Source organism: Carassius gibelio, chromosome B22 (genome assembly GCF_023724105.1).
Source record: "Carassius gibelio isolate Cgi1373 ecotype wild population from Czech Republic chromosome B22, carGib1.2-hapl.c, whole genome shotgun sequence".
Lineage (NCBI taxonomy): Eukaryota > Metazoa > Chordata > Actinopteri > Cypriniformes > Cyprinidae > Carassius > Carassius gibelio.
In genome coordinates, this window is record NC_068417.1 from 35,763,448 (window position 1) to 36,051,805 (window position 288,358).

At 36.9% G+C, this 288,358-nt stretch overlaps 6 protein-coding genes, 1 long non-coding RNA gene and 1 other non-coding gene across 16 annotated transcripts; 6 read left to right on the top strand and 2 right to left on the bottom strand.

The window, feature by feature from the left end:
• Positions 1-3,363: 3,363 nt before the first annotated feature.
• On the top strand, positions 3,364-166,181 carry LOC127987284 (uncharacterized). Its single transcript, XR_008161151.1, has 2 exons — positions 3,364-3,446; positions 165,793-166,181. It is a non-coding gene; the product is annotated as an uncharacterized LOC127987284 (long non-coding RNA).
• Positions 125,575-128,438, top strand: LOC127987283 (C-type natriuretic peptide 4). Its single transcript, XM_052589534.1, has 3 exons — positions 125,575-125,753; positions 126,717-127,009; positions 128,126-128,438. Coding segments are annotated over exons 1-3 (390 nt in total). The 5' UTR covers positions 125,575-125,657; the 3' UTR covers positions 128,127-128,438.
• ncl (nucleolin) lies at positions 141,093-148,413 on the top strand. 2 transcript variants are annotated; one of them, XM_052589531.1, is made up of 16 exons: positions 141,093-141,255; positions 142,799-142,891; positions 142,985-143,102; positions 143,189-143,299; positions 143,377-143,505; positions 143,593-143,718; positions 144,167-144,256; positions 144,438-144,561; positions 144,662-144,798; positions 144,979-145,105; positions 145,191-145,321; positions 145,415-145,544; positions 146,725-146,873; positions 146,960-147,086; positions 147,323-147,582; positions 147,804-148,413. In XM_052589531.1, exons 1-16 carry the CDS (start codon positions 141,238-141,240, stop codon positions 147,857-147,859), a joined length of 1,926 nt encoding a protein of 641 aa, XP_052445491.1. In that variant the 5' UTR covers positions 141,093-141,237; the 3' UTR covers positions 147,860-148,413. The 2 variants fall into 2 exon arrangements, with proteins under 2 accessions (XP_052445491.1, XP_052445492.1); XM_052589532.1 differs by having other exon boundaries at positions 143,596-143,718.
• Positions 147,117-147,246, top strand: LOC128008597 (small nucleolar RNA SNORA75). Its single transcript, XR_008180331.1, has one exon. It is a non-coding gene; the product is annotated as a small nucleolar RNA SNORA75 (small nucleolar RNA).
• On the bottom strand, positions 150,997-154,235 carry b3gnt7 (UDP-GlcNAc:betaGal beta-1,3-N-acetylglucosaminyltransferase 7). The gene is made up of 2 exons (XM_052589533.1): positions 154,041-154,235; positions 150,997-153,126 (listed from the first exon to the last, which is right to left on the bottom strand). Coding segments are annotated over exons 1-2 (1,224 nt in total). The 5' UTR covers positions 154,043-154,235; the 3' UTR covers positions 150,997-151,904.
• LOC127987279 (lisH domain-containing protein ARMC9) lies at positions 160,817-199,378 on the bottom strand. Of its 5 annotated transcripts, none has more exons than XM_052589527.1 (26): positions 199,214-199,378; positions 197,854-197,939; positions 197,629-197,754; positions 196,469-196,639; positions 196,064-196,219; positions 195,736-195,828; positions 192,199-192,223; positions 191,365-191,522; positions 191,157-191,255; positions 189,353-189,388; positions 187,319-187,353; positions 186,349-186,460; positions 185,970-186,062; positions 184,509-184,599; positions 180,498-180,621; positions 180,226-180,365; positions 179,962-180,038; positions 178,165-178,239; positions 177,193-177,283; positions 176,673-176,734; positions 176,429-176,527; positions 175,408-175,517; positions 174,349-174,485; positions 171,650-171,758; positions 168,446-168,618; positions 160,817-161,452 (listed from the first exon to the last, which is right to left on the bottom strand). In XM_052589527.1, the coding sequence occupies exons 2-26, from the start codon at positions 197,926-197,928 to the stop codon at positions 161,430-161,432; spliced, it is 2,490 nt and encodes an 829-aa protein (XP_052445487.1). In that variant the 5' UTR covers positions 197,929-197,939; positions 199,214-199,378; the 3' UTR covers positions 160,817-161,429. The 5 variants fall into 5 exon arrangements, with proteins under 5 accessions (XP_052445487.1, XP_052445488.1, XP_052445486.1 ...); XM_052589528.1 differs by having other exon boundaries at positions 191,365-191,519; positions 199,209-199,378; XM_052589526.1 differs by having other exon boundaries at positions 199,209-199,378.
• Positions 199,379-199,922: 544 nt separating this feature from the next.
• On the top strand, positions 199,923-204,076 carry polr2h (RNA polymerase II, I and III subunit H). Of its 3 annotated transcripts, none has more exons than XM_052589263.1 (6): positions 199,923-199,993; positions 200,244-200,340; positions 201,250-201,333; positions 201,419-201,512; positions 201,760-201,843; positions 203,593-204,076. In XM_052589263.1, the coding sequence occupies exons 2-6, from the start codon at positions 200,268-200,270 to the stop codon at positions 203,708-203,710; spliced, it is 453 nt and encodes a 150-aa protein (XP_052445223.1). In that variant the 5' UTR covers positions 199,923-199,993; positions 200,244-200,267; the 3' UTR covers positions 203,711-204,076. The 3 variants fall into 3 exon arrangements, with proteins under 3 accessions (XP_052445223.1, XP_052445222.1, XP_052445224.1); XM_052589262.1 differs by having other exon boundaries at positions 199,925-200,072; XM_052589264.1 differs by having other exon boundaries at positions 199,926-199,944.
• Positions 204,077-204,778: 702 nt separating this feature from the next.
• mfsd8l1 (major facilitator superfamily domain containing 8-like 1) lies at positions 204,779-212,671 on the top strand. 2 transcript variants are annotated; one of them, XM_052589261.1, is made up of 12 exons: positions 204,779-205,250; positions 206,306-206,491; positions 206,923-206,985; positions 207,055-207,174; positions 207,383-207,462; positions 207,544-207,850; positions 208,896-208,969; positions 210,061-210,274; positions 210,359-210,481; positions 211,402-211,532; positions 211,618-211,703; positions 212,354-212,671. In XM_052589261.1, the coding sequence occupies exons 1-11, from the start codon at positions 205,175-205,177 to the stop codon at positions 211,696-211,698; spliced, it is 1,455 nt and encodes a 484-aa protein (XP_052445221.1). In that variant the 5' UTR covers positions 204,779-205,174; the 3' UTR covers positions 211,699-211,703; positions 212,354-212,671. The 2 variants fall into 2 exon arrangements, with proteins under 2 accessions (XP_052445221.1, XP_052445220.1); XM_052589260.1 differs by having other exon boundaries at positions 204,782-205,250; positions 212,265-212,671.
• The last annotated feature ends 75,687 nt before the right edge of the window (positions 212,672-288,358 follow it).

Sequence of the window (288,358 nt, forward strand, 5' to 3'; positions counted from 1 at the left end):
CGCAGCAAACTATCCCTGCAGCATTTAGACACTATAGCTTACAGGGAATCCAACCCAAACACCAGACCTGTTGGTTATTTTAGGATCTTATATTTCTGGTCTGTTAAATGCATTAGACATTTTGCAACGAGCCTTCAGCGCGTGCTGAGTGAGTGAGCGCCTTAGGGGCCGTTCACATATCGTGCCTAAAAACGCATGGAAAACGCTAAGCGCGTCTTTCTCCTGAGGCGTCTGTCTTTGCTAAGCAACAATGACGTGCTCTCTCCATGAGACGCGGAAATTTCAGCGAAGGATAAATGGATTTGCAGCTCTAAAAATCGCTTGCAGTAGCTCTGCTACTGAATTTATTTCAAAATTGCAATCCATATACAACTATGATCAGCTGTTCCTTCATCTTGGCTGAGCTCTCAACGTTGTTACGGGAAAGGATGAAGCTGATTGGTTGGTTCTTGTCACATGACCCGCGGTGCGCTTGCGGCATTCTGAAAAGTTGAGATGTTTTTACATTTTGCTGTATCTAAAACGTATCGAACCGAACCGAACCGAACCGTGACATCAGTGTATCGTATCGAACCGAACCGTGAATTTTGTGAACCGTTACACCCCTAATATATATATATATATATATATTTCATTCCTACAACTTTTTAATTAATTCCTACGACTTAGTAATTTGTGGCCCCTATCCATGTTTCATGAATTTGCTCCCTAGAAAACCTATGATTTAACCAAAATGAGCGAACAAATTAAGTCATAGGCATGAATTCTTAATTCAATGCCACGATATCTTTCATTCCCCCTGCATATTTACCACAGCGAGAGATGCAAAAACACTTATTAAAAGTGCACGACAATAAAATAAATCTTCGCAATTAGAGGGTGAGGCGGTGAAGATTTGGGAAAAGAAACAATAAACAATATTGTGTGACCAACCAGCAATAAGTAGAGCACAAATTGATGATTAAACAATTATTTGATTATTAATTTAAACAATGATCAGTCATGGAAATAGTAGAAAATTGGCATCCCTAGTTGCAACACAGTGGAATCTGGAGACTGTTCTGACACCTGTACTGAACTATTACCGAAAAATTCCAGTTATAGCGAGAAAAAAAAGTACGCTTGATCATTCTTGTCACATTGAGGGTAAAATCTTGTGACTTCACATCCTGTTTTTGGTTTGTTTATGTCTTAGGTCTGTGCTGCGTTCGTATTTAATATACAGTTGCTAAAGATTATATTAACACACTGACATGCAATTGTCATAGTGTTGTGGATTGTCGTTGGACATTGCTGTCGTTGCTAAGGTTTATGAGTTTGCGTTCACACTTTACAGGTTTGGTTTGATTAACATGAATGAATGAATGATTGCTCTGATGGTGCAGCTCCCTTGAAGTGTGATTGCTACAACCTGAAACACTGCACACACCGTCTTACATCACTTTACTTCTTGCTTTTGGTTCATTGTGTTTTATTATAAATATTATTAGGGTTAGGGTTAGGGTTAGGGTTAGTGTGTGTCAGATTGTACTTTGGTATATTTGAGGAGATTAGCTGGCAGCCTGTAACAATAATAATACTTAAAGGATAAAACAAAACAGTGACACTATGTCTGTAAAATTTCCGCTCCTCGTAAGCGTCCTGTAATTGTACCTTAGGAGCGCAGCTGAAGACATAACACACTCAAGTTACATCACACATGTCCCTTTTTACTCTTTTATAGTGATGAGTTTCAGGTTGTAACTGTGAGCGAGTAGTTTGATGTAGGACATGTTCAGTAACTCAGCGCCAAATTAGGCCGTGACGCAAGCCTGTCACAGACAAAATCACATAGTAAATGTATTTCTGGGAAACATTAATATTGCAGCTGCTTCTAATTAAACCTGCTCCTGAACAGACCCCCCATGAGATCATCCCTTAGTAGACAACATCATCTAGAGAGGATAGACAGGAAGGTTGTTCCTGCCATTGTCATTTGCTGCACAAATGTTAGTGTTGAAACCCAAATAGTTATAAAGCACTCACCAATATATGAGTCCAGCTGCAGGAGGCAACCTGTATTCATGCTGAACTTCCTCAGACAGGGAATGTTTTGAGTATTTGGGAGGGAATGGTGCTATCTAGTGTTCATTTTGTGTTATTGACCCCATGCATCCAGCTATTATTCTTAATCCTGCTACAGATTTGGACTGAAAGCTAAAAAAGGACTTCATTAGCATTATTTACATTCTTAAAGAATATTGAAATAACATTATATTTACATTTTGTTAAAAAAAAAGGAAGACCCACTTGTGGTGTCTCAGAAACATTACCTCTGTAGTACAAAATAGCCTACCTCTAAAGCAGAATATTAAATTAAATGCAACCATAATTGACTGACCCCCTTGTGAAAAGTGTGCACTTTTAGTACAGATGTCAAAATAATAATTTTCAAAAAAAACTTTTTCCTACTTATATTCATTTTCAAAAGTGCACTTTTTTCAAACATGTCAAATTAAGTTTTGCTTTAAAGTACATATTTTCAACCATTAATTAAAAATAATACTTTGTTGGGCTTTAACAACTTTTATTCTGATGTTTGTATGTAATTCAGGGCATTTTTTTCAGTAGTGCAGTGGTGTATAAAGCACAGCTCACATAGAAGTGACTTTCAAGTAAAGTCATTGTTAATGATCAGAGCAGTGAATTCACATTACAAACTTTAAAATGAGCAAACTTTAGTTGAGAAATAATAAATGTGACGACACTGTCAAACACATGTAAATAGCCTACTTGATTAAACTGAAGTTTTACTGTGGAGTGTCTTTTTGATATTGGATTTAATGTAAGCATATTTTAAATGTACTAAATTGCAGCTTCATCGTTACAAATGTGAAATTTATTCATAAACAATTTTCAGTTGCTTTAACCGCATTTCACAAAAAAATAGAAGTAATTATGAAATGTAGATATACTTGTTACAAGTATGGTAGAACCATCACTTTTTCCACGGAAGACTGCTTTATAAGTATTGTCCTGATTTATCTTAATTTCTCACCATCCAATAGCTCAGAAAAACTTGAGGTGTAACAGAAACTATGGTCTCTCTATTTTCTAGCATTTCACAAAACAGCCACCGGGTGCCATTAAAACTCCCCTGAATTATTTTTAAATTCATTTTTCTGTCACAAATGTCTAGATTTCTCTGTCAATATTACTTCACAAAATACCATTTCCGTGGTAATGCAATGTCCAATTTCAAAATGGATTCCGCAGGATAAAAATATTTGATAGAGAAAAAAAAGAAAGTGCCAAGCGTCCCACAAGTGACATAGTGAAGGTTAAGATATTTTGTATGCATTAATAAGAAAACCGGAAAACACTTCCCATAACACCTGATGTACTTGCTACATCATTAGAAGAATGGCATCTACGCTAATATTTGTCTGTTTCTCTCTTGTTCCGAGGTCACAGTAGCCACCAGATCCAGTCTGTATCCAGATCAGAGGATCACTGCAGTCACACGGATCCAGTACGTATCCAGACCAGATGGTGGATCAGCACCTAGAAAGGACCTCTACTGCCCTGAAAGACAGCGGAGACCAGGACAACTAGAGCCCCAGATACAGATCCCCTGTAAAGACCTTGTCTCAGAGGAGCACCAGGACAAGACCACAGGAAACAGATGATTCTTCTGCACAATCTGACTTTGCTGCAGCCTGGAATTGAACTACTGGTTTCGTCTGGTCAGAGGAGAACTGACCCCCCAACTGATCCTGGTTTCTCCCAAGGTTTTTTTCTCCATTCTGTCACCGATGGAGTTTTGGTTCCTTGCCGCTGTCACCTCTGGCTTCACTTACAGCGATATCTTTGACTTGATTGCAAATAACTGCACAGATACTATTGACACTGAACTGAGCTGGATGATGACATCGTTGAATTCAACGATGAACTGCCTTTAATTGAAAAATGTGTATTTACTATTGTCATTTTGCATTGACACACTATTTTACTATTTTATACTGTAAAGCTGTTTTGACAGTCTGTTTTGTTAAAAGCTCTTTATAAATGAATATGATTTGACTTATTGTAGGTCCTCTTAAGTGGTCCTCCAACAAAACACTCTAGGGTTGAACTAATTGCATTTAATATAACATATTCATTTAATTGCAGTTAATATTCAGTTTGCACTTAAGTATATTCTTTTAACCGTAACTCCAGCTCTGATTTAAAAAATCTACTAAAGAGAGCTCTACTGTAGATATATCAGCAGTAGGGCTGGTTGTCATATCTCTTCCTCAGGCACTGACAGTCCTCAGCCTAGGCAGGTATGGACAAGATAGCGGCATTTATCTGCTGAAAGGAAAACTGTTCAATCTGTCATCTTAATTACCTTTCACATCCCTTGAAAGCTCTGATTGCTCCATTATATTAGCCTACCATTGGATTCCTGTGCCACTGATCCCAAAAACCTGTAGTGTTATACTGATAGTAATTACCTTAAGGAGTTTAAAAGAATCACCCTTCTGTATTCAAGAGAATCTGTTTGACAGATGTTTACAGCTTTCATATGCCCCACAGAACTTAATGAGATGGAATGAGACAAGATGTTGTTAATTCTAAAGGTGCTATCAGGACAAGTGTCTAACAGGTTGATTTGATGAGGTAATTCTTATCTGGTTATGAAATGTACCACTAACTGAATTGCGTAGACTGCAAATCTACAGAAAGCATTTTACAAAGGGGTCGAGAGTGTATTTAGTGAATTCTGCCCCGTGTTTCCGGTCTGCTGTTAAATGTCTTAAACTTCTACAGTAAGTTCATGTGTTTTCCACATCTTAAAATTAAAATTCCATGTTTGAAGACATTTTCATCACCTCCTGCATCTCCTTTCTCCCCGTTTCACTAGTTCACGCTTACATATAATTAGCTGAGGTATGGTATGCGTATTTGGCGTGCTGTCCGGGGAAGGGCTCCGAGCTCGGGAATGGCCCGAACCTAGAGTACCCCCCCTTCCCCGTCTATTATAAAGTGAACTTGAAGTGAGGAGATGGGGTGGAGGAGGGATGCTGATAAACCGTCAATGGATAGAGGTAAGTCAGCGATATTTATACTATGGGATTGATTACTTGATTGTGGTCCACCTGTGTTGATTAGGCTAAGTATCTGACGCGCTCCTCCCGAATCTTTATTGATAATTACATTTAGCATGACAGAAATGCGGGTCAAGACGATGATGGCTGAGGACTAGCTGTGGGCTTTACTGCAGGATGGACGGAGGTTGGAGTGGGATGTGGAGGATTTCCTTGAGCTAGTTAACCAGCTGAGCTGGGCCTACGCCTCTCTTGGTACGTTCTTTCAGCTGGGACTAGATCAGGAGATGATCCGCTGCAATCTTCTTTTCTATGATTTCTCTGATATTAATCTCAAACTCTTTTTGAATGGTTCTAACTTCGAAGTTGATGAAGTTAAGGAACAAGCCTTGTCATTCAGCCCCCTCAAAAGCACGCCACATCTCGCCTGCTCACCTCACGAAAGGAACCCCCACATACCGCACCAACTGTTCAAACCACCTGCTCAACCCCAAATACCCCCGAATCATCCGAAGCTTTATCCTCGCACTCAGCCAAGACAGCCCGCCCTCTGTCCGCGGCTCATCCAGGCCCATCGCCCGTTCATATGGCAAGCCAAATTGGACATTAATATTGCAAGCCGAACGAACATTAATGCAGCAAGCCTGCCAGCCCCAAATCTCCCTCCAGTGCCGTTCCTCAAAAGCGCCTTCCTGAGCGCCCTCCAGTGTCTGCTCTTCGTAATCGCTTTCCAGAGCACCCTCAAGTGTCGGCTCCAGCCTAAGAGCTTGCTCCAGTGTTGGCCCAGGCCCCAGAGTTCGCTCCAGTGTTGGCCTTTTCCCTCCTATCCAGAAGAGGAAACTAGGGGTGAGGAAAAGGGTGTTAGCCCAGGCCCCAGAGTTCACTCCAGTGTCTGTCCAGCACTCAGGATGGGCTCCTGTTCCCGAGTCAATCCCAGGATGGGCTCCTGATCCAGAGTCAAGCCCAGGGAGGGCTCCTGTTCCAGAGTTAAGACCAGGGAGGGGTCATTATCCCCTGTTAAGCCCAGGGAGGGCTCATAAAGGCCAAAGTGGGGGCTGGGGCCGAGGCCTTGGAGGCTGCTCCGAATGGCCTCCCGATTCCCCAGATCCAGCATGACCGCCCAGGTCTCCAGGTCTGTCATGGCACCCCAAATTGGTATGGCACACTGTCCCGTGTCTGTTCTTCTGGATGGGGGCATTGTGTCAGACTCTGTTTTTTTTATTTTTTTTATACCATATTTGTTTTTCCTGTTTATGTCCTTGGTTCAGTTCCAGATGCTCCCCGTGTAGTTAATTTGATCCCAGTTGTGTTCTTTCGGTGTCTGTGTATTTATAGTGAGTTCTGTTTATAGTGAGTATATATTGGAAGTTCTGCAAGTTGTGTGATGGAGCCTCCATGGTCCAGATTTGTTGGTCTAGCACAACCCATTAATGTTCAACTGGATTGAGATCTGGGGGAATTTGAGGGCCAAGGCAACACCCTTAACTCTTTGGCATGTTCCTCAAACCATTTCTTAGTAAACTTTGCAGTGTGGTGGGGTATATTATCCTGCTGAAAGAGGGCAATACTATCAGGAAACACTACTGCACTGGAGAAGTGTATGTGGTCTGCAACAGTTTTTAGGTAGGTGGTATCAAAGCAACATCAACCGAAAGACTTCCCAAGCAAAGTTTCTCAGGAGAATATTGGCCAGAGCGTAACTCTGTCTCTGTCTACCCACCTTCTTCCCATTGTCATCCTCCTGCCATTTCTTCCCCAGGTAAAGGAGGCACACTCATCTACCATCCTCCTGATTTTAAAAGAAAATGGAATTCATCAGTCTAGGCAACCTTCATCAAATCTTTCTTCTTACACGGTCTTGTTCTGATGCTCATGTGTCAATAGTAGGTGCTTTCAGGGTCATCATTGACCTTTCTTTGGCTGCGCAGCCTCATACAGCGAACTGCAATTCACTCTTACCACTTTTCCACTATGGCTGGTGCCATTTCTCAGCCACTGACAGGAAGCAGAACCCTCTATGTCTATGACATGTGACTGGAATCACTTGTTATCTCTGGTGGAAGAAGAGTGTTGGTCTCTTCTGCCAGCCACTGCTGAACTCACATATTTAATTGTTGTTAATTTTGTAAATTTACCTGAACTTCAACATCATTTAAAAAGTGTGCCTTTGAAACTGTAGTCTGTAATGGACACTCCACCTACTGATGTCATAATTTCACTTTTTCGAACCAGCAAGTTTTCGGGGCCGGTTCAGAAACAGGAGTGGAAAAGTGCAGCCCAGTTCCCAACCTGGCTATGGCTTTGGTTCCGACATCAACCCCTTGGGGAAAAGCGCTATCTTTGTTCTGGTATTATCTGGTATTATCTATCATAGCTCATATTACGTTTTTCATCAGTCTGAGCTACAGTAGCCTAATATATCCAAACTCTTAATAGGTGCCATTGTAATGTTATAATCAACGTTATTCAACTTGTCAGTGTTGTAAATGTTGTGGCTGAACATAATATTCCCTAAACAGTGGATATTTGCATCCCTAGTCTCTCCAAAAGGAACAAACAAAAATAATTCAAAGAAGTTTCTACAACACCCTGCTAGCTGTCTGTCAAAACACATACATCTTTAGGGTAACATTGCTTTCTTCAATACACTTGATGTGCTTCTTAAGTACACCGGGTGCAGGGGTACATACCTGTTAGCACTTTAAAGTCACAGCAGGCTTCCTGATATTTCTGAGGACCGGAATGTCATTTACCTGTTTTCAAAGACTTAATCCTTGGGCATTAACTGTACATTTCCTCTATCTTTTAACAGAGTATTAGGATGTTCCACAGCAAGACCAACCTATAAACCCTATGCTAACCAAAGAACACGCAAATATTGTGGGCCTAGCGTTCTGCACGCTATCCCCTTAGAGAAAAAAGCAAAAGATGCATTTTTCGTGGGTACAACCTGTAATGAAGAATGGCATTGTTTTCATCTTTAACTACTGTTCAAATATTATTTAAATGGAATCTCAACTCACAAGGTTAAAAAGGACCTCTCACTAAGGCTTGACATTTGCTTGCGCTATGGGCTCATTGTTTGATTATTAATCAACAGTGGCAAGACACATTAACTGTACTCTATCATAAATATAAAGTAATGAAACATAATAAGGATATCTTAAGAAAAAGTTATCCTGGGCTTAGATTCTGATACCTTCACCACTACCTCGGGCAGCCACTGGCAGTCTCCACTTCTTCCTGCTGCCCAGACTCCTCTGCACCACGATCCTCCTCAGCAGCTTGTCCCTGCTTCCAACAACATTCATAGATTAGGAAAAAGGAGGCAGGGACCGGCGAACATTTCAACATAACTTTAATAACAAAATGAAAACAGTGCAACAGCCACTCACAGACAACTGCCGCGCACCACCAGGAACAAAACAACATCAATTGCCCAGGCCTGGTCCTCTGTCATCTAACACTGTCTAATACTTCTCGTTTTATTCTTCTGGAGCTCCTCCATGGGACTCAAGACCGGTGAGTGGCCCAGGTGCTGCTCATTATTATTCACTTTCCCCGGCCTCGCTCTGCTGCCTACAGATTCTGTTAAACTGAGTTGTATTCATTTGAACTTCATAATTTTGTACTCTTTATAAATGTCGGGCAGCATTCCGCACAAATGAACGTTTTAATTTTAGAATACTTTAAAAATTAAGAAAAGCAAGAATGAAGGCCCCAATCCCAAACATGACCCTCAGTGGGGCGTAGGCAGAGGAATGAGATTGTATGAACTCCTACAAATTTGCCAAAATGTAAATTGGTTTCAAATTTCACATGAGAGTGTATTGGACATGATGCTTTTACTGCCACTGAAGTTTAGCATCCTGATGCATATTTAAACAATTATGTCACTTTAACTGCATTTGCTGTCATATTCCTGACATGACAATACAATTGTGGTCTCTTTTTGTGACTTTCAACGAGACACAACTGTGCCTACTATTCTTTTGAAGACTGTGCCAGGTTTCCCACCCACAAAGCCAAAGCATGATCTAACCAACATGAAATGTTCCTGTGACACCCCTGAAGAAGAAATAAATAGATTTGAGGAAAATTAAAGGAATGTTAGACGAATGGAGTTTTTACTTGAAAGGCTTTTGATGCTGTATCTTTGGATTTCGTTTGTAGATGAGCATTCGAGTTGCTTGAAGTTGATATTTTGTACCTCAAGAGATTTCCCGAGCAATGTATCCTTAAATTGCTTGGAGGATGAAAGACAAGAAATAAATGGGACAGTTGTTGTTATACTGTAGAGTAAGAGTGCATATAATTGTATCTTTAAAGAATTTTATAAAATATTATTTAGTTTATTTTGAGTTTTGATTGCAGGTTTTTGTATCTTGGTATATTTTGATATCTCTTCAGGAATTTTGGAGATATTCGTTGGGTCCTTTTACTCAGAAGAAACATCTGAGAAGCAGCAAACACATACTCTTTCTTTATTTAATCTCATTGTGGAGTTTCCAAACACGTTTTTCTCCAGTGTGCCAGAAGATGGCAGACATGACTTTATGTGGGGGCCCGGTGGAAAAAAAAAACATTTAACAGTGTGGCAGGATATGCTGTGTTGCCTTGCGTAAAGCTGTTTTTGTTTGGCAAATGACTTTTAAAGAATGGTGCCTATAAACAGGATGGAGATGATACACAAGACATCCAAAAACGCACAGGCGAACATGGTGTAATTTCCCCAGCTAGGAGCAGCTAGTCATCTAATGGCTGTCCATTTCAAAGAGGGATTTTTTGGGTTACTTAATTGTAATTGTCATTTGTCATTCGTCAGTCTAATGGTCTTAACAGGCCCCGAGACCTAGTTTAGTCTATTTTGTGACATGAACTATGCGTCATGCAACGTTCACAAGTCATGGAAATGGAATTTGAAAGTTAAATAACAACTGCATTCACTTATCAAACCACTTAACAGACTTTTTTTTTTTATATGAAAAGTCATACTTTATTTATAGAACATACTGTATTATGTAAAATGACATTGCTGAGTGAAACTCTGTTTGATATTATACTGTAAGAGCTGAGGCTCAAAAGGCTTTGCACCATATGGCTTGTGGTACAACAGTCAGGATTATCACAGCATTAAGATTCAACTGAATGCAGTTTTGTTTCTTGACAGACTTTTCTCCCGTCATATAACGTCTCAGTCCACTGGCTGAGCTAATATCTTCATGGATTAAAGCCTTAAGGAGTAAATTGCGAGGAATATGCTCTGCTGAAGGATTTGAACTGTTGATCCTGCATAACCATTATTCTCACTCTGTTGCTTTTATAACTCTGGCGATGTGCAGTATGATCACGATATAGCTCTATTGCACAACAACTGTGCAAGACAAGATTTTTGCAGTTTCTCAAGAAAATCAGAACGCATTTCTGTGCAAAACTCACTGCTGTTTGCTTATTGTGTTGTAATGGGAGGTGTTGTCAATGGTTGCCAGATTGGGCTTTACAGTGCTGAGGCGTAAAATGTTATAATTACTCTCATTCTTATTGAAATGACTGGATTTCATGCATGAAAATTTGCCAATCAATGTTAAAGGTGTTATACATAACTTTTTTTTTTTTTTTTTTTACTAATAAATCTTAAAAAATACCACAATATTTGTGCAGCTGTTTAGGAAACATTAGTTAACATACTTTGTTTCTCCAAAAAACAAAGCTACAACCAGTCATTCTACTTTGAAATGTGCGTTCTGTGTCAGAATGTATGCTTTTGTTCTGTTCTGGGCCTCCGCCCACTGATACTTTAACCAATAATATTTCGACACCATGGTTATCAGTTGGCAGAAAACACAACATATTGCAGCCATGGAAGCCAGCGAACAAATTGCATCAGATTGCAGATTCTACCCAACATCATTTGAAAAAAAAAAACACATATTAAAAACGCATATTAAAACGCAGATAAATTAGCTATTCAGTTTACAGTGTAGGACTCGTCGGCTTTCATTGTCAGTTGTGTTCAAAATGATTCATGTTACATGTCCTCAATCTGGCAACCCACGTGAATCTGAGAAGGGAGAGGGAGGGAGAAACAACAATCTCCAATATTTTCAATTTGGACTGCAGTACCCATCTCAACCACTAGCTGTCCTCTTACATACTGTACCTTGAAATGTGACCGCAACTTTAGAGTTAGTTATTTTCACACACATATATGTAAATGTGCCTGCATATATTACACTATAAACCCAAAATTGTTTATTTATTGTCTTTCCGTACTTTCACAACCTCAATATTTATTTATTTTATTTTCCAATGTAATTCACTAGACTTGAGATGTCGAGATCTCCCAGGGAATTTAATAGTAAGCATTTCTCAGGCCTGTTGGTGCTCTTATACAGCGAACTTTGACAGAGTTATTCGAGGACTTGCTTGAAGTTGAGCAACAAATGAGCTGTCTAAGCAATAATTTTCGGTCAATTTTGTTTTGCTGCAGAAAACTTTTATTTTTATTGTTATTTTTTTTATTGTACATGCTCAATTTCTAGTCACCTCCTGGGAGACTTAAAACGAGTCGGAGAAGTGTGGTCTGCTTTATCAAGCTCTGCCAGACAGCTACCTTTAATAAATACCACTCCTAAATGCTTTGGATTCTGTGTGTCTTAATTTTCAGGAAACAGACAAAGCCTGTTTCAAACCAAATAAATACGTGGTCATATCTCAGCAAAGTACCAGCCTCATTATTACTGCAGGTAAGTGAGTTTTATTCCAGAAACAAATTATAATCTCCTTTAATGAATAAAAATAAATAAATACCGATGTCAGATTCAACCACATACTCCCTAAAAAATAGAATATTACCTCTTCAATGCTGGCCCCTTGAGGGAATTTTGCTCACTTTTTCCTGTTTTTACATTCTCATGCGGTTTATAATTGCAAGTGAATGAGCTCTCAATCCATTTGGGTCGTGCATAGTGTATTGTCATTTTTCATTCAGAACTTCAAACGCTTTTATTTAAGACCAGTAAGGAACATAGACACAGACATGGAGGTAACCAGAGATGTTTTCACAGTAGTTACCTTTCGGTTTGCTGTACTAAACTTGATCACCCGAGTTCTTCGTGAGAAAACAAGTGGGCAGTGTTAAGTGCTGAGGGTTGTACTCGCTTCAGAAACACACAAACACAGTTTGTAATTTAGATTAGCTGTATGGAAGCATACACTATAATGGAACATATACGTAGAGTATACACAATAAAGAGTCATTTAAGTCTGCTATAAAATATCTGCCATTATTTACTGACCCGCACATCATTCCAAAATTGTACACTGCATAAAAGGCTTTTCAAAGTTGTAAATAAAGTAAAAAAAAAAAAAAAAAAGATTATTGGATAAAAATTTACAAGAAAATACTATTTCAGTATTTAAGAATTTTATGATTCATTTAATGTGGCACTTGGCATTTATTATTATTATTATTATTTGTAAAATTTACTAGCAGTTTCTTTACACTCATTTTTTAAGTGTATGCTGTTATTAATTTTTTTTTTAACATTGGGCAGCATTAGCATGGCTAGCATTAATAGTCTGAGGGCTGCTAAAAAATGTATTCTGACTTTAATCAAATTACAAAGTCAGTCTATTTTGCCCTTTTTTTGTTGTTTTTAGCGACGATGCTTAAAAAAGAAATACATTTAAAGTTGATATCAAGAAAATAGTATCTCAATATTTCTACTTTAATCATTTTATGATTAATTCAATCTGTTACTTGCAGTTTCTTCATAATTATAAGTAAAATTTACTAGCAGTTTCTTAGTTAAGATTATATAAGAGTAAATTGTATGCTCATTGTATAAAGTGCATGGGGTTATTTTTTCTGCGGAACCCAAAAACTGAATTTTCAAAAAATGTACACATATATTTTCCGCATGACAGAAGTTTATAGTAAACAAACAAACAAACAAAAAAATATTGTGAGAAGGAAATAATAAATTCAAATGTGAGAAAAAGAATTATAGGATATATATATATCCTTTACACTTTTGCATATTTAATCTTTAATAATATTTAATCAGAATATATGACAGGATTATTAATTTTGGGTTAATTTCATTTTCCTTGTAGAGACAGATTTGCAATTCCAACAAGTTCCGAAATGTTGTATAACTTCGAGTCTCTAGAGGGCTGAATTTTTGCTCATCATTCAAGACGGATATGGCTGTACATGTTCCAGGATGAGCAAACATTTTGAGGTCGGTAAATGTGATTATGGTTACACAGTGTGCCCGTGGATGAACAGATGTGCAGGTTACAGCAGGTCACGCATGTACACTTACACAGGACGCCTCTGGAGAAGGTGTGACATGCCGCTTGGCAGCTCGATCACGGAGCCACTTAGTCTCTGATCTTCATCGTGATAGATGAGATTAGGTGAACCACACAAAGACTTACTGTTTAAGTCAGATGTGTCGTCATAGTTGGATGCACATTTAAGAACTATTTTGGTTGGTTTGTATGCCATAGGTAAAATGGTGTAATTCATATCACACCTTATATGTAATACACTGATGATGCAAAGGTGTCTTAAAGTCACAAAAAGGGTTTGCATGACCACTCATTGTTACTATTCAACTTGTCATCCAGAAAAGTAGTCAACTAGTCGATAAGTGAATGTTTACCAAAATGACACAGAGAGGTCATGCGGGACATAGGCAGAAGTAGTACTGAACTCCATCTCCATATCTGCGTAATGCATAAAGTAGTGGAAGCACTAAGCCTTTATTCTCTTTTGCTGCTTCCACTTTTTTTCAGCACACATAAAAAAATCCAACTGCTAAAGTGTGATTTATCATACTATTTTTGTTTAGCACCAGCACATCCTGATGACGTTTTCTTCTTCTATGGTAATGTGCATCGTATCGTGTGAGTCAACAGGTGTCATCATCATACAGTCTACACATACGTCATAGCCAGGTTTATTAGATCCACGTTGCACAGTGTGATATGCAGTAACCTTATAGGATTGCTAAAATCACATGTTTTGGGATTTAGAAAGATATGGGAACTAATTGTCATTTTGTGGACACAATAATAAAAAAAAATCCTGCATGTCATGTCTAGGGCTCTATAGAAATGACTGGATTTTGCTTTTGTAAATTTGCAGAACAATGCTAAATGTGACCGCACCAATGACAGGTTTAGCATGATGTGCTATCAGTAACTAGCATGCTAAAGATTTGTGTCTATAAATTCATTCTCCGATATCAGTGAAGTACTGCTATATACACAGTACTGAAGTAAACTGGTACGACAAATGTCCCAAAAACACATCAAAGGTTATTTGGGGATCTGTTGTTGATGAAAATGTGCACAGAATTATGGATAAGTCATCTTTAACTTTAACATCAAGGACACTGTTGTTCTAGAAACGCTTTTAATCTGAACCCAGCGAAAAAATATATATATATTTTTTGAAAGAACATTCTCCAAATGTTCAGTGTTGGTTCTTGGAACATAAAACATTTCCAGTTTTCTTGATGTTAGAGGAATGTTTTAAAAGGTATGCTATTCATCAAACACTCTTTCAACTTAGTTTTTAAAATTCAGCATCCTAGGAACTTTAATTTGTAACATTGCAAGAACATAAAAATATTCAGTTTCCCTAATGTTAGTAGAATGTTATTTAAAGGTTATCGTGATGTTCCTGAAACATTCTTTGAAATATAAAAAAGAACACAAACTACAACTTTCTTCAGCCACAGCCTTAGATGAACTGAAGATAAAATACATTAAATATTTTAAGGTCTGTTTAAACAACTCCACAAACAGCATTAGCAGCTTCACTCACAGTATTACTAACCACATTTACTTTGTCAGATGTCTACATAAGTTCTTATTGAGAATTAACAGAGGTTTAGATGTTGATGTCTTATTGAAAATGTTTTGTTTGAGGTCACCATCATGGAGATCAGTGTTTGCTTTTGTTGTGCTCTTGGCCCTTGACTCTTATTGAGTCTTGCAGGTGTTTTCAGAAAACATTTCTATGTTAATAAAACAGACCAGCTTGCCTATTTTAATAACAGACAAATGACTGCATCAAAGTACTTTAATTAACTGCTTTTTTTCCTGTACTTGCTGATTTAACAAAATAAAATGTTTTTGAGAGAAATAAAACTCAACGTTTGTGAAAATAAATAATTTGTAACAGTATTCAGTGCTTCAGATGCTCAATGTTTTATCTCTGTGTGCAAAGAACACTGTCATTCTTAACTTTTTAAACATGTTCTGTGTCAGTTATATACTCACAGACATCAACATTCGGCATATGAAACACAACAATGGTGGCATACTTTATGTCCCAAATGTGGATCTATATGAGTGTTTACATTTTTTTTTTTTTGATTGTCACCATTGTTGAGGTTTGTATAATGAGTGCTGATATCTAAGTTTGTTTATTAAACTTGTTGGACAATCTTACATAAATCACTGAACTGTTACTATATATATATATATATATATATATATATTAGTGGTGGAAATTTTTATTCTATTGAGAGATTCGTTCATTTTCAGTTTGTTCACCAAAATGACTCATTCATATTCATTCACCGATTCGTTCAGTGACGAAAAAGTCTTATATGTTATGTCTTAAGTCAACAAACGCATTTACTAAACTGATTTGGCTTTAACTAAATGTGTGCATATTCTACCTATTACATAAATAATGAGCTGTTCAAATTATCAAAACACAAGGATTTCTTTGATTTTAAATGTTTAGTCAGACATTTATATTCATAAATCTGGAATTAAAACGTGGAGTTATGTTCTGTATGATAAATATGAACATATATAAATAGTATAGCATCGCATCTGCTTTCTGCTGATTACTGATCGAGACTGACATGTTAAATGGCTGACTGAGGTGGTACACTCTCATTCATTTTGTTCACTAATGAGATAAGTACAAGTTCAGTCATTTCATTAACAAAGATATGTACCAGTTCATTCAACACGTTCATGACCAACATGTAGGCTACCATTTCGGTCATTTTGTTAATGAACGAGAAGATCTTTCAATCTCATTCAGACTCAAAGAAACTTGTTCAGTGAAGCGCGTATTCGTTCACTACATTCAACAAATCATATGCTCTGTCACCTCTCATATTTTAAGGCTATTAGCTATATATATATATAATTCTTTATAAAGTTTATTATTTCCTACTCACATTTTAATTACCAAAGTAGGAAACACAACAGAAAAGACAATTGCTAAACTACTTTAATGCAGTCTTTAATGCACTGCAATTGCTGTAAAAGAAACAACTCACAAATAACAACAACAACAAAAATCAAGGGTCAAGAGCCCAACTAAAGCAAACACTGATCTCCATGATAGTGACCTCAAACTAAACATTTTCAATAAGACATCAACATCTCAACCTCTTTCTCAATAAGAACCTCTGAAGATGTGTGACAGAAATAAAGTGAATCTGGTTAATAATACTATAAGTGAAGCTGGGAATGCTGTTTGTTTAAACAGATGTTTGAATGACTGAAAGAATGTTTCGGGAACATCATACTAATCTTGAAATAACTTTCTACTAACACTGGATATTTTTATGTTCTTGAAATGTTACAAATCAACGTTACTAGAATGTAGAATTTTGCATAAAAATTAAGTTGAAAGAATGTTTGAGGAACATCATACCTTTTAAAATATGTCCTACTAATGTCTAGAAAGCTGGACATTTTTTTGTTCCCAGAACCAACACTGAATATTTGGAGAACATTCTTATAACAAAATAAAGCTAGCTGCGAAGACACCAACACTAACATATCATGCTGACACAGCAAATGTTGCTTAATTAAGCTCTGTTTCAATGCTGCTAAAATGGACCCTATTTCAAACCATTTTTGGTCCATTAAAAATAATTGCCTTGTCTTTAAGTAGTGAGATTTTAAATCCCATAGACCCCCTGCTACCAGGTGCTTGTTTCTTCAAATAAGGATTTTCTTGCGGTTTTAAATCAGAGTGCAAAAATTAATCAAAACAAACCAAAAATGGTCTTCAGTACAATGATATGTACCCTATAATTTAATTAAAATAATCACCTAGCTGATCATATATTGTTGTTATAAAGCTTTTGATTTATATTTAAAAACAAGGCTGAGCATGATTGTAAAACACAAATACACACACACATTGTTCCTGAAATACATTTTGGTGTATTTCATACATTTAGTATTCAGATTTTGAAATCTTTGATATTTCATATTTGGTATATGAAAGGTAAGAAAAAACACAAGTCCAATTCCAGTGAAGTACATAATTTACTGGTGGTGTGTAGATCCAAAAATAGCTCAAAGGCAACAACAACAAACAAACAAACAAAAAAGATCTGCACATGAACAATAGGCCAGCATGCTCATATGCATTTATTATCCAGAGGACACAAATAAAATGCAAAAGTACAAAGTGTGCAAAAGTGCAAACATTAAAATTAAATGCTAAAATTAGGAAATGTAGTCTCACAAAAAGTTTGAATGCAATACCAGTATCAAGCTATAGCTACAGAGAGTAAACTAATCAAAATGTTATTTGCTTTAGAGTGTCTTTTGTGTCATTATGTGGTCTTTTTATTCTTGGTATAATCAAATTTTTGGCAGAGAACCCCCCAGAGAAGTTAATTACTCAGCAGTTATCTTACAAGCTCTAATTGTTATTAGCAAGTCTCTTCATGCTAAAGCTCTATAAATTAACAATGGAAACTTGCTGCTACTCCATGATTTCAGACTTGATCTTGTCTTCTGATAAAAAATAAATAATAAGAAAAAAATAATGTTTTAACCACCAGATTGTTTAAAACTTTTTGAGGCACTAAGTTACATTTTGTGATGAAATTCTGCATGACGGGCTTTGTGAATGACTTTTGTAACTGTAATAGTTGATGGTTAGTAGGGTTGAGATCACATACTGTAAATGGAAGTAACCTTTTTTATCCAGTATAAAAAATAAAAATAAACGGTTGGAGAACTTTTGAGTACGTAAGCTGCCAAACTCTTACTCCCTAAAGCTGATTTAATCAAATCTCCTGACACTTGAATGGAAACTAAACTCCTTTCAAACTGAAGCTCAAAGCGCTCAAGTTGTCACCTGCCAGGAAATTTCAAGTAAACTAAAACAAAGTGTTCAATAATAAGATAAACGGAGAAGAAGCTAAGAATATGTCTTCTGTTTAAAGGTGAAAGGAAAATGATACTTCCCCTGATGAGTAAGGCAAACCTTTAGCGTTAATGGCTGACGGTGTCTCAGCACTAAAGAGAAAATTAGAAAGATGTAGACCAATATATCTTCAGTGAGCAAGAGACATTTAGCGGCTCATTCATCCGTGTTTTGAGGAAGCGAAATGAAGACTAGTCTTTTCTCAAGGGCTGATTGATCTTTGCTTGCAATTGGTCATGGCTTGTGCAAAGCGGATTTTGGCGCGGCGTAGACCTCGGCCCATTACATCATTCAAGCTTGGGACGTGAATTCAAAAAACGGTTTTGTTTCCTTGGGAAAGTTAATTAGGCACCAGTCGCACCAATGAGCTTCAAGATTGTCTGGTGACTAAATAGTTTTAAAGCAGTAGTCTCCTAAACAACCGTGTGTCATGAGGAGCTACGTCATGAGAAAGCACTCAGTCATCGATGTGATAAATTTTCAAAATACCAAGTAGCTGCTTGTGACCTTTCCATTAGGGTCAATGCCACACTGTCATCTGTTTTACAGTAAAGAAATCAGCATTACCTCACATGACCTGAGTCAGGGTTTGATTTCCTAAAACGGCAATTTCCCCGAGCCATAATTACAAAGTGTTTCAAATAAACAAGGGTAGCTTGTGAGTGTATGATTAGTTGACACATAACATGGCCATGACAGGGACAGTTCACCAAAAATCAAAATGATGTATAATGCTCTTACCTTGCTATCAGTCAGAACCTGTATGCATGTATTTCTTCTCTAAAACAATTTTAAAATAATGAAACATTTTCAAAGTGATTTTGCCGAAATGTTTTTTTTTTTCTTTTAATGTTTTAGACAGTTTTTAGACACTTCTTATATTCTTCTTGAAATTTTCTTCATAATGTCTTCTACGAAAGAAAGAAAGTCATATGGACATCATAGGTGAATTGCTCCTTTATACTACAATGAAAACAACAACAACAACAACAAGTAGAGGACAAAAATAGTATTTTCTTGTAAAACATAAGTGATCTTTATTATTATTTAAACTTTAAAATATTTTTTGACAGCATATATATATATATATATATATATATATATATATATATATTTAAATGCATTTAAAAACTATCATTAAAATTTTATATTAAGTATAAATTAATTAAAATATGATACATGTGTCATTTGTAAAGTATTTAATACTTTTTCCAAAAATAGGCATTACCGGATGATTATTGGACATTTAAAACCAGTTAAACACCCGCAAAAAATGTGGCCAATAATCTACAGTGTAATTTTGCACAAAAACATCTATTTTCTCATTTTACTTCAATATGCTTTTCAGATAAGTACAAGAAAGCGTGAGAAATTGGGCAGCAGAATTGGAGAGGTGCGTGAATAATAGATTGCTACTGTCAGGGAGGGGGGTGCATTTTTGTTCCAGTGCTCTGTTGTGCCGTGTCCACCAATGGCCTGCTGGGATAGCATTGTTTGCTTGAGAGCCACCGGGCCCGGAGTGGAGAACTGCAGCCGTGCCGCCCAAACCAAACGACCAACCTTCAATTCCTCCACAGCTTGAGTCATGGCCTTTCAAGGCTGAGTTAAAAAAAATCTCGAGAAACAGTGTCAAAGTGGACCACCTCTGCGCCTATTGTCTGAAATCCAGGAGAGGCTGATGCAAATATCGAGCAGTCGCTGACATCTCCAAAGGTCAGATGATGAAGGACACAGACCCTGGGTGAACTGTTTTGACAGGCATTAAAAGCCTTTCATTTTGGATTTATCTGATGATCTCACTTCCTTTGATGTCACGTTGCATCAACACGTACAAGCGGTGGCGTCTAACGCAATCTGATCGCCACACAGGTGTTGGATAAAGTCACTGTGTCAGTGCTAAACTATTTTATTTGAGCGAGTTATCTCAAATGTGTTTTTCAAAGAACTGGCAACACTCTAGGCCATATATCTCTGTGAATGACTTTATTTTCGAATAAAGTCTTACTATGCCTTTACCATTGCTTTCAACCAGTTATTCACAAAAGTATGGACACTATAAATACAGGAGGGTGATGGAAAGCACTTTGAATTTGTTATGTCTTATAAAACACAACATTTAAGGGACAGTTAAAGTTCCTTTCCTCCAACAGTTCCAGTAAATTCACCGTTTTCACAGTTGTAATTGCGGTCTGATATTTTATCCCAGTGGTCACCCAGGTGCCATAAGGGCAGAGGAAATATTTGCGAAAATGATCTTTCAAGAAAAAACTTGGACGCTTCAAATGCGGTCAAAAAAAAAAAGGATGAACAGCTGTGTTTCTGTGAACTTTACTTCACCTCAATATGAGACAAAGATGAGTAACACAGGTTATTTTCACACTGTTACTATAAATATGGACTAAATCTGATTTTCTGAGCCATTTGGGATGACGCTTGTATGTGTAAAGGACAAAAAAGAACAATGAAGTCCATTCCCAGCATCCTCCCTGGTTCTCACCTGCACTCACTCAGTCATCATCCGCACCTGCCAATGATCATCTCCTCCATATAAGCCTGTCTCACACACTCTCCCAGGGTCTGGACTATGCCTACATTCATGTGGACACTTTTGAAAACAAAGACTTTGTCCACTTTAGTGGTTTCCACAAGTTTCTGATCTACACTACACCTTACTGTGCATGTGTAAAACCTCATAAAAGCTCACAGAGATGATGCAAATAAAACAGACATGATGGGCCCTATAATACATCTGTGCCATGTTGTTTAAATAGCAAATGCATTTGCACCCATATATGCACTCATGGGCGTGCTGGTCTGAAAACGAGGTATGTTCAGGTGCATTGTTGACGTTTTGCTATTTTGAAGCAACTGAATTTTTTTTTATTATTTATTTTATTTAAGGAGCCTGTTGAGTAATATACACTTACAGGTTGGTACAAAATGTGCATACACTGCTTACTGCACATGCAGCAGCACACAAATATTACAAATTAAATGATTACAATGAGATTTTTATTGTGTCATAATGTATAGCCATTGCATATATCAGAATTAATCTACCTATTTGCTAGTGCAGGAGCAGATCCGTTTCTTCTCTGGAGACATGTTTTGCTTGTGTAAATAGCGAATCCACCATGGCTTGAGTACAACTGGGTCTTAATAGGACTGGGAGATGAGACTCTGATTGGTTTATTGCACATTATGACCAAAACACTCCCATTACTCATTAAAAGAATAGGGACAACCCTTTAAGATCATGTCCTCATGTTTTGCTGCAGGACAGCAATTGTGAGTAAAATTTTTGACATCTTTTTAGGACTGCACTATGAAGAGTGTACAAACTAAATATATTTACTAGCAGCGAGAAAGCGAATGGCACATAAGAGACACAATTATCAGCATAAACATAGCTGAACAACATGTGTCACATGACTAAACATGCTTCATCGTTTTCAGAAACCTCAGGTTTCACAGTCCACACCACAACTCAAAAGTAATATTTTTGAATTTATCCACTTTGGAGAGTGTTTTCAAAAAGCTCAGATCTGCCATCTCAGTGTGGACAGAAAAAGCACTTTGAAACGAAAACGTATTATTGTGGACATGGCCTAAGACTCCTCAACATATTGTACTTCATTACTGTCCACCTCTGTCTTTTTAACTGTACTGGACTGTTCCTTTTACCTTACATCACGTGAGGCGCTATTTACTCACCTGTTTACTCATTTACCTGTTTACTTACCCTCAAGTGTCTGGTCCCCACTAATGGTGTGTTCACGCCAAAATTTGGATATTTTGATATCTAATGCAATTACAGTCATATTTAAGTGTTCAAAAGTGTCCTTTACAAATACCTGTACTTTCGGAGACCAAATGTATAGCTAAATTAATGCACATGGTAGGCACATACATTCAATGTACATCCATGTGCAGGTTCATACACAAGTTCACAACAATCAGTCAAAAAAAAAAAAATCATAGCTCTGAATTTCTGTGTTTTATGGGGCAAGAGTCTTTATTCTTTACCAGCAGCTATAAAATACTTTTCATAATCTGCTTTTTGAGGAAAAAGGCCTCTCTAATTATATAAAACAGAGTCCCATCCCAAACATTAGCCTGCTCAATTGATAGCTACAGTATAGGTGTTGGAGATCTTTCTTTCTCACACAAGGTCTTAGTCTTTAATATGCTTTCCTGGATCCAGCCTGTTGGTTTACAAAGCTTTTTCCATGCAGTATGACGGAGTGGGCGTTCTCTTTGAACACAATTATATTTACGTACACGAGATTTGCTAATTACCAGCCCTGCTCTCACGCTGCTGCTCGAGCTTTCTCTAAAGAAGTCAAGCCATTGTAGCAAATGCGGGCTTGACATCAAAAGGGAAAGAGGTTAAGCAAACCATGACTACCTTGTTTAAACCTGACCAGCATCTGAAAGAACTGATAAAAGTGCAACTCTGTGTAAATTATCTTTGTAAGTTCTCGCCATTGTACTGAAGTCACACATTTTTCGAGAGGTTTTTGCAGTCTTCTGAGCTGATGTTATACGTAGCTAACTTTGAGGTTCTGGACAGGAAAGAGCACACACTTATACATCCCATTAGGGATAAATCAGCTTCTCCTTCTCAGTTAGAAACCCATCTCTTCCCTTTGCCATCATCCAAACGAGCCACATTGTGTTCAACAAAACAATCACACCCCTCAGGTTTCCATGTTTACTGCCAACAAGAAAGGGTTTCCACTGCCGCCCTGGGAAACTAAATCATTATTTGTGCATTAGCGATACAAGCGCATGGACAATATTCTAAATACCTGTGGTTTCGGAAAAGCTGCTTTTCATTCAAGTTCACTCTCAAGGTAGCACATTTGAAGGCTCATGATATCGGCTGTGAGCATGAAACCTTTTCTGTAATTGCTAATAAAATGAGGGCAGGGATTACCATGTTAAACAAAGTAACATGTACGTACAATGTAGCAAATACCTTGTTGTAAATCATGAGGTGACTTAGCACCTAGCTTCACTATTGTTGAAGGCTAGGGACTCGGTGCTTAACTTGTCTACAACTTTTTGTACTACAAACATAAATGGTCCCTCAAATGTTTTTTGAAGAAATATGTACTATTACCTTTTCCTATAAATCTGACTTTGCAATTTTCTGGTGGATGCTAAATTTGTGAAATACTTTGGGTGCTTCTCAACTGAAAGGCAGTGTCACAAATAGACTGTGACCTATGACTTTTATTTTGAAAGGACTGCTAAAGTGCATGTGCACACATGAACAGTTTCCACCTTTACACACCCAAACAAAATAGATGCCAGCAAAATAACATCTATATATATCATCATAATAACATCAAAATAACAAAATAACATCATATATGATAGTTGTGTGGTTATTTTCAGGAAATCAGGAAAACAAGAATTTCTCATGCATTTTTGTTTGCGATTAAATTTTTTTTCAGTAGTTTGATGCATATGTTGCAGTTAAATGTATTTGTGTAGCTTTATCTTGCTTTAAACGTATAATTGACTTCCACTTGGTATGCTCTAGAAATGGTAGGAGCCTAATACTATAAAAGGGCTCCTAGTATTCATTTGAGAGGAGATACTATTTTTTTTTTTTTTTTTGGCACTGCAGTGAGTTGAGGAAAATATATAATTGAGGGCTCTTATTTGTTCTGACTCAAGTTCATCACTGATTGAGATCCTTCAGACTTATACAGAATACAGATGATGGGTTTAAAGGTATTGTTCTGTTGGGTACCAGCTCATATAGGAATCAAATGAAATGAATTGGTAGATGAGTGTGCTAAGGAAGCCACAGGAAAATCAGATATAGACCTGAAAGTCATTAATAGTAAGACTGAGATTACGTTTTTAATCAAACAACTTGTGAAAATAAGATGCCAGAAACAATAGGAGGAAGAAAGAACAAGAAGATGGTTTTATAACATCCAAAGAAATGTGGGTAAAGGTAGAATTACAAAAAAGGAAAGGAAAGAAAGGAAGAATCAATTATATCTAGACTTAGATTTGGAAATACAGCACTTAATAGTACCTTGAATAAATTAAAGCAACGTCAGACAGGAAAATGTGACTATTGTGATGAAAAGTGGAACACGTTATAATGTGTATAGTAATTATTTGTATAATAGTGAAAGAAGAATATTGGTTTGAAATTTGATGAAATAATTAAGATGAAGTTTGACTTGATAAACATATTGCAGAGAAACTCTGCTTATGAGCATTGTATTATTTTTTTATGCTTTATTTGAAAATTACTGATCTAGATAAAAGAATAGGTGTTGGGGGTATTTGGAAAAGGGTTTTGCAAACTTGGCCCACACTCCTAACCAGCAGGTGGTGGTAATGCACATTTATTTTATGTCTAACCGGCATTAAAATCTTTTAATGGTACACCTTCTTATTTAAAATAAAACAAAGCAAAGAACAAGTGTCTTATTGATTATAAAACGTTGCATTACATCACTTGTTCGCAACAAACAGTTGTTCTGCCATTGTACATTACAAGTCCTTGTGAAGATTGAAAGAATGCCATCTTCTTCTGTTCCATTGTAGTCTCTTTATATGTAGTTTTAAATAAATTATCTGTTCTTTGATATTTATTTGCTGCCGTCAAGGCTGGTGCTTCTCCGACAAGCTTCTTCTTCTTCGACTTTTACTGTAGGACTGCGGGTTACACAAGCCACATTTTTGTGGACACTGCAGAGAAGCAGTTAGCATGTGTACTGCATGTTGACAACAATGCAGAAGTATAAATGAAAACCAACACACAGCTTAAGGCATAGAGGCTACTGCGTATATCCGATGCAGAAGTATAAACCAGTCTTTAGACTGCAAATCTAGATAATAGCATCCCATACTAGAGTTTAATACTGAGCAGAATTAGCTTGGATGTCAAAGGACTGGACTAAGGATGCATCCTCATTAGGATGCCGCTGTCTTCCATGTGAGAAGCACCCACTGACAGAGGAACCTGAGCCAAAGTGCTTCCCAACCACATTCCCAGAGCCTGAAATTGCACATTTTGCATGTCTCCTTAATCAAACACCCTTGATTCAGTTCATCAGCTCATTAGTAGAGACTCAAAGACCTTGAATGAATGTGTCAGACAAAGGAGACATGCAAAATGTGTATTGTTGGGAGGCCTCCATGAACAGGGTCTGGAACCGCTGGGACACAGCCAGGGTGTCCAATTTTGCTCCTGGAGGGCTTTTTAGCTCCAACCTGCTCCAGTACATCTGCCTGAAACTTTCTAGTGGAGGTCCTGAATACCTTAATTAGGTGTTTTTAATTAGTTTTGAACAGTGGCCCTCCTGGAACAGGTTTGGACAACCCAGTCATGAAGACTTGAGGGTGGACAATTTTGTAGTGAGCCTACTTAGAAACCACACATAATTCACTAATAGCCCACTAGTGCCTTGAAATGATTTGCAACACTAGGATAAAGAGTTTTCAATGGACATGCACCACAAAACCTAGACTTTTAAATGCCTTTTTCTAAACAAGATGGAGCAATCTTGCCCCTGCAGGGTTTAGCTGTGTCCCTAATTAAACACACCTGAACCTGCTAACCAAGGTCTTAAGGATTACAAGAAGCTTCCATGCAAATGTGTTGTAGTTCAACTCTATCAGCTCTACAAAGCAGGAATGGACCACCCCCATTGTAAACCATTGACTGCAATATTTTGCATAACGAATAGCCAATTAAATCTGAGAAAAAACGCATGTAGGAAAATTATATGATGTCAGAGATAGTGATCGCTCCCACACATGATGTCTGGCATGCACATATCTAGCAGTTTGCGTCTTCTCATGGGTCCTGGATGACAAGGACAGAGACTTGTCTGACAAATGCAGCCATATTACACTCATTAAGAAGTTCACAGGCTAATTATAGCTCTTTCTTGCCAGACTGCCTATGATGAGTCAGGGGTTAAGCAAATCTCTGAATGTTAACAGCTGGGAAGAGCCCTCAGCAGGACACAAATTTACCGGGAACGCTCAATGGGGACCGGATCTCTTAATTTCCCAAAACATCAGAGCTACTTGTCTGGCAACTTTTGTCCATGAATTAGCTAGCAGTAATTAAATATCTCTTCAAGAACTCACTACGAATGTTGAAGAAATGTAATAATAAAAAGGGGGTGGAATTGTTACAATCTCTATAAAGTTAAAATGTTGAAAATAGGGAAGTTCCTTGTATGGAAAATTGGAGCAAATGGAAGCTGACCCACACCAGTACCTGCACTTCCTGACCTGTGGGAAACCAAGAATTTTTGAATATCCTCAGGAATTCTCCCGTTACCTGTCTGGAACCCACGGCACTTCAGAGATTTTATGATTAGAGGCCCATGTTGAGAAACTATGCTGGATCTATTTTTAGAACACCAAATTGAGACTGGGCATGAAAACCTGCAGCAAAAAATAACTCAATAAAAGTTAAGGGGGAACGTTTAATACCTATGCGGCTCATGTGTGGTCCCAGTTTCATTAAAAAGATCTAGTTTTCCACTCATGTTTTGGAAATTACCTCTATAGCAGAGCACTCAATGCTTTTCAGAGGCCAAAACGGGTTTCTGTCAGCTGGGCAAGGTCTGGGAGAACCTACAAGAGTCCCTCAACTGGTTGTTGGAAGCAATGCACTTGTTATCAACAGGGAAACTTTATGGATTAAGCTTCTGCATGTAACTTGACTGACAGTTGGGCTGAAAGCTATAGTAACACGTAGCAACTAAACAGGATACCATTGCAATACCTTTTGAAATACACTGTCAGTACATTAAACATATTTCTTTTTTTGTTTGTACAAAACCAGACACAATTTAAACATAGATTAATTAAATTACAAATCGTATGGCTTTTCAAGAAATTCAAGCAGTGTTAATGTTCCCACTGATAGTAGTGAAATTAGATCTGGAAATGTGTTTTCCTATTGTAAATTTAACCAAGTACTTTCTATAAAGCATAGAAAACTACACCCTACTGTAATGCAAGCTAATACTTGGTGTAATATAATCAAATGAAATGGTAAATGTCGAGGCAGGAACTCATTACACAGAGCCATTATGTGGTAAGATTTCTCTCTTCATTGATCAGCTTGGCCATCTCACCAGCACTCCTTGATTAGGAGAATCTATTCCATTTGTCATGTGCATTAACATTACAAAAGAAGCCATTTTGAACAGCAGCACAAACACTATATTATCTGTGCAACTAATTAAAAAAGTGAACTATATTTGTCTGTGTGACTTGTGTTGTGAGGTTTCCATGTAGTTAGCATGCTGCTAGAAGCTCACTTATCGAGTCAACAGTGTACACCAAAATGTGAGACCTTTTCAGTGTAAGTGTACAGGATTTTAGCCATTTTTTATGTTATTGCTCAGGTTGAATGATATGGGTGGAAGAACTAGTTTTGCTTTTTTGAAAAGATGGTAGCACTTCCAAGGCAACAGCGTAAGTGTTAGGTAAAATTATAGATAAAAAAGTTTTAAAAAAATCGACTTATACAAAGATAGAGTGGAAAATTGATAATGTTTTATTGATTGTAAATAGATGTACAGAAGAAACAAACCACAAGGCCCGATACATTTTAGGACATAACAAGGTATAAATATTGACCTGGGGGCTATTTCATAAAACTAGTTTACCAAATAAGCCAGACTTATTTAAGTTATTCTGACTTATTATCACTTGATTTGGTTTTCGAAAGAAACATTACCAGAGCTTAAGCTCAGTCACTGTGGCAACTAATGCTGGGAAATTAACATGGTCTGGAGCAAGTTAAGCTGAGCTCCACTAATACTGACCAACAGGAATGCATTCATAGTACCACTGACTCTCTCACATACAATTAGTTGACTTTATTATTAGTCTAAAAATAAAAGCATCTGGTCAACATTCAAAGAGGGGATGAGTGGATGACAGACTTTCTAATGCTTTCCGGTCACTACAAGTACCAGGTGATGCTGTATGGCCTTTCTAACTGCCCTTCTGTATTCCAAAATGTAATGAATGAAATTTTCAGAGACATGCTCAACCGATTAATCTACATAGACAATATTCTAATTTACTCCCCTAATCTCAAAGAACATCAGCAGCACATCACTCCGGTACTCCAACGTCTCCGCCAGCATCACCTATATCTATTAGAAAAGTGTGAATTCAATCAGACACTTAGTTTCTGGGCTACATTACACCAGAGAAAGGTGGATGCAGAGCAGAACTGGCTTCAACCTACCACAGTCAAAGGGCTGCATAGATTCCTGGGATTCGCTAACGTCTATCATTGTTAATAGCTCATTAAATTCAGCTGCCAGCTCCACTTGCCTCTCTCCTCTGACGAAAGCCTAAATCCCTTTCTTGGATGCCCGATTCCACAGAGGCTTGTCACCAGTTAAAGTCAACCTTCTGCACCTCTCCTACCCTCATTCACCCAGACCCTAACCTAGGTTTTGTGGTGGAGGTGGATTCCTCAACTCTAGGGGTTGGTGCAGCACTGTCCCAATACTTGAGAGGTGAACCCCAAGTACTCCGTCCATGCACATACTTCTCCAAGAAGATTTCCCCAGCGGGACAGAATTATGACATCAGGAAATGCAAGTTACTGGCCATCAAGCGTGCTATGGAGTAGCCCAGGACCCATTCGGGATGATAACTGACCACAAAAACCTTCAATACTTACATGATGCTATGTGCCTCAATCTATGACAAGCAAGATGGTCTTTATTCTTTACTCGTTTCAAATTCACAATAACCTACCAACCGGAACCTCAAAGAGGATGCTTTTTAACAGCTTCACCAACCAGACACATCTCCTGAAAGCCCTGACACCGTTCTCTCACCCACCATGTTCATGTGCCATATTGTATGGGACGTGGAAGATCAGATTCGTGTCGCCACTCTGAAAAACCCGCTCTGTCGGAAGGAAGGAATTTTGTATCAACCGCACTGCGACTCACCCTTCTGGACTCAATTCACACTTCTCTGGGATCAGGCCACCCAGGCAGCCAAAGGACCCTCTTCCTCCCCCAGAACTGTTAATGGTGGCCTTGCATGGCTTGTAACGTTGCCCGAGTTGTTCGGTCTGTGCCATCACTTCTACTCATGGCCGTCTACCAGCAGGCAAGTTGGTTCCGGCATTCATTCCCTGCCAATCATGGTCCCATTTAGACAAAGACTAAGATGGCGGGGCGTACATATCACGAGGCTCAGCGTCTCTCCATTTTTCCTGCTCATCTCGGGTCTGTTTGTACTGAACAGCTTTACTTTAACATCCTACACCCGACAGGAGCTTTTGGATATGAGGACTTTTCCAACAGTTTTATCACCAATCTGGCCGGCTGGGTGGAACTGCTCGCAAGCATTGTTAAGATTGTAAACAAAGGCAGTGGAAGCATGGAGCTCTAAGAGCTAAGCTAAGGCTAACACCACTCCGGCTCTCTTTACCCAGAATTTTCCTCACTAATGTGTGGTCACTGGTGAACAAAATGTAGTTATGACTTTGCATCAGCCACAGTAAGAGACTTTTGGACTGCAATGCCATGGTTTTCACAGAAACATGGCTACACAGCGACATACCCAATAATGCTATTGAGCTTGCCGGAAGCTACACGCTCCATGCAGATAGAACGGCATATGACTCCGGGCAAGACAAGAGGAGGTGGATTGTGCATTTATGTTAACTAAGCTTGGTGTACGAACACTGTCATTGTTGGGAGACACTGCTCAGCTAACCTAGGGTTTCTCATGGTTAAATGTAGACCTTATTTATCTGCCACAGGGGTTCACTTCCACCGTTATAACCGCAGTCTATATTCCACCGGATGCTAATGACAAGTTTAAGTAAACAACAGACTGCTCAGCCAGAGGCTGATTTTAATCACTGCAAATTAAAGACAGTGCTCCCCAAATTCCACCAGCATGTTTCCTGCCACACTAGAGGAGACTAGAAATGTCTCAACCCCCCTCCCTCACCTCGGACAGTCTGATCACCTTTCTTTGTTTCTCATCCCTAAGTATTCACCCCTCATCAACCATGTGAAGCCATCAGTGAGGACCATCAAAGTGTGGCCAACTGGAGCAGACTCTTTACTTCAGGACAGATTTCAATCCAGAGGCTGGAGTATGTTTGCTTCTCAGGCTGCCTGTGGCTCTCACACGGACATTGACATCTATGCCTCCTCTGTACTGGATAACATCAACACCACCATTGACAGTGTCACAACTGAAAAACAGATAACAACATACCCCAATCAGAAGCCATGGATGAACAAGGAGGTGTGAGTTCTGCTGAAAGCCTTACAACACTGCCTTCAGGTCAGATGATGCTCAGGCCTACAGCAAATCCATGGCTAACCTGAAAAGGGGCATCAAAAAGGCCAAGTACTGCTACAAGCTGAAGGTAGAGGAACACTTTTCCAAGTCTGACCCCAGACGATTGTGGCAGGGCATACAGATCCTCAGTGACTTCAAGTCATGTAACTCCACTCCAACGGTCGAAGATGTCTCCTTTCTTAATGAGCTAAATTACTTTTATACTCGCTACAACAGCGAAAGCAAGGAGATGGCCATCAAAATCACACACACAGCAAACCACAAACTCCTCAAACTCACCTCCACAGATGTCCACACTGCATTGAGCCGGATCAACACGCAAGGCTGCTGGCCCGGACAGCATCCTGGACGTGTGCATTGGGCATGTGCAGATCAGCTTGCAGGGCCCTTCACAGACATTTTCAACCTGTTCCTCAGCAAAGCAACTGTGTCATCATGTTTTAAGTCCACATCCATTGTGCCAGTGCTGAAACACTCCTCCCCAATATGCTTAACATATGAGACTGCCTACAGGGAGGAGATACAGCTTCTGGCCACATTGTGCGCTGACAATAACCTGATCCTTAACACCAGCAAGACAAAGGAGCTCATTGTGGACTTCAGAAAGAAGAAAGGAAACATGCATGAACCCATCCACATTGATTGGATGGTTGTTGAACGTGTCTCCATCTTCAAGTTCCTGAGAACCATCATCTCAGAGGACCTGTCCTGGACCTCTAACACCTCCAGGCTGGTCAAGAAGGCTCACCAGCGCCTCTTCTTACTCAGGACACTGAAGAAGAACCAGCTGTCTTCAGCCATCCTGGTGATATTCTTCCTGTGTGCTATTTAGAGCATTCTGACCAGTTGCATCACAGTCTGGTATGGGAACTGGTCAGTGGCTGACCGCAAGGCACTGCAGAGAGTGGTGGAAACTGTCCAACGCATCACAGGGTCAACACTTCCTGCTATTGAGGACATCTAGAGGAAATGCTGTCTACGTTGAGCTTGCAGCATTCTTAAGGACACCCCTCACCCTGACCACAGACTGTTTAATCTCCTGTCCTCTGGGAGGCACTTCAGGAGCCTCCGGACAAGGAACAGATATCCCCCCCAACACCCCCCCGCACAGACGCACAGACTCCTCACCCCTCCTCATCACTACATCTGATTTATTTATTTATTTACAACAAACAAAAAACAGTAAACTTGTTATTACTTGCACTACTGTCTGTTCATCCAGGAACACAGAGTAATCCATTTGCACATTTAAATATTTTCTATGCACTTTACTGTCCATTGTACTAGTTTAATGATGTTCATATTTTCTGCCTATAGTGTACATACACTTTTACATAATCAATCTGTATATTATGTTCATAGTACACCTATCTGTATATCATGCTGATAGTATTTAAAATCTGTAAATTATGTCCATAATACTGCCTTATCTGTATAGTTATTTTACATATTCTTGTCCTTGTATATTCTGTACTTACTGCTTATTGCACTTCTGGTTAGATGCTAACTGCATTTCGTTGCCTTGTACCTTACATGTGCAATGACAATAAAATTGAATCTAATCTAATCTAATCTAATCTAATCTAATCTAATCTAATCTAATCTAATCTAATCTAATCAAATCATATCGGGATAGATTTTGCTACAGATCTTCCACCTTCCAGTGGGTACACTACCATATTCATGGTCATGGACAGATTCTTCAAAGCCTGCAAGCTTATTCTCTTATGAGGTTTACCGCAGAACCTGATTTTACCAAATGAGACATGTTCCTGGGACAACATCTTTGTTGTCCCTGGAACAACATTGTGATTAACCAATCAGATTCGAAGGACGAGTTAATAGATTTTGTGAAGTTTATGTTGAAAATCACTGTTTGGTGCTTGTACATTAGTGTCATTAATCTATCATTTCATCTGATTTTAGGGATTACTCATGGTTAAGGTTAGGTTTAGGTGTAGGGATATGGTCAACAATACATTTTTGGAGGAAAATGTTGTTCCAGGGTCAACAAAATATGTCTCTCGGAATTTTTATATCCCAGAGGATATATTTTCCGAAAAAGGGCCACAGTTTGTATCCAGGGTCTGGTGTGGCTTCTTCCGTTTGCTGGGTGTGTCCATCAGTCTATCTTCAGGTTATCACCATCAAACAAATGGCCAGACCTAACACAAGATCCAGGTGATCGGGTGATATCTCCAAACCTACTGTTATGAAGATCAGGACAGTTGGAGGCAGTATCTCCTTTGGGCCAAGGTGGACAGAGATACATCTCTCTTCTCCGACTTCCATCAATCTCACCCTGATCATCCTGTTAGTAAGGGATACAGTTATCCTCGTGGGAGGGGGCAACTGTCACAGACAAGCCAGCCTCATTAACCACCTATACCAGAACATGATCGCTAGATTAATGATAACAGACACCTGATTCCACTTGTTGTACCACTTTATCAAGCCTCTTGCCTCATTACCTCGTCAACTGGTCTCCAGGCAACGCAAGCGAGGCATTCCCCTGCCGAATCTCCAATCCCTAGCAAATAAATCAGACGAACTAAATCTCCTCAAACGCACAAACAAGGATTTTTTAAAACTCCGCTGTGCTCTGCTTCTCGGAAACCTGGCTGAATGGAGCAATCCCAGACGGTATATTACATCTAACGGGTTTCCAGCTGTACAGAATAGACCACGTCACTGAGTCATCAGGGAAAACAATAGGTGGTGGATTATGTTTTTATATCTATGAAGGCTGGTGTACAGATGTGACAGTTTTAAAGAAGATGTGCTGCCCAAATTTGGAAGATTTCTTCATTAACTGCAAGCCTTTTTATTCACTGCGGGAGTTTTCCTCATTTATTCTGGTGGGTGTATACATTCCTCCTGATGCACGTGTGAGCGTCGCGCTAGAACTGTTGGCCAATCAGATCACACAAACAGAATGCTATACGGACTCTTTCATTATCATTCTCTGTGATTTTAATAAAGCTGATCTCACCTGTGAACTGCCTAAATATAGACCGAACATCACATGCCCCACCAGAGACGGCAATATACTGCACCACTGCTACACTGTTTTAAAGGAAGCATTCCACTCTGATCTCTGATCACTGTTTAGTTCATCTTCTACCTGCCTACAGACAGAAACTCAAATCTGCTAAACCTATAGTAAAACTGTAAAGAGATGGACTGCTGAAGCAGAGCAAGATTTACAGGCCTGCTTTGAACTTACTGATTGGAGTGTTTTTGAGGCTGCAGCTACTGATCTGGATGAGCTTACTGACACCGTGACATCCTACATCCGTTTCTGTGAGGACATGTTTGCTGCCACCAGGATTTATTTAACATTTAACAACGACAAACCTTTGTTCAGTGCAAAACTCAAACAGCTTCGTCAGGCTAAAGAGAGACAAAGACTTCTACAAACAGGCCAAAAAAACACTGAATAGGGAGATAAGAGTGGCTACTCTGAAAAGCTAATACAACAGCTTTCAAGTAATGACTCTTCATCAGTGTGGAATGGCCTGAAAGCCGTCACCAGCTACAAGAGCCGACCGTTCCTGGTCACAACCATCTTCAGGACTTGAAGTGGGACCTTCACATTGACTAATGAATAGGCCCAGCAGAGGTTGTGCTTCCTTCGTCAGCAGAAAAAGTTCAACCGGCCACAGGCACAGATGACACAGTTTTACTTGGCTGTTATTGAGTATGTTCTGTGCTCTTCTATAACTGTCTGGTTTGGGTCAGACAGGAAATCAGATTTAAGAAGACTGCAATGGACTGTTAGGACCACAGAAAGGATCATTGGTGTGCATGCCCAGTCTTCAGGACTTATACAACACCAGAGTGAAGAAATGGGCAGGTAACATCATCAAAGACCCCTCTCACCCCGGACACAACCTGTTTGCACTTCTCCACTCAGGCAAGACGCTACAGATCTCTGGGCACTAGAACATCTAGACATAAAAACTGCTTTTTTCACCATGCTATCTCCATCTTAAACAGCTAATAAATCAATTATTATCTGATTCTAATACCTGTTTTGATTCCCATGGCTCTGTGTCTTTCACTCTCCAGTGGACTTCCCCTGAAAGCATAAGGATAAGGACTTATATTCATCAGTTTATGAGCTTCAGCGACTGTTTGTTTGAACTTACTGTTTCAGTTTGTGGCAATAAAGAAGCTCTGAATCGATCATTCATTGTGTGCCTCTTTATCCAGTTGTGACACATGCACTATAATTATGGAAAATAATTGCCACCGCAATCACTGTTGACTTTTAAATCAATAATGTCCAAGTGAGCACATGTGATACTGTTTAATCAAACAAGCTTACACAAATCTTCACTGATGGCTGAAAGAGATACCAGAAATCAAAGCTTGATTAGCGCCGGTAATGATTTATTTAAGACTTGGATCAAAGTGTTGTGGTGGAGCCACTGATCTCAGTTTAAGAAAGAGAAAACAAGCAGAGCAAATGTCAGGTTTGTCAAGACATGCTTACCAAGATGAGAATGCAAAGACCACGATCTCGTCTGTCACACTTTTTTTGACAGCACATAGAAATTGATATAGAAATTTAATTAATCAAATATGGTTATTGAAAACCTTTAATCAAATGGGTTATTATAGCCACTGAATAATGTCATCAGCCTCATGCAAGAAGAAGAAAAGATTCAAACTGGAAACAATTTAATAGTTCTGCAAATAAAAATAAAAACTTGCTGATACTAATTTTGTTTATTCTTAGCCCTGTGTAGACAGGCTTTTGACCCTCGATATTAAGTCTGGCTCACTTTACTGCTTATTCGGACCAAAACAAGTGCTCTATAATTGCTGGCAATAATTGTTTTTTTTTTTGTCTATCAATATCTGTCAAACAGACTTTTTCTGTCAACGTAATCTAATCTTTGTTGATGGTGAAACATCTAATCCTAAACCTAATTACATAATACTGACGCGTCTACAACTTTGTCTGTATATTCATATATATATGAATAATAAGTGATATACGTATAAAGAGTTATTATGGAAGCTGTTGTTGTTAGTTGTCTCCATTAGCTCATTGTCAAGGAATAGTTTGATGACAGATTTCTCCTTGAGAGAACCATAATGAGCTCAGTATCCCTTCTTTTCTGATACCCACATATATAATATATGAAGCCTTTATGATGTTGATCAGTGGTGCCAGATGTCTGCAATTAACACTTTTTGCATGAAGGATATAATTTTCCTTATTTAAAACACTATCTGATTACTATAAAGCTAACTTCACAGAAAATATTTTGAATACAGTAAGGTTAGATAGACGGACAGACAGATGGATAGGCCCAAAGATAAACCCAGTGACTGAAAGTTTTTAAATCGACCGACCGATAGACAGAGAGATGGACAGAAAGACAGACTGACTGACTATATTCAATACCACTAATCGACTGTAGTATGTTTAGACATTTTATGTGTGATCATAAGGACTGTCAGTCTCTATAAAATCCACGAAACTGCAGAACATAAATGTATATTAGAAGCAGAAGGAATTTATATGCTGATTTCCCTCATTCTCTTGCAGGGACACCTCATGACAAGCCAAGAATATTTGCTTCAAGCGCTCTGAGGTGAGAATCTTGGCTCAGCACCTGAGTCCAGTCTTAGGTTGCAAAAATACTATACATTTATTCATAAAGCTCATTGTTTTTTGGCATATGATACAGCATATTCGACCTACTGGGCAGAATATTTTTTTTTTTTTTTTTGCTGTAATCATGGAGTGCCATTGTCATTAGCATTTTTTAACCATTTGGAAATAAGAATGTTGCTCACATTATGATATAAAATGCATTATATAGAAAGAAAATAATGAGTAAAACATGACATATGCCCATGACATATTCATGAGAACCTTTCTCTACCCTCTCTGCTTTACCACATACCTGTAAGCCTATGCTTTAGTAACATTTACATTCATGCTGTTTTAAATTAACAGTGTTATCAAATGATTTATTTTAACTGTAATAATTAGCATAATTGATTTAACCTGCCACACAATAAATTTATTTAAATAAATATTTTTAAATATATTTTCTGAGTGAAATTGTTTAAAGACAATACAAATGTTTTTTTTTTTCACACTGCTTTTTTCATTTCCTACGCGAGGAATATGTGATTCAGGCAATGAAAAAACAATACGTAATTGTTAATAATGAGTGACTGAGACAGGTTATCCACGTTAGCATTTGCCCCTGGCCTTATCGGTGAGTCAACATATTACAATAATACACGTTTTCATGGTAATACCAGTGATGTCATATGACAACATGACAATCAAATAAATAACAATGTGTCACTATGGGAGTGTAACTAACTGTGTGAATAGTGTCTAACTAACTAACTGTCACTTTTGTCTGCTGGGGATGGATTTTGCAAGGGAAGGGAAAGTTGGAATTCCTGTGTAAGATTATTTTTTTTAATTTTTTTCCAACTAAAAGGGTGTGGTTTGACTGAAATGCACTGAAATATCTTTGCACTGGCTGCTTATCATGTAAACAGGTCCACGACTTGTTACAGCATGCGGTCAGGATCCTACATACAGATCCCGTCAGCTCTTATCTGACTCAGCTGTTTATGTCTGATTGAGCATTTCATCATGAGGGTGAATCTGGCACTATTTAGTAATGCTTTAATTTGACTTAATGTCATGATAGTAAAAGTACGGGTGTCAATGTTAATCACTGTTTATGGAAAAATAATGTGATGTGTTTCGCACCTCTGATGAGCAAAGAAAAACAATATCATACTGTATAGGCATCTACAGGGATCGTTCAGCCCAAAATGAAAATTCAACATAATTTACACTGCTTTTCCATTGTGTGGTACAACTCGGCTCGGCACGCCTCAGTACGATACGATACGTAACATGTCATTATAGTTGCGCCGCCTCTACAGCATTCCACGTCGCCCCATCAAGCTATCGCTGGATCTGGTCCTCTGCTATCAATGAGAGGAACGTCTGTATTTCCGCAACTTACTACTTTTTGGTTGTTACAAAAAGGTGCGCTCGTTCAAAACAGTTGAGTTTGATCATTTACTGGCTGTATTCATTTAAAATCTAGAGGTTCTTTCGTGTTTGTGTCACAAGTTCAGTGAGGCAGGTAGTGGCAATTCTCTTCACCAATCCATGATCTGCAGAGTTCACACGTCACGTTTTGGTAATACTACAGTTCACTTTGAACCTCAACCGAAGTTGTACTAAAAAAAGGACCAGGTACTGTACCCAGTGGAAAATCCCAAAAAGTGAACCGTACCCTGCCTTACCATGCAGTGGCAAAAGCACTATTACTTACCTATTCCAAACCTGTACTCTTCTTAATGCCATGGCACACACAAGAGGACATTTTTGAACAACAAATGTCCATGCCCTTTAAAAATGAAACAAAACAAAACACATGATTTCCCCTTAAATACAACTGCGATCAAATAGTCCCAACCCAAATTAGAGATATTCCGATACCCTTTTTCTCTTCCTGATACAGATTCCGATACCTGGGCTCAGGGTATTGGCCGATACCCAGTACTGATCCGATACCTGGGTGTGTATCTGTATATACAGCTGTATATACTACTAGCCCTGCGTATTTATATATATATATATATATATATATATATATATATATATATATATATGCATGTCCTCATATAGTGACACACAGCAGAGACTACAAAACAGTGAGCTCCCATGCATCTGTACCTGTCACTCACAGAGATGTAGAATTTGCAGGAGTAATATTTGAATAGTATTTTGCAGTTTAATATTCACATACATTAGTATATATTTGGCTACTGTCTGGAGCCCTGCGCTTTGACTAACACGGAAGCGACTGAACGCAGCTGCGGGTACCGAATATACTCGGGAGTTGGTAACTACCGGTACTACAGAGACATACTGCTCACCACTGATCTAAAATATAGAAGCGGTTTCACTGTCTGTTGGCAGTTTAGAACGCGATGAGCTATCCAGTCATACATAGATCGGTGCTGTTAACGCATTTTCATTTCTTCTTCGCTGCTCCAAACAGGGGTTGCTTGTGGCAACACAGCACAACTTCCTCTGTTTGCAATGCATTCTGAGCAGCGAAGAAGAACCGTGCATCGGTTAGGCAAAGTTAGCGGTCATAACTAGGTCTTGTTTAAGAAAATGGTATCGGATCGGTATATGGGTTCATGTACTCGCCGATGCCGATGCCAGAATTTGTTGTACGTAGTATCGGAGATATTTCGTATACTAGTATCGGAATCGGAACAACTCTAACCAAAATCACTCCATTGATTAAAGCATTGTTGCTGTGACATTCTCAAAAAAACTTAAGAAAAATTATCAAATTATCTTTATTATATCTTTATCTTACAATCTTTATTATACAATTTAGAAAATAGCAAAAAAAAAAACAAAAAAAACAAAGGCCTCTAACACTAACTTGCTCTATTCTTTTTCTATTCTATTCATTTGATTTATTATATAATAAAAAAGACCTTGCTATTTGTACTAAATTTTCCTGTCTCTTTGGAGTGTTACTAGCTCTTGGTGAATAAAGAAGATCTGTGAAGTTGCAAAGACTAAAGTCTCAAATCCAAAGAGATATTCTTTATAAAAGTTAAGACTCGTCCACACCCTCCTAAAACGGCTTGTTTAAACACGCCCCCACATCTCTACGTCACGTGTGTAGGAAGATTTGCATATAGCTGCCCAGATGTTCATGCAAAGGAAGAAGGCGTACCTTTTATTCTCATTGTACTATTGTTGTTGCAGCCGTCGCCATGTCGTATAGAAGTTGTGTGTTTCACTGTAAAGGTGAAACTACTTTGTTTGGTCTTCCAAAAGAGGACGATATCTGCTTCGTCATGCCTGGGGCTGATCCATGCTGGTCGCTAAGGAAATACATCAACTTGCAGTGTGGATCGCTGAATCGGCTTTCACCGTGGATGAAGTGGTGTCCAGCCCGGGATCGTCATGTGGTTGCTGCAAGGCTAAGGTACACTCCTTCATCGAATCCGCCTGCCAACCATTCTGAAGCCTCCAGCCTCTGCTCACTCAAGGCCGCAGTGTGTGACGTTGTTTCGTTGAGAAAGTGAAACTACTTTGTTTTTACCTTTCAAAAGAAAACACAACTAGAAATCATGTTTATATCAAGTTAATAATGTGTTTTAACTTTTTTGTCTCGTCACTCCGGCTGGACAGGGTATCACACTATGTTAAGAGGCATAACATTTCAATCACATGCTTGAGGCATTTGGCCAATCATAACGCGCTGCATAGCTGGCCAATCACAGCTCATATTGCTTTACAGCCTGATGAGCTTTGTGAAAATCGATGCGTTTCAGAAGGAGGGGCATAGAGGAGAAACAATAATGTACAGTATGTGGAAAATAATGTTGTTGTTTTTTTTTTACCTTAAACCGCATTTACAAATTTCATTACACCAAACAATGTTCTCTTAGCAGCATCATATGACCCCTTTAAGCTAACTGAGACTTGTCATAGTAATTACACATCATTGCTCTTTTGTTGATTTTGATTTCTTCCATTGTCCTTATTTGCAAGTCGCTTTGGGTAAAAGCGTCTGCTAAATAACTAAATGTTAACATGTTGGCATCCTCAAACAAAACAAAACATAACACACTGATTTCACCTTAAAACAATTCTAATCATATAGTCCCACCCCAAACTCACTCAGTTCGTTGAAGAGTTGTTGCAGTGTTGGGTGGGCTAGGATTCTCAAACAAAACAAAACACATTGATTTCTCCTTAAAACAATCAAATAGTTCCACCTCCTTTGGATCACTCCATTGGTTTAAGAATTGTTGCTTTGCTGGACAGGTTTGGACTTAAAAAAAAAAAAAAAAATTAAAGAAAGCACAATGATTTACCCTTAAAATAATCCCACCCCAAATCACTCCATTGACAATAAATAATGTTGTTTTTTAGCACAAGTTGGCATTCTAAAAAAAAAAAAAAAAAACACTCAATGACTCCCCCTCGGAAGCAATTCCAATCAAGTAGGCAGTTTCTTTTCCTTCATTTAATGTGCAGCATTTTCCTGCACCTTTATAAGGGGATCACAGAGGGTGAAATGACAATAAGCAAAAAAAAAAAAAAAAAGTTTGGCTAGATTACATTAGTGCACCCCAATGTGCTACATCCTTCACCAGAGGTACAAAACAAGTGCCAAACACCATGGGGTTGAAGTGCCGGCAAAGTAACCTCTGAAATAATTAGCCATAGAAATTCCCAACACGTTCCAAAAAAACTCCACTGCATCTTTCTCCTTCCATCTTCCTCTGTAGTCTGAGGTTGTTTTAGGCCTGGGGACCACCATTGGAAACCACCACTGGGAACCTATCTAATAAGGGGAAAGGAACTAATAAAATCAGATGCCAAAATCCCAGGAAGAATAGGGAAAAGTTGCCCATTGAAAAGCCATCCCAGATTGAGTAAAAGTGGCATTGTAGGGCTCTTTTGATGACATCAGCAGGGGTAGACTGCCCAATGGGCTCTGTTGACGACCAGGTCAGGTCATGTGCTGCTGAGGGGTGCATGGGGTAAAATGGGGAAACAATAGCAGTGCTTCAAGTGCTTCTGGAGTGCTTTGAAGTCAAAGAAAGCAGCCTCATCAATCATTAATTTAAAGGCTTTTACCTCCTTTTCTCTTTCTTTTCTCATGCCGTTTCCCTGCTCTTGTGTGGAATGTTTAAAAAAAAAATCAGCCTACTGCCTGTCTGAACCCGCACTGTCCTAATGAAATGAAAACATTAACTAAATGTACTAAATAAATACTAAATATACATATTTTTTTTCTCTTTCTGATAGTACATATTATGAATTACTTTCATAGAATACTTTCATTCAGATTTTTTATTTAATTTAATTTAATTACATTATTTAATTTTTGCGTTGTAATTTGTTGTAATTTTAAGGACCACGAAATATTATGACCCTGCCCTTTCTAAAATAGCAGCTATACATTTTAAAGTATAAAGACTTGTTTAAACTGTGAATAATCATGCAAATATTATCTGGACAGTATTTACTTTTTGTTAAGATAAATTTTGCTAACTTTTAGATTACTCTTAACAAATTGTTAAGAGACAATCGTTCAATCAACGCATACCCTGACTATTTTATAGATAATGACACTGAAAACTATAATATGAAAAACATTGTCAATAAGTTTAATGATTTCTTTATAAATGTTGGTCCTGAATTAGCGGCAAAAATCGCAGCAAGCAGTAATAACATAATGGTGGATTCAGCTATAGAAAGGAACCCTCAAACCATCTTCCTCTCTGACGTGAGTGAGACTGAAATCATAACTATTGTGAATAAATGTAATAATAAATCCTCTATGGACTATTTGGATATAAATATGAGATTAATAAAAAGAATAATTGATAATATTGTGAAACCCTTAACACATATATGTAATGCCTCATTCCAAACTGGAACTTTCCCAGACAAAATGAAAATAGCAAAAGTGTTACCACTATTTAAAAATGGAAGTAAACATATATTTACAAATTATAGGCCTGTCTCTCTGCTGCCACAGTTCTCAAAAATATTGGAGAAAATGTTCTATAGCAGACTGGATACATTTATTGCGAAGCATGAGCTAATTAACGAGGGGCAATATGGATTTAGACCCAAAAGATCAACCACTATGGCTATTATTGATGCTGTGGAAGAAATCACCAGTGCTGTAGACAGCAAAAAACATGCTGTTGGAATCTTTATAGAACTAAGGAAAGCATTTGATACCATCAATCATTCTATCCTTGTACAAAAAGTAGAAAAATACGGTATTCGGGGAGTAGCTGGGAACTGGATTAAAAGCTATTTAGATGAGAGACAACAATTTGTTAAAATGGGGGACACTGAATCAAAATGTATGAGCATTGTTTGTGGGCTGCCTCAAGGGTCTATACTGGCTCCCTTGCTATTCAACTTATATATTAATGATATATTTAAAGTATCAGATTTATTAAAAATTGTATTATTTGCTGATGATACCAACTTATTTTATTCCAACGATAACTATAATAGACTTATAAAGGATGTTAATCAGGAATTAGCCAAATTTAAAACATGGCTGGATTTAAACAAATTGTCACTCAATCTAAGTAAAACAAAAATGATTATTTTTGGCAATTATAAGGAAACTCCGGAACTACTGATACGTATAAATGGTATTGAAATAGAAAAAGTAACAGAAATTAAATTCTTGGGAATCACAATAGACAACAAATTGAGCTGGAAATCACACATTGGACACATACAAAGGAAGATATCAAAAAATATTGCAATCATAAACAAAGCTAAGTACGTTTTAAATTACAAGGCGCTGTATATATTGTATTCCAGTCTGATTTTGTCATACTTAACGTATGGAATTGAGGTCTGGGGTAATAATTATAAGAGTTCCCTGCATTCCCTTGTAACTCTCCAAAAACGAGCAATCAGAGTTATTCATAAGGTAGGATACCAAGAACATACAAATATACTGTTTTTACAAAGTAATATGCTTAAATTCATGGACTTAGTCGTTTTTTATACTGCACAATTAATGTATAAAGCAAATTGGATCCTACTACCTGCAAATATTCAAAAACTATTCATAAAAAGAGATAGCTGTTACAATTTGAGAGGTTATGGTCATTTTAAAGTACCGGCTTTCAGAACGACGAAGAAAAGTATGTGTGTGTCTGTGTGTGGTGCCAGGCTCTGGAATAACCTGAGAGCCCAACTCAAGCAGTGCCCATTCATTTATCAATTTAAATCAAAGTATAAACAAGTTATACTGTCTAAGTACAGGACAGAAGAATGTCCTTAGGTGTAGAAATGGAATTAGCTGCAGAGCAATCTATTTATGTTGTATTTTTTTTGACTGACAAACTAAAAAGATAATATAAGTTAATCAAGATAATATAATTAAACTATTTATAATTATAAACAATTGTGGCCAGTAAATCTATTGAACTCATAACAAGTAAGGAACAAAAGATCAAATTAAAAGATTGGTGACTAGCGAGTTGTTACCGGCAATGAGGTGTTTTTTTTTTTTTTTTTTTTTTTTTTTTTTTTGTGTGTTTTTTTTTGTACTTATTGAAGATTCTTCTTTTTGGAATTAGCAGAATGATTGTGAGTTAATATTGTTGATTGCACTGTCACTGGAATAGGACAACACTAATATGTGGCAACTGTCTTATCGATTATAGTAGATACCTACGGTTTAAATGTAAAAAAAAAGGGGGTAGGCGTCAATAAGCTTAAGCTTCTGCCTACTCCTTTTGAGCATCAGATCCACGGTTTTATTTATTTGTTTTAATGTACTTGATCATCTGCGCATGTATCCTTTTTGGTTTCGCCTGTTGTGTTGAGGATTGTTAGTTGTTACTATGTTGATTTTGTGGAATTCTGATGCCCAAATAAAAACAGATGATGATGATGATGATGATGATGATGATGACTCTAAATCTGTGGAGACACTTCCCGTCAATTAGAAATGAAAAAAAGGAATATATATATACATACATACATATATATCAACTTTGATATATATTTCTATAATTGTTAATAATTAATAATTTATTATATTAAAACTTTTATTTATTTATTAATTTATTATTACTGTTTTAACCAATTTTGCCTTGCCTTATTCTGCATTGAAACTCATAATTTATTTTGTTATTGTCATAATTAGACTAATGCACTTGGAGCAACTGCACCTTTTATCTCAGAAATATTAATTTGACCAATTATTTGAACACATTCTAGCAAGAAATATGCACTATATGCATTTATTATTAATTAGATTTCAATTAGAGATTAAACATCTGTTATACTTTAAAGTTACTGTAATTTCATAATGCATTTTACCCAACTAAGCTTTTATATTAAAGCAGTAAGCCATGAGAGTGTCTTACAGTGATTTTATTCAGTAATGATGTAGACTTAAACAGTATATGAAGCACAAAAATTCAGATTTATCAATGTATATGATTATATGTTAATTAAGGTTGCCAGAAAACATAGCAACTTAAACCATAGATCATTTTAGAGGTCAAAGCCCCATGTGTTCATCCTAATTCAATTGTTAAAAAGCAGTGTCTGCGAGTCTCATGGTAAAGTCATTAATTCTGCAGCTGAATATGAAGGATGGGTGTATTTATTATGCTTTAATACTTTCCACACTTTCTCTTATAATATGTTCACAGACACAAGCCAAGAGGCATCTTTTTCTTCCTACAGGATTTGCTTCCTTTCTGGAAGTATAGCGACACCTGAAACACTAGATAGGGGGAGTCTAATCCCCACGTCTAAGTCCATTTAAGAAGGAGTTTCCTACAGGACCTTTTCCCTGCACTGTCATGGTCCCCGGCCGGCCCCCCAATCCCATCCGTCTGATTGCCGCTGGGGTATTATGGCAACTTGAACTTCTAATCTCTCTGTGCCGTGTGGTCCAATTTTCTTGAGCTTAACCTCTCTCTGATCAGTGCAAATGGCTACAGAGGAGATCAAGCAGGGGTCACGGAGAATGAGTTCTCTTAATGTCCTGATATCTCTTCCAGTGATCTCTGCTGTGATTTTATTCAATCACTCACAGCTCAGGTTCCAGGAACCCATGTGCTTTTGCAGCGCTACAAAATAGTGTTGCTCATTTCACTAGAACTTCAGTCACTGATGCTTTAATCTTCATTCATTTTCTGGTACTTCAAGAGGTCTTGTTTTGATAGGTCAGTTTAATAGGATGTTTGATTCGCATCACTAATGCTTATATTTAGGATTCAGGATTAAAACAACTCTACAGGGGATTGATGGTTCCTATATATATATCAAAATCTTATATTGTGGTATGAGTACTTTTATATCGTTTATCGTAACTCAATCACTAGAGTAAGTGTTAACAATGCTTGTGTTTATTTGTGCAAGGTTTAATGCAAGGTTGTGGGTTTGATTCCCAGGGAAAGCAAGTGCTGATAAAATGTGTACCTTGAATGTAAATTTCTCAGAAATGCATTCATGTAAATATAAATTACCCAGGCAATGTCATTGACAAACTAGCAACCTCACAGAACATCCAATAAAAGCACATAAAATCTTCGAGGTTGTACAGGCAAGACTTGCACAAGCGAACACCACTGATGATGTTCAAATGTAGTTTTCATTTAAGGTTCTACAATATTACAAAGTTTAGTTTTCCAGAAAGGTCTTGTGAAGTATTCTCTGATGGTCTACTCTGGGATCCCTGTATTTTCTGCTTGCTTGCAAGATCAGACTAGTTCTGGCTAATCATGCTAATATCACAGGCTTGCCGGATGACACATTTTAATACAGTAAGTTGAAACCTTTGACCCAGTTTGAGATCACTGCACAACAGGGGGAGCTATTTTGGCTAATAAAATCTGGAAGTCAATAAAATGGCAGATTTGATAAGAGCAAGCCTGCTATTAATGGTATCCCAATGTATTGTCATTGCTGCTTATAGCACCTAATAAAAACCTGGCTCTTCACAAAGACCTTGTTTAGAGGTTAAGTATATTTATATTTTTCCTGCTTTGCCAGATGTGCTTGCATATTCTGAAGAATGAGGAAGTATATTAATGCAACAAAGAAAATGTAATCAGACAAAAATATAACTCTTATGAAATTGTTTAATTTAGCTAGTCTGGATATTGCTAGAATGCGGATATGTAGTATTAAAGTATTTAGATACAATAGATGATTAATTTGGTAACGTGTGTGACCATGAGCAATTTTTGTGTAACTCAAAATAAAAAGTTGCTTAAAATAAAATGCCTTTGTTCATTATAAGCGTTATCGGAAATCCAACTTTGTATCTAAAAGGAGTTTATTTTTATTGATGTAATGCAATGCAATAAAAATGCTCCTTAAATAACACTTCTATGCTTAAACCAGCCTAAAGTTTACTGGGTTCCCAAACTAGACAAGTTTTGGATTCTTTTCAGGCTGAGACACCTGCAGATTGAGTAGCTAAACCAGTTAAATAACAATTTGGCCAAGTTTTGAGGCTAGCTTAAAACAAACAAGATCTATAAACACTTTAAGGCTTGTTTAAGCAGGGTAGCCTACACTGTGCGTTTGTGTAGTTAGATAATCCTTGATCTGCAAAACTTTTGAAAAAGTTAGATTTCCTGTTGGTCTCCAAATAGACTGGGTATAAACATGTGTTGCATGTGGATCATGTGACTTTTTGCAACACGAGGGTTACCATGACCCTATAATATGTCTTGTGAAGGTCAGGGTCTGGCAAAAAGCTTTCAGCACCAGCAGAGATCTGAGTCTACGAACGAGGCCAAGACACTGCAATATTCCATTTCCCACCCTTCCAACCCCATTATACCTGACTGACCTGCCCACATAAATATTTGCCTCGGAAACCACCATCACAGTTGGAGACACGGCCGTGATTTCACCAGAGGCCTGGATTACAGTCGGATATCACGTTTGGCACATCAATGGTGTACCTCCACCCTGCTTTCAAGTGGCTAAGCAAGAATGTCTCCAGAGATGACTCTCAAGTGCAGCCAAAGCTTTCCTAGGCCCCATCCCAAATGACGCCCTCAGTCCTGGTAGTCCAAAAGTTCACACTTTGGTGACCTTTCTGTGGACGGCAAAATATTGTTGGGTAGTAGTCTGCTGTCAAGTCATAGCCTAATGAGCAGCTCTCCAACAAGCTGCAACAGTGCTCAGGTTACCAAAACTCAAGTCCCGGCTAGTGGACCTTTCCTAATCATGTTCCCCCTCTGCTCTCCTATCACTTTTTGCTTCTGCTTTGTAATAACATTTTTTATATACATTTATACTTTCATAGATATTTTGAAACACCTAACCCCACCCTACCCTAAACCTATCCTCTTCTAAACAATAAACATGTAACAGGTAAAGTACAAGTACAGCCACCGGTATTCATTGCAAAAACTGATCAAAACGGTTTTAAAATATATTACAACCAACTTGTATTGCATTTAAACTTTCTGAAGCCATACAATATCTTTATGTGAAACATTTGAATGAATGTAATCGCTGGAAATGAGCCTGCTCCATTAACGTTTGGGTTTCATCTTCAGAAATGTCTAAATTGTGTAATTGAATGTAAATGAAAGTGTTTTAATTAAAAATCAAACAAAATATACAGTATGTCAGATTGGCAAAATCAATTTCCAATAAATCATTTAATCTATTCTTCAAGAAAGGCTAACAACACATCTCTTCCCTCTTTTTTTAGCTTCTAACTCTAGCACTCTCTAAAATTATGTCTTTCTAATTCTTGCTGTACTACATTAGGCTAACCAATACTTGTTTAAAGCACTTGCATATTATTGCTTTTTTGTTGGTTTTGATTGTTTCTATTGTCCTCATTTGTAAGTCGCTAAATGAAAATTACTAAATGCAATGCAAGACTAAATATAAATGTAAATTTAAATGACAAGAAAATTACCATTCCTTTCACACCTGCATAGACACCTAGGTTTCTTTTTGAAAGCAAGGAAAGTACCCTGTGTGTTAAAAAAAAATGACACGACACTTAGGGTTACCATTTAAAATGTGACACCAATGGTCCTGACCAATCATCACTATGTTGGGAGTGATAATGTCTTGGAAAAACCAAACAGAAGTGTTCATGATTACCCTGAAAATTACAGGCAGGTGTGTTTAATCAGGATTGGAACTAAACTCTGCAGCACAGTGGACCTCAAGAGCCAAATTTGCCCACTCTTCTTCATGTAGGTCACATGGACAGCCAGTTTACTTTCTGGTTTCTAATTGACTGGGATACAAGTTTTTCACAGTTTTTTGTACAATCAATTATATAGAAGAATATCAATTCAAGAAGACTAGTCACTGGATTTGCAAGTTCAATTGCACAACCTATCCTTAAGCTAACCTATGTGCTCCAAATTGTTCTCAGAGAGATATATATTTTATATTTGCCCACCCCTAACTGTAAACTGAATAAACTGTGGTTGGGCACTTCACTCATCAGTTAGGTGATTTCCTGTCTAAGAGGGCATTTCTTAAATAGAATAAGCTAGTCAAACGTCTTGCTATATTAAAACGGGACGTGCATATGGTCAATGCTGTTGGTATTTACTAAACATTGTCCTTTTGCCATCATCCAAACGGAGCACTGTCTGCACTCCCATTGGATGTGTCACTGACTGAGCCCATGTGGCTCAGTGGGTAGCACTGTCATCTCACAGCAAGGTGATCCCTAGTTTGAGTCCCGGCTGACCTGAGAAGGTCCCAGGTTCAAGGTTTGAGTCCCAGCTAAGCTTAGAAGCTCCAAGATTTGAGTCCTGGCTGAGCGCTGAGAAGCACAAAGGTTGAAAGTTTGAGTCACAGCTGAGATGAGAAGCTACAAGGTTTGAGTCCCAGCTGAGAGGTGAGAAGGTCCCTGGTTCAGTTTCCTCCACAATCCAAAGACATGCAGGTCAGATGAAGTGGAGATACTAAATTGCTTCGGCTAGTCATCTCGACTAGTCTTTCTGACATTTGCTGCTGGCTCTGATTCTCTGATATCTCTGTAGTGTTTAAACAAGAGGTTTGGAGGATGGATAGATGAACTCATGCACAAATCAAGCCGGCAGTGTATTTTGCTGAACTACTTGTATTGCCATTACAATACATTCTTCTTCAATAACTTGTGTTAGTGTAAATATCCCTTAAACTTTTCAAAGAAGAAGAAGAAGAAGAAGAAACAGCTGGAATTGTAAAAAAAGTTAGAATTTTATTTATTAAGATACAGATTTAGAATTTATCCAGTTTAACCAATTTGTCCAAAGGCTATAAAGAAACTGATTAGAATACAAAGCAACACTGTGCACACACAAAAGTTACTGATGAGTGATACAAGGAAATTAGTCCAGAAAATTAATTTGATGACATTATGTGATGACTTGTATGAATGAGATTCATCAAACAGGGATAAAACTGGGGAAGAACAACATTGTGCAATGTTAAAACATGACTTAAGTAAGAGGTGCAATGCATGCGCTGGATTAGTATGAACTTTGCTCTTAGAATACGTGCACTTCCACATGGAGTTTCTGTTTGAGGTGTAGCCATACTATGATCTCCCTATGTTAGTTTGTCTTTTACCGGTGCTCTGTGATTGAGAATGGGTACAATCGCATCACACTTATCCATTTAATGGCAAACACATGGCTGTGCAGAAACTGTAGGCATAAAATAAAAGACCAAGGGCAATAATGTTTGCTGAGGTAATTAGACATGATTAGCTTTATTTAAAAAAAGACATAATTTTGAAATAGACTGTAATTTTGTTTGACTCATTAAGCGCAAATCAACAAAGAGCACAAAGTGAATTAATTACCTGCATAATTTCATTTTGAAGTCTCCTGAAATTAAAAAAGCTCTCATCACATGACAAGAAGAACTTGTAGGCACTTCTTTGTTCTTCAGCCCTGTGAGCTGCTTGCCTAGACTGCAACATGTGTCTACTAATTAACCCAGATTTGACCATATACTGAGTCAGCATTATTTTATTTCATTCAGTAGCAACAGAATACAGATAAAATGTAATTCTAATTAAATAGCCAATTATTGTCTGTAAGCTGTTTTTTTAGGCCTACAGCATAGTATTGTTAGCTTAGCAACATGCTAACATCAAATTCTAATGAATTCCACTATTTCAGTGAGTATGCTGTTTTTTCTTTTCTTTTCTTTTCTTTTCTTTTCTTTTCTTTTCTTTTCTTTTCTTTTCTTTTTCTTTCTGTGTGTGTCCTAGTTGACCACCATGATTGGATTAAGTTGCAATGCTGCTCAATGCATTTCAGGTATTGTACATGCTTAATCAAAAATCTTGTCCGATTTTATCACAAAAGCAAAGCACCTGAAGCTTAATCCCTGTCCTAGGACTGTATTGCATAGACATTGCACTATAAGAGTATAATTATCATGTTACAAAAACATCACATTACGATATTTTTTTTTTTTTTTTTGCAGACTTCCCTGGAATTTTATGGGGAATTCTCATATTAGCAGATGTAGATGTTTTATGCAACATAACACGGCAATAAAAAAAGATTCACTATAATTTCTTTGATCGTAAATGGGCTCTGTAATTGCGTGATACTTGATATCAAAATGATAAGACTTTGTCATACTGTCATATATGCAGTTTGACCTTTTTCTGCTGCAAGAAGATATCAAGTGAACCTTGCACCATGATTTAGAATGTATCATTAGTGGGCTGTCAAGACAAGTTTCACTATTATTATTGCTCATAGTTAAGTGTTAAATTTTGTGTAGCATTTTTTTTACCTGGACCGGCAAGCGGTCAACTTTTACACTGACACTTTTACTTTTTTATCAGATGGGAAAAGCTAGCAAACACAGCAATGTCATCGCAATTTAATTTGTGTCATTTTTTGAGTCATTTAAAGGGGGCGTGAAATGCTATTTCATGCATACTGAGTTTTTTACACTGTTAAAGAGTTGGGTTCCCATGATAAACATGGACAAAGTTTCAAAAATTAAGTTGTACGTTTGAAGGAGTATTTTTGTTCCAAAAATACTCCTTCCGGTTTGCACAAGTTTCGGAAAGTTTTTTCGAGTATGGCTCTGTGTGACGTTAGATGGAGCGGAATTTCCTTATATGTGTCCTGAGGCACTTCTGCCGGAAGAGCGCTCGCTCCCGTATAGCAGAGCAGAGAGAGCACAGGCATTCAGTGATCAGAGTGAGAGACCGAATTGTCACAAAAGTGTGTTTTTGGTTGTCAGGGCAAGACAACCCTGCACAGATTACCAAAAAAAAAAAAAAAAAAACAGCATTAAGGGACCAGTGGATGGAGTTTATTTTTACAGAGCATCAACGGAGTTGTGCAAGTGTTTGTGTTTGTTCCCTGCATTTCGGATTGCACATCGTTTATTTCTTAAGGATAATGCAGTCCCAACGAAAAGGGTCACGATCGTGTGTTGGAACCGCAGGCGGTGAGTAAAACTGCTTAAAATATCTCTGTGTTGTTAACTTAGCTATCGGCGCGTGAGCACATCAAGTAAACAACATGCGACGTTGTCATCAAACTGCACTTTCCACATTACTTTCCACATTGCACTTTCCATCCTTAAAAAAAAAAAAAAACAACATAAAGTGGAACTTAGTCATTTTCCAAAACCGCTAATATTTACAGTTTCAATACATACCACATAGAGACCTCCTGCTGTAGTCATTGCTGCTGCTGCTCTCGTTCAGTTTCAGCCTCTGGATCTGATTCTGGATCATAAATATACGCTGAATCTGACTGTTAGCTATGGTTTGTTTTGGATGATGTTTTTTTCCTCACGGTATTGTCACAGCTTCCAAACGCTCTCGACGCAAAATCCTACTCGCGCTCGTGATTCTTTAGCTCCGCCCACACGTCACGCCTCCAGGCGCTCGTGTTTTTCCGGGAAAAATCAGTAAAGACTATCTTTCTTTTATAAATATAATAAAACTAGACTTTTTGGAGTTATGAAGGATGCAGTACTACTCTATAGGTACTCAAGATTAACAGGATATTGAGTGAAAACGAGCATTTCACCCCCCCTTTAAGTAATTATATTTTTGCATATGCATAATTCATAGTGCAATTTAGGAAACAAATAATTTAATTTAACAAATAAACATTTAATGTATTAAACTAATTATTTAAATTATTATCAGGAAACACATTTATTCCCTTACATGAACGTACTTACAGGCTGTGAGTCAGACATGTATTAATAATATTTTGTGTTCATTTCATTTCGTTTTTTTTTTTTTATCTTTAATTTACTGTTTTTATAATATATTGATGGTTGTTAATAATTTACTACTACTGCTGATAATGGAACAATAATCATTTAGTAATTTCCTTGGTTTAATCTGCAAATTGTTTTTATTGCTTCGCCTCTAAGCTTTTGATGCGTGGGTGGACAGCTTCATTCAAACCAATCAGCCATGTTATTGTTTGACATCATTGCTCTTTCCAGCTGTTGCCAGCCACATCTCATTGAGAACAGGGTGATTATCATCCCCCTAGAATGCTTGTCAGTTATCAGACATGCCAGCGTACCCCCGGAGTCACGAGAGCAAACAATGGCAGCTCCTGCACTTCACACACGCTTTCATTCTGGCGGCTCACGGCTCCTGTGGTGAGTGAAGAAAACTAAAAGAGCTCGACGGCTCAATGTCTGTTATCACACTGACCACACATGCTGCTGTGTGTAGAATGACAGGGTCTCGCTCCGCTACGTCACTGCCGAAGGAGCCACATGTTGTCTTTGGCAGAGGTGTGGGAGTGATTAATGTCCGCTTTTCTATCAATGGACAACCTGGACCAACACATCCATACGGTCCACACTCTCCAATATGAAACTTCTTTTACATTATATGTCAATTAGTAAAATTAATCGCAGTTAATCACATGTATACATATATGCACAAATGCAGATCACTCAAATACATTATTTGGGGCAGAAAATCACAAGATATCACATGTAGTACGTGGTAAGAAATCAGTAATATGTAACTTCCTTATAACTAAACATAAGCTTATCATGATAACATAAGAGCAGTTTGTCAGTCTGCCTAATGTAGATGTATGGCATTATTTAATTAGATACATTTTATTTGCATTATTTTGTTTTTATAGTATGATGATGTAGACCTTGTTTCCTAAGTGGCTTTACATCCTTTGCCAGGTCAAAAGATTTAAATTTAAACAGTAACTAAAAAACTAAAACTGAAACAAAATATTAATATTATAAATATTAGATTAGTGCTGTCAAACGATTAATTGCAATTAGTTGCGTCCAAAAATGACTGCATCCTGTAGGGGGCGCTATGGGGAACACCTCATCATGAGAGCAATCTTTCTCTGTATATCATGGCGACTACTAGCAAGCATTTAGACAATGTGTGCATCCATGTCTGCGTTATTTGACACCCGATGACACACGCGATCTTTGCGCCATTTGTTTGGGTGAAGAGCATGCATGCAATGTCTTTGAGGAGGCAATCTGCATGCAGTGTGAGCGTTTTTTCAAGGAAAAAAAGCTCCGCTCTTGTTTTTCCCCCTCTGAAAAAAGGGAAAAAAGGCAGCCACCTGCAAGGGCCTTTCTCCTGATCAGGTAGCTGCGCCGAACAATGGACCACTCTCCATGCTACCAAGCAGGCCGCCTTCGCCATGGGCGGGACTATGGCGGCCATGGTGGCAGTGGAGAGACATCTGTGAATGAACCTGGCAGACATCGGGAAGAAAGAAAAGGCTTTCTTCTCGATACTCAGGTTTCGCCTTCTGAACTTTTCTGTATTTTCTTTGAGACGGTGAACGAGATGTTCAGGGAGATGAAGGCACGCTGTGCTGCTTTCAGATCCTTCGTTCCACGAAGGTCCAGGTCCAAGCCCGAACAACATAAGGGTCCTGGTGATCTGAGAATCAAAGATGGCACAGAAGGCTAGTGTCATGACTCGTGCTCCTCCCCCACCTGCGGGCAGGGGTAAGAGGAATCATGGGTCACGACGATGTAAGAAGAACCTAGGGGATGTGATCCTGATGAGGCAGCGTTCTCATCCGAATCAGAGTGATACTGAAAAATCTACTCGTTCCCTTTAGGGATTTTTAACTTCTGCTTTTATCCTCCCCTTCCTAATTCCCCTGTAACCAACAGCTCTCCACCTGATCAAGGTTAGGTGGAAATCTCTCGCATAACAGTCTCCTTTGCTGGACCTATAATGTTTTTGGCTGGTTCTTTGTTCATAGCAACCACTCTACTGATGATTGAGCGGGGCTTCAGCGCAGGAGGGTGGTTGAGTAAATGTAACCCTCTCTGTGTATACTTATGTGTATTAAATTGCTGGTGGTTATGTGTTTACTAATAAACTCTGTGAGTTTCCTTTGCAGTGCTTATTTACAGTGTTTACTAAACACTCGCCAGCACCAGCCATCCGGCTTCATGTTCCGGTATTAAGAGGCTGAGATCCCAGGTTTCTACGGGAGTCTTCTTGATCATCAGGCCTGGCAAAGCACTGCAGGGAATTTCGTGAATGTCCGGCCAGGTCACCCTGAGTGGTCTCCTGGCCACTTAGTGGTGCTGTCGCATCTAGCCGGAAGTGGAGGTGGCAGTTACAGAAGTCTTCTTGTATATGCCGCCTCAGGTGTTGCTCCCTCGCCAGAAGTTTGTAAAATTTGAGTTTGCCTCTCCCGTGCGATTCTGCACCTCTGCGATGCTTAGGAACCTTTAGGTACACACGCTAAGCTTTGTGTACTTTCTCAAGACCACATGGTGATCAGAGTGCACGTGAACACTTTGCACACTTTCTAAAAATCCATGTAAGTGGTAAGTGTGCACGCAACTCTCTGCGCACTTTCTGAAATCCTGTACAGTAAGGGTTACGCACTCCACTGCATTCCCTTTCTTGAGATGATTGGACCTTGGTTCCATTCAGCCAGTGTGTATTTATTTATACATCTCAAGCATCGCTTCCCTTAACATGAGGGGCTATTTAGGTGATTCTCGTGGTAGTTTAACAGCGCTCCCCTTTTTTTTTTCAAAAAGGGTCGCCTATGAGCGCACTACTCTGAGCTCGGAGTTCTCTATGAGACTGAGAGTATTGCGCTCCAGTATTGTTTCCACAGATCGAGTTGATGACTCTCAGTCATACTGTTTTGAGATGCACCATTCCATCTATGAGCTGCTTTATCAGAGTGCCACGAGAGCCCCTCTTTAGAACAGTATTTGGAAAATCCATGCTGTGGTAAGTGTGCACGTGAAGTTTTTGCACACTTTTTGAAATCCACACTGTGGTAAGTTCGCACGCTAGTATTCTGCGTTCTTTATAAAATCCTATATGGTGAGGGCTTTGCGCGGTTGCTTCGTACCCTTTCTTGACTTGGTAAAAACCACGTTCATCTTGGGCGCCACTCCACCTATGTATCCTCTGATACCTCTCTAAACAGGGTGTTGCTACTAGAGAACTATTGAGACAGGTCTTTCAGCAAGCTTATGCGTACGCTAGCGGTAGCCCCTGTGTGACAGGCACGACTTGGTATAAAATGCTAGGTTCTTAGCTGTATCCCTTTAAAGGAATCTCTCTTGATTCCAAGCCTTCAGCTCTACCCCAGGCCGAGGCCCTAACAGTTAAGTTGGGTATGTAGCTTAGGCCTTTGGCCGTAAGGGGTACTGTCACAGACAGCCATCTAAACACAGCCATCTAAACACAAGGTTCAGACGAAGAAGTGAATGACGTGTTCTCCAAGTGCCTGTTTATAGTCGCACCAGTAGTGACGTCACGGGCTGTAGCCTGCCAACAAGCTGGTGTATTTTAAATGTATGCTTTAGACACAGGTCACGACGAGGTGAGGTGCTCCCCATAACGCCCCCTAGAGGACGCAGTGTCTCATTCCCTACTCGGAACCATGGTTACATTCGTAACCTGAGATGTTTTTGTTTACATAATGTGTGTGTGTGTGTGTGATGTGTATATTTATCATGTACATACAAATACACATACGTACGTATATATTTTGAATATATTTACATACATGTATGTATAATTACACACACACACACACAAACACACACACACACACATATATATATATATATATATATATATATATATATATAATTTATATATTACATTTTTCATTTGTATTGTGTAAGCAAAAACTTTTATTTTGCATGCGATTACTTACGATTAATACAAAGAATATTTATACAAATATTAATGAAAAAAACATATAATGAATAATGAAATCATAGCATTTTTTAGCATTTTTTTAATGTAAACACTGAATTATAGAAACACCTATTAAATCTTATATTAATTTAAAAATATTTAAAATCAAAAATTAAAATCATAGAATCATGCTACAATACTGCTATTTCAGTGATACAAGAGGATGCTCATTTCAAATAAAATACATGCAGTACAAACTAATCATATTTACAAACAAATCTTTCGATAAACTATATTTTTTATACATTTAATGCATGGAACCCAGATTTAAAATCTTGGTTCCAACTATTCTTATTTAAATAGAAGTACAAATATAAAGCTGTTCTTGTTTAAGTTCTGATGTAGTACAACAGTAAACTATGTCAACATTATTTTTAAATGGTGTTTTTGAATTTTTATTTTATAGGTTTACAGTGCATATATAGGTTCTTTATAGAGGAAAACGGATCTTTAGATCATAAAATATGCTTTTGAGAATTGATCACTGAAACATTCTTTGAGGAAGGTAAAATGGTTCTTCTATAGCATCACTGTGGAAAAAAAATATTCTTCTACTGCAGATAAATCTCATAAAAATAACTCTTGAAATTAAACTATAAGTTCAATAAAAACCATCATATTCTATGATAATTCTATAAAAGAGGCCATATCACACTTCCCTTCTGCTTTCAATCATTTAACTTGAAAAATTATCTTATATAAAGTGCAATATATGGGATTTATATCGGTGGATGCTCATTCTTCATGTCCTCTTGGACTAGATAGGTGTCCCTCCAAAGGTTAATTGCCTCTGCTAATTATTACCCCTTAACTAATGTCATCCTGCCTGTAGAATGAGTCACGCTCAGACTGAAATGTCCTCTTCCAATTGACGTGTGCTGGTATTGAGAAGGACAGAAGTGTTACTGAAACTAAAATTCAGCTTTAGATGGGACAAGACAAACCTGGGAAGAAGAGTAATAACTAATAACAAATGAAACCTTGTTCGGATGAGCAAGACGGATGTGGAGCTTTTCAACGGGAAGCATTTTACGCACAATCAAGGGAAAACAAAAGGAACAAATGGGTGTGATAAGCTAACACCCAACATTACCTTGGGCTCAAAGACATCTCTGTGTTTGAGATAAGAGATGAAAGCGAGGACTGCGACGCTCCCTTCCTCTCCACTCCATCCATGCAGAACCAGCCCAGCCCACCGGGGGCAGCGTCACACTTCTGAGACAAGAAACAGCACTGGTCTCCACATGCATGAGGTGAAATGTTTCCTTATGAAATCTCTCAAGCTCAGCCAGAGACCATTATATATGCCGGATTAAGATGAGATCAGTTTTGGGATGGGAGGATGTTATGATTCTTACCTTTGCCCGATAGCTCTCGTGCATTTGTTCATTTCGTCTGAATGGGATTCTGTCTGGGCTTTAGTGAGCTAAATCAAGAGGTCCTTGAATCCTTAATGTCTCTTGAGTAATGTAGTCATGTGGATGAGATGAAGTCAGATTTCATCAGTGAGCGGTGCTTGACTCTCTCACCTCAAAGAGAGGTAAAGACTCATCCCTCTGCAAGAATACAGTCGCCAACAAATATATTGATCCTAATTTTAGCCCAGTTTTAGATCAAAATACACCAGAAAGCACAGGCAAAGGCAAAGAATGTAAATTTACCCTTGGCTTGGTTTGTGTTTCCACTGCAGTTTGACTGCCTCTACTGATGAGACTCCTAAAAAACTTCCATTACGCGTCGCCCCATCAAGCTCTTGCTGGATCCACTCCTCTGCTATCAGTGAGGAGGAACGTCTGTATTTCCCCAATGTACAATGAAACAGACACTTTTTGGTTGTTAAAAAAGGTGCTCACAGTCAAAACATTTGCATTCGTTCCTTCGCTGGCTCCGCTGATTTAAATCTAGTGGTTCTGTTTTGTTTGTGATGCAAGTTCAATGACGCAAGTAGTGATGATTCTCTCCGGCCAATCCATGATCAGCAGAGGTTACACGTCACGTTTTGTAAACGGTATGGTCTACTTGGAACCTCAACCAAGGTGGTACTAAAAATGATCAGGTACCAGGTACCGTACCCAGCGGGACTCCCCCCAAAAGTGAACCGTACCATGCCGTACCATGCAGTGGAAAAGGGCCATAAGTCCACCCCGGAGCTAAAACCAGATGCTACCTTACAAAGGATCAAAACCTGTCAGGTCTAGCTCGGAGTCATTGACTTATTGAAGGAACCAGCGCCCCCTTTTTCTCGCCCTTGAAGACACATCAACCAACCTGTTATATGATCCTCTTCCTCAAAGTCACCTGTCTCCCTGATGGTTTTGTCCTACTCACCTGCCGTGTTGGTATTGTTAAGCTCCTCTGTCTCTCTCCAGTTTTCCGGCTCCACCTCAGGTTTCCTCTACAGAAGGTAAACTCTTGGCTTCACCACAGGACACCAGGCCCTTGACTCTACCTCAGCCCGTCAGCTCCGCCGCAGTTCGTCATCATTAATGCTCCACTGGGCTCCCTCGGCGATCTGGGTACACCAGGATCCTCCTTCCACCTTGGTCTTCACTCCCTCTGGCATTGCCCCGTTCTGCCAGTCCCCCATCATCGCCAGCAAGATTATGTTTTTTTAATTGTGTTTTTGCTCATGTTTCATGGTGTCATGTTCTATGATCTGCTTATGCGCCAGTGACATTAGAAAATTGGTTGGCTAATTTTGATTAATTCCTATAATTCCATTCGTGTTTATTCATACAATCTGCTTTCGTCCCAGTGAAAAAATTGGTGGCTAATTTGTAAGAATCTATACAATTTCATTTATATGTTTTCATACAATTCACTATGTACAAATTCAAACAAAATTGCCACTTCATAAAATGTTGTGGTCTCCCGCCAGATCAGGTTAGTCGATTTCAAATGATGACATTTTAGCCAATGCAACTAAAGATATTAAGGTATTCATCCCATCTACAAACCTTTTTCTTTGTTATGCTCTTATACAGGTCTACTTACAGTGTTAAGAAGATGTTTGCATTATTAAACAACATAATTAGCAAGTCGAGAATAGGCCATTTTCCTCCCTGTTATTGGCATGGCCCATTCTAGACTCAGAAGTAAAAGCCCATTGCTACAGTTGTCTTAACTTGGCTAACAAGTTTGCTTCAACTCTCTTATTATTACAAAACTTCCCAATTTGAGGAATGGCAGCCATGTTTCATACATGTTTTTATATTTCATTGTGGAAAATAAAGCTTAGATACTCTAGATATACTAGATTTCTCAATTCAGACAACATTAAGGTGAATAGGTTTTTGTTAGGTGACCTTTTTAACTTTTTTATTTTACGTTTCCATTGACTGAATGGCATAATCTACTACACTACTACATAGAGTAAGCTGCCCGCAAACAAATGAATCATGGTACCTCCTCCCTTTGTGAGCAGATTTTGGGAATTCCTGTAGCTCACACAGTAGAGCAAGGCTTTATGTTTTCCAGGAAACACATGTACAGTAAATCACATTTACTTCAGTGTCTTTGTGTCATTGTGAGCTGCCTTTTATTTTAATTTTAATGTATTTTATTGCACTATAATTTGAATTATTTAAATGATTTATCCATTATATTTATATTTATATATAATTCATTATTTATTTTGTATATTTTAAATATAATTAAGAAAAAATATATAAATTATAAATAAAAACAAATAGTGTTTATGGTGTGTTTATATAACGAATGATTTATTTTTGATTATTTAAATAGAATTTTGAATAAATAAATGAATAAATAAATAAATAGCCTTTATGGGGTGTTTATATAATTTTAACTAAATTATATTGAAATACAATATAAATTATTTAATTTATAATATTTATTTATTTTAATTTTACATGATCTTTTGCCCCTTGAATTGTTTTTTTTTTTTTTCGTTTTTGTTTTTTTATGGAAATACATGTAACAGAGACAACTTAGGCATCATAGGAAAGGGGATATCAGAGGGCTATTTATTAAAGTCCTGGATAATTTAGTTCAGGTGTGGTGTTTCAGTCGGATGAAGTGTACCTAGCGCGTGTTAAGTCAGGGATCTTACCATATCTCGGGATTTTGTGGGTCAGACAGATCCAAAGCATAATGCTGGGCCTTTTCCCCATAGCACTGATCCTCAGTTGCTCATGAGAGGATGTTTGCAAAGGATTTGAGGTCAGGAAGTTGATAAAATGTACAGGAGGTGGTTAGGCATCCTGGAAACCCTGGGAGTACGAAGCAAATCACATCATAGGGCAGTTCTGATTAATACACACAATGTGAACTCCTTTGTCATTAAATCAACAGTGGCTTGTGTGGAGGAACTCAGTAATTGAACGCTGTCATACAGCAGCAGTGTTATTTGTGTCTCATTTTCAGTGTTAGTCAGCCACAGTGACAAAAAACCCACAACAAAACAAAAGTAAGTGAAAACACTGTGCCAAGATCCTTATGCCAACTTCCTTGTGAATTAAAATGGATATTCCCATCAATCCTGTATTATATATTTATTACTTGTTAGACATTTTGATTCGAAGCTGCTTTCTACAATGCTTTCTACTTTCCACTATTAGTGTCAAAACAAAAACAGAAAAATGTGAAAGAAAGTTTGAAATAATACTTATAGTCTCAGTCAGAATTGTGAGATTTAAAGTCACAGTTGAGGGAAATAAACTGATATTGAGAAAAATAAAGTTAACAAAGTCGCAATTTCGTACAAATTCATACAATATGATATGTAGGGAAGTAAAAATGACAGATGTTGTTTTGGAAATCTAACTTAAATAACATAAGTGTAAGTACTAAAAAAATGTATATGAAAATAAAAAATATATAAATAGAAATATATGTTTCCACTACATATAAATAGGAAATAAAATAAAAATATTTTCTAAATTTTTCTTTTTTTTAAATGAATTAATTTGACAAAAATATTTGAAGCTTAAATTGATAAATTCTATTATAGCATATATTAAGAACACTACATGAAACAGCATGTAACCCAAGTTTTAAAGGTTTAAAGTTGAAACGTCTCAATGATGTTTTGTTTCTTAAAAAAAAACACAGCTTTTGTCTTCTCCGGATGTTAACTGATGAACTGGAGTGGTGTGGATTATTTCTGATGTTTTTATCATTCTGACGGCACCCATTCACATCCACTGCTGAGCAAGCGATGTAATGCTACATTTCTTCAAACCTGATGAAGAAACAAACTTGGATGGATGCTCATTTTTGCTGAACTATTTAGTTTTAAAAGTGTTTTCCACAATGCTTTGGTGTTTTCACTATCTATATATATTTTTTTTACTCCAATAGATCGTTCTTCTCCAAATGAGGAAAGCTTTTCCAATCAAATGCAGAGTAGCAATCCCTGCCGTGACTTTAAAAAATACATTCGACTGCATCTCACTGTATTTGCTTGAGGGTGTTTATTTGCTCAGTCGTCGCATGCTTTAGGTTGCTTTATTCAGAGAAAAATTGAGCTTGGCATTTTTAGTCGTTGCTAAAACAAGTGGACTTCAAACATGCATGCTGACAAAGCGCGTTTCAAAGACCTCACACCGTACAAATGAAGAACCAAAACAGACAAATACAAAGCTTCATATGCGTCATAATCACAGTTTCTCTGGAGTTAACGCTCCTGGACGGGCTGCTTCTTGTCAAGCGAGAACCTGCATAGGTTGGCTCTGTCTCAGCTGCGTGGGAAAGGAGAAACTTAATTGCAATTGCTAATGTGTTAACGGAAAGTGATGTGGTTATTAAAGCCCAGCTAATCTCAAAGATTACAATGGCATTAATGCGTCTACATGGCTGCTCGTAAGGAACTATTTACACCAAGGAAATATCAATATTGGTAAATGGAACAATTCATGACTTTAAAATATTGCCTTACAAATGTGTATTTTCTATTTGGAGGCAAAGAAATGGATAGTTCACTCAGATATGCAAAATATTCCTCATGTTGTTCCAACCCTGTAACATTTAACTCACAATGAGATATTTAGGTGATGTAGATGAGTTTGTTGCTTCATCTGATTTGGAGAAAAGTAGCATTGCATCACTTGCTCGCCAATGGATGTGAATGGGTGCCATCAGAATGAGTCCAAACAGCTGATAAAAACATCATAATAATCCACAAGTAATCCACACCACTCCAGTCCATCCGATAACGTCTCGAGAAGACAAAAGTTGCGTGTTTGTAAGAAACAAATCCATCATTAGACATTTTTTACACTTACTTCAAACAAGTCCTCTATCCATATCAATGCTTTCCCCAGTGAAGAGTCGTCTCAGCTGAATCAGGAGAGAAATCTGTACAGATCAAAGACAGTTTACGAGCTAAATAAGTTCAAACCGCTCTTAAAAGAATATGTTGATGGATTTCGAAGAGAGAAGACTAAAGTAGATTTACCTTTTTACTGGAGGAAGCGACTTGTATTTTAGCCGGAACAATGGATTGAAGTCAAAAACTTTATTTTGATTTGTTTCAAAACACGAAACCACAGCTTTTGTCTTCTCCAGATGTTAACCAATGCACTGGATTATTGTGTTGTTTTTATCAGCTGTTTGGACTCTCATTCTGACGGCACCCATTCCGACAGAGCATCCATTGGTGAGCAAGTAATGGGATGCTACATTTCTCCAAATCTGATGAGGAAGCAAACTCATTTCCTGTAAAATATCATTTTTTTAGTGAACTATTCTTTTAAAGACCTTCTGTTCATAAAACACAAAGGTTACAGCACAGCTCTCACACTAGCTGCATTTTCTACTCACAAGAAGAACGAAAGAAAAAAAGCATTCACGCATCAATTGAAAGTGACAACGACAATATTATTGCACAAGCACGTTTTATGCTTTATTAGCAGGTCCTCCCTAAAAATCAACACGATCAAATGTTGTTGAGGTTCAGCTGGGCTCATGCCAACCTTTCGTTTTGAAACCCTAGGTTTTTCAGAGCGTTAAGATTAGGCTGAACAGGTAAATTCTGAAAACATGCTCTAGTTTAATAAGAGCTTATGGAGAAGTTACGCGCTGAAACATAAACCCGATTAAAACCACATCTGGAAAGAAATCTCATTTCACAGGAACTGGGGTATTAGGATAGCAGTGCCACAGAAGGACATGATTGTGTTATGTCAAAATGAAAATATGAAAGAGGAAATGAATTACTGACATGAAGTATTACTATTAAAAACTGGCCAAGATATATAAGATATGTAGAAAAAATAGTTTTTTTTGTTTTGTTTAGTTTTTTATGTGGCTGGAAATGTGACCTAATGATGTCAGACAACTCAATAAGTCAGAATTATGCAACCTACCAAAAAACAAAAACAAAACATTTATCCAGGAAATAAATAAATAAAAACATATACAGTGGCAGACATCTGTGACAAACACATTTTTGTTCCTTTGTAAGTTCATTAAAAAAAAATGTAAATTTACATATGTGCGTCAGAAATCAAAAATTTGAATAAAATAATGGGTCGTTTACACAACACAGTTTTCAACTAAAATAAAAAGTTTTCCGTTATCGTCTCTATAGTCAATGATACATGCAACTTTTATAATTCTGATAAAAACATTTGTAATAAGAATATTCAAGTTCATTTCAAAGGGGACATTTGTTGGCATGGCAAGTTTTTTTGTCCCACGTCTCAGAGCCTATTATGAACGCTGATCTGGCATACAGAATAAACCGCTTACATCACTGTAACATTATTTTAACGGCTCCCATTGAGTCAGACAGTTTATTTGAAATAGTTTGATAGAAGATTAAAGCTTCCTTTGAGCACCTGTTCTCTGAAGAACATTCCCAGTGAGAGCTCTGAAACCTGAGCAGATCTTGGCCTTTGTTTTCCTTTGTTTGTAATGTCCTTGCTTATTAGTTCTTTCCAGTGAAATTCCCACACAGTGTTAGTGGATACATCCATTTAATGCTGGTTTGTTTACGCAACCCTCCATTGCTTTGCTCCATTATTTCCTTAGAACTTGAGACAAGCGTTCCCGTTTTTTCACATCAGTTTGCTTTGGAGCTATATCTGATATTGCGGGAATGGCTGAGAGTGCTAAATATCAATACTCGGCTTACTGGTCCACTGTGGTCTTGAAACACGTTTGCCATTGTGCTGTGACAGCTTGTCATGTTGCCTTCATAATGGCAACCTAGAGCCATCCACCTGCAGCTTGGAGTGACGTGCACTTAATCTGACCTCGATTAAAACCATCAGCTGTGTCACGTAGATAACTGACTTTGATCAGGGATCTTGTCAGAATGAGGCTAGTCTGATCAGTTTATCTTATGCTCTTTGAGCTACCACCACCTCCTTTAAAGTGTGATCACGACCAAGCTACAGTATTTAGTGAAAGCAAGAGATCTGAAAATGTAAAGCTATATGGAGCTAAATGTAGAACAATTTAGGTGTAATAGCTTAAGATCTGATACAAAGATAATGACCGTTTTGAAACTGGGGTAAGTTCCTTTTAAAAGTAATGCATTACAATATAGTGTTACTCCCTAAAAAATAACTAAATGCATTACTTAGTTACTTTTAATTGAAAGTAATGCATTACGATATAGCGTTACTCCCTAAAAATTAACTAAGTGCGTTACTTAGTTACTTTTCATGGAAAGTAATACATTACAATATAGCATAACTCCTTTAAAATTAACTGAGTGCATTACTTAGTTACCTTTTACGAAAGTAATGCATTACATTATTGTGTTACTTCCCACAAATGTAACTAAGTGCATTACTTAGTTACTTTTAATTGAAAGTAATGCATTACGATATACCGTTACTCCCTAAAAATTAACTAAGTGCATTACTTAGTTACTTTTCATGGAAAGTAATGCATTATATTATAGCGTTACACACTAAAAATTAACTAAGTGCATTACTTAGTTACTTTTCATGGAAAATAATGCATTACAATATACCGTTACTCCCTAAAAATTAACTAATTGGATTACATAGATACTTTTATGAAAGTAATGCATTACATAATTGTGTTACTCCCTAAAAATGTAACTAATTGCATTACTTAGTTACTTTTTATAGAAAAACTAATGCATTACTATATTGTGTTACCTTTTAATGGAAATTAATGCATTAAAATATTGTGTTATTCCCTAAAAAGTAACTAATTGAATTACTTAGTTTTTATGGAAAGTACTGCATTACAGTATTGCGTTACGCCCTAAAAAGTAACTAACTGCATTATTTACTTTTATAGGAAGCAATGTGTTACATTACTTTTGAATTATTGTTGTTATTTGTTTTGGACTTGCGTGTAAATTTTTCACATAAAAAGTTATATTTTTGGCAAAAGTGCTTTCATACTAAAAGTAAAATGAGTAAAGAGAACAGTTCAAACAAACCTGTCAGCTGTGCTGCCATTCTGGATTGTAGAAGAATAGGATGCAAGAGAAGAAAGTTGAACACTCTTACATTAGACATTGATTAATAAATTGAGGTTAAATACTTTTTTTAATTAAAAAGTAATGTGTTTCTTAACTAGTAACTTGAACTTTTACATTTTTATACATTTTTAAATGTATTTATTTAGCCAAATTGTACCACTGAATGTAACCACTCAAGCAATTTAACACTTTGTTTAGTAAATGATCCATGTTAAGAGTGCTGAACAGTAAAAAACCTTAAAACTCCCCTTAATAATGCCAGATATAAGGAATAGTTAACTAAAAATGCAAATTTACAGAAAATGTCTCACCCTCAGGCCATCCAAGATGGAAATTAGTTTGTTTCTTCATCAGATTTGGAGAAATATATCATTACGTCACTAGCTCACCAATGGATCCTCTGCAGTGAGTGGGTGCCGTCAGTATCCAGACATCTGATAAAAACATCACAATAATCCACAAGTAATCCACACCTCTCCAGTCATCCAATTAACATCTTGTGAAGCCAAAAGCTGTATGTTTGTAAGAAACAAATCAATCAAGATGAAAGCAATCTGCAGCACTGTATTTTCATATAATGACGACTCAAGCCCATCCAGTTTCATCAGTAGTGATTCAGTTGGTTTGACAGTTTGTACGTAGCACATTTATATAGAATATGATTGCAATATGTTCATCTTTTATAAAGAAATCTCTAACTGAAAGGATTGTGTTGTTGCAAAGTCGTTAACTTAATAACTGAACAAAGAATGTGTAATGCATGTAAGTTTTTGAAAAACATAAAAGAGCAAAAACTCTTCCCAAGACAATAATAAGTATTAGATGTGAGAGGGCTATTGAGTGAATGGCTTTGCGTACACAGACAATTTATCCACAATAAAGATGATCCTGCTTTAGAACCGCCCATGGGTTTTGTTCTTTGAAATACTGACACACATCTCAACACTATCCTGTCTGGACGTATCAGTGTGATTGTATAAGTGTGAATAGATTCTGGATTATGTCGATGGGTTGTGCCATTACGCACACAGTCATTAATTTAAAACATTAAGGTGTCACGAAATATTACAAAATAATTATGTAAAAACACGTCACCTATTTATCCGTTGTGACTTGTATAATTGGAGCCTTGATCCTTTATGAAGGACCGAACCGTCATTTCAGTTTTGACAAACACTGGCTCTGTTCCAAAATCTATTGAGCTCCCTCAGTAGACAGCAATTTTAGTGCACTCCAAAATGGAAATCTCTTCCAAAGGATAAGGAGCATAATCATGTTGTCTACTAATATACCTTATTTCGAGAAATTCAAAAGCAGCCTCTCATGTGTCCCTAGCAGAGAAGACAATCCCAGAATGCATTGCACCAAACTCAAAATCTATTCAAGATGGCGAATAAAGAAAGGAGAATTTAAAAATATATATTTAGTTCTGAAATTGCTAATTGCTAATATAATTATAAAGGACTATTAGTTGTGTGTATTTTTTGTACTTAAGAGTGTTGTATTGTTAGCTTTGAAACATGTTAACCTATTGAAACAATACTGAGTTGATGACTATACAGAAATGTAGAACACTTCACTTTTGGAAGGGCCTCCTTTTTAGATATCTTTTAAACTGTTTTATTGTTTTGAATGGTATTTTTATAAATGTGACCCATTTAGACATTGTTGCAATAAGTAATTACATAAGACGCAAAGCACCATATTGGAAGTATTGGCATCAAAAGGGCTTAAATGTTCCAGTCCAGCACTTCCCGTACTGCTTCATAATGTTGACTTCAAAGCACTCTGAATGGGGGAAGGAAATGAAAAGATTTTACAGTCAGACGCCGCATATCATGTTGCATGAGAGCGTTATGACCCTTTTGGCAGCGATTTTCTTATTGGTTTTGTCTTATCTCTTTGATTAGCTGCTACTAGCGTAGGCCCTGATTTGACCACATGTGGATAACTAGTCCTTTACCTCACTATTGGGGTGACTTGGACATTGTGTTCCATTCAGAAGAGATCATGGGTCATTCACACTTCATGAACTTTGCACACTTCCCTAAGTCTGAAGAGTGTTGCAAAAGGTTTTAAGTTTAAAAGTTTTTCCTTAATACTTACAGCATAAAGTTTACCCAAAATTGAAAGTTGGCATAATTTGTTCAACTTTACATTGTTCCAAAATAGTATGAGTTCCTTTCTTCGACAGAACACAAAAAGGATATTGAGAACTGTTTGTTTTGTCGCCAATGTCAAATGTCTCCAATGTTGATTGGTTCCCAAAATTCTTCAGAATAGTGAATTGCTGTTGATAATCCATTTGTTCATTGCATCCTGGGAGGTAAAGTAATAATTTATGTTCCTCATAAAATATCTATCACTTTATTATAATGACCAATTTGCATTCAGGCAAATGCCTTTTAAAAAATATAACATTTAACGGCACTCAAATGAACGAAATGACTTGAATAAATATTAGTGTTACAAACACACCAGGTTCCACCTCCACACAATCACAGCGCACACCCTCACCTGAATACTAGTGTGCGTGTGTGTGGTTCACCGTCCGTCCAAGAAGTCACAGCCTTACCTCCATGGATCCTAACTCCTTCTCACTCCTCACTTCCTGCTCCTCTGCTTGTGTCTTTAAAAATAAACACCTTCATCTGTTACCTCCTCAGCTTCCTGAGTGATCCGTAACAGATGACCGGACCAGCACCGACAGGCACAAGCATGAGCCTTACAGACCCATTCCAAGATCTGGTAGATGCACTCCGTCGAACACTCATGGCAGTCCCAGCATCTCCTCCACCAGCGAGCACTTCCGCCAACCCTGTCATCACTTGCTTACCTGCCGTTCACGCCAGTCCCATGGACAGGCCGGCGCCCTACTCTGGTTCGGAGGAGGAATGCAGTGGATTTCTCCTTCAGTGTTCACTGGTCCTGGAGATGCAACCACACATGTATCCAACGGACCGCTCTAAGGTAGCCTTTATCATTTCCCAATTGCAAAGCACTACTATGGGCAGATTCACTCTGGACTCAAAATAACCCAGTTATCCAGTCTTAGTCTAGCTTCATCAACCATTTCCGTGAAGTTTTGCGGCAGACCTGCTTGGGACTCTTCGATTGGTGAGAAGCTGTATAATTTAAAACAAGGGAAAATGTCTGTCAATGAATATGCCTTGCAGTTTAGGACTCTGGCGGCATCCAGTGGATGGAACGAACAGGCTTTGCTGATGACCTATCGTCAAGGATTGGAACCCCGAGTGCGGGTGCATATGGCTTAATACGAGGATACCATCGACCTCGAGAGATTCATCCAGTTATCCACTCGCTTCGCCACTCGTATGCAGTCGTGCTTAGAAGAGAACCAGGGCCAGGCGCATTCCTCCACTTCACTCTGCCGACCAGATAACGTCAGCTCCCCAGAACCAGCCAGCGAACCTATGATTGTGGATTCCTACCGCCTCACAATGATGGCGCGTCAAAGACGGCTGGCCCAGAATCTATGCCTCTACTGTGCAGCCCTGGGGCATACTATAGCAGTGTGCCCCGTCTGTCCTCCTCGTCCCATGGTGAGTGCCGTCCTTCCTTCAAGACTGGAGACCACTCACCACTTACTGCCGCTGATGTATCTCTTCCAGTTTCCGCCCTCCTTGATTCTGGGTAAGCCGGCAACTTCATCTCCGGCGCCCTCTGTCATCAGCTCAAACTCCCCACCGTCTGCCAACCAGGTCCACACAATCACCGGCAGGCCGTTAAACAAGAAGTACGTACGTCATTGTGTTGGTCCTACCTCCCTCAGAACTGGACTTCTGCACCATGAGTAGATCCATCTGCTGGTTCTGGAGGAATCCACCACTGACGTTATCTTAGGGCGCCCATGGTTGGAGCAGCATAACCCCGTGATTTCCTGGAGAACCGGGGAGATCCTGAAGTGGGCGAAGCTTGTTTCCAATCATGCATCTCCGGTTGTCCCATTCCTGTTGAGCACCCCCCTGAACCGCTACCAGTCTACTCCACCTCTATCGAGAGCCCGATCGAGCACCAATCAATCACCATTCCTCAGTGCTATGCCCCCTTCAGCGACGTCTTCTGCCTTAAGCAGGCCTCCAAGCTGCCTCCACACTGGCCATGGGACTGTGCAATTGATCTGCTACCGGGTGAACCAGCGCCAAAGGGAAGGATATATCCCCTATCCATTCCCGAGGAGAAGGCCATTGAGGACTACATCAAGAAGGTGCTGGCCCAAGGGTATATTCGTCCATCAACCTCCCCTGCTGCTTCCAGCTTCTTCTTTGTGGCAAAAAGGGATGGAGGTTAGAGACCATGCATAGATTGCAGAGATCTCAATAACATCACTCTTAAATTCCGGTACCCACTTCCACTCGTTCCTGCGGCCCTGGAACATCTCCGTGGTGCCACTGTGTTCACCTAGTTGGACCTCCGCAGCGCGTATAACCTCATCCGGATACGTGAGGGGGATGAGTGGAAGACCGCCTTCATCACCCCTCTTGGCCACTATGAGTAATTTGTTATGCCGTGTGGGCTTGTTAACGCTCCCTCTGTATTCCAGGACTTCATTCATGAGGTGCTTCGGGATTTCCTCCACAAGTCCATCCGGAGCTTGGCAGAACATCAGCACCATGTTGTGGAGGTCCTGCAATGCCTGAGGTACTACCAGCTCTATCTCAAAGCCGACAAATGGTCCTTTCATCAGCCCTCAGTGCAGTTCCTTGGATACACCATCGACCGCAGTGGCATCTGGATGGACGAGGGGAAGGTGAGCGCAGTCAGGGACTGGCCCATTCCTACCATTATCAAGGAGCTGCAACGATTCCTGGGCTTTGCAAATTTCTATAGACGATTCATACACAATTTCAGTTCTATCACCAGCCCTCTTACCAACCTTCTCCGCCAAAAGCCCAAATCTCTCTCCTGGACTCCAACAGCCACAGAAGCCTTCCAAGCCCTCAAACAAGCTTTTACGACCGCCCCACTCCTAGTACACCCGGACCCCGATCGACCTTTCATAGTGGAAGTGGACGCCACAACCACCGGATTGGGAGCGGTCCTTTCCCAGCAGCAGGGGAATCCATCCATGTGCCTTCTTCTCCCGGAAACTCAACCCGGCGGAGGTAAACTACGACATCGGGAATCGGGAATTGCTAGCCATTAAACTTGCCATGGAGGAATGGAGGCATTGGCTAGAGGGAGCCAAACACCCATTTCAAGTTCTAACTGACGCCGCTGGGCGTTATTTTTCACCTGCTTCCAATTTACCATATCTTACCGCCCAGGGGTAAAGAATGTTAAGGCCGATGCTCTGTCTAGATGTTATGCTCCCGAAGAGAAAACAGAAGATCCTGAACCCATCCTCCCAGACGAGATCATCGTCGCTCCGATCACTTGGTCAGCCGAGACTCTTCCTCCAGCCGAACCTTCTAATAATACTAATAATGCCCACCGAATCACCTTTACATCCCCAGGACACGACGCACCCCACTCATCCACTCTACACATACATCAATTGGCACTGGTTACCCGGGGGTCAATGAAACCCCCTCGTTGCTACGTGAACGCTTCTGGTGGCCCAACATGGCCTCGGATGTCAGAAGGTACGTGAGTGGATGTACCAGCTGCGCCATGTCCAAGAGCCCTCGCCACCTACCATCAGGCAAACTCCTTCCTCTGCCCATCCCTAACCGCCCGTGGTCACACCTAGGGGTGGATTTTATAACGGACCTTCCACCCTCTGACAATAATACCTGTATATTGCTTATAGTGGATAGATTTTCTAAATCCTGTCGTCTTCTTCCTCTAAGGGGCCTACCTACAGCCATGGAAATGGCTGAATAGACGTTCAACCATGTCTTCAGGTACTTCTACATCCCAGAAGATATCGTGTCAGATCGAGGACCCCATTTCATCTCCCGGGTGTGGAGAGCATTCCATTCCCTCCTAGGTGTGGCCATCAGCCTGTCCTCTGGCTATCACCCCCAGTCAAACGGGCAGACGGAGAGGAAGGTCCAGGAGATCCACCCGGAACATCCGCCTGCGTCTCCTCTGCCGCAAGCTCAGTCCCAAATTCATTGGCCCGTTCACCATCACCCAGCAGATAAATCCGGTCACATATAAACTCCAGCTTCCTCCTGAGTACCGGATTCACCCCACATTCCATGTGTCACTCCTAAAACCTCACCATCCTTCTGTTTCTCCCTCCACAGAACCTGGCGAGACGGAAACCCCCCCTCCTCTCCTCCTAGATGATAGTGCAGCTCATACAGTCAAGGACATGCTGGACTCCCGGCGGCGTGGTGGGCAGCTGGAATATCTAGTGGACTGGGAAGGATACGGTCCAGAGGATACTGGGTCCTACGCAACGACATCTTGGATCCCGCCTTACTGGATAGCTTCCATTCCATTCATCCCAATCGACCAGCTCCCAGGGGAAGACAATGCCCACCAAGTTGTCGGGGTCCCCGGCCCTCAGGAGCGGTTTCAGCGGTAGAGGTTTCAACTCCACACAATCACAGCGCACACCCTCACCTGAATACTAGATCACCACCACCTGTTCCTCATCACCCACTCATCAGCGCTGCACCATTTCTGCTTGTGTCTTTAAAAATAAACATCTTCATCTGTTACCTCCTCAGCTTCCTGAGTGATCCGTAACAATTAGGGTATCAATTTAATTTAGGGACCGACTCTCATTGCCAACTAGTTGCTTATTAGCATGCATATCATCAACATATTGGTTGTTTATTAGTTCTTATAAAGCTCATATTCTCCATGACCGTATTAAACATCCATAATTCTATAAAATACCTAAACTTACCAAATGCCTTACAAACTGTTAATGAACAGTAATTATGAGCTTATTGAGACAAAAGTTGTAATTAACAGTCAGTTAATAGAGAGAATTGGACCTTAAATTAAAAGCATAATTTTGCTTTTATAATGAAAATCAGTAAGATATGCTTTAAATATAAAAATATTATATATTATTTTTTTTATTTTTTTTACATTTTAAACTGGAATAGCTTAAATAAATTATGTTGTTTACTCATTAACGCTATAAACAGCATAAAAAAAAGTTTCAAAATCAGTATTGTATCTAGTCGGTATTGAAAAGTACATTTTAATTTTTTTACATTTTAATTTGACAAAAAATGTGAGTTACTAGGTCATGTTTTCCCCCTTTTTTTCCAAACCGCGACAAACATCCCGATTGTCTTTTTAGAATGTCATGGAAAAGTTGTGAATTATTGTGAAACTCGTGTATTAAATAAATTCAATGCACACAGAATGAAGTAGTTTATGTCTTTGGTTCTTTTAATTGTAATGATTTTTGCTCACATTTAACATAAAATCACCAATCTCAACAAATTAGAATACTTCATAAGACCAAAAAAAAAAAAAAACATTTTAGTGAATTGTTGGAAAAAACTTTAATTTACTGTGCATGTACTCAATACTTGGTAGGGGCTCCTTTTGCTTTAATTACTGCCTCAATTCGGAGTGGCATGGAGGTGATCAGTTTGTGGCACTGCTGAGGTGGTCTGGAAGCCCAGGTTTCTTTGAAAGTAGCCTTCAAATCATCATTTTTTGGTCTCTTGTTTCTCATCTTCCTCTTGACAATACCCCTCAGATTCTCTATGGGGTTCAGGTCTGGTGAGTTTGCTGTCCAGTCAAGCACACCAACACCACTGCATTTAGCCAACTTTTGGTGCTTTTGGCAGTGTGGGCAGGTGCCAAATCCTGCTGGAAAATTAAATCAGCATCTTCAAAAAGCTGGTCAGCAGAAGGAAGCATGAAGTGCTCCAAAATTTCTTGGTAAATGCATACAATTGGCATGCTGACTGCAGGAATGTCCACCAGAGCTGTTGCCCGTGAATTGAATGTTCATTTCTCTCTAAAGGTGTTTCAGAGAATTTTGCAATACATCTAACGGGCCTCACAACCACAGACCACGTGTAACCACACAAGCCCAGGACCTCCACATCCACTTGTGGATCGAGTGGCCCATGGTGGTGGTGGGGTTAGGGTATGGTCAGGTGTATGTTATGGACAACGAACAAAGGTGCTTTTTATTGATGGCATTTTGAATGAACAGAGATACCATGACGAGATCCTGAGGCCCACTATTGTGCCATTCGTGCATGACCATCACCTCATGTTGCAGCATGATAATGCATGGCCCCATGTTGCAAGGATCTGTACACAATTCCTGGAAGCTGAAAACATCCCAGTTTTTGCATGGCCAGCATACTCACCACATATGTCACCCATTTGTTTGGGATGCTCTGGATATATATAAAGAGAGAGAGACAGAGATAAATATTTTCTGTAAATTAGTAAATGAGTTTTAGTAAAAGTTTGCAAGAACTATACCTTAATATATTATTATAAATATTTTTGTTGCATTATTTATATTGAGTCAAGTAATACACTTGCCAGTTAGGGTGATACTTTAGTGTAGCAGAAAATAAATGTACAGTATATGTTTAAAAAAGCAAAGAACAGATCAAGGTTTCAAGATTATATTATAAATAATATATTTCTTACCCTCCCCCTCTTTTTTTATAGCAAAGATGTACAAAGATGCCCACTCGAGAGGGTTTGCTCCTTGTAATAGGACTTTTGAAGCAGCGTTTAGCATTTCTGTTTGAAATGACAATGCTGAATGGCTGTTATTATTGCTGTATTTCCGATGATATTATATTATTTTTAATGCACTCAGAATCTCATAAGTTATAGGAAACCAATATATTTATTTAATTACATTGCTCTGCTTTACAATGGGGATAATAAATCCATCATAGACTGTCCTATTAAACTCTTTCAGTCACAATGATGTTTCCTGTTTGTAAACAAAGCACAAAACGACCTTAATCAATTGCGTACACGTAAGCAAGCGGCTTCAGAGACTTGAAAATCACAGCTAGGCTAATGTGTCTTTGGAGTCTCATTAAGACTGCATGAAACCTGGTCGAAACAGGCAGCAAAGGGAGAGAAAATAACATTAGCCTTTAGCAGTGGGGAAAAAGTACAACATTGTGCAGACCCCAAGCATGCAGAAGCTCTCCACTTTCCACCGGACCACCTAAAAAGTTGCGTCAATAAACGCAGCATGTACAGAGGGGGAAAAACTCTCACAGGTTTTCTCAAACAGCACACACCCAAGCCTAACTCCCACAACATGACTATCACGCTTGGCGTTTTAACACAAACACAACCTTATTGAAAGGTGTGACCTTTATCTCTGTGATGTAAGTACTTGTATTCTGAGCCACTGAACTCGCAGGCCTTTTTTTACATGAATGAATGAATGAATCCCCCCACAGACAGTTAAACTGTACAATATTTAGCGCGATAGTTGTGAGCACGATAGCGTCAACCTCATCGCTGTAGTTCTTTTCTTAGAACAGAAGAGGTCTGTGTTTACACTGCACAGATGGGTAATCTAGCAGAACTCTGTGCTCTCACAATGAGCCCTCCAAAACTAACATTATGAAACGAACGGCACAAATTACTACCAAAATAGTGAACTACTTCAAAATAAACCCAGCTGATTTCAACTTTCATTGAAATATTAGCCCATTTTTCCACCTTTTCTGCTCTATACTACATGAGGAATAAGTTGTAAACATTTGGAAAGGCCTGTGTTTTTCTTTTCAAGAAATGTCTGGGTTAACATTTCCTTTCCTCTTAAGATCAAAGGCTGTAGCGCAGTGAATGCTGAGTGCTCATTGGCGTTAAATACACAGATTAAAGGTATGCAAACCTGGGTAACCCAAGCATTGTCTTTCCTGAGAGTTACTTACTCTGATTTTGTCAACTCTTTGTTGTTAATTTTATCTTAACAACACTAAATCCTAATAATTGTAAGTCCAAAAATCAGCAGGCCACAAATTTATACAGGTGTGATAAAGAGGCACTAAATAAATGTTTCAGATGTAACAGAAGTTAAAATAGGGCAGTATTTGCCAAAAGAGTTTTCTTAAATGCAACTAAAAATATATTTATGTAAATGTTTTCTCCCAACGTATCTGTAGACATGTTTTATATATTTTTGAAAATATATTTTAAATATAGATTAGAATTTATATATATATATATATATATATATATATATATATATATATATATATATATATATATATATATATATATATATATATATATATATACTTTTGGACTTTTGAAAGGTATCCCACAGGGGTCGGTCCTTAGACCACTTTTATTTATTTTAGATATTAATAATCTTGGTATAATATCACACATTCAAATTTTCATTGATATGTCAACAACGTGGTGATTTACTTACCTGCATAAATACTGAATTAGGCTTTGAGACATCTTCATTAACCACAATTTGTCAAACTTTTGCACACAAAAATGTCCATTGTTATTGGTGTAATAATGGACAAAGCAGCCTTAAATTGAGGTCTCTTTCAAACCATGCAGCTTTCTGTAAACCAACACTGAATTTACATTGCCATCTTGAATCCGATGTGAAACATCAGTTTGCAAGGATTCCTATTGAAAAGATTGGATTTCACCCACCAAATTTGGCCAAGCAACAGTGAATGTGATATTTATTGCTATTTTGTAAAATTTTGGTAAAATCCAGTCATTATAAAATGAAATATTTGCCCCAGATTTTGAACTGGGCTTTTCCACACAAATTTGCCACATTAATTTACAGAAAGCTGCTTGATTTGAAAATGTTTCACATAAGTGCTCCACATATGAGTATAATATTGACAATTGAGGTTTTTGTCTTTTATGTCACTGCATTTTTCAATAAGTAAAGATTAGAAATCTTAATTTGATAAGTAGTGATGAATTTGATTAATGTTAGCTTCAGTAATGTACTGTATACATTTTTCATGATTAAGACGAAAAACTTAAAGCTATCATTTCTAATCATGTACTGAATATTGCGCTCATGGATTTTGCCAATGGAATCGCCTAAAAATTAGGGGAAATATTGAAATTATCAGCAGTATTCCAAAAAAGAATCCCAATAGTACCTTTAAGCATTTCTGCTTCATCCCACACAATAATTTACTTAAAGTAATTCACTCCGAACACTTGACTTCTCATGACTTGGGCTTTGACATTTTTTTTATTTTTCCCTTAAAAAAATGATTTTGACTCCTATTTTTAGAGGCACCTCATTAATGTTAGATTGAGACCAAATTCTGCCATCTTTTCAAACCAAACCAAGTGAATGACAAATGAAACATGGGTTTAGAGGGAGGAATGTAATATAGCTGTCTGCCTGTTTTCGCTAATGAGCTTTGCCTGTTTCCTTTATGTTGCTCAGTTACAGACTAACACGAGCACCAGCAGCATATTCCAGAACTGTGGAATTCATTTTTGTCTTGGTTAGTCTACAAAACTGACAAAAAGTGCAGTCCTTTGCGGAAAATCTGTAGTGACAGATGCGACATCTTGCTATTGCATTAATCTGAATGAACATTTGTAATATTAAAACCATCATCCCACCACTTGACATTGACCCAATTAATCAAATTTTCAGGCATCAGAAAACTCAAAATATCTCATAAAAAATTAGCTGAACCTCCTAAATAGAGCAACATAAGCCCATTTTCCCATGACATTTTAAATCCAAAAATAGAAAAACTGGCTTTTTCCATTCAAATAAAGTGGATGGTGACCTTCATATGGATGGTGACCACAAATTTTGCCTAAATCTAGGTGGCCCTGTCTAAACGGATAAGATCGATGTTGAGTCCTAGCAAAGATTTGGAGGGAGACTGTGTTGATATCCCTCTTGGGTCCATCATCACCCTTAATGATGGGAGGTCTCTGGCTTGTCCTGGTAACTTTACAGCAATTGCCCGCTGTATGGCTCCCGCCTCTGTTATGGTTACTGCCGGAATAAAGCAAAGTGGTAAAATCATTACAGCTTTCCTGATGAAGTGCTCATTTTGATCCCATTCAATGACATCCCAGGTGTTCAATTGGGCCTCGTAGAAGCTTCATTTTGGAGTGATTTGGTTTGATGAAGAGATGTGGTAAAGTAAATGTATCTGTAGGGGGTGAGTGGTCGTCAACACATGGGATAAAATGTAGTTTTTAAAGCTGAAAGGTCAGTTAAAATAAAAAATCAGGTCACCAAAAAGGTCACACTTTATTTTAGGGTCCAATTCTCACTATTAACTAACGATTAACTATGACTTTTGCCTCAATTAACCCCTTATTTGCTGCTTATTAGTAGTTTATAAGGTAGTTGTTAAGTTTAGGGTATTGGGTAGGATTATGGATGTCATGCATTATATGTACTTTATAAGCACTAATAAACAGCCAATATGTTAATAATAGACATGCTAATAAGCAACTAGTTATTAGTGTGAATTGGACCCTATACTAAAGTGTTACCGTAAATTACAAAATCTGCCAAGAAAAGGTCTCAGTTTTAGTTCATATTATATTAATTGTAATTTTACATAAAGCATTATGTAAAACACCAAAATAATATAAATATAAATATAAATACTGTAACAAACATACTGCTCATTGTTAGATAATTTTAATGATGAACTATTGGTAACTAATAAAAAGTGTAAGAGTTTTACCACATAACAGAAAAAGTACTTTTGGTTGTTGGGTGCTAATAGGTGGTGTCTGATTAGTTCTGTTTACCAGCTCTTGTCATCGGTTCACTGTTCTCCAGCTCTTTGTAGTTGGCTGAGGTAGTGGCAACCCCCCATGGCAGGACACTGACATCAGTCTGTCTGGGGGGGCGCTGACTCATTCTGACATCATGCTGCTTTCACATCCGCCTGATGGCAACCATATCGCTGCTTCCACCTGATTGCTTTCTTCTCCTAATCGGGCTCCATCTGTCAGCAATCATCTGCTTCACAGCCCAACTTGGCCTTTTGTTCACCAATTGGCCCCACATGCCAGCAATCTTCCGATCAGCATCCACACATCAAGTCCATCTCTGTTTGTTTCCCGCGATGCTAATCACCTGTTTACATGTGTCCAAGCTCCACGTCCATGACACGCTGTGCCTGCTTAGCCAAACTTCAAAAGAGCAAACACTGAACTTCACTCATATAAGGCCTGAAAGATACTCTGCGCAAGTATGTAGAGAACACAATTCCATTCAAATGCACATGCATGATAATCTAAACTATTTAAGTTACTACTAAAGTGGTGATTTCGTATGAATTTGTACCATGTGATACTTATGAAAACATTAGATTTTAAGAAAAACTCGAGCATGAAGGACAACCCTAAACCTAACCATCAGTTGTGTGTGAACAGATTGTATAACATAATATGAATGAGATCATATAAAAATCACTGATTTGCCAAAAAGTAACACAGTTACAAATTTTATGTAGCAATGGGCTATTTCGAAACCCTGCTTCTTGAAACTTCGAAACATTTACAAATATTTAGTTTTAAGTTAGGGATTCAGAGCTTACGGATGCTGTTTCCACCACTGAATTAAAAGTGAAAAGTTGTATTTGCAACCTCTTATCTTTTTCCCCTCACAATTGTGAGTTTACACCTTGCATTTTTTTTTTCTCAGAAGTGTTAGATATAAACTTGAAATTTGCAACAAATTAAGTCAGAATTGTGAAATGCAATCTTGTAATTCCTCATCACTACTTTCAGGTCAACTATTCTGATGAAAGAGCAATAATTTGATGTGAATTCTTCTAAGGATGTTTTTGACACATTTATTGCTAATAATCTGTGTTATAGCACATTTATAACACATTGGTAACATGTTTATAATACCCTGTCTGACTTTCCTTTTCATGCTGAATCATTGGTGACCCTGCCTGTAAAATTACCATTTGTGATTTACTGTTTTCTACATAAAATCATCCTTTATAAAGTTGTAGAACATTCTGTGAAAAACAACCTTTATATCTTTTATATTGTTAGAGTAAGGCCGTGTCAAAGATTGAAATCATAGTTTAATTAATTGGTGAAATCAATATTCTTGATAATTCTTGTTATCTCATTATTAGATTTTGAGACTTTAGCCTGGATTTCACAAACAGGGTCACATGTTTTAAACCAGTTATGGTTATGGTTCGGTCACATTAGTGATATTTCTCGAGCGGAAAAAAAATTCAGTAATCTAATGATGAATTTGGTTTGAAGTGGATTGCTGTTTAAGATAAAAATGTATTCAATGAAAATCTGAGGATAAACGATTGATAGTGTAGAGATGTACTGTATGAAGCGATGAAGAGGGGAATCTTTCACCCTTTTGTTTCTGATTGGATTCCTGTTGAAAATCTAGATAAGGCCCACGAAAATTCACAATACATGTGTTATTAGGCACATATAGCTTACAAATATCTCATTGATTCATTGTCTATATGTATTTAACACACATTGCCAGTTTCAGAGGTCCAGTTATTAACTTCTAAAAAAACATATGTTTAACCAACTGTACTTAGTTGTTCATTTTCCCACATCTTATAACAATAAATATTTTTTTCTTTACTCGTAAGAACAGAACAGTCGCCACAATGCCAAACAAGTAAAGCCCGAAATAATGAGGAAAGTATATTCATAAATGTTGCATTCCATCTGGGAGTGCTTTAGCAAGAGGACGCATCAACAAGCTTACTTTCCAGCACTGAGCAAAGAAGCAAAACAAAACAAGTGTTTGGGCAGCACTCCAGGATAACTGGGAAACACCATCATAAACAGCTGCCCTTGAGAAACTCCAATGGAAAATCACACAGAGTTGGAAAACTTGTGGAGGACTCCCCTTAAATGTGAAGCTGCTTGTTGTGCCAGTTCATTGTTAAAACCATGACCAGAAACCTACTCTTTTTACAGGTACAATGGTTTTAATTTGTAAGATAAACTGTACCCTGAAAGAAACATGCTTTGAGGACGTAATTAAGCTTTATTCTGTAACAAAAGGCTATATGACAGATTCAATTCAAATAATTTGGTCAATTAATTTTAATAGCCATCACTGAATCACTGAACAGGGGCATCTGGCACAGTACAGCTACACTGCAATGCATTCGACTTTATTACAGCTATACCGTGCAAATATCTGTAAATTTAGTTACTGCTGTTAACAGCTAATAATGCATGCAAATCTAAAACTTTTGCTCAAAACATGTCAAATTATTCTCAAAAATGTACAATAAGCCACTTAATGACTCACAGTTGTAACCATTTTGTAGTTAGGGTTGCTGTGTAAATAGTACTTAATTGAAACTAATTGAAAGTACAACATCCAAACATGGTCATTTAATTTTTTGTTAGTATTGACTGAACTTGCGACCATATTTAGATAACGATGCCAGGTCAGGATGCATACAAACTGAATCAGAATTGAGTTAGCATTTTAGCACTTCTGGTTCCATCGTCCCAGAGTAATGGGTTTTTGGAATGGGAGTTTGTGATTTTTTTTAAAACTGTTACAGTTCTTTAAAAAGATGGTTGCTAAAAAGTTGCTAAATGGCACTGTTGGAGACATTAAATGTTATCTTGCCGAATAGTTTATCAATTTACAATATTTTACAACTGTAGTATAATTTATAGTACAATTAATTGTAGAATAACCAATTAATGGTTTCCTGCATTTTACATTGTTGTTAGACAATGTGTTTTTTTCTTTCTTTCTTTTTTTTTTGCTTTGACCCGAAATGCAACCACAAGTCTTCGAATGAAAGATGCTTGTTTTATCGCTTTTGTAATGATACAAAGATCCTGGGTTCGTACCATAAGGTAAACTCGTATTACGATTATTCCATGTGATTACGACATTTACCGTCTTAGTCATGGTGGAAGTGAAACTTTAACGATGCATAGTGCTTAAAGCCACTTTAAAATACAATTTTTAGGGCCATATAAAGCTGTTAGAAAGTATATAGTTTAAGGATTTTCTAGACAAAAAGATAACATTTTGTGTGCCCACCCTACCAAAATGATAGCTGAAATGTGGTACTATTATTCACTGAAATAAGTTTAATCTTACCATATGCAAAATCTCACTCACTCTGCTGTTATTTAATAGATTACATGCACAAATAATACAAACACAAGAATAGAAAAGACAAGTCTCCTTCACGTTCATCCCATCACCCCTTTAAACGCTCGCAGGAAACAGTACTGGCAGAGGAGGAAGTGACGTCGTTCAAGTTAACAATGATAGTGAGCTTCCCGAGGGGTTGAGCCTAAAAAAGGGACTTAGCGGGGACAAAACGGAAACACGACTATCACGAAGTAACACACTGAGACAGTGTTTGCAAGAGTTTTAAACTTTTAAATGTATTGCATTACAATATTGCATTACTCACTAGTAATTCTCACTACTTAGTTACTTAGTAAATACTTACTACTCAGTTACTTTTTATGAAAAGTAATGTGTTATGTTACTTTTGCATAATTTTTTTCTAATCTGGGGTTGCTTGTTTATTTTTAATATAAAAACAATTATTTATATATAACCGTTACCTATTTGCAACTTATTTGTAAAAGTTAAAGAGATATTCTTCTTGTAAATGAAAAAGTAACATGTGACTTTACTAGTTACTTGCAAAAGTAATCTGATTACTTACTTAACTTGCGTTATGTATAATGCGTTGGCCTCAACACTGTGTTGTTTTTTGTTGTTGTTGTTGTTTTTCACTCTCAGTGTGAGATGTTTCCTGTATGGATTATTTGCCAAGTGAGCCAGATATCATTTGGCAAAATATCACTTCTTTTTAGCTTCTGAAGCAGCGACAGCTTCAGGGCCCTCGGAGACACTGCAAAAGCGTCACAGAAACAGCTTCTCAACATTTGTCAAAAAACATTATTTGTGACAGATTGACAGATTGCCAATGGTGACAAAACATTAAAGGGACAGCTCAGCCAAAAATACAATGATGTTATCATTAACCAACCCTTATCCCATTTCAAATCCATAAGACTTTGGATATCATCGTAACATTATCTCAAGAGATTTATCTCCATCCAAGGCCATTTCATTAATTTGTAAACACACATTGTGTGTTAATTATTTTCTGTTTTAGCAGATCTATGAAATGAAACATCCTCCTTTGATGTTGAATTGCTAATGCATGAACCACATTTACAAAACATTGTTCTTTCCTTCACCTCTCATGTTGAATCACACATGGCAGACAGTAAAAAGAGCCATGTTTAACCACGTTTGCATTACAAAACAAGATAGAAATATAATAGCTTGCACGTGTTCTAGGTCATTGTCCTCTTGCACTTTGTTTATTGGTTGTTTGGGGTTTTCCTAAAAAGTTCATTTTGCCAAGCAACCCTCTTTTTCCATGTATAATAATGTTTTTGACATATTTTATAGTTGCCTTTTATAACCTAAGGATTTATCTTCTCCTATCAAAACTGAATAGGTCCAGTATGATTTCGGTGGAGTTTTCCAAGGGTTCACCACCAGTCAGTTACTAACCTCAGATTTACAACATACACACTGAATATGATTCCTCAATTAGAGTCACATTTAAGAGCTACTTATTTAATGTCGGGTGATAAAGATTTAATCATGACCTTGATTGACCTTTAGACTTTGTGACAAAGTCATTCAAGGTCATGATTAAATCTTTTGAAAAAGAATTGATCTTCAAAATCACCCTAAATCTTATAGAGACCACTTATGACCATACAGTCCTAAATGGATAAAATCAAGTTCCCTTAATTCTCATTAATAACCTTATTTCACTGAGAAATAGCAAAGTGAAAACCCACATTTGTGCACAATTAAAATCCAAAATGAGAGTCCAGCAATCCTGGGCAACTAGGAAAGAATGCAATGTTAAATATTAATCACTGTTCTGTGCTTGTCCACTCCCTGTGTTTTCCACCAAAAAAAGGTTAAATAAATGAATAAATAAACAATTAAGAGACTTCAGAATAAGACCATGCATTTAAGAGCCAACATTTTGGACGCACAGGATATTTCCACAAGTGTTTTTCATAAAATTGCTCCTTGCAGTACATTTGGGGGGCCTCGGTTTCACAGGATCGGTAGGACAGAAAGCAATAAAAACCTAGGGTACCCCTTAAATAGCATGAGAGGAGACTGTCATATGCTTTAAATCAGCGGCTCTCAACCCAAAAAATGGCGCACGGGTCTTTTATTTTTATTTTTTTGATGATCATAATTAATAAAAGTTAATAAATTCCGTCACCGTTTCAGGTTGCTGCTTCACGTCAATCAAAACTCTGACACCTGGAGCAAAACCGCTGGTTTAAATTTCCACATAATCAGGTGTCGATTAAGACGAGTGTATTCATGACATCATACTCCAGGAATACATTTTCAGATCCCACGTTCCCGAGAAACACTAGAACATTCCGATGACAAGAAACGTATTGTGCAAAACTTGCGAGAACCATCGAGATATGACATACGTAATCTGAAGAAGGTGGCACGACAGGGCGCCTACCTGGGCTTTAAGTGAAGGCAGATTGTAAGCTGACGAAAGCCAATACAGAGGGGGTATGGAACAAATTACAAGGCCTGGTAATGCATGAAGATCTAGAAGATAGTCAGAGGCTTGGATCAAACAGACACCTAACGAGCTGAGTGTGATGGACAAAGCGACCTGCTCCTGGCTCTGGCGTTCGCCGTGTTCATGCTAAAACGTGCTTTTCTCTCCCGAACGGTGAAAGTGAATTTGAATGATTCACTCATTCACGCTCTCGGTGAGCAATGGAAACCCTTGAATCGGTGCTAATTTTCCTATCAGCGTTAATTTCGGGCTTATGCGCCTTCATTTGATGTTTTCGGGGGTAAGTGGCTCAACATGTCGTCCTATGGGCCGGACTCTGAAGTCACATCCTCAGATGAATGAAAAACAGCCTTATGTTTTTTCTCCTTGGCATTTTTTTTTTCTCTCTCGCCGGGGGAAATGTGCATTGATATCCTGATGCAAAGGAAAAGACTATTCATGTTGGCATACGGAAATGAAATAGGGTGGCACTGGCCAAAAATGGCTCGATTTTGGTGGATTTGAAAATTTTATTTTGTTTTTGTTTGTTTTTTTCTGAACAGATTTTAAGTAGGGTAAAATGGTAAAAGCTCCATTAAATAATTTTAGTTTTGTCTTGTTTAGTTTTGTCTTGTTTTGTTTTGTTTTGTTTTGTTAGGTTTTGTTTGGTTTTGTTTGGTCTTGTTTCATTTAGTTTGGTTTCATTTAAATCCCAAAGTATAGGATGATCCAAATACATATCTACATAAATCATTTAGATTTATAAATAATGTTTTTGTATTTGTGTACATATGCTAGAGTTTTCTTGGGGGGTTGTAAAAAAACTGCAGAGAGTATGTGAGTTGATAAAAAGCTAATAATTAATTATATTATAAAAATGTAAAAAAGAAGGCTAAGTAGATAGATAGATAGATAGATAGATAGATAGATAGATAGATAGATAGATAGATAGATAGATAGATAGATAGATGCAAATTTTCAAAAAATATTATATTTAGGATAACATAGCCTCAAAATCAATGTTTATACAGGAAATGAGCTCAATATTAATGCATGCAATGACCTCATGGATCAGGATAGCGACAAACAGCTGTTTAGGAGAGTACTGAAGTGGCATTTGATGCTATTTAAGTGTTTTGGGAGGGGGGGGGGGGGGGTGGTCTAAAGTGCCCTTTACCCGGGGGGCCCAGTTGCATCTCACCTACTTGTGAGTCTGTTTTCCATTGCCTTGCCTAATTCTCGCTACATTGGAAAAAAAATAAAAATAAAATTCTCATTAAACTATTTTGTCTACACTTATGTATATATATATATATATATATCCTTAATTGTTTTTGTAATGTGATTTATTACTAGTATTAGCATTTATTATTATTATTAATACCAACTGAGATTCTATATCATTTTTCCAAGTTTCTTTCTTCACGGTGTTCTGTTGATTATGCCTGCTTTGGTGTTTCTGGTAGCAGAGCCACTGGAACGGCTCTGAAACAGCTGAAGTGTTCAGACACCTGGACACTGTCACAGCGCCAGGGTTCTGCCTGATTGAAAGCGGCAAATAAACACTATAACCAGAAGCATACCTCATGCTATGAGACAGATGCTATTCCAGCCAGTTCTTGATATCCAAAACCATAGTTTCCAGTGTAATATTTAGTAAAGATGAAACGTCCTGACAATATGTTCAAAGAAGCTCAAGGCACTGCAAATGTGCGTCTTAAAACTGATGGGAATAAAAATACTGATGTCATGGAACGATCTGTTTAATTACTTAAGGCGATAGTGAGTAAGAATGTGGTCTAGAACAGTGTTCAGCACTGCAATAATATTAAGCCTATTTATAGATACAGAAGGGAAATGAGGCCTTTTATCATGACTATTTATAGCATAAAGCATTAACACTAAATAAAAAAATAATATATATATATATATATATAAAAGAATAAACCCTACTCACCTTCACATCGCTTCAAACCCAATTAAGTATTATTCTTAACCAAAGAAAACATTTTGAAGATTGCTCTTCTTTTATGAAATAAAAGTGAATAATCGCTGCTGAGCCAAAAGAGTCCATACAAGTAGTCTATACGAGTTGTATAATAGCTTTAAAATACAAAATTATATGGAATGCAGATGGGGTCAATATCTTTACACAGAACTAGTGAAGTTTGACTGTGTCAACATGCACTGTTTGTCTGAAGCCGATGAAGTTTCTAGATTTGTTTATATATTTGCATATGTGACACTTGGTACATTGATATGTACATATACACAAATCAGACGTTGTGTTTATTCATTAAAGATGCCATAATGGTACACTGGCGTTTACATATGTTATGTATATTTGTTAATGAGAAAAGTCTTAATTTACATTGCAATGTAATTAATTTAAAATTAATTTACTCTAGTACAGTAGAAATTAGTAAAGAAATGTCATAAACTAAATAAAAATTACTCTGTGGATATATAGAATGTAAATTTGCTCTAAAAAGTAATGTTCACAATGTTCAAAATTGTCTGAATGCAGTAAAACTGTGCGTCTTTACATATATACTAAAGCAATAGTGAAAACGGAGGTGAAAGAGGTGTGCTAATGACTGATGCTTGAGGTTTTGGTCTGAAGCATTCTTGTTCATCAGACTGAAATCACTGGTTCTAATCCTGCTCAGAGCAAGTGAGGGGAGTAGAGCTGGAGATGGGCCGCATTTGTCCTTTTCCCTCTTTAGAGTGTGATTATTATATCTGAAAATACACAGCATTGAATATTATAGGTTTGTTGTTCATTTTAAATAGGTTCAAATACATAGTTTACAACTATAATTGGAAGATTTTTTTTATTTTATTTTTTTCTCCTTAAGAAGCTATATTGTTGGTACTGGCAGATATCATTCTGAATAATCAGCAATTGGTATGAGAAATTCGTCTATCGGCTGAAAAAAATAGTGTTGGTGCATCCCTACTATTGATGATTACAATATATGTTGCAATTATTATTATTTCCAGATAACATAAAATATTTGACTGCAATACTACACAAATTGCAATAGGCCTATAAACAGTGCTGGGTAGACAACTTACAAACAGTGCTTCATTGGTAAAAGAATAATTGCCGGATCCAAAACAGCAATTAAAAGGCACTGTGACCGACACTGACAACACAAATTCAGTTTTCCCGGAAACGTCCAATGATGTCACTAAACAATGATGCTACAATTATAGCGTCATTCACCATTTCTGTATGGACCTAATAGGGCCCAGGATTTTAAACCCCTGGGTAAAAAATGGGTTGCCAGGATGATTTAAGGAAAATTTATTTATAAGATACATTAGAAATAACAAAATTTGTTTTCGAAAAAAATTTAATTCAATCACAGTGTATATATATATATATATATATATATATAAGTTATAGTTATAGTTTAATATGCGAAACAGATGATCAGTTTTTAAAAAGGTGCAAGGCGTGGTGCTCCACAAATGTGCATCCTTACTGAATTTTACAAAAGCACAAATATTCTTTTGTTATTTTATTCTTTTTTTTTTTTAAACTGTGCTTTTGAATTTGTTACTATCTGTATGACCAAACATATATACATTTATATTTTATTTTTCAGCTGTTCGATCACGCTCACACAGACACCACATATTCGTAATTCAAACTTGAGATTGCAGTCAAAATAATATACAGTCAGCCAAACGTATAAAGGTTACACTGGTCTATTTAAATAGTCTGTTGTATAACTGGTCCTGTTATGCCAAACATATGACATTTCTGTCGAACGCACGTGAAGTACAAAGCATCTACATTATATGTAATTAATATTTTAACATTCAAACACATTGCAAATATGGTAACGGATTTGTGCCGAAAATAGTTTTGTTTGAGCAACAGACTGCAATTTAAGCAACGTTCCTACAACATGATGTTTTAGACAGTAATTTTCATAACACTGTGCATTGACACAGATCTTCTAATCACGATGAGTGAGTCGTTTTGTTCATATCCATCTCAAGCCTTTGAAAACAGAAGCATAATTACCCAAGAGTGAGGGAGGTCTTATTAGAGTGCGATAAAATCACCGGGTCTCCATCACGTGATGTCTTCAGCTTGAACTCTTTGCCCATTTACTCAGAGTTGCATATGACAACAAGGAGACATGGCATGGAAGTAATTATGAGTCTTTTGAAAAGCATCAAGCTTACCTTCTCTGACCTTCTGAAGAGTCTTATCAGCGAGGAGATGGCCTGATGAGATATAGTCTTTTATCTTTTCTTTGCTTTCACTCGTAAAATGGACCCACCAGAACTATCCGTTTTATAATATTTGCACTGATTCTTGACTAAACCCAGCAGGCACACAATGTCATAAGACGTTGATATTTGGTTACATTTTGGTTGCGATGTCGGGTGACCAAAATTCAATGTCAATTCAATGTTGAATTTCACTGTTAATTTAATGTCCAATACCTAACCTAGTTTTTAGGTTGAGTAACCAAAATCCAATGTTAATTGGCGTCAAATATTGACATCAACCTGATTTTCATTCTCAACCTAATGTTATATTAACGTCCTGTGCCTGCTGGAAATTTGTTATGAATAATATCATCGTTTGGTCCTTCAGATTCTAAGTAAAACTGAATTTCAAATACCTTTCATTTGTATTGATGTATTTAAAACAACAAGTATTTACACCACGTTGAAATCCCAACAAAATAACTATGGGCCTATTTTACTTTTACTGTATTGCAATTTAAACTCCAATATGAGTAATTAATTTAAGTATATATTTTTTTTTTGTAGAACTGACCAGTTCCAGTAAACTGGTATGAAATAAATAAATAAAATAAAATAAAATAAAATAACAATTTCAGGAAAATTTATTCTGAAATATAATTTTATATTTGTATGTTTCTCGTTAAAAACAGTAATAATGTGCAGTGCACGTATTGTTTTTCACACAAAGGTGTGTGGGTTGAATAATAAAGATCCTCTGGCATATATAAAGCCTTACAAACAAGAAAACAAAGTCAGTATCTCTTCAGTCATAGCGTCGCCGACCACAGCAAATTACCCGTGACTTAATAATGGCCAGATGACGGGTATTTAGTGAAGCTCAGCCTCTTTGGACCCGCATGACCCTTCGACACTGTTAACATTAACAGCACTGCTTTTCAAACCTTACAGCCATAAAAACAAATATTGCTTCGGTATGGGGAAGAATGAATTGATGCAATAAAGAAACAGGCATGCAATCTGGTACGATGATGGTTTGTTGGATAGCCTGTTCAAATCCACTTTGTTAAACCTTCATTTACCTGATTTACCTTCATGTGTAAATCAAACATATGTGACCTCATCTTGAAGGGGAAAAGGCTAATCTCATGTGCAGTATAAAAAGTACAATCTTTTATTTGGTTTGCTAGATTACTGTGTAAATATATATATATATATATATATATATTATAGTGCTTATCACAATTAATTGCATTCAGAATAAATGCTTCTGTTTACATAATATATGTGTGTATACTGTGTTTATGTAAACAAAAACTTTTATTTTGGATGTGATTAATTGACATGAAGAATTGGATATGGAGACTTTAGTTTATTTTGCATTTATCTTTTTTCTGTTGGGAGAGTAGTGGTTTCTGGAGATTAAAAATATAGGTTATATTTACTTTCATTAAGGTTTGCTTGTCTTTGCTTGAAATCCCTAATTGAACTCAATATGAGTCCTACAACATATAGATGACTGTGACTTCCATGCTGCGTCACTTGATTCTAAATTTACTGCTTTGTAAGACATCCAGAGCTTCCTTTTTGACGTCAGTGATGTGAAACGTCATTGGCTCTTGTGTGTCTTATGATTGACTGTGACACTCAAAGTTGAATGCAGTTTTTTTATTTGTATTTTTTTATTGAGATTTGAGAGCAATGGTGAAGATTTTCAGTGACTGAATTGCGGTCTGTTAGTCATATCCATGACATTAAATAGCTATATATAATGTAATATATGGGAAACCTTTACACTGCATTTATTATTATTATTATTATTATTTTTTTTTTTAGATTAAATGATCATGACTGCACATTTGTCTTTTTTGTTACATGCATTATATGGATGTTCATGGATTATTTGGGTTTTTGCTTTGCCTTAGAAAATATGCTCTAAGAACCTTTTACGAATGTTCCCATTAAGTTTTGAAAAACATTAATACTGAATGTTATTTAAATGTTTAAAATAGTCTTTTTTTTAATGTAACCAGTTTGCAAAGATTATGAGAATATTATTAAAAATAAAAACTGATCATTTTGAACGAACGTTCTATTAATGTTGCTGAAAAGATGGTTGTCAGAATGTTCAGATATTGTTACCAGTTAGTTGGGAAGGAAGGGATTTTTTAGAATAAGGATTCCAAAAAGGAATTTTTACAGAAAACTATTTTGGTTTCCAAAGGTTCAAAGATAAATTTCAATGAACTGTTCTTAAAAAAAAATTATATATATATATATATATATATGTTGTGAGTTCATGTGGGTAAGGAAGAGGACAAGGGGTCGGCTGGACTGCTGACGTTAATTTATTAACAAAAATAAAACAAACGTTTTCTAACACCATATGGTGACTTCTATTTTGCTGCGTTCACTCGGAGCTTTCGCTTTCCAGCTTCCGGTTTCCGGTCTCGGCTTCCGCCAGCAGTCCCACTCTCTCTCACTTGCTTCCGTCTCTCCTGGCGTTTTATACCCTCTCCACGCCAATTACTAGAACAAGAAACAGGTGATAATAATTTCTGCCCAAACCACTCACTTACCGCTCGTCTCCTGATCCTCTCTCCCGCTGCAGACTTCGCTAAACCACGCCCCCCCTGCCACATACCCCCACCGCCCGACTCAGGCCGGGGAGCCGTCCGGCCTGCAGCCCCCCCCCCCCATTTCTGGAGAGGAAGTCAGCCACCGCCATCTGAACACCCGGCCTGTGGACCACCTTGAATTTAAAAGGCTGAAGAGCTAGATACCAACGAGTGATCCAGCTTGCGGCTAATGTACAGCACCGGCCGTTCCTCCCCCTCTATCTCCTGGGACAGGACCGCCCCCAGCCCCCTGTCCGACGCGTCTGTCTGCAACAGAAAAGGGAGAGAAAAGTCAGGAGAGTGTAATAACGGCCCGCCACATAGAGCAGCCTTGACCTGGGTAAAAGCCTGCTGACACGGCTCCGTCCACTGGACCGTATCTGGCACCTCCTTTTTAGTGAGGTCAGTCAAGGGGCTGGTGAGGTCCGAATAATTAGGAATAAACCGCCTATAATATCCCGCCAGCCCCAAGAACTGCCTCACCTCCTTTTTGGTCTTGGGACGTGGGCAGGTCGCAATAGCGGCTGTCTTATCAATTTGGGGACGCACCTGTCCATGCCCCAAGTGGAAGCCCAGATACCTTACTTCCACTCGCCCAATCGCAAACTTCTTTGGGTTGGCCGTGAGGCCCGCTCCTCTCAGCGACCTCAGAACAGCCCTCAGATGCTGCATATGCCGCTGCCAATCATTACTGAATATAATGATATCATCCAGGTAGGCAGCCGCATATGCCGCATGGGGCCGCAAGATTCTATCCATGAGGCGCTGAAAGGTTGCAGGTGCCCCGAACAAGCCAAAGGGAAGGGTAACAAATTGGTGTAAACCAAACGGCGTTGTGAAAGCTGTTTTTTCTCGGGATAATGGAGACAAGGGGATCTGCCAATAACCCTTCGTTAAGTCCAATGTCGAATAAAAGCGAGCCGTGCCTAACCGATCAAGCAACTCGTCAACCCGCGGCATTGGATACGCGTCGAACTTCGACACAGCATTCACCTTGCGATAATCCACACAGAACCGGACTGAGCCGTCCGTTTTCGGAACTAAAACTATCGGGCTCGCCCAGTTACTGTTGGACTCTTCTATTACCCCCATGTCAAGCATAGCGCCTAATTCAGCCTGAACTACTTTTTTCTTGTGCTCAGGTAAGCGATACGGCCGGCTGCGAACTACCACGCCCGGCTCGGTCTCGATATGGTGCTGAATTAGGTTAGTACGGCCCGGTAGGGGCGAAAAGACATCGGCAAAATCTGCCTGTAACTTCGTTAAATCAGTGAGTTGGCATGGCGAGAGGTGATCTCCACCTGGAGCCAGGGCGAGGGATTGTGGTTTGAGATTCGCCTCTGGCCCGAGATCATCCTCCCCCCCAATCACCGTTGCCAACATCACTGATTCCGCCTCATTCCATTTTTTAAGGAGATTGAGATGGTAAACCTGATGCGACCCGTTCCTATCGGACCGTATTACCTCATAATCGAGATCCCCGACTTGGCGTGCGACCTCAAACGGCCCTTGCCACTTAGCCAATAATTTAGAGCTCGACGTTGGGAGTAATACAAGTACTTTCTCTCCCGGTGCAAATTTGCGTAACCTAGTTCCCCTGTTATACAGCCGACTCTGGCGGTCCTGGGCTTGTAACAAATTCTCCCTTGATAGCCGCCCCAATGTGTGGAGTTTTGTTCTCAAGTCCAGTACGTATTGAATTTCGTTTTTGCCCTGAGATGGTCCCTCCTCCCAAGTTTCTCTCAGAACGTCAAGCACCCCCCGGGGCTGGCGTCCATAGAGAAGCTCGAAGGGGGAAAACCCCGTGGAGGCTTGTGGGACCTCTCGCACAGCGAATAACAAGGGCTCTAGCCACCGATCCCAATTTTTGGCGTCTTCCTGAACGAACTTACGGATCATGGATTTAAGAGTGCGATTAAATCGTTCGACCAGGCCGTCCGTTTGTGGGTGATAGACGCTCGTTCGAATCGACTTAATGCCCAACAATCCGTATAGTTCGCGTAGCGTACGTGACATAAACGCCGTGCCTTGATCAGTAAGGATTTCTTTCGGAACCCCCACCCGGGAGATAAGACGAAACAGGGCATCCGCAACACTTTTAGCGGAAATGTTGCGGAGGGCCACTGCTTCAGGATATCGTGTTGCATAATCAACTATGACTAATGCAAAGCGATGTCCTCGTGCCGATCGCTCTAATGGCCCGATGAGGTCCATACCAATTCTTTCGAAGGGGGCCTGCATTAATGGGAGAGGGCGCAATGGCGCTTTTGGGGTGGCCGGTGGGTTCACCAACTGACATTCCGGACAAGACGCGCACCACCTGCGCACGTTGTCATGAATGCCCGGCCAGAAGAATCGGGTCATGAGGCGATTTAGTGTGGCTGCCTGTCACAAATGGCCCGCCATAGGATTAGAATGAGCCGCATGGAAAAGCATTTCCCTGCGGCTCTTTGGAACTGACAACTGGGTTGTATTTACTTTTGTCTGAGCGTCTTGGGTCACTCGATACAACCGGTCTTTTAAAATGGCAAAATAGGGATAGGAGAGCGGAAGGGCCGGTCAGAGAGGCTGGCCATCGATGGTGCGGACCTGTTGGAACGCATGTTTTAGCGTCTCATCCTGAGACTGCTCCAGGGGAAAGTCATCGTGCTCCGAGAGAGTTAGTCTCCCGATTCCGCTCGGTTCCCCTGAAGCCGGCCCCAGCAGTCCTGGCTCAGTTTCCCCCACCTGCACCTGCGCGGTCTCCTTCCGTGCCTTATTTCCCCAAGAGGCATCCACACATAACGACCCCAATAAAACCGTAAACGCGGGCCAATTCGTCCCCAAAATTACTGGATGCCGGAGGTGGGGACTAACCGCCACCTCCACACTATGTTTTTGTCCCCGAAATTGAATCAAAATTGGGACGACCGGATATTCCACCACATCCCCGTGTACACACCGCACCTTAACCACGCGGCTTGTATCCAACGCCCCCGGTTGAACCAGGCTTTGATGGATTGAGGTTTGGTTACATCCTGAATCCACCAAGGCCGGATATGTACCCCCCTTGATACTCACGGGTATTTGGTACTCGCCAGCCTGACCGGGGGTGGCCCGTGGGTCATCCGGGACCTGGACCATCATCTCCACCTCCATCACTGGACACCTGTCCACGAAATGCTCCGGGTCCCCGCAACGCCAACAGGCCAGCCCAGACCTACCCGCCGCCCCAATGGCAGGGAGTGGAGAGGGGAATTGGCGTGGAGAGAGCGGAGAGACGGAAGTACTGTCCCCTCCCGCAGCCCTGAGGCCCGCCCCCCTGGGCGGGGCCCTTGTATTCGCGAAACGGCCTTGGTCCGTCCCGCTCCGCCCCCGGGGCGGGACACGAGGAGGGCCAGGTGGACGGGACCTAGGGAGAGGGACAGGGCGAGAGAGAGAAGGGGGAGAGAGAGAAGGGGAGAGAGAGTTAGTAGGTGGGGGTGTGCCGACCCCTGGGCACGCCACCATGTGGTCCTCCGCCAGGTGGATGGGCGATTCCAGCGACGCGGGGCGGTGGCACTGGACCCACTCGGCCGTCTTCTTGGGGAGCCGAGTGATGAACTGCTCCAGCACCACCAGATCGACGACACGCTCCACGTCGCTTCCCTCGGCCAGTAGCCACTTGCGGCAGGAGTCCCGGAGCTGTTGGGCCAACGCGAAGGGTCGGCCGGCCTCGCCCAAGTCCAGGGAGCGGAAGCGTTGTCGGTGTTGTTCGGGCGATCGGCCGACCCGCTGAAGGATGGCCCTCTTCAGGTCGTTGAAGACCAGGAGGTTCGCCACTGGAAGTTGTTGTGCGGCCACCTGTGCCTCGCAGGAGAGCAGGGGAATGAGGCGCACCGGCCACTGCTCACGGGGCCACCCGCAGGCCTCGGCTGCCTTCTCAAAAAGTTCCAGGAAGGCCTCCGGATCATCCTGGGCCCCCATCTTGTGCAGTGGCAGGTGCATGGCGGGCGGCCCGGCGGCCTCAGCGCGAACCTCCCGATCGAAACCAGCCCCGGAACCTCTCTTGGTCCTCCTGCTGGGCCTGGACGATGGCCTGGAACCGTCGCTCCTGATCGGTCCTCAGATCCAGCAGCGCCTGGTGTTGCTCGCGGTGGAGGACCGCGAGGGAAGAGATGATGTCCGCAAGCGGCGTGGAGGACGGGCTTTGCATGGCGGCGGCGTCGGTCCGTCTTCCTTCCCGGGTTTCGGCACCAGTGTTGTGAGTTCGTGTGGGTAAGGAAGAGGACAAGGGGTCGGCTGGACTGCTGACGTTAATTTATTAACAAAAGTAAAACAAACGTTTTCTAACACCATATGGTGACTTCTTTTTTGCTGCGTTCACTCGGAGCTTTCGCTTTCCGGCTTCCGGTTTCCGGTCTCGGCTTCCGCCAGCAGTCCCACTCTCTCTCACTTGCTTCCGTCTCTCCTGGCGTTTTATACCCTCTCCACGCCAATTACTAGAACAAGAAACAGGTGATAATAATTTCTGCCCAAACCACTCACTTACCGCTCGTCTCCTGATCCTCTCTCCCGCTGCAGACTTCGCTAAACCACGCCCCCCCTGCCACAATATATATATATATATATATATATATATATATATATATATATATATATATATATATATAGTGTGAAGAAAATTTCATGACCTCTTTCCACGCTCAAGAAGCATTTGTTCAATGAAATGCTTTTTTGCTCCAAAAAAACAAAGGTTCTTTACTGGCATTGATGGTTCCATAAAGAACCTTCAACATCCATGGAATCTTACCATAGCACAAATGCTCTTTATAGTGGACAGATGTTCTTTAGATTATTAAACATTATTATTCACTGAACAGTTCTTTGACAAAACCAAGAGTGGTTCTTCTAAGGCATCACTGCAAAAACACCCTTCTGGAATCATACTTCTTGAAATCAATTTGAGAGGTTCTTCATTGAACCACAGATGCTAATAAAGAAACTTTGTTTTTAAGTGTGTTCATTTACACACACACACAAAAAAACTATATTTGGGCCACACTGTCCAACAAGAGAAGAAAAAATGCAATAGCCTGCTGTGAATACTGGGGAAAAGTCATGAGGATTTGATGTCATTAATGTTTTCTATGAGAGCACCTTCATGGACTTCAGCATGCTGTGTGCAGTAGAGTCCATTCTCTCAACTCTGCTGGCAAGTAATGTGACATTACACCGGTTAAATTATAGGAAATCTACAATTTTCAAGGAAGAGATTCAGAGTACAGGAATCTCTCAGAAGCAAAAAAAAAAAAGTCAAGGTATCAAAACATCTTCCAAGAAAAGAGTGTCCCAATTACTTCTTTGAGTACTTCTTACTCCTGGAGCCATTTATTGGAATCTTAAAGAGATTATGAGAGAGTACGAAACCAAAATTATTTTAAATTAGGCAATGAAATGCCTGCTTTCCCAGTGTGGTCTGCCATGATGTTTTAACTCACAGTGGCGAGGTCAAGTCAAGCGCACCTGGGTTAAAGCTTAGACTTTGAGAGGAACTCGTCCGCTGCCAGAACAAACATCAAGAATTTCCAACTGATTCCACCATTCTGCAAAGATTACCGTATTTTCTCATAGATGCTAATTTCTTTCTAAGAGTGACAGAAATCCTCTTTTTTCCTTTAATCTGGCCGGTATAAAACAGATAATTGAGCCACAGCGGAATAATTCAACTCTTCCTGATTTTAGTCCCACATTTCATCTGTAATAATCATAAAAACCTATGACAAACCGCATATGCTCTAATTTCTAGTAGTTTCCGTATTGAATCACCATTTAGCGGCTCACAACGTAAATATTTTGTTAGCGACACACTGGCTGTAACCTCTTCTGGACATTCTGAACGATCCTACTTTAAGATTCCAGAGGTGTGTCCCCTGTTCGTTATAGAAGGAATTTTTATTGAAAATCGGAATGATGTGGGAAAATTCTCAGTGGTACAAAGCTCTTTCCACAGTTTTCATTCATTATAGTCACCGATTCCATGTTTTAATACAGTGAGAACTACATAAAATACCATTTTAAATGCCTACAAAACCTTAACCCTACATACAGAAATTAGTAGTAACTTTGTAAGTACACAGGTATTAGGGACACAATATAAAGTGGTACCCAAAAGTTATTATTATTATTTATTTTTAAAAAATTTTTCTGTAAGTCAACACTTGGCCCTTAATTAACTAGATCCCACTGTTGTTGTTGTTTTTTTTAATACAGTTTTTGTTAAAGTAATGTCTGCTGCCATGATAATGTGTACTGTACTGCCAAAAACACCTTCTAAAATGTCTGTAACAGGGTTGATAGGTTTTGGGGGCGGGGAACAACCCTGTAACTGACATTTTAGATGTTTTTTCATTTAAAACCAAAGTTTAAACAATTTAACATCCAGAGGTGAATGAATAACATCTTGTGAAGGTTGAGCATATTCACTCACTGACCATTGTAAGTAAGCAAGTAAGTAACTACAGAAATAGAGCATTTCAGTAGCGTTTCAGGCCAAAAACATAGCAATGCCTGGTGGCTCTTTATGACAATTACTCACAATAGCATATCATAAATAAACTTGTATTTAAGAAATCTGGTGAAATTAACCAAACCTGCATCTAACTGAACAGTTGAAGTTTCATGATGTTGTAATCTTGTAATAGGATTGTTTCTTCAGACAGACTTTTTAAACTTAATTCTGAAGCAGGGGATCGCAGTTTCCACTAATGCTGCTTTGTTGTTGTGTTTTTTTACCTAAATGGAAGAAAATGTATTTTGGTGTCAAAATAGTACTGTTGTGATTTACTACAGACACGCAGTGAAAAATTTGCACTGAAAAGGTGTGGACACAGTTATGTTTGCGTATGACCTAATTGAATATGCTTTTGTAGGAGTTTCCCTTTCAGAAGCTAAATTTAAGGGAGGAGGAGATTATTAAAATTTCAGTTAGAATTTAAATTTTAGACCAATCAGAGGCTCAATTAGAATTTGTTGAAGGAATGAAATACATTTTGGTCCAAAAATAACAAAAAGTATGACTTTATTCAGCATTGTCTTCTCTTCCGGGTCTTCAAAATATTCTTAATGACGCTCTGATGTCACATGGACTACTTTGATGATATTTTTCTTACCTTTCTGAACGCCATTAGGGTGAGTCATTAATGACATAATTTTAATTTTGGGGTGAACTAACCCTTTAAATTCCCCTAAACAATTTTTGTGCTTAATGCACTATTATTGTGCAGTAGTGCTGAAGTCCAACTAAAAACATACTGAAGTATATTTGATTCTGCTAAAGTGGAACTATTACATGTATTCTTCAGGTTCACTTTAAATATATATTCCATTTAAAGACTAATATTATTCAAATATCATACATTAGTAGTGTCTTCATTAGTAGCGACATAAAAAAAAAACATGTTATAAAGAATAAAAATAGTGTAAAGTATAATAGTATAAAGAAATGTTCATGTCATGATCTCAGTGGGGTCTGAGGCTTTTTCTGTCCTCGAGCACATGATTTAGGTTTTGCTGGCTCGCCAGGTGTTTCACTATCCCCACTATGTTTTCTCCGCCCTTCTTGTTATCCCTGTTACATATTCTCCTTCACCTGCACCCTGTCTTATGCTGATTATCTTCCCTTTATCATGCCCTTGTGTTTGCTGTCTTGTGTCAGTCCGTAAGCATTGTTAAAGTTAAGCTTTCTCTTCGCTAGTCATAGTTTTCTGACTCCGCTTTTTTATGTTATTTTTTCCTCTGTCTAGTCGATCTGGTGTTCCTGTTTTTTATCCTTTTTTCCCTGCCTGGTCTTTCTTGCGGAATGCTGACTGTTTTGTGCTCTAGCCAATTAAGTCCTCTGAGTTTTTATCAATAAACGTGTCATTCATTCAACCGCACTTGGATCCTGGTCCTTTTCTTGACAGTACGGACTGACCAGAGATGGATCCAGCAGGCGAAGAGTTTGTTCTGTCAGCTATCGCGCATCAAGGTGCTCTCTTCGGCCACCAAGCCAGCCAGCTTTTGTCCACCGCTCAGGAGGTAGAGACTCTCACTGCCCAAATGGCTGAATGTGATCGCTTCCGTGAACTACAAAATGTTCTGTCGTCCACTGCTCCAGTGGTTCCCCAGCCTCTTGCTCAGTTCGAGCCCGACCCGCACGCTAACAATCCGCCCTTGTATGACGAGATCCGAATTCATGTCGGGCGTTTCTATCCCGATGTGCGATGGTATTGGCGCTGCAACCGCGCCGTTATGCTACAGAACGTTTGAAGATCGCATTTTTGCTTGGACTTTGAGGAATTTCGCTGTGAAATGTTGACGTTGTTTAATCGCTCCGTTAAGGGGGATGAGGCTGCTTCTAAACTCGCACTGCTCCGTCAAGGTGGACCTTCTGTGACTGAGTATGCCATTCAGTTTAAGACTCTAGCGGCTCCTTGCGATTGGTATGAGGGGGTGCTGTGGGCTATGTTTCGGGAGGGGCTGAACTCTGACATAAAGGAAGAGATTGTGACACACGAGTTACCTAAGGATCTGGAGGGCTTTATTGATCTGGCCACTCATGTCGAGAGTCGTCTTCATTTGCATCAACAGCGCTTGGCTTCCCGTCCATCTTGGACGCTAGAGGATACCCAGCCATTCAAGGCTTAACAACCGCCTCAGTCTTCCCAGATGGACTGTGATCCCATGCAGTTTGGTCGACTTCGATTGTCTGCTGAGGAAAAACAACATAGGCTGGTAAAGGGCCTCTGTCTCTATTGTGGAGGGTCAGGTCATTTTGCTCAATCGTGCCCATTAAAAGCCAAAGCCCACTAGTCAACCGGGGAGTGCTGGTGGGCGTTTCTCCTCTTATCTACCCTCAGTCATGTACCCAGCTCTCTGCCACCATCAAGTACCAAGGCTCAGTCCACTCCTGCAAGGCACTTATTGATTCTGGCGCTGAAGCCAGTTTCCTGGACTACTGCACGGCTAAGAATTGGGGCATTCCAGCCATTCCTCCTCCTTCCCCTGTCAAGGTCTGGGGCCTCTCTGGTCAGCCGGTAGCCACCATCACCCACACCACTCCACGTGTAAGTCTTGTTGTTTCGGGCAATCACCATGAGTCAGTTGTGCTATTCCTTTTGGAGTCCCCTCACGCCAGACTTGTTCTGGGGCATCCTTGGTTGGCTCAGTACAGCCCTCATGTGGATTGGTCCTGCAGTCAGATTGTGTCATGGATTCAGTCGTGTTATGCATGTTGCCTTGGTCCTGCCTCTCCTCCTGTGTCTGTGTCTCCTGTGTTGCAGGTGGAGGCTGCTGTCCACACTGGGGTACCCGCGGAGTAGTTTGATCTGCAGCTGGTTTTCAGCAATTCCTGGGCCACCTCGCTGCCTCCTCACCGGCCGTTTGATTGTGCCATCAATCTCCTCCCAGGCACTTCCCCGCCCCAGGGGTGCCTATTTTCCATGTCAGGTCCTGAATGAGAGGCTATGAACGCATACATTCAAGAGTCCTTAAAAGCCGTACTCATCCGCCACTCGTCTTCCCCTGCTGGCACTGGGTTCTTCTTTGTTAAGAAGAAGGATGGCTCTCTGCGTCCTTGCATTGATTATCGAGGGTTAAATGACAACTATAAAGAACAGGTACCACTTGCCATTAATGTCATCTGCCTTTGAACATTTGCAGGGAGCCAAGGTCTTCACTAAATTAGATCTCTGCAATGCCTATCATCTCATCCGTAGTCATGACGGCGATGAGTGGAAGACAGCCTTCAATACCCCCACAGCACATTATGAATACCTGGTCCTTCCATTTGGGCTTACTAATGCTCCGGCTGTCTTCCAGGGCATGGTCAATAGCGTGTCGGTAACATGATTAACAGATTTGTCTTTGTGTACCTTGATGATATTCTCATCTTTTCTCCATCCCCTCAGGTACACACTCAGCATGTGCGCCAGGTCCTCCAACTGCTACTGGAGAAGTGCGAGTTCCATGCCAAGTCTGTTTCGTTCCTGGGCTTTATAGTCTCAGCAGGGGAGATCAAGCCAGATCAGGCCAAGGTCAAGTCTGTCGCCAAGTGGCCAGCCCCCAACTCCAGGAAGGCTCTGCAGCATTTCTTGGGCTTTGCCAATTTGTATCGGCAATTCATCAGGAATTTTGGGCAGGTAGCCGCACCCTTAACGGCGCTCACCTCCATTAATGTACCGTTCACCTGGAGTACTCAGGCTCAGGAGGCCTTTGATAGCCTTTAAAGTCCTTTTTTCCGTGACTTGCCTCTCGTTACTCAGAAGCCTGAATCTACCAGGCGGCTGACTCTACTTACCTCGCTGTCTGCATTGCCTTTGGATTCTGGCTACGGCTTTCCAGTGCTGACTCGCCACCTGTTCCCTGCTGCTGTGTGACTGATGCCGAAGAGATTCTGCACTGGTCTTTCTTGCGGAGTGCTGGCTGTTTCGTGCTCTAGCCGATTAAGTCCTCTGAGTTTTTAGTCAGTCGATTAAAACTTTTGATCCAATAAAATTTTTTGTGTTAAATAAGAAAGTATCAAGAAGACAATACTGTCACAGATCGGTCAGGCTCACCAATCAGCCAATCCCAACGCACTCCCTCACCTGAGTTAAAATCACTCACATAAAAGCACACACCTCTTTCACACTCACCGCCCGATCTCGTAGCTTCATTACATAGCCTACCCAGTTGTAAAGCTACTTCTACCGACTCTATACCAACCTTGCTACTTACCTGTCATTGATTCCTCTTCTAAATCCCAGTGTCTCTCCAGTTTTTCTCCAGCGTATCTCCCGTGTGTCTCCAGTGTTACGTCCTCCAAGTTTCCCCTCCTGTGTGAACCCTGAGGTGTGTGCAACGTGTGTGTTCCCCCTGGTAACTCCACACCGACGGCTCTGGATTTCCTCATCCTGTCTGTCCTACCGGAACCAGCTTTACCAGTTCATCCTCAGTCTCTGCATTTCTCCAGTACCCTCCATTTCTACATCAAATAAACTAACACGCTCTTACCTTATGTCCCAGTGTCCGTTTGTTACAATTACAAATTGTAGTTTAAGAAATAATAAATATTTTATTTGATTCAACATAAAATGTATTACACATCAACATTTAAGATGTAATAGCCTAATGTAAACTATGGGACATAAAATAAGATAATTTAGGAAACATCTCAGTATATTTAGGTCATACAATGAAAGTCACTGGAACCCAAAACAGCTTTGTTAACAACGGTCTTCAAAATACCTTCTTTTATGTTTCGTTAAAAAAAAAAAAAAAAGTGAATTTCCCCTTTAATGTTTGTATTTATTATTATTATTATTATTATTATTATTATTATTATTATTATTATTATTATTATTATTATTTTAATTAATTTCTGTATTTATAATTTGTAAAATACATTTTTATGAAATCATACTCTAAATAAGAAACTAAATCTGCAAACAGGTGGCTTTAAGTGTCATCATTCGATTCATTCAAACAGCTGATTTATTCAGTAATTCAGTAAACGGCTCTTTTTATGAATGGGCTTTGTATCATTGATTTACACGATTTGTTCAAAATGCGGATTCATCCAGAAACTCGGCTCGGAGACATACAACAATTCTGCTACGGCTTCAAAGGAAATGTATTCTCTGCCAAATTTAGCAAAAACATATAATATTGTGTTTAAGATATAATTAAGATATAATACAATATCAGCTTCTTATTTAGGGCATAATTGCAATTATGGAGTTTTTTCCCTGCATTATATTTATCAATAGTTAACTATATTAATCATCATTTGCACATGCTTTTGAGTCATACAATTTTAAACATTAAAGTGCTCAATTTTGTTAACTGTAAGACCTTTTCTGTGAGCTTCCTCACACCCAAAGCGTGTGCACATGGCGACGCATCTAAGAGCCAAAAAACCTTTGTGCGTAAACGGCCAAATACATTCAACAATATGTCAAAGTGCCTGTCTTGATGAATATTCATGTAAACAGTCGATTTATTCTTATTCTTATCCTTCGGATGAGATGATAAACCGAGGTTCTGACACTCTGTGGTCATTAAAAATCCCAGGATGTCTTTCGAAAAGAGTAGAGGTGTGACCTCGGCATCCTGGCTAAATTCGCCCATTGGCCTCCGACCATCATGGCCTCCTAACAATCCCCATATCCGCTGATTGGCTTCATCACTCTGTCTCCTCTCCACCAGTAAGCTGGTGTGTGGTGGGCGTTCTGGCGCACTATGGCTGCCGTCGCAACATCCAGGTGGATGCTGCACACTGGTGGTGGATGAGGAGATACCCCCAGACTATGTAAGCGCTTTGAGTGCCTAGAAAAGCGCTATATAAATGTAATGAATTATTATTATTATTATACTTAACACTATACGGTATACGGGCTATTAAGTTAATGTAAACAGTTCAGAAAAAAAAATAAAGTATGCGTTACTAGTTTGATCCATGCATCTTAAAGAGACAACAACCTAAATAAACAAGTTTGATCCAAGCATCTTAAAGAGACATCAATCTAAATAAACAAGTTTGATCCATGCATCTTAAAGTCACAACAACCTAAATAAACCTGGCGCTGTCTGTCATTAATGTTTATTTATAAATTGAAGAATAACCAGTTATCTTAAAGTTAAATAGACTATTCTGTTTCTGTGGTATTTCTGTACCTGAATATTACTGTTAAACCTACCAGAAATTTTTTAATTGTATCTTGTTATTGTATTTGTTTGTGCCATTACTAGTCATTGATCTCTTCTTATTTTATTACTGACAGTTTACTTGTCTTTTTTAATTAAAATAAATTCAATTCAGAGTTTTATGTTGAAACATTTATGTTGGATGATTCTAATTAAAATATGTCAAAAAAAAAAAAAAAAAAAAACTCTAACTCCCCCCTCAAATGAAAAAATAATAGCCACCTAAAAGGGGAATCCCTCCTCCCCCATTTTCCAAAATGAAGTCCAGGCCCTGATATTTGTTAGTTAAAAGTATAACTATTAACTTACATGTATACATGTAAAGCTCATTGTTTCACTCAGAAATATCTCACAACAGAAGACAAAGTCTTTTGCATCTTTCATTTCACGTGAACTTCTAAAATATATCTGAAAATATGGAAAATTGGTTTGAGATATAGTACAAAGCCAATCGGTAATTATCGTAAATGGAAATTCCCAGTGTCATACCCAACTACTTCAACTCTCCAGATTTCTGTTCACCCAAGAACGTGCCGGATCTAATGATGCATGTGAATTAAAGAGCACTGGCATCACGTTGAGGGTGTTCCTGTAGCGAGGCCACGGAATATAGCTTGTGTGGGATGACGGCTTTAAAACACCCCTCCCGATCACACTGTTTCCTGCACTGTAATAAATTGGCAAACATTCAGGCAGCTCTGTGTTATCTCACAAGCAAAGGCCCTTTTGAAAAGCTGGCCAGGATTACCCAGCAAGCTGTTCAGGAAAGATTGTGGAGGGGGTGGACACTGAGTGGCCAGGAAGTGCAGGGTCTGCCTAAGTGACGGAGGATGCCCAGGAAAATCCTTCACTTCTGTGACTGTGATTCCAAGTAACTCAAACCTAATTAGTCAGTGTGAAAAAAAGAGTTCTGTTTTCTCTTGTAAAGTAGAAACACCATATTGCGTAAACAGTATTGTTAAAAGAAAAGGTCCAAAAATAAAAATTATGTCATCATTTACCCTCATGTTGTTCCAAATCCAGACGACATTTGGTCAAAGACAAAGGTAGAATTTCGAGAAAATCTCAAAGGTGTTCTCACACAATGAAAGTCAATGGGGGCAAGCTTAAAAAATGACACACATTCACACATACACACACACATACACATAAAAAAACTGAAAAGATAATAAAGGTGAAAATGTTCTGTAGCTAAATAATAACGTTGAGTGAAGTTTTAATTGGTATTGTCCACAAAATCTCCTGAAGGTGCGCTTATTTTTCCCACACAATGAAATCAAATTGGCTCAAGCTTCAAAAATAAGACATACTACAAAGTATTAAAAGATTAAATCTTCTATAGCAATAATATTGCTTTATGTTCAGAACAGACTGAAATGTGAACTGTCAATGATCACAAAATCTTTGCAACTCAGGAAAATTTCTAAAAAAAAAAACTGTTTTCAAAAACAATGAAAGTGAATCAGGCCGAGCTTCAAAAATGACACTATTTCAATAAAATTACTGAAAGCTTAAGACTTTCATAGTGATACGATATTTGAATGGACCAAAATTTACATTGTTGGCCGCAAAATTTTCGCAACACAAAAAGGGGAGGTCAGGAAAAACATGAATGTGTTTTTGAATCAGGTTGAGCTTTCAAAAGTACTAAAAAGTAATAAAAGTTCAAGACTTCTAAAGTGATACAATACATTTTTGTCAACAACAGACTAAATTCTAACTGTTTTTTTTTGGCTATAAAATCTTCACGACTTAAATGGAAAAGTGTAATTTTTTTTCACACAATGAGATTGAATGGAATCAAGAATGACTCTAGCACTATACAAGCAATTCAAGTTCATGTCTTCTATAGCAACATAACTTTGTGTCAAGAACAGACATAAATGTGAATTGTTATTGCAGCTAAATCTTCGCAACGTCAATGCACAATATATAAATTTGAACATGAAGGAGATTTGCGAGATGCTGAAGACAGCCCAGATAATAGGGAACGTTATCACAACTTGTTGTTTAAAAGTTACATAAAAGATAGGACAAAACATTTTTAAATGATAATATATTGTCATATGAATTACTTACGGTGTTTTTTTGGTTTTTGTTTTCATGCCTTTTTTGGTATGCGCCAGCATTTATCCATATTCCATTTCATTGTATGGACTAAACACTATGAAGTTTAATTTAATCCTTTTGTGTTCCATGAAGGAAAGAAAGTCCTGTGGGTTTGGAACAACATACGGGTGAGCAAATGATCATTTTGGGGTGAACTATTCCTGTAGGCAAAAACTACATAAATGATAAATGATGTTTGCCTCGTAGATGTCCTTTTGTATAAAAGTTTCCCAACATCGTTTTATAGCTTTGACCTGAGGTTAGATGTCTCCAAGTCTCGAAATTATTTGTGGAGAAAGAGCTGGTTTAGATTTAGACAATTGCGATTAATATAATGGAGGTCCAAATTTGGCCGCTCGAATCAACGTTTCCACAGGAACCAATACTGCTGCCATCTCGATTTTTGTTATCGAACGTAGCTAAAGAGAGTGATTCATGAAATGGAAAAATGGACGTTGCTGCTGCTTTAAGTAAAAACATGATTGCACTCCACCCAACTTCAACATATCTACCAAAAATCCATTTCGACTGGATCTAGCGCTGATGTTGGATGGTCAGATACAACGATACAACGTTGACATTTAGCACCAAACGGAAAGAATCGTTCATCTTCTAAATCTAGTCAACTGACTTAATTTTTAATAGGCTGTAACCGACCATCTAAAACCCAAATGGAAACTCATAAGTGATTGAATGGGAACACGCAATGGAGGTAGCAACTTCTTTAGAAGTAACTCACAACCATCAGTCAAACACTGGTAATATATCTACTAATATAAGAAACTTATTTCAGTGTATATGATAAAATGTGCTCAGTGTGTTGTGCCTCCAGGACCAGTGTTGGGAACAACTGAGTTAGCCAATCCCTGGTCTTTTGTTTTAGTGTTAGCATATTGACTAGCAAATGACATTATGCTCCAATAAACATGAATATACACACAAATATTACCTGAAATTGCCCATTTTAGGGCAGTTATCTTGTTGGCGGGAACAAATTAAAGACTTTAAAATTATGAATATCCTTTAGCTTAGCTTGAAACCAAGTTATGTTAAAATTTTCTAATACTAATGTGTCAGATGTGCTCGTATCTGAATTTGTACTTGCTGCAATGTTGCCCATTAGTACAGAGTGTGCCCATATGATTCATTCTGCAGCTGCGTGTCAAGTTCAGCTGAAACAGGTACATGGAAAAGAGCTGACAGAAAACAGAAGCTCAAGCACCAAACAATCTGAGGGGTTGCTGTGACTTTGCTGTGCTAAATGGTGACCGCTGAAGTGAACAAGGAAAAAGACGTCTTGGAGTCAAAAATCCATAAAAAATATAAAAAATATAAAAATAAAAAAAAACGTTTATGCATAATGCATCCATGAGAATTGTTAATTCGTTAAAATTCGAGAAGAATTGTTTTCATAAAAAAAAAAAAAAATAATAATAATAATAAAATAAAAATAAGCCATCCCAGGTGACAAAACTAATACAAAAGTAATATAGTACAGCTAATTCATGTGAATTTACACAATCTCACTCAAACCTTTTTCATACAGTCTGCTTACGACCAACTGACCTACCCATTTCTAAAAATCGTTACATACAATTATAATTGTAATTATTCAAATGAAATTGCTAATTCATAAATTAGTTACATTTTCTCACAAATATCTGTTGTGATTGTTTTAATCACTTTTTAACTGCACAAATTACATGTTGTAATGACAACTTTTTTTTTTTTTTTTGGCTTATGGGCAAAAAAAATTAATAATTAAAGACTCACACTGAAATTGTAAATGCTTCAAAAAAAATTATATTACTAAATGTTAAAAATTAATAGTCTTATTTTGAATGGTTGTCAATATATATATATATATATATATATATATATATATATATATATATATATAACCTTTTTTTTTTTTAATAAGGTTTTAGATTTACTCCTTAACCATTTATCCCAGCTAACAAAAAAATGTCTAAGAACATTTTGTTAATGTTCCCATTAGGTTAATAAAAGGTTATTCTTAAATATTCTCTGGACTTTCAAAACTTCCAGTTTAAAAAAAAAAATGTTTTAAGTGTTTTCTTGGATTATACAAATGTTAAGGGAACGTTCCATTCCATCATTTTGCAAACATTGTTGGAAAGTTACATTTGAATGTTCTCTGAATGTCCTGAAACAAGTAGTAACATTTGAAAACATTAGATGAATGTCCAGCTAAAATGTTTTAGAACAAAATGCACTTGAATACTTTTTAAATTTTTTTACATTTTGAGAATGTTTTTAAAGCCAGTACATTTCTTTAATTTGAACAAACATTCTCTTAATATTATTGGAACAACATTTTGATCATAACTTTAAGAAAACCTTGAAGGAACATTAGCTAAAATTCTGATAATGCTCCCTCTTAGCTGGTATACTGTAAAAACAAATTAAACGTGTTCTTTTTTTTTTCCTTTTTTGTCTAATGGGCAGTTTTTAAACTGCAGTGTGGACCAGACTTTATACCGATAGTCAAGTCAAGTTGCCACACATGTGCCACGCTAATACAAATAATCGAGAATACAAATGGAAAGGATTAATAGACAATTAAGTCGTAGTAACTCTGTACAACAAACCGCTAGGAAGGAAGTATCCCTTTATGACTGTTCTAACCCTCTGCTGAGATCCAGACATATATTTCCGCTAAAACCCGCAAGACCTAAATTGGCACATCTGGTAAAATACAAGAGTTTGTTTTGATGCGCTTTGTACGTTTGCACTGATTTTCCAGACTATTTCCTAAATCTAAACAAAGCTAAATTTCAAATGCCAAACCTCTTGTGAAAAATAAGTGTGCCTAATAGTATTGAATGTGCACTTTAGTGTACTTCAGACCTGAAAAATATATTTTTTTCAGGTTAAAAAGTGCAATAAATGTACTAAAAGTGAGACACTTTTATGACTAAGTTTCTTAACACACTTAAGTGCACTCTGTAACATTGTCAAATTAAACGTTTCTTTAAAATACATTCAATGTTTTAAAGAAGTACACTTATTCTGATGTGTTGACTAACACTAAAGCATGGCAAGTATTCAATTATACTTTTGACTACAGCATTTTATTCAATATTACATTTGTTAAAAATTAAAAATTTTATAAAATATTGTAATATTTAATTAGAAATAACATTTTTGCATTTTTAAAAGTTACTATAATTTTACCATAATTACCACTAATATAACAAGATCTTAAAGATGGTAGAAGCATGAAATTGCATATAAAGTACATTAAGTTAAAGTATATTGTTTTAAAGTTTGTAAACATTTTATTTTAAAGAAGCATACTTCTTTTTCACAAGAGTTCACTTTAGGAAAAGCAGGCATAACCGTGCATAAATAAATAGATTTCCTCATGAAAACCAAATAATTTTTGTCTCTAAGATACTCATTATTGACATATCAATATAACTTACCAACATTTACCCCTACTTCTTTGATTGGGTTTCTATTTGGATTAAGTTTATGTATTAACTGTCACTCTTTTCGGTTATGATAAATGATAATTTTATGTGTGTTCCAGTCATCAATGTTTAAAGGGAACTTTCCTTTCATTAAAAAGCATTACTTAGTTTCCAGCCTGTACTTACACGACGTTGTAAATTGACCACACATGATGAGAGTTTAGACTCCCTGAAGCTGCGATGCCCACTTGAGCTTTGAAACCGCTGATCAAGTCATGAAAACAAGATAAGACAAAACCCGTTCGGTGGTTTATTTGATTTCTAAACAAAACCCACATCGATGACAAAGTGATTTAGTAATTAAATGGTTGGGATTGTGTTAGATGAGAGAAAACCCAGAGGCATGTTGGCATCGAAGACCAAAATATAAAAAAAGATATATAATATATATATATCGCTGATTATAACAAGGAAGCATTGTGAGAAAGCGGGAGTTTTGGCAGTGTTGAAGCCTCAGCATTTGCACAGTCATCACAACACCGAGGCAAGGGAGACGGCCCTCGGGAAAGTCAATCAGGAGCTGTAGAAGATCAGGCAGGACACAACATGGGGAAGAAAGACTGCCGCAAATATATATCCAAGAAAACTTTAGTGAACGGCCCGTGCTCACACAGCAGCAGAATATGAACATATATGTAATTTAAGCATGATCTCTCTCTCTCTCTCTCTCTCTCTCTCTCTATCTATCTATCTGTTGATTAGATATTAATCATATTTGTGGAAACATTGGTATGGTTGCCTGTTAAGACTCTCATGAACCAAAGTTTGTTTTTATGTGTTTACGTATCTATTCCTTCTGTTATGTTGTTGGTCTTGTTGTTGGGTCTAGAGCCTGTAATTACATTTATATATATCTATCTATCCATCAAACATCTGTGGTTGATCGTGTTCTGGAAAAGTACTTTTGCATAAATTAACAGAATGATTGACATTAAAGTTTATTAACTGTCAAAAACACATCCAAAAACACATGCATTTCCAAATAAGTGTTTTTTAGCCTCTGGTAAAAAAAAAAAAAAAAAAAAAAAAAACTTTTACATAACATCTCCTGTTTCTCTCTCTCTCTCTCTCTCTCTCTGTCTCTCTCTCTTCAATTTTGCTGTGCCTTTATTTCCAGTTAGTGGTTATAGTACTTTATCTTATTTCACTTAAACTTGTTTCAGTTTTCCTATACCAATTAGTTCAACTTTTAACTTTTCTTACTCTTAAAAGTTTTTAATATACATTTTGTTATCATTAATTTTCAGAATTTGTTGGTGCTACAAATTGCGTTTATTGCTGTTAAAACTATTTTATATAACTTAACATATATGTATCACATTTACCATATTTGCTTATTTTTCTTGTATGTTATTAACTATTTAGATTTTATTTTGTTTCAGCTTTATTTTAGTTCGTTTTAGTGGTTTGACTTCAAAGTATTGCAACATATTCCCTTTAGTTTAAAGTTACTTTAATGTTGCTTTTTATCTAATATCTTTATTTTATTTTAGCTTTATTTCAATTAATTTTACTGCTTCAATTGAACAAATTTGTCAAATGTTTTGAAAATCCAAAGATAGTGTGCAATTCTCACTATTAACAGTATTTTGGCTGTTTATTAGTACTTATAAAGCACATATTAATGCCTTATTCTGCATGACTTACCTTAATCCTACTTAATAACTAACTATTAATAAGCAGCTAATTACAAAGTGATTGAGGCATATGTCATAGTTATTTATTAGTGACAACTGGTCCCAAAACTGTGACCTAATATTTAAATTGTATTGTTATTTTTTTATTATTTCAGCTTTATTTTGATGAAAATAAAAGTTTCGAAACAGAAGCACTACAAACGCTTCGATTCTTCTAAACTTGACCTGATAGCTTTATGTTTTTTTATATGGCCTCAACCACGGACATCCACTTATCGTCTGATTGTTTGCATATCTCCAGCCAGCTCTTTCTCAAGTGCTCTCATAAAAGGAAGTACAGTAGGGCGTTTTTTGTTTAGTTTAGTTTAGTTTTTTCTTCTGTGAGGTAAGAGGGTCTAAATATAGTAAAAAGTGACCACCATGCATGTTTAAAAGAGTTAGTTTTTAGGTTTGTGAGTGTCAACTGGACCGTTTTCTGATTGTGGCAGTGCTGTTTTAAAAGCTCAGCTTCCCAGGATGGGAGCCAGCCTCTAATGTGATGACAAATGATGGTAATAATTTAGAAAAAAAATCTCCTTGCAGAGAGATGGTGGCCCTGAGTCTTATAAAGCCGAGAGCGTTTGGTTTATAGCCGCCCGCTTTCCCGGTCACTGCAAGGGCTCCCTTCCGCTCCTCAATAGACTTTACTGGCAAAACATATATAAAAAACCAACCCGCTTTTCCTTTTTTTTTCCTCTCGAATCTGAGCCATTGTCAGACACAGTGCATGACTCATGGAATATATGAATCTAAAAACGTCGAAAAAAAATTATCAGACCGCATGAAGTCAACCAAGATTGTTTCTGCAGCCCATTAATGTGGAATACATATTTTTTAAATGAACAGGATGAAGCGAAACATATTAAGTAACAGAAATAACAGTAGCGAGTTATAAAATACTGATATTTTACATACCTTTGAAGTGAATGAAAACTTTAAGAGTGTAATGTCTAATTTATGAAATAACACCCACACACACACAATAAAAATCTTGCATGCAAACCCTAGAACAAGCAAGTGTTGATGTGCTCTTTTCCATACGACAAAATTTGATTCCCACTAACTTAAATAAATAAGCAGCTTTAACATTCTGTAAAATTTCTTCTTTTGTGTTCTACCAAAAGGGTAAAGTCGGTAAGACTTTACTTAAAGGCATTATTCATAATGCATTATAAAAGTAGGTTAGTAGCATTAATTATGCTTTGAAATGCTCCTTATAATGCCTTGTACAACCTCATGAATAATTGTAACCCCAGTTAATACATTAATACACAATTATCTATTCATTTTAAATTTGGTTACAATTATTTACAACAAGATATAATGAATTACAACACACATTATCAATAATTAAAATGCAATAATAACCCCTTATAATGCATTACACATAAATTGTTATTGTAAAGTCTTATGGTTTGAAAAGATATGAAAGACACAATGTTCATTGTTTTACGTCGTTAAAGACAAATTGAGATTTGAGATGACTTATCATTCTAAACTAGATATGATTAAGTAATAACCTGCATTGTTTGGTGGAATGCCTAATTATTAATTTTTTTTTTTTGTAGTTATGATTTTGTGCACTTGTCTTAACTTGAAGGAAGCACTCACATGGAAAGCCAAGACTCATTTTAAAAATTGTTAAATGATGACAGAATCGGTTTCAAAAATTGGCTTGTGTCCTCAAGAGCCAAACTGTAAATCGATTTTAATACAAAAAAAAATAAAATAAAAATGCATAACATATAATGAGTACTTTAGAGACATTTTTGCGGCCTTGATGAGGTTTTAGAGAGAATGAATCTCCACTTTCAAAAGGCTGTCAGCTGCTTTATCAGTCGGGACCGATTGATTTAATGCTCATAAATCAAAAACAAGACTGTAAGCAAACACTGCTCCCAGTCAAGATGTGCAGAAAGCCTTTTAACTCGTAATAGTGACATAACAGTCAAAACCAAACTAATTAAACGAGAATGTGAAGTATAATGGTTTGGTTTGTAAATTCATTCTTTTGATTTGGAAGTGCTACCTTTGTGTATTTAACTTTTATGTAAATAAATTTTGTTTATGAGATACTTGAGCAATAATGTGAGACGTTTCCATGCATGATGACTACATTTTATAGGAAACATCAATTTAATGATGAATAGAGATGGAAATTACTTTTTATGGTCCAGGTGTCCAAAAGCGTTCCTTATAAAGAGATCCAAGATTCAGGTCCCTCCTTCAGTGCAAAGCTCATGTTTACTGTTGCTTGTGAATTTTTGCATGCAAAATCCACCCATTTCAATCCAAATCATCACAATCTGCAAATATGCGTGAAGGTAAAGGATTTTCCCCATGTAGATTTTGCAACGGTTTCAGGGTTGTCACATAAATTTGAAACACTGACCAACAGAAAGTTGCTTGGTGTCTTTCATAGGTACACTATTGACAATAGATGATGGACTTTTTTGCAAATTACATTTTGCTGATGTGACTAGGTATGTGACCTCACTCGATTTTTAACGATTTGTCTAAACCCCTGTATCGGTTAGGTTTAGGGGCGGGGTTAGGTTTAGGTTATTTGTACATATTCATACGAATTGTGCAACTCGTAAAATACATACAATTTGGCAAAAATCATATGAATTTGTACGAGTGTGGTCGTACGAATTCGTACAAATTAGCCACCTCCTAAAATATGTACAAATTGCCGTGAGATCGGGTTGAACCAACTCATTAGAGTAACTCATTCAGGAATCAGACTATACTAGTTGTCTTATCATTTTGTGCTGAAGATTCAGTAGCAATAAATATCGCAAGAAAATAGGACCAGCTTTACTAAACAGGGCAAATTGGCAAGATAGCAATCCCATAAAAGCTAGAGTTTAATGAGTGAAATAGGACACTACATGACACTGTTTTCAACTAAAAATAAGCATTTGTAATACAGTTTGGCCATTCATTCACACAACAATGGGAATTTGGGGGGCTGAAAATGCTAACTTTTGAAAACGGGTTTCAAATGACTGCCATGCATTACCATTATCATCTCTGTGCAAACTTCAAAGTGTAAATTTGTGGAAACAGTGATGTCACACACATATGTATTACATGTTTAACTATTGGGTTTATTTACTATCTCCATCTACTGGCCTGGTACTCAAAATACAGCCTTTTAAGTCATTGTTTTGAATATGTGGTTGTCTATACAAAAAAAAAAAAAAAATGCAATGGAAAAACGTTTCCATTTTTAGCACATTGTTGTTAAGTAACTACTCTTAAACACAGCTGCAGCCAGATCATTTCCATAATGACCAACGAAATCTACCAAGGGCAGCACAAATTGATAATCAGTTGCAGATTAATAATAACAACACAGGAGTAAAATTTAAGATCTTTATTTTTATTTATGTATTTTTGGTGTGTTAAGTAATAGGGCGAATTCTGACTACCGAGAACCTAGTAAATCTTGTATTGTGAATTATTGCAATACTCTCGTCCTAGCAATTTTATAAATTCATATTCAATAAGGTCACCTGCAAAAATATGCAATATGCATATGCAATATGTCCATGCCTTTTCCTTTCTAATTTGTCTTTCATAAATCCTGACAGAATAGGCTTTGCACTGACACACTCTTGCAGTTTAAATCTAGATTAAAGACCCATCTCTTTAACCTGGTTTACAAATAACACACTAATATGCTTTTAATATCCAAATCCGTTAAAGGATTTTTAGGCTGCATTAATTAGGTAAACCGGAACCGGGAACACTTCACATAACACCAGATGTACTTGCTACATCATTAGAAGAATGGCATCTACGCTAATATTAGTCTGTTTCTCTCTTATTCCGAGGTCACAGTGGCCACGAGATCCAGTTTGTATCCAGATCAGAGGGTCACTGCAGTCATCCGGATCCAGTATGTATCCAGACCAGATGGTGGATCAGCACCTAGAAAGAACCTCTACTGCCCTGAAAGACAGCGGAGACCAGGACAACTAGAGCCCAGATACAGATCCCCTGTAAAGACCTTGTCTCAGAGGAGCACCAGGACAAGACCACAGGAAACAGATGATTCTTCTGCACAATCTGACTTTGCTGCAGCCTGGAATTGAACTACTGGTTTCGTCTGGTCAGAGGAGAACTGGCCCCCCAACTGAGCCTGGTTTCTCCCAAGGTTTTTTTCTCCATTCTGTCACCGATGGAGTTTTGGTTCCTTGCCGCTGTCGCCTCTGGCTTGCTTAGTTGGGGTCACTTCATCTATTCTACAGCGATATCGTTGACTTGATTGCAAATAAATGCACAGACACTATTTAACTGAACAGAGATGACATCACTGAATTCAATGATGAACTGCCTTTAACTATCATTTTGCATTATTGACACACTGTTTTCCTAATGAATGTTGTTCAGTGCTTTGACGCGATGTATTTGGTTTAAAGCGCTATATAAATAAAGGTGACTTGACTTGACAAGCTGTTAGTAAATATGGCCATTACAGTATTCTATTCACATTCGTGTCATAATGTGCAAGAGAGAACTGTTAGGAGTATTTTAACAGAACCAAACCTTTATTTATTTATTTGTTTTAAATGGACTTGGAGAAGAACTGGTTCTCAGTTCCCAACCCAGCTAATACTGGGAATCAGAGTTCATGCTCTAGTGTATGACGTCCCAAAATAGATATAAATGCATTACAAGATGTAAAATATCCGGAGGAATCAGCTTTGTGGGAACAAAAGGTTGACATGGAGCGAAAGCTGCTCGCTGAATGTAAGTGTCCTGAACAGCCGAGTCTAAGTTTACCACTAGGTTCGACAATGGATTTAACATGATCCCCTGTGATCTATGACCCTGCTTTTCTAGAGGAAACAAAAAAACCACCAAAAAATACAGAGGTCATGTTGAGTTCTTATTCGTTGAACTCCAACATGGCACACAACCATCATCTTCAGGAGAGACCTGATGGAAACTTGTTCATCACTATTGCCGCAGCCACTTTAACTGCTTTTCCATGCAATCGCGCCGGTACCCCTGCTGCAGAAAGGGGGCCAAGAGATGCCGGGTTTGAACCGTGGCCCAGGCCCGCCACCATTTAACTGGTGATCCCAGCATAGTGGTTAACCTCCAGATGTTTCAGTCCTTCCAACTGTAAAATTGGGGTTTAGGCAACAGGCACAACCCTACTCCCATCCTTGTGGATGCCATGCCAGTGCCACATTCAACCTGCAACGTCCAGGCTCATGGTTCTCATGAAAATGATCGATTATACACACAATAACTCTTTAGTTTTGTATTTTTGCTAGTTAATTGGTTCTTATGGAACATAATCAGTCTAAACTTTACTTGAAGCTTTTGAAAATGTGTATTTTTGTGAATTGTGAAAATGAAATTTTTGTCTACCATTTTTTTTTTATCTTTTTCCTTTTTTTATTTTATTTTTTTATAATATACACATTACCGGAAAAGTTGTATTTGTTCATGATTCATTTGAAACTTTTGATAATTACTACTTTTGGTGTACATTTTTGCATGAGTTCAATTAATTTCATGCATCATTTGTAAATAAAAGTATCAATTTCTTTAAAAAATTTACTCACCCCAGGCTATCAGCTGTCTGCACTCTCATTCTGATGGCACCCATTCACATCCAGTGGTGAGCAAGTGGTGCTATGCTGCATTTCTCCAAATCCCCCCCAAAAAACACACACAGTGAAAAACACAAACTTGTATTGCCTGAGAGCGAGTCAATTTAAATTTCATTTTCCTAATTCACATCAAAATTCTTTCATCATGTCATGTCTCAAAATTGCTCAAATATTTACTCTGACTAAATGGCGGTGTATGATCTCCATAATTGTGTGTAGGCTCTGCATGGGACTATATGCAGATTTCAGACTGCACACATGGCCGTGTGTACATAATGTGAATTAGAAACAGAAGTTTCACAAGCCAGACTGAAGCCTCATTTACTTCTCATTACAAAGCAAACGCAACTTTCTGCGATGGATATCGATTGGTGGATGTTTAAGTGGGTGGTCCTTAATCAGAAAATGCAATGATTTGCACCAGACTTTATGCCAATTGTCAAATGGTCTAGTTTTTGAAAGTAACTGGTTAAATAGATCCCTTGATCCGCTACATCAGCGACTAAAGTGAATGTTTTTTCCTAGCGCCAGTGTTATAACATGTAGATGAGGCCGCAGCACCATGTGGAATTATTTGAATGTGAGTAAGCAAGGCCCTATCCCTCTAAAAAGGGACTTTTATATCACCATGAAACACATTATTGCATTCTTTCACTTGCAATGACATACGAACTCGAAAATGTTCCATTTGAATTTAGTTTTACAACAACACGTCTCACCCAAACCTCGAAAATATGGGTTGTTTGATGGGCGTTTGGGAACATAAAATGCTCTATGGTAATCTATCAAGATTTTTTTGTATTGTTGTTTGTGTGTTTGTTGTCAATTAATTAATATCGTATTGTTGTAATGCAAAACTATCACGGGTCAAAGCTGTTTTAGTTGTGGTCTAAACAAACGGCTTTTAAAGAAAGAGGGATAAATGATGATGTGGTGAAACTGGCTGTGACTTCTGATTTAAAACTGAAGCCTTGATGGCACTTCCCTAGTGTACTTCGCGACTCCGTTTGCATTAAAACAGCCATGTTAGCTGTAACAGATGCTTTTATAGTTATTGCAAACTGCTAAACACAAACCACACTAATATTAAAACCAGGCAGCTCTTCTTATGATGCAGCAGGCAAACTAATATTTGCCTTGGAATAGCTGTTGACCTAAGCGTACCATGTGTCATACCTCACTTTTTCACCATGTGGTGACTTTACTCGAGTTCGGTTGACAAATCAATGAAACACCTCGTTAAACTGCGAGCAGAACACTGAAAGGAGTTGGTATTTGTTCATAACACAAAGTTTAATGACTTCAACAATATCCTAAGGCTAATATTCTAATTCCATATAAAATATATTAAAATGTTCAAAGATTTAGCTTTTTTTAGTCCAGTGTTAAAAGTAACACTGACTAAACCATACTATATTAACATATTGACATAATATAAAATGGCAAATTTTTTTATTGTAATTAGTGTAATTTGTTGTATTGAATGTATACTTAAAGTGTACATATCTTAAAAGTATATATATATATATATATATATATATATATATATATATATATATATATATATATATATATACTGACATAAAAGGGCACTTAAGTGAGAACACTTGTACACTTTGCAATAATATTGAAATTAACTGTTTTAAATATTTTAATTGAAAATAGCTTGCAATTAAGTTAATTAAACATCAAACATTGCTATAAGTACTCTTTTTGTAAATATAATAAAATGTACTTATTTTTCAAGGGTTACGAATCATTTGAGGTTAGAAGAATATTAAATTCTTGAGTTGACTGTATTGTATAAAAAACTTCAAATTATAGTAATTTTCTTTTGTTTTCAGAGTAAAACAAAGTGCAATTGATATAAGTACAAAAATCAACATACTTACTGAATAAACATTGTGTCCTCCAGACCAGGTGGTGGCAGTAGAGAGACAAGAGATGTTGTTTTAATACCGGTTTAAAAACAAATATAAGGGTGAACACAGCTGCACAAACCTCAGACAAACTTTACTGAAACAATTTGGCACTGATAAAATCGTTGGCAGCGCGCCGACAGACGTCCCGAGTTCAAATCCCTTCCACTTCGCTTCCTGTTACATCTAAACTTTCATACCTTAACTTTTACTGAAACAAACTCATACACTTCTGTATTTGTCGCATTATTCGCCCCGCAACTTTATGCTACTGATATGAATGACATCTCAAATTGTAAATTACTCAGGAAAGGTTGGTTATTACATTTCTAAGAACATCTGATTTGGGATGTTCTTCATTTGTGCACAAACCAACACATCTTATACGTTCTTCAGATTTGATTTTGATGGCCTTTTCGTCTGAACCACTGGTACGGAAATGCAATAAGGCACAACATAACTGGCTGCTTTGAACAAAAACAAGCTTTTTTTTGTCATTTACCGATCTACCACTTGTCGACTATGTTTAGAAACGTTCCAGTTCTGCTACTTCCATCTTCCATGTTAGATGGAGAAAGCTCCAGAAACTGCATTAAATTATTTCAGAGCAAGTCACAGTAAGGGCCGTTGATTGCAGGAATGACTTCATCCGTTACCTTTACTTTGTGATAGTGATGTGAATAGCAGTATCCATGTGCTTTGTATCACATTATGAAAATGTCCTCAGCGCTGGTACAAGCGCAACCGCCGCGCTGACCCCTTACATCACTGAACGCAGAACCGCTGCTGAACAATCCCACATGTGCAAGCCTTCAGAGACACACTTTGCAAAAAGCATTCAGAAAGAGGCATAATAAAACTGTTATTTATAGGACTCTTACAGACATGTAGTTTGTCTTGAACCGGCCCCAAACGGCCGGTCGTTGCTGAAACACTTAGCGAGGAGCTCGACGCACACAGCGCTCTGCCCGCTGCTCCTCCACACTCACCGATCTAAACTTCTCTGCTTTTTCCGCCACATGAAAGCTTGAAAATATATTAAAAATTAGGCATATAACATTTAGTGGTCGAAGTTAAAAAATACAAAAAAAAAAAAAAGATGCAGAAAAATGTTCTTGGATATTTTTATGATGTCAATGGGAAAAATCTACAGCATCATTAAATGTATGAGAATATGAGGAGTGTAATTGGTTAGGCCAAACTCTCAGCATGGCAAACCAAAGTGTCTCGGACTCATTAAAAAGACTGGAATATTGTCACATACTAACTGCCACTCAACAAGAAAACATTAAAACTGTATTTCATTTGTCTGCTAGTAAGGTGAAAGGGTTTAAATATACTGTACATACATCACAGGATAATTCTGTCCTTTTTTGTTGTTTATTTTTGATGAAATAATTCACATTTGGACCTTAGTGTAGCTCCATCACGGTTCATAGCATAGATCATTTAAAGGGACAGTTCACTCAAATATTGAGTGTTAATTTTCCCATTGTATTTTCCCATTAGATCAGGTTGCAATTTTGGGCGAATTTTGCATCATGTGCAAAAGTTACATTTTGCATCATGTGCATTGGGAAAAGTTACTTTCAAAAGTAATGCATTACAATATTGTGCTACTCCCTCAGAAAGTAGCTAAATGCATTACATAGTTACTTTTTATAGAAAGTAATGCGTTACGTTACTTTTGTGTTACTTTTTCTTATCTGGTCTGGGATTGCTTATTTGTTTTTAGTTTAAAAAAGTTCTATCTTTGGCGAATGTGAAAGATCTTTCACACCAAAACTAAAAAGAATAAGCCTCAGGCTGCAGGAAAGGTAAATTCACATCTGAACAGAAGATTGCACACACAATTCCTCTGCACTTACTTCAGATTTCAACACGAGGACAGGAGCGCTGTCAGTCAGTACATGGGAAAGCATTACTTATCTGAAAGATTTGAAGATATTTTCTTGTAAATTAAATAGTAATGTGTTAACTAAATACTTGAAAATAGTAATCTCACTCTTACGTAACTCACATTACTTGAAATGCAGTGATCGTGTGTACAGATTTGTGATGTATGAAGTACAGCTCACAATTTCTGTAGGTTTGCTATAACCGTATGGCTGTTCCGGAATCCTTCGTATATATATATATATATATATATATTATATATATATATATATATATATTAGGGGTGTAACGGTTCACAAAATTCAAGGTTCGGTTCGATACGATTCAATGGTGTCACGGTTCGGTTCGGTACGTTTTAGATACAGCAAAAAGAAAAAATTGGCAGATAAATTTCCTTGATTTTTTATATATACACACACACACACACAAACCCGATTCCAAAAAAGTTGGGACACTGTACAAATTGTGAATAAAAACAGAATGGAGTGATGTGGAAGTTTCAAATTTCAATATTTTATTCAGAATACAATATAGATGACATATCAAATGTTTAAACTGAGAAAAATTATCATTTTAAGGGAAAAATACGTTGATTTTAAATTTCTTTGCATCAACACATCTCTGCAAACGTCGGAATTTTTTATTTTTTTTTAATTGGTGATCCTCTGCCCATCTTGACTTCTGATAGACACTGCCACTCTAAGAGGCTCTTTTTATACCCAATCATGTTGTAAATTGACCTAATAAGTTGAAAATTGGTCCTCCAGCTGTTCCTTGTATGTACATTTAACTTTTCCAGCCTCTTGTTGCTACCTGTCCCAACTTTTTTGGAATGTGTAGCTCTCATGAAATCCAAAATGCGCCAATATTTGGCATGACATTTCAAAATGCTCAGATCAACAACAAATTTGACTGTACCTCTCACTATGGCTATATATATGTATATATATATATATATTATTTAGAAATCATTTTCACACAGTGCATATTGAAATGGTTTACATTTACATTAACTTTTTGTTTAGCTTTTTCATAGTTAACATAACTCAGACAAAACATAATATATTATAATTCAGTTTCAGATATAAAATCAGTGTCTTAGAAAGTGTAAAACATTCAAATCCATTGACTCTTCTTGCAGGATTGAAACTCCAAGCTTTCAGTAAACAGACAATATCATTAACTGCTGCACCACACCATCATAACTGATGTAGTGAATTAATATGTCTTTGCTTACTCTTTAAATGTCACCTACATTCATTTGCAATATGAATGGCCAAGATACATCTGACATCAAGTCATCAACCATTCTGCTGCCAAAAAGCATCTTTTCCATTGACCCGCATCTCTGTTTTTTTATGAATTAAAAACGTACCAAGCAACATATAAATCATAAATATGTTGCTATATCATAGTAGATGTTTACCCAGCATGAAACGCTGACAGCACAGCTCATGGCGCTCACTAGTCAATGACTTGTGACTGTGCAGATTCCTGCGGTGCCATCAGCCAATCAGCATCCACATGACATCATTTCCCTCTGCATTTATGGCCGGGCGACTGCCACTGAATGGGAATGCTAATGGATGGCTTTCTCCAGGTATTACAGACCTCCTGGATCTCTCCGAGCGGCCATTCAAGGAAATTCAGCAGACGGCCGACGGACTCGACCACAATGCTCTGAAAATGCTGCATAAGCAAGAGTAATGGCCACAATCTTCTGAGTGCAAGTCGTGTCCTTGAAGACATTTCCATCTACTGATGCTTTTATCCAAAGCGACTCACAAAAGTGATTCGTCTTGAGCAGGAAATTGCATTAGAAGTGCAATGCTAAGTTTTAAAGTTGGATAACAAAAGTATGCACAAATACAAAGAAAAAAGGGGTTCACTTTAACAGTCTAGTACAGGTTTATCTTGCAGCCTATGAAGGTTTCTTATTTTATATAATTATTATAGATAAAACTGAAACCATTAAAAAAAAAATAATTAAAATAAAATAAAATATAAAAATAAAAAAATCTACATAGGAACGTTTTCTAATTTCCATTGAATTTATCTTAAAATACTGACATTTAAATGAATAAATAAACAAAATAAATAGACAGACAAATTATTTAAAATAATATAGATATTTTTTAATGGCAAAAACACACTACAAAGTTACTTAATCTAAAATGAAAACTAAAAATAGAAAGAAAAAAAACAATACACAAAAAGTTATTTTAATAATAATGCATACTATGTTTTATTAATTCGATTTTTGTATATTTTGAATTTTATTTTATACCATAAATGTAATGCCATTAAGATATAATTATAATCATGAGGAAAACGTGAGCAGTCGTGCTTGATAGGATTTCTACAGAATTAAGGAAGTGAGTCGCTTTTTTCCAGTCTGTGACAGTTAAACATAAAAACTGTGATCCGTATGATTTCCTTTTGTTAAACACGACCACCAAATATCTTGTGATTACATTTTAAGAGTGCAGAAATTGTTTATACCGCTTTTACATCTGGGAAAATGTCTTAGGGACAAGGCAGCGGCTTTTCAAAAGCCCAGAAATTTTAGTGGACTTACTCGTATGTATTTTATGGAAGGAAAACAGCATGTCCTTAAAGTTATATTTTGTTCATTTTCCATTTTTATAACAATAACTGCTATTGTGAAATGGATAGTTGCAATCGTGAATGCTGATTGGTCAATACTGTCACACAAAAAAAGTAGTAACAGATCTGACATGCATTTCAAAAAGATATGAAACAATGTGATGATCAATATAGCTACAGAAAACCTCATTAAATATTCATGAATTATTCATTGTGATCTGTAAACTCCAGATTTTTCTATCCAAGATTGGTCATCCAATGAGTTTATTTCCTCATCAGATTTTGAGAAATCCAGCATTACATCACTTGCTCACTAATGGATGTGGATGGGTGCCGCCAGAATGAGAGTCCAAACAGCTGATAAAAACATCACAATAATCCAGAAATAATCCACACCTCTCCAGTCCATCTGTTAATGTCTTGTGACATAAAAAGCTGTGTGTTTGCAAGAAACAAATCCATGATTAAGATATTTTAACTTTAAATGATTAGCCTCCATCAAAAACACAAGTTCATAATCCATAATATAGCTCTCTCTTGTGAAAAAGTCCTCTGGTCTGAATCAGGAGAGAAATCTGTTCACAACAGGAGATGGACTTTTTCACTGGAGGAAGGAAGTGCTGTTATGGATTATGGACTCATAGTTTGGCCAACATTTTGAAGTTTGAAGTTAAAATGTCTTAATGGAGTTGTTTTAATATTATGAACTTGTTTTTTAGCCGGAAGCAATGATTTGAAGTTAACAACATTTTAATGAATGGGTTTGTTTTTACAAACACACAGCTTTTCACTTCACAAGACATAAACTGATGGACTGGAGCGGCGTGGATTACTTCTTGTGACGTTTTTATCCGCTGTTTGGACTCTCTATCTGACGGCACCCATTCACAGCAGAGCATCCATTGATGAGACACTGATGCAATGATACATTTATCCAAATCTGGCGAAGAAACAAACTCATGTACATCTCGGATGTCCAGCTAATTTTCATTTTTGGGTGAACTTTTTCTTTAAAGATGGATTAAAATCAATGCATATTACTTAGAACATTGACAATTTCTGAAACTTGTCTTACAGCAATATATATATATATATATAATTAAAATTAATCATTATTGCCCAGGTTTCCTTGTTAACCAAAAAAACTTTTTTTTTTAATTTATTTATTATTATTATTATTTTAAGGGGGTTGTTTGACTACTTCTCCCAACCTCAAGAGCACATTATATTTGAAATATGTCTGAATGTCAGTATGTCAGTGCATTAATGTTTTGACACGTTGAAAGTGCAGAAAATCAGCATTTGTTCACAACACTACACCTACAGCCACAGTATGATTATAGACTTTAAAGTCCTTATTTGTAAATAATGATCCAGTCTCTGACACTGCTATCTGGTGGACTGCTGCTGAGACCATTTCACTCAGCATATACTGCCACACAGTGTCCCAAACCAGAAAGTGTAGAAGATCCCGACTCCTGCTCAAACTGATGCTCCATCCTGCCTTTGACCTCTGCTCGCATATATGCAGCATTTTACTGATGAAAATGGTTTATTTTTGACTACAAGATCAGATGCAAAGACCAAATACAATTTGGTGCAATACGTATATATGTTAGTGCTGTCAAATGATTAATTGCAATTAATCGTATCCAAAATAAAAGTTTTTATTGACATAATATATGTGTGTGTACTGTGTGTATTTATTATGTATATATAAACACAAACAAATGCATGTATATATTTAAGAAAAAATATGTTGTTTATGTATTAAACATTTATATATAATATAAAATACGATAATATAAATACATAAATGTAAATACATGTCAATATTTTCAAAATACTTAATGAAAGATGTTTGTATTTATATATGCATAATAAATAAACACAGTGCACACACATATGCTGTGTAAACGAAAACTTATTTTGGATGCGATTAATCGTTTGATGTGTAATCTAGCTAAATATAAAAACGACTTTTAGGACTGGCATTAAGGCAAAAGACGTAGTTTAATCTTGTGCCCGTTGCAGAAAAAAAAAAAAAAAAAATCTTACTTCAAGTTTCCGTTTCATCTAAATCCTGTCCTGTGATTCATGGTTATCATGAATGATCTCTCTTGATTGTTCTGTTCCCGCCTGTATTTAAGTGGTCACTGAAAACCTGGACTAGACTAAATATCACGCACGAATATCCTCGGATCAGTTACAGACACACCACGTCGGTCACTTCAGATACAATTAACAGTAACCTATGACGCAGCCACCCAAAGGTAAAGCGCGTGAGGGTGGGGTGGGGGGCGTGACGTCACCGGGGTGATGTCATAGCGGCTATAAAACCCTGAGCCGAGATTGCGTTGAGTAAGAGTTGAGCTCGACACCTCTGGGAGTTAATGAAGGTTTAGACAAGCACTGCCATCCGAAGCAGCATCACGATGATCATCATCTCGCACTTGGTGGCGTGTGGACTTATTCTGACTCTCCTGTCGGTCAGCACCGAGACAAAACCACTCACGCCGGAGGAACAGAGGGTGAGTGGGACACTCATGAGAAACCATATGTCATATAGTCAGCGATAGATACAGTTAAGAGTCTGGTTTGATATATAAAAGTTGATACGAGGTCTACAAACTTGTGTACGAGATGCATGCGCTAAAGCTTGGATGCAGTTACGCGCAATATATGCATCAAACTACGAGTGTCTAAATAGACAAACATCATCTCAAGTTCAAAACAGAGTAGTTTTAACTTATCATAATTTATATATGATAAAAATATATCATTTATATAATCTGTAAGCCCTTCTCCTCCTCCTCATCATCATGTAAAAGCATTTCGAGCATCATTAGACACTTGTCCGGACGCAAGACTCTTTGAGTTTAAACTACAGATTCATTCATTTTTGTGACTAATATATAGAGAGAAAACCCGTTGATATATATTTATATATCTATATATCAACAGGTTCTCGCTCGCAGGCGTGAAAAACAGAGAAGGCGCTTCTTTTAAGAGACGCATCTTTAGACATCAGTGAGGTTCACCTCGGAGCAAACGGGGACTTTTTCGTTGTCTTCTCAGAAAACAGTTTCAGGGGAAGACAAACGCAAAGATGTTCGCATTTCATCAAAACCATAGAAGGTGAAATCCTCTGAGTCTCTTGCTGCACCCGCGTCGTTTTTATCTTATTTCAGGAGAAACATCTAAACGATGCCTAACATTAAATCCACCACATCTCATATAAACAGCGATTATGAACAGACTGTAACATAAAACAAATAGATTACATATATTCTGAACCACTTTACTAATATTACTCATTTAATCTACAAGCTGAAGAACCACTGTATGCTGGATTTGATCTTTTTGCGTTGTTAAAATGCGTACGCTAGTGTCTTGATGTGACTGAACAACCCCTGAGCCGCTCAGATCAGGAGGACAGCTCTCTGTCAGAGTTGTAGAGTGAGTGTGACTGAGGGTGTCCGTGTGTCCCACAGTCCCTGCGGATGCTGTTGGGCGAGGAGCTGTCTGAGCTGCTGGGGTCCGCTGAGAGCCGCAGGAGGATGGAGGACAGGGTCCGTCTGCTGAGGGACCTGCGCCTGGACACTCGGGCCAAGGGCCCCTGGGCCAGGATGATGAACGACCAGCCCGGCTCACGCAGACTCAAAGCTGGGTCTAAGAAGGGAGGATCCACGGCCAGGAGCGGCTGCTTCGGACACAAGATGGACCGGATAGGAACCATGAGCGGGATGGGCTGCCAGCCGTCTCAGCCCGCAAACAATCTCTCATGGTGAGAGTCTCGACACGAGTCACTATTACATCTGTAGACAGACAGCTTTCGGAAATTTCATGGAATTAAAAATAATAATAATATTATCATTTATCAAATTATGGATTTATTGCTTGATTCATCTTAAATATCTGTAGATGTAATTTTTAACACGTATATTTATTTATTCACTGAGTATCTGTAGTGATCTAATTAATGATTTGATTATTATTAATAATATTGATATTTGTGGGTAAACTCTTTGGGAATTACTTTTACCTTTTTTTTTTTTTTTTTATAAAAAAGCTAAATAGTTTTAACTTATGTTCCAATAAAAGGAATTATTATATATAATGTAAATATATGTACATTTTATTTTTGCCGTATGTTAATTTTGTATTTATAGATTAAAGATAGTATTTGTAGATATTTATTTTTTGCAGATAAATAATTTCACTGATTTAATGTTGTTTTATATATATACTCGGAAAAATAATATATATATATATATATATATATATATATATATATATATATATATATATATATATATATATATATTATTATTTTTCTGAGTGTCTGCATAGTCTAAATTATAAATACGGTATTTAAAGATATTTTCTTTAGGGGAATATCATGATAATTTATTAATAATATTTAATACATTATTATTATTTAGATTTTTTTCTGTAGCAAACTATATCTTTGATATTTGTAGCTATACTTTCAAATTAAATTAATTTATTTTCAATAAGCATAAATTTATGTATATATATATATATATAAGCATCAAATAATTTTTTTTGTGCCCCATGTATATTATATTCATCAATCACTGAATTCCTGACTATAGTTTCTTGATTCAACATGCTTTACCTGCCATTATAACAGGAACCCTATGATTTCAGGAAGCTATTTTGTGTCAAACTTAATTTTTTACTTCTGTAACAGTGTGTTTAATAGATCTGGAGTGTACTTTTATAACTAAGTTTTAGTGCGTCATGTGGCACGCTGATGAGAAGGACATCTGACTGTGTGATGCAGGACTGTTGTCCGAGATCTGACGTCAGTCGTGTGCACGCACGCATTCGTGACACACGTCTACATCCATCTGACTCAGTCTCCTCTCTTTTCCAGAGCTAATCCAGGACGCCATCCACTTGGGCCAGAACAGACTTAGTTGCTCCTCTTCGGAGGAAAAACCTAAAGAATCGGACTCATGGTACGAAGCCACTACGAGAACCATTGTGGGGACAGTGAGACGTACAACTGAAACAAATATTTAGATTGAAAAAAAAAATATGTACAAAATAAAAAGGAACACATGGCAGATGACGTGGATAGACGCTGTATATTGTTGCTGCTGCTGTACATTCATGTATTTCATTCTCGCATAAATGTATTTATGTTGAAAAACTATTTATATGTTTATAAAAGAGATATTTATAAATATGAGTTTTATTTATGTAACATTTTGAAACGAATGCAAACTGCAGGTCAATTCTGTTTGTAACTATTCTGTCTCTTAATAGTTGTAAATGTTTTAAAAGTCATTAAAAAATGCACAAATGCAAAAAAAAAAACAGTTTTGACCATGTAATTTTGTGTAAATGATGATATATATATATATATATATATATATATATATATATATATACGGATTTCAGTAAATATATATAAAAAATATATCTAAGAAGCAAGATTGTGTATTGTAAATCTGCATTATATCAAGTTTAACAATTTAACACACGAAAGTATAAATACTAATTTAACATATTCTCTGAAATCAATAAATAAAATACATTTTCTTTAGAAATGAATACATTAAAACTATCTTGTTTTGTGGATGTTTGCATTGAAATCAGCCAAAAAGCCAGTGAGTATAAAGCCTACGGCCTCTATACGGAGTATTTCATTAATAAACCTGCTATAATGAATAAGCAGGAGCACGAGAGGGCAGATCTGAGCCTCTGACGCATGTTCAGATGAATCTCTCCAACATTAGACCAGCATGTAGCACAACTTTAACCGAAACGGCAGAGAGCAGTCCAAGAACATTGCTCACTACACTAAGTGGACAAAACAGCAGGTCTATCAATGAATTAGTGCTGTATATATCTGTAGAGTGCTTTAAAAGGAGAATTACACAAGTAAAGAAAAAAAAAAGGATTTCATATGATTCACGCTTGCTCGTTCGGGTCTGTATATCGCAAAGGAAGAGGCTCTTTGACAGATAACCTCACTCCAGTTCAACAGATGAAGAGAAACGCGGTCGTTGAGCTTACTAGAGGAACTGAGAGAACAAGAGCTTGTCTAGATGTCAAAACAGCTGTTGCCACTACACAAATAATATTTAGGTTTAGATTTATATGATTAACACAGGATACATTTTACAACCTCGCCGTTTAAAATCACAACTTGCTGACTAGTTTTAATGAATGAGTAAGTAATGAATGAATGAAAATGCACTATATTTAATAGCACTAGAGTAAGAATACAGTAAAAATTGTGAGTTCTGTGTGAATATATTACAAAATATACTTTATTTCTGTGAAGCAAAGCTGAAATGTAGTATCATTAATCCATCATTCAACTCATTCTAATGTTTATATTATTATAGCAATATTATGGTAATATTTGCAGTGTTGAAAATTTAAATTTTTATTTATTTATTTTTTTTTCAGTATTTTATCATGACTATAAAGTAAAAAAAAAAAAAAATACTTAAAATAGATTTTACATGTGCATATTGAGAAAAAAATTATAAATACTGACCCTAAATTTTGTACGGAAGTTTTAGTGCTTAACTCCAATTGTTCCACAAAAAGTTATTTGTGGCAAAATATTGTTCTTCAGGTTATATAAAGGTAAGAAAGAGATGGTATATATATATATATATTCAAGTTTAATCTAATACATTTGATTTTATTAATATTCATCATGACTTCAACATCTTTGCAGAAAATAAATGAACCATATTAAGAAAATATGTCCTGAAAACAAAATAAAAACCTAAATCAAATATAAAAAAATAAACCAAAAGCTGAACTTTCCACCTAAGAATATACAGAAAATGAAGAAATAGCCTACTTGTTTTGGTCTGAAGTTGCAGTACCCCTAATAGCCTGCAGGTGTTCACTGCTACAGAGCTGCACTTTCAGGATGTTACAGCTGCCGTTTAAAATCCAATGATGCCATCTTGTGGCCACTGATAATCTCCAGTAAAAGAGTCCTCTTTGAATGCATGTTGATGCGTGGTTGATTACAGGGACCTTTTGCATAAGAGGAGAAGATGGGAGAACTGAAGGCATGGATGAGACGAGTCAGATTTCATCTTACATGTTCTGTGGTTACAGATTACTCAGAATGAGACTTAAAAACCATGTGTTCTCTCACTTCTAGTCTTTGTCCTAATTGTGTTAGAAGCATATAATTGCATTGTCTCATAGGCCAGAGTTGTAAAATTAATTCACTGGACAAAAGTGTCACCTTATCAAAGTAGGATTTGTTACCTTACTTCACCTATTAAAAGGATAGTTTATCCAAAAAATGAAGTGGTCATCATTTACTCACCCTCTTATTGTCCCAAACCGTATGACCAAACCTGAAATTCCTACAGGTCTGTGACATCTGGCTTGTTTCTTCCAGAGGATTAAGAATACATAAAAACATTAACTCAGAATTATGATATATAAACTCAGAATTGCAAGACAAAGTCAGAATTGTGAGATATAAAAACAGAGTTATGAGATATAAACTCAGAAATATGATAAAAATTCAGAATTGCTAGATAAACTCAGAATTGCTAGATAAATTCAGAATTGTGAGATATAAAAACAGAGTTATGAGATATAAACTCAGAAATATGATAAAAATTCAGAATTGCTAGATAAACTCAGAATTGCTAGATAAATTCAGAATTGTGAGATATAAACTCAGAATTGTGAGATATAAACTCAATAAATATGATATAAACTCAGAATTGCTCGATATACTCTGAATTATGAGATATAAACTCAGAATTATCAGATATAAACTCAGAATTGAGAGATAAACACGTATTTCAATCTCATCAACACATCTTTAATTCCTGAAGTGAACTTTTATTTTAACTGTTTTATGTTAACTGTTAGACAAAGCATGCAGTTCTCAAACATATTTACTTTAACTTCTTAATTGATATCAATAGTATGACATATTAGATGCTTCCGGAAAAAAATAAACTTTCTAGACTAGACTAGAGCAATTATTAAATACCTTTCTCGTTCCCCCTTTTTTGTTACATATACATGGCTAAAATGTGGCTAATATTTCTATAGGCTAATGAAATAATACAGGCATTAAAAAAAAAATTAATTAGGCTGTTTTTGGTGCCCCCTCAGCACTTGGTAACCTACGCACAGTGCGTGATGCACGTGGTGGGAGCGGCGGCGCTGTGCGCACTGTAGCATCATGCTACATAATACAATAAATAAGATTTATATTCCTCTTTTACACAAAAATCACTTTAAACCACCATCAATTGTTTGTAATAACTTCTAATTGCCATCTAATGTTTGTTTTGACCATGTAATGTTGAAACATGTTATTTCCTTCGAGTCAGAACAGGAAGAGAAAACAGGCAGACAGACCATGCTAGAAGCTGCTAATGCTCATCAGTCAATAAGTGGAAAATGAATAGAAATTATTATTCTGTCTGATATATACATTTTAAAATGAATATGCACTATAAACGTAACCTAACAGATTTGTAAACTGAAAATGATTTGAACTTTATAAAAACTTTAAGCACTTATGTATTGTGCTGGTTACATTTTGTTCCTTTGTGCAGTGGCTCAGGTCTTTGAGTCTGTATAAACATCAAAAAGCTGAAAAATAAAACAAAGTTTTTATAGATAATATAATATTGTTAAAGTTTCTTTCATAAAATTGGTATCAGAAAGCATTATTCAGGAACTGGTATCGAAGTCAAGGAAATTTCTTTAATGAGACCTAGTCCTAGTTAGCACAAATAGTCAAGCAAGGACTGTTGATATTATTAAAAATCTGAAAATTTAAGGAAAAAAAAAAGAGTTTTGATAACTTTGGTAATGATTGAGTATTTGATTTTATTTGATAATGTTGGCAACATCTAAATGTTTGGTTATTATTTTTTACATTTTGGTAGCAGTTGAAAACTTTGGAAATGCCTGAGTATTTGATCTTTCATTTTGGATACAGAGCTGAAAGTTGTTTTTAATGACTATGGTAACAGGGCTGAATGTTTGTTAATTGTTATAAGTTTGGTAACAGTGCTAAATGTTGGATAGTTTAAATGACTTTGGTAACAGGTTTGTGAGATATAAACTCAGAATTGTGAGATATAAACTCAGAATTGTGAGATATAAACTCAGAATTGTGAGATATAAACTCAGAAATGTGAGATATAAACTCAGAAATGTAAGATATAAACTCAGAAATGTAAGATATAAACTCAGAAATATTATACAAAGTCAGAATTGCTAGATAAACTCAGAATTGTGAGATATAAATTCAGAATTGTAAGATATAAACTCAGAAATGTTAGATATAAACTCAGAATTGCTAGATAAACTCAGAATTGTGAGATATAAACTCAGAAATATGATATAAACTCAGAAATGTAAGATATAAACTCAGAAATGTAAGATATAAACTCAGAAATATTATACAAAGTCAGAATTGCTAGATAAACTCAGAATTGTGAGATATAAATTCAGAATTGTAAGATATAAACTCAGAAATGTTAGATATAAACTCAGAATTGCTAGATAAACTCAGAATTGTGAGATATAAACTCAGAAATATGATATAAAATAAGCTCAGAATTGCAAGATATAAACTCAGAAATATGATATAAAATAAACAAAGAATTGCTAGATAAACTCAGAATTGTGTTATATCAACTCAGAACTGCGAGATATAAACTCAGAATTGTGAGATAAAAACTCAGAAATATGATATAAACTCAGAATTGTGAGATAAAAACTCAGAAATATGATATAAACTCAGAATTGCGAGCTATAAACTCAGAATTATGAGAAATAAACTCAGAAATATTATATAAATTCAGAAATATGACATAAACTCAGAACTGCTAGATAAACTCAGAATTGTGAGAAATAAACTCAGAAATATTATATAAATTCAGAAATATGACAAACTCAGAACTGCTAGATAAACTCAGAATTGTGAGAAATAAACTCAGAAATATTATATAAATTCAGAAATATGACAAACTCAGAACTGCTAGATAAAATCAAAATTGCAAGATATAAAATCTGAATTAGGATATAAACTCATAATTGCTAGATATAAACTCAGAATTGCTACATATAAACTCACAAGATATAAACTCATAATTGTGAGTTATAAACTCATAATTGTGAGTTATAAACTCAGAATTGCGAGATATAAACTCACAAGATACAAACTCAGAATTACAAGATTTAAACAAAATTGCGAGATATAAACTCACAAGATATAAACTCATAATTGTGAGATATAAACTCAGAATTGCCAGATATAAACTCAGAATTGCGAGATTATAAACTCAAAATTGCGAGATTATAAACTCACAAGATACAAACTCAGAATTACAAGATGTAAACAAAATAGCGAGATATAAACCCACAAGATATAAACTCATAATTGTGAGATATAAACTCAGAATTGCGAGATATAAACTCAGAATTGCGAAATATAAACTCAGAATTGCGAGATATAAACTCAGAATTGCGAGATATAAACTCAGAATTGCGAGATATAAACTCAGAATTATGAGATATCAATTCAGAATTGCGAGATATAAACTCAGAATTGCGAGATATAAACTCAGAATTGCGAGATATAAACTCAGAATTGCGAGATATAAACTCAGAATTATGAGATATCAATTCAGAATTGCGAGATACAAACTCAGAATTGCGAGATATAAACTCAGAATTGTGAGATATAAACTCAGAATTGTGAGATATAAACTCAGAATTGTGAGATATAAACTCAGAATTGCGAGATACAAACTCAGAATTGCGAGATATAAACTCAGAATTGTGAGATATAAACTCAGAATTGCGAGATACAAACTCAGAATTGCGAGATATAAACTCAGAATTGTGAGATATAAACTCAGAATTGCGAGATACAAACTCAGAATTGCGAGATATAAACTCAGAATTGTGAGATATAAACTCAGAATTGTGAGATATAAACTCAGAATTGTGAGATATAAACTCAGAATTATGAGATATAAACTCAGAATTATGAGATATAAACTCAGAATTGCGAGATACAAACTCAGAATTGCGAGATATAAACTCAGAATTGCAAGATATAAACTCAGAATTGCGAGATATAAACTGAATTGTGAGATATAAACTCAGAATTATGAGATATAAACTCAGAATTGCAAGATAAACGCAGAATTGCAAGATAAACTCAGAATTGTGAGATATAAACTGAATTTTGAGATGTAAACTCAGAATTGTGAGATATAAACTGAATTTTGAGATGTAAACTCAGAATTGTGAGATATAAAATCAGAATTACAAGGTTTAAAATTAGAATTATGAAATATTATCTCAATCAATCGCAAACCTTTGAACCGTTTGCCAACAAGCTTGATGATTCACTGAATAGAGGCAACTCAAAAGATTTAATCAATAAGCAGGATTTTCATTTGTCATGTACGCTGTTATACAGGGTACAACTTGCAGTGAACATAGTCAGCTACTGTGCATTAAAATGTACACAATAGGGTGAATTCAGGTAAAGTGTAATTTAACTTAGAAGGTTGCTCACTAAATGTAAGCAGATTTTGACAGTCCTTGTTTTATTAAATACTGACTTTAACAGGGAATATAATCCAAATAATAAACTTTTCTTTAAAAAAAATGTTAGTTTTCTTGTAAGGTGTCTAAAAATTGCTTTGCCTGAATGTGTTCGATAAAGTGGTCCAACCTTTAACCTTCAGTAATTATACCCAGATTCATTTAAAAAACATTATTTTTACTGGTTATTTTATAGTTGACATTTATAATTTACTTTTGTAGGAAATAGAAATGAGAATGAAAGTCAAGAAATATATTTAAAAAAAAAAGTAAACTAAAAATTTTACGTAGCCCCTAAAAGGTCATTGTGGTGTGAAAAAAATCAGAGTGAGTGAAAAAATTTGGGGTGGGAGGTAAAAAATGTTTTAGATTTTTTGCGTTCTCTCACAAAACTTTTGCGTTCTCTCGCAAAACTTTTGCATTCTCTCGCAAAGATATTTGCATTCTCTCGCAATACTTTTGCGTTCTCTCGCAAAGATATTTGTGTTCTCTCACAAAACCAAGTGAGTTCAGGCAACCACTTCCTGTTTAGTTCCTGTTTTTTGTAGTGGTTCATACAGCTCCATAAGTCCACAATGGAGCGGTTCATAGAGTTTAGTTTTGAACTTGGAGAAATAGTCAGTGCATGCTTATTAAAGGAGCTATGTGGAGGTTTTTTCTTAAAAAATCTTTAAGATAGAGTTTTCATTTGTACATGTATGAGCCAACCATGATGTAAAAAAAAGAATGACACCTCGACTGTCCACCACGGTTGCCTCTATCAGCCTGTAGGCTCAATTGTGTGTGGAGGAGTCGGGCCCAAATTGGCGCGAAAATACACAAAATGTGACGTCATGCACGTTCTCGTCTACTTGGGCTTACAACCGTATGGCACGCCAGCCATAATAGTAAGCAGTGGCAATAGTGTTTTCAGATGGACTCTGTGGATGGAAAGAAGCGACCAGCCTCCGGCAGCACAATTCAGACACCCACGGACACTCCTCATGAGTAAAAAAAAAAAAAACTTATCTAGTGTGGCAAAAAGAGAGAGCGACCGGCGTCGGGCAAAGTCAAGAGTCAACATCGGAGCGGCATTTGATTCTTGCCGGGAGCTCCGGTCAGCGCTGGGTATAAAAACAGATCCCGAGCTGGCTTTTTTTTTTACTGCAAAGGTAAGACATAGTTACAGGCCATTTGAAATATATTATTTCATTGTTTTTGTGGTGTAATGCTAACGATAGTATGCTAGCCAAAATGTGGATGCTAGGTAGCCAGCCACGGGACCATTTCAAAAAGTTACTGTCTTTTATGAATTATCTTTATTCAGAGCACTCTACAATAGTCAATATAAGAGGTCTGTGAGTGTTGGGAGTGTATGTGTTACAGTGTTAAAATACTTTTAGAAGTAGACTTAAGTTGATAATATAAAGTAGCACTGCAACATTCTACTAAAATATGGTCTGTCAAAAAATAACCTTACTATACTATACTAAGTACTATAACTTTTCTTACCTCAAACATGCTGATGAATCTTGATGAGCCGTCAGTGGTTGCTGCAGCAACCCTGGTTGATGTGGTCATTCTCGTATGAGCGTGCGCACTGAGAACGAGCATGAGACTGGCTGCAGTTCCTCTAACGGCCACTGGTGTCAGTAACGGTTAGAAATTTCAGAACCTTTGCAATGCTCCTTTAAGGCACGGTTTTGGGCCACAGTAAAAATGCATCTATAAATCAATTTAAGGGGGCAAATATTGTCTCTTAATGGAAAACGTGTGACTGCAGTCTAAGTTGGCGCTAATAATGTTAGGCTAAATGCCCTATGGGGGTACACCATTGTAAAAGGTTTAAAAAACCACTGGCTTAATTGATTACAGTGTTAATTGCCTGTAGCCTATTTTTATACACTATTTATTTTTTCTTATATTATGCCTCGTTAAGCACGTTTTCTAGGGAAGAAAAATGTGTATCATGAAATTCTCCTTGCATCCACACAGAACATACTTTTTTAAATAAATTCTATAGCATATTTGGGCTTTTTTTTTAATCACCTTCTTCATTAAGCAGCGTTTTCTTTATGGGAGGAAAACACTGCTGTTCTTCTGAGCTTATCCGATTTCATGTAGCCTGTAATTTATTAATAAAATGTATACCAAATTCTGCCTTTTTATACCACTGTCTTATAATGGACTAATTAGTCCATTAATAAAGCGTTTTTCTTTCTATGGATAGCCTAGGCTTAAAGTGCAGCTTACTGGGTTACATTCATATTCTTGGCTATTTGTCTATATGCTTTATTAATAAGGGGTTTACTGAATTTAGTCATCCAGTGTGTAAAAAAAACGTTCGTAGTCACGGGAAGGAGAAGGCGGGAACCGGCGAGCATTCAAACTAAACTTTAATAATACAATATACCTAAAAGAGCGCAACAGCCCCTTCTCGTAGATGACTTTCGCACACAAACAGAACCAAAACCCAAAATAAAGTCCGAGCCTGGTCCTCTCTCGTCCAACACTGTCATCAGTCCCTCCTCCGAAGCTCCTGCAGGACTCGATACCGGTGAATGGCGCAGGTGCTCCACCGGCCTCGCTCCGTTCCCTCGGCTCTCGTCACAGTGTTTTATATTAAGCGTTTTACTATGTCCCAAAACCGTGCTTTAATAAGCATGCACTGACTATTTATCCAAGTTCAAAACAAAACTCTATGAACCGCTCCATTGTGGACTTATGGAGCTGTATGAACCACTACAAGCTGTAAAGTTAACAGGAAGTGGTTGTCTGAACTCAGCTGGTTTTGTGAGAGAATGCAAATATCTTTGCGAGAGAACACAAAAGTTTTGCGAGAGAGTGCAATATATCTTTGCGAGAGAACGCAAATATCTTTGCAAGAAAATGCATAAGTTTTGCGAGAGAACGCAAAAGTTTCTCAAGGGAACGCAAAGTTTCTCGAAGGAACGCAAAAGTTTTGTGAGAGAACGCAAAAAAAAAAAAAAAAAAAAATTATATATATATATATATATATATATATATATATATATATATATATATATCTCACTCTGATTTTGTTCCGCAACAATGACCCTTTAGGGGCTCCGTAAAATTTCAAACATTAAAATTATTATTATTATTTTTTACTTTGTGTTTTGCCAATACTGATTTACAATTTAAAAAAAAGGAAACAAACTGAATATTCTAAATAGAGATTTTGCAGCACTTTATACTTCCATCTGCTGACAAGCTTTAAGTAGATGCTGATTTCATTTTCCAGCAGGACTTTAGCACCTGCCCACAGTGCCAAAACCATATCCAAGCGGTTTGCTGACCATGATATTACTGTGTTTAATTGGCCAGCCAACTCACCTGACCTGAACCTCACAGAGAACCTATGGGGTATTGTGAAGAGGAAGATAAGTAACATCTGACAAACAATACAGAAGAGCTGAAGGACGCTATCAAAGCTACCTGGGCTTCAATAACCTCTCAGCAGTGCCACAGGCTGATCGCCTCCATGCCACACCCCATTGAAGCAGTAATTAATGCAAAAGGAGCCCCAACCAATGACTTAGTACATAATGGGCTAGGTGCACAAGATGGCGCCGGTGAGCTTCAGCGACGCGAGTGTGTGCGTACTTATTTCCGGTCTTGCGACGCTCGCATTGACTGTAAGGGAAACTGACATACGAAACTTGGCTAGATGTATATAATTAAAGATTTTCAAATTTAACAGCCGATAGTGGTATATCAAAAACATGGGGAAACATCCTCCCTATATTTTGCATACCTCTGTGTGGAAATTCATCAAGATACAACGCTGAGATTGCTTTATTCTTCCGTTGATTATGCGGATCAGCGTCAGTTCAGGTCCACAGGGATTTCTTTTTTTCAAACACAAACCACTCAAAAATGCAATCCTTTTCATTTTCGAAGAGCTGGTTTTGTTCTGTTATGTATGTTACGTTCCCACTTTTTAACTAGTCTAGGGGAATGGAGGAATACGTAACAAAGAAAAGGAAAATCCACATGGAGCCTCTCGTCCCAGTCCCAGCTCTGAAGAACACTGCCAACCACCAAAGGATCCACTATAATTCGATTTATTATACTTTTTTAATACATGCAGGAGTAGCAAGAACAAAGAAAACAGGCTTCAGGAGGGGGCATAGCCAAAATAACAAACAAAACAGCAGCTTACTCCATTTTGAAACTAACTTACCTAGCACAGGGAAAAATAAATAACAAAAAGACAATATACTTCCTTAACTACCTAACTGGTCCAAAAAACAGGAGAAAAGGAGTTAAAAGAAATGGGCACCCTCCTCCCTACAAGTTATAAAGTAGACAACTTAAATATTGAAGACAGGACTACAGAAGTATTAGCAATATTGAGTGGAGTTCAACAGTCTAGGTGGGAGCAGCAAGCAACAGTACACAAACTGAAACTCTAGCACAAAATTGGCATTAGGCATCAACTAACAACAGTACCAAAACCACAACACTAGTCTGGGGCTGCAGAGAGGGTCCATGCAGGGAGAGGGAGATGGCTCAATCTTTCTCCTTTCCTCTCTCCTCCAACTGTGCTTTCTCGGTGCTTTTATAGCTGGTTCCTCTCTCTGGAGGAGCCAGTGAATGAGTTGATTGGTCATCACGAGTATCAGGTGTCAGTAATCAGCTCCTATCAGCACAGCACAGGAGAGAAAAGATGACTGAGAACAAACAAAAGCTCTTGACTGACCCCAGAACAGTACAACCTACGTCACAGGACGTAACACCACCATCACCAAGTTTATAACCCATGGCTTATAAACAGTTAATACTTTACATGTACAGTACACTTCAGTCTCCATCACAGGCTCTGGAAAGCGCATCTGCCACCACATTCTCAGAGCCTTTCTTGTGTTTGATATCCAAGTTGTATTCTTGCAGATACAGTGACCACCGCATCAAACGCTGATTCCAATTGCACATGCGAGACAGGAAGACAAGGGGGTTATGGTCAGTGTAAACAACAAGAGGGGTACAACTACCTCCAACATAGACTTCAAAATGCCGAAGTGCCATTACTAGTGCCAGAGCTTCCTTCTCGATGGTACTATAGTTTTGTTGAGACTTTGAAAACTTCTTGGAAAAATAACAGACAGGATGCTTAATTCCTGCCCCGTCTTCTTGCAACAAAACTGCACCAGCTCCAGATAAATGTTTCTGACTGTCAAATGAGACGCACAAAGATTTCTGATAAAGCGTTTTATTAACTTTATTTGATAACATAATTTATAACTAACTGTACAATTAAACGTAATATAATTATGGTAGGTTTGCCTTAAATAAAAGATCGCTGTTTGCATTCATGTGTGTTTTTATCTGTTTATTTGTTTTGTGAAAGATCTGCAGCATAAATCATTATCTGTCTATGAGTAGCCATTGTTATTGTTTTGCATCAATTATCAGATTAAACAGATATTAAAATTAGTCACGTATTTTTTACTGTGTAAAATAATCTTGTGAAAATAACGATGAAACAGACTGATGTATGTGTACAATTGAGAAATGGATACTTCTGAAGATAAATCGCAGCCCACGTCTCACGAGGTAAATATTGAATATAAAAAATAATAATAACAATGCAAACATCTTCGAGAAATAAGTAATTTGTACATTTACATATTTGGTAAGATAAAATACATTATATAGCTGTGTATACACACCATGAGTTAAACTTTCATCTCGTGAACAATAGTGAACATTAGTGTATTTAATTCATTCAACAGGACCGAAACATACACAGGTTTCAAATCCACTGGCTCAGTTAACATTTGTAGTATAGTGATAATAGCAGTGTATATCTTATTTGCATATGAAGTGATGTTATAAATCCTGTAAACATATAGGAGGTAATATTTGGACTTCTCTGGTTCTCTGCACTGACTTTAAGCACAACCGGAAATACCTACGCACACACTCGCAAGACCGGAAATCCAAGATGGCGGAGATATGCAACTAGCCCATTAAACCTGCTTTAGAGATCTTGAACATTTCATAACCATCATAATTAAAAATAAATTAATTAATAAAAAAAAAAAAAAAAACGTTGTGCCTTTTTGAATTAAATGACAAAAAAATAAAGACCTTTTCCATGATATTCTATTTTTTTGAGACGCACCTGTATGCTATGGTCCACGTGATGGTGTAATTACGTCAAGACATTAAAGAATCACTGAATCTAAACGAACTGTTCAAAGGAACCGTTTGCGGAACCGAGTCGGACCTGAACGCACTTGCAGGGCGGTCTCAGTGGGCGGGGCTCTACTGGACATACTAAAGGCGTGCGCGAGAGCTCTAATCTGTCTTGTACGGAAGAGCACGTGTGACTGAACGGGTTTTCCTGCGCCACTCTCCACATTATCAGCTTTACCGTAAAAACAACCTTTAGTCATGGTCAAGCTTGCCAAGGTAAGATACCTGCAAACATATTATAACACTTCAGCACTTAAATGGAAACGGTCAAAACGCGAAATGTTTAGTTTATATCGCGTCTGATGAGAAGATGGCCCACATGTGCAGCACATGCATTTCTATCAGATATGCGGTATAGCTTTGAAAATGTAGTTACATTAAAAAATTTTTTTTTTAATGCTAAATAGCAGCGTCTGAAAACAGCTTTTATGTAACGTTACTATCGGTTTTTGTTGTATTTTCGTTTAACCTCGGGCTGACCACGCTTCTTCTTCATTAGGCCTCAGTTGACACGCGTGATGTCTCCTCTTTTTAGTGTGCATTTCGCATGTTTTGTAGTGCTGTAAAACCATCCTCTTGATTTGCGATATTTTTTAGTTTAGTGTCGTAGTTTCGAACTAAATGGCGTATTCGCCGTGTTTGAGTCGTGTAGCAATGTTAGCTGAAGCTACACGCCTCCATTTTGGCTCTTTTGAAGCCAAAGAGTGGACATTTAACACGCTGCTTTAAACTCGTCGTGTTGTTAATGCATATTTGATCTGCACGATTATAACATGTGAGCATGGCACATGTGGTTCTCATGCGATCATGTAGGACCGCGCGCATGTGGCTCTTCCACGTGTAACCCGGACCCCACGTGGGGTCGACCACGCGCAGTGCTGTGGCATTTAAATAGTTGTCTTGCGTCTTTTTTATTTTATTTTTATTTTTTATAAATCACTTTAATGGTGGTTGTGTTCGAGTGACTAATCAATTTATTGTTCCACTCTAGCAAAAAATTAAATAAAAAATAAATACTTACCGCAAATACGTGTCATGATTAAGTTATCCACACAAATGTTATGGATCGTTATTTTGTTGTTACTCTTAAGTGCACTTCAAACGAAAGCCATCAGATGGTGTTTGATTTGTCCACACCTCCAAACATTTGCTAGGTCTCATACAAGCCCAGGAGATACTTGTATTAGGATATTAGTTTAGTTTGCTGGTGTTAACGGAGTAAATAATGCAAAGTTTTAGATTAATAGTTTTTAAATGATAAAACAAAAATGACTACAGCCCCAAATGTTTCTTAAAATACATTTGGGGAAAAAAAAACCTCACGTAAATTAACTTATCCTATTTTCTGAAAAATGTTGCACAGAGTCAAATTTATTTACAGAATTTTTTTGTTTTTCGCATTTTACTGTTTCGCAATAAATTAAATTAAACAGCCGATTTGCAAACGATATTAATATAATGCTAAATGTATTAACTAAAATATAATAAACTAGTTTTTATTTCTATTCACTAAAACCTTTTACATTTGGTAGTATTTGGAACAGAATTAAGAAATAGTGGCGTTTATTGTAAACGTGATGTCAAAATTAAAGCAAAACTAAAAGTTGTTTTTGGAACGGAAGTCGCAGTACTTGTGAGATGATTAAAAAAAATTCCTAGTGTTTCACAATGAGACACATCAGTATAATTGCAAGAACGTAAAAATAAATAAAACGCAAAACCCTTCCCCCGCAAACCAACCTTTCCTTGATGTTTGCAGGCGGCTAAGAAACAAGCGCCTCAGAAGAAAAAGGCACCTCCACCTCCCAAGGAAGTGGAAGAAGAATCCAGCGAGGAGGATGAGGAAGAAGAGGTGAGGAATCCATCTGTAGATAATGATGCACTTGAATCACTTTGTTGGCGATGAAGGATTTGTTTGATTTGAATTTCAATCTCAATTCGTCAGGCGCCGCCAGCTAAAGCCGTAGCAAAGAAAGCCGTAGCGAAGAAAGCAGCAACTCCGGCGAAGAAAGTGAAGAACGGAAAAGCTGCTGCCAAACAGGAGAGCGATGATGAAGAATCTGGTAAGCGAACTGCTTTTATGGTCCTCTCAGTGCGGTGTTAATCTAAAAGTTAAAATATCGTAATGCGTCTTAATTTCTCCCAATAGAAGAGGAAGCTCCTCCCCCAAAGAAGGCCATGCCTGCTAAAGCTGCAGCTCCTGCCAAGAAAACCGCGCCTGCTGAGGAGTCCGATGACGACGAGGAGGATGATGATGAAGGTATGAAAGGGTTTCAGTGTGGTGTCTGTTCATAAGTGATTTTAACCTTTCTAACATCAGTCTCCTGTCTTTTGTAGATGATGAATCTGAGGAAGAGCTGCCTCCACCCAAGAAGCCGACTCCGGCCAAAGCCACAAAGAAAGCAGCTCCTGCAGCCAAAGCACCTGCTGCTGCGGAGGAGGAGGATGAGGAAGAAGATGATGATGGTGTGTGTTTAAGCGCTGCACATGTGATGCTCTCGGGGGTTTAATACTAAAAGTGTTTGATTCTAACTTAAATTTGTCCTGATTCAGAAGAAGAGGAAATGGACACGACTCCAGCCCCCAAAAAGGCAGGAATGGTGAAAGCAAAGGAGGACTCTGAAGAAGAGGAAGATGATGATGATGAGGAGGAGGATGATGATGATGAAGATGAAGAAGGTATGATAGTGAAGTTTTAGATGGGTTTTGATGTTATGCTGGAAATATTAAGTTGGTGACAGATTCTGGTGGGGATTAGCAATATATTTGATGTGAAGACACTTATAGTTCAGATTGTACACAGTTACTGATTAAAATACACTAAATTTGCCAAAAAAGGATATTTAAGTACCAAAATGACACTTCACTTTGGGACGAAAAAAAAAAATTAACTAATTCAATTTTTGCTAAACGAAAATTCAGTGCATCCTATACACGGTAGTTACAATTTTAAAGTGGATCAAAAAAAAAAGGTCATAGTTGTCCTAAGTCAAGAATGTGTTTTGTTTTAGGAACACTTTGGAAGGTTTTGATCCACCTCAAATGTTGACTACTTTTTAAATTAAATGATAATTATAGTTAAGTTTCCAAATAGTTAATTCTCTTTCTTCTTGGTTGTGCTCTTCAGAAACCCCGGTCACTCCAGCGAAAAGGAAAGCCGAGGCCAAAAAGGAGAAGGGAACGCCACCGACAAAGAAAGCTAAAACTGATGGTGAAGGTGAGACTTGAGTTCCATACACTTGAGTTCTTGTGCATTGAACTACATATGATGATCTCAAGGGACTTAATACTGAGATATTTGATGTCACCTTTATATTAATTCTGATGCTGGTTTAAGGGGTGGGGAAGTCCAGTTCTTCGTTTTGGTATGACAGACTAAACTTGCTTTGAACTTTCAGGTTTCAGTCTCTACTTGGGCAACTTGAACAACAATAAAGACTTTGATGAAATCAAGTCTGCAATCACAAAGTTCTTCTCAAAGGAAGGCCTTGAAATTCAGGAAGTCCGTCTTGGCGGGACCAAGTAAGGAGAAAACTGTTCTTGGGAATCCTATTCCAGTCAGTTGTCATTGCAACGGAGTTGTTAACTCTTCTAAATCAGGTGTCGTCATTTTGTTTTGAAGGAAATTTGGCTACGTTGACTTCGCGTCAGAGGAAGACCTGCAGAAGGCTTTGGGACTCAACGGCAAGAATCTTTTGGGCCAACCGGTGAAACTCGACAAAGCCAAAAGCAAGGAAAACTCCCAGGAAAACAAAAAAGGTAACATTCCCACCACTTCTTGAGCGCAAATCCAACCAGAAATGATGACAGCTTTTCACTTTCCTGAACTCTCGTGTGGGCTTACGATAGTCAAGTGCTGATCTGGAGCCGTCGCTAATGTGTTACATCAAACATTGCACTCGCAGACGCTAACGTTTCAGGCCTTTTCTTCTTCCTCAGAGAGAGATTCACGCACTTTGTTCGTAAAGAACCTGCCGTACTCTGTAACGCAGGAGGAACTGAAGGAAATCTTTGACCAGGCTGTTGATATCAGGATACCGATGGGCAACAGCGGTTCGAGCAGAGGGTAAGACTAATCCACGGCTATTTGTGTTATTAAAAATGCATCTTTTAAGTGAATCCTTGACTGTCATCCTCCTCTTGCGGTACAGAATTGCCTACCTTGAGTTCAAGTCTGAGGCGATCGCAGAGAAGGCAATGGAGGAGGCACAAGGGACCGATGTTCAGGGCCGTTCTATCATCATAGACTTCACCGGAGAAAAGAGTCAGAAGGGCGGCAAACGTGAGTAACTGCGCTGTCTAGGTCTGGTTTGGATCGGGACTAGATCTGTTGTAGATGAAAGTTAACGGCGCTCTTGTTTTCTTCTCTCTTTAGCGGCTGGTGTTGCAAACAAAGTACTGGTTGTAAACAACCTAGCGTTCACTGCGAATGAAGACTCCCTCCAGAGTGTGTTTGAGAAGGCCGTGTCCATCAGAATACCACAGAACAACGGTAGACCGAAGGGGTAAGTGCTTGATTCAATGTTTCAGATTCAAAACCAATCTAACTGCACAGGCGTAGAAGACCAAAAGCAGTAACCAACCATAACCATGGTGTTGTGGCAGAAATAGTAAAGTGTTATTACAACATTCATTTCAGTTCAGTTTCATTCAATTCAAGCAAACTCCTCACACAACTGTTTCCAGCACTTTAAAGATCCTAAATGATCCAGTTTTAATGGGATGACCAAAATAAACGACAATTGTAAATTAAATCATCAAATCCTTATAACCTGTAGATGGCAGCAGAGGGGCACTTGTAGGCTTATTAGACCTATGCTTCCAATTTTATATTTTAAAATTTACAAAATTATAGTCACTAAAAATAACAAATCAGAAAACCGTCTATACATTTAAGAAATAAGTGCTTTTGAACTTGTGACCAGTTGGTCAAAAGGCAACTAAAGTTGTGGTGTTTGTTGTCAATATGTTTTCTGTATGAACATCAGTAAGACTTTGACTGAAATGGAATTGACACTTCAAATAGATTCTAAACAAATTAAACCATGATGTCATGGATTCATTTAGAATAATTCAAGTGTTTACACTGCGTGAACTTGCAGAAACATTTAAAATGGATTCAAATGGTCCGATTCCAGGAAGATATATAATGTTGACTTTTCAACAGTTTGTCTAAAGCCGCTTTTTTTTTTTTTTTTTTTTTTTTTTTTTTTTTTTTTTTAGACCAATATTTAAGAAATGGCATTTGACTGTCTGAATGAAGATGCAGAATTGCACTCTGTCAGTAGGGGGTGTTTGTGTAATCAAACTCTTTCCAAAACTAAAGTGTTCAATTTAAAATTTGACACCAAGATTAGAAGTGCATTATTCAATCCCTTTGCTAAATACTATGTTCTTAAACATCACCTGGTGGCAATTTTATACAACTGCGGCTACCAAAAAGCGTGCCTCTTATTGGCTGGTCGGTTGTCTGTTAATTTCTAATGGGGGAATTAAGTAGCATTGGTGACGTGCATTTGTTTTTGACATTTCTTTAAATTAAAATGGTTTTTGCACCAATTTCCTTTGTTTTAAATTCAACCTGTAAAGGTAATGATTTAGTCACTTTCAAGTTTTTGTTTTAGCTGTGCTGACTTACACTTTTGCTTTTGGTCTTATGTGTTTTTGTCTTGGTTTTTCTCGTAGATTTGCGTTTTTAGAGTTTGAGAATGTGGAGGATGCCAAGGAGGCGCTGGAGAACTGCAACAACACCGAAATCGAGGGCAGAAATATCAGATTAGAGTTCAGTCAGAACGAAAGAGAGCGAGGCAGTGGAGGAGGAAGAGGAGGCTCTGGTTAGTAGAGCACTTATTCAATTAATCCAATCTCACTCTTTTCCCTCAACGAATCCTGGTTGCTAACAGTTTTCCTCTGTTTGTAGGACCTACAAAAACCCTTTTTGTCAAAGGCCTGTCAGAAGACACCACAGACCAGTCTCTGAAAGAGTCGTTTGACGGAGCGGTCAATGCCAGAATCGTCATGGACCGAGACACCGGGTCATCTAAAGGGTACAGCCGTGTTTGATAACTTTAACATGTTTCTTCTCATGAGCTCCTCTCTGTCGATCCAGTGACAGTGTATGGATTCGCACGAGAAGTAGAGCGACCTCACAGTTAAACAGGCGTTCCCACTATATTGGGACATGCCCATGTCTGATGTGAGACATTAAAAACAATTGATCCAGTAGGGGTTTTTGTTTTCTTTCTTCTGAATGTTTCCTCAATACGGTTTCTTCCTCCTTCAGGTTTGGTTTCGTAGACTTCGATAGCGAAGAAGACTGCAAGGCTGCCAAAGAGGCCATGGATGACGGCGAGATCGACGGGAACAAAGTCACTCTGGACTTCGCCAAACCCAAGGGCGAGGGCGGCCGAGGGGGCGGCAGAGGAGGTTTCGGGGGACGTGGCGGTGGACGAGGTGGTTTCGGAGGCCGAGGGGGCGGCAGGGGCGGTGGCTTCAGGGGAGGACGAGGAGGAAGAGGCGGCGGCTTCAGAGGAGGAAGAGGCGGTGGGTGTCTAGTGATGCATCCAAATCGTTTATGACCAAATACATAATCTAACACTACACTGGACTTGATCTGTAAAGTTTAGTATAAATAGTGGTAATGCTAGAAGATGCTAGTCCCTAGTAATATGGCAGTGTGCCGATTTGAACCATTTTTAACCTTTTTTGAGTTTTAATGGTGTTTGTGTACATTTTTAAACTATTCTCTCTCTCTCTCTCTTCAGGTGGACGCGGTGGATTTGGAGACAGACCACAAGGGAAGAAGATGAAGTTTGATTAAATCTGTAACTGAACTGTTTCCGTTTGCTAAAATCCACATCGTCGGAGCGTTTCTAGGACATTCCAGAAAGCATCAGTAACTGTACAGTGACCCCCGACCCCTCGCTCCCTTTTAACTGTGCGAGTTCTGAAACGTCCCAAGCATTCGCGTGAAAATTATATGTGAATGTTGTAACTATGCTCTGCTGGTTTAGATACAGGTTGTACATGCAACCGTTTGGTGTGCGTGTGTTTGGTCTTTTTGTTATGGTGTGCATCAACACCCCACCTCCAACAAATTATTTAATTTTCTTTTTAAGTTTGCTTTAGGTTCAAGTTTAATGTGCAGTACCCTTTTAATGTGCAAAGCATATTGTAACATACATAGAGTTGATTGCCTATTTAGAAATAAATCTATTTGAATGGGATTGAGATGGATATCAAGTGTGTGGTAAGGCTAGTGTCAAATTTATAAACTAAATTTGGCTTGTGACGGTGTTTTGCGCTTTCTTTTTTTTTTGTTTCCAGATTTTTCACAATGTAAAGAACCATTTTGATTAAAATTGGTTTTTTAAACTTTGGCTTGTGATTTGAATTTATTTATCTGACTAATTAACTGTAGTGACCAGCATAGTGTGGCACAATTGGTTAAGAAAAGCAGTTTTGTGTGGCGCTCCACATGAGATGAAATGGATATTGTGGGGCGAAATAAAGTGCATTTCTCAGCTGCCAATTTGGTAGTTTTATTCTTTCAGCGGTTTCCGTTAAATAGGTGTACTGATTTCTCATTTTTATTGTTAGATTACGACTTGAACAAGTCAAAAACTAAAAGTCTTAAAGTACAAACTTGTATTAAACCAAGGAAGTATCAAGTACTGTACTTGAACCACATGTGTTCATCAAATTAAGTTATTAAATTCCAACTTTGAATGAAAATTTTGTGAAACCACAAAGTACAATTTGTAATGGCCCTGCAATTTAATTGTGTGTGTGTGTGTGTGTGGTTAAAATGTTTTTTCTGTTTCTGATATCATTGGATGTGGTCACCTAGTAAGACATAAGTTAACGTTTGCTAGTTACAGTAGCTGACTGGATGTCCTTTTTATCCATAAATTAGCCTACGATATAATTTCGCAAGTGAATGACACACAAGCTTACATTTATTTAGATAAATTATGATCCAGTTTATCATGACACTAATGCTTTTGTAGATTGAAGGAAGGATATCGTTGTTCATATTAGCATTGTGCTAGCACCCCCTTTTTTTGGCCTGCTCCAATAAGCTAAAATATGGCATTTAGAAGATGACATCAGTGTTTTGGTACGATTGTAACGGTCTTCTTACCCATAAGCACCTGCTGTAATGTCAGAAGATGACCTTTCTCGAAGAGGAAGGTACTCCTTCGAGAAAGAAGATTAAAATGCCTCGCGAGTCAAAAACAAAACGACGTAGCATAAAAAGGCCTCAGCACGTTGTCTGAAAGGTAAATGAGCTGATTTCCCCACAACTTGCACGTTTATTTACCCAAACAAGCCGTTGTGATGTTCACGTGGCATATCCTTAAAAAACCGTTTTAAACAACCGTTCTTGTGAAATGTTTTTTTTTTTTACATTTGTGAACGAACAGGTCAGAAATCTGCCCTGAGGATTTCCCCAGAGACATCAGTGTGAAACAGGTCTGTAGAGTGAGTACTTTACTGTATTTCAAATTTGGACATCAGTCTGTTTACAGATTTGCTTTGTGTTGTATAAGGATTGCATTTATTTATTTTTCCACTCAGACTCATCAAAATGTCAAGTCTGCATATGCAAGCCCCACATCCATGTGTTATTGAATAATTTCAAAACCATCAGCATTAATAGGGATATGCTCCTTCTTGACAGCATCTTGGATTTTGGAAAGGTTTTTTGGCTATATTTTGGAATTTGTAAGTCCTCTCAAAAATGAGTTTTTTTTTCCCCTCCTTCAAACCACACCCTGTAAACCATCTCTTACGAGCATCGTAGCATCAGAATACTGACAGAAAACTGAAAGTGTGATTTTCTCTGGAATGAAGAGGCTTCACTAGACCTGATAAATAACTTTGCAGTAGATTATATCTCTCGAGATCTAGGTTAACCGTTAAACGTGCACGGCTTCATTCATTGCGCTTATGACTGCGCAGTCACGTGACATGTGGCTTAAAGCGACGGTGGATAACTTGATCTGTTGTTTACAGATTTGCCATTCATAAAGGCTACATACACGTCTACTGTAGTAAAATAAAGGATATCTAAACCCCGGTGTCAAATGACAAGATGCTTATCTTTCTGTATAGCAGTTTTTAGAATAACAGTTTATGCTGTTTTGTCCCTGTTGTTTAATTTCCTGTACTTTTACTTCAAACAAAGAACAAACTAAGAACAATGAACAAGAGATCATATAGCTTTCCATTTGTGTCACAATCCCATACATTCAGCTTTATCGGGGATCTTAGCACTCAAGACAGTGTAAATGATATTATCATCTTTCCAAACAATGGTATTTGAGCTGAATCTACTTTAACACTGTATTATTTAGTAACTTGGTTCAGTACATCCACGATTGCTTATCGCAATATAAAAGAAAGAAAAAATGCAAATGAATAACATGGACGATTTTGTGATTTGTTTCAGAGGGTCAGAAGGTTAAAGTGTTTTGTATACATATTAAATATATTTGACATCCTATATGTCATACATCAATGTATATTTCTATGATAATTATAATAAATAGACTTTGAAATCCCCAAAATCATGGGAATTACATGTCTAATTTTGTTCCTAATACATATTTTGTTTATGCATTATTAAAATATGTGCATTATGCAGGACACTGAGTTTGAGAAAGCGTGAGACATCAGTTAAGTGCTAATAAAGTGTCAAATTTAGAATTTGTTTTTGTGTATTTTATATTAAATATTGTATAAACCTGCTATATATTGTATTTGAAACATCTATAGGAAGTATATGTTAAATTATGCATTGGAAATTATAGTATATGCATTGTGAAACTATGAAAATAAGGCTGTAGGAATACAATCAAATGCGTTTTGATCTCTCTTTTTGATTCTCTTTTGAACAGAACTACAAATGGCATTTTTTAAAGGATATGAAAGGACCAATCGAACGCTTTGGACTTTTGGAAGAAACGTTTATTTACAAACACTAATCCATTCTCGCCTTCGTTTGTTCATTCCAGTTCATTTTTTACACATTCAGACCGTGCAGCTTGGATCACAAATGTCCGTGTTTTTGCGTAACATTCAAGTACAATTAAATATCCTACACCAGACTCCGCCTCCTCTGATCCCAGGAGCTGTTTCATAAATTAATTCAACATTTACACGTACCAGACAATGTGCTGTTTCACAGTTTTAAAGTAAACCCTCTACCAAATGTATCTCAAGTCTATGGGCAAATAATAATAATAAATAAAAGCTCTTAAGAGATGAAACAACTCTACAAGCTGCTATCATTCAAATACATACTGTAATTTGAGAAATGTACATCATTGCAGCAGAAATAACATGGTCTTGTTTAACGAATCTACTTTGAAAACCTGTTAAGGCTACATCCGTCCACAAAGGGGCAGACTAAAACAAAAACGGTGAGGTAGAGACTCGTTTCCTTCTGTGTGGGACAGTCTTGTGACACAAAGTCATAGCTCACTCAAAAATTACAATTCTGCCATAATTGTCTTTTGCGAACTTTTTAGTTTTTTTATGTCTATACAACAAAACAAGACCACTTTGACTTTCACTGCACAGACCGAAAAATAAAAAATACTTTCACAGAAGAAACTAATGGAATAACATGATGATTTTTTTTTGTCTTCTTGATGTTCAAAAAAAAGCTAGCGAAAAAACGAACCATCTACATATTAGTCGCATCATTTGTCGTACATAAATTAAGTTAAAATATTGTCCAGGAATCTCCTCAAAAAAGGAGAACGTATTCTCTTCGAGCAAGTTCTCAAAGTTCTCAGCCTTCGTTTGGGTTTCTGAACCAATTCTGACCTGTTTCAGATTCAGAAAGTCTGGGACGACTACAAGAAGTCCATTTTCTGCGAACAGATCAAGTCGCTGTTGACCAGTTTCCACATGTCTATCAAATCCGGCGGGAGCAGTTTGTGCACCACTAGCATGCTCTTAAAGAAGCACGGCTCCCTGTTGAGTCGACTGGTCTTATTCTTCACCAACCCGAAGGTTTTGAAAGCGTTGTGCCTTATTGGGGTCACCTTAAGCACCTCCAGACACATCCCAAGAAACACATCGTCGATGGGATAGAGCTCCAGAGTTTCGCAAGCCCCGTAGAGTTTCCGAGCCAGCGGTCCGTCCATCAGGAAACCGCCTCCGCCAGCGTACGGCGGGTAGAGCGTCTTATTATACAAGGCTTGCGGGATGTAATACTTGTTCTGCTTTTTGCGAATGGGCTTGGCTTTGAAGAGAACGTCGCCGACGAAGAGGTCCTTCAAGTCTCTGCTGTCTTCCAGATACTCCAAGATGTTGGGAACGCTGACGAACACGTCGTCGTCGCCTTTGAAGATGTAGCGGGTGTTTCCGCAGTAGATGGAGAACCATTTGAGGAAGTGGATCTCTTTGAGGGTGAGGTTGAAGAAGCTGTCCATGAAGTCCCATTGCAGGATGTCTCCGTAGATGTAATCCTCATATTCCAGAAGCTTCTGATGATTGGCCCGTTCTGCCTCATTGGAAGACGTTCCGAGAAGGAAAAGCGTCTTGATTCTTTTCCCGTTGATCACTTGTTCTTTGCCCCAGGTTTGCCGGATGACCTCCCGTCGATCGTACTGTGTTATTACCGACTTGATGACCATCAATAAGTCTACGTCTCCGGCGCACTTCTCTGGGTGATTCATGAGGATGGGGAAGTACCTGCAGTGCCTGTAGAGCAGGAACTGCTTGAAGTTGTCTTCCAGACCCGTGAACCACTCCAAGGAAGAGAAGTTGAGGTTGACGCTGCAGTTGGAGCTGGTGACGTCCCACGTGGTGGGGATTTGCTTTTGGGTCAACCTCGCTCCTTCTGTGGTGGCCTCCACTCTTTGAACGCTCTTCCAGAAGTTGATGCGAATCAAGTCTTTCTTGTCGACTTCCGCCATGAGCTCCATCCGCACCTGTCTCTCGATTCTGTCGCTCTGGAAGTCTTGCATCGACATGATGTCTCCTCTGTGGAAAACAGTAAGCATGACGGCAGCCAGGAAGAACATGATGCTGATGCGCTTGAAAACTCGCCATCGTTCTCTGGCCGTCATCCTATAGTCGAAAAAAAACAGAGAAATGTGAACTTCAGATATATTAAAACCTTGGTAACACTTTAGTTTAAAAACCAATTTTCATTATAAACTAGTTGGTTATTACTAAGTTATAGGCTGTTAATCAGTACTAATAAAGCACATATTAATGCCTTATCCTGCATGACCATAATTTAGATCCTATTTTATATTTAAACTTAACTACTACCTTATTATCTTTTAATGTGCAGCGAATTAGGAGTTTGAGGGACAAGTCATAATTAATAATTAATAGTGAGAACTGGTCGCCAAACCAAAGCGTGACCGAAAACTTGAAACAAATGGTAAAGAATTCCATTCAAATGCGGTTTTGTATGTCATATTTGCCAAAAAAGCTTTGCCTAATCAAATGGGCTGCATTATAGCAGGGTTTTGTTTCCTTTCAAAGTTGTAAAATGTCACTAAAAGCATTCTACAATGTGTTTAGTTTATAAAATGTATCAAAATATGACGAATTTGATTATTTGAATCCGATGTATGATTTAAAAAAAATAAGTAGCATATTGTCAAATTATATAGGCTACGTATTTTTATAGTCGGTGTAAAATTTAGGTGTTTACATACGAAGCAGTTATTTAATTATTATTATTATTAAGAATATGTTTAGTATTAATTAAGTAAAATAAACATAAGAGCGTTATATATTATTATATATATTATATTATATAAGTTATATTATATAAGTATATATATATATATATATATATATATATATATATATATATATATATATATATATATTTACGAACAGTCACCAAGCTTGTTTTAGGTAATATAAAGACAAATAAAATCATCAACATATGTAGTCTTCCACAAGAACGTTTTCTAGAAAATATAACAACCAAACAAACAAGTTCGCACAAAACGCGTACTCACATTTTGAGAGAGTGCCTTGTCTGTTTAGTTTTAAATAAGTTAAGTGAAACCGGTCTTCAGCTCTTCAAATGAATGAAACGATCTCTCTAGACAATCCTATACTTAACTGGACCAGAAAAAAAATGGAAAGAAACGTGACAAAAGACGACAATAACCCCGAAGCACGCAGTTTCTCTTGAAGACGTGAAAGTAAGACATCCCAAGAAACGTCTGTCTGCTTCTTTTAAAGTGTGCGTGACTCATATGCAAATAAGCCGGATGGCCCCGCCCACCGTCCGCACGTTCTCACAGTCAAAGCGAACAGAACCTGTACGTGTTTTACAAGATGTTACATTTAACAATTAAAATACAGCTTTCACAGCAGCCACAACTGTCAATTACAATACGAATAGATAGATAAATTATCTACATTTGGGTTTCATCTAAAGTTTAGTAAAACTAAAATAATAACTATTTATTACTAAATGCTATTTATAAAATGTATTATATTTATATTTCATATTGCTATTGTATGCTATTTAATACAAACCTGTGCACATCTGATTTCAGTGGTTTGATTGAAAACTATTAACATCCACATCAACTATAACATTATAAAGTCCACTATAATTTGGCCAGGATTTATGAATTGACGTATGTCAATCAATCACCAAATGTTTGCACATCAAACACTCCTCCTCCAGTGGATTGTGCCTGTAAGCGTACTTTATTGTACCTGCAGCGGCAAATGTTTGAATCAACACAAAGAATCAGAATAGACTTACTCGGATCCAAAGACCTGCGTCATTTCATGGTACATTAGAAGAACATTTCAGGTTTAGATTTACCTAAAAGTAAAATAAAACAGGATTTTTTGAAAAAATGTGGTATTTAAAATACATATACATTTTTTATCATCATATATATTGACACCACAAAATAAAAAGAAAGAAAAAAAAATCCGTGATTGTGACTTTTATAGTTGCTATCCTTACAGTAATGCTTTTGAACATTATTAATTATTAAAAAAGCAAAGGTGCATCTAATGGCTTGGTTTATGCAAGAAAGATTTCCCGAGTGCATTTAGCTGTGTTGCTTTTCTGATTCACCCTTCACGGACATGAAGTCAAATGACAATCTGAGGAAACCAGCTGCACATGACTTAATGAGTCACTGTCCAGGTGCTCTAGAGTTGCCTGGCATGGTAGAGGAAAGAAACAAGTGTCATGAAACCAAACAAGACCAGTGGGAGTCAGCAGCACAGCACAGGATGCAGCAGTTTTTAATCCATTTTAGGAATCAAAAGCCACTGTGTTTTCATTGAAGTGTAGCTTTTGAAGAACAGAGGCAGGTTTGAGATCATGTCTCAGTGAAGGGCCCTCAATGTCAGTGGCTCGCGGACACTCCATCAGCCGTGTTTATCTGGAGACGGTGGTGTGCTTTACTGATAACAGATACTGCCATGTGGAGCCAGCACTCCCCCTTCCTGCTGTCCCAACACAGACCCACTTTCTGGAAGCCAGATGAGTGCCTTAATGTTGTTATATGATGTCCATTAAAAGACTTTAAATAAACAGTTATATTCCTATATTTAGTTTGACCTTTAGTTTTAAACACTCAAACTACTTGCGTTTGCATTGTCCTGTGTACTGCGCACAGCCAGATAAATCACTTAGTGATAAATCACTAAATCCACTGAATAGAATATCTGAATTATGCAAATATATAAATATGAAAAAAAATTAATTGTGCATTTATGGTAAACGAAAAACTATTTTTTTTTTTTGGGGCTTTTATCTTTTATTAGGACAGGACAATGTGTAGCAGACAGGAAATAGAGTGGAAGACAGAGGGGATGGGATCTGGAACTTGGGACGCCTGTATTACAATGGCATTATGTAAAGTTTGTTGGAGGCATTACTTTACATGAGCTTTCTTTAGTCATATAGTCATGCAGAGGTGACTATCTTGTAAGACAGAATCCGTGGATTGAGTACACAGTTCCTGCGCTGTGAGCACATCTGGGGTAGTTGCCTTCGGTGTTCCACAAAGGAAGAAGATAACACATTTGACTTTTGCACTAATACAACATGGTGGCTTTCCTCTGGTCCTTCCTGAGCGGTCTCTGGCTGACGTAAGCATACAAACACACATACACTATTTTTCATGTTTAAAAAAAAACATCTCCCTGAAAATTGGCGAGCTGAAATACATTTTTCAAGAAAAGCTTGAACACCAGAAAGTATCAGTTCTAATATTTATGTTCCTGTTTGTACCTTCTTGTTAGATTAGCAATATGCTAACAGTAAACCCAATTGGAGTAAGGAGCACTGTTTTATGACATAAAGGGTTGGCATTTAAAGTGCTCCAAATCAGTTTAGGTTCAAGTGCTGCCTCACGGTGCGGGTACACTTCATTTTCTGCGTTCCGCTCAGTTTAAGCCATTCAAAGTACACAGTTGAGTGTGCAAGCATAGTACAGTCCACTGATCATGAGTGAAGATGTATGCATTCAGTGCAAAAGCCCTTATATAGTTGACTTTTGTTTCCAAACACTCAAGACACTCACTCGTGCGGTTGTCTGCAAGCATACCAAATTCAGGACATCAGTGGACTGTGCTGATGACCCAATTTGTGCCAGAAGAGCTGGAGTAGACATGGGTAGTATATTTTTGCTAATTTTCTGTTTCACTTCATACAATGCACAATTGACATGTTTTGCATGTTTAGACTTCCTAGTGAACCTTTGTTTACCAGCACTCATGTACATGTATGCAGGTAAATATATGGATTAATGCAAACATTGTGCATGGACATCAACCGACTGTGCCGATGAAACAATCGAATCATGGACGGTCTGCTAGTTTGAATGGAAGATGAACAAGAGGACTTGAGTACAGGTTGAAATATTTGGCACATGTGCACTATCCAGTTGACCTTTTCGTAAACCAGGGGATCTCGACCCTACTCCTGGAGAGCTACCGTCCTGCTGCATCAGCTCCAACTCAAATCAAACACACTTGAACCAGCTAATCAAGGTTTTTTAGGGTTACCTGACAGGCAGCTGTGTTGGAACTGAGGTCTGTGGGACGGTAGATCTCCAGAAGCAGGGCTGGAGATCCTTGGCGTAAACCAGGGTTCCTCAAATCTCGCCCTGGTCTCTGATCAAACTCAACTACCTGTGATTTTTTAATGATCCTGACAACATTGATAAGCATGCTCAGGTGTGTTTGATTAGGGTCAGAGTTAAACTCTACAGGAAAGTGGATCTCGTGGGCCAGATTTGAGGATCCCTTGCGTAAACCATTCGACCGTGAGAGTGAACTGATGCATTCAACAAACCGCTGGTCTCAAAACCCACAACTGTGGTCTTTGCACTTGACTACTTACTTGACATATTTCCTGTAGTTAGTTCAAGTGTTTAAGTGGGTGTAAAGACCACAAGCTGTGTATGTGTAGGACATCTAACTATCTAATGGGACACACAATATAGTGTTGTAAAAATGTAAAGTTTTCACATAGCTTTATTTACACATTTTCTAACATTGCTCTTTCCAAAAACTCAGAAATGTCTGTTCAGTAGTCCCTATAACAGACCACACAGTTTAGTAATTGTGGTGCTTCATAATTAAAAGCAGTTGTAAACGATGTTCAAAATAAACATACTCACCTTTGTACCAATAAAACACTACAAAACCACAACACTTTACATTTTGCTACCAGATTATATGGAATATCTAATTTACATACAATGGAATGTTTCCTTGACATCTTGCGATTTCGTGGCACGTGAGTCCCTGAACACGACGAATGGTAGCATGTGCTTAGCATCGGATACTGGTACGGAGTGTGGATGTAGTGTGCGATAAGGGTCCCGACTTGTGGCATTTTGTAAAACTGGGACAGTTTTGTGCACACACTTCCTGTTGAACATGCTTTTAAGTGCCAGAGACCACAAGAGTGGGTATTTGGACAGGCCCCCTGTGTGTTGATGTCAGAATTGGCATTACACAGGATGAGGTCGTGCGGGAAGTACTTTTCAAGTTAAGAAAGAAAGACATGAACATCTAGGATGACATGGGGGTGAGTAAATTATCAGGAAAGTTTTATTCTGGAAGTGAATTTATCCGTTAAGGAAGCTCAAAGGTACTTGAAAGGATATATTACCATGACATTTGTACAAAATTATACAAACCATGTATAAAACAAGTAATATGAGTTTCATATGATAGCTATAGCTGTTCTGTGTATTTTAATATGACTGGAATGTTTTATTGAGCATTAAATATCAAGGCCCGAAACTACTGGGTAAACGACACAAGGTGCGATTCCACTCAAGACAGTTTTTTAAAAAATCTGGTGTAAAGTGACATTAATAGTTGTATTGGGAGTGGTGTTGGCGCAGTGGATAAGGCACATGCCTTTGGAGTGAAACACCCGGGTTCGAATCCACTGAGACACCAATGTGTCCCTGAGCAAGACACTTAACCCTTAGTTGCTCCAGAGGCGTATTTATATCTATATCTATAGATATAGATATAGCAATTGTAATTCGCAAAGCGTCAGCTAAATGATTAAATGTAATAGTTATGTAGTTTTACATAAACACTTTGAACTAAAGGTTGACAATGTATTCATCTGCTTCGTTTGTCCGCAGGGTTGTCACAATGCGAAGGCCTGCAGGAAATCTGCAAATGCAAGGCACAACACAGCTGAGGATTCAGAGGTTTGGTACTCCATCATGCCGAGCTCAAAACAGCTCAGCTTGAGACATAAAAACATGTCCCGAGAGCTCGTCCCCCATGGACATATCTAATCTCACCAGGAATTCTGTTCCAAAGAGCACAGCATTTACACTAGAAGGACACTGCTATGCTTTAACTAACTCTGCATCTCTAGACCTAGTAACTCTGGGGATCGGTTAAGACAAGCTCAGCTTTATCCATCGTTAACAACAAATAACCTGCTCTTTGATGGTTTCCTTTGGACTTCCTCATTCCCAAGGGGCCGATTGGACGACATAACCTGTAGGGCACACTCACATCTGCCAAGAGCTGGTTGCAAAGGAGGCTTCATTTTAGGGGACAGAAACAGAGGGACTTATGGTCCAAATATTGTCCACTTTCAGGCCAAGGGTGGGGGGGGGGTGAAATCCCCCTGAAGCACAGGATGCACATGGACATACCATGACAGCTAGAATAAAGCAGGATATGGAGAGAGAACGAAAGGAAGAGAGGATTGTGGGACGCAGCTGAAGTTCGTTTAAATAATTCCTGTTTTGCAGGGCTGTTTTTGTGTCCCGTTGTTGTAGTGCACCATCCAGGAAGCTGGAGAGACAGTGTTGTCGTCAGAGCCAAATAAAACACATTAGTCACTTTAGTTAAACTACATTTACTGGAGAAAATGCGAGTGGGCTTTACTTTGAAATGCACTTCCATGACGGGTGTAGCTGGTGGTTGTTAGAGCATTGCACTGCAGTTTTTAGGGTCTTCTGAGTGGTTGCCAATGTTGGAATGTGCTATACTGTTGGTAAGACATTGTTAGGGTGTTCTGGATAGTTATGACATTGGGTGTTGGGGGGTGGTTCAGTTCCTCCTCAAAATATTGTATAAGAAAAAATAGCCAACATTACAAAATATATAATTTAAAATTGTATAAACTGCTCATTTTTCTAAATGATGCCTCCCATGAGTCCACTGAGTTTTAACAGACCTCCTAAAGTGTGTGGTGAGTTTAGTGGTGGGTAATTGAGAATGAATGGGGCAAAGTGAGAGGAGGCAATGCTTTCATCGCGATATGACTGGTTATGTTCGGCTGTGATTGGTTCATGCGATAAATCCCCCCCAAAATGTAACGTTTACACTAGTGCATTTTCATTTTAAAGTGCATAACGTTCGCTATGGTCGTACACTTCGCCAGAATTTTCAACCTTCGAAAATTGAGACGTTTTAGATTGAAAACTCCAGGGTTTGCCTAAAGGCGGATTGGAATGCCTACAACACATTTCCCATTCGCACCACTGGAACTGGCGACTGTTGACTGTCTTTTGTAATGGTCATTAGCCATGGCACACAAAGGCAGCCTATTTGCTGTTTTGGATTGTTTTTAGCACATTTCATTGTGGTTGTTACGGCATTGCTAGGTGGTTGTTATAATGCGTTTATTAATTTTTGCACATTGAAATACTGATATTAGGGCTGGTGGATCATAAGTGTTTTGGCTGGTTGTACATTTTACAGTTGCTAAGCAGTTGCTTATTGGCCCATGTCATGGTTCATGGTCAGCTGACATGAATTTTACACAAGCGCATATTTTATTCAGTAAATTATACTTTTTTTTATTGACCTTTGATCTCATACTTAAGCCAGTTAGTATTAATACCTTCATATCTTCATTAAATTAATTTACCATTTATTTAAATGCCTTTCTATTTTAATTTTTTTTAAGTACTTCTGGAACAAACGCCTCACAAAGAGATATTTGAGACAAACAGGTAAGGAAGGTATGTGAAATAAGAGAACAAATGAAGAAAGAGGATTAACGAACCTGAAATAGAAGCATTATAGACACAAGTTCACTTGAGATTTCAGCACTGTTGGAGTTCATTTGTGCAGATGTTCAGGCCGACTGGGGAAAGACGTGACACACAGTAGGACTTCACATCTTCTGCCAGTTTGATCAAAATATTATGAAAAAAAGAATGTTTTATGTAACCAATATACATTAAAGGTTACAAATAACTTGTTTTATATATATGATCTTTTTTGTTGTATTTTTGTAAAATGACGCAACAGAGCATTTTTGTATAAAATGTATTATATTTAATGTACAAAAATACTCACAATTTGTGACTTCAAAGCACAAACCAAACCTAAAATCACAAACAACAGGTATAAACATCAATCTGTTAGCTCAATTTATACTTTGACCTGTATTAGTTTCCGTTACCATCTCTATTTTACACCGCTTACTCATGCAAAACAGGCTAATATTAAGTTTTATGATTAACACGTACACAAAAGCAGCGACAACAATACAACAGCATCAAATCACATGCGTGACACGGAAACCACAATTCAGACTGATCGAAAACACCTTCATCCTTTTATGTTTTTACATCTATCTGCTTCCTCTGACCGAGGGTGGTCGAGGTTCAAGAGAAACAAAGCAGGAGCGGAGCGCCAGGTGTTTGGAAGGTTGTGGGATAATGAAAGTACTTGTTGTGATTATTGCCCAAGTGTGTTGTGTTACAGAGGCGCTCTGTTGCAGGGACTGAAAGGCCCTCCGAAACCACAATCCTCAGCTTTGTTCTGCAGGCCCATGGTCGTCTCCGTTGGCCTGACCGCGATGATAAACTTGGATGGTGTTACAGGAAGTTGGATGCTCCTCTGGTGATAAAGCTTCTCTTTTTTCACTTTCTATGTGATTGGCTGCCTGGAAGGTGAAAAGAATAGGAATGGGAATAGAAGGGAATATTTTTACACAAATATGCTCAGCATTTTTAGAACTGGTTTAGTCACTCTTAATTAGCAGTTGACCCCCTTTTCTCCCTAATGAGGGGGGAGGGGAGAATTTTGTGGTTTCTAAAAAGAATAAGACTCTACTTAGTCAGTGGCTGTAAAAGATTATAACATTTATGGAAAAACCATGGGATGGGCATGTGAAGTAATCAATCATCATCATATTTCAGACAACTATTCAGATACCAAATACATAATACTTGTCTTTTAAATTATAGCACAGACGCAGCTGCATACAATAGTTCCTGACAGCAACATTAAATGTCAAGAGAATGTTCCAATGTAACCTGCCTCATCTCATGGAGTTCAAACTGACTGAGGTGGCCAATTAAATCAAAGTAGGCATGGTTTACCATTCAGCAAAGCACGAATTCCATCATGAGTTGTCAGTTAAAAGTTGAAATAATGTCAAATTTGGACATTTTGAATTGAAAATATATTATCATTTTCGTGATTCATGTAATTCTTAATTGAATGTGACGAGGAAATTATTAAAGGGTTAGTTCCCCCCAAAATGAAAATTGTCATTTATTACTCGGTCCAAACCTGTAAGACGTTCAGTTTTGTGATGCTACGATAATACTTTTCTTTTGCGCAAAGAAAACAAAAGTAACAATTTACTTTAGCCATTCTTCTCCGACCTCTGCCATTTTAGAGAGTATTTAAATGCATACGCACACTTTCCTCTAAGCCTCAAAAAAAGCTTATTATGCAAATTATGTTCACGCACGCTTTGCACCCGAATGTAAACAACAGTAATCATGTCCAATAAGTTCTTGGCTACTCTCCAAAATGGTTAAAGACGTTACTCGAGGGAGAAGAATGGTTGAGTAAATTGTTATTTTTGTTTTCTTTGCGCAAAAAGAAAAGTATTCTTGTAGCATCGCAAAACTGAAGTTAAGCCACTGATGTCACATGGACTGTTTTACTGATGTATTTCATATGTTTCAGTTGCGTTGCTGTCTATTTCATTAAAAATATCTTAATTTGTGTTGGAATGAGTAATTAATGACAGTATTTTCATTTTGGGGTGAACTAACCCTTTACAATTTTGACATATTAGACCAAAGTAAAGACCTAAAAAAAAATTTTCTTATTAAACTATTTTGAACTATTTAATGATTTCCGTCTTCTCCAATAGTGATGTAATGCCTTTAAATTCAAGCCATGGATATTTTTGACATTTAGTGAGATTCATCCCTCCAAGCAATGATCTCACGTTGGATAATGACGTATTCGGAGTTCAACGGATATGTTTTCAGTGGTCTTGACTGATTAGATTGTGGTCTGAACAGACACACTTTCCTGTTAGTAACATTACGATCAGTGAGATAGAAAAGATGGACCACTTAACAGGAAGTAAACATAATATGGAGCCTTGACAATGTGTGCATTAGATAGGAAAATTGATTTTCCAGTAATGCATCTGTAAAGTTCAGCAGCAGGCAGGAAGTAGTAACACCAAATACAACACAGGCAAGACTAATTCCATCTGATTTATGAGACTGAAAGGCCAGAAAGACAGACAGACCTCACAGTGGACTGATAAAAAATTCATTATCAGAGACAGTGAGAAATAAATAGTGAAAGGCGGCATTCATAGAATGAAGAAGATAGAAACAAAGAACACATAATAAGTAAATGTGATCAATTAAATCAGTGACTAAACGTACACTCTGCTTTCATTTTGCTGATCATAATATTGACTGCCATTGAATACAGTTAATGTTCACATTTTAAATGTCAGGATGTAATGAATGTTTTAAGTTACTTTAAACATCAAATGCAAAGAGACACTACTTCTAAAATTCAGTTTACCAAAAAATAAATAACTAATATATACAAAATAACTACTTAAAAAAACAGTCGTGCCCTGGCCACCACCTAAAAGACTCTAAAACCCACTCTGAGTAACTTAGCAATGAGCCATAACATCTCAGCAACCAACCAAAACGCTGTAGTAAAAACCCAAATCACCTACCACTTTACACCTTAGCAGTCTCCTACAACACCATATCAATCACCCAGCAACAAACTAACCACCCTACCAACCTCCCAGAACCCCCAATCAAGCACTAGCTAACACTCAAAATCCTGTAGCGACAACGTGAACCAAGACCAACACCATAAACACTTGGAAAACCTTAGAAACGTCCCAGAACACCATATCAATCATTAAGAACACCCTAGTAACAAACTAAACACAATTCCAACAATCCAGAACAACACATACACATTATCCCAATACACCACACTATCAATCAACCTGAATGCATTAGCAACAACTCAGAACACCTTAACAACCCCCCCCCCCAAAAAGCATCCCTGCATCCTACAACACCCTAGCAACAACACCAAATCCACTAACAATCCAGAACACCTTAACCAACTAAAACACTGTAGCAACAACCCAGAACAACCTATCAATCACAAACACACCCCAAGTACCTTTAAGAACCAAGCAACAACCAAGAAAAATCTAGCAAGCACCGAAACACTGCAGCAGAACACCTACAACACCATAGCAACAACCCAGCTAGAACCCAGAACACCCAAGTAACCGCACAAAACATTGTATTGATCACCCAGGACACCATGTTAACCACCCAGAACGACCTGGCAATAAATTAAACAATCTTCCCAACCATCTAAAACACCCTTGTAACACCCTTAACGCAAGAGTAACAGTTTAGAACACTTTAGCAACCACCCAGAACACTTTAAACACCTGAAAACCATCCAGAACACCCTAGCAACTACCCAAACACCATAACAATCCAGGACACCATCGCAACCACTTAAAACACCATAACAACAACCTAGCAAGAACCCAAAACACCAAAACCTCCCTGAACACTAAATCAATCACCCAGAATGCTCTAGCAACTAACTAAACACCCAACCAACCAGCCAGAACACCTTAATCACCAGCAACAGTCCACATACCCTAGCAACCACCATAATGCCTTATCCAATAATTTTATAAACATTATAAACATTCCAGAACACCTTAGCAACTCTCAAAAAACTGTAACAATCACGTGCAACAAACCATATCCTAGCAACCGCAATAAAAACAACTCAGAATGTCCTAGCAACCACCCAGAAGTGGTTTATTTTCCTCATTTGCAAGTCGCTAAATAAAAATTATGGTAATTAATTTACGCATAACGGAACACAAATCTGATTAGAATTATATGTTCACTTACTCATGTAGAACAAAACAAACATAACCCCAGGTATTTATTAAATAGAGTTGTTGATGCTTTGTTTCGTTAATTAAGCCAGTGTTGACATTTCCCAACAGCACAGCAGTAATGACTTTATGAACTACTTTACTTCTGAGATAGATACTATTAGAGGTAAAATGTAACCATTCAGCCGTCAGCTACAGTATCGCATCAGACAGCACACTATAGACCCCCTGAGGAACAGTTCCACTCATTCTCTACTATAGGAGAGGAAGAATTGTATACATTTGTTAAATCCTCTAAACCCCCCTTCCTCAAATCTTACCCTGGAGGTCCAATGCACTGCATGGTTTAGCTCCAACCCTGATCAAAGTCACCTGTCTGTGATTTTCTAATGATCCCAAATGCATTGATTGGCATTGAATAGCATGCTCAGGTGTGTTTGATTAGGGCTAGATCTAAACTTGGAACTTGGAAAGTGGATCTCGAGGTCCAGATTTGAGGATCCCTGCTCTAAACCAACAGCAGCCAGAGTTCTTACTAGAACCAGGAAGTATGACCATATTAGCCCTGTCCTGTCCACACTGCACTGGCTCCCTATCAAACATCGTATAGATTTTAAAATATTGCTTATTACTTATAAAGCCCTGAATGGTTTAGCACCTCAGTATTTGAATGAGCTCCTGTTACATTATACTCCTCTACGTCCGCTACGTTCTCAAAACTCAGGCAATTTGATAATACCTAGAATATCAAAATCAACTGCGGGCGGCAGATCCTTTTCCTATTTGGCGCCTAAACTCTGGAATAACCTACCTAACATTGTTCGGGAGGCAGACACACTCTTGCAGTTTAAATCTAGATTAAAGACCCATCTCTTTAACCTGGCTTACACATAACATACTAATATGCTTTTAATATCCAAATCCGTTAAAGGATTTTAAGCTGCATTAATTAGGTAAACTGGAACCGGTAACACTTCACATAACACCCAATGTACTTGCTACATCATTAGAAGAATGGCATCTACGCTAATATTAGTCTGTTTCTCTCTTATTCCGAGGTCACCGTAGCCACCAGATCCAGTCTGTATCCAGATCAGAGGGTCACTGCAGTCACCCGGATCCAGTACGTATCCAGACCAGATGGTGGATCAGCACCTAGAAAGGACCTCTACTGCCCTGAAAGATAGCGGAGACCAGGACAACTAGAGCCCCAGATACAGATCCCCTGTAAAGACCTTGTCTCAGAGGACCACCAGGACAAGACCAAAGGGCTTGTGACTTGTTTGCACAGATACTATTTAAACTGAACTGAGCTGGATGATGACATCACCGAATTCAATGATGTCATTTTGCATTACTTACACACTGTTTTCCTAATTTATGTGGTTCCGTTGCATTGACACAATCAGTTATGTTTAAAGCGCTATATAAATAAAGGTGACTTGACTTGACATATGGGTCTTACTTATTAAAGTAAGTACCCCACACTTTCACCAGCTTATTGAAATGAAATATGTTAAGACATCTTAGAATCTCCAAGACACACTATGGTTTGACGTCACGACACACTCAGCTGCCCTGCAGCTGTTCTTCATACTGTTTGACATCTGTTCCAGTAAAATCAAGAACAAACGCATGAATGAGAGAGTCAACAAATAAAGACACATTAAACCAGAGGTGGGGAAACTCGAGGGCCACATCAAGTTTTTGAATATAAGTGAATGGGCCACATAGTATATGTATAACAAATGAAGCTGGTTACTGTAGTATAGTTACTGTACTAGATGTATACATATGGAGGTTCTATTCATGAAATTGAAACTAACGGTGTACGGAAAACGCACTATTCAAACTCACTTGCCTCATCACTCGAAATGTGAGAGCTATGCGCTTGACCTCGATTGCTTCATACATGTGGCTTGAAATATAAATCTCAGCACACTTCAGATGATAAAAAATATGCTATTTATAATCCAGAAAAAAAAAGTACTATATCCATTTTCATAAAAACTTGTGTGGAAAACAGAGGGAAGACAGGATAATCTTTGTAATAGGATAAAATGTCAAATTATTTCCCTGTTTTCCCCAATAAATAACTTTATATTACCAATGAAAACACATTGTCTTTCTCCCATTCTCTCATATGCCCATCTTTATTTATTTTGTTAAACGTATATAGTACAGACACACTTGGGGATATCATCTCCATTGACTGTCTTAAAGCCTAAATACATTTCCTCATAAATATCCACTTCACTCTATTATTTAATTTAGTCATCACTTAATGTAAAATAATCTGAGCCTAAACTGTTAACAACTTGTGTAACCCAAGTTTTTTCATGTGGAATCCGATACTCTGGGAACACTGGTCAACTTAACCACAAGATTTCAATCAAAATGGCTGCTTTCATTGTTCAAATGTAATTTATATGGAGATCAAATATAAGTTTGAGGAAAAACATGTTTCATGAAGAACATGAGACAAACAATACCCAGCAAGAAAAAAAAAATCTGAAATGAAAGATTAAAACTCTGTCATCTGTCTGTCAATTCTACTTGTTTTCGATTGTTATGCACATCATATTTTCTTGTGCATCTATACAACAAACACACACACACACACAATGAATTAAAGGGTTTGGTAAGCGTTGTTTAAATGTTTCTTTGGAGTACAAAGTCGCTGGGGTATATTTTTAGCAAAAAATTTAAAATTCATCAAAATTATTTTTCTTTTATGCCAAAAATCATCAGGATATTAAGTAAAGGTAATGTTCCATGAAGATATTTTGTAAATTTCTACTGTAAATATAACAAAACTTTATTTTTATTACTAAATATGCATTACTAAGAATTGATTTGGACAACTTCAAAGGTGATTTTTTCATTATTTTGACCCCCAGGTTTTCAAATAGTTGTATCTCTGCCAAATATTGTCCGATCCTAACAAACCTTACATGAATGGAAAGCTTATTTACTCAGCTTTCATGTATACATCTCTGCAAACTTACACTTAAGATTGGTTTTGGGGTTCAGTTTCACAAATATGGAAAAATAAGTTCTGATGATCCAGAACACGATCCAAAGAAAAAAAGTGACCGACCCCAAAAAGCTGACAAGCAGCCATACTGAAGATCCACAGAAAAAATGAGGTGAAGCAGTCAAAGGATACATTTGAAATGAACTGGCTAAAAATGTACCCTTTGCTAGAAATAAATGATGGAATAATGAGCTGCTCAGACTGTAAGACATACAGCAGTACACAATTTACCAACCAGTGCTACAAAATATCTCCATTAATTAGGAACGGGCCATACAGCAGCTTCAAAAAGAAAGAGAGAAGCAGAAACGTCTAATGCTATCCCAAACTGCACAGCTGCAAGGAGAAGAGGAGTTGAAGGGGTTACTTAAAACTGCTTACTTTCTTGCTGAAAATGAACGGGAACTTTTTTGTCACTTTTTGCCTGCCATGGTGTGTAAGAGCCCACAATTATGACACACAACATATGGTACACATGGGAATGAAAGTATATAATAAAGGCGTATGTACATAAACTGCACACATACAAAATGTCAATCAAGCATCAGACTTCAATTTTGCAAGGTTGGTCTTCAAACATGGGTGGACTTGGTGTGTGATCCCATAGATAAGATAAATACATAGTTTTGTTTGAGAGTGTCAGTTCTGATGGATAAGTCGAGTGAAATACTCACTCTGTTGACTGGGCCGCCCACCGGAGCCCCCTGAAGAACCGGGTCTGCTGCCGCTGTGCTGGGGCTCGCTGTTGGAGAACTGGGGGGCCAGACGAGACCTGCCAGCACTGCCTGTGTCACTGTCAGGGGTGCGAGGAATCTTAGGCCGGCTTTCAAAGCCCACGTTCTGCCCACTAGAAAGGAGAGAACGAAGAAGATGCCACCAACTTTTACATTTAAAATTTGCCCTTGTCCAATGCTTAGAGTGTCTAGCTGACTCATTTGAACCCATTTGCATGTGATTCTCAAACAAATATATCTAAATCTTTAGACATTTTATTTTAACATAAAACAAAACTTATTATAAACCATAGGGTTTTTAAGGCTCTCTTCTTTTGTACAGAACATTTACCTAAAAATAAAGAAATATCATCAAGCTTAGCATAAAGCTAAACAATAACTTGACAACCTATACAAGTTAAATTGTTTCAACTACTCCAGCAACCCACTGATTGTATAAAAAAAATATATATAAAAAAATATTTTACTAATTGTGTGTGGAAATGTTTTCAAAGATTGAGATGGGAAATATAATATTTTCTAACTTTATATAAAATACTAATATTTAAATATTTATAATTCCAAACAGTTTTTTGTTAAAATCAAATTATACTTAAGTTTTGGTAGTGAAACACTTTGCATCCTCGCCTAAAAGCTGTACTATTTTTTTCTCCGGATACCACAACTTAACAAATAAATAATAAATATTTTTATTTTATATCTCAAATTCTGAATTTTGTCTTGCAACTCTGAGTTTTGATCTGACAATTTCAACTTGTGCTGGCGGTTATTAAGCCTCTTATTAAGAAACACAACTAGATTCTGGTGAACTAGCAAATTATTGACCTATTTCAAATCTTCCATTTGTCTAAAATTTGTGAAAAAAGTTGTGTTAGCTCAATTGTGCTCTTTCCGGAAAAAAAAAAAAAAAAATCTGTATGAAGAATTTCAGGTTTCAGGCTCCACCATAGCACAGAAACTGCACTTGTTAAAATTACAAATGACCTGCTCCTTGCATCAAATCAAGGCTCCACCTCATTGCTAGTTTTAATTGATCTTAGTGCTGCGTTCGACACCATAGATCATGACATACTCATAGATCGATTACAAAACTATACAGGTATTCAAGAAGAGGCCTTAAGTTGGTCTAGATCCTACCGGTCCATTTGCTACCATTTTGATTATTTGAACAGTGAGTCATCTCATTTATCTCCAGTAAAATATGGAGTGCCACAAGGGTCTGTCCTAGGTCCTCTGCTATTTTTTTATATACATGTTGCCACTTGGTAATATTATTAGAAAATAAAGGATTAGTTTCCACTGTTATGCTGATGATACTCAGCTATATATCTCAACGAGGCCAGATGAAAATTCTAAATTATCTAAGCTAACAGAGTGTGTTAAAAATGTAAAAGATTGGATGACCAATAATGTTATCCTATTAAATTCGGATAAGACAGAGATATTACTTATTGGACCCAAAAAACAGTACACAGAATCTAGTAGACTACAGTTTGCAACTAGATGGATGTACTGTTACTTCCTCTACAGTCAAAAATCTGGGTGTTATATTAGACCGCAACTTGTCTTTTGAAAAACATAATTCCTAAGTTACAAAAACTGCATTCTTCCATCTTAGAAACATTGCCAAGCTAAGAAAAGTTATGTGTTTCTGATGCAGAAAGCTAGTTCATGCATTTATGACCTCTAGACTGGATTATTGTAATGCACTTCTAGGTGGTTGTCCTGCTTCGTCAATAAACAAGCTACAGGTAGTCCAAAATGCAGCAGCTAGAGTCCTTACCAGGTCAAGAAAATATGATCATATTACCCCAATTTTACAGTCTCTGCACTGGCTACCTATTAAGTTCCGTATCAGATACAAATTATTATTACTTACCTATAAGGCCATAAATGGTTTAGCTCCTGCGTACCTAACTAGCCTTCTACCACATTACAACCCATCACGCACCCTTAAGTCACAAAACGCTGGACTTTTGGTAGTTCTGACATTTGGCTCCCAAACTCTGGAATAGCCTTCCTGATAATGTTCATGGTTCAGACACACTCTCTCTGTTTAAATCTAGATTAAAAACCCATCTCTTTCACCAAGCATTTGAACAATGCATCTCATAATTTATGACCGCAGTTGTATCTGATCAAATGCGCATTGTTATTCTTTAGCTTGGGTTAAACTATTTCATTTTACTTGGTTGGAACAACAGCTACGCTAATTATGTCTCTATTTGTTTCTCTGTTTTGCCACCTTCAGTCTGGATCCAGAACACCTGAGAAGAGATGATACCAAACCCTAAGAGGACCTCAGATGATGCTAAACCTGAAACAACATATAGAACTACCAAATATTGCTACAAGTGTGATTGCATCATATAATAATTCCTATTAATAGTGTTTATCGTCTGGCTGACTACTTTTCTACACAGAGCGTGTTTTTGCATTTAAAACCACAAGACGTGGGGCAGTGGAATAAAAATAAATAAAATGCTACAAAAAATGCAAAACCAAAAAAAGAAACAAGCGCAGTTGTCAAACATATCCATCTAGTTTCCATAGAAAAACAATGCAAATGCAAAACAATTTTCAATGTGAATGGCCCCTTAGAAAAGTTTGCGTTGTTATATTTACATGTTTCAGGCCTTACAAAATAAACAAGACAATAAAGAAATCACTGCATACGCTCAAATTTGTTTTTCTGTTGCACGAGGTTAAAATGACAGCTTTATACAAGAAAATGTGATGCACATGTATTCACAGGGTTATTATACCATGGATCTCCAGCAGTCAGGTTGGACCGGGATTTGGGAAGAAAGGGACCTGAATCAGTTCATTGTTTAGCAGTTGTTTGATTCTCATGAAAAAGTCTGTCCTGTGGCATTGTGGACTCAAGGTTCAATGCCTTGCTCCAACTCCCAAATTCCTCTGGTCTCTCTCCAGCTCGCTGAATTCCATAGCCAAGTTACAGCCTATGACACGCTTGATAACACTGGATCCTGTGGACCTTTACATTTTAGATATGTCTTGCCACAGTGAGCATGGAATGTCGCACCCGGATCCTTAAACCTCTTGGTAAGGTACCACAGAGGTGGAAGATCCAGAGATGGGTAACGTTGGACTAAAAATGCATGGAATGGAGAGCAAACCTACCTGTATGGGTGGCCGTTTGTGTTGTTTGGGCCTGATGGAGGTACACGTCTTTCTGGGGACCCCGTAAGCCCTGATTCCACAGAGGAACGCCAGCATTCTGAATCGGTTGCTGATTGGAGAAAGACCAAAAGATGTCACACACACACCTCACACGCGGCTGACATCATTAACACACACACGCCACAGTGAAGGACCTGAGAGCTGTTCACTTTCATAAGGAAATGTAAAGTGGTCTAGGAGAGATGTGCTATATGGTTACTGTTCTTAAGGAAATTGAACAAGAATAGCTGCTAAAAGAGAAAGTTACTGAGAGATAAATTAAACAGTTGCCCCATAAATGATACAATATAATTGCTAAGACAAAAGCTAAAAAAGCACAATGAGAGGAAAGTAATTTTGAAGAGATTTTGCAAAGCTGATTCTGCTATTATTATTATTTTTAATAAATCGCACACTATTTTTTGGTGTTTGTAACTGCAAACTGCTTTGAACATGGCTCATCCAATCAGATTGTAGAACCAGAACCATCCATTTTATTATGCAATCCACAAATAGCTTACAAATTATTGTCTGATAAAGCACCAAAACAAACACATCCCATTTATGTACTTCTTGCACTGACCACATTTGCCAAGTTCAACCATTCAACCCTGTTACTAAAGTCATTAAAATGATCAAACATTAAGCCCCATCATCAAAGTCATTAAAATAATCAAATGCTCAGCCTTTACAGAATTTAAAACATCAAAATACTCAGCCCCTTTTACCAATGACAATAAAACAATCACAAATTTTGCCCTGTTACCAAAGTCTTTCAAAAAAATAAAATGTTCAGATTTTACCAAAGTTATTAACATTCCACCCTGTCACCAAAGTCATTAAAACAATAAAAAATTCCACCCTGTTACCAAAGTCATTGAAACGATCCAACATTTAGCCCTGTTACCAAAGTTATAACAATTAACAAACATTCAGCCCTGTTACCATAGTCATTAAAAACAACTTTCAGCTCTGTATCCAAAATGACAGATCAAATACTCAGGCATTTCCAAAGTTTTTAAAGAGATCAAACATTCAACTGTTACCAAAATGGAAAAATAATGACCAAACATTTATACAATACCAAAATTATCAAATAAAATCAAATACTCAATCATTACCAAGGTTATCAAAACTTTTTTTTTTTTTTTTTCATCCTTAAATTGTGAGATTTTTAATAATATCAACAAGTCCTTGCTTGACTATTTGTGCTAACTAGGGCTGGGTCTCGTCAAATTTTTTTCCTCGACTTCGATACCAGTTCCTCAATAATGCTTTTTAATACCAATTTTATGAAATAAACTTTAACAAGATTATATTATCCAAAAACGCACCAGTGTAAATGTAGCATTGCATTTATTGGGGTTGGGGTCACTACGGCCATGTAACTACCAAAATCCAGCGATTTAAAAAAATGTAATATATGTATATATACACATTTTTTTTTTTTGGAAGCGTCTAAAATGTCATACTATTGATATCACTTAAGAAGTTAAAGTAAATATGTTTGAAAACTGCATGCTTTGTCTAACAGTTAACATAAAACAGTTAAAATAAAAGTTCACTTCAGGAATTAAAGATGTGTCGATGAGATTGAAATACGTGTTTGACAAAACAGAGCAAACCGAAAAAGAAAACTTGATCAATGGCTATTATTAGCTCTCTATATAAAGTATATGGAGAAAAAGACAAACGTTGTGTTGAAAGATGCACAATACACAATCTTACAGCCTAAGATGACATGTTTATGTACATTAACAATAATTTGGGACAAATATAATGTAATTTTATGGTAAATTATGTGAGTGGTGCTCTGTGGTCGATCGAACACACTAGTGCTGGAGGCTAATTTGCTCACGTTAGATTAACCTTAGGTATCGAAGATTAACCCCTTAGGTATCGACGTTTGGTACTGAACAACAAGATGTTTTTCGATACTCAATGGTATCGAGGCAATTCGATCGGTGCCTGAAAATTATCAAACTCCATACCCAGCCTTTTTGCTAACTTCATTTGTAGCATTTTATTATTTATTTTCTTTTTTTTTTCAATCCCCCAAATCAGAGTTTTAAACTTTATTTAGAGGTCCTAAATGTTCATAAAATGGCTGAATAAAATTGCATATCTGATACGTAATAAAAAGAAAAGAATACACATTGATGCAAACAAACAACATATTCTACTGATGGAAATGATTAACTATGTTTCAGAGAAAAGAATTATGAAATTTGACAACACACGCACAACTTCAACAATTCATATCAGGCTTTGTCTGATATCGTGCTTGGATGGTAGCGTTCTCAGACAAATCCTCGCCTGCAGGCACTGAAAACCACATCAAAGTGATTTCATCAGGCTGTGCACTTGGAACGGAAATGAGAGAACCACGAAAGCACAGTCCAAGCTAAAATCCTCAGAAATTTAATCATTTCAGAGAAACATTGAATATTTATTAAAGATGGAACTGTGGTATCATCTTAATGAAGGGTTACAAAACAATGACATCGAGCAATAGGTGAAATAACAACTTTACAAAAGCATAACTTTTGAGCAGGATGAAAAAGGATGTAAATCAATGTAAAAAAAACAAACAAAGTGAAAAACCAAATTAAGACATGCTGGACTACATATTTAAATATTTAAATCGACAGCACACATACCCAAAGTTTGGTGGATGGATTCAGCAGTGCTGGGGCGGCTGCCGGTGCGAGTGGGTGGGCGGGAACTAAAGCGAGAATGGGCGGGGCTATCCTCACTTCTTTGGCGGGTAATAGCATAGACTCCATCACCACCAGCTCTGTACAGGAAAATACACATATACAGATATGCATTACCAAGTCCAACATGCCGGATGAGTTTTAATTTAATTGACGAAACAGAAAATTAATTTAGGAAATTCAGAAACAGTATGTGTAATGGCAAAATGATGGTTCCTTTAAGTAGTAGTTAAAAAATAAATAAATGAATTAAAAAAACAAAAAACAATTCTAGTATGGAATATATTTATATACAAATTTTTAACTATTCCTCCAGGCTTAAATGGCGTCCATTCAACCTTGTCTACTCCAAGTCCTTTTGAGAGGATATTATATTATCTAATTATTATATTATTCAAGGATTTGGATAAATTATATCTACAAAGGCTCAAATATGTTCTCACCCAATCAAGGGCATAATAACAATGTTGTGTTCTTTCATTCATAACATTCCAGAGCACCAAGGTTAAAACAGTAAGAGTCACGCAACCAATTGTCTGCAGTCATTCCCATCACCGTTTCATTAGCTTCAATAGAAACAATGAGAATATATCTAAGAGTGGATGGAGTCTTGCATATCCCGCATGCACATTAAGATTATTTGTCTTAAGGGAAGAACTATTTACTTGGATTGGCAAGGAAAAATGTGAAAGGAGCACTTCTACTGTGGGCAAAAGAGTCACTGTGTTGGTAGTAGCTTGCATAATCATCTCAAATTGATTCTCTGAACGATTCTAAAATTAGCATGCAAGATGGTTTTAAACTCAAAGTCACATGAATAAAAAATATACGTTGACTTCATGGATCTTGATTTGAAATGAATCTATAAAACCATTCCACCATGATAATACATTTAAAGTAATGCTAAACTGACATACAGTGTCAAACAAGCATAAGATTGTTTCTAAAATAACACCAAATATTCCTCTTGATGTGAACAGGCATTCAGAAATTGGTTCTTACATGGTGTTTTTGTGGGAACTGGGCGTAACGGGCCGCTGGAGGGGCTCATCTATGCTGCGAGATGATGGAGGGTATGATCTTCTCTTCATCTTCACCATGTTGGTCATTATCTACAAAGCATCATAAAGATACTTAGCATTTGCTCATCCAGCATCGCAAACAAAACAACATGTATAACGGTTTCTCAACAGCTCACAAAGGAATCATTCTTTTGAACTGGTTCAGTTCACGAAATCTGAACTGTATGAAACAGATCTACAAGTTACTTTCAGATGCCTGACACTGGCGTATATATAATCTTATAATGCTGGTTTTTGTGAACTCATTCAGTGCTCCAGTTCCTCCAACAGTCACTGAGGAAACAGTTCGCTGCTCATATGCGCATAGGTGAACTAAGCACTTTGAATGAAGAAGTGAAATGAACATTTTTACAGTTTCTTATTGTTAATGTATAAAGTTGAGCTGTTGAAGTTTTTTCACTTTATATGCTTCAGAAATGTAAAACACTTATATTTCACATCATTATTGGGTGCTTTAAAAATATAACTTCATATATGTTATTTCATTGCTTGATTACATAAACAAATGAATTAATCTAGTTCACTGAAACAAACAGACTTGTCTGATGCTCTGGATTATCGGTAATAATGTTCAGTTTCTTGCACAGACTGATCGTTTCACTTCATAAGACTTCAATATATATCGTCAGGAGCCACAGGTATTAATTTTGTTGTCTGTATTTGCCATTTTGACTCTCAAAGCGATGGTAGTTGTTGACTTGCATTTTACGAATCACCAAGGACCACGGTTTCAGCTAAAAATCTTTAACATTCTAGTGAAGAAAAAAAAATCCAATATATCTTAGATGGCCTGTGGGTGAGTAAATTCAACTGACTTTAAAAAGTCCTCTTGTATTTATCATTCGCATGTTTTAACCTACAACACCCTTTCATGTGAAACTCTGGACCAGTTTCTGGTTTCTTTCATAATATCATAAATATACTGTAGAGTGATGGTTTACCCCGAGATACTCTGTTGTCAGCAAAGATTCTCCACTGAGCTCTTTTGGCTGAGGCTGCAGGACTTCCTCTTTATCTAGGTCTGCCTCCATAACATCTTCCTGTCAACAAGATCAAAGAATTCGGTCAAAGGACTGAGTGGGAAACTGCCAATCAAACGCAAATCACAGTGATAGCCTGTTCTGTGGTATCAGAAGTCATGTTGAGCAATTATCTTGTATTGAATACATGACCAAAGTGAATAACCTCATCATCATCCTCCTCATCATCTTCATCATCCGACTCAGGTTCATGTTCAGGGATGCCCACTGTAGATGGCAGAATCATAAATGAATACAAAGGAATCGGTAAAATAATGACATAAATATGGGGAATAAACTGTGGAAAGCAGCAGATGCATTTTTGAGGAATATCCTGGCAAATATTTGCAATTCAGTAAACTTGAACAGTGAGTGAATAAAAAAATAATAATAATTCATAAAAGCAGAATTAAAAGCTGTCAAACTAATTATTTGGTCACACTGACCAAGGCTGTGATACTTTTATGGGGCTTTTTCATTCCTTTTGAACCTGATACCTAGTTTTCATTCATTATTTTACAGAAAAAATTAGACTGGGATATTGTTAAAAAATTATCTTTTTGTGTTCCAAGGAGTTTTGTGTACATGGGTTAAATAAGGCAATCACACATGTATTATTATTATTATTATTTTAAATCTATTTTTCATTTTTAAGGTGAACAATTTTTTGCCGCTTTTTTCCTTACCTGAGTTAAGCTGTTTGATTATGAATTCAATCTGCCTGTTGAGTTCAGGATTTTCTTCTTTACTGTAACAGTGCAAGATCTCCTCCATACTCTAAATGCAACAACAAAATAATCACATTTTCTGTATTATGTGATTGTAGTCAAATAGCAAACCCATCCGTATGGGTCACTATGGGACTTTTCTTGTCTATCTTCTCCACAGGGATTCCAAAAAAATAAATAAACGAATTATGCAAGAGACAAGCTTGGAGAAGAATCACAACATCTGCATATATATGTATATATGAGTCCCTTTCACTGTAGGGTGCCTTTTGGTGTACTTAACTCATTTGCCATGATGACATAAAAATGACTATGAAAGTATGTGTTATATTAGGTTAAGTTTCTTTTTTATATTCATAACATAAGCATTACTTGGCTCTATTATTTTCCAGTTTTTTTTTTTATTTATTTTATTAATTCATTTATTTTTTTGTGTAAGAGGATGCGAGTTATTTTGTCCCATGCACTGCTCATTAAATTTGATCAGCTTATATGTCTCTATAGTACTTGATTGAGTACCATTATTGAAATGACATATAGTGAATGGAAAATTAAAACAACATTTTTTGAGAATTGTGAAGCGAGGGTTGAAAGGTACCCATATATAACCCATACATGTATAAATAAATAAATAAATTTAATCGATAGAGATATAGATATATAACAATTAAGGATTCTTTGATGAAAAGATACAAAAAACAACATTTATTGGAAATAAATATTTTTACTTTATTTTCATCAATTTAATGCTTCCTTGGTTTTTTTTCTGAAATGTAACCTTTTCATTTGTTGCATCATACAACGCTGTTTAACTTTGAAAGATTTGGCTGTTATTGAAAATGCAATGAATTGGATATGTATTATTCATTGGAGTCAAAGCAAAAATCTTGATGTTCTGCACCTGTGAATGAACTATGATTGAACACATACCATCTGTTTGGCTTCCTCTCGTATCTCTGGCATGGACAGGATGCTGTATAATGCTCCATTCACATAGTACCGAATCTATATTTGCATACATGAACACAAACATGCAATGAACATTTGAAACTTCAGCATCCCAGACACTTTTATCCACTAACAGCCAAAGTTTGGAGACATATCATAAAATAGTTAACTATAAAAGCTTTGTACACTTTGTACATTATGTTTGACATTTAATCAACTTTACAACTGTTATTGAGTTATATTAAATCATCATTACACTAAATGATCTAAAGTGACAATACTGTCTTTGGCAGAGCAGCTTTAAAACTGAAATGTATTTTATTTTTGTCATTTGCTTTATAACAAATTATTATTTTTTTTTTTTTTTTACTTATTACTATGAATACCCAACGCAGTGGCATGGCATTTTATTGCTGCATTTGAAAGATGTTATTCATATTAAGGTAGATTGGTTTAAGTCATATTTAAAGGACAGGTCTTTTTTGTTTTGCATTTGGAATTTGTGCTCTACATGAGCTAAATTACATAGTGGTGTGCCACAGGGTTCTATGCTAGGGCCTAGATTATTGTTTTTGTATATATGCCCATTAGGCAAGTTTTGTTATACCTTTAATTAGGACTGCACGATATTGGGAAAAAATGACATTGCGATATTTTATTTTTCTGCGATATATATTGCAATTTTTTCTTACAAACAAAAATGGTGTGAGCACACTTACATTCTCATTTTAAATGATTTAAACATCAACACCATCGTGTCAATTGATTAATATGCACGAGGGAGAGAGAGCAAGACAGCGCTCGTGTTGTTTGAAGACGGCTCGCTCTCTCTCGGTCTCTCTCACGCGTGCTCTCTCTCTCTCTCTCTCTGTCTCTCTGTCTCTCTCTCGCGTGCGCTCTCTCTCTCTCTGTATCTCTCGCGCACGCTCTCTCTCTGTCTCTTTCGCGCGCTCTCTCTCTCCCTCTGTCTCTCTCGCGCGCTCTCTCTCTCTGTCTGTCTCTCTCGCGCTCTCTCTCTCTGTCTCTCGCGCGCACTCTCTCTCTCTCTGCCCTGTTAAACTTGCATGTGTTTTTCAGTCCTGTCAATGATAAACTTTCACTCTATGATGGTTAAGCTGTGCAATTAATCCGCGAATCACATTCGTCAAGGGCCGGGGAGCAGCTGGCCCGTACAGTTAATGAATAACAGATCAACTACGACAGCCTACATCGCACATCCTGCGATGTCACTATTGTGGACGACACATCGTGCAGCCCTACCTTTAATATTATACATCATCTATGTACTGATGAGATTCAGTTATATATTCCAATTGATCCAAAAGGCTCTCAATCCTTTGATGAATTTGTACAGTGCTTATGCAAGATTAAATCCTTGTTAACAAGGAATTGTCTTCATCTTAATACTAATAAGACTGAGTGTGTTGTCTTTGGAACCTCTTCTGCAACTAAGGAAATTATAAGTATGCTGGTCTAAAAAATTTTAATTAGGTTTAATTAGGTGCTGAGCAAATTTATTAATATTTTATTAAATAATAGTGTAGGCTTGATTCCCCAATTAAAATGTTTCAAAAAAGGGAGTGAAATCTTCAAGGAACACTTGCAAGACAAACTTTTAAAATCCAAAGTTGACAAAGCATTCTTATTTCAGAATCGGCTGACGTAAAAAGGCCTAAGTTAATTGACGCCTTGTGGTATTCACCAATCAGGAAGGCGGTGAACAAGCTCAAATAACAAGCCTTGTTTGTGCATATAGCGCTTGAGCAATAACTGCTTTACCTCATGGTTCTCATGTCCCAGAAGCTCCGTCAGGACAATTAGGACATGCTTGGCCTCCTCTGCGCATTTCTTCTTTCCTGAAATGTGAGACTTACTATAATAAATACTGCTCTGATTATAGTACACTTCTCTATTTACTTTAGCAAATCAAATAAAAGAGTGCAAACTAAAAAAGGCTGATGAACAATAATACAATTGTTTAAACATACTTTTATTTCTCTGACAGGTATTGATTATTAGATCATTGTGCCAGTGTATCGTTACCTTGAGTGCGCAGACAGAGGTTCATGAGGAGGGAGATGGCATATTCAAGCGTGTAGTCAGACAAACAGTCGGAGTCATGGAGCTCTTTGACCAACCAGCCAATCAGACCATCTCTGATCATAGCAGATTGCTGAGCTCGTCTGCACATAGCAGAAAATGTACAAACACCTCATATTTCAACATGGTTTACACACTTTTCAAAGGTCAGAAAAAAAACTGTAAACATGATTTCAGTCCGTGTCTTTATTAACATTTATTAGCAAAAGGCATACCTGAGGCTGAGTTTCTGCAGTGCTGCTAGCACGTTTTCTCGAGTAACAGACTCTTTCTCTTCAGTCTTCAGAGAATCAAGCAGAAACCTCAGTAAAGAGGGTATCTGAGACAGGTACATGCGTCCTGGGTGTGCAACAGTGCATGAGATGACATTAAACATGTTTCCGAACTAAAGATGTTTACACAATGTAATACAATGAAATACAAATTCTGTAAATTTTGGCAAAAAGGAGTTAATTACATTTCGCTCAAAATCAACAACAATTTATAATTTTGGGCCACGGAATAAGCCTATATCTGCCAAATGAAAAAAGGTGGGGTAACATTTGAATACAATTGAATTTATATGTAGCTTATGAAATTTCGAGTTTGAAAAAGTAGTTTTTATTATTAAATGCCAAATGGCCAACACAATCCACACATGCTCAATGTGTTCAGGATCAGGATTTTGTTTCTAGCCCACCAATTCAGAATTTATTAATAAAACGTGTGTCCCTGTTTACAGTCACTGATCCACATAAAGGTCACAATATAATTTTTTTGTGAAACTTAAATAATAGGTTGAAATATAAATCAATAGGTTACTTGCATAACACCGGATCTCTGATAGCATTAAGTGAGATGTTACGCATATTCCTCAGAAGCCCAATTCCATTACGCCAGCCCCAATTGATTGGCAGACATGACATTGCGTCAGGGAGTGGCTCCCTCCTCTCGGAATAAAACAAGTGACGCAACATCATGACGATATTCAAAACAAACACACCTCTTCTTGCTTCGCACAGCAAGGAGGGTGTTCTGGTGATACACCTCACTTAAGGCTATCAGAGAACCAGGGTTACGCAAGCAACCTATTGTTCTCTTTCAAGCATACTTTCAGCGTCTCACTATAGGATATCCTTAATCCCGTATTGCCAGATAGCCTGTCTCGAAGCCTCCTGCCAACCAAAGAAACTATTATAGGGCTGGTTAAAACAGATTCAATGGTTAAAACAGAAAAATCCAATGCTCAAAACGGCATGTGCAAACGTTTGAGCTGTATCATCCAGTTTATAGAAGCTCCCAAATGTGTGCGGTGAGGACCAACTCACCGCTTAACATCTTGTAATGTAACCCCTTTAAAGAGGGCCCATGTCGTTAACATTGCTCTCGTTGAATGAGCACGTAAGCCATAAGGAGGCGAAAGACCCTTACGAAATATGCAAGAGAAATTGCCTTCACTATCAAGTGGGATAAATGCTGTTTAGTAATCGGCTTTCCCATATGCGACTTCGCCCAAGACACAAACAGCTGATCACTCACTCTGAACCCTTTAGTCCTCTCTGTGTAAATGCGTAAATCACGCACCGGATATAACATATCCAGCCTTTGCTGTTCTGCTGAAGCAAAAGGCGGTGGGTTAAAGGCTCTTAACTTGAGATGAACAATAGAATTAACCACCTTGGGCATAAATGCAGGATTTGGTTTCAAAAGCACCCGTGTCCCCTGGCATAAATTGCATACACACTGATTTCACAGAAAATGCTTGAATTTCAATTACGTGCGTTGCTGAAGCCACACACCAACGCAGTGGCAGGGACCATGGCTCTGCGTGCAGCATATGTATGACCTCCAATGGCCAAAATTTCCCTGACCATCGCGGAGCAACCAGTATAATTCTAGACCCTCCTCCCTCACTCTGTGAAGGGCTGGAGATATCAATGCAATCAGTGTGAATGCGTACAGGAGAACGCAGGACCACTCATGTGTGTGTCTATTCCCAGAGGCACGCTCTGATCCTACAGAAAGAAGAACAGAGGGCAGAGAGCATTGTCCTGCAACGTGAAGAGATCCACTGTCGCTCTGCCGAACCTACTCCAAATTTGACCAACCACATTCTTGTTCAGTTTCCTCTCTCCAAAAAGGGGATTTCCACTGGACCACAGATCTGCACCCCAGTTCATGATGCCTTGTATGTGTGTCGCTCTCAGGGATAAAATACTGGCATTGCTTGACAAAATCAGTTTGTGTGCCAATATGTGTAAAGGGAGTGATCTGATACCTTCCTGTCTGATTATGTTTGCCACAACTGTAGTGTTGTCCATTCTCATGAGAACATGATGCCCTTTCAGAAAAGGAAGATAATGCTTCAACGTTAGAAATATGGCCAGCATTTCCAAGTAGTTTATGTGACAATGGCACTGCCCAACGTTATGACCTTCCTGGTCTGGACAATGCCCATCAGTACCCCTTGTACCAGAAAGCATGGCCTCTGCCATTGACACAGTGCCAAGACTGCAGCGGACATCACTCTCACTCTCCTCCAGGAGTGCCATAACGGGTCTAGTCTCAGGGAAGCTACCCAGCATTGAAACTCTCTCATAAATAGTCTGCCTTAGGGAATGCCTATTAGAGCTGATTCCACCAGAGAAGTGGCAAAATGCAGTCTGTAATTGTACTGTACTGTTCTCAGCACCCAACAGGACTTAGTGCCTTCTCACCGATAGTTTATTTGCAGTGTTCCAGCACCATCACATAGCCAAATCGCCTGTGACAACACAGATTTCTTCTCACTGTGTCTGACTTGGTGTGAAGACAACTTATATTGTAGATCAGCCTAGTATGCGGCGAGCAGAGCGATGTTGTTCAAGCTTGACTGGAAGCAACTTTCTCCGCAGCACATTTGCACACATCTTGTAGATCCACACTAAGAAGCGGAGAGGATGGTGCCCCGCCTGCCTCCTCCGTGGATCCCGCTGTAAGGTTTTGCCGGATGCGCAGGGGGAGAAAAGGGGAATCCTCAAAATCTTCCTCCTCTTCAGAGAAAAGGAAATCCGATTGCCCCTCTTCCTCAAATTCAAACACGCCCTCCTCCCCTCGTCTGTGCTGAGGACAGTGTAAAACGCTTTGGATGGCCATGTGGTCTGTTGAAAGCGCTATATAAATGCAGTCCATTTACCACGGTGGCTAGCTCTACAGGAATGGGTACCTGAGGGTTGGAAACCGGAGCAGGACTAGCTGACATGAGGGGATCATTGCCAGACAAGCTAGCTTGGCGTGCTAACCTGTGACGGATTTACCTTCTTCATGGTAAATCCGGGACAATTGACCACCATTTGAGCATGTTTCAGGCCAAGACATGCACAGCTGACCTGGTGTGTGTCTTTGCATGAGATCTTGTTCTGGCAAAAGCCACGGCTGTCCCTCGCTAGCTATGGTAGTCTGCATTGCTGCAGCCATAGTTGTGGTACTGAATGACCCTAAGAATGAACTGGAATGCTGAATGAAGGCTAGGCAAAAGCGGCATGGTGGCCAACAGATTGACTATAACCACAGTATCAGAATGATAAGCCAGCAACCTGCATGGAGATTAGTTGATGGCTATCAGAGTTGGATAGGCTTCTGGTGTGAAGCAAGAAGAGGTTTTTGAAAATCATAATGACATTGCGACTCTCGTTTTATACCAAGAAGATGGAGCCACTCCCTGATGCAACATCATGTCTGCCAGCCAATTGGGGCTGGAGTAATGGAATTGGGCTTCTGAGGAATACGTGGAGGGGGCGTATTGGAACCATCCTGCCATGTCTGTTTACACATTAGCTTAATTTTCAGCAACATTTTTAGACATAAAAGGTTTCTCTGGTTACTTTGAATAGCATAACGAATATAGCAACCAATGCAATGAATGTAGTGTAGCAATAGTGTGAATTCCTATTGAAATAAATAGATTTAGCCTGCAAAACTTCACAGAACAACGTTTAATGTTACCACATCTTAAGTAAAAAAATATGTTTTTCATAAAATGGCAAATTCCCACAAAATCAGGATCAGAATTTAAATTCTAGCCTGTTTTTTTTTGCACATTATTGCGCCACCTAGAGCATCGGAGGGATGTGTGTTTATGATGAATGAGCTGAAATCACAAGTTTTTTACACTCTCTGATGTCAAACTGGTTTAAGGAAGAAAAATAAGAAAACTGGAACAAACAAAACAAGACATCTTAGCTTGAACTGAAACCATTTTCACTTACCATCACACAAAGAGGCAAAGGCATTGATGAGTCGTGCCATATACTGTCTGACGATCTCATTTTTGGATTTCATCAGATTAAGAACAGTTTTCTGTAATGTTAACACAACTGGTTAGTCAAAAATGTATTTGGCCATTTTCTTTTTTCTTTTTTTGCTTTTTCATATGGCTTTTGGTTCAATTAGTTGTTCATTAATGTGAAAAGGATTACTTTGTCTGCCTTCCAAGTTTATTCTGTATTTTAGTAACATGAAATATTGATGTTCAGCCTGAATAAAGAGCTAAAGCACGTATGCTATTATCTGACTCGATTGCCCTAAGGAACTTGCTGACAATGATTGGAAGACTTTGAGTCAAGATATCACATAATATGCTGAAACCTGATCATCCACATTCAGCTTCATCCTAAATACCTGAGACAGACAGTTGGTAAACATTTTAGAAATGAACTAGGTCATAGACAGCACTATTTATTTTAAGTGTTTTAATTGCTGTGGTGTAAGTGCACTCATAGTGAACCACAAAACAAACATATATCAAAATCTAGATAGAAATGCAATTTAAATATTTTGATATTACATAAAGGGTTCATTTATAAATTTCCATACTATCCTAAAATATCCTACAATATATTTAAACAAATATACCAATCACTGAGTCTATGTGGACAATGGACTAGATTGTTTATATTTTTATGTGAAGCTCCATGTTTATTTATTCAGCCCAGTCGACAGCATGACACCTCCACATAAAAGAAACAGAGATGTTTTTGCATCGATAAGCATAACGAAATTGAAAGCTTTACATAACTGTATAGGTGCATCACATGGCAATCAGTGTTGAAAACAATGTGTCAAGATAGCTAAATACCATGTCCTGCAAGGTCATATCAGTACCTTGATATATAAAGCCAGATTAGTGTTAGAGCGCAATTCTATAAAAGCCCAGATGGGAGGGGAAAATACTGCATTTGATTTACTAACAATGCACATATTAAAGAACACAGATGCAGCCAGATAATTTCCATAATGACCAGCGCAAATACAAATCATCACCTGCTTTAAGACATGCTTTTTAACTGGGCGTTAAATAATGGCGCAAATAGCAGTAATTTGAGTGCAAATGTTGGTAAATCTCGTTGCATGGTTTATTTTAATAATCTTCTCCTGTTCATATGGCATCTGAAAGGGAAATTCCTATAAAAGCATATTCAGCACGGTTAGCTGCAAAAATAACTGTTGCCTTTTCAGTGCCAATTCTTCACGGGGTGTCTTTAATAAATCCTGACAGTACTTTTTTAATGCCAAAAGACAGTTTACGCTGATGCAAGCTGTTAGTACATATGGGCCATAATATTTTAAAAATAAAGCTATTTTAAATAGTATTTTCAAACTGTAAAATTGAAATTGAAATGTTCTAATTACTTTAAAAATAATTTCCCAACAAGGGTTTTGTAATATACCTGTTTTGAACTGTAGCGCTCCAGAAGATCATTGCTGATGAAGGCTTGTAAAACTGTGTCCCTTTGCTCACCATGTAGAGATCTGGTTAACCTCTGGAAAAAAAAAAAAAAAAAAATTGCCATGTAAAGTGTAAAGCAATTTGTTCCTCATTGGGTACTCTAAAGGGTGTATTCTCAAAGATGGAGATAAAACAACAAAATATATTCTACAAATTCTTTAGTTTAAAGAAATCATGACCATGCGGTTTGACCAATATTAACAGTGATTCTAATATTTTGTTGTTGTTTATTATTTTTTTTTTAATTGTGATTTTTTTTGTCAGAAAAGACGGGGTACATCAGTGATGTTTTTAGATTACTAATGCTAATTCTGAGTTACCCAGCGCAAAGCTTGAAGCAGCAAAGCCTTCAGTCGATCTGATCCATTCACTAGATCTTTCTTCAGCTTCTCGTAGTCAAGGGAAGGCAACAACGGCACGTCTTTGGGCCTCCTGAGAGGATGAAAGGATGATGAATCAGCACATGAGAGCTGGCTCTTCAGGTTGCTGATGGGAATCTTTCCATCTCTGGAAACATCACGTTTCCATAATCTGGTCTGATTGCATTTATAGAATTACATTTGAGTGATCTGACAAGTACAAGATGAAAAATAAAAGTTTGTTGTTTCAAAAAGAAACAAAAGTTAACAAAACTACATACGTTTTGAATTAAATACGTTTACAAAATTTACAACAAAGATTACAGTTTCACCCGGGTTTCTAAAGGTGATCTAAAATGAAACTATTTGATTGTATTGACAGCTATAGATGTTACAAGTTATTTCAGTTCCAACAGTGACACCGAGGCTGATGTTTGGTTCATTGTATTTTATTTTGATAAAGTATCAACTGCGCTGTCAAGGAACGGATGTTTTGTGTGTGTGTAAGCGTGCCAGCGCGATCTAAATCAAATATATTTCAATTTATTCCTTGTATGTATATATGTACTGCAGATTATATGTATTTAACATAATGTAAAACTATTTAGCATTTTCACATCTAGGTGGAAAACATTGTTATATGTACTACTGTCTGTCCAAAATAAATGAAAAGAAACCAAACATAGTAGGTCTTTGTTTTCCTGATTTTTCTTTTAGGTTTTTTTTATATTTTTTTTTTACATGATGTATATAATTGGCCTTATAAAATATTTAGGGGTTTTGGGTATTAAAAAAAGTCAATCGATCAATTAATCAAATGTAAAAATCCCTAAATTACATCAAGTTATGAAATGTTTATCAGACACACCTGCTAGTATTGGTTAGACGAGATTCGATAATATTTATATCAATTAAAAAAACAACAACTTACTGAGGTGCGACTGATGCGCGCAGCATTGAGGATGCCTGCATGGGGGAAAAAAAGGAAATTAATTGGTTGATACATTGGCTTGCAAACAAAATAAAAAAATCTGTGCATGTTAGTGAACTGTTAGAAGGTTATTCTACAGTATGTGAGTATTAATGTCGTTGCAGTAATTAACTAGCATGCGTTCTACAATGGTTGCGAGCGCATGCAGTACGGTGGAGTTACATGTACGTGTACATGCGATGAATGACCTGAAACAAATTAATAACCTGGTCGAAAAGCAGGGAGGTTGGAGGGGGTTAGTGAGAGGAATTCCCAATGCTCATTACAGCACTGCACCTGCAGGAACTTACTGCTAACTGAGCCAAAGAGAGCGGCAAATTCTGGCATCTCAAAGATGCCATTAGAAGCTGTTCCTTAGGGAGGGTTACAACGAAACCCACAAGCAGGTGGATCATGTGAGCACAAACTCAGGTTGTTCCGCATTATTTGAAGTGTGAGGAATGGTGATATTAGTGTGCGGGTATGTTACCTGAGGCCAAATTTCCTTTTCCTGTCAAATATATATATAAACATCCTTCTTTGAAGGGCTGTGTGAGTCATGCTAGTTTAACTTCAAACTGGTTTGAGGAAAAGCTCAGATAGCCGGAGTTATGCATACGAACATTCTCAAGTTTGGCAATTCTTAAGTGTTTGCTCTGAATATTTGCATTTTGTCTGCGTATGTGGATTACACAATGACAAGGGTTTGAACGTAATGAGTGTATCCTGGTCCAGAGAAGGATTACATGGTTTATATGTATGTCAAACTTAAGAGTTGATTCATTGTCATTTTTTTCTTCTAATTAATAAAACAATTATTAGATAAAAATGTTTTATTATTGTTATTAATAAAATAAAATAAAAAAAATTATTTCACTTTTGCTTATTTTATTATAAATATATCATAATTATATAAAATGTTTTTGAAAGCCATCTCTTCTGCTCACCAAGGCTGATATTTTATAATATTACTTTCTTCTGTATTTTTATCCATTAATTTGATTAAAAAAATACAAATACAAACTTAAAAAAACAGTAATATTGTAAAATATAATTTAAAATACAATTTTTTTGTGTGAATATCTGTTAAAATTTAATTAATTTACGTGATCAAAATAATTCTAATATGATGCTTTGCTGCTCAAGAAACATTTCTGATTATTAGCAAATTTGTGTGATTGTGTGTGTGTGTGTAACACACAACCATCTACATTTACAAATCAGAAATAGGAAGAAGGAAAAACAAATAATACACCAAAATACAAATAATGTCCATGATGTATCCAGATTCAAATTCATTCAACTTTATGAAAACAAGTTTTATTATCAAAAAAGGTTTTTACATTAGTCTTGTTTTAAGGATTTAATATTAATATTTATGATTATTACATAATTATCACTATTACTGTAATCATCTTGATAAAATATCTAAGCATCCTTAAAAAAAGATGCTTGTAAAACAATTTTAATTGATATATATAATAAGGCTTGTTATGAAAAGTTGCATTTGGACACGTTTTTTCCTTCCTTTACTGTGGCCAATTTGCTCAAGTTTCTAAACAAAAAGTAAGTGCACTGATATGCAAATGCAGGCTGTTCAGTTTTCTTTTTTAATCTGACGCCAGGAAGTCACAGATTATTTTAAAAGAAAAATTAAAAAGTCATGACATGACCCCTTCACTGTATATTGAATGTCCTTGTTGTAACAGTTTAGTAAGTATACTGTCCACTCTGGGGAACTGGAGACAAGTGAATCACAGTCTTCAAAGTAATCAGTGTTACGTGCTTCCTTTGGGATTCTGCAAACAATATACATGACTGTCGGACAAAGCCGAGTATTCGTATACCGAACAAGGACGGATGTCCCGTGACACTAGGGCAATCTAATGGGAACTAGATGTGTAACTAGTAGAGTGCTTTCTGACAAAATACAAAGGAGGAAGAGTAGGCAGGGCTCATGGTCATACATGCAAGGCAAGAAGAAAGACAACTTACATATCCATCATCATAAGGACTCATAGAGTAATATCCCTTCATGAGCACATGATTAGACACACAAACACAAAGGAAGATACGATTGAGGACACCATAGCTACAAAAGCATGTAGATTTCCTAACATTCAAGGCAATGTCTAATGTGACTCTTTGTAGGACCTGGATGTGAAAAATGTTGGCTTTTGTAGGAAAACATTTTATAAACTAAAATGATTTGGTTAGTTTAAGCGACTTAGGTCTGGCTCACACTACAGGATTTTTACCCCGATTTAGCCCTGATTTCCCCCTCGCGAGAATCAGAGCAAACATCTTTGTGAGCACCTTGATCTGTCCCGAAAAATTTGATCTGTCCATAAAAAAGTGACGTGCCATACAGCCAAGTATGGTGATCCATACTCAGAATTTGTGCTCTGCATTTAACCCATCCAAAGTGCACACACACCCAGGGAAAGTTAAGTTATGCTGATGTAAATAAATAGAAAATCTTTTTAATATTGTTACACTTATGAATCGCCATTGAGAATAATGAGTTTTTTTTAAAGCAAAAACACATGGCACAGGAGTCAAACATGTATTTCTAGCATGTTTACAAAAGAAAAGCAGATTCAGTATTTTCAAGTTTATGTGCTTTCAAATGTGCCAGCTGCTTACGAGTTTGAGTTTCAAGGTCATAATTTCTTTGAAAACCCATTTCCACCATGGAATTAAAAAAAGTTAAAAAGTGAGGTCTGCAAGATAGAAATGCAGAACTGTGAGACCAAGTAATAATTCTGAGAAGTCTGAATTCTGAGATATAAACTCACAGTGGCAAGAAAAAAAAGTCTCAATTTGTAAGAAAGTTGTAAATACTTTTTTATTTTTCTATTTCGTGGAGGAATAAAAAAAGAATTGCAAGAAACATAATTCTAAAAAAGTCAGAATTGTGAGAAAGACGTAATAACCTTTTTTATTTTTTGTATTCTGTGGAGGAATAATAATTTTAAAAAAAAGAATTGCGAGAGACCAAATTCTACTTTGAACTGCAAGAAACAAAGTTAGAATTCCAAATGTTTATTCAAATTCTGACTTTTCTCCTTTGAAAAATTGTGTGTTTTGCACATTTAATTGCCCTATCACAGTGCTTCCCAAACCTGTCCTGGAGGACCACCTGCGCCCTGCACACTCCCTAATCAGACACACCCAATTTAGTTCTTTCAGCCTCTACTAATGAGCTGATGAGTTGAATCAAGAGTGTGAGATAAGGGAGACATACAAAAGGTGCAGGGCGGGGGGGCCTCCAGGACAGGTTTGGGAAGCACTGTTCTATCAAATTCTAATTAAAATTGTATTTTCATTACCATAATAAATCAAGAATTTTGTTAATGACTCATTATTTTCAATGGGGATTCATTAATGTAACAACAAAAAGTATAGGCTATTTTTTTTTATTGTAAAGTGTTTCATTTAAGTTAATTTAAGCAACAAACACTAACACAATCCACAATACCAGATCACATTACGGTAATGACAGTTCTAAAGTAAATGTGCGCGATGTAAAAATCGTAATCGTTAAAATAATATGATATATTTTAATAAATTAATGCAATGTACATTGGATATTTATTCTATGTACTGTCTGAAAAAAGAGATCTTATTTATTTATTTGCAAATTAACAAAGAAACTGGATATATGGGTGGAGTGTGGATATGCAAATAATATGATAATAATATGAAAAATAGATTTAGAAATAGATTTGCAAATTTGTATCCAATGCATTGAAATGCATATAAACATTATCAGTATTCTGTGGAGGCAGTGACTCACAGTGCCCGGTCTGGTGAAGTCTACGCTCTGGGCAGCACTCTGTCTCATGTGACCGCTGAAGAGCCGCATACACACGCCTTGCAGATACTCTGGGGAAATCTGCAAAACATCAACCACAGTCCCTTGAGCATTTTACGAGGAATCCCGTCCGCGGAATTATTTGCATTGTTGGAATTGTGTAATTAATGTGTAAGTTGTGTTTCCTTGCCATCTTTCCACGGACTGTGGCCTCCAACGAATCCACTAACTCGGCCGTGATGCCAATGAGGTTGTGATGGTCAGCCTGCAGTTTAGTGAATCTCCTCATGCAGCTGGCCGACTTCCTTTCCGCCTCGGTCAGATAGAGCTGCATTTGCTGAATCGCTTCTAGGAGAAAGAAAAAACACAAAACAAAAAACACACAACCAGTCAAATAAGGGGTTGGTGAACACGCATGATGCAAAAGAGCCACATCGCCACAGTACAGGATGCTAACAACTTCTGAGTGTGCATTTTATCTACAATCAGGGAGCAAAACGAAAACTTGCTAAAATCTGATTTTCCTCATGTTATGTTACAAATGCGAAAATATTTAGAACTAAAAAAAATGTAGAACTTCATTTGGTGGCAGTTAGGAAGGAAAAACAGCTAATTAATCCCAACTAATTAAGGACAAAATTATACATGCTTCTTTTAAAATATTAAATTATATTATTATATTATCTGTTATTTTATTAAGTTAAAACTAATTTAATTATTACCCGTAGCAATAGAAAATCATGATTTACCATGTGACTGAAGATTCAGGATTAAAGGTAATTTTAATATTTTGTGAACAATTATATTTTTATGATTGTATGCCAAATCACATTATTCAAACAAGACAGAATCAAACATTTGTCCAATGGGGCATTTTTACAGACATATCGGATGCATATAAAACAGCTAAAATTGATCATGACTAGATACAAAATTATAACTGTTTTTTTATATTTTATTATATGAAGTTTTATATTATATAATATACACACATTTGAATTAAATTAGGCTCAGAATACTTCACCTTTGTTGCCTTTTCCACCTTCGTTCTGGTTTTGTGGTGTTTAGGAATCATGCCAACAAGTCATTGTTCATTTTGATGGATTAATGTCAGCGATTGCCCCTGCCCTCAAACAAAAACACTCCACAAAAACACCCCAGTTTGCTCAAACACAACATTCACACAACTTGTGTTCAAAAACCACAGTCCATTGTAAAACATTTTATGACACTGTTAAATGCGTTTAGCTACTTAGGCCCTTGCAAATTAATTATTACGCAACCATAATCCTCAGGCTTTCCTCCATTACAAAGAGATATCAAAAGCTGTAAGGTGCACTGTTCAGCTGCCTACGGATATTTCAGGTAAAACTATTTAAGGATGATGAGTCATTGCATTTCCTGTTTTGAAGGCAAGTATCGCTATTAGCATGGCTAAAACTTTAACTAAAACATATTTGTATCTTTATACAGGAAAATACAATGAAGATTATGAAAATACTAAAGTCTGTTATATTTAATATGTAGATTATATAAAAACTTATGTAAAATAATTGTTAATTTTTTATTGATGTGATCAAAGCAAAGCAACTTTACTCCAGTCTTCATTGTCACATGAACCTTCAGAAATCGTTTTGATGTCTACCAAAGAAAAGCCAATTACAGAAGGATCTGTTATCAGAGGACAACCATAATATTTTGATAATGTTTAATGAATCAACAAAAGTTAATAATTTGCATTGAATAACCTTGTTTTAGATAAAACAAACTGAATTATTACCCACAGAAATTTATCATCATGATTTACAATGTGACTGGAAATTCAGGATCAAAGCTGCTTCCTCATATAGACATGTATGGATGAAGTAGCTTTACTCCTGAATCCCCAGGAGATTGAACAGCTCAGATATCCAGCTCATCATTAGAAAGAATGACTTTGGTGACTGGATAAATATTGACATAACTATAAATTTAATTGTCATTCAAAGTGTAACAAAGTTGGCCAAATAAAAAAATTATGCTTCTTTTGATTGGCTTGCTGGCATGTGGGGGATTTCATGCACAAAGAAAAAGAAAAGTCAGTGAATCAATAAAAAAAATGTTGTTGCTTCCAGATCTTAATAACTGGAAATCACATTGTACATGATGCTAAATGAACTCAACTACATAAAAAACTGTAGCTGCTTATTTTCATACTTCTCATGTTTCAAATTTTGAAAGTCCAATGAAAACATTTATCTTTTACATTTTTTTTGAAATAGACAAAGTTTTGATGAATGTACACGTTACTTGGCAACATGCTGGAGCAAAGTAATTTAAGTGATAATGTCTGAGGATTTTTAACTTGGTCCTTTTTTGTTCCATTTCATTTATTCCTCTCTCTATCTCTCTATCTATCTATCTATCTATATATATATATATATATATATATATATATATATATATATATATATATATATAAATTAACTTTTTTTTTTCTTGTATAAACCTGATTCCCAAAATGTTTGGACACTGTACAAATTGTGAGTAAAAAAGGAGTGGAATAATTTACAAATCTCATAAACTTACATTTTATTCACAATAGAATACAGATAACATATCAGATGTTGAAAGTGAGACATTTTGAAATGTCATGCCAAATATTGACTCATTTTGGATTTCATGAAAGCTACACATTCCAAAAAAGTTGGCACAGGTAGCAATAAGAGGCCGGAAAAGTTAAATGTACATATAAGGAACAGCTGGAAATCCAATTTGCAACTTATTAGGTCAACTGGCAACTTGGATAGAAAAAGAGCCTCTCAGAGCCTCACGGGAAGCCTGTGATCATCGGGCCCTTAGACGGCACTGCATCATATACAGGAATGCTACTGTAATGGAAATCACAACATGGGCTCAGGAATACTTCCAGAAAACAATGTCGGTGAACACAATCCACCGTGCCATTCGCTGCTGCCAGCTAAAACTCTATAGATCAAAAAAGAAGCCATATCTAAACATGATCCAGAAGATGCCGCAGGCATTTTCTCTGGTCCAAGGCTCATTTAAAATGGACTGTGGTAAAGTGAAAAACTGTTCCGTGGTCAGACAACCCAAGATGTTATCAGTGCTCAGTTCAGAAGCCTGCATCTCTGATGTTATATGTTTGCATGAGTGTGTGTGGCATGGGTAGCTTACACATCTGGAAAGACACCATCAATGTTGAAAAGAAATATCCAAGTTCTAGAACAACATATGCTCCCATCCAGATGTCGTCTCTTTCAGGGAAGACCTTGCATTTTCCAACATGACAATGCCAGACCACATACTGCATCAATTACAACATCATGGCTGCTTAGAAGAAGGATCCGGGTACTGAAATGTCCAGCCTGCAGTCCAGATCTTTCACCCATAGAAAACATTTGGCGCATCATAAAGAGGAAGATGCGACAAAGAAGACCTAAGACAGTTGAGCAACTAGAAGCCAGTATTAGACAAGAATGGGACAACATTCCTATTCCTAAACTTGAGGAACTTGTCTCCTCAGTCCCCAGAGACTGTTAAAAAAGTAGAGAGGATGCCACACAGTGGTAAACATGGCCTTGTCCCAAGTTTTTGAGATGTGTTGATGCCATGGAATTTAAAATCAACTTATTTTTGATACAATGATACATTTTCTCAGTTTAAACATTTATTCATAAACTGAATAAAATATTGAAATTTGAAACTTCCACATCATTGCATTCTGTTTTTATTCACAATTTGTACAGTGTCCCAACTTTTTTTGCAATCGGGTTTGCATAAGAAGTGGTTTTATTTTATATAACATAACTATTTATTTCTCATTACCATTTATTCATTTTTTATTACTTTTATTTTATAATTACTATTCATTAGTATTAATTATTCACAGGCTTGTAAATCATAATTTAAAAATTATGATATAAATGCCTTGCAATAAACGGTACCTTCCTCGGTAAGTAATTCAGTATGTACCTCGGTTTTGACATCACAGTTCGGTATGATTTCAGTACAGCAGGAGGAAAAAAAATAAATAAACATTTTTCTTTTTTTATTAAACAATGTTTTCACAAAAAATTTCTCTTTCTTTAAATAAATTAAATAATAATAAAATGTTTCTTTAAATTTACCTCATAAAATAAATCTACAGACCTAAAAATCGATCTCAGCTTCTGCTTCTAAATTATAGGGATCCTTTTGAGATTACTATAAGGTTACAATTAACAACAGAGCCCAAACCTAAATTTAATTACCATTTATTTTTAGCTGTAATAATCAACACTCGAATTAGAATGGTGTGTGCAAACAAGTAAATTGCACTCAATCCAATTCAGTTTTTAAACTAACTTCTAAATTATACAATTTCTATTTGTCATTACTTAACTAATGTAAAGAGAAAGGGATGATCACTCTTTGCGCTGTCATCATAAATGATGAGGTTTTTGTTTTTGTCTGAATTTCCTGAAAAAAAAAAGATATATATTGTTCGGTAAATTATTCAAAAGATTTCGGTACAAATACGTGTACCATTACACCCCTATAATATACACAAAAAGGATACATATAAAGTCAGAAGTCTTGGTGTGTTTGAAGCTTTCAGAGTCACTGAGAGAAACTTCTCCAGCCTTTCCCTCAACTCTGGCGCCCAGGAATCCTATGATCCAGTAAAAACAGTAACATGTTAAAAACTCTTCTGCATCAAGCAAGTGCTCAGTATACATGAAATCTGTCATACAGAATAATACTATTTTTCAAAATGCTACAATATGATGCACCAATAAGGAAATGCATCCTAGTGTATGCTTTTCTAAGAACTAACCTGGTTTTCATAGATTTTTTTTGTTATGATTTTATTCAGCTGGTGTTTTGGAGCCTTGTGTGTGTTGTACCTGGAAAAGCTCTTGGAAGGACGGATGTACTGTGGGATTGGGCACAAATGGCAGGGCGTAGAACGGCAGGAATTCAGTGGTTTGGCTCAGTGCTGCCCCTCTGGTCTCCAGATAGTGTTTGAAATGTTTGATCCTGCTTTCAAACTCTCCTTTATCCTGTATTACACAAATACATTTTTACATTTAACAAAAAATCTTTTGCATCTTGACCTGAAAGCTAATAACATGTCATTCAAATAGTGATTTAAGTCATGTATTTGACTGAACGAGAAGTTTGCTTGAATATTTTACTATATGAGGACATCTGTTGGTCAAACAAAATACATGCATTGTAGATTTGTCTAATCAGTTAATAAAAAAAAAAAAGGTAATTTCATTACTATTCCCAAAAGTAAATGTACTTACGTGACTCCCTACAAGCGATTTCAGTGGGTATATTGTAAAATGAATTTGTAAGTAGAATTCCAGTTTCTGAGCTACTGGATCAAAATCCCGAGTCTCCGGAGGAATGGTTTTAGCCCACAGCTCAAAGAATACCTTATAGTCGCCATCATTAAAAGAGCTGAGAAAATCGTCCTATTGTGGGAGAAAAAAACAAACTATCAAGTAATGAATTAACTTTTAAGTTGCTTTTTATTTTTAAATATATTATTATAATAAAAATACAGAGTGGTTTGTAAATACATACATAAAAAATTAATAAGTACATAAATGTTTTTTTTTTCTGATAGCTATCTTGGGGCCATTAAAGATACAATTATATTATAATTATTGTAAGTATAAGTAAAACAAATCATATTAAGCGAATGACAGTCAGTGAAGGTGAGAGACAAATGTTCATAACATTTTAAATATGGATATTTTTCTAACAAAAACACATGGATTCGCTTTATTTTAAAGGCCTTTATTCATTCCCCCGGAGCCATGTGAGGCACATTTTATTATGGATGGTTGCACTTTATTTGAACAGAAACACTCGCCTACTGCCATTAAAAAGCTTGGAAAAGCCAGAATAATTTTTTAATATAACTCTGATTGGATTTGTCTGAAAGAAGAAAGTCATATACACCTAGGATGCTTCGAGGGTAAGTAAAACACAGGCTAATTTAAATTTTTTGGTGAACTAACCCTTTAATATAAAGTAATTTATAAAAACTGTACATTTCAGTTTTTCAGTCTTTTAACTAAAATAAAATTTCCAAATACTGAGCAGTTTGGTAATTACAAATCTTTTCTCTCTCTCTGTTTTTTCTCTCTCTTAAATTATAAATATATTGCATTTTTTAAACAAATTTCTGATATTTAAACTTCTAAACCTTTTAGGGGAAAAAAAATCTAAAATGCATGGCACGATGTTAATGAGTGCTGGGTACACTTATCTTGAATTTAAAAAACATTACTGTCAATATCAAATTGATTACAATTACAATTTTCTTATAAAAAAAGTGCAAAAGTTCTGAACATTTCGTAAATCCAGCCAATAACATTAACAAAATAAAAAGAAAAAAGTAAATAAAGAGACTAAATAAATGAATTGAATAAATGAGATAAGAAATCAGTCTCACGTGAATGGCGATGGTTTTGGAGTCTCGCCGTGAGTGTCCTGCACTTTTGAGGACAGGTTTTCCTTTGCGTCTGACTTCCTTTTCAAACACTTTCACTGTCTCTTCAAACTCAGCAAACTTCAGATACTGTAAATCGTTACATACTTTGTCACTGTATGTCTATATCTGTGAAATATATAGATTTAAAAAAAATATATATAAAAATAAAGTTGTAAGTAAGCTGACCTCGTTGATCATTGACAGCAGATCACTTTCACTTGCCAGACCATCACCCATCTTTTCAGGTTTTCTGGAGCTCATTGATCCACAAACTACAAAAAAAAGAGAAAACGTATTTACTAATTATATATATATATATATATATATATATATATATATATATATATATATATATATATATATATATATACACACACACAGTCATGGCCAAAAATATTGGCACCTTTGGTAAATATGATCAAAGGCAGCTGTGAAAATTCATCTGTGTTGTTAATCCTTTTGATCTTTTATTTAAAATTTTCACAAAAAAGTATCCTTTCATTGGATAATAATAATAAAATGTGGGGAAATATAATTATTAAATAAAGGTTTTTCTCAAATACTCGTTGGACCCAATTATTGGCATCCCTAGAAATTTTTATTAGTAAAATAACTCTATATATATTTCCCGTTCAAATTCACAATTTTGAACACTCCAGTGTGATTATAAACATGAAATTATCCAGCCATGGCTTCCTGTTTCACAGAAATATAAAGAGGAGGGAAAACAAAGCCCAAATTCCCTTAATCATCCATCAAAATGAGAAAAACCAAAGTATATATATTTCTAACTGAGATAATTGAGCTTCACAAATTAGTGAAGTGGCTTTAAGAAAAGAGCTAGAGCAGTGACAATTCCCATTTCCAGCATCAGGGCAATAATTAAGAATTTCCAACCAACAGAAAATGTTACGAAACTGCCTGGAAGAGGACGTGTGTCTGTATCGTCCTAATGTGTGGTGAGAAGAGTTTGAGTGGCTAAAGACTCTCCAAGGGTCACAGCTGGAGAATTTTAAATTCGTATTATCCAATGAAAGGATACATTTTTGTGAATTTTGTTGATAAAAAAATCTAAAGGATTAACAATGCAGATGAATTTTCACAGGCTTCTTCGACCGCATTTTCCAAGGGTGCCCATATTTTTGGCCATGACTGTATATTAAAACTGGGATACTGTGACAGAAAATATCAGATCTCAATCTATAAATAAATACTAAATATCACTAGTTAACAACATTTTGGCTCGCTGGGCTGCATATAATCCTTGAGGAAATCAACACCAAACCCATCAAAACACATAAATTTGCTTTACAAATAAGTCACTTGAGAGACGTTTTATCTCCTTTCTTCTTCAGCTCCAAGCTAAATCTGGTAATGCGAAAATAAGCCAAGCATATGCTGTTAAAAACACGACACGTGTTTATTTGTAAATAATGATGAGCCACATAAACACGCGATAGCATTTATAAATACAGTTGCGTTAGCTGGACTGCGCGTGCTTGATAGTCAGTTTACAGTTTAAATATGACAACAGAACTCACCTCACCAACAATATTTCATTTACAACCGTCGCTGAACATATCTGCTGTGTTTTATGTCAAATCCGTGGATATAGATAGGCTACTAAAGACGATTTTAGCCGGATAAACAGAAGCTGTTTGGCTAACTGTGATGTAACCATGAGGAAGACGCTTTTTCCTAGCAACTGCGACGGAACTGCCGGTTGCCAGATACATGTGTCGTAAATCTTTTGTAGTTTTACGTGTGGTTAAATGTAGTCGTTTGTATTTTTAAATGTTTGTGTTGCTTATGACATGCGAGTTTCAAAAAAGGACATTATTGGTTTGTTTCTTGGAAGTAAATGAAATGATCTAACCTTAAATGGAATTGATTTTCGTTATTTTATGGTATTTCTCTTAAGCCTTCTAAAACGGAACAAAAGCTAAGAACACAACATAATTTTATAAGTCAATTTGATTAGTCTAAGCATGGATTGAAATTTTCTTTTAATGTATATTTGATAGTTTTATGTTTACTCAAAAATATACCAATCTCTGTTAATATTTATTGTTGTTATTATTTTTATTATAATTTTTCGTTTATATATTCAGGTTAAATTAAGGTAATTAATACAAAAGCAGAAATATTAAAATGTTATCTATTTATATATAATTTATATAATATCCTCGCTGATATTAAAATATTCAAACATGCAACGTTCCACCGTCGTAAACGCGAGCCATGACCCGGATGTAGTAGTAAATCACGTGGCCAGAGGTGAAGCACATTGTTTCGCGGCATGTTTCATATTTGTGTTGAATGAGAAGAAAGTTGTTGTTTATCTGCACAGTTGATATTCCCTATATTTAACTGGAACGATCTTGCGCGCATTGTATCTGGAGAAAGTATGTAATATTTGCACAAATCGTTTATTTAATTGGTGATGTACTACTGTAACTGTTAGAATACGGTCAGAATGAGGTTTAATCGACATAATACTTAACGTTATATGTTTTTAAAAGCTAAACATAGATTTATTTGACATTGATCTCTTTTTTTTAATTGGTTGTTACCAGGATAAGAGTTCAGTTGGTGTGTAAATGGCTGGAATTCTGTTCGAGGATATCTTCGATGTGAAGGATATCGATCCAGACGGGAAAAAGTTTGATAGAGGTGAGATGGTTTTTAGTACATTCATATATATATATATTGCATGATAATTTAATATACATATTAAACAGTCTTGTAGAAAATACTCCAATAATGGATATACAAGACAAGCTAAAAAGATCAAATATAATATCTCTCTATATATACTATTTTCATAGTAACATTTACTTTAAAGGCATAAAGATACTTATAATACTTAAAAATATTAATAAGATGTAGAAAAATATATTTATTTGTATCTTTTTAGCTCTTTTTTGTATACCCATCATTGGTTTTTTTTACATAACTGTACATTTAAATTATCATTTTTTTTAAATGCATTAAAATGAAAACTTAAAACAAGACAAAATAAAGTTTTAAATAATGACATTCAATAGATTTAAACTTGCTTTTATGTTTTATTTTACTCATGCTTTTTAATATAAACACTTTATTATGTAGATACTACTTGAATAAGAAATATTTTGGGCGTAAAGTGATTCTTTTTACTGTAATCTTTATCATTTAGCTTTTCAGTATCCATTTTTAAAGTGGAATTTACATATTCAGAAGTGTGTTCTTTTTTAATACATTAAAATACATTACTAACTTTTAAGTTTAAATAGAGGATTAGTTTGAATTATATTTAGTAATGTATTTTTTTTAATTTAAGTACTACTTTTAAGAATAGATATAAAGGTAAAAATATTATGAAATCACAATAAAGGATATAGTTTGGGAGGCCCGTGATAGAAACATTTTAAATTGGATTTTAAAATGACTGATAGTATATAGCATGACCAAGAAATATCTCTTCGCTAGTTTATTCGAATTCTTTAATTTCCTTATTTATCATTTTGCTTTCTGTTAAAAAAAATTATAATGAAATTCTATGTCAGAAGTTCTAACTGTTTTTTTCTTTGTTGTTTTTAGTGTCTCGTCTTCACTGTGAAAGTGAGTCTTTCAAAATGGACCTGATCCTTGACGTGAACATCCAGATTTATCCCGTTGATCTCGGTAAGTGATCGGTTTGCTCTTCAGTCGTGTTCCTGTTGTTGTTTTGATATGTTATCATCCTCATGATGGCGTATCGTTCGCTCAGGTGACAAGTTCAGACTGGTGATCGCCAGCACGCTGTATGAGGACGGGACGCCAGATGATGGGGAATACAACCCTCAGGATGACAGACCGTCCAGGTACACAACTATATATAACCATAAAATATGCATACTGCACAACTGTTTTCCATATTTGATTTCCATATATTATGATGATAAATGTTTCTTGAGCAGCAAATCGTCATATTACGATTTCTGAAGATCATGTGACACTGAAGACTGGAGGAATGATGCTAAAAATACAGCTTTGATCATTTTATAGCACATTCACATAGAAAACCGCTATTTTAAATCATAATTTATGGTGTTTGTTGTTCTTTTGCAGGGCTGATCAGTTTGATTATGTCATGTATGGAAAGGTTTATAAGATTGAAGGAGATGAAACCTCAACAGAAGCGGCAACACGACTGTGAGTTTCTTTTTTTTTTCTTTTTTTTTTTGAATGCATATTAATTTATGTATTTATTTGTTTGTTTGTTTGCTTGCATTAACATTTCTAAATACATGCAAATTTGACACATCATTCATTCATTCGTTTTTATTTGTGGGTGCCTTTCATGACACTTACCTTATCAAATCTCCCTATAATATCAATGTAACAACAGCAAACAAAGCAAACTACAAAATGCAATAAAACAGCAATTTAAAAGTGTGAAGATTGTCACTGTTGATGATGTCCTGGAGAAGGGCATTCCACAAATGAGGGGCAACTTAACTAAAAGCCCTGGACCCCATACTTCTGAGATGAACACGTGGTTGTTCAGCTTGACAGAGATGAAGGAAATACAGAGTTAGGCATGTAGAGCTGGCTGTTGTTGGTATAGCAATGCAAATGAATTCCAAGCTTCCTAAAAATTTGTCCAACAAGCATGAAAAAATAATGAATAAAAGAGGCCCCAGGACTGAGCCTTGTGGCACACCAACAGTAACAGGCGACAGCTCAGTTGTACAGAATTAAATGTGCGACCAGAAATTATATGAACTAAAGCAAGTCTAGTCTTAATCTAAAATGTTGCCTGGAGAATTTAATATTTGATATAATAATATTTTATTTGTATAATATTGTATTGTGATCTTACAAGGGTAAATAAAGAATTGGGGCCGGTTGTAGGCTGGTCATAACTTTTTATATTCCGTTATGAAAAGTAAGACCGATAACCACTCGGCAACTGCTAGTAAGTTTTGTATACTATTTTCTTTACTCTTTACTAAAATATGTCTAAAAAGGGTAATGTGTTATGTATTTGAGGTCTGAGATGTGGGAACAGTGAAGAGATTGAGGACAAACATTTTGGGTCAGGATTTTCGTCTAATCAGCCAATATTGTCTTAAATAGCCTGCATATAACATGGGATTTTGAATAAATAAAGATCTTGATTTTTCTAAAAAAAAAAAAAAAAAAAAGTAAAGTAACTTACAAAAGAGCATGCAAGACACATATCTTTAAAAAAAAAAAAAATCCATGTGGAGCATGCTCCCGGTTTTCACCTTGTTCTCTGCCTTACCCGTTTCCATCTCTACAGAGAATTTTAAATTTGTGATTTTCAGAAGTAAAAAAGTGATGGAAATAATTCATGGGAATTTCAGTTGTTCTGCATTAAAGGGTTACTACATTTATTCATTAATCACTTCATTCCAAACCAGTAAAAGCTTTGTTCATCTTCGGAACACAATTTAAGATATTTAGGATGAAAACCGGGAGACTTGTGACTGTTCAATAGACTGCCAAGTAACATAAAACCGTAAATTCAACCGTAGCATTATGAAGCGATGACAAAACTTTTTGAACATGAATAAAACAAAAAAATAACTACCTTATTCAACAAGCCGTCTCCTCTGTGTCTCTCCCCATCAACGTATGTAAAAGTCGTTATATTTGTTTTCTTCGTGTACACAAAGTATTCTCATTGCTTTATAGTTGAACACTGATGGCAGATGGACTATTCCGATTATGCTTTTAATACTTTTCTGGACCTTAAAAGTGTCATTTATTTGGCAGTCTATGGGACAGTCAAAAGCCTCCTGGATTTCATCCAAAATGTTCATTTTGGGGTGGAGTATCGCTTTAATTTTAAATAGATTTTTGAATGTAAAATGATTTATTTTCTAGTATAATCACTGTTTGTAAACTGATTTGTGTGTTTGTGTTTCTGCACAGATCTGCATATGTGTCTTATGGAGGTCTGCTGATGCGACTTCAGGGAGATGCTAATAATCTGCATGGTTTCGAAGTGGACTCCAGGGTCTATCTGCTTATGAAGAAACTCGCTTTTTGACTGTGTCTCCTGTCCTGTAGTGACACTCGCTTCTATGGACTGAGAAAACGGGATTTTTATTATTATCATTTCTTTCTTGTTTTACTTTGAGGTTTTCCTGTTGTGGATACTGATCTGGAAACTGTAGCCCATGGTAAATTACGTAACAAATAATATATGCGTGGTTTTATATTCAAATCAAATGAATGCTCAGTTGTTAAACTGCTTTCTGATTTCATCTAGTGCATGTGCACTGCTTTGGCCAAACGTGTTGATTGGATCCCTGTAGAATCACATTAATGACATCAGAGACATGTTTTATTTTGTATGCTTCTTTTCTTTTAAACCGTTTATCAGTAAAAGAGAAATTGTGTTTACTAGTAATAAGCTGTGGAGGCGCATATTACGTCTGAAATACTCTCTCTAAGATGAGGGGGAGCTAGTAATTGAGACTTGGGGAATGATTCCAATGCATGCATATGTAATTTCATCCTGAGCCGTGTGAATATAAGCAAATAATAGGCTAAGCGAAAAAAAAAAACAGGAAAGACTGCATCCCAACATAAATGGGAGTCCAGGTTTAATCTGATTAAAACTACATGAAGGCAGCTGTGTGAGGACTGTAACGCAAATCACAAGACCGCTCGATGGCACAAGTCTGCAGTGAGCTGCCTTTATGTAATATTTAACCCCCCATAATCTCTATAGTGTCGCACATGAAAGACTTTTACATTATAGTTCAAAGTATAGGGCACTTTTTTTTTTAATTGTAAACAAAAATGCATAAATAAATCAGGCCATTTTTTTTTTAATCAAAAGATAAAAGCTAAACTATTATGGAAACTTGTTCCGGCACTGAAGAGAAAAAACAAAACAAAAAGGTAATTGTGACTGTCTTATACAGCTGTGTCTTGCAATTCCTACTTAGTTAATTGAAAAATTAGTCAAACGATATATATATATATATATTAGTACAAGACATTGAATATATCAGTTAGTAGATAGTCAAAATGATTGAATTTATGGGAGACATGGTGTGCATGAATCTTAATTATATATATTATATATATTAAGATTCTGTTATCGGTTGTGCGTAGTTTAAATAATGTTCTTGATAATTTAATCGAGCTTTTAATGTTAAATACCAGGGTGCAGGGGACCGGTAGTGACGCCAGCGAGTGCATCCCCACTGCGGAGAGCGTCAAAATCACGGCGTTCAAGTAAAGCTCGTCTAGTTTTAAACTAAACCGGACTGATGAGCTGTCTGCTGCTGACTGTTGAGAAAACCTGTCCGGGTTACATCACAGCGCCGCTGGTTCAGACTTGTTTTGATACAGTCTATGGTCCAGACCTGTGTCTGTAGAGCTGTAGTGTGCAGTATTCAGAGAGCGCTGCAGTAATTGGTCGCAGTGTCCTGATCATTACGAGCCGCGATAAAATGGGTCAAAATCTCTGACGAGCCATAAATATCACAAAGAGAGTAAGATGGACTATAGACGCAAGAGGAGACTGACCTTCTTCACGATAGGACTGATCTTCTTACTGAGCGGGATCGAGTACGGTGAGTTACGCTGCTGATCTCCGTCTCGGTGTTATAAACAATAGTTTACATTCGTTACATCACACTACTGGTGATAACTTTATCACATAGTGTAATACGAACTGTATGGATGGTGTCAGACGCTATTACCATAGCACAATTATTTGAACATACTAGTGTTTACATAAGCAGTATGACATCACATCATTAACTCAATGTAGGTGTTTTTTGTGCATTATTTTTATTATGTATTATACCAAATTATATCCACATATATAAAATAATCATACAAATACTATGGTAAAAGTTTCAGTAGTTATTTAGTAATTATTAACGAATTGCTTTGAAAATTTGAACTGGAATTCGAATTCCATAAACCACACACTCTACAGAATACTGAAATGGAATTTGAACTGATTTAAATGTGAATTAATCTGAATTCGAATTTGCCACACGTTCCAAAAAAAATTAAATTCATTTGGAATTTAATTTGATCTCGACTTTACCACAAGCTCTGCAAACTGTTGCACTGAAATTTAATTTGAATCAAATCGACCCCAGAGTCCAAGATGTGAATTACATGTATCATTAATTTAATATACTATTCTCAGTGCTTTAAGCTACTGGTACATGTTTTGTTATTAGTTTAATATTTTATTTGGACTCCATATAAATGTAAAAAATAAATAATAATAATAGAACATTAAGTAATAATGTAACCAGATGTTTCAGTAGTCAATACAATTCTTGATGTAACTAACCCCTCTATAACAATAATAACAAAGAGACTGTGTCACATTCATCACAAATGGATAACGTGATGTTGCTAATAGCAGTGATGGAATTGTTTCTTGTTTATAATAAAACTCATCTTGTATACGAGTCATTTTCCGACATGTCTGTCCCAGAATCGCTCTTTGTGCTCAGAGATTCTTAAGATTGTTTCAGAACAGTAAGTCACAGAGTTTCTCTGTTAATGAACTGTCATTAGTCACTAATCTAACTAGCTATCAAGTTAATAGTTACAATACCAGATGTGTCCATAATGTATCCATGTATGTCTGATTTAATTTCAGCTGTGATTTTGCCCACAATATGGCGGTATCTGCAGACGTTGAATGCAGCACCGTACTTTCTTGGTCTCAGCCTGTCAGCGTTCAGCTTCAGCGGGCTTCTCGCCGGTCCTCTGTTTGGCTTCTGGTCAGATCGCACACTCGCCACCAAAAAAATCATCCTGTTCGCCAATGTCTTTGAGATTGTTGGTAAGTTTGCACTTGTATAGGAATGGTTCACTCAAAAATAAAATGTGCTCACTCTCAGTCCATCCAAGATGTAGAGGAGTTTGTTACTTCGTCAGAGAAATGTAGCATTACTGTACATCATTTACTCAGCAATGGATGCTCTGCAGTGAATGGGTGCCGTCAGATTGAGAGTCCAACGAGCTGATAATAATCCACAAGTACTCCATACCACTCCAGTATATGTCTCGTGAAGCAGAAAGCTGCGTGTTTATAAAAAAAAACCCGAATCCATCATTAAGATGTTTTTAATCTCATTCTGACGGCACCCATTCACTGCAGAGGATCCATTGCTGAGCAAGTAATGCAAAGCTACATCCTCCAAATCTGATGAAGAAATCTACATCTTGTATGATTTAGTCATGTAAATGAAGACTCTTTCTGTCTGTTTTTAGGTAACTTCATGTATTTTATGGGATACTCCAAATGGTTATTGCTCTGCAGTCGTCTAGTCGCAGGTGAAGTCTCGGTCTAATTCTTTAAGGTTATGTCTATTTTTGTGTTTTAACCAGTTTCTAATGCTTTAGGGATTGGCACTGGTGCGGGATCATCGATCTTTGGCTTCTTGACTAGAAATACAGCCCCTGAGGATCGTTCGACTGTTTTCGCTGCGGTTATGGCCTGCCGTCAAGCTGGGCTTCTCATTGGTCAGTGAAAATAAAATGGCAGACCATGCATGAAAATTAGAGGTGTGCAATGAACATTTCAGTAGTCGATACCTGTTTATATTCAGCAAATGTTTTAATGTTGGACTTAAAAAGTTATTTTAAAATACAATAGAGAAATAATTATATTTCATCTTCAATTCGCTGTATTTAATTTAGTTCATACTTAGTTTTTTGCGTTGTCTTCTAGGTCCTGCATTCAACATCTTTCTCAGACTCTGTGACTTCCAGATCGGACCTTTTACAGTGAACAAATACACTTCCCCGGGGGTGAGATCCTGAAGATTTCCTGTCGACGTTGTTTGAAGCAACCTGAAACGTACAATAAACAGTATATTTGTTGTGTTTCAGCTCTTCATGTGCCTGCTATGGATCCTTCTTCAGTTTGTAGTCCTGTTCATGTACTGCGACTTCACTCCTCAAGAGGAGACGCGTCAGAGGAACGGAGTGGAGCGGGAGGAGGTGGAGCAGGAGGAAGAGGAGGGAAAACCTTTGGTTGGGCCCAACGAGCTCACTGGCTCATACGGGACGGTCACCAGCGTCAAGTCCAGAACCTCATCAGTGGCCAACGGAGATGTGACCCATGTTTCCCCTCCGCCTTCACCTCCCCCCGAGGAGGTCAGCTCCAGTCCCTTCAAGAACTTCAGTGCCAGCAGAGGTGAGCGCAAAAGAAAAGAGATCATATGATGCGATTTTAAGTTTACTTTGTCTTTGGATCGTTACAAGCTGTTTGTGCATCGATAAGATCCCTAAAAATGCAAAGACTAAAGTCTCAAACCCAAAGAGATCATCTTTATAAAAGTTAAGGCTCGTCCAAGTCCTCCTAAAACACTTTGTTTAAACACGCCCCCACATGTCTACATCACTGTGTGGGGAGATTTGCATAACGCCGCCCAAATGTTCACGCAAAGAAAGAAGAAATGACTTTTCTTCTCGCTGTAATATTGTAGCTTCCTGCGCTGTGTTTCCAAATATGGTAAGGGGCGTGACATTTCCATAACACACTTGATGTATTCAGCCAATCACAGTGCACTGAATAGCTGGCCAATCAGAACACACCTCGCTTTTCAGAACGATGAGCTTTGTAAAAATCGACGCGTTTCAGAAAGGTGCAACAATTATTTACAATATGTGGAATATAATTTTCATTTATTTTTTATTTTTTTACCTTAAACCACGTAAACGTATTGCACAAGTAATATTCTTTTTAGTATCGTCATATGACCCCTTTAAGGAAGCCTTGTTAGCTGAAAATAGGACATATTTTGTGTCTTATTACAAAATGTCTTAACAACACTGGAATAGAAGGTGATTTTCAGTGTAGCCGACTGAAATTTAAAAACACCTTTATGCTATTAAAATGTTATTTATTTTTTAATTCAATATTGTAAGTAAACCGTGCAACTTCTTAGTATACTAATAGGATTGCCAAAGAATTTGTTTTTAGACTTTCAAAGCTGCTTTATTTAAAAAACACTCTTCTTAAAACCTTCACTTATAAGATGCTTGGTAGTGTTGAACACCACACACCACATGTTCAGATGAGTTCACTTGATATAAACCAAATCTGGAAACCTAGTTTGACATATCTCAGTGTTTTCTGACTGATCTAATAAAAACAGGTGATTGTAATCTATATTTCAGACTCTCTATGGAAATGAGTTTGGTTTGTAACCTGTGAGTTTCATTGTTTCTACTTCCAGAGTTCATCAGAGAGGAGGTGGTTGTGCTGTTGGCTGCTCAGTTTATCACACTGTTTAATCAGACAGCTCTGGAGGTGAACACACACACACACACACACACACACACACACACACATACACACACATATACACACACACACACACACACACACACCTAAAATTAAGAATTTAATAACTGACACTGTTAGTTCATGTGTCTGAATTTAAATTGAATAGACCACACCTGCCAACAAATGTTAAATTGGATGAATTTGAACTGAATTTTGACTTGATTTGAATTGGATTTGAATTAAATTTTTCACACACTCCACAGAATGTTTGATTGGAATTTGAATTGGAATTGAATTTGATTTGATTTTAAATTGCCACACTATTCAGAATGTTGAATGGCAATTTAAATAGATTTGAATTTGACTTTAAATTAGAATTGGTTTGATTTGATAATTTAATTTAATTTGCCCTAAACTTTGCAGAATGTTGAATTGGATTTTTAATTAATCGAAATTGGAATTTAAATTGCAACTGAAATTGACTTAATTTGATTTGGAATTTGAATTTGAAATCCAATTCACAGAAGGTTAATTTGGAATTTGAATTTAAATTTGCCGAACATTCTATATATTGGAATTCAAAACAATTTGGTTTTTAGTTGATTTGATTTGGAACTTGATTTAATTTACATTTGAATTAAATTGAATTCACTGCATGCACAGAGGATTTAGAACAAATATTTGAATTATCCACTCACAGTAAGATTTCTAATTTAAATAAAATTAATTCGGATAATTTAATTTAGATATTACATTTTGCGGCAAACCTGAAAATTGTCATCATGCCTTCAAAACAAATTTTACTTCCATCACAAAGTCTTTCCATAGAATTAAAGTTAATTTATTAAAAATAATGAAACATATTTAAATGAAATGCTACATATAGGTAAGATTTAAAACATTTAAATTATTACATTTTTGTTTCTTCTTACCTAAATTAACATTTGAAGTACAATTGTGCTTCCACTTTCTTTATTCAGTTAAAATTCAGGAATTGTTTTGGAGAATAAAAGGCATTTACATTTATATCTGGTGGAAATCACTTGCACTACTTCGTTTGACAAATGACAAATTTCTTACGTGCAATATTGAGTTTGATAATATCATTCCTCCAGACGATGGTGACTCCTCTGACGCAGAAGTTCTTTAACTTTGGCGAGTTGGAGAACAGCATCATGTACTGTCTGTGTGGCGTGGAGGTGATCGCTGGCTTCCTGTTTGTGCGCTGGCTGAGCAAGCGTGTGGCGGAGCGAGTGGTGCTGGCTGTCGGCCTCATCCTCTGCAATATCTCCTCTGTCTGGTGCCTGATCTTCCTGGCCAATCCTCAGGGTAAGAAAGAACGCACACAACTCTGGATGCTGTGCTTATAAGCTCTAAAATCCCTCACGGCTCACATGTGTTTCTTTGGTTCAGGTGGATTTGCGTGGCAGTTGGCGGAGTTCATCATAGGTGTTTTCCTTCAGGTCCTGGGCCTTCCTTTTGTGGCAGTCGCCCAGGTGTCTCTCTTCTCCAAAATTACATCAGAGAAGACGCAAGGTTTGTCCTAAGAACATAGTAGCAGCTTACCATGTGTCTAGAAACAAGTCAGAACACTTGAGGCATGCTCACATTTACCATTCTTTAGCAAAATTTTGTCAATGAAAATCCAAGCGAATTGGAAAGAATTTGCCATGGAAATTAGCAATGGATTGCAAATGTTGCTAATCTGAATAAAAAAGTGCCTGTATGCCTCTTTTCGCTCAGAATTGTGTGATAGATCTTGCAATTCTGACCTTTGTTTTCTCACAACTCAGACTTTTTCTCGCAATTCTGAATTTTTCCTCGCAATTGCATGTTTATATCTCGCATTTCTGAATTTTTCTGACAATTAATTTTTTTCTTGCAATCCTGGCTATTCTCGCAAATGCAAGTTTATATCTTGGAAGTTATTACTTTTTCTGACCATTCACCTTTCTCACAATTACCTTTTTTCACGCAATTCTGCTCTTTTCAAAAAATGTAGGCTTTTTCTCGCAATTATGAAATTTTTCTGACAGTTCACCTTTTCCTCGCGATTCTTACTTTCTCCAAATTCTGACCATTTTTCTTGCATTCTTTTCTCTCACATTTGACTATTTTCTCAATTTAAACTTTCTTGCAATTGACAGTTTTCTATTTCAAGTTTACATCTTACATTTCTGACTTTCTCACAATTCTGACTTTATTCTGGCAATTCTGACCTAGTAAGTTTATATCTTGCGATTCTTACTTTTCTCATAATTGTGAGAAAAAAGCGTCAGAATTGTGAGCAGTTTTTCCAGTTTTATTCAGTGGTGCAAACAAGCTTCCCTAGTGACCGCACCTTTGCGCAAAAATAACTCTCAGGCTTTTCAAGTGACATACAAAGCAACAGACGTTTCTAGTTTTTCTGGTTTCCAAGTCAGTGTTTGCTGAAGCTCAGGCCTGTGTTTGTTCAGGGTTCAGTCAGGGGATTCGGCGCTCTGTCGGAGGACTGGCCACCATTCTCGGGCCTCTCTGGGCGGGTGGTCTGACCTTTAACCTGTATGTAATGCTGGGGCTGATGATGGGTCTGCTGGCCCTGCTCACGGTGAGTCCAGATGCACACGTGTGACCGTGAGCTAGTGCACACATGAGAGCATGAAAACACTCTGAGACATCTCTGTGATCGACAGATCATGATGGTGGTGTCGTACGAGCGGCTGGTGGCGCCCGAAACTGTAGACCGTCCCACAGGAACTGAGTCTGAAGACTGACGCAGGTAATCAAAGAATAAACATTACAGAGGCTAGGCTATAGGGGACGCTACAGCGATCAAGTTTAGTTTTCGATTTCCCTTGTCAAAGGGACACCGAAATGTTTGAAAGGGGCGGAGGCCACTTTTACAAAATTGGCTTTAATTTTTGAACAGGATGAGATATTTACACCAAACTTGATATGCATATGTAAGACCTGAGGTCACATCAAAAATCAGAGTCTGGCCACTGTGTGGCGCTATAACAGGACAAAAATATCAAATGACTACAACTGCATCTGTTTGTCGACCAAATCGTTTGTTAATTAATCAAGAGTGTTAAGAAAAACACTACTTTTGCGAACTTGTCCCAGGTTTTTTTTGCTTAACCTCAGGAAACCACTGCAGCACATTTCTCTGGACTCTACAGGTCAATAATTAACAGAAAGGTTGCTCCATGTCTCATGTTTGCTCAAATGCTTTAAAGTGCTTGAACCCCAGTCATCACTGCTTGCAGCTGTATTTTATTGTTGTATGTGTGTGTGTGAATGTATATAATATGGCAAGGTGCTCTTTCCTTGTTTGTAGGTTTGCCATCGACTAGTTTGTGCTGTTGTCGGTGAGCTGAATCATTTGACTCAATAAATCTTGAGAAATCCATCTGTGTTTGACTCCAGTTGAAGTGGACATCATCTGGATTGACCGCAGCAACAGACATAAATGCAGTGAATGGAGACATCAGGAGCGGGTAAGACCAACACAGCAAGCGCGAGGCCGATGGATAAATCTCTGGATGTCTTCATCTCTGCTCTGTGCAGGGCTCTGATCAGGGCCAAGACTCTTTAAAAGGACGTTTCTGCTTTATTTCCTGTGGAAATTCCTGTAGAGGAGATGTTTTAGGACGAAGAACGAAGGCCACATTCTGAGGGAAAATCCATTCATGTGCGTTATAATGCTTTTATATTAATAAAGAGATCAATGCGTTTAGTTTAGGACTAAATTATATATATATATATATATATATATATATATATATATATATATATATATATATATATATATATATATATATAATGTTGCTGACTGATTATTTAATAAAAGAGAATATTGTTACTTGTGCTTTTGAAGTGATGCTGAGGCTGTTTGTGTTCGAAAGCTTTAGGATTGTGTTTTTAATTATTATTTTTTTTGTCTTCAACTTTATAGGATTGCTGCTACTTACAATATATATATATATATATATATATATATATATATATATATATATATATATATAAACCTTATGCACAAAGTACCAGAGCTGCATTAATATCAATTATAAATAAGACAATACATAACCCCATTACGTTTCAGTAAATGTGTCTTGCAATTCTTGACCTTTCTGTCACAATGAAAAAATTAAATGGGTTAACTGAGACTTTTTATTTCATATTTGTGACTTTTGTCTATTTACTGTTGTCATTTTGCATTATTGATACACTATTTTCCTATTTAATGCTTTTAAGCTTCTTTGACACAATCTGTATTGTTAAAAATAATATATATATATAAGGTGGCTTGACTTCAAATTTCAGAATTGCAAGACAAAAGTCAGAAATCTTTTAGAGATTTAAATTTTATTAATTTATTATTATTATTTTAAAATTTAGTGTCATACCTAAAAATTTTTTTTATCAAAATGATTTAATTTCATAAAGACCTATAAACTAATTTTTTAAATGGTGCAATCTCTCTCAGCATGACAGGGTTTCATTTCTTTCAACATTTTTTTTTGGTGTGTATGTGTATATATCCCATTAAAAATAATGTTAGGCACATACACATTTACTATACTGAAAAACAAATATAATAAATAATACAGTAATATATTTAAATTAATATCGTATTGTATCAATATTACTAAAATACTGTAGAATACAGTTACACAAACTAACCACTAGACGGCGTCATTAACCCACAAAAGACAATATATTTATGAATCTGCAGTAAACTCATTACTTCCATTGTCTCATCTGCACCAGCTGACCTGAATGATCCTGCGATCGCTACTATACAACAAAACATTACTCTTTAATGTGTATATAAGAAAGACATTTTAGTTTGTGTATTATGATTTTGTGAAATATAACATATTTAATATGTGTCATAATTTGTTTTGTGCATTTGCATAATTTAAGTGTGCACTTACAATATGTGGCCAGACAATATTTGTTTAAAGATTGTATGAATTTTTTATGTTAGATTTGTTTGTTTTTTTAGTGCTATTTTTTTTTTATGTTAGATTTGTTTTTTAGTGCTATATGTATACTATATGTTTTATTATTGTGCTTAAACTATATTAATTACTTTTATTATTATTAAGTGTCTTCATTATTCTGAATTTAATTGTTCAGCTTCTTATTAATTTTCAGTGGTCAGACTTTATTTTGAATAAAATTATTTGACATTCAACATTTTCAAATGAGAACATTCATCAGCAATAAAATTATTTAAATAAAAAAATTAAATAAAAAACAGCCTCAGCAATTTACTGAACCATTTTTTTTCACACTGTAAATAATGGGATTTGTTTTCTGATGGGAATCATCCAGGTGCTTCCTGACAAAGACTTTTTTTGTGTGTATGTGTGTGTTTTCCGTTATGTTGTTTTCACGTAAAACCTATTTTTTACCCCATGTCTCTTAATAAACTGAAAAACGTTGCCAGGCTGGCTACATCTGGATGATTTACTTCTAAAGTTTGCATTTTTTCTTTTTCCGTTCCGTTATAAAAATAAGAATTTTCCTTTTAGAATTTTTCCTTTTAGAATTTTTACTTTAAGATTTTGGATGAAAACTGTGTATAATCAGTTAACATGCTAAAGATTTTCATCATGAATTGTATGCAAAACAAATTAATAAAAAATAAATAAATAAACGAATGATCATGTTCTTAAGCAAGAGCACCTTGTGTTGAAGAATCTTAAATATTTCTTCTTAGTTTTGTCGTAACATTATTTTCTTTTGCATTTTAAAAAAAATCTTAAATATTTCCATTATTTCCAGGTTTTAAATGAAACTTTAATCCCAGTTTTTGCTCTTCATCTTTAGATGAAATATTACATTTTAGTGCAAACTGGAGCTACAATAATAGTACAGCATTGATATTATTATCTTATTATTGAGATTACGATTGCAAAACAGCTCTCCTAAAACATTTTAATATTCATATCCACAATTCAAATAATAATATTTAGGGTTTTAATACTCATTTTCACATTAAACTTAAGCTCAAAACTACTATACTGAGGAATTTTAGTCTGTTATTGGCAAATTACACAGGATTGTAACAGGCACGGAAGTATCATCAAAAATGTAAAGCTTTATAATAATGCATTAGGGTTTAAAATAATGCATGAAAGATTTCTGTTTGCATGCACCAATGTAATTAGACAACTTTGAAAATGCTGTGTGAAATTTTCCAGCTCCAAACACCAGGGGTCACTGTGTTTCCGCATGAAGAAGCGGTCACTCGGAGGGAGTCGCTTAACGATGGGCGGAGCTAAGAGGCTCGAGCTCGTTAACATTCCTTGTAAACAACTGAGGTTGTTTGGAGGTGGAGCCAATTGGTGGCCTTTCGTTGAACTCTGCTTCTAGACGGAGGAGGGGCTGCTTATGAAGGAGCGAAAGAATGGCGTGTTGGCAATGGCCAGGCATTTCGCTTATGTTTTAAAGAGCCGACTCGTGGCCTGCAGGAGAGATCTGACCGGACGATGACCCGCCGAATTGGGTCAGAAAATGTCACATCATAGCGGATGTGACAGTCTAGTGTTTAGCCCCCAAAAAATCCAAATAAAAAAAATCCCGCCATTGCAAATCTATGAAACCAGACGCGTGAACTTCAGTTGAACTATCCTTAATTCTTTCGCAGGGGCAACGAGAGTTCATATTTGGGTTTGTTTGGGTTCGTACTTTGTTAGAGATTCGACATTTGAAGAAACGCACTGGAGCACTATACTATTTTTGTTAGATCATCCGAGATCTGACCGAAGTTTGACCTCATGCGCGAGCGACAAATTCAGCTAGATATCGTCAGCACCGCCAAGTGACCTCGCCATGTCATTTTGCGTTTTGTTATCCTCATAGTTTTCAATTTAACCATTTTATAATGTCAAAAAATGGCACTTTGACTAAGACTTTAAAAATATATTGCACTATACAACACCATAAAATGCGTTTTTTACGTTTTTTCAGCCACTTTATTAAATATTAAGATTATACAGTGGTGTTGGAAGATGCTTTTAAGAGTTGTAAATCAAGGAAGTGTCATTGCCTCCAAAAAAGGCTTTGAATAATCCAGCGTGGCATTTACCGAAGTGCAGCAGCTTGTGCGATCGAGGACAGAATATCCTCCTCGATAATGGATGTGAGATGCGTATAAAGTCCAGCCGAGGGCTTCTTGAAATCACGTATTAAGGGAACAGGAAGAGGAGAGAATGTCGAGTGGTCTTAAAAGCTTAGGGGGAAAAGTCATGGGTGTCGTGAAAGAGTTTGGACGTAATCATGTTGAATTTAGTATGTTGTATTTTGTGTGATTTATTCACATTTTTAAAATAATTTTTAAAGACAAACAAGTGTAATGCAGGGTGAACAATCTTAATGGATTTGTTAACCTTATCAAAAGTTTTTGTCATCATCTGTTCACCTTTCCAGACTTTCTTTATACTTTAAAGGCCAAATGAAGATATTCTGTCTCAATTAGATGTCAAAAAATAAATAATTAAAAATAAAATAAAATTTGCAAGTGCAAATATCACAATAGACAATGTAATCAGATTTTTTTCCTTTTGTGTTTCAAAGAAAAACCCCTGGCTTGGGACAGCATTACTCTGCATTAGTGCTGCTGCAAAAACAAGTCTCAAAACAATATTCAAACATCGCAAAAGTTGCAATGAAAATATTAATACTTATATTTTTTTGCATGGGTTTAGAATGACATTACTCTGCATTATTGCTGCAGTGAAGATGTGAAAAGAAAAAAAATAACACATTTTAAAAAGTGCAATAGTCACTGCAATGAAAAAAAAAAAGAAAAAAAAAAAGGTTTCTGTCACAGAAATTTGTGGCTAATCCAAAGAGGCTAAGTTAATTTTTGATAATAAATTGTACGCATCACTCGTACAGATTTGTACGATTTGTGCAAAATTCGTACGTCTTTTGCAGGGTGGCAAATTTGAAGGAATTCGTATGAATGACAACCCTGAAACATACCCTTGTTAACCACCTCATAAAATATGTGCAAATTGGTTGTGAGAAAAATCATACATATTTTATTAGGGGGCAAAACTATAGGAATTCGTACGACCTCACTCGTACAAATAAGTGCGAGTTTAGAAAAACGTACATAATTGATGAGGTGGCTAATTCAAATTAATTTGTACGACCTCACTCGTGTGAATTTGTATAATTTGTGAAAAATTGGATGTATTTTACGAGCTGGCGAATTCGTAGGAAACACAGCCTCTAACCCCTCCCCTAAACCTACCCCTCACAGAAATCATACTAGTGAGTTTGTACGAATTAGCCATCTTGTAAAATATGTACGAATTGGTCGTGAGATAGCGTTGCACAAATTCAAATATCGCAAAAGTAATTGAACATTTCTTACGTTTATTGTTACACAAAAGAAAATGATACAGGTTTGGAACTACATTAGCGCTGCACATGTAAAAACAAACAAAAAAGAGTGACTCTGTCGCAGTTCAGGTATCGCAGTAGCCATTGTAATGGAAAAAAATTACTTCTACATCTTTCAGTTTTTTTTAATTTGTAATTTTTTCACAGAAGAGAGAAGATCACACGGTTTGGAACTGCATTGCTTTGGATTATTGCCCCAAACATCCAATGAGATATTACAATCTTTCAAAATGAAGCGTAAACTACTACTTTTCGCTACTTTTGTTACGTTAAATCAGTTTAGCTGATACAACAACAGGTGTCCAGTGACGAAATCTCCCAAGCACTTTCCCAGCAGCGGTTATTTTGAACAAAAGTTGTGTGACGGCTAAATCACGTTCATTTGTCCAATCCATAAAAACCCAAAACAAAACCAGTTTGTCTGAAGAATTAATTTCTCCTGCCCCCGGTGCATTCGCTTTGGTTTAGTGTCTGTGCACGCCGCTCCGCTCTGACGGCCCCCGAGGTCCCCATCCTCCCCACGGGCGTCAGGATTATCGCCCCATCTGTGTCACCCGCGCAGGCCACGCTGAGCCGCCGGGTTCCCTGCTTCGCAAGGAACCTGGATTGTTATCCCTGATTAACATGATGTGGCATTAAGTGGAGAAACAGTGTGAAAATCAAATGCATGGCATGACCTACTGCCCTGACGCTGAACCGTGAGAGAGAGACAGAGAAACAGAGAGAGAAAGAGAGAGAGAGAGCCACTGTAGCAAAGCAAACAAAACACGTAAAACCACAGACTAACAGTGTGAGCGGCTAAAACAGTGAGTGTGCTCAACAGATCACATGATACTTATTAAATGCTTTCCTACGTGCTATTACACATTATGAATCTCTAGATCAAAACACGGCAAGCGATTGCACATATAAGCAGATTTTTTTATTTACTTGTACTAAGTGTTGATAAAAAAAAAAAAAAAAATGGATGAAACTATAATACATTAACTGCGCTCGAAATGACTACTTGTGCACTATGTACTCAACCGGGCAGTGTTTATATATATATATATATATATTTAGTGGAGACCCTGCTCTTTCATTTAACTATTTCATGTTCAGATATTCAAACAATAAAATATTCCTGAATATTTTGGCCGTGAAAATTTGGTGAAAATACAAAAAAATGCTGGCGTGGCTAGCAAAATTAAAAAATAAAATAATAATAAAATTAAAAATTCAGTGAAAGAGATAATGGTTATTATTTATTGATTGCTGTTGTATTTATTAAAAATGTAATTAAATTGTAAACGATTTAACATTATATATATATATATATATATATATATATAATTATTATTATTATTATTGTTATTGTTATTTTAAATAATTGTATAATTTAATTTATTATTTTGAATCATTATTAAATAATATAATTATTAATAATACAATTTATTTTTTTATTAACCCAAGTACTAAATAATGCATATTATTTTATTTAATTTAAATATTTATTATTTTAATTAAACATGTAGTGAACTATTATGTATCATAATTGTATTAACCGTTTATTCATTAATTTTGACTTTAAACTTTAACAGAAAACAAAAAAAATAACCTTTTTATTTATCAGTAATAAAAGAAATGATAATAATACACAAAACAAAAGCTTTAATTAAAATTAGTGCTGGGCAACAATCTATCACAATTAATTGCAATAAAAGGTTTTCTGTAAATAGTGTGTGTGTGTGTGCGCGTGCATATGCTTAAGAATTAAACGTATTTATATATAATATAATTATATTAAATATAAATATATATATAAGTAAAAGCATGTAAATATTTTCTAAATATATACTGTATGTGTCTTTATTTACATAATAAATATGCACAGTACACACACACACGTATATAATGTTTACAATAACTGTTAGTTTGCATGCGATTAATCGCGATCAATCGTCACCCTGCAATAAGGAAAATGTAATTAATTCAATTCAATTAAAATTATCTCAATCGTAATGATACCAAAAAACTTAATCAGTAATATCTCTACTGTTGTCTTTAAATATGATTAGCAGTATGAGTTCCTCCATTAATACATTTCAAAAATAATAATGATTATTATTTTCAGTATCAATAATTTAATTTAATCGTTCATTAATATAAAAAACACAATAGTACAACATTATGAACCAATTTATCTCCAAGTAAAAGTGCAACAGATGAAAAGCTAAAAATGGCCGAGAGATATATCCGATCAGTTTGGAGAGGCAAAGTAAGCAGAAGTTTAGATTGGGGTTGTTAAGGGGCTCTGGCCATGTCTCGAGACATGTTCCCATTTTAAAGCGCTGACCCGCGAGTAAACGGCCGGGACAGAGGCAGTTAGATTTGATCAGGCTGTGCCATGTTAAATCATTCATTAAATCCAATTAGCAGAGGTGCTTTAATCGGCCCAGTGCTTCAGTGCCGGATTACATGCGTTTACCACGGTAGAATGGAAAAACTGTCTAAAAACAGTTTGAAAATGAAGTAATGGACTTTATTGTTGTTTACAAGACAAAATGACTAAGAAATACTTTAAATTCTTCAGTATTTATGTCCCCTTTAGTTATCACTCATACATTTTGTGCTTATAATAAAATGTATAATACAAAATGACTAAATTATAGTTTAATAGTGATTTTCTGCTTCATATCGGGGGGAGAAGGATCACAGAGATCTGACCTACTTTCTGGTCTAATCTGTGATGATGGAATCAAATATTCAGCAAGGACGATGATGCCTTGTGTGGAATCAAAAAGTCAGGGAAATACCTGTAAAACAGACCCATGTTCTGGGTGAAAGATTGAAATTACTTGAATTTGAGCCTTAGTGATCTTATTCTTTTGAGCGGAGTGCTATTAGCACTTGTCTTGTGAAATGTTGAGATCAATATTTAAAATGTTAATAAATATTTGAAGCAGCTGTGCTACATGTTAAGAAGAAGAACGTGCACATTTATTCATGAATTTAATAGTATAAGCTATAGTTTTGTAGATGTATTTCCATTTTTTTATTTTAATGTTTTTTTTTTATTTAATTGATTTGTATTTATTTTAAATAGTTTTTTGTTTGTTTTGTTTTTAAAGTATTGACCTTTCTTATGTAATAAAATTGAACGAATAGAAGATACAAACAGAAATAACACAAATAGAATATAATGAGGAATTTACACACTAATAGCAAGACAATAATATAATAATAATAATACTATCAATTATATATAATTATATATAATTAATAGTATAATTATATATATATATATATATATATATATATATATATATATATATATATATATATATATATATATATATATATATAAATCAGGCAATAAGAAATAATGCAAAAAAAAATCCATGCTATAAGACATACAGTTTAAAAAATAAAAAAAATAATACATATCATTTTTTACCTATACAGCTTTTTAAAACAACTTTTGTTTGAGATTTTTATTTTTTAATTAATGCTTCATGTGTTATTGTCTGTGATAATAATGTTCAGTAATATTAAACAACAAGGTAATGCTTAACTATACTTAAATTGTATTTATTTATAATATAGAGATTTATAATTGCAACTTGTCTAAATAATAGTAATAATAAATAAATCAAAAGTCAAGCCATGATGCAGTAGCTTTATTCTGTAGTTGAAAAGATCACATAATACAGTTGTTCACAGATTTTCTTTTCATAAATACATTTATTTGATTAAATGTTTTACAGCTGCAAAATTACTTTACATTCATTAATTGAATTAATTAACTTAAATTTTAATGCCTGCTGTTTACAACAAAGTGTCCATTTTCTTCTGTCTATGCAAATGCAATATAGAAGCTGCAGTATTGCCATGATTTTATTGCTTTCTTTCTTTCAGCATTGCATGGTCTGTATCTAAGAAGATGAAATATGACCCAATCCAGAGTTAAGTTATAGTGTCAGTCTTCTGAAGACTGTCTGAAACTGTTGCATCTACTGTATTCCTGCAAGCATGATTAATTAATTCTGGTAATCATGGAAATATGAAACTAAAATCTACGAGAAAACAACCCACTTCTCTGCATATACAGTCAGAAATAACAATTTGAATGTTAAAGAGCACCTCCCAATAAAAGAATCAAAATGGGCCTAGTACACGTCCAGGTGGCACCTCTACAATAATTTTGTTACAACAGTCTTTTACACTTTACCGAAAAGCCTAAACCTACTGCACCCCACCATGACTTGATATTTATAAGCTGTGATGACTATGTAGATTTTAATTATTTCAGAAAACATTACAGCAGTGTGCACTTCAGGGGCTGCTAAAGTCAAGACTGAACTCTTGACCCAATCCAGTGATCTAGGTTTAAATATAGGAGCACCAAACTGTCGCAGTCAGTGAAATCACAGCATGAGGAGCTGCCTTGGTGGCTAACACTCACTATAGGGCAAGAACTCACAAACATACCCTGGCTTGGTGCCCTAATTACATCAACATGTGAGCAATTTCCCTTTGGGTCAGTAGGGCTATGCCAGCTGCGAATCTGCTGTCTCTCTGTCTTCCTCTATCTTTCAATCCAGCCATATCCTGTCTTTATTGAATGGATTTAGGAATTGTCAATGTCACATCCGTTTGTGAATGCTGAGTGTATGGTCTGCAAGCAGATTAACTAGATATCTAGGACGTGATCTAGAAATGTGATAATCTTGGTATGTCTGAACTAGAGACAGAAACTAACCAGAACTGGAGGCAAAAATGCTGCAGAAGTGACAGTAAAATGCCCTAGATATTTTGAATTCCTCTACGTCATTTGTCTGGCACTTTCCACAAATAGGATACAAAATGCAACAAATGGTCAGTGAAAGGGAGCACTTAATCATCCGAAAATGCTGATAACCAGTAAATGGAAGAAAAGTCATTATTTTATTTTAAATAAAGCTGTTTTTCTCCCTTAAATTAAACATTTAATAAACATCCAAATTAAACAACCACATCTAAAATAAAATAAATCAATAAACTAAATATCAGTTGAAAATTTTGCGTAAATGAAGCTGGCGGTGTTTAGTTATTGATAAACATACTTCTTATATATGTCCATTAAATAAATGAACAAACAAACATATTTATTTTGCCTATATATTTATACATTTATAAACTCCTTGAAAATGTTCCTAAACTAAATATGAAATTCTTTATGTCTCTAAATATAAATTATTATTTTTTTTTTTTTTCTACAAATGCATATACAATTAATCTTGAATGAATGTATTAAAAGCTAACATATGAAGTGGCTTTCTTATTAACAGAGTATACGAGACCCTGGACCACAAAACCTTAGTCTGAAGTGTACATTTAAAAAAAAATTGAGATTTATACATAATCTTAAAGCGGAATAAATAAACTTTCCATTGATGTCTGGTTTGTTAGGAGGACAATATTTGTCTGACATACAACTATTTGTAAATCTGGAATACTGAGCAAAAAAATCGAAATACTGAGAAAATCCACTTTTTCCTAATGAGTTTTCCAAATGAATTCTTAGCAATGGATATTACTATTCCAAAAGTAAGTTTTGATATATATACTATAGGAAATGTACAAAATATCTTCATGGAACATAATGTTTACTTAATAATGATTTTAGGCATAAAAGAAAAATCTATAATTTTGACCAATACAATGTTTTTTTTATTTATTTTTTGGCCATTGCTAGAAATATACCCCAGTGGTTAAAGACTTTTTTTTTTTCCGTTTTTTTTTTTTTTTTTTAATCCAGTGTCACATATACTAGTAGTTTATAATATTTAATAATTCTCACAATAAAACATTTTGTATAATATTCATTTTTTATAATAAGTAGTCATGGGTTTTACCATTTCAATTGAAAAAATGTTGCTGAAGAATTTTGAATACATTTAAGAGCATTTTAGAAAAATAGATTTAGGGAAAATAATGAAAAGTCACTATCAAATGAAGAAAGATCTGTCCTGACTCCTGGATTTGGAATATTTGCAAAACACTCAGACAATATATACAATACACATAAAAAATAACTAGACATGAATGCAGTGCAGACCTATATTTCGATTTCTTTCTATTCTGTATGTGCGCATCTGTCCAGATTACTGCTGCAGGTCAGCTGTGTATGACAGAACGTCATATGTCCATTCTAGCACATTTATTTTCTAAATTCAACAAGCGTGAGTAATCAGAGCTGTAGGGGAAAACGAGTGTGTGTATCGCTTGTAAATATGTTTCTAAAGCACTACATGTGTCTCATGTTCCCAAAATACTCTTCATGTGTGGATTAATGTTTCATAAAAGCCAGAAACCGTGAACGGAGGTAAAACCAGGGTCATTCTGTTTCATTAAACAGGAAAACACTTGCAGAAAGAGCTTGATGTTGTGGAATCCACACATAATGTGCAGTACAGAAGACACATTTAAGATAATTATAATAATAATACATTCTAAAATTTGAGTATTTTATATATATATATATATATATATATATTTTTTTTTTTTAACTAATAGCTTAACTGTATTTTTTCTCTCTAATTTCTTTTTGAAAAATCATTTAATTTACTGCAATTAATGCTGCATGCAGTAATGAATATTACATTTATTCTATTAAAATATTACTGGTTAGTAAAGTAATACATTTAAAAACAAACAAACAAACACATCTAATCTTTAATTGCCTTCAAACTATAATCTGCATTTTACCCAATAATTAATACTACTTTTAATATTTAATATTTATTTTTACATTTGTGCATTTTTACGCACACATAATTATACTAAATGTATTATGTATTCTTTGTCATTGTGCTGTAATGTATAATACTTTATAACAAACTTCATTTTTTTCCTATATTTTACTTATTGACTACAGTTACTGCAATTAATAAATAAAAAATAGATATAGTTTTGAAATTATAGAGAAAAAGAGAGAGATGATTTGATACATACATTGTTGCTATTATTTAATATTAATTTATTTTAATTAATTTATTTATTTGAATGTATTTTTATTGAATTATCTAATTCATACTACATAAAAATGCTTTATTATTATTATTATTGGATTATAAAAATCATGTTTATCAGTGTTGATCTTTTATTGCTTTTAAACCAGTCTGCATTTCACCCAAGAACTGATCCTGCTTTCAGTCTTATAAAGATGGCTTTGGTTATTTGTCCACCTAGATGTTTATTATTATTATTATTATTATTATTATTATTATTATTATTATTATTATTATTATATTTAAGACATTTTAACATTTGTGCATTTTATATCTTAATACATATACTAAATGTGCTATGCATTCTTAAAAATGCTAGTAATAAATAAAAAAAAAATCTCTAGTTTCTTATCAAAACTGCATTGCATTGAATAAAATCACTGCAATCAATCAATAAATAAAATATATTTACAAATTAGAGAGAGATGATACCTACTAGATATTGTTATTATTTTTATTATTTTTATTATTATGATTTAAGATAAACTTATTTTAAAAGATTATCTATTTACATTTTGCAGTTATCTGATTTACACTGAAAAACAAATGTTTTTATTTATTATTGTATTGTATATATATATATATATATAAATTTAAGAAATATAGGGAAAATAATGAAAATGTATAAACATTTATATATATATATATATATATATATATATATATATATATATATAAATTTAAGAAATATAGGGAAAATAATGAAAATGTATAAACATTTATATATATATATATATATATAAATTTAAGAAATATAGGGAAAATAATGAAAATGTATAAACATTTATATATATATATATATATATATATATATATATATATATATATATATTTATCAGCATTTCAACTAACAATTGATCATATTTTTAGTATTTCTTGGTTATTTAGAGTCCGTTCTCCTGCATCTGAAGTGTTCAAAGGCATGAAAATGAAATTCAGCAATGTGTATCCTCTGCAGAAAACGCCAGGCACACATCACGCCATGAATTCAAAACAGAAGACACCAGGAGGACTGCATTTCTTACCAGACATCCATCTACCTTTAAGAAAAGATTATGTCTACGCAAATGTTTGTTAATTTTGGAGCACGATTAACAATCTGCTCTCTGCTCACACTGTCTCTCAGCGGCTGTGGAAGACTCTGTTGACTGCTGAAGCGTGACATTGACTGGAGAATCAATTCAGCGTGTGTCAGCTCACAGATTTCTGCTTCTTCTGTCTGAATCTGTGCCGCTGAGATCAAATGAAAGAGACACAGGCTCTGCAGGAGCTCTTACACTCATCCAGACAAACCTGCTTCTGCTTTAACCTCGCTAACTACTGCGAGAAAACATCTCTGAGTCAGAGTTCACAGAATAAATATACATGTGCAAATAGAGAGAGAGAGAGAGAGAGAGGTATCTACATATATCATAGGCCTGATTTATTTAACATTTGTTTCCTAAAACTTGATGCAAATTCATTGGTTCATTCTGGCTGTTTACACAATCTTCTGATTTACAAGATTTGTGAAATGGAAATGTATGCACATGTATTTTTTATTAGGCAATGCTTCATCTGCATATTTAAACAACATTTCTGAAAGTATGCAATGCCTTACAAATATTGTAAGGAAAAATATTGTATTCCCATTATTCTTAAAGGTTAAGCATATATAAAGACTTAAGCATGAATAAAACAAAAACACATTTTAAATGGAAACTCATTGTAATGCACTACAAGTGTGATCTTTTCACTAGAGGGCAGCATGTGACCTGCATGTGCAGTTTGACTGTTCGTGTAGAAATACCTTTTGAACTGAAATGAATGCGATTGAGTGAATGATGACCTCCAGATGAACCGCATCTCTGGAGAGATTTAACACAAGTATTCCTGCTGATTACATGCCACACAAACCTGAGCACTGAAAACAGCAACGGCAGATTGGCTTGTGTGTGTGTGTGTGTGTGTGAGATATGGACGTGTGAAGACACACGGGACGCTAAATGAGGACCATTTTGTGTTTACAACATTTCATGAAGAGCAATAAACCCAAAAACCTGCTGTTACTTAAGTGTCCTGCTCGTTTCATTTTATATCCTAATTCGAATTAATTGTGCTTTATTTCATCTTTGTTTTGTGACTTATTAAAGAAAAACCAAATTAATTGGTCAAAATATTTGAAAAACATTTTCAAGGAGAATATATATGTCTTTCACAGACATTATATGTAAAAAAAAATATATATATATATACTTATATCTGTAAAACGTTGAGGTTAAGGTAAGGGTTAAAAGAAAAGAAACATCCCAGGTGAAAAACAAGTGCACTTGTACTTAAAGTGCTCAATTGTCGTGCACTAATTTTGTACTTAATATACTAAAAGTTATACTTTAGTACTTCTTCAGATAAACTTCAAAAGATCATTTAAATGTACTCAACAGAGCTATTTTGAGACACAATGAATATGAACTAAAATGTGTTTTTAACATACTATCTTTGTGTTTATAAATGTATTTAGTCTCCACTTGTAGTATACTTGAATCCATCTTTCATACACTAGTACTCTCAAGTGTAGATGATCTTAAGTTTTTCTTAAAAAGTACTAAAGTAGCATTTTTAGTGTATTAAGTACAAAATTTGTGCACAAAAATAGAGCACTTTAAAGTACATCATAGGAGTGTACTAGTTTTTCACCTTAGATGAGGTTAAGTATATATATATATATATATATATATATATATATATATATACACAATATAAATAAGCTAGCAAAGAACACACACAGATGTGGTTTTGGATTTTGGAGCATGGACACTTCAGGCAGAATCCCGTCAGACTGTTCCCAGCTCTCTGCTACTGTGTCTCCTTGTCCTCCCGTTTCACTGTTTTGTTTCTGGGTTCCTGGTTTTGGCTGCGTCGTCTTTGCAAACTCAATCAGCGGCCATTTTGCTAAAATATCCCACTCGTCCTGAAAGTCCTGAAAATCCCAACATTTTCATTTGTATCACTTTAACTTGAAGTTCACATTATATGCTTACTAATAAATGCACATTCAAAAATGTAATATCCAGTTGGCGCCGATAGCTTAGTTGGCAGCGTTCCCACATATAACTCTAGTGTGTTGCGTGTGTAACGATTTCGAATCCCAGCTAAAGGACTTTCCCAATCCCTTCCCAGTTTGCTTCGTGTCTGCTCTACCCTATCCTGTCTTAATAAAGGCAAAATGCCAAAAACAAGTCCTAAAAAATATAAATAAATGGAATAGTCACCCATTTCATCTAATAAAAACAATAATAATAATCATAAAAAACACCGAGTCATTTACATAGCTGATTCAATTTAGACAATTTGAACTTGGCCGGACTGTTTCTAATAGCAGTCCCATGGCCCTCTACATTTTCTTTGTCTTTTCTTCCCCATCTTCTCCCTTTTGGTCCATTACGTGTGCCAGGAATTGTGGGCCCATGATTATAACCCAGCTAATTGGGTACAGATCCGAATTTTGGATCCGGCCAAGCGAGAGTTACGCAGCCAAGGTTCTGGGTCTCAAGAAAACTTGTACAAAAAGCAGTTCTTTTCACGCTCCACCACCAACCTACTCGCTCTGAAAACAAAAGGCTCCAGCCCCCATGCCAAGCCAATATTAGTCTATTGTCCGAATTAATTAGACATCTGTAATTGAGCGGCGCTCTGTGCAGTTTGTTAAGATTGACGCCGGGCTGGAAGCACGGTTGGGTTGGGATGGTGCGGCGGCAGTTTGATCTCTTCCTAAAGCAAGGTCACCAGGACACAAGAGCCTGCCGGTCGCTTTCAGCATGTCACGCTTAATGTGTCTTGTCAGTGGGCCTCCTGTTTTGGTATTTTTGAGGAATTCTTATTGGCCCTCCAGTTGGCAGCGTGTTTATTTTGGTATCGCACACTCAGGGTTTTGACTTATCGCAGGACACAGTCTGAAATATATATTGCGTGTAATAATGTGCTAGAATCATGGCTCCGAGCGGAAGGGGGTCTGAAGAAATGAAGGGAAACATGTATACTTGCATAATGTGGACTTATCTGTCGCTATCAGATAAGTACGGAGGCCCTAAAGGGATATGGCGATGGTAAATAAATAAAAAAACGAGATGGGGGAAAAAATAAGTTTCTCATGGGAACGCAGTAATGTTCCTAACACGATTTCTAATAGAAAAACTGCTTACTACTTTTGCAAGAGAATCCAGAAAATGCAATGTTTCTTGGGGGAATGCAATCGTTTTCCAAGAATGCAAACGCATTCGCCTCCTAGAGACTTCTGCGAGATTTCTGCTCAAAACGACTTTATATTCACTCTGTTGTTCGCTCCTTTCGGTTCCCCATGATTCTGCACCTGCTCAACCATTAGCCACGGCCAAACACAACATCCAGTTGTCCTGAAAAGCAAGAGGAGCTAAAACAACATTTTGCCTGCTGGCACATCTAATCAAATGAACGTTAAAGAAGAAAAAATGTCACAAAGTCTTGTCCTAAACGAGACGGAAGGTCCCAGTCGTGATGGATTGTAGAGATCTACTGATAGCGGCCTGAGAAAAACAGCCTCGCTCGTTAATCCTGCCAGGAAACTAGAGAGAAGAAGAAAGGGACCGTCTTCAGCCCTTTCCAATCTACAATAATAACTAGCATGGCTTGACGCTATTCTTAATCAAAGCCAGGCCTGGAAACCCACCGAACAAGTGACGGGACCTGTCTGGTTCCAGTTATAGGCCCACTGGAGGTAGCTCAACAGATGGGACCTTATCTACGGCTGTGATCGCTGCTCGCCACACATTCTTAGACGTCTCGGTAATGCCTCTGTTGTTAGCTAATGCTAACTTCACATTGAATTACATGGCGAATTAAGAGCACAGTTCCAAGCATTTGCTCTTACTGTCGGACTTCAAACAATTTGGTAACATGCAAAGTTGTTTCATAACAAGCCCACACCTAAAGAGTTCCTTCATTGAGCAGTTTATTGAGTGATGTTTCGAGAATATGGCCTCAAGTGATATCTGAGCTATAGCATAGGGTGACCAAACGATTTCTTCTTCCCAGGATTTCTATATTGCCTTCAATATCCAACGTTTTGGCCAATTTTGGTATGACAAAGTGCCGTGAGAGCTCTAGAGAGCAGACGGCTTCTTGTGCTTTTGAATCGCTCTCACAGTACTTTGATGTCATACACCGATCAGTATGCTCAAGTCGAAAAATAATACGAACACGTGTTTGCATCGCTTTGACCGTTCTCTGTAGATCCCACCTTCTCACGCATCATGATTGGTCGATTTACGTATAATGTCTGCATGTTATTGAACGTTTGTTCACCCTACAATTGCAATACGTTAAACGTAGCAAAACGTCACTTGGCTCTTTAGGTCCAAAAATAACAACCCGTAAGTGCTAATTGTGAGTAGAAATTACTTCTGCAGTATCTTCACTTGGAACTGAGGTGGATATGGTTTTAATTCAATTTTGAAAAACAATAATCAAACTCTCAATACAAATCAAAGACATACGAACAGAAAAATTCAGTGTTGCAACTTTTGTATTCATATTATATTCATTAGGTGGCTTTTCTCAGCAGTTATTTGCAGTTTAATGTAATTTACTGCATTTAATGGAATTTCATAAACATTATTCAATTAGCATTTAGGTAAATTACATGAGACCATTTTTATTTGTTATTTTTGTCAAATCAATTTGTAAAAAAAAAAAACAACAATGCAATTCATACAGTGACGAAGTCCGAACTCTCATGATATGAAGAATAATGAAGATAATGAAAAAAAAGAAATAATATTATTATTATTTCAAGCTTTTTATTATTATTTCTTAGAAAAAAAAATATATATATATATATATATATATTAAATAATTTTTAATAATTTAATTAATTACATGTACAGTTATATTATATGAGAAAATAATAAAAAATAATGTTAATAACTAACACTTTAAATTGTATTTACTTATATATGCATGTATATTTATTATTTATTTATATGTCTATTTATCTGCATTTATTTATTAATGTTTAAAACAATATTATTTAAAAAAATATTGTGCAACCAACACGCAGTAACATAAAAAATAATAATCAGGAAGTTACATAATAGTGATAGTCATGACATCAGTCATAATCTCTATCTGATTTTATATGTATGTATGTAGGTCCCCGTGATTTTGCCAAGTAAGACATGTTCCTGGATCAACATAACTGTCCAAAAGCAGATATTTCCTGAAAAGTTATCCCTCAGTTTTGATTGGTTAATTGGAATATTGTTCCAGGATCATCAAGGATGTTGATCCAGGAGCATGCTGAACTTGGTGAAATCACGCTCACCATGAATGTATTTGTTTAATTATTATTAGCATTTCTAATAAAAAGGCAAGATTAGGCTGTAAAATGTCTTCCCTTATATGTCATTGACTTATCTAGTTTACCATTAAACAACAACAACAATAATAATAATAAAAATGCAATATAAACTATTTTAATGGCTGTCATTAGCTGTCATTTGTCGTTCGTGAACATTCACCAGCTCATTACTCTTTCCTGACAGAGATAAGCCAAACGAGCCGTTACCTTGGCCCGGGTCACTGCTCTTGTCAGGGACCCAAAAATTTGTTAGCAGACCCTTAATAATAGAGAATTATTTTTACATGTTATTAAACCTTGTCACTCACGGAAATACCTGGAATAGCTCCCGTGTCGGAGCTCCGGTGAGTGAGCCCTGGAGGAGCGCCAGAGCTGCGCTGTGGGGGTGAGGAGTTCACTCTGGTGCTTCAGCAGGGACACACACACACACACACGATGACCCGCTGCTCTGACTGACACCAGCATTACTCCAATCTCTGTCTGTGATTGGTGGAATTGGTGACCTATTAGTTTGTGGTGTCACTCAGGAAAAGAAGAACTAATGGGCTGAGACTGCTGTGAATGTGACAAATATGCCTACATGTCGAGGTGTAATTTATAATAATTTATAATAATATAGCCTAAAATAAATAATCGAATTACAAAAAATTACATTATATTTAATATGCTTTTAGCCTAATTATTTGTGTAAATCATAAGACTACTTAATTGAATTATTTTAAACGTAGCATATGACAAATTATATCATGTGCTGCTTTTTATTATTTTTTTTTTTTTTGAAACCGTGATGGACTGCCATTTAATAATAAAATGAGATTGAAATAAAATAAGTAAAACAAATAAACAAAAAAAAAAAATAAACGAACAAACAAACAAAAACGGTGATATACTACCATTTAAAAATAAAATTATATTAAAATAAAATAAGTAAAACAAATAAAACAAGAAATAAATAAACAAACAAACAAAAAATACCAAAAAAATAAATAAAAGCAATTTTATTTAGCCTAGTAAAGATGAATCGTTGAAAAAAGTCGTTATTTTTTCTTCACGTACAAAAAGTATTCTTGTTTTTTTCATAACTTTACAGCATATTAGGATGTTTTCTGAAGGATCATGTGTCATGTGTCATGTGTTATCTATCTATCTATCTATCTATCTATCTATCTATCTATCTATCTATCTATCTATCTATCTATCTATCTATCTATCTGTTTTACAAAATAAACCCACAGAAGCATGTAAACCTCCTGACACACCAAATGAAATATAACTGAAGGACATTTGGTGAGTGAGGTCAGAGGATACTGGTGTTCATATAGCGTTGACAGAGCTGATAAAGTGAATGTTCAGAGAGCGGCGGCGGTGTATGTGCCGATAGACCTTTTGATTTGGACACACGTCACATGTGGAATCAGACTGAGTGCATATTGTCATCAAGATGTTTCGAGGTTTGTTGTCGCTGCTTTTGTTCTCTAATCAGTGATGGGAACCACTGCCAACAAACACAACAGTGACATTCTGGATCAATGCCCATGAGGGACAACTGCGACACTGGCAAATATTCCAAGAGCCACAGTACCTTACTATGTCCCAATACCATGCAAAACACATGATATATTGCTATAACATTGGTATAGTGTGTCGCACCATCTGATTCTGCCACTATACTACGGAACAGCTACAGCTCTTTTTGTAACGGTGGAATTTAGTTACTGTTAACTTTTTTTTGTATTGTATAACACAATCCACTGAAATACCGTGGTTGGACTATTCTTTTGAAGACACAGTAATTCAGGCCGAGGCCTTTTTATGGCCATCGGTGGTCACTTTAGGGTGTTGCGTGTAACCAGGCAATGTAAGAGGAGAGTTATTGTAACACTTCTGTCCCGTGGTGTGCAGCTGAGCTGGCAAACGTCCTGCCAGCTGTCACTATGTTCCTTTGTGGACAAGACCAATGGGACCAGTGCAAATCCATCGTGGAGACAGTGTGACGCTGAGACACCGACACACACACACTGCTGTAGAGAGGTCTGCTCCATGCTAAATACCTTGAATACACCGCAGACTTGTTTAATTCAGCAAGCAGGAAATTAAACAGGTTATAATAAACATTTTTGGTTGTTGGGGTGGGTTACTGGTAAAAACCAAACAATGTTATATAAAAATTGTGGATGCTGTGCTGGTAAACATTTAGCCATTCTCAAGACACTACACAGAGTTGGACCATTAAAGGGATACTCCACCCCAAAATGAACATTTTGTCATTAATCATTTACCCCCATGTCGTTCCAAACCCGCGAAAGCTTCGGAAAACACAATTTAAGATATTTTGGATGAGAACTGGGAGGCTTGTGACACCTGTCCCATACACCAGTGGTTCCCAATCACGTTCCTTGGAGGCCCACCAAAACTCCATGTTTTCCATGTCACCTTGATCAAACACACCTGATTCAGGTCATCAGTAGAGACTCCAAAACCTGAATTGGATGTGTCAGACGAAGAAGAAATGCATAATGTGCAGTGTTGGGGGGCATCTAGGAACTCGGTTGGGAGCGACTATCAAGCAAGTTACACTGTCAAAGTCCAGAAAAGTATGAAAGACATCGTCAGAATAGTCCGTCTGACATTAGTAGTTCAACCGTAATGTTATGAAGTGACGAGAAAACAAATATAATGACTTTATTCAACAATTCCTTTGTCAACTGTCTCTCCACATCACTCAAACTGCCTACACTCTTCTGTGTCAGACGCCCCACAAGGATGTGCTGTTTTCTTTCAAATCAAAGCATAAATACATGTAGAAACTGTACATCCTTGTGGTGTGGCTTGTTCTTGTGGCTTTATAACATTATGGTTGAACTACTGATGGCAGATGGACTATTCTTTCATACTTTTCTGGACCTTGACAGTGTAAGCTACTTGGCAGTCTATGGGACAGTCTCAAGACTCCTGGATTTCATCCAAAATATCTTAAATTGTGTTCAGAAGACAAACAAAGCATTTACGGGTTTGGAACGACATGGGGGTAAGTGATTAATGACAAAATTTTCATTTTGGGGTGGAGTATCACTTTAATTTAAATCATATGTTTAGTGAATTTGATAAGTTTAGCCTATTTGCCGAATTTCAGCTTAATTCACTAAAAATGGAAAGCTAAATTTTTAGCAAAAATTTAAACTTGCACCGTTACCAAAATAACAATTGATGGCTACTGTATAAGCACATCTCTAGATGATTTCCTAAATAAGGCATATATACAGCATTTGTATTGCAGGTGTAGACAGATTTTCAATTACATAATCAACACATTTTGAGGTCTGGAAAAGGTGCGTCTCAAGTGGAGACCCTTCATCTGGAGATGGGCGCAAGGACTAGGTGAACAGAAGTGTATGAATAAGCCACCTGACTGTGGTGTATAGCTTTACGGATGATTGCATGTAATGGTAGACAGTCTGATTGCAGCTGTCTAAGCAGGAAAATGTGAAGGAGCCACTAAAGAGACCTTTGCAGCATTGCAGATGCACTAAATGGAAAGGACAGTAGATGCACATGGATCCAGTTGCTATGTTTCCATTACCCCTTCAAACTGGAATAGCAAATAGAAAATAAATCCCAATGGAACATGTCAATTTCACAAAAACTCCCATATATCGTAAAACAAGTTTTTAGACTCACCTGAGGTGGCTTTTCAGGCAATTAGAAATATTTCACAAAACTGCACTGGAAACATTTTTCACATTTACAGGTCACCGGGCATATTTAAAAGTCACACGATCATTATTTTATGTACTATAACCTTCAAGAAACACCTCATATGTGGCCGATCTCAAGTATAAGACAATGCTTGTGTTTATACCAGACAGCACCAGACTGCATGTTTCAGAAGCGTCCTTAAAGTGGCTCTCCATGGTGTTTTGGTAAAGTTGTGTGCCTATGTCTCCTTCAATTAAAAATAGTAGCTAGAGCGGTGGCTGTGATATATGTAAACCTACCAACATCCAACAGTATGACCTATCGGGAGACATACAAAATTAGGTTTTAGTTGTATAACATTGGTTAATGGAAACACTGTAATTTCTCAACTGTTTTTGATTCGACATTTACAAAATATCGCAAAAGTTTTGCGCAAATCTGTAATGAAAACACAGCTGGTGAGAACAAAGAGAACAGCCAGACAAATAGTTGAAAACTTTTATCCAAACTACAGAAATAAGTTCAAGGTAGACAAGTCTCCTACGAATCAGACCCATGACCTTGGCATTGCTTGCACGATGCTCTTCTGTTTGAACTGTACTCATCATCTGCAATGTTCATGTGAAATTTTGAGTTCCACCAAAGAGACGTCAGTGAGTTTGAAGATTTTGAAAAGTGACTACCCGGGATGGGAGGGAACACAGAATTTAAGAAGATAGTATAGGTTAGCCAAGAGGGAGCCAGATGTAGTCTTGCATGTTAGCACCACAGCATTTATTTTGATGCGGGTGGCCACAGGAGGGGTATGGGAAGGGGGTTAGGTTCAGGAGGACAGGGGCTTTGTGCCTTATGATAAGTTATAGTGCATTCTTATCTGAGAAGGTCTCAAATAAGGTTATTAGCACTGTTGGTGGCATATCGACAGATATTGTCAAAGATCTTGAAGAAAGAGTTGTGAACGATGGCCACTTCACTCCTAATGTGTGACTTATATGAAAGTGATAAGTACAGATGGTGGAAGAGATGGGAACAGTCAGACAAGGAATGAAAACCAGCTTCCCTCGAAACACTGTACCTGCCCTCTTGCTCCCAATACTTTCCTTCTCCTTCAAGAGATATCCTTTGATCTTCTGTCTTGCATGATCTACTGACATTTCATCCTAGCGGAGGTAGTCTTATTAGACTTGATTCTTGAGTCAAAACTGATCCTGAAATAGAAGTATAATTTCTGATTTCATGTTTAGAGAAGCCTTACATCAAAATGTGTAGTTCAGGGTATGTCAAATCTTGCCCTGGAGGGGCAAAGCTCTGTAGAGTTCAGCTTCAGCCCTGATCAAACACATCTGAGCCAGCTAATCAAGGTCTTCGGGATCACTAGACAATCACAGGTAGGTGAGTTTCATCAGGGTTTGAGCTAACTTCAGGGCACCCGCCCTCCAGGACCAGATTTAGGGAACCCTGGAGTAGTATGATGTAAGGTCTTTTTAGGTACTGGTATCCTTTCATTTTTTTGCTGTGGTGGATTAGCTTAAAACAGGGGTTCTCAATCCTGCTCATGGAGATCTACATACTGTACCTGCAAAGTTTAGTCTCAACCCTAATCAAATACATCTGAACCAAATAACTAAGATCTTCAGGAACATGCATGCTTTGCTGAAGCAGGTTTGAACTGAAAAGTAGATCTTCACAAAAGGGTAAAAAATAAAGGTCAAAGGGCATCAAGTCTTAATGTGAGGGTGGAATTCAAGGTAGAGGCAGCAGTATCTGGAGACATTTAATGAAATAAGTCAGTGAAATATCGCAAGATAATTGTTGAAGAGGTCGAGGAGGGTGACATGGGCTGAAATTTGACCAGGTGACCAAGAATGAGTGGGAGGACAAGGAGTTGGCCTGAAGGAGAGACAGAAGAAATTAGATGAAGAAGTCGGTGTCTCTTGAAGATGATTGGCAAATATTGTAGACAAAGGTAATACCTTGTTGCTTTCCTGATTTAATGCATTGACATATACACTGTTAGATGTTTTTATCTAAAACACGCTATTTCAAGATACACACTTTATCACTACAAATGTTCCCTGAGACACAAACTAAAGCCTTGGCATTGTATGATGCTCTGCCAGCTGAAATTCAGCAGTAGTGTCCAATACAGCCCTATCCAGGCCACCACACTGCAGAAAAAAAACACACCTTAACTAACTAATAAATGTCTTCAGGATTACTAATTACATCCAGGCCTGTGTGGTCAGGCAGGTTGGAACTAAACTCTGCAGGATATAGGCCATCCAGGAGCAGGATCCAACACTCTCTGGTCTTCTCTTCACCTGAAATTTTGAAGATGGTATCTCTGATAGTCACTGCATGAAATTCAAAAGACCTGGAGGGTAAGATAAGGAATGGGTCCAATATAGATTTCAAAGATGATGAAATGCATGGAAATGTACCTCTGTTTTGACCTGAGGCAAAGGGAGTGTGAAGATTACAATAATAGTGATGCCTTCAGGGACTATCCAGGTTTCAGCGATACCAAAGGAGGCTAGATGCATCATTTTGGCAATCTGTGCTTTTTTCACACTGAGATACGGTTTCTTTGGACTCCCAAACCTTGGAGGTTAGAAGCTGGAATCCAAGAAGGTCTTAAGATTAGCAGCTGGGTAAGGGTTAAAAAGGTTAAAGGTGGAATAAGTTTAGCAGATAATATTGTCAAAGGTCTTGAAGAATGAGTTGTGAATGATGATCAATTTACTTTACTACACTCAGTAGTCAGATAGACTGCATCTTAAAGGTTCGTTAGAGTTTTTCTTTTATTATTACATTTAAAATATTATTTAATAGGTTAGTCATGAGAACCTTTGTATTGTATATCAGCCAAACACTGATTGATGAACTGATTGTATACAGTAAATATAATAATTCAACCAACTAGTCACAATGTTTTTGATTAGTGAAGTTTTTTTTCTTCTTCTTGCTGTCAAATTTCAATCAACGGCTGAACTGGTTGTCTTTTTGATCCTTCCCCCACCGCCCAACAATCAATCATCTCTTAAACTCTTGACCGATGTGACTCCTCATGTAGTTCTTAGTTTCTTCGGATTTCGACATGTAGCAGAAGAAAATTAAGAAAAGTTGTACAAGCAAAGGCCTAGGGAATACTAGTGATGCCAATATCTAAAAGTGCTTTTGCTGGCCTCCATCACTGTATGTCAAACCTCTGGCGCAATTACACTGCAATAAATACAAATGAGCGACAGATGACATGACATTGTGACATATTTATTGGCTCAGACTCCTATACAAACTCCAGACCTCCATTAGCTCGCTCTTAGGATGCAGCCGGGCTTTTAAGACAGTCATGGAAGTGACATTCACCCTGACCTTTGCCCTCATTTGGATTTGTTGAGATGGTGGTCACCCATGGGAAAGACTGTGACTCCATTAAGTGTTCCAATCAGGGAAATGCACTCAGATGTGTGTGTGGGGTAGAAAAAGACAGACGTTAAGAGAGGAAAATTGCTTTGTGTGTCCATCTGTATCTCATTTTCGGTTTCGAAAACCTTAATGACATTAATGTTAAATATGATTGGAGCAATTGGTGTACTGAAGGTTGCTTTGGGTAACTTATGCTAAGTAATGTTTAAGTTTATCGTAAATTTAACATTATTGTACTGAAATAATAATCTCAGTGAATAAAATCTGAAATGGACATCTGAAAACAATGTACCTCTCTCTCTCTCTCTCTCTCTCTCTCTCTCTCTCTCTCTCTATATATATATATAATAAGCAATTTCATTGCATTTTTCTTCACAGTTGCACAAGGAATTCATCTTGGTAAGACTCACTGCAGCAGTCTGTAAGTCTAGGATAAATTAAACGACTCAAGTGCAGCTCACTGTAAGGTTTTAATTTCTAATAACTGATGTCTTCATCTTAACTGATGGACTCCTTTCATTAAAGATTAAAGGCGAGCAGTGAGCTAATGCATGGTAAACTCGGTGGCCTGGCCTCAGTGACCACTGCGTCATCGCTCAGCACCGCCACACAGCTAATGAGCGGCTGCCTTCAGTACAAATGAGAAAATTGATGACATAAATGGTCATATTTCTGTTGCTGATAGACAGGTGACCCTCGGCCCCCTGGGAATGACAGTCAGCATGAGGCCAGGCAAAGAGAGGGCCAATCCATATCGTCTGCAAGTTATTAGCCTTTGTCTTCTACACATAGATTACACTACACATACACATCTTTCTCTCCCTTAAACACTTTAGACAAATCTCATTTAACTTGGTAGGATTGTGGAATCCCATAACAAAAAAATATAATAATAATAATAATAATAATAATTAAAAAGTTATTTACATGAAATGCATGCTTTTTGTTAGATACTATAAAAAAAAGAAAAAAAAGACAAGGACAGGGACAAAAATAAGTACTGTACATACTGTAACTCTCCTCAAAGGGGTCATATGATGCAAATTCAAGTCACAAACCCAAAGAGATATTCTTTATAAAAGTTAAGAGTCAACCACGCCCCCCAAAACACTTTGTTTAAACACACCCCTACATGTCTATAGTGATGCGTGGGTCGGGTTTCTTTCCAACCCGTGGGTCCCGCTTTCATGAAATTATTTGGCTTGCCCTAGCCTGCCCTGCGAATAAAGTACAATTTCTTTACCCGACCCGCCGGGTCCGCGGGTAGTGATGGTTCGTTCGTAAATGAATTGTTCTTTTTGAACGAATCTTTTAGGTGAACGAAGCTTTGTGAACCGTTTCTTCCTGTCAAAGAATTACTCAACCTCGAGCCAATAGCCTTCGAGTATGAGACGTGATGGATCATGTGATTTGTTGAATGTAGTGAAAGAATACGCCCTTCACTGAACGAGTTTCGTACACTCTGAACGAGTTGAATGAATTGGTACATATGTCGTTCATGACTGAATTAAAATGAACTGGTACATAGCCAATCTCGTTCGTGAATGAAATTAACTGGGAACATCACACAAGTTATGTTGCTACGTAGGACTTCGTATTGTAACCTTATCAAAGAACCTAATTAGATATGAAAATAGATATTCCAAATATTTAATTTAGGGAATTGCACGCAACATACATGTTTTTTTATTTTATTTAGTTTTTAATGACCCGCCCCAACCCGCCGCGCAAATAAAGTGATTATTTCTTTACTTGCGGGTTACCTGCCTAATGTCTACGTCACAATGTGAGAAGATTTGCATAATGCAACCCAAATGTTCAAGCAAAGAAAGAAGGCGTAACTTTGATTTTCGCTGTAGTACTGTTGCTGCCGCCATGTTGTGGAGACAGACGCTGTGTTTCGTTGTGCAATGCATTTTATGGAGGACTGTTTCCCAATTTGACGGCTGTTCTGAATCAAAGTCTGTAAGTACATTTATGATTTGCCACTTATGATTCAAATGCGAGTTCCCCCTGCTTTGCACATTTTGTATGTTTCTCTTATTGCTTCTATTCGATTGAAGTGCCCTGCGAAGTGGACATCACAGCACATGATTCTTGTTCGAAGCGAACATATATGTTCCATTCAAAGTTCATTGAAGTGTGCAAGATGTGAATTTAAATTGTATTTATTTACCGAGGTATATGATGTCACATTTGTCTGTGTGTGAAGACTGAATGTTCCGAAGTGAGGTAAACTTTTATGTGTAGAGACCATCGGAATACAGTTCATGCACGGAGCTCACTTCTAACAAGCTGATTATCTGAATCAGATGTGTTAACAAAGAGAGATGTGCAAAATATGCAGTGCAGAGGGGCGCAAGGACTAGAATTGAGAACCGCTAGTTTAGAGTATACTTTCTGTTTGTAATTTCTCTGAACACAAATGCAGACATGTTTATGTGGCGCGATAAAAGGCATAAAAAGACGGTATAAGTCAATATAATCCGTAATTATGTCCCAACTCTATGCAACAAATGGCTTTTTTTTGTCTCGTTTTGTCGATGTTCTGACCGGAAAACGCCATCACAGAATAGTTAGTAAGGGGCATAACATTTCCATCACACGCTTGACGCATTCAGCCAATCACAATGCACTGGTAAGCTGGCCAATCAGATCACACCTTACTTTTCGGAACAGTGAGCTTTGTAAAAAACAACACTTTTCAGAAAGGCAGGGCATAGAGGATAAACACTAATGTACATTATGTGGAAAATAATGTGTTTTTTAACTTTAAACCACATAAACAGATTGCATTACACCAAATGCACAAAATAATGTTCTTTTTAGCAACGTCATATGACCCCTTCAACATGGTGCATTTAGTCATTACCAATCCAGACTTTTTGACTTTCTTGACTATTTGCCGAATTAAATTTGAACTGAATGTGATTTTCATGCACATCTCGTCAGTAAAGGTATTCCTTTGATTAGTAGTTTATATCCAGCACGTGTGTTCAGATCAGGGTTGCCAGGTTTTCAAAACAAAACCTGCCCAATTGCTTCTCAAAATTAGCCCAATCACATTTCGTTCCGAGCAATAAAATACAAGTTTTTTGGCGGGTTCCCTTGGTAAAATTCACATTTTAGGGGCTAAATATCACATTATTGGGATTGGGATCGTTTCGACCAGCGGACATGGAAATAGAACCGTGGACTTGGCAACACAACAAATTTAGTTTGCAACAAAATAGCACATTTTCACAATTTATCAGTTCAACTTTGTTAATAAACTTGTTACTAAACCTTGTTACTAGATGTGTGGCATATTTGCCAATCTTAACAACTCATCCCTTTTATGCAAGATATTTTCAGAAAGAATTATCAATCAAATAAGTTAATAAATACAATTTTTAAATGGGTTACCATAAAATGAAATATAGTTTTGATCAGTAACTACAACCCTACGTTTTGGTTCCAAACCTGCTAGCTTCTATTGAGAACTGAAAATAATCTAAATGTGCAAAGTCTGTTATGTTTTTTGTTGTTGAGTTGAGTTGAGTTGTTGTTGTTGTTTTATGTATAAATTTGTATTTAATGTTGATGCTTATTGAACATTTGGGTAACACTAAACTTAAAGCCTTTATGTATAAAACATTATAAATGTATTCATAATGTGGGTTGTAATGCTTTATATCTTTTCATAAATAATTGTAACCAAAGTTAAAATACATTATAATATTTGAAGGTTTTATGTATTTTTGAAGGCACTATACTTTGTGTTACAAGGCAAAATGAATGCATCGAAACTACCCCTTTTCTGAAGAAAGAACTACTTTGTGCAGTATTCATGGAAAGTGCCATTCATACACACTTTTTAAACCTGCCCAGGGGTAATCAAAACACAGCACTTATCCTTCAAACCTTTTGCGCTTCCCATCTCGTGCCTTTAACCAATTGTTTGTAAATGCTTGCGTTTTAAATTCTTGAATTTCACCTTGCCTTACATGCATTGGCGATCCACAGGAAGAGGACCAAACGCCACGTCTGTCAGGGCTGACTTTAAAAAGGGGTTTTATTGTCAATATACAGAGCTTTCGGATGACGTCACCATGGGATCTAATCCCATCAAAGGCAGGCTGCAGTGGTCTGGAGATGGTGGACGAGGCTTTTTTTCACGCCGTCTGGAGACTCAAACAAAGCGCATATGGTGCTAAAGAGATGAGATGGATAAGACGCGTGATGGGGTATAGATAAAGACAAAGGCTTATGGGAAGGGAGTACTGTTTGATTTTCAGGCCAGGGTGTAATAAATAGTCATCAAATAGCTCCCTTGCAGTTCTACAGCATGGTTGCCCAACAATATAGAGTGAAATACATGCAAACAAATAAAAAAAAACATTGGCTTATACTGTGATGGCACCTGGGAATCTACTAGAAGATGAATTCAATGATTAATTATCAATAGGTAGAGAACAAAAGTAAAAAAATTGGGAAGAAATATAATGGAATTGATAATGAAAGCAAGGCATGTACAGAGAGCATCAGATTGTCCTTAACATGTCATATCTGATATTAGGAATCACAAAAACTAAACCGCATTTGTTAAAAAATAAATAAATAATAATAATAATTGGATTTCATTAAATATCTTGTGTGTGTAATTAAGGAATTTGTGTAAGTGGTTCATTGAAATCAGTTAATGCTATTATAAAATAAAATAAAAAGGTACCAAAATGAATATGATTTTCATAAAATCTTTCAAAACATTAAAAACATCACCCAAAAAAATGAAAATCCTCTTATAATTTACTCCCCATCCTGTTCCTCCAAATCTGTAACTTTCTTACTTCTCCAGATACTGTATTTTTATGAATGCTTCCACGCTTTTTGCCCATACAATAAAAGTCAGTGGGTTTTATCATATGACCAAAACAAAGCAAAAAAAAATTAAAAAAAATAAATAAAAATACAAATAAATAATTAAAAACATATCTTGTGGTCTGAAATGCATATAGGTTTGGAATATATATATATATATATATATATATATATATATATATATATATATATATATATATATTTGGTCATCATTTACTCCAAAACTCCATAAATAAAACTTTTTGAAATGTTACACCTCCTATATTAACGCTGGACTCAGTCAAGTCACGTTAACTAAACCACTTCCCACACCAGTCAACCTAGACTTCCAATATTAGCAGCATTTCACTTTCTGTGTTCTCCAGAACTCTTCCTTCTCAATGGCACATTGTTTATTCGCTCTTTGATTCATTTTACAGGCCAGATGTGACCGCTTGCAGTTAATTTGTTTTCTGTGCAACATATTTGCACAGAGCTCTGCTTGTGTGCGTGGGAAGCTTTTTGGCCATGGCCGCTGTCAGACCGGCCTCTAATGAATCCCATTAAATCATGCACTTTGTCATTACGCTGTCTTTAAGAGCCAGGAACTCACTTTGGCTTTACAAGTTTGCAACCCCCATTGTGAGCGAATGCCACGTTGAGGAAAACAAACTACTTGACATCAGTGGACTCCTGCAATACAGAAGAAGAGAGAAATCTATCAAGTGTCTTCTCACTTGGCAAACAGCCATTCGAAAGTTTGACACGCGAGACTGCTTTTGCCAAACTTTGAGTTAAAGAGCACCTTCCAATGTCTACAGCAAGCATAAACACATGGAAGGCCTGGATTCATCTACTTGTCCTCTGCCAAAAAGGGTAACGTGTGTTTAGAGAACGGCTCGGATAAAAAGGGTGGACTTTACACTGAGCAGACCAGCCCAATCAATCTTTTGGCCCACTACTTCCCAAAAGCTTGTCTCGACTATATCCTTCAACTTAAAAAAAAAAAAAAGAGAGCAAGAGTGCAAGATAAATTTGCTGATGATGTCCACTATTGTGGATTTTCCCAATCTTGAGGCACATCACAGCATGTTTTGTTGGCTCTGCAAATTTCCCCAGCAGTACGGAGAAGATCTGATGTTTGGTAATACTGTGGACACTCCACACAAACAGATCCCTTGATCTCCAGTGTTCAGAAGTGTTTTGGTTCTGGGGCTGGAACATGGCCTAGACATCAACCCTTTGGCTGAATTTGGCGTGAATCCTATGCACCAGAGTTGCAGAGATGTCTACATCCGTGTTCTTAACTCTGGAGTCTGTGGAACCCCTGAGGTACACTTTCCAGCAGAGTTTATCTCTTGTGGTTGGAAAACAACTGGTCTAAATGATAAACCTTGTTATGAAACACTCTATCTTGGTACATATCACAAGGTTCGGGTTGAGTTGGGCTTCGGTTTGGGGTTGCTCTTGTATTTAATAATCATACATAAATGAATTGTCTGAATGTCACAAGATCTTTTGCAAAATTAGGGTTACAGGTCTTTCCCAAATGGTGCTCCTAAATTCTTGCTGTCCTCCGAGTCCACACATTAGTGCCAGAATCTTCCTCCAGCTTGTCCTGCAGCTTCCTTGCAGTCTTCCTCCAGCTCCAGGTTAGTGATGTAATGCTGCTTAGTGTCAGGTAGTAGTTTGCTTTTGTGAAATCCCATGAACCACAGCTGTAGAGTTCAGGAAAATTCCTAATTGACAGGTTTAAAGTTGGGGTTGCTTTGCACTCATGACGCACCTATCTCAAAATGTCAAGTGCAGCAACCCTGCCTTTCCTGGAGGGCCGCCTTCCTGCACGGTTTAGCTTCAACCCTAATTAAACACACCTGTACCAGCACCTCCAAGCCTTCAGGAATAATTTCAGAATCCCACATAGACTGACTGTGGTAGTATTTTGATCTGGAATCCCATGACCCAAAGCCACAGTGTGGCTACACATTTGACAACCTTTAGATTGGAGTTGCTTTTGGACCCATAGCGCTTTTCCACCTCTATTGTGGAAACAAAAACAGCTAAACTACTACATCATACACATTCTAGCCTACTATTTGTGTATATTAATTTATTAAGTTATGCTAGGTTAACAGTTGCCATCTCTGTGCATCTCCGTCTCTCAAAAACCAAACCAGCTCTCTGCCAATAGTACGCTAATAATTTAGAAACCTCCTTTCCCCTGATGTTGAAGTTTGTTCATTTCACGAATAAAGACTGTGTCTGCTGCTGCTGTTACAAATGCAACCAGGAAAAAGACCCTAGGGGGAAATTGGTTCTCTAGGAACCTACCTTGCTGGCTAGTTCCTAGAACCGAGTTCTTTAGAACTACATGGTGCAAAAGGCCCTATTGTGAACTCTTTTCTAGTGGAATAGAGGAACCAATGAACACCATGACCATGTCCCAAATGTTGAATTCTCTAGTTTTTACGCTAGTGATGTAGTGCTGCTATCAAATAGTAATTGATTTTACTATTTGACTATGAAATCCATGGAGTCACACTGATGTCTAGATGCTGAGTAGTAAGATTCACATTTGACAACTTTAGACTTGGTCCTGGGTTGGCGTTGCTTTGGGTCTCAAAGAATATGGTGCAGAATGTGCATTGGAATTTCATAAGAATTACAAAAACAATTATTTAATGTATAGTCACACTCCCGAATGAAACCCTAAGGATTGCAGTCTTCCTCCAGCTCCAGGTTAGTGATGTAATGCTGCTTAGTGTCAGGTAGTAGTTTGCTTTTGTGAAATCCCATGAACCACAGCTGTAGAGTTCAGGAAAATTCCTAATTGACAGGTTTAAAGTTGGGGTTGCTTTGCACTCATGACGCACCTATCTCAAAATGTCAAGTGCAGCAACCCTGCCTTTCCTGGAGGGCCGCCTTCCTGCACGGTTTAGCTTCAACCCTAATTAAACACACCTGTACCAGCACCTCCAAGCCTTCAGGAATAATTTCAACATTTACTGTACGTAGATATTTTGGAGCAACTTTGAGCTACACTCTGCCTCAAGGAACACAAGCACACAACGGCCCATTTAGAGACAAACCAGAGCAGCTATGTGTGCGCGTCTGCATTAAGAGTCCCTAGGAAACCCCTGACACAGGACCTTATACCCCAGTACACAAACTTTCCAGTCTGCTGTAAGTTTTTGGATAGACGTCAGACATCTCTTAAATATTGTGGAGTGTTTTCCTAAAGACAGATATCTAGAAGAAGGGCCAAGACACAGAAAAATACCAGTCATCTCGCTGGACTGTTTATCCTCTAACTCCACTGATCTTCTCTGCCTCCCTTAAATTCTCGACCTCCCAGAGATAACAAATAGAGGCAGTGGACAGTGATGATATATCAGAACCGAGGCATTTTCTCACAGTTTTCCATCTCTCGTCTGTAATGTGGGAAGATCCAGTGGGCCGTTTCTCACAGGTGCAATACTGAACCTATGATTCTGCAGTTTCTTTAATTTCGTTGATATTTGAGCTTCAGTAATTTTCAGTGAAATTACAGCAGTGACATATTTTGGCCGTAGACCACAAAACGCATTTTGGAAAGGAATGTTTGTTCTGTATTCATTTCTCCTTAAAGGATATTACAGTACATCATAAGCATAAGGGAGTATCTCGACCTCAGTAAGATCCAATAAGCCTTACACATGCCCCAAAATGGTCCCGAGTTCCATCCAAATTTCAAATGGAGCATAGTCCTAAAAATACTGAGTTAATAAATCTAAAGGTCAAATTAAGTCTCAAGTTCACATAGTTGTCCTAGCAGAGTACATAACACTAAATACAAGTTCCTTGCTAGGAAAGACATCGAGCTTTGGGTAACATATAAGTTTCTGCTAAAATTTAAATTCTGTTATATAAATATAAAATCTTTTTAATGTTGGTTTCATTGTCAGTAATCAAAACTCAGATAAAATAATAATACTATTATATATATAAATATATATATATATATATATATATATATATATATATATATATATATATCCAAGGCTTTGTTGATATTTCACACAAATCTGATTTTGTTTTCGAATCTGAACTTTTAGGACTGACCGCCGTTTCCTAAAAATAGACAGGTTTTAACTTTCTGAAATCAAGATATAAAGATAAATAAATATATATTTTTTTTTGACACGGGTCAAAAGGCCATGATTGATTCGCATCACTAATAAAAATATTACATGAATAAAATTTTAATTATGTAAAATAAATATAGAATAATATTAAACTTATACTATATTAATTAATCTGTCAAATTAATCAACTTTAATAGTGACGTCTCAAATGTTTGATAAATCAGTGATCAGATTAATACTTTTTAATATGCAAGCAAACAACACTTCAAGTGTTTGCTCTTTTTTTTTTTTTCTTTTTTTTTTCATTCCTGTACTTATAGACTTGTTTATTTATTTATTTTCTTTGCTGGGCTGAAAAAAAAAAAAAAAAAAAAACGTAATTATACTTAATCTCAAAGGACATAACTATCTGAAAAAGAGATTCATTATTATCATAACCCCAAGTGTTTGCTTAATTTGCTGTGGTTTGATTCCTTTTTATTTTTTATTTGAATGTAATTTATATATATATTTTTAAAAACTTTATTTACCCTTAATCAAATTTAAAGACTTAACTAGTTTGTGACAGTCTCAGAAACGGCAACATTTTAATGAAACTATTAATTTTCCCCTTCTCTGGAGTATTCTCTAATCCTCCTCTCTCTCTCTGTCTCTCTCTCTCTCTCTCGCCCGCTCTCATTCCCGCTCTGTGTCAAACACACAATAGATCTCCTCAGCATTAGTCCGTTTGATGTCTGCCATGAAAAGGAAAGCCATCGCCCCTGTGTCACTCTTCTCTGTCTTTTATTCTCTTGTTTTTACTTATTTATTTGAGGCGTCTCACTCATCGCTCTCTCTTTGAGCTGTCCCCCCGGCGCCCTTTCCCAAACGGAGCTTACCGTCTTCAATCAGCACTTCCCACTCACTGGGACCATCCGGTTTTCATGTGCCTCAGCCCAAGTGGCCTGAAAATGCCTGGACGTGAGGCCAGAGACCCAGAATGCATCCACGGTATGATATAATTACACAGATGACAGTGGGAACTTCCCTCCACAACCTGAGCGAACGAGATTTTAGGGAGGAATTCGCCGTGAATGAACTGTGGGCGCTGATAGTGTTGTTTATTTGCATACGCTGTCTGTCTGTATTGCTTTAGCACCTGATCCATTAAAGGAATTATGCAAATCAAGAAATGGTCCAAACCTCATGGTTTGTGAGCACTAAGTGGCGGAGGATGCAACAAACACACATACTGGGATACTTCCTGGGACAGTACAGCATTTGAGCGATATAATCAGCTGAACTGTTCACTTGAAATGCAGAAAATCCCTCCTGACCACACAACACATCTGGATATGTGCTGTTGATGAATTACTGCTGTCACGATAACTATAACATGTAGACAAGATGCAGGCCATAAACCAATTACATAAGCGACATAAAGTAAATCTGTTGATTTTATTTGCTTTTCTTTATTTATTTGCACGGGAAAGACTTTGGCCTGGTTTCACAGACAGGGTTTAGACTAAACCAGGATTGGGCCATAGTTAAATTAGGACATTTAAGTCATTTTTATAAATGTGCCTTAGGAAAAAAATACACTACTGGTGTCCATCTTGAGACAAAATAAAGGCATTGATATATTTTAAGATCAAGTTTCTTTCAGCTGAAACAGCTCAGACTTACATTTTAGTCCAGGACTTGTCTTAAAGGGTTAGTTCACCCGAGAATGATAATTCGTCCATCTTCTACTCAGCCTCGAAGCATCCTATGTGACTTTATTCTTTCAGAATAACCCAGTCGGAGTTATATTAAATATTGTCCTTGCTCTTCCAAGCCTTCAAATGGGGTGAGCAGGTGTTTGTTGTCAGCAGTTCAGAAGACGTGAAATAAAGTGTGCACATCTGTAAAAAAATGTCCTTCACACAGCTCCGGGGGGGAATAAAGGCCCCTTGTAGCGAATTCATGCGTTTTTGTGAGATAAATATCCAGATTTCAAACGTAATAAACACTTTTTTTCTAACATCTGCTGACTGTGGGATGCGGAAGACGTCAAACAAAAAGCCCAAAACAGCAATAAAAACAGAAAAGCAACCCCCCCCCCCAAAGAAACAAAGAACGAACAAAGTTCATATGAGTAACCTAATAATTTTAGGGTCTGCTACAGATGAGGTGTCCTGGAAACATTATTTAAATTACATGAACAATTCTATAAATAATAATAATAATAATAATAATAATAATAATACATATTAAATTAATAATAATACTTTCTGTAAAACAAGATTTTGTAAAAAGTCATGTTTTTGTAAAAAGTCTAATGCTGATCAAGGCTGCATTTATCTGTTATGAAATATTATTACAATTTAAAATTGTTTTCTATTTGAATGCATTTTTAAATCCTCCAGAAATCATTATAATATGCTGACTATTTGTTCATATCCATATAATTATTTGCAAAAAAAAAAAAAAAAAAAAACACACACACAATCTGTGCTGGAGTACACCAGCTAGACATGTTGCCTTCAAAACCCTGTTTACATGAGTTTGCCAAATGACTCATTCATCTTCTGACAGCACTCCTCTGAGAATTCCCGAAGAACATTTCCTTGAAAATAAAGTCATCATGACATATCACCATTTCTGTTGATAACAAATGCATAAAAAAAGTATATCTTAAAAGGTCAACATGTTGACAGTCTGATGCCGCTGTTATTATTCTGTACAGCAACTCTCTACATTCACAGAATACACTCCATCAAACCTAACTTTTAAAATCGGGTAACGGCACCAGATGGTGCAGTTTCCGAAAGCAAAAGCACCACATATAAGGGAAATCTTCACTGTTTACACAACTGACAGACACTGTTTATCATAGTCAACAGCTGTCAGAGAGGGCCACATTAGCCAGTAGCCAGCAAAAACGTGGCGGCCCATCAAGTTTGGTGGGCTGTGACAGATGGATTCATGGGAATAGCAGAAATGCTTTACCATTCAGCAAAGAAATATGTCCTCAACAAAAGAAACAAAACAAAAGTGCAATATATATATATATATTTTTTTTTTTTTTCTTGAGGAAGAACATTACAAAACATGAACGCGAGTTAGTCTAAAATAATGAAACATTGGACTTCACTGTATGGGAAAAACAAAACAAAATGAAAACTTCCAAAGCTAAAGCTTGAGCTGGTCCCAAGATGAGACAAGACAGCAAAACAAGACAAAACCAGACAAGACAAGAGAGCAAAACAAAACAAGACAATACAAGACAGCAAAACAAAACAAAAAAAAAAAAAAACAAAAAAAAAAACAATACAAGACAGCAAAACAAAACAAAAAAAAAACAGAACAAAAAACAATACAAGACAAGACAGCAAAACAAAACTATAAAAAAACAGACAAGACAGAAAAACAACAAATCAAAACAAAACCAGACAAGACAAAACAGCAAAACAAAAAACAAACAAACAAAACAAAACAAAAACAATACAAAATAAGACAAGACACCAAAACAAAACAAGACAAGATAAGACAAGACAGATCCCCCAGTCCCCCACCCACAATATATTTTGTTTTCTAAATTACAAAACAGGATAATGCCGAAAAACCCTAACCCTAACCCTAACAAAAAAACATTCTATTGACTTTCATGTAGATATAAAAATAAATAAAAATCTCTAAAACATGCTAGTAATGTGCTATAAAGCTTTCAGGTCCATTGTTGCCTCAAACGAAATCAGTCGCATACGATGACCTACATTATATTCCTCAAACACCCCTCCCCAAAAATAAAGAAAGAAATCGTTTTTTTTTTTTTTTTTTTTAGCAGAATACAATTTTTCATTTGGTACAATATTTCTGTGCCAACAGAAATGCTGCAGACTTCCCTAGGACTGTTAAAAAACTTCTCACACCAGCCTGTAATGGTACACCGTGTCTTAGAGTAGATCGTGCTGTTTTTGTTGGAGGAAATATGTGGACATCTGGATTAATTCCTCCTTGTGTGAAGATTGGGTGGCACATGGAGGCTTTACTGACTCTGTGTAATGGGAATGGAAGGATGGGGTCATCCAGCTCTACAAAGATAATAGAAATATATGAGTTTCCTGTCATCTGCCATACTCCACACCCTCAGTCATGAACCATTCGCTGGCAAATTCTTCTACACCCAGAAACGGGATTTATCCAACCGTGTGTCTCTACTCCAGCAACTTCACCTCTAACTCTGAAAAAAATCCCTTAAGTTACTCCATATGCCACTGTTTGCTTTCAAAATCCATCTCACATTTTGAAACGATCAGATTAGATTCAGTTCAGCTGCACTTATTTGATTTAGCGGCCACTGACAAGGTAAAAAGGGCTGTGCTGACATTTGAGGTCAAGGTGGACGATGGTGCAAATACTTTTGGTGAAAATCAATTCCTTATTAGTAACTGAATCCATTCAGAGAGATATAACCAACAACAAAAAAACCTTTTCTGGCTTCTTGTTTGTGAAATCCTATCTGATAGTCGTGACTTAATCTTAGAAATATAATTTTATTTATTGTACTGTGTCTATGACTATTGTTTTTTTTTTTTTAATTGGTAGGAATTTATATCTCTCAAAAATCTGCCTACAATTGCTACTTTATTTCTCATAACTACGATTGTGACATTATATCACAATTCAACTGTCTCATAATTATCTGTTTTTGATTATTTATTCACTATAGTCTCATAATTGTGACCTTTCTTAGTTATTGTGAATTGAAAACCGCTACTTATTATTAGGGCTGGGCAAGTTAACACGTTATTATCGTGTTAACGCATTAATTGATTAACGGCAACAATTATTTTATTGCGCGTTAACGCAGTCTTTTGTTATTATAAAGTCCGTTGCTCACTGGCTCTGAATACACATACAGACAAATCATGGATCACATAAAAACTTTAATATCCTGGTAGTGACAAATGGCTTGTTTTATATTTAATTGAATTCATGTTATAAGTTGAGATTTAGGCTACAAGGAATATTTGAACTGCTTATTTGTTTAAAGTGTTTGCGAAACTAATGTTATTACACTTTTGTTCATATAGCAGTACTTTTAAATGAAAAAAGTGCACAATACACTACTTTTGAAGGCATCGTTAGTTTTGTGCATAACAATGCGATTAATTGTGATGAATCACAGACAATAATGCAATTAATCGTGATTAAACAATTTAATCATTTCCCAGCACTAATTATTATTATATATCGGCAATTATGTTACAGTCATTTTGACTTTACATCTCATTATTGTGATGTCATTTATTTCATTGTAAATGTATATCTCATAATTTTATAATAACAATAAATTATGCATAATTACATGCAAGTAACCCTAAAGTAGGTACACGCAGTTAATTAATATTACTCAGTACTTAAATGATTTAACTGTAACAAAAACACTTTAAAATGTTGTAAGTGTAAGTGGTTTTCTTTCATTTAACTGCAACTTCATTTTTTTTCTAGTTGTGCATTTGTGAATTTACGTGTTATAATTGTGACCTTATGATTAGCATTTCTTTTTACTCTAATTTTATGTGTTTTATTAATCGCAACTTCGTGTTACAATGTGAATTTATTTCCTATTTTAACCTTTATCTAACAATAACCAGTTTTTTCCCTTTACGTCAAAAAAGTGTTTTAATAACCGCAGTTGTTGTTTGTTTGCGTAAAAAAATAATGCATGGTAAAAAACTCATACAAAGTTATTATAATTTTTTATGTTTTCGCGTTAAAATAAAGAATCCACTTATCTTGCTGCAGTGGTTTTATGTTTGTTTATTAAAAAAAAAATAATAAATTGCAATAGTGGGGACCCTTTTCATAATCTCACGTAATGCCCTGCCTTCACCTATTACAATCAATTTATCATAAATAAAAAGCATCATTTCCTTTATAACTTGGACAGAGGCTCTGACAGAGAATTATGGGATTGCTTTATGCTAATACAAAAACAGGAGCAAGATCCCGAGGGCCTCGTGGAGCCGTTACAAATGTAAACTGGGAGGTTTTCCGTTACAAAACTAGTAGAATATAGATTTCCTTACCTCGCTGGTCAATAACACACCCGACAGATATATTTGAAATAAAAGAGGAAGTTCTACAAAACCAATCCCAAAAACAACAGGCTCATTTGGACTCCACGCATGAGAGACTTTGACTTGTGGTTTGGACTGAACATGGGCAGGAAAGATTTAATTCAACCCCCCCCCCCCCCCCCCCATCTCTTTTTTGGCACCGGACAAAAACTTTACAAAAGTACAGTTGCATTACAAGTTTGGCAATTCCATCTCTTTTTGAAATCTGTAATTTGCTGTAATTTGTGCTTTTATCTGCCTGATAAAACATGCAGAATGGCACTGGATATAATGGCCTCATTGATAGCATTTGAGATTAGGACTGGCCCATTACATTCATGAATGCTTTAATGATTTGGCAAGCACCGCCGAGTCTTGACTTCTGTCAGGGGACGCTCAGATTTTAACCCCAATCAAGAATCGCACATTGTGAAACTAAATACTTGCTTACTTTGCTTTATTTACCAGGGAGCCTTCCTGTTAAATATATATATATATATAGGTGTATATATTGATCTGTAGGTGGCGCTGCAGTATTTCTAATCACCTACTTGTAGTCACAATACCTGCACAAATGCAGACTCGCTGTCATGAGCAGATTTAGTGCACATGGAATAATAATTATTTTTAAGAAAAGAAACGACAACAACAACAACAACGACAAAACCTTTCTGTGTGTCTGTTAGGTCTTTCTGTTTTTCAGTTATTTTTTGTGTGATTTGGGGCTCTTTGGTTTTTCATAGCTTTTTTTATTCATACTAGCTGAAAGACAACAAGCAAATAGACTTTTAAACATTTATTTTATTGCACTTTATCTATTTGATAATGTAGAATTCAATTACAACATTTAAAGGCCTTCTTTTGTCAACAGAAGTTTTTTCTCAACTTCAGTAGTCCTTAAATACACCGAACGTTTACATTTTTATTCCAGTATATATTCGGAAGGCTTTTACAGAGGGATTTGTTCATATATCATTCGGTTTATTTTATTGTTTCACTTTATCTATTCGCTTATGTAGATTTCTGTTACAATATAACATTTTCAAAACACATATAACATTTTCCTCACATAAACCGTACTTAACAGTTTTATTCCAGTCTATATTCTGAAGGTTTATACAGAGGGATTTGTTCGTATTTAATTCACTTGAATTTATGCAACTGTTTTGTCTTTAAAGCATGGTGAAAAATTGTAATGGTTTATGTTCTTCTCAGAATGTTGATGGTATTTTCTGGTTTATGTAATGATAAAAAATAAAAACTTTTAACTCAAATATAATAACAAAATTAAATGAGAATTTTGAATCTGGCTTTATCCAATGTTCAGATTTATTTTCTTGAAATGTATGCATTTTAGACTATATGCTAGCTTTTCACAAGTATTTTAATCTTAAAAGTTTCCAATTCTTAATATAATCATTAAACTAGAGAATTATGGTGAGAATTATTTTGTAAAGTTTTTAAAACTCTTGTCATTTTTGTTCATGTATTTTTACCCTATCCACCCGGGTATATCTTTCTTTAAAAACTCACAGTCTCCTCTTAAACAACTGTGATTTCAATACGACGTGACTTATTCGGACCTCAAAAAGCAAAGTTTGAAACTTTATGCCCAGTTAACCCCATGAATAATCGTCCCGGCATAGTCTACTTTTAATTTAATTAACATTTATGAGATCGTTTAATGTGTAATGTTCTTATTAATGGACATGGATAGTTAAATTCTGTCTCCCATATATTGCATAATGAATGGAGGAGATCAGTAGGTCATTTAGGAATGAAAGATGGTGGGACAGAATTATTCACCCGCGTGTGAGAGCTAGCAGAGACGAGTGATTAGAAACGTGGATAGATGCCCAGATAAATGTTGGTTAAGCCATTATTCAGGCTCAGAGGAATGCCGAAAGGTGCCGGGAACAAAATTAACACATCGCACCTTCATAAATACAGTCATTGGCTGTGCAGTGTAATTATCGGCCTGTGTGGAAACTGTGCCTGCAGAAGTCCACATCATTGGAAAGTTCGATGCATTCAGTGTGTTTATTTATTTAAAATTTCACGTAATAAAACCATTTGGCATCTGACTCGAGAGGGGTACGGTGACATAACAGACTGCATTACTATTCAACCTGGATTTTTACTCGAGAGTCAAACTCGTACTTTTGACAACTATATTTATTTGATTCAGCTTCTTTATGCAATCTCAAGTTGAATTCGAAGTAATAATTAGATTTATATATATATGTGTGTGTGCGTGTGTGTGTGTGTGTTTTACTCCATTAAAATGTAAAGTTTATTAGAACATATACAATTTATAGGGCATTTAATGTTAATAACATTATATACTTTCAAACTATATTAATTCATGTTCAAGATACATAGATAATTGAATATAATTATTAAGTTATCTACATATATAATTATGAATAAATTCATAATGAAGAAATACATGTATATTTGTATGCAAACATGACTTCATTATGTTCCACAGTTTTTAATGTATTTTGTTTCATAGCAAACTATAAAAAAAAAAATAAAAAAAAAAATTTATTTGAAAGCAAGTACATTGAAAGAACTCACACAAATTAGTTGAGAATAACAGAAAAGACAAGACCCAGAAGTGTTTCTGTGGAATTCTACTAATTTGTTCTCAGAAAATATGGAAAACAATCCATAAATTCTTTCTGGCCATGTTACTTGGACATGCAGATGTGATTTTGTGTGCATGCATGCACTAGAGTATACAGTTTATTTTCTAGCCTTCTCAATTTCCCTTCATCTCTAACCACGATTTCAGGTGAATTTACTGAACAACCATTTCAGCAAGAGGTATTTCAGAGCAAACATGCCTAATTTTTACGCAAATTGGATTTGTCATAAAAGTTGCCACTACCTCTGATTAATGTTATTGTACTTTTACATCCTGCATGTGGTAAACAGAGGTTTATTTGTAAGAGCATTAGCAGTAATTCATAAAATGATGATCAAATGATGGAAAATAGTGTTTAATAGGCGTATATGCATTCATGCTCATTCAGGCATTTAAAAGAGTCGTGCTTGGATCAGTAGTTGTGTAATGCTACTCTCCTAGTAAAGTATGTTGGATTGTAGTAGTGTACTGTATAGTGTTTCTTCATTGTTTTTAGATGGCAGACCACTTCAAAAGTAAAACAAAAACACACAACCTAACAACCTATTTTCATTACGGGATCTTATGGGTGCTGTTTTCTTTTTTTTTTTCTTTTTATAAAGAAAACTTACAAGTATGATTGCAGCATGAAAACTATAAAAAATAGTAGCATTCTTCAATGTGCACATTAACATACTAATATGTGGGCTAGAATTAAATAGCCAGTAAACATACCTGCAAGTTGACTTGTAATATAGTTCACAGTGTAGGTGCATAATTAGAATAATAATAAAAAAACTTAGATGTAAATAAGTCCAATACTGTCAAACTTAAAAAGTATTAAATTGAAGGTGTGCCAATTTAGTCCCAAGAAGCATCTACAGTAAATATTATACCTGGACATACAATAGTCTAACACATTCATTTAAGTATACTTACTATATAAATTATACTCGAAAAATATATATTTTCAACTTTACTTAAATTCATAAAATGAACTTGAATAGTTATTTGATAATAACCTATCAAATGTAACATAATTTAATGTAATTCTTTAAACTGCAATATATAGTTTAAAATATATTTTTAGAAAATATACAAAAATATATTGTTAGAAAATATATTTATGCAAATATATTGAGGCATATTTTTTATATTTTCATATATTTTTAATTATATTTAAATGATAAATAAAGAACAAAAGGTTTTTTTATGTTTTAAAAATAATTCTTAGTTTATGTTAACTAATGAATTTACTAATTTTAACAAATGGAATGTCTCAGTTACATATGTACTGTAACCCTCTGTTCCCTGAAGGAAGGAATGGAGATATCACGATTGGCATGCAATTATTCCATCCAGCTACATCTGATCACAGCGTGAGCATAAAAAGGCAGCAGGTGCAATGCATACCAGGCTTTCACTGAGGAGCCAAGCCAGTGAACCGGCCGCTTAGCGGTGATACAGCAGTCTTGGCGATAGGAAGTGATGTCTCCATTCCCTCCATCAGGGAATGAGGGTTACATACATAACCAGGACGTTCCCTTTCAGTCGGTCACTCTCGATGTCACGTAGGTGACTGACGAATTGGGATCCTCTAGCAAAGCGCCATGGATGCTGCCCCTTCCAGTGCCCCGTGCGAGCACCTGCGCCCCTTTTTTTGGTGTGAGATGGGGCTTGCAACAAGCATTTAACCATTGTCTTAGCACTTCCTACTCAGTGAGATTGGATAACACTGGGAAAATGTGTCCTTTCCACTTGGAACAGGGACACTGCGGAAGCCCCATCCTTCCTGAAGGAGGTTTCGGAAGCAAATATGTATATGAATATCCGTTTAGGTGCATATAGACAATTCAAGGTGATTGTAACCCTCTTGGAAATGGCAGAAGTCTACATGGGAAACATGGGCTCTGAGGCTATTCCATGGAGTTTACACATATGGGATCCAATTAGGTTTCACAAATGGAACCCAGCCTTCTACCGGTTCTCAAGGATTCATCAGGAGAAGGTCTGGCGCTGGATGTTCCACCACATCTGGCTGCTGAGGGGATGGAGGAGCTTGACACGATCTACAGTACGGACACTCTAGAGTAGTTTTAGCAAGCGGATCCAGTGGACCATCCTCTGTTAGAGATGGTCTTCCCCTTCTGCCGGCCTCCGTAGCAGACAAAGAGCTGGTCTGAGGTCTAAAGCTTTGTGTCTGGTCTACATAGCATCTCACAGCTTGGACGGGACATAACAGAGGACTGGGTCTGCCTCCTCCAGGGGCAGCACATACAGGTTCACCACCTGATTCCTGAAGGGACTAGTGGGAAACTTGGACACATAGTCAGGCGGCCAATACTCTAGGCACAAATCGTTGACCAAAATGCATGCAGGTCCCCTACCCTCTTTATGGAGGCCAGTGTAAGCAGGAGCAGAGTTTTCAATGAAATAAACTTTAGCTCGACTGAGCAAAGGCTCAAATGGGCCCTGCTGTAGATTTTTAAGCACTAGAGAAAAGTCCCAAGAGGGTATCGAGGGGGGTTGGCGAGGATTTAACCTTCTGGCCCTCCTAAGGAACCTGATAACCAGGTTATGCTTACCTACTGACTTCCCTTCCATGGTGTCAGGGTTAGCTGTGATTGCCTAGACTTTAAGGGTGGAGGGAGAAAGCCTTCACTCCAGCCCTTGCTGCAAAAATGAAAGCCTGACCTTGATAGGGCATTTCTGGGTGCTCTTGCTGAAATAATGGTGTCCACTACCTCTTGGGGTACTGTAGGTCATCAAGAATCTCCACGTCCCATCCAGGGACAGCATCTGTGCAAGAAGGCTCAACAGGGGAAAAGCATACTTTCGTGTGCCAATGCGTCCATGGTGAGTATTCCCTTGGTCAGGTAGTACATCAACTGGCAGTGAGAGGTTTCTGGAGAGGCAAACAGGTCTACCTGAGTGGCTCCAAGACATCTCCAAATCAGCTGGACCATCCAGGGATGGAGTCACCACTCTCCCAAAAGCATAGCTTGAGACAGCTCATCGTCTGTAAATTGAGCAGGCCTGGAATGTGAATGGCACAAAGTGACATCACAACCTTCCAACACCAAAGTGTGCCATCCATGACCTGGTGATCTCCGCATACACTTCTGGGAAGAAAGGCACCTGGGCGTGGCGCTGAGAACTGCACTAGCCACCCCGAGAAACCAATCATCCAACTTCGAAGACTTGGGACACAGTGGAGGTTTCCAATCAAGCCCTCCTTTCTCAGTTGCCCGAGAAAGCATTGCTGTCATCTCTGGATCTGATCCAGGCATTGCCTAAAGTCTGGAGGAAGGGTGGAGAAGCTCATAGCCCAAGTTGCTTGAAGTCCAGTGTTAAGTTTCCACAGTATGTGATGATGGGGTGCAATGTCGTCTGCTGGTATTGGTCCATTGTGTTTTTTTTTTTTAAACCAAAGCTACTGCACCCATTTATCAAGAAATTTTGGAGCACTTCATGCTTCCTTCTGCTGACCAGCTTTTTTAAGAGCCAAATTCATTAGGATTTGGCATCTCCCCACACTGCCAAAAGCACCAAAAGTTGGTTAATTGACCATGGTGTTGGTGTGCTTGACTGGCCAGCAAACTCACCAGACCTGAACCCCATAGAGAGTCTAAGGACTATTGTCAAGAGGAAAATGAGAAACAAGAGACCAAAAATGCAGTTGAACTGAAGGCCACTGTCAAAGAAACATGTGCTTCCATACCATCTTTTGAATTAGTTTTATGAAGTATTATAACTTGTTGAGATTGAATTCGAAGTGTTTTTGTTAAATGTGAGCCAAAATCATTACAATTAAAAGAACCAAAGACTTAAACTACTTTAGTCTATGTGCACTAAATTTATTTAATACACAAGTTTCACAATTTGATTTGAATTACTGAAATACATGAACTTTTCCACGACATTCTAATTTATTGAGATGTAGAACATAAGTTAATAAACCTAAATCAGCCTGTATGATCCTCAGACTAAATGAGAAACGAAGTTGGATCCAACACATGACTATCAGTAACATTACTGAAGTGCAACCACAAAAAAAAAAAATTTGATAAATCATGAACTCATTGTTATTTTTTGGGTTGAGTTTTCAATTTATTTTAATATTAATATTATTATTTTTCGTTTTAATAAAATGTATTTTACCTTATAGTATGTATGTATGTATGAATGAATTAATTGAGCCAAACAACTTGCGGTCCACTAGTTGTCAATAGTCTACTGTATCTTCTACAACAAACAACTACGATGGGGAATTGTGCCGTGTAAATTGTGTTAAACGTCATGTCCACACTGCTATCTGAGAGTTAAATGATTCCTTTAGATATCTGATTGCTAAACCAACACACAGCTTGTGCAGATAAACAATTCATAGTGAAATTCCCCCTAAAACTTCAGTTCCTTAAGAATAGACTGTCAGCTCTTTTCTGTCCTCTCACAAATGGCCCCCAGGTGCCCCGACTTTCTGCCCTCTTACCTTGAGTCCCAGCCTCCTCAAACCGCCGTGCCAAGATCCTGTCATCAATCCAGCCGGCCCTCTCCACACGTAGCCTGAGGTTCCATGCCAGTAAAGGTCCTATTAACCTCTTGGCAAGCTTATATTGCTCTTAAATAATTAAGCCCCCCTCACCACACAGAAAAACCTGCTCCATTATTAACGAGATGAAGGCTCCTTTTTTAGGTGAAAGTACCCGGTTAATTATTTAGAATGAAAATCATAGTAAAGACACCTGTTATGCCGCCTGTGCTCGACTACACTTACACATGGGCCAAGAGAAGCTTTTAGAAAGGTTGCCAAACACTGAGTTAAATGTCAATACCTACATTTTTTTTTTCTGAGAAGATACTGGAAATCTCATGTTACGGAAAGCATTTCAATTATATCTCACACAGTTCTCAGATTCACCCTAAATTCCAAATCTGCAATCAGAATTTTAATATGAACTCATCATATTCTTCCAGATCCAGAAGTCCATACTATATGAGCTATGCCATTCATAAATACAAAGTTCTGTCATGAACCTCTTGATGGTGCAGGCTGATATAATGACATCATCATTCACATTGCTCAGGTGATTGGTTACTTTTCACATCAGCAGCCAATAAGCTCAGTGCTCAACATTCAAATACTTTGCCAGTGCTTGCTGTAGCAGTTGCAAAAGGCATCAGAAACCCTCCACCTCCCCAGTTCCACCTATATAGATCTTCTACAGGGTGATTATATGCATGCTATATTTGTGAGTTATTTCACATGTTTCATTTATGTGCATCAGGATTATTTCCTACATGCTCACAGCAGCACGTCTGTGGATGTATTGGCAGCAGCATGTCTCAGTACAAACACATTACCTTTGTCATGTACTGTATATTACCATGCTAAGCTCTCTGAGAGCTGTCATGACAGAACTTAGAGTCTCCTGAACGATGAATGATCAACTTATGAGCAATTACATTTTAATTTCAGTTACATTTACATATTTTGGTTACATCTTAGTAACCGCATTTATGTATTTGATGAATTAGTGACATTTTTTACAGTTTCATGCGAAAACTTGGTTGATAAAATAAAAAAAATAATTAATAATAACCCTTAAACCTAACTCTCAGAGGCACTTAAATGGTATAGATTGTCTGAATTCACCACTGATTTACCAAAACATTAAATTGTCATTGGAGTTTGACAAATTGGAATTGTGGAAGTAAAAAAAAAGAAAAAAGAATAAAAAAAAAAAAATACAATGTATAATTGTATGTATAATTTCAAGAGCAATAAATTATCTAGAAACTCATTATCATATGGTATTTCTAGACATATAATAATAATAATAATAATAATAATAATAATAATAATAGTAATAATAAACAGCAGATATTTTATTTCATTAATATACATTTAATTTACTGAATTAACTTTAATGGACATTGCACTTAATTTCCCAGAATGCTGCAGTTCATCATTACAGTCATCAGAAAATGCAGTGGACGTTTTAGGTACTGCATAGCAAAATCACATTTTTTTTTTAAGTTTGTGTACAGATGACAATGTTGTCAAAAGTTCACATGGATTTGTGTTAAAAATTGAAAATGCTGTATTATCCATGCCAAGCCTTTAGATGGCGATGTCACTTTGTAAAGAAACACTATATGCATCTACACACATACCTATAGACTGAATCTGCATGACGTCACTGTTTTCACAAATACAGTTTATATTGACGATAACAATATAATTTTCAAAAACTTTCACTTTGAAACCTGTTTTTAAAAACTTGCATTTTCAGGCTCCCAAAATGCATTGTCATGTAAACGAATGGTTTAAACACATAAAAACATTTCTACTGTATGTTTCTACTAAAAAGCCCCTTAAATTCTGAGTAAGCTGTAGTTTAATAGTATGTGTGTATGTATGTTTGCATTCGGTCCAGATCAGACACAGTAATTTACTGGACATAAAATGAAACGGGAACAGTTTTTACGCTGACAGACTGTCACGTCTTTGTGAGGTTCCACCTGAAATGTAATAATGACAACAGCAAAGCTGCTCCTCGTACGTTGTGCTCCTTCAGCTTAGTAGTCATCGACTGCACTGGCGCTGTGCTCTCCACGTTTTCTGACTGCTATAATGGGGCATGCTGCTTTCTCTGCGTTTGTGACAGTATAAAACAAGAGTCACTTCCCCTGAGACCAGGAAAGATTTTAACGAGAGTGTAAAAGTGATCATGCGAGGAAGAGAGAGAAAGGTACTGTTCTTATATGGCTCCTATCTGAGGCGTCACAGATGTCAGAGGACACTTTAATGCAAAGAAATGAATAATTCATAAGAAATGCCACTTTTCCATCTACCAAGATTCAGTCTACTTTTCTGCATACCAAAAAACAAGCACACACAGGATGGATTGAGAAAAATTAGTAAAAATAGTAGGTAAAACTCCATTCATTAGGGCAAAAATAACTCCGATCAGAAGCTATAAGATTAATTAGTTTGGTTTATGCTCTAACTGCTGACATCTGGGGTCAGATTTATCTAAAATTAGTAATATTTTGTATTCCCAAAAACTTTTAGTAAAATATTTTACTGTCTTGAGCATCGTAGGTGAAGGTTTCAATTTTTTTCTCTCACTAAAAATTTCTGGTAATACTCATGGGCCAAAGATGTGATTTCTTGCACTGAGAACCAAATTTAGATGCAGTGTGTCATAGTAAAATTCACCAAAATTCAATAAAATGCACTCACTTTAGACCGAGCACAAGAATGATGGACTGAAAATTATTCAGTATAAGTGTTGATCAGCAAGTGTTCAGCAAGAACCACTACACAATCTGATCACATCTTGGTTAGGTCCAGAAGCAAAAACCTCTGAAATTGCTCAAAGAACCTTTAAAAAATTACCTTTTACAAAAATAACATTTGCAAAAGTGCTACATTGTTGTCTTCAGTCAAATTGTTTTCAACTTTACAGCAAAGCATGCTTAGGTAATCAAGCACAGTCTTCTAGAAAGTTAGAAAATGTCTGAATGACTCACAGAACCTTTAACAAGCTACTCTTTCCCTACACGCATCAACATCAAAAGAGCTAAATTGTCGTCCTTTTTCAAATTGTTTTTGCATAGATTTACAGCTAGCTCGCTGATGTAATAAATACACTCTACTAAAAAGTTAGAAAACTTCTGAAATTGCACACAGCATCTATAATCAATAACTTTTCTAAACAAGTAATGTTAGCAAAAGTGCTACTGTGGCGAGTGGGGCGGGGCCGAGAGGCGTGGGAACGAGGAGTGAGGCCAGGTGTAGTGATTGGAGATGAGCTGCATCTGTACCCCACCGCCGGTATCGAGTCCCACGTAGGAGATGGAAGGATATAAAACTGGAGCGACTATAGTGAAGGACGAGAGAGGACCAGGCCTGGACCATATTTTATGTGTTTGCTTTTTATTTATGCGCACCAGTCGTCCGTGAGGGGCTGGTGCGCTGTTTTGTGTTTATTTTGAATATTAAAGTGATTTTTGATTGTGCGCCGGTTCCCGCCTCCTTCTTCCGGATGAATAGGAAGTTTTTATCATTACAGCTACATTGCTGTCTTTTGTTAATATGTGTTTAGTTAGCTTTGCAAAAAAGTATGAGGAGGAAAAAAACACAACCTCGAAGGAAGTTGGAAAACATCTAAAATTGCTCACAGTACCTTTAACAAGGTACTTTTTTTTTCTTTTTTTTTTCTTCAGATACCGATAGGAAAAGTGCTACATTGTTGTCTTTGGTAAATGTTCTGTATGCAGAGCTTTGTAGCTAAGTAATAAACAAAGACGTAATCCTAGGATGTAAAGAAACTGTTTTAGAAACAAGTTTCTACGTGCAATTTTACTGGTTTTATTTTTTTTTTACATATATATCAAAATATTACCCCTTTAATACCTTCAATTTAGTTAGCAGTACTTAGCATTTTTCATTAGCTTGTAGTGTAGCTACCTACTTTTTTTTTCAAAACAGTTAGACTAATTAAACTGAACTGCCTTAAATTAGCTTATATCTCAAAAGACTATAGTCGCAAAGTAGCTTCTCCAACACCGCTAACAGTGGATAATGCTAGCATAGAGATATTATTAGCAAATTTACCCAGCTTGTCAGGGCTAATTCCCTTCTCCTTTCTGTCTGACCTATACTCAGGCTTGTTTTGTTTGTTCAACATTCTCCACGGCTTCATACTTGTTCCTATTAATAATTAATGTTGTGGAACCTGCAATATTCATAAGTCTCAGAGCTCTGGGCACCTGAGGTGTATTTTGGGATGCGTATTTGGGAGATATAGAGGTGGTGAGGTTAACTAGTGTGTGTGTGAATGTAAGGAAGATGATGGACATATCGCATCATTATGATGCTGTAAAGATCTACTGTCACACTCAGCTGACATCGTATAGGAGATTCATGAATGATGTATGCCATGTGGAGTAAATTGGTTTAGTGGGGACCAAATGTATCAGTTCTGATTGCCTCAGAGGGAAGAAACTAAATGTTGTTTTATTGTACTAAACCGAGATCAGATTCACTTTTTTATTTAATATGAAATGTTGTCACAAAGAAAAACAGAAAAATGATTCCAGTTCATTTCTCTGAATAAAGATCCTCTAAATGTCAGTACGTCCATGAAAACGCTTCTGATTCATCTATCCTGCAATGCATTTTTAACCAGCTGATCTCAGATATGAAGTATAACAAAAAAGCAACTTGCTGTGCAAGTTTTCTCAGACAATCACTGCTCCTATTCAATCTTTGAGTCAAAGAAACATGAATTCAGCATTAATGCGCCTACAATTTACATTTGAGATGTATTTCTCTTGAACCGTGTGGGATGCAGACAGAGGTTTGTATGATCTCATTGCTATCATGGAAAGTTGTTCCATTGTGAAGTTGACTTATAATATTTTCCTGATGGATTCCAGAAACTAGCAGCTGTACCACAAATACAAAGAAGCTTCTCCTGAATTCTTTCTGGCAGGGTTATCTTGAATTCAACTGCCTGTACACTGAAATAACACACATCTGAAGCAAAGTCAGTATTTATAACGGTTTATATAGGGATAAAGGTTTCGGTGACACTTTAAATTAGGGAACACATATACACTAATAATTTACTTTTCTACCCTTGTCTTAGAACAAGACTTTCAAGATTTAAGCATGAAAATCCACATTAAAAAATAAATAAATACTGATACATCTTAAAATTATATAATAATACAAGGAAAAATAGTAAAAAATAAAAATAAAATAAAAAAGTTAAACAATTTTGACCTTACTTAAGTTGAATGAATGAATGAATTAATTAATATTTTACAATTTGGTATAATTAAACATTAATTATTTCAATATGCATATAGTTGCATGAAAAACCAAATAAACAATCTAAGATATATTGGAACAAGTTGGATTGGAGAGTAAGGCTTACACATGTACGCACAACCATTACCTAACTGGTATTTATTTCATTGAACTTTGCATAGGTTCTGGCACGCATGTGTTACATATAGTATTAAAGTAAATGTAAAATCGTTTGTGTACATTTTAGGTTGAAATCTACTCAAAGCTTTATACACGAGGCCCCAGGGCTTAATTCAACATGCATGAAACCACATGTGAATATTTAAAAACAGATCTTACCGCTATGATGAAACCCACCAAATGCCATATGTTGTGCTGCAGTCCATCTTTCAATTTACGTCAATCACTGTCGGCTTTGTTTAACAGTGTTAGCAAGTACCATTGGATCCATTAGGCCAGAAGTGACAGAAAAGTCACAGAGTAAGCTTCTTTTGATAAGATATATCTGATTTTTTTTATATTTTTTTATTATTCCAAGTTTTAGACAAGTTTGTGTGTGTGTGTGTGTTTGTGTGTGTGTGTGTCTAACAAATAATTTTTTAACTTGTACTTGATGTATTACAAACAATATTTAAAATGACAGATTTGTAACAATAAAGTGGCGGTTTAGAACATTTAACATATAATAAATTTAAATGTAATGCCAAATAACACACAATTAAATGTATTAACCAATGTCTTTACTTCTGACCTTCAGTGATCAAATTCAAGCATACTTGTAGGCAAAAATTATTTTAGGTAAACATATGATTTTTGTTTCTTTTTTTGTGTTAATATTATTATTGCTGAAGAGTGTTAAACTTTCTTTTCATGCATCCTATTCTTCATGCAATCCAGAATGGATTGTTCTTAATAATATTAAATTAACTTTTAAAACAAGCAAGCCCAACCCAGATTAGAAAGGTAACACAAAAGTAATGTTACATATTACTTTCCATAAAACGTATCTAAGTAACTCTAGACATACTTAGTTACAATGTCTATTGTATGTAATTGTATATAACCCTTGTTCACTGAAGGAGGGAACGGAGACGTCACATCGGTAACCAACAAATTGGGATCTCGCCTAGAGAGACCAATGTACTGTACTTCGAGTGTAAACCAAATGAGCCAATGCACATTTTTGCATCAAGATGTTGCTAATTACAGCGTGAGCATAAAAGAAGGCAGCAGGTGCAACACATACCAGGTTTTCGCCATGGATGCTGCCCCTTCCAGGGTCTTGTACAAGCTAGCTTTGCCTCTTTTTGGTGTTGGTCAGGGCTAGCAACAAGAATACCATTCACTGTTGTCGTAGCATTACCCACTTGGAGGGAACGGTTCAACTTACTCGCGGTTCGGTTTGTATCACAGTTTTAGAGTAACTGTTTCTGCACTGTTTGGTATGTGCTGTCTTTAGGGAAAACTATACTGTCAAATAAAAATAAAGAAAATATTAAAATGGAGCTAACTACAAGCAACAGCACAAATTAATACAAAAGAGCAAACATACAAATAAAATAAACAGTGATTTTCAGTTTATTTTTTTAGGTAGGTCGAACATAAATTTTTAGTTGCAGAAATTGAATAAATTGTTGCTGTTTGATTAATGTTAAGAAAGTGCTGTCACTTTAAGAAATTGTAAGTACTTTTAGCCGGCTATGATTGCTATAGGATACTTACCAAGATGGGCATTTTTACATAATTTTTGTGTGAATTTGTCCATTTAAACACAATATTTAATAGATTTTATTATTAGTAATTATTAATATTTAGATCTTAATATTTGCACATGTTCTTCAGCACGATTTCTTCTCGCTACACACGCACGCACGTTCTCTGGCTCTTAAATGTTTAAACTGGCTAAGCTTACATGAGTCAAGCTTAAACACAGATATCAACATGTGCTGTTCAGGTCTCACCGAAATTGTCACGAACGTACACACAAACAGAGAGATCCAATTTGCAGTGTTTATTAGGAAGAATCCAATAATTGTAGTCCAGACAGGCAAGAGGTAAATTTTCTCAAAAGCAGTCCAAACACAAGAAACACTAGGGAACACGAGAAAGCAGGGTGACATAAAACAAGGACTCCATGAAACTGATAGAAACAAACAGGGTATATATAGACAGGTGAAACGATGAAAGTGGGAACAGCTGAGTGCAATTAACAGTTGTGCAATTAAAAGTGATGAATCGGACATAAGCTTGTGGGAAATGTAGTGCCTGACCAGACACTGTGACAGAACTGCTCATATTCTAGCATAGGGCATTGAGTGAGTGATTTGTCCACTTTTTTCATCTCTGTTGTTGTATATTGAAGCTAGTATGCACATCCATCAACAGAAACATGCATGATCCGAACCCTGTTTGTTTTACATGTTATTAATAGGAATTATAGATTTAAGTTGAACCACATTCCTAGAGTATGTCGAGCCATGTATGGAGATTTTTTTTTTTCCCCGTGAAGTGTTCCACCCCTTCTACCCACTCAATGAGATTGGATAACAAACCAATCGGAACAGGGAAGTTTAGAGGTGATTGAAACCCTGCTAGGGGAAACACAGGCTCTGAGGCTATACCGTGATCCACTTTGTTCTCACATATGGAAACCAGCCTTCTACCTGTTCTCAAGGATTCATTAAGTGAAGGCCTGGCACCCAACGTTCCACCATGTCTGGCTGCCGGGGGGATGGAGTAGTTCGGCAGGGCCTTCAGTACGGACACTCTGGAGCAGTTTTAGCAAGCTGACTCTTAACGGGGGCCTCTCAGTGCCTCTACATGTTTGAGGTGAGAACACAGGAGGATAATGGCTCCATACAAAGGCAATAGAATCTAGGGAATGTGTTGGGGGTCGCCAAGCCCACAGCTCATCTGTCAACGAAGTGCCACGGGGCCTCTGGATTACCTGGGAGTCACCCGGCACAAACTCTAACAATGAATCTTCAACCAGAAATGCATGCAGGTACCCTAACTGAACTAATTATTATACCTAATTATTACTTGTGAGGGAGTATCACAATATTTCAATGCATTACTTTTAAAAGTAACTTTCCTCAACACTAATGTTAGTCAACGCCTTAACATAAGCTTACTTTAAAAAACTTTTGAGTGCACTTTAATGTCAATCATTGTGCATGTCAAAGTGCATGACATAGACACTTAAATAAACTTTAATTTCATATAAACTATGTGACCTGCAAATAATTTGAAACCAGTTCTGCCAGACGTACGATATTAATAGTATTTGTACGATAATTTAGGCCTCTGTACGATGTACAGAGTTGGAGTTTGGACTTTCCCACTTATGTACATCTAGATATTTATCTATGGTGCTAATTTGCAGGTCATATAAAAACACTCTAGATAAACAGATTTATTCTGTACGTTTGACTCGTGTTTGATCATTTTCTTCCAAATACAAAAATTCTGAGCTTGTGGTACGATACTTGGACATTTTCAATCTGGCAACACTGTTTTAAACCTATAAGATTTGAAGTGTAATACAAGTAAGGGAATAAGAAAGTCTGGCGACTTTCCTCTCTAACTGTGTTCATCAATAGAAACAAAATGGCCGTCTGGAGGAGTTTGTTGTTCACACACAGCAATGTCTTCCTCTCAGGATCTGGAGCAGATCCTTCAGTCCGTCCCCACAGATCAATGGAGGGTGAGAAGTTCATTATCTCAGATAAATCAATATCCCGCTCAGGCAGCACATCTCCACCCCACTCCCTCTCGCCTTTTAATTGCTCCTCAGTCATCAGTCAGCGCAGACAGGCCTCGTTCCTCCCTCCCTCTCCTCATCCAGCTCTAACGACATGAAGGCTAATTTTACACCCAGCAATTGTTCCATTTAATTACTTACTGTCTTTCTGCTTCAACCTCAATCAATAATGCCCTTGTAGAAAATGAACACGTTTCTTTAAGTCTTTCACCGGCTGAAGTGTTTCTGTATCGTCAATGGACGCTTACAAACGCTTGACAAGCAGAGGAGAAAGCAGCGTTATTATGCAGCCAACGGCTTCATGTTCTAACTAAGAAAATTAGATATTGTGATGTTGAGTTGGTTAATTGGTCTGTGTAGGTAATGGATTAAAGTCACCATCTTAAAAGTTCAGGTCAAGAAACTTGCTTCCATAATCTGATGCAAAATGTAGAGAGGGACTTGATTGTGTCTGTCGGGAATTGACTGGAAAGTTTTCAGGTGGTTGGAAGAAATTGGCTTCAAAATAAGTGGGTGACATCAGACAATTAGAGTCTTTTCAGAAGCAGAGAAAGTAATTTTTAATGAAGATTCCGAAAAGTAAAAAAAAAAAAAAACAACGAGTGGGAGTGTCTTAGTGAGAGAGTGAGGGATTTGATTATTTGCATACTAACAAGATCATTTGATTAATGAAATCCAGTGAAAGCGCAAGGTGCTTATTTATTAGTAATTATTTAATAATTAACTATTAGCAATTATTTTATTTTAGTGGACAAAAATTGTCATAAAAATTGATCCATAAATTGATATAATAATGATGATAATAATAATAATAATAATAATAATAATAATTATTATTATTATCATTATTATCATTATAATAATAATAATAATAATAATAATTATAATTATTATTATCATTATCATTATTATCATTATAATAATAATAATAATAATAATAATAATAATAATAATTATTATTATTATTATTATTATTATTATTATTATTATTATTGTTATTATTTGTTTTTATTTTGCTTTTTTACATGCACAAATGATATTATATTATATTACATTATATTTGAATTATGTGTGTTGATATTAAACTTTTATTGTACTTATAACATATACTGTACAATATTAAAAACATGTTTTTGCAAAAACAAACAAACAAGCAAACAATTAATAGATCAGAATATAGAATAGAAAATTTAATTTTAATTTTATCTTATGTGCATTTACTGTTATGAAACGTATTTTCCAAAAATGAAAATCCAAATTATATTATCCAACAGGTAACTTAATACTTATTAATTTTGCATCAAAAAGAAAATACTATTTATTTATGTATGTTATATGTTATATGTTATTTATGTAATTTTTTATTTATTTCCTAAGGCGGTGTGGTGGGTTGACAATTTTACATTGTTATATACACATAAACATGGTGTGTCTTACCGTGTAAATACATGGTTCACCTTTATTTTATGAAAATGTTCCAGTATGACTCCATTATATTATACATTATCCAATCGTTTGGAGCTCCATTATGTTTCTTAAATAATGAATAATATATTTATAATAAATGCTAATATACTTTGGACCACTTTTGTTTTGTTTTTAACAATCCTCAAAAGTCAGGCAATGTGAGGACAGGCTCTGGCGTTCATGTGCCTCTCACCACACTGGGCCAATAACAGCAGAGAAGCAGCATACGGATGGAGAATGATGGCAGGACTGAGCGTTCGTGGCAGTGCTAGCGCTAAGGGAGCGCTAATTAGAATGAAATGACTCTACTGCAGCCCGCATTCACATCCACACAACTCATTTATCTTCATCTGCTTAGCGCTGCGTGCTGGCAGGACAAACACTTCTGATCTTCCCTTCCCTCTCTCCATCCATTCATCTGTCTTTCATCTTTAACGCTCTCTCTCACTCCGTCATTTCGCTGTTTACCGTTTTATGGATGCCCCTTTTTCCTCTCCCATCAATGACTTCCTGTTGCCGCTCATTCATTTCCTGCCCGGGCCGACTTTCACATTACTTTCATTTCTCTCCCCATCGGCAGCATCTCAACATCTTTCTCCCTCATCTCTCATCCACCAGAGGCCAGCAGGAAAGGGAAATGCTGTTTGAAAGGAAAGAAAGAGTGAAGTCAGACACAGAGGAGATCAGGGACATGATGAAGCAGACTGGGATAGATGAAGACTGACTGTCAGAGCGAGCGCGAGAAAAAAAAACAAAAAACACACTTCAGGATGTAAAAATTCAGAACTGGCTTCATTTAATGCCTCAACTGAAACTAAATGAAATAATAATAATAATAATAATAATAATAATAATAATAATAATGAACTGCATTTGAAATGAGTTTGAACACAGACAGGGTGCACCAATTCTTCTGGGTTAATTAATTAATTAGTAATACAGAAATTATATATACATGTTCAGAGGTGTTATATCAAACAACGATTAACTAAATTAAATTTAATTAAATTAAATGTACTAAATTTATGCATTTAGCAGACACTGCATTCAGGCTAACAGTTTTTACCTAACGTGTTCACTGGAATCGAACCCACATTAAGATTTATATTAAAATAACAGTAAATGAAAGTTTTTTTTTTTTTTTAAAGAGTCAAAGTATTACCTGATCAAATGTTGAATTCAACAAATCAAACTAAATATTTCATGCTGAATGTATATAAGCTTTGCAAGTTTTCAACCTTATGTATACATTTTTTAAGACAAAATAAATAAGTAAAATGTTTATTTATGATTTAATTAATTTCTACTTTTAAAACTTTTATTAAAATATTTATAATATAAATAAACATTTGCAAGTTTTCAATCTTATGTATACATTTTTTAAGACAAAATAAATAAATAAATGTTTATTTATGATTTAATTAATTTCTACTTTTAAAACTTTTATTAAAATATTTATAATAATAATAATAATAATAAACATTTTAAATTGGTCTTTGTATCAAGCTGCTTTTTTACGTAAATTATAATTATGTGGCAGATTATTTTAATTTAATTTAATTTAATAAACTTATCTTTCTTGCCTCGAATCATAAAACTATCATAACACTATCACATGATTGTGCATGATTTATAAACTACTACATTTTGATATTTGCATCACATAACCAGCTCCATACGTATGGCTTTTCGGCCATAGTAAACGTGCTCAGTAGCGCACCCAGTACAGCATTGCATATATGATGTGATGTGAGAAGGAAGTAGCATGGTTTCTCAAGAAATGGGTTTTTATATTACCAGTGCTTTTGTTAACACAGTCGGTTAGGTTTACACTAGGGTTTAACCCTTTAACTGCCGCTCGACCAAATGGTTGAGCACATTTTGAGTCACTATATTTTATTGAGAGGAGTACCTAACTTAATTCAAGCTGATTGAGCCATCTCTACCATCTGGTAGAGGTATGTTAAGCCAAAAAAAATCAACAGCATTTGTCACAACACTTCTTCTTTGATGGATGTCAGAGAGAAAGAAATCATTCCTGCCTTGTAAACTGTTTTTGGTGAAATTTTGCAAGGTAAGCATATTTTTTTGACATATTACACTGTAAGAGCCCTAACTTTACAAAATTATTTTACTTGGTGCCATGAAAAAACTTTAGTATGTTTTCAATAATTTTTCAAAAACGTGCTCAACCAAATGGTTGATTTGTCACTTTATGGTAAACGTAGAAAAGCTAAGCTAATGTTTTAAAAATTATGGGACGTGTTGGAAAAAAAATACATTGAGTGTGGTAACTAATGACATAAGGAGATAAGAAATGCAAACAAAAAATGCCTTTTTCTTGGTGGGGCAGTTAAAGGGTTAATGTGTATGTCATTTTAAAACGCAATAGAAAATTAACCTTTAGGGTCAACTCTCTGGACATTTCACTTCAGAACTAGTACAACAACTAACATAAAAACAGATTTGCTAACATCTGTTTTGGATAAAAATGAGTGTGCTTTTAGCACCACTCACTTGATCTTTTACATTGGAAGTGCTACAAAATATGCAAGAAGCCAATGAAATATCATTTTGGAGAAGTAATTTTTTCCCCGTAAACTAGAGTTGTTTTCTTGCTGTTGATTTTTGTTAGCAAATTTTTTATTTAACATAGTTCTCAATAAAAAACATGCAGTTTGTGCAAATAATGCTTTTAAAAGGTCAAAGAACACCACAATGCCGCAAATACTTAGAGACAGATGCAGATAAAACTGCCCTTTGACTCTCTTTCATTTCATTCCTTCAATTTCACTTCAATCCCCAAGAAATACGGCATCCTTTCACAGTAAACTGAGGCATGTCTCTGGCCAGAAAAGCTTTGGACGTGATGTTTAGAGCTGCGGTAAGTAAAATCATATGACCTGTCCTGTTTGCATGACCACTCTTTGAGCCACCACAGACAGACATAAATAATAGTAGTGTAGGACTAACAATAAATGAAATACTCAGCGGTTCAACAGTCAGCACACATGGCCATCAGATCAACAACTTGGACCTGATCTTCAAACAATCTTTCTTCAGTACGCTGCCTGAACTCTGCTTGAAATGGTTTACAGCGTTGCGATGGTGAAAGCACACGCAAACTCACATAACACTAGATAAACATTTCAGATACTTTTAAACTCCAGCTTTTGGTGCGACCCCAAGTTGGTTTGATGTGATTGATGTTTCGAAAAAATATTTAAGACGTTCTTCTGCTTAATGTTATATATATATATATATAAAAAAAAGTTATCTGCAAAAGTCACCAAAAACCTCAAGTGGTCTAACCAACATACAGATGTATATAACTGTGTAAAATTGATTGAAAAATGTCATGTGGTGCAACTTCGTAAAAAGTAACACTATTTATGAAATAATAATTTAGAACATAAAACATTTTGACTTAAAGAATATATTTCAAAACGTTTTATTTTTATTTTTTGAAAATGGTGATACATGTATACTCACATTTATTAAGGTTGTAAGCAAAATACCGTATTTTTACTTGATAGTTACACTACATGAGATTTTTGTCAATAAATTGAAACTTTTCTTTAAAAAATGTATTGTAAAAATGTAAATTTCACACTAATTTGAATCCAACATAAATGCATTTGGCAAATGTGTTTTTAACTTTTATTTGTATTTATTTATTTTTATTAATTATTATTATTAATACACCATTTAAACTTAATTCATAACCTAACTAATCATAAACCACTACTCATGGTTGTACACTTGTTGATTATGTAAATGTATTGCAATTCGGATTTAAAAAGACAACTTGAAAAAAGAACTGTGGTTCAGTGGTAGAACAGTGGAATTGAATTAAGCCATAGTCACTGAGAATAATTCATTTAAGAATTATAGATCTGTTTGCCATGTTGGTAATTGAATTAGCCGAATCACTAAATAAATTAGCAGCCGGACAATAAATAATACATTTGGCTTTCTAAAGACACTCAGCAGCTATAAAGTGCATGGCAGGAGGTGTTAATTTATCGCTGGCCCCCTGTGAGTTACCCTGGTATTGGACTTCTCTTTTGCAGGATGGGACTTGCTTCAGTGATTGATCTGAATCCTATTTAGGAATTGCTCCGGGTTGAGATTTTCTCCAGACGCTCACCGAGAAATAAAGCATTCCAACAGACAATAAAAAACGAGAATGCATTTCATTGTGGTCACCTAGACAATAATTGGCCAATCAAACACATTAGTGAAGTTCTATTAAAACGACAAGGAGGTTGGCGTACTGCAAATCTCTGCACATAAACATTGACGTCATGGACAAGGGTTTGTGTTAGAGCTGAATAATGAATATGTTGAAGAGTTTGGGCTTCTAGAGCTCTCCAAACAAGTCTGTTATCATGTACTCGCTCTAAACTTGTATGAATATCTTTCTTCATAACTAATATAAAAAATAAATAAAAAAAAGTCTGTCCATCATCGAAAGCCAGTGGGGTCCAATGGTTTCAGGCTCCAAAAATGGCATTAGGATTACGTCAAAAAGTTAATCTGATGGGCTACAGTAAATAGACAGAGAATTAAATGAAAAATAAAACATCAGTAACTATTGACTGCCAAATAAGTAAGAAGGATGCAAATGAAAAAAAAATAAATAAATAAATATATGTATATATATATATATAATTTTAAATAAATAAATGTCATGCCAATCTGACTTGCATCTTGCATTTGCTCTGCAAGTGAATCAATAATCAACATATGAGCTCACGATACATCTGCATATGTTTATTTTTGCGGAATTAAAATGTCTCTGTCAACATACTGTATGTTTGCTGCTTTGATGCGGCTGATGTGTGGAGAAGAATCGCTCTAGGCCAATTAAACCATTATATAATTGGCTCGTAATGCCATGATAGGGTATAGGGTCAGGTCCCCACACTGCGGGGGATTTCAGTGTCTTGGAATAATTTCCGTCGTTGCAAGCAAGAATCAATTTATTTTTGCTATAGATTTTAGAGTTCACTATAAGGTTTTACTGATGGTTTTAAGGGTGTCCGTGGTCTTGATCCAGAGTTTATCTCTGACTTGTTACATAACTACAGTTTCCTTGGGAACTTTTCAGAGTTTTTCCTGTTTATCTTAGACCCTGTGACACCATTGATTGTTTTAGATGCACCTTTCTGCCCTCTGGCATACAGTTGTCTTTCAGTGTATGGTGTTTCTGTTATTTAATTTTCATGTAATATATATTGAGATTTTACTGTCTGACTCTGTGAAGCAAGAGTTTCAACGTTAGCATATTGCTAACATGTTTCAGATTGTTGCCACCATATTTTGACTTGACTAGTGTGTTAAGGTCGAACCACTGACGTCACTAGAGCCCCTTTCACACTGCACGTCGGAGCCGCAATATTTCGGGAACATTGCCGGGTCGCCTTCTGTGTGAAAGCAACCACGTCCCGGGACTGATTACCGAATTGAATCCGGGTCGGGGACCTAGTAACATTGCGGAGTTCGACCCGGGACGAGCGCTGTGTGAACAAAAGCCAGATCTAATTCCGTGTCGAAGTGATGACGCTCGTTATATTGCGCGACTCTTTTACCAGCTGTTTTGAAGGAAGATCAACGTTCCTGACGAAAACATATGTGCAAACTGTAATGAAGCAGAGATCAGTTAGTTCCTCACTTTCCGCGCTGACGCAGAGATCGTTCGCTTGCCTCAGTGAAAGTTAACGTGTCTAGCGTTGTCGACTCGTACATTACACATCACGCACTGATGCCTTCAAGGATTGTGTGTGAAAGCACGCACATATACCGGGTCATCACTGGCAGTGTGAAAGTGCAAAATCTAGCGACCCGGGAACAATTGCAGGAACACTTTACCCCTGTATTTACCGGAATGGCAGTGTGAAAGGGGCTATGGACTGTTTTAACAATGCTCTTATAACATTTCTGTCTCATGTATGTGTCAGTTCTGTTGCTGTCAATGCAGGGTCAGAAAGCTCTCGGATTTCATGAAAAAAAAAAAAAAAAAAAAAAAAATTAGGTGGAGGGCCATTAGGTGGAGGGGCATTCTGATTAACGATAGCATGTGATTGGACAAACACCAATATTCTCTAGATTATTATACAGATGACCTCAAAACTTCTTAGACATGGACTAAAAATTACAATACGTCCATTCTGATTCATTGGGACAGGCAGACTGAAACGAATGCCTAAAAATGCAGAACAAATGCCACTGATAGTAGGTATGAAATTGCTTAAACATTCCGGGTCACTGGGGAGCTGTGCAAACTGTTGCTGTGGCCCCTTTATAGTGGCGTACCTTTTAATACAGCTTGGACTCTTTTCCAGTGGCAAACCTCTTTCCTTTGATTTATGAGAGTCTGCCACAGTCATAATCTCTGTGCTTTTTCACTGGGTTTGGTCTCAGTTCTTTGGGCCCTGCCCACCTCACGTTCTCTTGCATACACACCTCCGCACACACACACATATCTTCCTCCCACCGGAGACTTATTCATCATTATTATTGCTCCGACAGGTCCATTACAAACACAGGCTGTTAGGAAACACACAGACAGAGAGAAACTTTAGGGGGAAACTAAAGCTCTTTGGCTTGGTGCAGTTTCCCATTAGCATCATGGCCAAAGCAATGTGTACTGTGAGCCAGCCATATAAACTATTGTGTATAAATCAACGTCTAATGGTTTAATATTACATATATGCTGACAGCGGGTAAATCATCACATAGAATTCAGTCTGTAGCAGTAAACATTACAGATACTCGAAATGTAATCAAATGAATAGCCTTTTTGATGTACCCTAAGCAAACTGTGGCTTTGTTACAGGATAATACATTGACTAAATAGATTATACATCTATGGAATGTCCAAGTAAGTATCTTCACTTAGGTCAAAGAGTGTTTCTGAAGATTAAGTGCATTTCTTTCCCCAAAAATTTATTCTCCTGTCCAAGTTTAACGTGCAGTGATTGATATTGATATGTTTGTTTGAATGATCCAAAATGTCTACTTGTGTCCAAACTTGAGGTTGGGTGGGACTGTCTGATGCAATTCCTTTAGGGCCCACTAGGGATGCAGAAATTACACACTTCATCTTTATAATATTATTTACTTAACGTATTAACATATCCAGTTCCTTTCTATTGATTATATATTTATCAAACAGCATAAAAATGCACTTGAAATGCTAAAATTCCCCTTGCTTTATGGACATATTCTTATGTGCGTAGAAATGGCGCTGGCCCACAAACTGCTGGTGTTTTCGCCACTTTTCTTTTGTTGCAGATCGATTTGGTTTCACCATTCAAAGAATGCTAATGACTTCACTTTTGTTACACATCCTGTCTGGGTTCAAATTAGAAATAAATTACCGGTAAAGTGTAGCATTCGACTCTTGGCGAGTGCAGCGTAGAGGACCAGTTGCCAATTGCAGGCCATTAAATCAACAAGATATTCCAAGAACAACCAAGAAATCGCCAAAGTAGAAAAACGCATTACAAAACAATGCTAGACAAAGGACACGGAAAGCAGGAGAAAAGAACTATAAATAAACAAGGACACTTACAAAATAAGAAACATCTGGAAACCATCAATGAGGGAAAGCAGGAAACAAGAACAAAATGAGAATTTCAAACTAAAAGTCCTAAATGTTAACATGGTCTTCTGCCAGAGGTTTTTGCAGCTTTGTTTCAATAAATGTCTTTTTGCGCTCAAGTTCTAAAAGTTATTGTGTTTTATACTACATCAAGCTGGTATATATCAAAATATCAAAAGAAAAATTAGATTTTTCATGATATGACCCCTTTAATAACTTGGCAAAATGATCTAAGCACTTTTATATTACATCTACAGGCTTCTGCTTTGTCATTTTCCTGCCTCTTATTACATGTCCCGTTATCTCACAAATCAAGTGTGATGAGTCTGCACTCGCAATATATGTCAGCAATGATGCTGGGTTGCCAGAGGGCCATAAAAATGCTCACAAATAGAATGCATCACCTCTGAATTGAGCGAAAACAACAAGTGCAAACACAACCACTGTCAAGAGACTGAACTTATATCCATTCAATTTGTTCTCGACAATAATTCTTCATACAGTTTTGTTCAGTTTAGTTTTAATTTGATGATAAATTGCTGACATTTCAGAGATAACCAAACGCCCAATGTCAAAGTCAATACATGAAAAATGCCATTTATCAAAGCAATAAATTGATTTACAAAAACACTTGAGAAGTTAAAAGCTTGACTCATGAATATTAATTAGGTCATACAACTGGACCATCCAACAAAATCACCTAACATTAGCATGACTGATTCAAATTCATAAGCAGAGCTACAACCATCCTGTCTGGCACTTCAGAATTTATTGCCCACCACAGTGAAGTCATCATCTAACAGGACACACAAGTAGAGATGTTTGTGTAATGCATTTGCTTTGCATTTGTGAGATAGATTGCATTTTGGACCATTTCATTGTGTGTTTGAACTTAATACACTAGAATACAGCCATATTTAATTCATGTCTTGGCTTGCATTTAATTTTCATATGTGCTGCTGCAAGCAAGAAAGTTTTTTGGTCTATAAGTTCTATTCCTAGTGAGGTGCCTATATAGGCAGCAAACACTTTTCACAAATAGAGTACAAAATGGACCTTAAACTTTTTTTTTTTTTTTTAAACCAATGGTTAGTTGAAAAAGGTTCTTAACCTTAAGAAAAATGCTGAGCATCAACCTCAGGAGGTCAAACTAAATATATAAGCTGCTTTATTTTCTATACGGCGTTAGCAATTTTATTACCATAACACAGAGAATGTCATTTTTGTCATCTTCTAGTGAAAAACACCATATTTGTGATTATCTCACAGTGGTTTGCTAAGTTTGCTTTAAAATTATTTAATTAACAGGTTCTCAATAGTTGTAAAACTTTGTTATTTCTTCAGTAGGAAATGCTACATTTTGTAATGGGGGACAGGACACAACTATATATTAGGTTTCAATTCAAGTCAGTCCCAGAATGCACTCTGACAAGTTACAGTAAGTATGAAAATGCATTCAAAAGCACACACACACACACACACACACACACACACACACACACACAAGAAAAATACTGTTTTAAACCAGAAAAGTAACAATAAAAATGGTAAAATCTGAATTCATTAATATTAATTATGTTCGGACATATCATTTGACAACATTTGAAGAGTTAATTTGCAAAAAAAATTATAAATGGCACTTAAAAAGGAAAAAAAGATAATAAATGAATAATAAATGCCATGTATTATTCTCCACATATAGCGTTATCTGTACCCTAAACACATTTTGTTAAAAAAAGCTGGCATTGTCCACTTTAAAGACATCGCAATTTCACGTTTTACTGCAGGAGGCAACATTGCCCTTGTTGTTTGTGAACAACCATTTGTCAGGATCCTGCCCTGACAGTCTTGTCTGTCCTATCTTTGTTTAATGTGTCTCTGTTCATTTTGTGCCTGAGCACATGGTTGTGTCTTTGTTTATGTTGGCCGTGTGTTCCCCTTGTACTGCCTCCTCGTTTCTAATCACCACGCCCCCTTGTTTAGTCCTTTTGTTTGTCTAATTGTTCACCTGATCCTTGTGTGCTCTGCTCCCTTTATATTGTGATCATTTCCCTCTGGTCTTTGCTGGTTCGTTTTGTGTGTGCCTTGTGTACATTCTCTTGCTTATACATTTAGTCTTGTGAGAACTCTTTAATCAGTGTATTGCAACTTATTTGGTTCCCTCTTGTTTTCTAGTTTTCACTTGTTCCCATGTGTAGTCTAGTTCTAGTCTTTGTAGTTTAGTTTCTTTGTTATAGAACCTTTTGGGGTTTTTCCCATCTTTTTATTTAAATAGTTTTCAGCAAGGTTGCTGTTTTCTTTATTTTGGTTTGTAGTTCTAGTTAGTTATTCCTAGCTTTTTCCAATTGTTATCCTTTTGTTTTCAGTTAACTCCAGTTATTTCTAGTATTACTTAGTTTTTTTCCCTTTTTTCAGTTTTCTTTTCTCTCTAGGCATTGGTTTGCAAGTTTACTTTTATCTGTCAAATTCTTGTCTCCCCTGTTTTGTCTTTTGTGTCTGTGTTGGTTCCTGCCCTGCTTCCTGAATCCTCCCTGGTCGCTGGTTCTTCTGACCTGACAGACATTGTGGTTCCTTCAACTGGGTCAGGCCCTTCCTACTGGAGTAGCTACCAGGTCTCCTTTTGCCACAGAGTCTGGGGCCATGTCCTTCTGACCAGCCTGTTCCCCTGTTGTGTGCCCTGCCCTATTGTGGACTGTCTTACTACATCAGCTGTGTTTCACGCTTGTTAATAAACTGTTCCCCCCTGATAATTCTGCATCTGGGTCCTCCCTTGCCAAATCCTGACAGAACGAACCAGCCATTATAGGACCCAGCAGAATGAGTATTAAGATTGTTCCACCTGCCACTGCGGAAGGGAGATTGGCGCTCCAACAGGCACTGGCCTCACTTCATCAGCAGGACCAGGAACCACGGTCCTATGCCCAATTCTTTTGGACCATGGCTAGGGGCCTTGAATATGATGATGCAACCCTAAAGGAGGCCTTCAACCTCACTCTGGATGACCCCTTACCTCGATGGGAGATGGAGCAGCTGCGTATCTTGAATTTCTGGGACTTCTCCAATTATGTGCATCACCGCAAGGACTGGCAAATCCTTAACCCTCCAGAGGATATCAGCAGTGACCATCAACCTGCCCTCCTATCCTCTTTGAGTCAAGTCCACAATCATCTTCTGACTCCCACTGAGAAACGAAGGGGCCGAAGAAAGAGGGCAGCCCAAGTTGCTGCAGCTGCCATGGAGTCCTCTGTGCCGGCTCCAGCCTCTGAGAGTAGCTCAGTGCCACCTCCTGCATCTGAGTCAATGAAGCCTTCTGAAGCCGTCAAGGTAGCTTTAAGAGAAGTTTCCCAGTCAACCTCTGTTCCGGTGTCTGTCAAGTCTGACCCAGTTAAGTCAGAGCCAGTCATGTCGAGTCTTGATAATTGTGTGTTTATGTCAGTCCAAGTCACTCAAGAAGTGGGCAAGATGACAAATTCCGGCTCTGGGGGGCGTAAGGGTAGGAGGTCCCGTGCAAGGATGGCTAGAACCCTTTGTTCAGAGACCCCTCGTATACTTACCCTGGATGATCCCAAGTTGCCTGATGCTTCAGTTATGGCCATGGAGGCAGGTTCTAAGCAGCATGTTTTTCCTGTTATGGTAACAGACATCATTCCTGAGCAGCCACCTCTCTCTGTCACCGACATTCATGTCAGGCCTGAGCTGGCCACTCCTGACACTACCATGGACACCACTCCTAAACCGCCCACTACGTCGGTCACATCCATGGAGGGCATTCTCAACCCATCAGCCACTACAGGCACTGAATATGCTTTCGCCCTGGAGCCTCCAGAATCTTCACAAGCCCCTCACCAGAGTCTAGAGTCTTCATCCCAGTTCATTCCAAAGTCTGCTTCAGAATCTGCTTCTGTACCAGTCAAGGAGTTTGTTCCTGAAGACCCAGTCCCTGCAGCCCCCAAGGGCGCCAAAGAATCCATCCCAGAGTCTGTTGCTGTGTCCCCAGAGGACCGTTTAGAAGCCACAAGAGGTGTTCCTGAGACTGTCTTTGAGCCAATTCCAAATCTGGAGAGTAGTTTAGCAGCCCCAGAGGGCCATCAAGAGCCAGTTCCCTGGTCAGTCTTCATAGTGCCAGAGAGCAGTTCGTCATCCCCCAGCAGGAGTCAAGAGTCGGTTCCTGAGCCTATTCCTGCAGCCCAGGAGGGCATTTCAACAAGTCCCAAGGGCTGTCCAGTGTCAGTATTTGAACTTGGTCCAGAGGCTCCTAAGAGCATCCCTGTTATATCCCCAGAGGCCACTCCAGACTCTCCCCCCGCTGCAGAAGCAGTTCTTGTCCGTCTTGTCACATCCTTGGAGGCCAACCCTGAAAGTCTTGTCAGTCATGTAAAGCCCACAGAAGATGACATTATCTCTCATGCTGTACCTTCGAAAACTGTCCATGTTCTATCCAAGGAGACCCTTCCAGAGAGCCCTCAACTTGTCTTTGATGCCACCTCCGAATCCCTGGTTAGTCATGTCTTACCTACGAAGAATATCCTGGAGTTTGGCCGTAATACCCAGTCCAGAAGGAGACCTTCACCTGTGAAATGTGCTGGTAGAGGTGCCACTAACTATGCCCCCACCCTTAACCCACCCTCTGTCGGTCACGGTCTGCAAAGTTTTCCTAAGATGGCACCACCCTGGTCAGCATTAAACCATTCCCCTGGAACATTTTCCGCCCTTCCCATCCCACCCCCTGTGTTTCCTGACAGGCCTGGACATCCATGGGTCCCTTCCCACCCACCCCCCAAGTCCGTACCATTTTGGCTCCCTACCAACCCTGTGACCCATTTAACTCCACCCAGGATGGACGCCAGGAGGCGTCCTTTGGAGGGGGGGTACTGTCAGGATCCTGCCCTGACAGTCTTGTCTGTCCTATCTTTGTTTAATGTGTCTCTGTTCATTTTGTGCCTGAGCACATGGTTGTGTCTTTGTTTATGTTGGCCGTGTGTTCCCCTTGTACTGCCTCCTCGTTTCTAATCACCACGCCCCCTTGTTTAGTCCTTTTGTTTGTCTAATTGTTCACCTGATCCTTGTGTGCTCTGCTCCCTTTATATTGTGATCATTTCCCTCTGGTCTTTGCTGGTTCGTTTTGTGTGTGCCTTGTGTACATTCTCTTGCTTATACATTTAGTCTTGTGAGAACTCTTTAATCAGTGTATTGCAACTTATTTAGTTCCCTCTTGTTTTCTAGTTTTCACTTGTTCCCATGTGTAGTCTAGTTCTAGTCTTTGTAGTTTAGTTTCTTTGTTATAGAACCTTTTGGGGTTTTTCCCATCTTTTTATTTTCTTTCTAGTTTTCAGCAAGGTTGCTGTTTTCTTTATTTTGGTTTGTAGTTCTAGTTAGTTATTCCTAGCTTTTTCCAATTGTTATCCTTTTGTTTTCAGTTAACTCCAGTTATTTCTAGTATTACTTAGTTTTTTTCCCTTTTTTCAGTTTTCTTTTCTCTCTAGGCATTGGTTTGCAAGTTTACTTTTATCTGTCAAATTCTTGTCTCCCCTGTTTTGTCTTTTGTGTCTGTGTTGGTTCCTGCCCTGCTTCCTGAATCCTCCCTGGTCGCTGGTTCTTCTGACCTGACAGACATTGTGGTTCCTTCAACTGGGTCAGGCCCTTCCTACTGGAGTAGCTACCAGGTCTCCTTTTGCCACAGAGTCTGGGGCCATGTCCTTCTGACCAGCCTGTTCCCCTGTTGTGTGCCCTGCCCTATTGTGGACTGTCTTACTACATCAGCTGTGTTTCACGCTTGTTAATAAACTGTTCCCCCCTGATAATTCTGCATCTGGGTCCTCCCTTGCCAAATCCTGACACCATTGAATCGGTGTTAAAAATTGTTGATTTGTCCATTTTAATTGCACTGAATCAACATCACTTTTGCACCCACAATTATTGTTGAAAAATATTTGAAATTAAACAAAATTTGTTGTGATTAGTGTTTGCTTTAGTTGGGCTCTTGACTCTTTGTGCTTTTTGCTGAATCAATTAGACATCATGAATCAGTGTATAAAGCTCAACAATGGTGACAATCAACAAAATAAAATTTTATGCTGAAATGCATGCTGGGTATCAACATAGTCCAAACTCATTCATGGCGAATTAGTTTGATGATTGTCACCATTGTTGATGTTTGTATTATCAGTGTCTAAATGTCTAAATATTTTGGTATACTTTGCTATATTATCTTTGCATTTGTGAAACAGCATATTTACACCAGGTAAAGAAAAAATCAACTTCTGTCACAATCTCGGTGGGGTCTGAGGCTTTGTTGTCCTGGAGTACATGGCCTTTTGTTTTGACGTCTTGCCATGTGCTCCGCTGTAATCGCTATGTTTACTCCGCTCCACTTGTTATCGCTGTTAGTTTGTTCTCCCTCACCTGCACCCTGTTTTGTCCTCATTATCCTATCTTTAACATGCACTTGTGTTTGCTGTCTTGTGTCAGTACGTAAGCATTGTTTAGAAGCTCAGATCTTCTAGTTGCCTGTCGTGTTTCTGACCAAAGCCATGTTTCGTAAATTTTTTCCAAGTCTAGTCAGTCTGGTGTTCCTGTATTTTTTGTCATCTCTTTTTCCCCGCCTGCTCCTCTAGGACTCTGGGGAGCTCTCCGCCTTGTCTCTCGCTGTCCATAAGCAGCCGTCTTATTTCGAAGTCTTCAAGGCAGCCAAATCCTCTCTGATCACGCTCGGCGCTGCCTCTGGAATTCAGCTGCTATCTATTGCTGGGTCGCCGCCTCCCTTCACCACTGGTTTGGCAGAAGCCCGTTTGACCTCCGTGCTGATCAAGCTGGCTGAGTGCTGGCGGTTTTGCTATCCAACTGATTAGTCTACAGAGTTTTTTTGTGTCAGTTTAATAAACTTTTAAATTTTGATTCACCTTCTGTTGGATCCCGGTCTCGTTTCTGACCATTTCAACATGTTCAGTATTATTTCTTGACTTTATTACAGCTTGACACTCATCACAAAAAAAGTAATCTACTACAACTTAACTTTAAAATATCTCTTTCTTTATTAATGCATAAGTGTTGATATTGAAACACTTTGAAACACAAAAGAAAACAAGGTTTAAGAGCCCAACTAAAGCAAACACTAATCACCATAATGGTGGTTTGTTAATTTTTTACAAAATAAATAAAATCAACATTAATTGCGGCTGCAAAAGTGATATTAATTGAGTGTCATTGACATTGACATCTACTGTTTTAAACATTGATTCAATGGTTTTCACCTGCTCTCTTGCAATCTGAGAAGGCTGTAAGACAGTTCAAAAAGAAATGCTAACTGAGAGGAGTTTGTCAAAGCTGACTAAAAATGACAGAGAATGGATAATTTCAACAAACTTGATATGAACCTGTGATAACTTCTTCGGACATAAAAGGACTTACTAACCTAAATCTTACCTAAACACCCTTAAAACCATCACTTAACATACTTTCAATAATTTTGTATATTTATGCAAATGAGCTCTTCATTTTTTGTTTTCTATATTTTATTCACTGATCATTCCCAACATTAAAAGCTCTTACAGGTGAGGTGAATGCAACTGTGGGGTGTTTGTGTGGTATGCTGTGGTTAGTACTTGCCAAAAGTACTTAATACTTTCTTCCTTGGTGCAAGGAAGGACACTGGTGTCAGGGTCATGAGTGCCCAAGGCTCACTGATGCACGTGGAGCAAAGGATGGTCTGTCTGTTCCGATCACAAAGAAGAGCTACTGTCGCACAAATTGCTGAAAAACATAATTCTGGCCATGAGCGAAAGGAGTCTGTGGAAAGGAGGCCGGTGGTACAAATGATAAGGAGTGCCACCTGCGTGCTACACAGAGTTCCATGAAGGAGCTTGACAGAAGGACTGATGACCATGGAGACAGAGACAGGACTACGTCTGGGACACTTTGATGTTTTGTGTGTCTGGTAGTCAGTTTTAAAATGTACCACCAACCTAAAGAATATTGCAGACCATATACACCCCTCCATAGCCATGACATTCCCTGCCACACTGCACAAATTGTTCAGGAATGGTTTGAGGAACATAACAAAGAGTTCAAGGTATTGCCTTTGCTTCTAGGGTGACACATTACAAGTAACTTAAATTTAAAACAAAATATCAGAGTTACTTTTTCAAATAGGTAATGCAAGTTACTTTGTTTTCCCATTTATTTACTGACTGCTTTCCTGTCCTGTGTTGAGAGCGAGTGGGAGTGAGGTGCAGAGGCACATTGACACTTCCTTCAGGCTGAGGCTTATTAAAATCACTTTTGTTGTGAAAGAGCCTCTACAGTTGCCAAAAAGATCAAGTTTGCATTTTTTGTCATCAAAAACAAATAAGTAAGCCCAGCCCAGGTGATTAAAAGTAATTTAAAATGATATAATGCATTACTTTTCATAAAGAGTTTCCAAGAACACAATTATGGAAGCATATGGGTAGCATTATTCAATTTGGGATGTAATATGCAAAATGACAATGCAATATGTAAAATGGCAATGCATTTCTGTATTTACATTTACATTTTCCAATACATTTGTGCAACGTTTGGTGCAAAATGAAAATGAAAATTAAATTACATAATTTTCATTTGCCATTTACTACACCAGTTTTAATATGTAAAATGAATATTAATTTTAACGCTTTATAAGTTGCAAAATTAAAATGAAAATGTATTACAGAAATGATTAGATATGTCTAACATGTTAAAGCAAAAACTGTGGCAAAATGATCATTTAAATTCTATTTTTCTTAATTGCATTAACACTCACAGTCAAGACACTTACGATTGCATTTTCATTCGGTGTCCCGCAATGAATGTAGCAAAATTCAATGTGCACATTGAAAATGCATTCCGAGCCGATCACGTGTCCCCGCCCTCGCGCCACGTCAATCATTGTGTGAACAAGGCGGGGCTTGCAGAAGGTCAGAGACTCAAGTCTCAAGAAGAGGATTCAATCAAGTGAGACAACATGGACAAGACAGTTGGTCCATGTATGTTTTGATCATTTCGGTTTATGGCTTCAATATTTCATTCGGACTTGTGGGCGGAGCTGAAACGCTGCTTTCATCTGATTGGTCGAATCGGATCGGTTTTCATCTGACAGCCTTCAGCTGAAATGTCTGAAACTACACTCACTGTTAATTAGCATAATATTTGAATCAGATGTAGCTGGGCACATAATTCGTGCTGCTGAGACCTGCAAATTATTTCTAGGTTGTAGTATTGTATGAATATTGTCCCACTGATAAAAACAGTGCAAATAGTTCTGTCCCTTTGGATAACAGTAAAGTGGAAATAAATATAGTTACATTTATGAAATAAAATTAAATAGGATTTTTTGGGAAGGTAAGTCTGGCCAGTTATACAAGCAACACGAGTCGGACGAGTCTAAAGATATGAGCTGAATTGGGTGAAACATTAAAGTTCTAGTCTGTGTCAATTACTCTCATAATAAATAATAATAATAATGTTAACTGTATTTTTCGGTATAAGTTGCATCAGTCCAAAAATACGTCATGACGAGGAAAACAACATATCGTCATGACGTATTTTTGACTTATATAATATAAGTCGCACTGGACTATATGTCACATTTATTCAAGACCAAGAGAAAACATTACCGTCTACAGCCGCGAGAGGGCGCTCTGGGGTAGGCTACAGGAGCACTGAGCAGCATAGAGCTAATTTTACTATTTTTATTTAGAACTGTAACTATATTCATTTTTACAATTATTTATTAATGTCACACACACACACACACACACACACACACACACACACACATACCTAGTGCCTTATGACTTAAAATATGAGAGTGGTAAATGTTACAGACATGGAACTGTTCAGTCTATTATTGATTTTAATTTCCACTTCACTGTTATCCAAAGGGACAGAACTATTTGCACTGTATTTATCAGTGGGACAATATTCATACAATACTACAACCTAGAAATAATTTGCAGGTCTCAGCAGCACGAATTATGTGCCCAGCTACATCTGATTCAAATATTATGCTAATTAACAGTGAGTGTAGTTTCAGACATTTCAGCTGAAGGCTGTCAGATGAAAACCGATCCGATTCGACCAATCAGATGAAAGCAGCGTTTCAGCTCCGCCCACAAGTCCGAAT

What these genes read in the sequence shown, in the direction of transcription:
- ncl (XM_052589531.1), top strand. An exon ending in AGGAGGAAGAGGAGGCTCTG is followed by an intron (nt 146,874 to 146,959) that starts GTTAGTAGAGCA and finishes CTCTGTTTGTAG; the next exon opens with GACCTACAAAAACCCTTTTT. An exon ending in GACACCGGGTCATCTAAAGG is followed by an intron (nt 147,087 to 147,322) that starts GTACAGCCGTGT and finishes TTCCTCCTTCAG; the next exon opens with GTTTGGTTTCGTAGACTTCG.
- polr2h (XM_052589263.1), top strand. Translation starts at nt 200,268, where the DNA reads ATGGCTGGAATTCTGTTCGAGGATATCTTCGATGTGAAGGATATCGAT. An exon ending in CGGGAAAAAGTTTGATAGAG is followed by an intron (nt 200,341 to 201,249) that starts GTGAGATGGTTT and finishes TGTTGTTTTTAG; the next exon opens with TGTCTCGTCTTCACTGTGAA. An exon ending in CAGGATGACAGACCGTCCAG is followed by an intron (nt 201,513 to 201,759) that starts GTACACAACTAT and finishes GTTCTTTTGCAG; the next exon opens with GGCTGATCAGTTTGATTATG.
- LOC127987283 (XM_052589534.1), top strand. Translation starts at nt 125,658, where the DNA reads ATGATCATCATCTCGCACTTGGTGGCGTGTGGACTTATTCTGACTCTC. An exon ending in TCACGCCGGAGGAACAGAGG is followed by an intron (nt 125,754 to 126,716) that starts GTGAGTGGGACA and finishes TGTGTCCCACAG; the next exon opens with TCCCTGCGGATGCTGTTGGG.
- LOC127987279 (XM_052589527.1), bottom strand. Translation starts at nt 197,928, where the DNA reads ATGAGCTCCAGAAAACCTGAAAAGATGGGTGATGGTCTGGCAAGTGAA. An exon ending in AATCAAACAGCTTAACTCAG is followed by an intron (nt 176,735 to 177,192) that starts GTAAGGAAAAAA and finishes TGCCATCTACAG; the next exon opens with TGGGCATCCCTGAACATGAA. An exon ending in ATGAGGAGGATGATGATGAG is followed by an intron (nt 176,528 to 176,672) that starts GTTATTCACTTT and finishes TCTTGTTGACAG; the next exon opens with GAAGATGTTATGGAGGCAGA.
- mfsd8l1 (XM_052589261.1), top strand. Translation starts at nt 205,175, where the DNA reads ATGGACTATAGACGCAAGAGGAGACTGACCTTCTTCACGATAGGACTG. An exon ending in CTTCCTGGCCAATCCTCAGG is followed by an intron (nt 210,275 to 210,358) that starts GTAAGAAAGAAC and finishes TCTTTGGTTCAG; the next exon opens with GTGGATTTGCGTGGCAGTTG. An exon ending in TACATCAGAGAAGACGCAAG is followed by an intron (nt 210,482 to 211,401) that starts GTTTGTCCTAAG and finishes GTGTTTGTTCAG; the next exon opens with GGTTCAGTCAGGGGATTCGG.